This window comes from Canis lupus, chromosome 35, assembly GCF_048164855.1.
Source record: "Canis lupus baileyi chromosome 35, mCanLup2.hap1, whole genome shotgun sequence".
Classification (NCBI taxonomy): domain Eukaryota; kingdom Metazoa; phylum Chordata; class Mammalia; order Carnivora; family Canidae; genus Canis; species Canis lupus.
The window spans coordinates 25,743,177-26,031,534 of NC_132872.1; the positions used below are offsets into that span (position 1 = coordinate 25,743,177).

The following is a 288,358-nucleotide window of genomic DNA, read 5'->3' on the forward strand; positions in this document are numbered from 1 at the left end:
TTGGAAAGAATTTAGGTCACTGAGTGATATAAGCAAAATTCCCAGAATAGCTATGGAGGCAGTGTGGTCAAGTGGAAAGCACATGAGCACTCACATTAGACAGGCCTGGAGTCTCAACCCAGCTGAGTCCCAGCCTAATCACTGAATCAGTGTGCCCATGTGTTAATAATCATACTTCACGGAAATGCCACAAGACATCAATAATATCATCTGTGTAAGATGCCAAGCAGAGGTAGGGGCTCACTAAACCTGAATCCCCTGCCCTTTGTCTTCTGGCCACAGTCCCTGAGCACGGGAGGTGGCCAGCATTAGAGTGCAGGACTCTTCAGTTGCTACAGAAGAGTACCTCATCCTGGTCACAAACGGCCTTCCGAGGATCCTGGTGACAGGAAATTGTGTACAACTAATTCCTACCATGAGAAATTGTACCCACTGTGACAGGTGACCTGCTTGCTCAGGACAGAGGGGCCCATTAAGCAAGCACCACATTTGACCTGTTGCTGCGATTTAGACACTGTCTGCATCTGGGCTTGCTGCCCATCGCTCCTTGTGGCTGTGAATCAACATTGTGACAGAGAGGGCACTGGGTCAACCGCATTCCACTAATGGTTCAGAGTGTTTCATTTAGAGTCTTGCAGCAGAGGAGAAGGAATATGGAAGATATACAGCTTAGGACGGGCACAAGTTTGGCAGAAATAGACACAGAGGATTTTTAAATGTAAAGCTGAAAAAGCCAAAGACCCTAATGAACTCACACAGCCTCGCTGTCAGAACTAAATGTCCTAACCCAGTGGTTCTCAACATTTTTCCTACCATTATTGAAAGGAAACCACAGATTTCCAAGAAGTCGGAGAGCCCCGTCAGGTGATTCTGTTGGTGTTCACCATCCTAGCAGAGTAGCTCCTTTTATCCCATAGTCCATAAAATCGCGTCATAATTTTTATGCATCTTGTTTTTAAATCAATTTGGAAACCCGGTAGGGAAAAATTAACATTCTTTGAGTAGGGTGTAGAATTCAGAGCTTCTTTGCATTTTTTTTAAAGAATGTTTTACATTCTCCAATTCAGATTCTCTTCTCCTAAATAAGTCTTCGTATTGTCTTCTCTTCCACAGTTTTCTTATCATTTATTAGCTACATCAAGTTCACCGGAGCAACTTTTAAAGAAAAATATTTAGAGACTATTCATTTTACTTTTCATGAGTGTTAACTACCTCTTGTACTCATTTAGTTTGGGAAAATAAAGGTGAGGGTTATTTCACATGATGGAATAGAGTAACATACACACTTATGAAAACGGTTCCAGGGCCAGGAAGAAATGAGTAAAGAAAATAAATTCTCTAGATGCCAAATATATAGACGTAAATGTTGGGAAGTAACTTTCAGAAGAGAATATGTGATTACAGATGGGATTCGAGTGTAATATTTTAACCTATCTTCAAACATGGCTCATTTGTTTCATCTTGTTTTCCATTAGGGCACAGATGGTGTTTAAAAATTCATTCTGGGCCGTGTCTAACTATAATTTCTTTAAATGGATGGCTGCCATAATAAGTATGCATGAATGACTGAGTTTGGAGAGAATCTCAGTTTAATTGTACGCACTGTTGCCATTATTATTAAAATAAAACCCTGGGTGCTGATTCAGCATGGCTTTCTGGTGGGGACATTATTTTGTAGGTGATTTGGTTAATCCCATGCATATGTGGCTTTCTAAGGGCATCTACGGTGAGTGGATTTATTTCAGTTGTGATAATGAAGTAGTTTTTCAATATTAGTTATTTATCAATATGAGAATAATAGCAAATGAGAGAAAGACTAAAGTGAATTCTGAGTTACCTTATGTCTGGTCATTGGTTTTTGGGGAATAAAACCACTTTTATTGTTTCAAATCAAACAGCTAAACAAATAGTTAAATTATCTCATTAAATGGAGCTGTTACTATCTGAGGGTCTTCCAAATGAGTGCTAAGGAAATAGGAAATTTGGGGAATAAAACCACTTTTACTGTTTCAAATCAAACAGCTAAACAAATAGTTAAATTGTCTCATTAAATGGAGCTGTTACTATCTGAGGGTCTTCCAAATGAGTGCTAAGTAAATAGGAAATCCATGAATTTTGTTACTACATGACTGTTTGTGATTCAATAATTTATGTCTTTTACCAAGGCCTGCTCTCATCGTCTCTTATAGTCAAGTGAGTAGCATCAAATATACTGATTACATGCACCAGAAATGAAAGCACCTCCTTCAGATTTACAGGTGGGAACCAAGCATTGATTTAAAGGGATAACTGGTAAATAAGGCCAGATAGGTGGTGAGAAAATAGTCTTCTTTATTCAAAATTCTATGAGCACTAGGCCTCTACAGTCCTTCAAGATTCTTTTTTTTTTAATTAGCTAGGTCAGGGAAAGTATATTCTCTTTTATTTCCCTCCCAGGAGTTACCTTGGTCTGCAACGAATCCTTTAAAAAATCTATGACATTTTTACTCATGCACTATGTTAACTATGAACAAATGGTTGTACCTTCCAGTCAAATGTAAAGTATTACTTATATTGGCATTAAAACCTGATTATCAATGCAGAAGCTCCTGGAAGGTAAGGTTAATCTGAACAACATATTATTATTTCCTTTTAGTCCACAATCTGCCATTTTAAAATCATGGTTAATAGAAATTCCCAAATAGGGACACCTGGGTGGCTCAGCAGTTAAGCGTGTCTGCCTTCAGCCCAGGGCATGATGCTGGAGTCCTGGGATCGAGTCCCACATCGGGCTTCCTGCCTAGAGCCTGCTTCTTCCTCTTCCTCTATCTCTCTGCCTCTCTCTGTGTGTCTCATGAATAAATAAAGTCTTAAAAAAAAAAAAAAAGAAATTCCCAAGTAAAAAGATCTGTTTAAATAAAAATGTAGAATATATTATGCATCCCATTTATATCTTACTGTGTTAAAAAGCAGGCCAACAGCTAGTCTATGAATGTGATATAAAGAAGATGCTATCCTTCTTTGTTTCAAAAATCTTAGGTATTCCTTTTTAAAACTGCATTTCCAAAGCCTTGCTCGTATTTAAAACATTCGTTCCTATTTTATCAACTTATTAAATTTAAAGCATCTAAATTAAAATTTAATTAAAGGATTCAAAGGAAGAGTTGCCTACATAAAGAAAAAAATCCCAGTTTCTATTTCTATTCTCTTGGTTCTTAGAAAATAAAAAGGAGAATTATTGTACTATTATTTGCTTGTCCTACTGTAATAAGTGTCAGCTGTCTGGATGATTTCAAATCCTCTAGCTTGCTACAGTCACCTCATCCTTTTATATTTAAAAAAAAAAATTGTTCAAGGTGGGGGGTTGGGTGAAATAGGTGATGGGGATTAAAGAGGCACTTGCTGTGATGGGCACCAGGTGATGTATGCAAGCATTGAATCACTCAATCCTGCACCTGAAACCAATATTGCATTGCATGTTAACTAACTGGAATTTAAATAAAAACTTAAAAGCAAACAGCAAAACCACAAAATTGTTCAAATATCCCGACTTACCTAGGGATGAAAGCCTTTTGCCAAAAGGATGGCAGGCAGCGCAGGGGTTTAAGCTTCTCAAAACCCACTGGTTCTAGGAATCTCCTGCTACTTCTGATCTTTTTCTCTCTGCTTTCATTTCACTTCCCGAGGGCACTGCCCTTTTCCATGAAGAATCAATGAGATGGACATCAACCTGACCGTTCTCCCTTTACTCGTAAGACCCTCCTTCCCAGAGTTTCATCCAGTCAAGGCTTAAACTGTGGTAAATTGGAGGGAGAGTTTGGGGAAAAGCCTAGGTAAGGGGTGGGGTGGGGTGTTACAATATAGCACATACAGCAAACAACTAAAGCATTTTTTTTAAATTAGATATCTCTATCTTTCAAAGCATCTTTGCACTCTAACCACTGGGAAATTTTCACTGTTTTTTCACTTCTCCTGAGCTCCAGCTTCCAGCCACGTCATGGCCTGCTTTAGGTCCTCTGATCTCCCTCATCTCCTCCCTGACGAGGTTACCCTCCCCACTCCAAGGTCCTATTTGCTTCTTTCACTGAACAGCCCTGGGGCTCTTCATCTAGCCCCAGTTCACGAAGGCATTGCTGGGCCAGGGTTAGGGGCCATGAGGGTTATTTTCCAAACTAAGTGCACCCTTGCTCTCCGGGTCAGCACAGACAATGTTCTCCTAGAGGAGAATTGTGTAGTCATCAGCTGCTGTTTCCTCTCCCTCCTACATTAGGTAGCTGTTGTGGAATCCAGGACCTAGAATTTGGCGGTGAGATGAAAGCAAGCGGTGGAAAATGAGAATTTGGAAAACTTGTCAAACTTTGAACCCATCATAAGGTCCATAAATAAGGCAATAGAGGCCTAGAGGGGTTAGGAGCCTTGCTGGAGGCCATAGAGTGCTTTTAAATGGAAGTTGGATACAAGAGTCTGGTCCAGAGCGGTTTCCATGATCTCATGAAACAACTCAATTTTTCAGAAGCCAAACAGCATTTCAGCTCTGTGTATTTAATTTTCAACTGTGTTGCCAGCAAAGGTCCCACAGGAAAGAATCCAGGCGTATAGCAGGGGAGGCACGCAGTTACTGCACACCTAAATCTTATTATCTTAGATACTCTGGTATGTTCCCTCTTCATTTTTTTACTTCTCTGTTACCATTCATGAAAAATTATTTCATTTCTAGGTATGAGGTTGATGTTATAGAGGGCAGTTTTCACATGATTTTACTAAACTCTTTGGCAGCCTCCCTCAGAGATAAAATACCAGCCTGAAGCCTTCTTGTTCTGATCCACAAGACAGTGAGTTTTTATGTTACTAGAAAAACCAAAGGGTGTTGGTGGGGGTGAGGAGTAGAAAGAGAAAGAGGGAGATGGCTGTAGTGGAGAAAAAAGGCAAATGGCATATGATCAAGGTCTGGCGTGTTGCTGAAATATGCCAAGAAAAAAGTATTTAACCATTATCCACTAGCAGAAATTAAATATCTCCTAAAACAAATTAAAAATTAAGTTTCTAACACTTTGGTCTTAAATTTGCTGTGCTACCTAAATAGTTTATAAATGCTAAGAAAATATGAATAATAAACCTGAGAGTTAGATTTGAATGAAAGGAGTAACTGAAAGAAGCTACAAGATGAAGAAAAAAAATGTATCCAAACCACTTCTGTTGACAAAAAGGAAGAATGTCTCCTCAGCAGAATTCAGACTTTTAGCAACAATCTTGGTTGCAAACATTTGTCCAAACAGTCAACAGGACAAAGAAAACGCTCCTGTGAGAACAATAACCAGATCTGAGGGCTCTGGTCTTTGAAGTTTCAAATATTTCCCCAGAACTGCCACATTCTTCTCCCTCTCCTATCCCATTGGAAGATCACAAAAGTAAATTCTCGTTTGTTCCCTCTTTCTGGTATCCTGCCAAAAATACACACTCACTGATAAAGCCCACCAGTGATTCATTACATACCACCATCCCAAGGTTTCCAGTATAAATGCCATATTAAATGAATCTCTTCTGCTTTATTAATGCCTAACAGACATTTAATAGCAATGATGGTGCCAATGATTCTTACTGTATCACACCATCAAAACACAGATGTTTCTGTACGAACAGAAGCAAAGGCACCAGCCCCTGGGTTCTTTCCCTCCATTCTCATTTCCTTAGCACTGGCAGAGCTGGGATTCATTTGGAAGCAGAAATAACAGGCTATAACCGTTCTTTCCATATTTTCATTTACTCTATAGAGCAATTGCATTTTCTGTATTCCTACCCTCACTATTGATTAAGGGAAGGAAGGAAGGAAGGAAGGAAAGAAAGAAGGAGGGAGGGAGGAAGGAAGGAAGGAAGGAAGGAAGGAAGGAAGGAAGGAAGGAAGAAAAAAGGGAAAGACGAGAGAGAAACCAAAAAGGAGAACAAGTTCTGGTGAATTAAAATTTCAGTTAAGACCCCATCTGTTTGTTTTTTTAATTCCTTAACATGGAGCAAACAAACATAAATATATTCAAACAATACGTGTTTTAACTTCCTGGTGTTTCATATATAATGCCATATGTTCTTTTCCTGAAGCTCTAGTCTTCCCCAGAGCCTTCATCCAACACATCAGTTCATTTACCGATGAATGGAGATGACCATGGCTGCCACAAGTCCTAGCACATGTCAGTAAATGGGTGTGCAATGAAGACCCTGTTCAGTTTGTGTTTTCTCTGTTTGGCTTGTCCCCAAGGGAAGCTCTAAAACTGTTTGAAACTTGGTAGGAAAGAGCTGGAACCTGGGCTTGCCTTGTGGAAGCACTCCAGCTTCTGGGAACCTCTGTTATCATGATGGCCTCCTCCATTTCTATCCACTTTGGGTCCTGATTAGAATCCCCAGATCCTACCTAGCTCAGCCATCTGAGACATGTGGGTAAAATGATCCTGGACAAGTAGGGTTCCTATGGCCTCAGCAGATGTTAACCCCCAAACATACCCAAGTCCCAGAGGTAAGAAAGATGACCACGTTGACTAAAGCAGCATGCAAGGGGTGAGAAAGGTACTGTAAACTCTAATTCCACTCTCTCCAGGCATTGTCCTAGAAGTGAATGCCTGTTATATGACATTGGCGTGTGGTCCCACGAGGAGATTTTGTCATCACAGAGCAATCTTGCCATTGTTTTTGCAACTCAGTAGAGTGACAATGCTCAGAAGTGAAGAGACAATCAGGACAGAAATAGCACAACCATCTCCCACACCCGTGTTATACCTATAATTCCCCTATATATATATAGCACTAGGGCCTCCAGAAGTATTCTCTAGCCAGAGTTCCATATGCTACAGTGCCAAAGCAAAACCCAGGAAGCCGAAGCACAGAAATATGGAAATTGTCATAGAGTATCAGTCACCAAGAACTTTTTATTTCACCTCTTTAAATATAATCCCAATTTGTCCCTTCCTCCTTCATCCCTTTCCTGCCACCAACCTCATTCAGAACCTCTTCACTATTCTATTCTCCACTTTCAATAACCCTTTAAAATACCAGTCAGTAAAAACAGGGATGAAAAACATGTAAGTACTCTTACCTCTTACTTTAGTTGTGTAGAGTTGGCATCTTTCCATGCTGTGTTGGCAAAGAGGAGTTGAGGGGACGATAGCCCAGGTTTTGCCCGTTTCAACAAGGCTTCTGGAACGCTGAGAGTTCACAGGTGAATCCTCTGCCTCTGATGCAGTTCCAACAGAATGCCAGCCTGAGATTCACAATACCTTGCTCTGCCCCCACTTCTGTGGCAAGGTCATCCATCATTCAGTGCCCTTGGAAAGAGACTGTCCAACAAACAAGATGGGTTGTCTCAGCGAGACTATTGCTGCAAGTCTTAGTATGTGACTGACTGCTTGGCCACATTAGCACATCCTGTTTCATGTGTCCAATACTGAGCCCATGATCTTATCTTCTCCTTCCACATCCAACCAGTTCCCCTTATCAATATTCCTTTGCTGTGTGAAAGGCAATGCTTTCTACCTAGAAACCTGAGCATCTTCCTTGACTCTTCCTTACTCCCCACATCTATCGGTCTCTACGTTCATGAATATCCTTCATGTCAGTGTCCCTTATCCAAGCCCACTGCCACTGCAGTTCAGATTCCCTGTCACCGCCTTTGATTATACAAATCACTGGACTAGTCAGATGAGCTCTTCCTGGCTTCTCGTCTGGCTCTCACTCCATTCTATTCCTGCCTGGTTGAGCTTTTTAAAATAAAAACTTGGGATCCCTGGGTGGTGCAGCGGTTTGACTCCTGCCTTTGGCCCAGGGCACAATCCTGGAGACCTGGGATCGAATCCCACGTTGGGCTCCCTGCATGGAGCCTGCTTCTCCCTCTGCCTGTGTCTCTGCCTCTCTCTCTCTCTCTCTCTCTCTCTGTGTGTGACTATCATGAATGAATAAATAAATAAAATCTTTAAAAAAAAATAAAATAAAATAAAAACTTGAAAATGTCACTCTTTCTTAGAACCCTTTTGCTCTTTCACAGCGTTCGCAAAATAAAATTCCAACTCCTTGGCCTGTCTTAGATCTTGCCCCTACTAACTTTTCCAGACTAGTTTTCAGTTCCTCCTGTCAAATCAGCAGTAGTTGACCCCATTCCACTCCCTCACGATAGACTGCGGTGCCTGCCTGGAGCTTCAGAACACCTTCCTCACTTTGTCTTTTTATTTAAGGCTCAGCTGGAGTTTCATAGTCACCATAAAGGGTTTCTTGACCTCCTTCTACTGTGGTATCGTGGCACGAGTCTAACTTCCAAACTGATGCTGACAGCAATGATTTTGTTCACTTCCTCCACAAAATGTAGGCTCCTCCTACTGAAATTTATATCCAGTGCCTACATGAGTCCCATACCACAGTAGGGTCCAACAGACATTCCAAAATTGCTTATTGGATAAACTTGGTAGAAGAGTTGAATGCATGAGGGCTTTATAGTGGAGTTGAACAGAATGACCTCCAGAGTCCTTTCCAATTCTTAGCTTTTCATTTGAAGGTACTAGTCCCTTCCATGGTTTTGAGTATCACATCCGTTTATTACTCTCACCCATGACTTCAAGGTACTCCTCAACCTAAACTTTGGACCAAAATGTCCACCTGTTTCAAATACTAGCAGCTGAGTGAGCCTCTCAAATTCAGTACGTCCGAAATTACTTCACTTGCCTGCACAACCCAATCCACCTTTCCAGTTTTCTGTATTTGTGGATGACACCATCCTCTTCTTAGGGGCCCATGTTAAAAACATTTTGGATGGCACCTTTCTCCTAAAACCAATCGCTGGGGCAGCCCCGGTGGGCCAACGGTTTAGCGCCGCCTGCAGCCCAGGGCCTGATCCTGGGGTCCCGGAATCGAGTCCCGCATCGGGCTCCCTGGGTGAGGCCTGCTTCTCCCTCTGCCTGTGTCTCTGCCTCTCTCTCTAATAAATACATAAAATCTTAAAAAAATAAAATAAAACCAATCGCTGCCTCGTCCTGAGGATTTCCCTCCCCCACCAAACCAGTTGTCCTTGTCCTTGCATTTACCCACAGTTTCCATCTCTCACGAGCATTTGTTGCATCCTGACTTTCACGATGTATTTCCCTCTCTACCAACACTAGATCCTGGAGGATTTCTGTATTAGGGCTGTTAATCCCACAAGTGTCAGCATAGGGCTTGCAAGCGCATAGCAGGTGCTCAACACCTCTTGGAAGAATGGCTGAACGAATGCTGGGATGTTAGGTTTAAACTGCTGTGGGGGCATGGATCGTGCTATATGTGGTTTTGTTTTTTTTGTCCTGCTCCCAGTAGAGTAAAATAGTGGAAGGCATAGGAAAAAAGAAATACATATTTTTTTGAATTGAACCCTGTATTTTTTTAAAAATTTCAACTCGGAGTTGCTGCAGCAATCGGCTGTAGTTTTCATTTAAAAACAAACAAAAAAAAAACAAACGCCACACACGCTCTGCTTTTTTTTTTTTTTTTTTTTTTTTTTCTGTAAAAGGTTTCTCAGACGCAGGCCCCAGCGACGAGCCTCCAGGAGCCTGGGCGCCCACCCCTCGCGGTGGCCTGATGCGCGGCGGGGAGGAGCGAGGCGGGCGGGGCAGCCCGGAAGGCCCGGCGAGGGCGGGCGGCCGCGGCGGCCGGAGCGGCTCGGGCTGCGGGCCCAACAATGAGCGGCGCGCGCGCCGGGCCGGGCGGGGGGGCGGGGCCGGGGGCGGGGCCGGGGGCGGGGCCCGGGCGGGGGCGGGGCGACGCCTCCGTGGGCTGCAGGCGATTGGAGCCGAGCGACGGGGGGCGGCCCAGCCCCGGGAGAGGGCCGGGGAGCTAACGGGCCGCCCGCGGACGGAGCGCGCCGATTGGAGGGCGCGGAGGGAGACGCGCCGGAGCCGGACGCCGATTGGCCGCGGCGGGCCGGGGGCGTGGCCAGTGCGCGCCGGAGGGAGCGCGAGGGAGCGGGCGGCCGGCCTGCCAGCCAGCCCCTCGGAGCCCGGGCGTGTGCCGCGAGCCGGGCCGGCGGAGGACCGCGGGGCGGGAGGCGCGAGCCCGGCTCCCGCGCAGCCGCCCGCCGCGGCTCCAGCGCCCCGCTCCCTTCGCTCTCCCGCCGCGCCCCGCTCTGGGGTCTCGGGGAGGGGGAGCGAGGGCAGGACCTGAGCGGGCGGCGAGAGCGGCGAGAGCGGCGAGAGCGGCGCGCGGGGCGGACGGGGTCCCGGCGCGGGGCTCAGCGCGGCCGCCGCTCGCTCTCCCGCCGCCGCCGCCGCCGCCGCCGCCGCCGCCTCGCCCCGGGCGCCCGCACTATGCAGGCGGACCGCCGGCCGCCGCGATGGGGAGCGGGGCGCCGCTGAGAGCCGGGCTCAGCCCTCCCGCTCCGCGACTGCGGGCCGCGGCCGCCGCCCCCGCCCCCGCCCCCGCCCGGGCCGCGCTCCCCCTCTCCCGCCCTCTCCCTCCCCGCGGCGGCGGCTGCTCCTCCTCCCCCTCCTCCTCCTCCTCCTCCTCCTCCTCCCTCTCCTCCTCCTCCTCCTCCCCCTCCTCCTCCTCCTCCCCCATGCCTCTGTCCCTCCTGCTGCTCCTTATCCTGGTCCTGCTCCTCGAGGACGCCGGAGCCCAGCAAGGTGAGCGGGGCCCGGGAGGGTGCGGGGCCCCGGGACGTGAGCCGGAGGTGCAGATGCACGGGGGGGGGGGGGTGCCTGGGACCCGGTGGGACCTCGCGGGACCGGGCGGCACCCGGCCGGACCCTCCCCTCGCGGGCTTCAGCTGCAAAGGTGGGCTCTGCCTGTGCCCCCCCCCCCCCCACACCTGGCGCGCCTTTACTTTTTGACAAAGCCTCTGGCTTTCCTGAAAAGAGAGAAGCGAGACCCGGCTAGGAAGGCCTCCCTCTTGGTAGTGGATTCTTCTCGGGGGAACCTTTGGGAGGAAAAAGAGAAGTTTTGGAGGCGTGATTCCCGAAAGTTAGGCTAAGATGATGGAGAGCCCAGGAGGGCAAGATAATTAAAGAGCGTCTTAAACTAATTGAAGGCAACTGGCGACACTTCTCTTTCGTGGAAATGCTCAGGTTCACACGCGAATGGCCCTGACTGTGGGTAGCTTTGAGCCTTGGGCTCGGGCCTTGCGGTTCAAGGCCCCTTCTGTGACCCCTGGTGGGCTGGGCGGCCTGGGTGCCCCGCCTACGAGCTGTGCTCCCAGATGGAGCACTCCGAGTTACAAGGGTAAGGAGCCCTTTCAGAAAGTGACAAAACTTTCTTTCCCCTACAGACCTTGAAATACCTATTTCAGAATCGAGCAAAACTTATTGAATAATGATCATAATGGAAAGAGAATGCAGGGCCCATTCCTACCCCCCCCCCACCCTTTAGTACTATTTTCAGGCAGCGAACCGCAATGTTTTAATCAGTTTGGCATCAGTTATTGAACACATTTTTCCATTGCATTTCCGTTTTTACTGCAGTGAGAAGGATATGGCTTGGTTTGTTACTTATTGCTGGGAAGATTTTTAAGTTGATCTCCATGTTTAAGTCCAGCTTAAATGTTGCTCTCGAATGGTTTTCAGTAAAGTGTGGAATCATGGCCATAAGCCTGTCATTATGAAGATGCTGAAACTTTGACAGGCATGTGGAAGTATAATCTAACAATAAAGAGAAATATATTTTGCAAACTGACTTCTTTTTGTTCTAGGCACATTCCTACATGTCTAACTTAAAATGTAGAGGCTTAGCGTTCAGGTTTTTAGTTAGATCGTCTTCTTAAATAAATTCTTAAACAGCAGCATTTACTAAATTAAAATGTTGAATCCTTACCCCCAACTGAAGTTTTCGAGTGTATGCTTATAATTTCCTTCTAGTAGGAGGAGGAAAAAAAAAAAAAAAAAAAACCAGGAAGGCTTATATACGACCAGCGCTAATTGGGACTTAACTTTGTGGCAGGCGGGCACAATGCTAAGTGGTTTCTCTGTATTAAGACACTTAATCCTTACCATACCCACCTGAGATAAATCGCCTTATCCCATTTCAAACAGAAAGGAACTGAGACACAAAAAATATAAAGTACAGAAAGGAATGTAACTACATAAACAGAATAATCTATTCCTTGATACAGAAAGGAATGTAGCTACCTAAGCAGAATATTCAGTTTTGCTTATTTCTAGGGTGAGAGTGTTTCTATCATGTTTTTAAAAAAATCTTTTTAGAATTTCCTGAACTTGGCCTAATTAACATGCAAATATTATTACCTCATTTTCTTTCCAGGTGTAATTTCATTTTGTAGCACAGCATTTTAACGAATACATGGTCCTCTTTCACAGTGATGTCTTATATAAATTGTGTAGATTAACACAAATAGAAATCATGGTGGTAATTTAAAAGACCTCTGATTTCTAGTTCTTCTTAGTTGATTGGGTAAATTTTGTGAAGTCATTTCATTTCTTTGTCTATCAGTGATATGAGAATACGTATCTATTTTGTAGCCTAACAAAAGTGAAATGATAGTACATAGGAGTGTTGCAAATGGAAAAGCATAATATAGCTGTGATTATTGTTATTAATTTTGAGTTTATTAAGCTGATAAATAAGAACCAGTTAGGTGGATATCACTGGACACGCAGGAATTGTGTGAAATTTCTATTTTCTAATTTTTAAAAATTCTGTTTTTTACCCAAAAGACCCTGATGCAGACTGTAGTGGAATTGCTTTTAGACCAGTCTTAATTAATCTGACACATGCTTTGGGGTGCACTTGGTATTCTCTCACATAAACTGAGAAGAAGTCTAATTTCAAAATGAGAAGCAGTGTTTTAAAACACCTATAGAATTTTTAATAATGGGATTGTCGACATATTGTAGTGTTAGGTGACAAACTTGAGTTTTTACTATTATAAGAAATCTTAGGAAGAAGACTGAAGAGAAGTAATAAAATAATAGTTGTCTTTTGGTGGTAGAGTTGTGGGTAATTTTTGTATGCTTTTCCCAATTTTCTGCAGTTAACAAAGAATCAAAATGTAAGCTGTGAAAAAATGTTTTGCGATGCTTAGATTTTTCTTTCTTTAGTCTCGGTAGAAATGCGTTCAGTGTATATGTTGAGGAAGAACTGTGCTTCAGGAATTTTTAAAAATCTCTCAGACATCGTTTTGAAGTAGCAGAAGGTGTTCACTCTCATTCCAATTGTCGTTTACCCTGGAACCACACAGGTTTCAACTGCACAGATCCATTTGTATGCGCCAGTTTTTTTTCCCCAATAAATATATTGGAAGCTTTGGGGAAGGCTTACAACAGTTTGAAAAAAGTTGCAGAGGAACTGCATAGCCCAGAAGTATTTTAACAATTAAGAATAAGGAAGGTATTATTTTATAAGAATACAGTATATAATACCGGTAACATACAGAATACATGTTAATAGGCTGTTTATGTAATCTGTAAGGCTGATCAGGCTTCTGGTCACCAGTAAGCTGCGAACAAAGTTTTGAGGGAGTCCGAAGTTACAGACGGATTTTTGACTACACACAGGGAGGTCAGTACCCTTAACCCCTGAGTTGTTCAGGGATCAGCTGTAATGCTCTACATACCTATTCCTGAGCGGGTTTTCTGCTGTCAGAGTGATTTTTCTTTTTATTTGGCTCAGAATAAAATTTATCATTGGTCTGAAAATTTGTCAACCTTTCATAGCAGGGATGTATTTTAACCAATATTATTTCATTTATTTGTAAATAGATTGTGTCTCTGCACATTTAATTTTCTGTGATGGTGTTTTAGATATAGCTTACGTTTTTGTATTTTTAAGTTCTAAGTTTGAGTTGAGTTCATCTTCAGAATATTTTTGCTGTTGAAAGCATTTTTTTTTTTCCTGTAACACGTCCCAAAGACTTAATTTGGTCAAATTTATTATGATGATTGCATATTTGCTACTGTAATAAATGTATTTAATAGGAAGTTCAGAGTCTACTGTGAATAATTCTGTGTCTCTGATTTACATCTTGACTAGAAATTTGTGTCCCCTCATCTCAGGAGCTCAGCTTCCTCCTTCGTGTCCTGGAGGGTTTGGCTACCTTCTAGGTTAGATTATTATTGGAATGTGGTAAAATATCAGGGAATTAATTTTTTTTACGATTTCCTTTTTTTTTTTCTTTTAAGATTTTATTTATTTATTCATGAGAGACACAGGCAGAGGGAGAAGCAGGCTCTATGCAGGGAGCCTGACGTGGGACTCAATCCCGGGTCTCCAGGATCACGCCCTGGGCTGAAGGTGGCGCTAAACTGCTCAGCCACCTGTTTATGTCTATTAATATGAAATATTTGTGAAAGTACTGATTTTTGTTTGCATAAATATACGAAACAAGTTCAGTCTTAATCATTCAACTTCACAGTGATGTCAGAACTAATGTGTGGGGAAAAAATTGTTTTCTGTCATGTAGTGGCTTTATTTGGTTGTGAGGCAGGTAAATAGTTTTCCAACAGTATTTGTAAATTGTCAGAAATGAAGAGCACATCTCCCTCAGCAATGGTCATTTGTAATTATTTCTAATATTGACATTAGGTTAATTTAGAATTTTCCACTGTCTTGTCTTGGCAAAATAAAACATTAGACTCTTGGGACTCCTGGGTGGCTCTGTGGTTGAGCGTCTGCCTTCGGCCCAGGGGCATGATCCTGGGGTCCCGGGATGGAGTCCCACATCGGGCTCCCTGCATGGAGCCTACTTGTCCCTCTGCCTGTGACTCTGCCTCTCTCTCAGTGTCTTTTGTGAATAAATAAATAAAATCTTAAAAAAAAAAGGCCTCTTACATGTAGTTTTGTTCAGAGGTAAAAATCAGAACATCCTTCTTCTGCTATATTTCTGATTAATTTTGCCGAGTGAAAATTAGAAATACAGCATAAATTCCATATTTGCTAATGATTAGGTTTAAAATCCACATTTTAAAAACTCAAATGAAAAATCAATTGTAGAATTGTAAGTCATTGATTTTAGGTAGATTTCCCTATGCTTTAAGCAAAGAGGAAACATTAATTCCCTCTGGAGATGGTTAATAACTCTGTCTGAACATCTGAGCTTCATTCTAGAAGACCCAATAATAAAAAAAACTACCTTAAGATCGTGAAATTGGTGTTAAGTGAAAGTACCAGCGCTACAATGAAAATGACAAATGAATTAATTTCCAAGAAGAAATCATAAGGATATATATGATGAGGAAAGGCTACACGTGTATAGAAGTGGTTTTAAGTTTAGGATTATACTTAACAAAATGAACCATGAACCTAGGATGGGAAAGCTCAGGTAGTAATGTTGGGCATTAATGGAATGCATGCAAATAGCTTCTATTTGAGCTTCTTAATTCGTTGGAAGGATGTAGCATGATGACCTAAAATTGTCAGGTTTAGGAAAAGCTTCGTAGAGATAGTGAAATGTGATTGTTGAAAGACGAAGTGAGACAACTTGGTGGTTTTTCTTGTGCGGTTCATGGATTCAGTTTACTTTGTAACAACCTTACTACACAGCCTTGCCACTTTATTTATTAAATATTGTACAGATAATTACAGTTGTTTAAGACCAAAAACTTGATCATTATCCACAGTTCTACCCCCTAATCTATCAGCTTACTATTCATATGTTTCTTCCTATTCCATATTCACACTCCTACATAATAATCTTACATGGTTGTAATTTTAATCGTGTTATGTTCCATAGGGGTGTTGTGTTGAAATTAATTGTGTACTGTGTAGGCTAATTTAGCACCCATAGGAATACATAAAAATACAGCAAAAAAATATTCAAAATGTAAAAATTCATCACAAGGCATTATGAAGTAATTACTCTATTGTTTGGAATTGCTGTTACAGTATTTTCTTTACTCCATCTGATTGAATTCTTCATCTAGGGTGGAGTCTTTTAAGAAGATATTTCTGTGCAAAATATTAGCTTAGAAACCTATGTAATGCAAATTTCCCAGATCATTATGTGGATTAAATGCCTGCTAAAACATTACCTACTAATCATCCTGCACCCTGAAGGATATGTAGCTGGAAGAAAAATGTTGATTAGCCACTTGAATTATGGAGATGCTGGTTCCCTCAACTGCCCTCTGAGAGTGGGCAAGGCTTTTGTTGAGTTGGGTGCATGCAAGTTGGGGGCAAAACTGAATTGCTTGGTTGATAAGGAAAAGATGCTGGTACTCTTTATCATCCTTTCATTGAGAACCTGCAGCATGACGTAGTACCAACTATGAGCTTCCAAGCATGTGTGCACGTATGTCCTGAGACATTTAGAGAAGAGTAAAACATTTTGTCTTCAGAGAACCTACCGTGTAGTTGGGGAAATAATTATCTTTAAGTTGCATATATAATTCAAGGGAGGTTGCATTTTGCTGTGGGTTTGCAGGGAAGAAACACTTGTGGTGCCTAAGGAGGTAGAAGCCTTTTTTTTTTTAATTTTTTTTTAAATTTTTATTTATTTATGATAGTCACAGAGAGAGAGAGAGAGAGGCAGAGACACAGGCAGAGGGAGAAGCAGGCTCCATGCACCGGGAGCCCGACGTGGGATTCGATCCGGGGTCTCCAGGATCGTGCCCCGGGCCAAAGGCAGGCGCCAAACCGCTGCGCCACCCAGGGATCCCTTTTTTATAAAGTTATTTTAACTGAGTGAGCTTTGAAGGATTTGTAGGTTTGTAGGCCACAAGGATGACAGACGTTTGAGAAGTAAAGATCACAGTATCAAAATAGCAGGGAGTCAGGAAGGCCTGGGTGTGGAAGCCTAGCCTGTTGCAAGAGTCTAAGCTCCTGGTCCTGGCTTCCTGCCTCCTTCCTGAGCCCCAGGCCTTGCTCCTGCCTAATAATCGGGTGGATATTGACAGGTTGGTTACTGCTGGCCATGGTTCTGGGGCACTGGGGTATTGCCTTTCTGAAGCAGTGTGGCTGGCAGCCTCTTGATCACCTGTAAGATATAATCCAAACTCCTTTGCATATTATACATGTAATTTTTTCACAGCATGGTCTCTCCTTTCCTCTCTGACCTAATCTCATGCCAGCATCTGTCACCTTTTATATGTAGCTCACGGGTAAGACTGAACTACTTTTTATTGCTCTAGAGTATAATTTCATGGTTTTTTTGCCTTGTTCCCTATACTGACTTCCTTACACATGCTATTTTCTCGGCTTAGAAAGGCCTCTTCCTTTCCTTGCCTGCTTGGTAAACTCCTAATATCCCTTCAGAACCCTTCTTGGGTATTATCCCTGAGAGGAGTTCTTTGACTGTCACCACACACTCATCTCCAGATGGGACGTTTCAGTTATGTCTATTCATTCATTAATCACACTGAAAATTAGAGATTAGTCCTGGCAGAGAGTTTTACTCATTTTCTTGTTTCTAATATGCAGCATGATGTCTGTCATTCAAAACACATGAATTAAGAAGGCATTTCTGGAGTGAACCTGCTGCCCCAGGCCCATGATTTGGTGTTGGTCTCTGGGCATCTCCTCCCCAGGCTCCGTTAGCGTCAGAGCCTGCACTTCTCGGGCTCATGGGAGGAGAGCCCGCTCTTGCACCTGACTACCTCCTTGCTCAGGGCCTAACATTCCGCCTAGGGTCTCCCAGCTGCCCTCCGTCTGGGACCTAGGTAGGCTACTCTGCTCCCTAGGTGGAAATTCCACCAGAACTCTGCACACAGCCATGGCTATTCTCAGAAAACACTGCCGTGCCCACCTTGTCCGATTGGTCATCTTGAAGAGCAGCAGCCTAAATCAGTGTCAGCAGATGGGGTGCCCTTCTTGGCCCTGTCTTTCAAACTCTGATTTGAGTGACTGCCACTGGCATTATCAGAGTCCCCCAGTCATGGTTCTAGTAGTTGCCTTGCCTCCTCTTTCTTTGACGGCTCCAATTCCTGGAGAATGTTCAGGTAGTTTCAGCAATCTGGTGTCAGAGGAAAGTTCATGAGAAATGAAGGCAGAAAAGTCCAGTGGGAACAAGATCGTGGAGGACTTTCCATGGAGGGCCAGACAGGAGTTTGTCCCTGAAGTGTTAGCCAGGCATCATCCTTAGGTTCCTCTGCCTTCATCCGTTCCACTTGTCTCTCTCGAGGTTCACTTTGTCATCCCAGCCTCCCGTGTCCCTGCTGCCTTTGATGCCCTTCTCCTTGTCAGATCCCATATGTGGCTACGTGCCAGTCCTCCCGGCCTTCTCTGATTCTGGGTAGCTCAGGGCTATTGGAGAAAGTCATGTGGCCAGTGGGACTGGATCTACCGCAGTGAGGACTACTGAGCAAATCTCCAGCTGTGTAGACCAAACCCCGGCCCTGCTTGCATCCCCACACAGTATAACTGCCTCCTTCCTTTCTTCCCCAAACCATCTCTTCCTCTTGTCCAGGACACTGCTGTGTCAGGGAATGTAAGTCATGTTATAGTATAATTTTTTGTTAATGTTTTAGTATAATTTAAACTCGAATGGTGTTTCTTATTCTGTACCTGGAATCATGCTCAAAATACCCACTGGCTCATGTACATCTTTCTTCTGGGCTGTTGGCTTTCCAGGTACCTAACATCTAGGCTTTTTGGAGTGACGACCGTTCTCATGAGTAGACTCCATCCGTGCTGTGCGTTTTCCTAGTATGTGGCGCGCAGCAAATACTCATTAAATATGGATTTCCTTGCAGCCTAGTCTCCATTCTCCTGCAAGTATCATTTAAACTGCCAGATTTTTTTTTTCCTTTTTTGGTTTTGGCTTGTGTTTACTCTGAAAAACCTGAACACTTTCTTCGTCTCTACTGTTTCATACTTTGGTGGACTTTGAAAGTATGGAGACTTTGGAGTCAGATGCACCTGCATTTAAATACTAGGCATGTCAATCGAGGATATCTACTACTACTCTTATTGTTGTTAAATCTCGAAGTCCCCTCTTTTTCTAGAATGTTTGGGGGCTGGGATCAAACCTGTTTGGGTAGTCAGTTTTTCTTGAATGAATCTGTACGAGTGGAGGTGGTTAATACATAAGCAGGTGACAGCTTTGAGGACGAGGAGAAGGTTGTAGACTCCATGGTAACTGAAAACTAAGTAGGGAGATGCGCAGAATGGAGGAAGACCTGAGCAGCAGCAGCAGTCAGTATTAAGATAAGTCCATGAAGATGCTGGAGAAGTTGCAATTAGTTCAAAGAACTGAGCCAGGGAAGAATTTTAAGAAGGAGGGAGGGAAAATCGGAAGGAAGAAAGATGGGAGGGAAGGAAGGGTCAGCAATGCTAGATAATCTGGAATGGTCACAAATGATAAGGATGGAAAAGTATCCACTGACGTTCGGCAGCTTGGAAACCACCCACTTGGGTGAAGAGTTTCCTTGGGGAGGTAGGTCTGTGTTTTGTAGGGCTGCCATTGCAAATTAGTACAAATTTAGGTGGCCTAAAACAACAGAACCGTGTTGGCATATAGTTCTGGAGGCTAGAATTTTGAAATTGGGTTATCAGCAGGGCCATACTCTCTGAAGATGCTAGGGGAGGCTCTTTCCTGGCCTCTTCCTAGCTTCCGGCCGTTTTAATCTTTAGAGTTCCTTTGTATCAGTCCAGTCTCTGCCTCTATAATGTAGCAGCCTTCCTGTGTCTGTATCTGTGTCCAGATTTTCACCTTTTTATAAGGACACCACTTTTTATTAGGGTCCACCCTCATCCAGCATGACCTCATTGTAACTTCATGACGTCTGCTAAGACCCTGTTTCCAAATACAGTTACATTCATTGGTACCAGAAATTAGGACTTAAACATATCTTTTTGGAAGGGATGCAGTCCAGCCTTTAACAGTCCGGAAGATGAATTGCAGTGCTTTGAAACTTAGAACAGGAGGCAAAGAAGTAAGATGTCAATTATGGAGAACAGAAGAAATTTCTCTGTAAAAGAAAGGAAAAGTGAGCAAGGAAATGGTAGATGTTGGGGGACACTAGATGGAACGAATTTTCTGTGGTATTTTGTTGTTGCTGTTAGTGTTAGCGTTCTATGATTTGTTAAAGTGCAAAACCTAGGACCCACCGTGGAGCTATTTTACAGGTTATAATTTGCAAAAGAGGCAAAACTATACCTGCTTTGCAAATATAAAATGAACACATGTCAAAGATTTTATTCAATTCATTCATTAATGAGGGAGCCACTAATGTTAAGTCCTGTCCAGAGAGTATTTGAGATACTAAGTGGTGTTTATAATCATAGGATATGATCACTAGATTAGATGGCTAAGGCCAGTAGGGTCATAAACAGTAACCTTCGGGATTATCTTTTCAGCTGGACAAAAGTGATCTGCATCTCTACTAGACAACAGTCGGTATGTTAACATGCAACCCAAACTGGGACCTTTAAGCAGTGATAAATACCAAGTCCAGCTAACTGTTTTGTCCTATAAATCTTTGGGCAGCTTTTGGCTTTTGTGACATTGAAAAGATGTGCTGCTCACCTTTTTTTTTTTTTTTTTTAACCAATTTCCAAGTTTAAGATCCTTTTTCTGATGTGTTTATTAGAATCTAGGGAGATAGAGAGGGGGGAATCTCAGAACCTTTACTTAGCCCTTAGGTGATTCTAATGTTGATCTGAGAATCACTGAATAAGGGTGAAACTGAGTGGCATTGAGTGCCCATTTGAGATTGGAACCCATTACTTTTTTTTTTTTTTTTTTTTTTTTAAGATTTTGTTTATTTATTCATGAGAGACCCGGAGAGAGAGGCAGAGACACAGGCAGAGGGAGAAGCAGGCTTTTCACAGGGAGCCCGTTGTGGGACCCGATCCCAGGACCCCAGGATCACACCCTGAGCTAAAGGCAGACACTCAACTGCTGAGCCACTTAGGCATCCTCCTGGAACCCATTACTTTAATGACACCTATCCCCCTGGAGTTTGTGACCCCCCCCCCCCCCCCCCCCGCCAGTAGTGCTCAGCTCCTTGGCAGATCATATGATCCAGGAATGAGGGTTTGGGAGGGAGATGGTCAGGAAGGACACAAAGGCTAGGAAGTAAAGGTACCAGGAAGAGGTAGTTAGTGCCAGATGTGAAGTCTAGGCTGGGCAGGGAAAGCCATGAGGCCAGAACCAGATTGATAGATGGGGAGAAAAGAGAGACGTCAAGTTCACAGAAAGTATGTGGGTATGAGAGAGCTGCAAGGTCAGGACACCCACCGACCAGCAGAGTGAGACCGCAAAGTTTCTGAGTGTTCACAGGTGGGTGGGCGTGCCTCTGACAGTGGCAAAAGTCAAGTCCAGGTGGTGGTCCTGAGAGAGTTACTGAAGGTCATCGTGGAGAGGAGGAGTGAGAATTACTTTCTCACTGATTTATGCTTTTCACAAGACATTCCACTGGACTGTTGTTACTTTAGGTTGTGGCCAGATGCCCTCTATCTACCTAAGATGGGCAAAAGCCTTTCTGGGCTTTTACGACTGTAATAGTAGCCTCCAGCAAGGAGTGTTCATGGAGCACATTATTATAGGTAAGGCCCTCAATACTAGATATTTTCATACAATATCTCATTTAATTTTTACCCTGTGTGTCTGAATTGTTAGTACCCCCATTTTACAAAGCCGAGGTTTAGTAGCAATAACTAACCTGAAGGTCACGGTGAGTGGTGGGATAGGGCATTTAAATTCATTCTGTGACTCCAGAGCTCATTTGCTTAACCACTGTGTTCCAAGTTGGGTGTGTGCTTGGTGGGGATTAAAGAGGATTTATACATCTCACATTCCTTCATGTAATTCAATTTTGTAAATTATCACACATGCAGAGAATAGTTCGGGCTTAAAAAAGAATGAAGCTGGGAGCTATTTCTTTTTCTAAAAATTGCCACAGTGACCTTCTTGAGGCATTCAGAGCATATCCATCTTGTCTAGTATTTAAAAAAAAAAATGAGTGAAATTAAAGCAGTACTGCGAATTATTTATTTGAGATTTGTGGTGGTGCAACTTTAAAAATTTAATAGTAGTAAGACTGATGTAATCCTTTAGTCCAGAAATTCACAGTGCTAAATACTGCATTAAACATCGTCATTGTAGCCAGATGAAATAGGATGTATTAGTTAATTCTTGCAAGTTATTCCTTTGAATGCCTTTCTACTCTGAATGCCCTTTTTTTTTCAGCTGATTTATTATAAGATTTCACAAATGCATTATAAGATGGGATAGAAGTGACATTTATAGGAAGTAGAGTCAGACTCAGTGGGGGTTAATCCTTGAAAGCTCACTGGAAAAGTATAAACTGTTCATAGTTTACACTGATTGTAATGAAAGTTACATTGCTCTACATTTGTGGCATGTTTGTGCAAGCTTCTGCATTTGCGTATGGTATTGTCACAGTGTATTTAGAAGTCACACAGTATTTATATTAATACTCTTCAATCATTCAGATAATTTATATTAAGTATTAGTAGTAATTAGTAGTAATTTATATTAATTATTAGTAGTAGTAATACGGGGGTGGCGGCAGGGTTACATGTAATTGGTATCATGAGCATGTGCTTATTAGAAAAAAAAACACAAACACTTGAAGTTTAGAGCAGCCTAAAATAATATGTTCTTTGTTGTATTCATTCATTGTTACTTATATATGTTTAACGTTCTTTCTGTTTTCTCTAGGGATAAGTAGTTTAAAAAAATACTGTTATTTTCCTGGAAAAATACCAAAATTTATATCTGGCTTAACACATCTGACCTTAGACTCTTCAGAGGAAGTGAACACATGTTCTGTGAGCAATCCCCCAGATAAATCGGCAGCCAAACAAAGGAGCAGTAAGATCAAATTCCAGTGTTTCTTCTCCACTGAAATTCAAAAATTGCACCAACGGGCTTCTGTCCTTTATGGCCAGTTATACTTTGGTGGAAACCGTCTAGCGGAGGAGACGCTAACAGTGATGGTGGTGTTGATGTTGGAGAAAGATGTGGTGGTGGTGGAGTTACTGGTGAGGGCGCACGGATTGGTCCTAGGATAACCATTGTGAAAGGGATTTTTCCCGTCGTAGTTATGCTGCCTTTGTCAACTCTGCCTTGAGAAAATGGCTAACGGGAGGTGGTGTTGGCTGGTCACAGGTCATCATTATTCTTTCTAGCTCACAAAGTTAAGCAGAAAATTTGGAGACTTACTCCTGACCCTATTAGCACCTTTCTTCTTTATCTTTTTTTTTTTTTTTTTTTTTAAAGATTTTATTTATTCACATGAGAGAGAGAGGCAGAGACACAGGCAGAGGGAGAAGCAGGCTCCATGCAGGGAGCCCGACGTGGGACTCGATCCCGGGACCCCAGGATCACGCCCTGGGCCGAAGGCAGGCGTTAAACTGCTGAGCCACCCAGGGATCCCCGCGCCTTTTTCCAAACCCTAATTTTAAGAGCCGTTGGCCCAGGAAAGAGATGACTCCAGGGCTGTAGGCTAATGAAAAGAACATTCTCTTTCCTGTAACTTCTGTTTACTTGTTTTAAAAATCAGGAAGCGGGACTCCAGAACTCTTTCGTTGAACTGCTGATTGTGGGAGGGAAGTGTTCTTAGGTTGTGTGTATCTCAGTGGCCAGAACAGCGTTAGCCTTCGGGCCGGACGGAACCCAGCCGAGAAGGCTCTCAGGCCTTCCTCCCCAGACGTCCTCGCCTTTGCTCTAAGTCAGCCTCCTCAGCCTCCTCAGCCTCCTCAGCCTCCTCAGCCTCCTCAGCCTCAGGACGACTGACAAGTTTAAGATCAATCGTTCTTTACTCTGGGGGGCTGTCCTGTGCACCTCGGAGGATGTTTGGCAGCATTCCTGGTTCTACCCACCAGATGCCAGTAGCACGCCCCCCGCCCCCATTGTGACAACCTAAAATATCTCCAGACATTGCCAATCGGGAGGTAAAACTGCTCCCGTGGGAGCCTCCCCGTCTCCCCCCATTCGAGCACCACCGCTCCAAGTGTAGTAGGTGCTTAGACAATAAAGAATTTTTTCCAGATTTTAGTCTTACTTTTTTAAATACTTTGGCATTTTAAGTATTGGTACGGAATAGGATTTGCTCATAACTGGAAAACTGGAGGCACGTTTTCTAATTTGAGGGTAAAAGTGAGGATAGGGTCTCCCTGGAGAGTTCAACCTAACGACCTCTGGATGCTTCCTGCAGTGGTTTCCAGAGTCCCAGTAATCTTAAAATAAATCGCTGAAAAAGGGCATTCAGAGTAGAAAAGCATTCAAAGGAATAACTTGCAAGAATTAACTAATACATCCTATTTCATCTGGCTACAATGACGACGTTTAATGCAGTATTTAGCACTGTGAATTTCTGGACTAAAGGATTACATCAGTCTTACTACTATTAAATTTTTAAAGTTGCACCACCACAAATCTCAAATACTTCGCAGTACTGCTTTAATTTCACTCATTTTTTTTTAAATACTAGACAAGATGGATATGCTCTGAAAGCCTGAAGAAGGTCACTGTGGCAATTTTTAGAAAAAGAAATAGCTCCCAGCTTCATTCTTTTTGCGGGGGACCCTTTAGCGGGTCAGGATTGTGCAGGCAGGAGTGTACAGGATGCCAGCGTAACATGTATTTCTTCCTTGGGAATAACTGAGAAAAACATTTGAAGATTGCTGGCCTAGTGATACTGTATAAGCCCAGCCTCCCCTTTCAAACTAGAATATTCTAAACATCCTCTTTGCAGCAGTAGGTGTTTGTCGAGGCCAGCACATCTATTTATCTGGTCAGGTTAAACTTATCAAATTGTCTTGGAAGTATGAAACATTCAAACTTGTACATCGTAGTAGTAGACTTGAGACCTTCTTTTAACTTTGGGTTCTGGTGCATATCATCTTTTTTGCTAGGGGAGGAAGCTCTGAACTCCATCACATATTTTAGAACATTCTTGGCACAGTCCTTGTGGACTGTTCATGCCCTCCCCCTACACAAGATACTGAAAAAAGACGGCTCCATCTTAATTGTTTTCTTCATCAGCGTGCATGCAAAAGTCCTGTTTTTCATCAGTTAGTATTTATTTTGTTAAATTGCACTTTATGGAGGAAAGGGCAAGAGACATTTTGCATATTTATTGACAAACATAAGTATGAGCATAAAGACATCTAAAAATTACTCCTAACACTGCTTATGCTCTTTGTAAAATTCATTTTAAAATGGCAACCGTAAGTTAAATAGTAGCCTGTGGGGAATACATTACATGGGACAATCTGCCATTACTAAGTCATGAATTCAGCTGTTAATAGGAAATTCTTGGGTTCCTGAAATCCATCGGCACTTCCAGTCACTTAAAAAGCTGCCTTAGTGTCTATTCACTAAAGAGAATACATTTATATTTTGAGTTATTTTATTTATTCAGTGGCTACTTTTCAAAGATTTAAACACTCCAGAAAGCACATTTTCATCTTTTCAATAGCAAGAGAACATTTCAGACTAGTTTCGTAATGTTGAAAACTCTGTCTTAGGGGATAATCTTTTTTCTCTAAGGAAAAATTGTAATGATTATTCAAAAGTTATTTATGTTACAATTCATTTATTTTCACAGTGAAGGTTTTATATCCCTGTGTTTCTAATTTAGATGATTTTCAGAAGAGATATGCAAGGTATTTTCATCATACTTGCGGAGAAAATTTGAGTGTTTTTTTTTCCTTCTGAGTTGTATAACATTTAAGTTTTATATTTGCAGAAGATCAGTGGGTGTATCACAAAAACATGTTTATTTCATGGTGCCTCTATATAGTATTGAGGGACTATGCCTAGTTTCTGTGTGTAGATTGAAAGCAGGTGTAGGGATAGCTGAAGTTCAGTGTTGCTCACAAGTTGAGCTTTATAAGAGAGGTTTGTTTAGGAAGCCAGATTGTTAGTATTGACCTTTAAAAGTGGGCCAACATTACTAGTAGGGATTTGAGAATAAAATTTCTTGATCAGAAAAGGACATGAAGTACTGTCGTCATAATGTACGTACAGAATTTTTCCTTTATTAAAGTGAGTTTTGAGACGGGTTTGAAATTACTTTTTCATTGGTACTTGTACAGTTTCCTTATTCACTGAATTAATAAATATTTTTTTTGCAGCTACTTGCCAGATACTATATTAGCTTTTAAAGCTTTCATTCATCTGTTGTAGTAAATAATATCAGCACTGCATTGTTCTTAAAAATAATAAATCAACATAATAGAAAATCCTTTTACAGACATCTGTATCCATATTGACTTTTAAATTCACCACTGTCACTTTTGATACAGTTTTTTTGTGTAAGTACAGAACTATTCCAAAGGTGATTATAAATGGCTATTTTGGAGGAAAAAAATACTATAATTTTAGTATGATGTTTTCATCTTCCTTTCAGAAGGAGATTCATTTGAATCCCATCATGAAGGAATGCTAAATGGTACAATGGGAGCAGCAACTGAAACTTCTCAGCATTGCTTGCCTCTTCTAGATGCTCAAACACCAAATTTTAGGATAAAAGGTGGATGCAAATAATAGTATGTTAAGTTACCTGAGTTCCCGTAGTGAAGGAATTCTGGAGCAGATAATGCTGCTACCAAGATATGAAGGTTATTTTTCCTAATCTTTACTAATTCATTAAACTGTTATTTTTTCTTCATCATTCTATAGGGGGAAAATGAAGTTTTTGGAGAGGGATTACTAACAAGTCCAATTTCAGTAGAATGTAAAATTAAATTTCCTTAAATATTGCTTTAATGCCTTCAACAATGAATGCCTTGAAATACTGTCATATGGTCTGTGACCTGCGTAACCTTTAGTATAAACTGTTTTTAGGTATCCTTCAACTTCTCACAGAGCTTTTAGAAGGGTTTGTGATGAATGGATGGAGCTGATCACATACTTTTATTTTTATAGTTTACATTTACTTTGAACAATATATATGAATTGATACTCTTTTAAAGATTAAATTTATTATGATATGTATATACATTTATTGTAACCTATGTTTACTTCTGTTTATTGAGATTGGAAGGTTCTTTGAACTCACTGGGGTAATCATTGATTAATTTGACCTTACCTGACATCTTTTGATCCCTGTGAGGAGATATACTAAGAACCCCGTTATCCCTTTTATCTTGTATAAGGAAAGTGTTGGTATAAAACATGTCATACATATTTTAACATTTTCACCAAAAAATCCTGATTATATATAAAGTTAAAAGTGTAATAAAGATTCATCCTTTTAACTCTTTTTTTTTTTTTTAAGGTGATGGATGTGGACATACTGTACTAGGCCCTGAAAGTGGAACCCTCACATCAATAAACTACCCACAGACCTATCCCAACAGCACCGTTTGCGAATGGGAGATCCGTGTAAAGATGGGAGAGAGAGTGCGCATCAAATTTGGTGACTTTGACATTGAAGATTCTGATTCTTGTCATTTTAATTACTTGAGAATTTTTAATGGCATTGGAGTTAGCAGAACTGAAATAGGTAGGACATTTTCTTATAAATGTACATGTAATACATCACTTCCCCGAGTTTTAAAACAAAGCGATCTTTTATACTTACACTGAATAAGCAGGCTATGTAGGATGATATGCAGGAAATTATTGTGTGGATTATGTGTGGAAATCTCAAATGTGAATCTTTTGGGAAGGGGAGATTCTCATCTGTTCATTTACTCTCCACATGAGCTTGTCAGTACTTTTACAAGACGACACTGTACTGCTTCTAGAACATTAATTGTCTCGTTTTTTAGTTTTTTCTAATCATTTTATTTGCAATTAAAGAATAGAAGTATAATTCATGCTTAGGAGGCACTGTATCATGGTGATTGAGAGCATAGATTTTGGATCCAAACTGCCTGGTATCAAATCGTCACTCTGCTGTTAGCTTATGTGTGACTTTGGACAAGTTACCTGACCTCTTTTTTCGCTTGTAAAATAGGGAATGAACCAGTAACATGTAACGTGCTTAGAACAGTCCATAACACGTAATATGTGCTTACTAATGCTAGCTGCTGCTGTTATTCTTCACTAAGATCAGCAGTTCTCAATTATGGCTGCATGTTAGAGTCACTTGGAAAGATTTAAAATAATACTAGATTCTAGATAATACTATATCCCCATCCTAGACCATTTGGGTCAGAATTGATTGGGTAGGACCCACACCTCTGTATTTTTAAAAGCTTCCCAGCAGAATCTGCTTTGTAGTTATGTTGAGAATCTTTGGTTTAGAAACCAGTCCCTTTGTCTTAAAGATGGAAAAATGTTTACGACTATTTGAATGAACTAACATCATAAAATCTTGAATTCTCTGTGAATTAATTTGGAAACATGTATTGGTACCGCTGTATAAAATATCTTTCAGAATTGTAATTGGAACCCAGTGTCTTGTTTAAGCATGATGTTCATCCTCCAGAAGCCTCCTCTCCATCTGTAGTCAAATCCTTTATCTCCTCTACTTTTTGGCCTCTTACCTAGGAGAGAAGCAATTCCTGGCCAGCTTCTCTGACTGCTGATTGATAACCTCTGTTGCCTCTCAGTCAGCTCTTAATTAGTCTGGTAGCTTGATCACGGTGTGTATATTGCCATGAATATACGGTCTTGGATAAGCTTTAAGGAACTCAGATTGTCTAAGGATCTAGAAACCACTGTAACACTAATAAAGGGCAGCTGGATATTAAATGTGTGACGCAGACAGGAGTAATAATACCACCTGCATGGTCTTGTAACAGCAATAAAGAAAGGTGAGCCAGTGTCCCGTCAAACTCAGCAGTTTACAGGACAAAAGGAGCTAGAGAAACACATTTTATCAACTGTAAAGACTGTATATAAATAGCATTTTTAAAAAAGAAAGGGAATTGTGATACTTTAAGAGCTACATCTTCCAAAACTAATATGTAGATCTTGTTTTGATCTTGATTCAAGCTGCAGGAGGACATTGTTAATCAGAGAAATTTTAAGAGGAACCAGGCATTCAGTGGTAGCAGGAATGATTGTTTTTGGTGTGTTAAGGTTATAATTATTTTTTTAAGATCTGATTTGTTAGAGACGTTCCAAAGTTCAAATCTAATATACTGTTGATAGTCTTTTCTACTTTGCTTTCTCCCCACCGAACAGGGGAATCATTCCAACAGCACTGCATAGACATAGCTTTTAATTCTTCTTAACAGCTACAGAAACTCCATAGTGTGGAGGTACTACGGTTTATGTAACCTCTCTTTTATGCATAGATACTTCCAGCATTGTGCAGTTATAAACAGTGCTGCAATAAATAACTTTACACTTCTGTTTTCTTATATTCTTGGAGGTACATCTTCAGAATAAATTCCTGAAGTGTGATTATTGGTTCAAAAGATAAATGGAGATATAGCTTTGTTAGGTATTGCCAGATTCCCCCCTATAAGGGCTGTGCCAATTTGCATTTCCATTCAGCAATGCATAAAATTGCCTGTTTCCCCACAGCCTTGCTGGTGTATGCATCATCATGCTTTTGAAGCTTTGCCAGTTGATAGGTGAGAAATGGTATCTCAGTATACTGATAATTTGCATTTCTCTTACTATAAGTCACGTTGAACATATTTTGTTTGTATGTTGAAGATTCATTTTTTAAGTAACTTTATGTTTGCGTCATTTGCCTATTTTTGTCAGATTTTTTTTGGTCTTTGTCTTTCTTCCGTGCTAGGAATTCTGATACTGTCTTTTAGTGATAGTACCGCCATATGATTACATGGTGCAGACAATTTCTCCTTCTTTGTCAGTTGTCTTTTGACTTTGTATATGGAATTTGTTTATATGGATCTTTTCTTTTTTTTGCCATGCAGTTTTTTTTTCAGTGTAACAAATTTATTTCTCCTTTGCATCTGGATCCTGAGTCCTAATTGGAAAGCCTCTCCCCACATGTTTTCTTCTAATACATGTATGTGGTTTCATTCTTTTTAATAATTAGATTCTTGGTCCATTTAGGGATATTCTTTTGTGTGATGTGAAGTATAGATCTAATAGGATATCTTTTCCAAATGACTAATCACTTGTCCTAACGCTATGCATTTGAAAGTCTACCTCTGCCTCAGTGATTTGAGATACTGACTGTTATATCCTCAAGTTCTGTATATACTTGGGTCTGTTTCTGGGTTTTGTGTTGCGTTCCACTGGTCAATATTCACATATAAGATCTTATGCTTTAGGGGATCCGTGGGTGGCTTAGCAGTTTAGCACCTGCCCTTGGCCCAGGGCGTGATCCTGGAGACCCGGGATCGAGTCCCACATCGGGCTCCCTGCATGGAGGCTGCTTCTCCCTCTGCCTGTGTCTCTGCCTCTCTTTCTTTCTGTCTCTCATTAGTAAATAAAATCTTTAAAAAATAATAATAAAAAATAAAATTGTTACAGATTAAATGATAGAGGTTCTACAATATGTTTTAATGTCTAGTCTCTCTTTATGGATGTTCATTTTTAGTGTTTTCCTGGCTGTTCTTGCCTGTTTATTGATCCATATGAAGTTTTTTTTTTTTTTTTTTAAGATTTTATTTATTCATGAGAGACACACAAAGGCAGGGACACAGGCAGAGGGAGTAGTAGACTCCCTGTGGAGAGCCTGATGTGAGACTTGATCCCAGGACCCCAGGATCATGACCTGAGCCAAAGGCAGACGCTCAACCACTGAGCCACCCCGGCGTCCCAATTCATATGAAGTTTAGTTATTAGCCTGTCCAAGTTCATAACAGTGTTTGTTGGTGTTTTTATTGTGATTGTATTGTTCATAATTTGTCTTTGTTTTGTTGAGTCATCCTGTTGGAGAACAAGAGCTGCTTTTTTTCCTATTTGTTTGAATTTAATTTCATTGTTTTCAAAGGTGTTTTGAACTTTCTCATATAGATTTTACACATTTTTTTTTGTTCAAGTTATTCCTAAATATCTTCTCTGTTGCTGTTATAAGGGGAGATGGTTTGGTTTAGTTTTGTTTTGCCATTATGTCTTCTTACCAGCTACTAATTATGTGACGATGATTCCTTTCTATATGATGATTTTATATCCTACTACTTTACTGTTTTTTTTTTTCTTTTCATTCAGTTTTACTCACTTTCTAAGAATTTCTGGGTACACAGTCACATCTGCAAATAGATAGTTTTACTTCTTTTCCAGTTCTTGTGCCTGTGATTGATTTTTCTTATCTAATTACATTGGCTATTACCACCAGTAATTGCTATGTCAAACAGTAGTGGAGGTAGTAGGCATCTTTTCCTTGTTCCTGATCGTAATGGAAAGGTAGCTCAGATTACCATACAAACTACCATATACTGGAAACTTATTTTCTCACAGCTTTAGAGTATGGAAGTCTGAAATCAGGGTGTCAGATTGATTTCCTGCTGAGAATTCTTTCTGCCTTACAGACAGCTACTTTATTTCTATGTCCACACATGGCAGAGAAAGAGAGGGAATGAGTTCTCTCTCTTCTTACAAGGACACTAATACTATCAGATTAGGACTTTACCCTTATGGCCTCATTTAACTTTAGTTGCCTCCAAAAAGGCCCTGTCTTTAAATATGTTCCCATGTAGTGGGAGGAGGCTGCAACAAATTAATTTGGGGGAGTACATAGCAGGAAATATTTATTGATTTCAAGTTTCTTGAGTGGTTTTCATTAGGAAAGAATTGGATTGTGTCAGAAACCTTTTTTTTTTTTTTTTTTTTTTAGCATCTGTGGAGATGGCTGTGAGATTTTCTTCTGAAAATCTATGTGATAGATTATATTAATAGATTTCCTAATATTGAGCAAACTTTGTGTTCCTGGAATGAATTTCCCTTTGTTGTGTCATTCTTTTACTGTGGCATTGGATTCTGTTTCCCAATAATCAATTTAGTGTTTTTTATAAATATTGATAAGCAAAAATTATAGTTTATTTTGCATTGTCCTTATTAGGTTTAGGTATTGATGTTACATATGTAAGTGCAAAGAATTAAAAGGTTTTCCTTCATTTCCACTGCTCTGGAAACATGTAAGAGACTTTTTGAACAAGCTGGTATTTGAAGGTTCCACTCTGTGAAACCATCCAGGCCTGGTGCTTTTCTGGTAGGTCCTTATTTTATTTTTTCTAAGGAGAATGATCTCTTTCAGATTTTATCTTTAAGTAGTTCAGTTTCAGTAAGCTCTTAGCCTCGTAAATTCCCCAGTTCACCTGGGCCTTCAAATTTATTTGCAGTGATGTCTGCAAAATAGAATCATATGATTTTTTTCTGATGGTTATTTCAGTGTTTTTTTCAGTGGTTATTTCCTTCATATCATTTTTGTCTTATCTGTGCTTTCTCTTTTTTTTTTTTTCCTGATTATCTGCTAGTGGTTTGCCTATTTTGTCAATTTTTTCCAAAAAAATGTATTTTGATTTATTATAATTAGGTATGTTCTTTTTTTCTCCACCTTACTAATTTCTGTTTTTAGTTATTTTCTTCATTATGCTTGCTAAAGTTTTTTGTTGTTGTTGTTACCTAGCTTTTAGCAAAGAATCTTAATTCATTTATATTTATTTTATCATTGTTATTGATAAATGTGTCTAATACTGTGGGGTTTACTTGGATCACATCTTTAGGATTGATACATCACAGATTGATTTACAGAATCAGTATTTTTTTGGAAGTCTGTAACTTTGTTTTGTATTTCCTTTTTACCCAATAGATATTTATAATTTGGTTTATAGTACATAAATAAGCTTGCAATTGGAAGTACCTTTTTCTGCTGTTAAATTTTTACTACATTGTAGTCGTAAATATCTCTAAATGTGGTTGTAATAGCTCTTCTTAATGGAGCTTGCTTATATTTTCTGTATAAACCTCATATGCAACCTTTATTATGAATATCCCACATTCAGAAAAGATTTGTTCTCTAATATCAAGATGAAAGGTGTGGTACGCATTCAGGTCTGTCTTTTTTATTGTTTGGATTTTCTTTTTCCTTATTTTTAACTACTTGATCTCTTACTGGCATGTCTCTTTTATTTTTTTTTTTTTTATTTATTTTTAATTTATTTATTTTTTTTGCACCAAACACATTCGCATTTATTTTTTTTTTAAGCAAATGACAAAGATGGCATGTCTCTTTTATTCCCCCTTGTTTTTCTTTGGGTTTTGCTTTTATAAAGGTGGTTTCAGTGTTGTTGTATAGATATTCTTTTTTTTTTTTTTTAAGATTATTTATTTATTAATGAGAGAGACACACACACACACACACACACACACACACAGAGGCAGAGACACAGGCAGAGACACAGGCAGAGGAAGAAAGGAGCAGGCTCCATGCAGGGAGCCTGACATGGGACTTGATCCTGGGTCTCCAGGATCAGGCCCCAGGCTGAAGGTGGCACTAAACCGCTTGAGCCACCCAGGCCACCCTGTATAGATATTCTTAACTGTAATATCTTTATTTTAAATTGTGACTTCCAGCATTAAAAAGTTCCTCCTTTGTCGTGGCTAATATGTTGAGTTTGAATTTTTTGTGTGTCTGTGACAATATCATCTGTACATCCTCCTCCACATCTCTTACTGTATTCATTTGCCTAGTATACCTGCTTTTGCTCATCCTTTATTTTTAACTTTTGTAAATCATTTTGTTTTCAGTGTTTCTTGTATGTAGCACATTTTTGGGTCTTACTCTGTGAACCTAATTGAAAATCTTTTTTATTTTAAATAGCTGAGTTAAGCCCATTTATACTTATTTATAAAACTGACATGTTTGGTCTCAACTCTATTGTATTTTAAGTTGCAATTTTATGTATTTGTTGTGCTTATTTACATTGTTTTCTTTCCTTCCATTTTTAAACTGATTTTGGAGTTTAATAAATCTTATAATTTTGTTCTAAGTATTGTCTGTAACTCCTACCAATTGTATAACAACATTCAGTGAACTGTTCTACTTTCCTCTCCCTTCTTTCCCTATTTTCACTCTGTTAGAACATAAATTCATAACGTGTAGCCTACATAATGTAACATCTTATTCTTCAACCCACCTCTAAGTTTCCTAAATTTCTATTTAAAAATATTAAATGTTCACTCTCTGTTTTTTTGCCCAAGTTCTCCTAGTCATATTATGAGTGGATGAAGTTCATCTTGGAATAGATTGATTCCTTAAGCAGGATTTACAAGTGCAGAATTTCTTCCATGTTTAGAACTGCTTATTTTTAAATTTGTATTATGTGGAGACTTGAGGGACAGCTTGATTATATATAAATATGTCCTTGATTCACTTGTTCTTTCTTTGAGTTTTGTTTTTGTTTTTAAGTACTCTTCTGTTGCCTGGCTTTTTATATTGTTTTTTGAGAAGCTTATTTGCCTTTAAAGTCTTAATTATGTTATAAGGATGTGTGTTGAAAGTGATCATTGTGGATTGGTTTTCACTGGTATCCAGTAAACTCTTTCAATATATAGTTTCGGGTCTTTTATTTCTGGAAAGTGTTATGGGATGATAGTTTTAATATTATTTCTGTTCTATTACCTTGTGCATCTTTTTTAGACACATTTTAAGCTAAGAAACTTGGATATTCCTTGCCATTTCAACCATATTCTCACCAGTGCTTTTCGTTTTTCATTTCTTTTTCATTCTATTTGGTTCTTTTTTCTTTTTTTCAACATTCATTATCATGTTTCATTGGATCCATTATTCCTTGCGCACCCTGTAATATGGTCTTCATTTTTTATATAATTTTGTCATTTTTAAAAATATTTTGTGAGATCAGCTCTTAGTTCTTTCTGGATATTTTCCATTTCTACTTTTAGCCTTTGAGCTTCTGTTTCAAGGGGTTTTATCATATCCCCAGTTTCTTGAGGACATTTAATTAAGTTTGGAGTATTCCAGTTTCCTTCTGTTTTATCGTTGTTTTTTAGAGGGAGAGGGTTTCCATAAACTGAATTGTTGGGATTCTCATTTTTTTTAATATATATATTAAAGATTGATTTTTTTTGTATTTTTTTTAAAGATTTTATTTATTTATTCATGAGAGACAGAGAGAGGGACAGAGACACAGGCAGAGGGAGAAGCAGGCTCCACGCAGAGAGTCCAGCACGGGACTTGATCCCAGGACTCCAGGATCATGTCCTGGTCCAACGGCAGACGCTCAACCACTGAGCCACCCAGGCATCCCTAAAGATTGATTTTAGAGAGCAAGAGAGAGAGTGTGTGTGTGTGTGTGTGTGTGTGTGTGTGTGTGTGTGTGTGTGTGGTGGGGAGGTGCAAAGAGAGAGAGAGAATCCCAAGCAGACACTCTTCTGAGCCTGACCCTGGGCTTAATCCATGACCCTGAGATCATGACCTGAGTTGAAATCAAGAGTCGGATGCTTAATTGACTGAGCCATTTAGTCGCCACCCTCCCCTTTTTAAAGTAGGTTCCACGACGCCCAGCATGGAACCCAAGGCAGAGCATAAACTCACATCACTGAGATGAAAAAAAAAAAAAAGAAAAAAGACCTGAGATGAGATCAGGAGTCAGACACCTAAACCACTGAGTCCCCCAGAGGCCCCTTATACTGTATATTTTTTAAGTAGATAAAGACTGTGTCTAGGTATTTGTGGGGACAGAGGTGGTGATTTGCTGTGGTTTACTTTATAGTTTGTGATATGTTCATAATAGCCCTCCTTTGTCAGAGTAGTAGATATTCTTTTTTGGAGAAAAGGTTGTAGTGGGAGAGGAGTTGTAGACTTTTTTTCTTTTTGGTCTTGCAGGACGCTAAATTTCCCCCTCTTTATTTCTTCTCCCCTTCACGGTGCAGTTTCCAAAGTATTCCTATTTTTTTTTAAGACTTATTTATTTATTTGATAGAGAGCACTCACGTGCAAGCAGGGGCAGAGGTAGAGGGAGAATCAGGCTCCCAGCTGAGCTAGGAACCCAATGCAGGGCTCCATCCAAAGGCTGATGCTTAACCTACTAAGTCACCCAGGCGCCCCTCTCCCTATTACTTTTAACTTCTCCCCTTGACGTGTTTCTTTTCCAAAGTTGTGCTACTGGGGATTTCTGTGCTCTTAAGTTCCTTCCCTGAAGTCAGTACTCTCATCTACCAATGGACATTTTTCCCCAGGATTTTCTGGCTGTGCATGGAATACCTTGATCATCTTTGTCTCCTTCAGTGGGTTTTTCCTTAATTTTAACCACTACCGTTATTCTTAGACTCTGTGAAATCTATTGCTGTGCTTTAGGGGTCTGTGGTCCTAGTAAAAGCAGAATACTTCTTGTCCTTTGAGTTTCTTCCTGTTTCTTTTAAAATTGTCTTGGTAAAAAATAATTATTTTATGTCAAATTAAGTCATCAGTACTATTTCATTTGAAAGAAGGAAGGGTATTACAATGCTATCATCATCATTAACATTTTTCCTTTAGAATAGTTTTCCATAGGCAGGAATTGAAAAAGTGATACATAATCTTTACGAGTGTAGGTATCTTAAATGATAGATGTAGGAGCCCCAGAGTTTTATGTGAGATAAAGTCCTTACCTATAAAAATGTGTAGTCAGGAAGGCTAAAGGCATCTCATATCTGTTTGTCATGAAAATACATTGATGACTATGCATGGTTTTCATGAGAAGGATCAGAGGCAACTTCAATTTAACTTGGATTTTTCCCTGATGAGGAAGTATCGTATGAGGTGGTTTGTGGCATTGCAAAGTACAGAAGCCAAACACAATTCAAAAGACCTTAGTGAATCTATGTGCCCTGGAATGGTCAAGCTGGTTTGTGGCCTAGAACAGAAAAGAAATACAGAAGCTTTGTCTCTATAAATGATGTCATCACTTCAAAATGTTTCCTCTGGTGTTTTGAGGCAGGTCAATGAGGAATTGACAGCTGTCTCATTTTTCAACAGCATTCAACTGGATAAAACCTAATCTATGCCATCCTGTCCAAGAATTCCTATTTGTGGGCCTTTACCGGAAATATTAAAAAGCTCTGACATTTCCTAAGTGGCGAAAAGTTTATTTTTCTAAAAAAGTCTTGAAAGATATTTCATGGTATGTTCTGTATGTCCCACCTGTGATGCTTAACAACACATCTGGTTTTACTGAAATCTACACGTTGTTGTGACTCATTGCTTTTTACATTAGTATCCTTGGTTTGAGGAAATCTGCCAACTGTCAAGGAAGAAACTGTCAATTTAATAAAAGCCAAAGCCTTGAGTCATTACTTTTTCAAAAGTTTTTATTAAGAAATAAAAGCAGAATAATGACGTTCTCTTCTGTCCAGAAGTTTGCTGGTGGTTATCCAGAAGGTAAGTCTTAAAACTCTAGAAGTGTATGTTTCATAAGAGAGACAGCCCACTAAGAAAAATTTGATGGGGAAGATTGGTATTGCTTTGTGGCTGGCTATTTTGGTCCGCATGAATGTTAAAAAATTTTCCATCAAGGCTCTTTGGCCACCATCATGGATAGTAATAAAAAATTGTGTGCTCTTTTGTCTAACCTGCCATTCTGGAAGAGAGTATTGCAGGAGGCAACTGTGCTTATAATCAAAGAAATGCTAATTTTTATTTTTATTTTTTTAAAGAAATGCAAATTTTTTAAGTAATTATATTCCCTCCTTGAATTTTGAATTAGTAAAAAAAAAAAAAAAAAAATTTGCTATGCTGACATGAGTATAGTGAAATTGGTACTTTTTTTTTTTTTTTTTTTTTAATTGAGGCTCTCTAGTTGATATAGCTCACTTGGCTAGCAGTCTGGAAGTATATATTAAGAATAATTCTTAAGGAAATATATCAAAAATAGAAGTTGTTGTGTCAGGAAGATGTCTCTTCCAGCACCATTCACTGTATAGAAAAATTGGAAGAAATTTCTAACAATAAGGAACTTAAGACATGTCCATCATATAACCAGTTCTTAGCTCTTATTGATTGTTATAAGCATTTTCTTACCTGCAAATGTACAATTCTACATCTAGAAGAGGAGCTGCTGGGTCTCTGGTGTGCATTTACCTCTGGTAGATATTTTTTACCTTTGGTAGATATGGCTAAATGCATTTGTGGTTGTACCAGTTTATACCTACCTCTAGTGTATGAGAGTTCCAGTTACTTGTCTCTACTCTTGCCATATTACCCATTCTGTGTGTGTGTGTGCTGATACCACATGGTAGCTCGGTCTTGCATTTCCCTGATGCCTAATGATACTGTTCTCTTTTCCAATGTTTGTTAGCCATTTGAATATCTTTTATGGAAAGTGTTGCAATTTTTTATGCATTCTTTTAATATTAGGTGATCATTTTTCTTATTTGTAGGAATTCTTTCTATATTCTGGTATGGGTTCTTTGGGGTTGTATATATTAAAATATATATTCTCCCTTTCTATTGCTTTTCTTTCTACTTCCCTTATTTGGTTTCATTTGATAAAGAGACATTTAATTTTTAATGTTCAGAATTACAAATTTTTTTTTCCATTTGTCGGTACCGTTTTTCATGTTCTCTTTTAAAATCTTTGCCCACCCATAGGTCATGAAATTGTTCCCAAGGTTTTATCTAGCTTTATTGTTTATCTTTCCACACATATTATCTTCAGTCCATCCACAGTGAATTTTTGTGTATGATGCAGGCAATTCTTACTATACAGGCGTGCCTCAGAGATATGGTAGGTTCAGTTCTGCAGTGCTGCAGGAAAGCAGGTATTGGGATAAATTGAATCAGATGAGTTTTTTGGTTTCCCAGTGCATATAAAAGTTATATTTACGCTATACTGTAGTATACTACAGTATTGTAGTCTACTTAAAGTGTGCAGTAGTGTTATATCTAAAAAAAAAAAATTTACGTACCTTAATTTAAAAATACTTGATTGCTAAAAAATGCTAACCATCATCTGTGCTTTCAGTCTTTTGAGTAAGTTTTTTTTTGCTGGTGGAGAATCTTTTGTCAGTGTTGATGGCTGCTGACTGACCATGGGGGTGGTTGCTGAAGGCTGGGGTCACTGTGGAGTTTCTTAAAATAACACAGCAGTGAATTTTGCTGCATCAGTTGACTCTTCCTCTCATAAAAGGTTTCTTTATGGCATGTGACAGTGTTTGATAGGATTTTACCCACAGCAGAACTTATTTCAAAGTTGGAGTTAATCCTCTTTGTCAACTAAGTTTATAAACTTTTTAAATCCTTTGTTGTCATTTCAATAATCTTCACAGCATCTTCATCAGGAGTAGTTTCTATTCAAGAAACCACTTTCTCTGTTCATCCATAGAAGCAGCTCCCCATAGAGTCAAGTTTTATCATGAGATCGCATCAATTCAGTCACATCTTCAGGCTCCCCTTCTAATTCTTGTTCTCCTCCTATTTCCACCACATCTGCAGCTGTTTCTTTTGTGGAAGTCGTGAGCCCCTCAAGGTCCCCTATGAGGCTTGGAATCAACTTCTTCCAAACCCATTCATGTTGGTAATTTGATCTTATCACATGAATCATGAATGTTCTTAATGGCGTCTAGAATGGTGGATCCTTTCCAGAAGACTTTCAGTTTGTTTTGCCCAGATGTGTCAAAGGAACCACTGTCTGTGGCACCTGTAGCCTTATGAAATGTATTTCTTAAATAATAAGACTTAAAAGCCAAAATCACTTCTCATCCATGGGCTGCAGAATCAGTGTCACGTTAGCCGGCATAAAGATAGTATTAGCCCAGTGTACGTCTCCATCAGGGCTCTTAAGGGATCAGGTACATTGTCAGGGAACAGTCCTATTTTGAAGGGAATCTTTTTTTCTGAGCAGAAAGTTCTTAACTGTGGGCTTAGAATACTTCACAAACCATGCTGCATACAGATATGCTGTCATCCAAGCTTTGTTCCATTTCTAGCACAGAGGCGGAGGAGATTTAGCTTCCTTCTTGAGGGCCCTAGGATTTTTCTAAATGATGAAATGAGCTTTGGCTTCAACTTAGTCACCATCTGCCTTAGCCCCCTTGACAGGAGAGGTAGTGTGGTCTTTGAAGCTTTGAAGCTAGGTATTGTTTTTTCTCCTCTCTGGCTGTGAAGGTCCTAGATGGCATCTTCTTCCAATAGGAGGCTGTTTTGTCAATACTGAAAATCTGTTGCTTAGTGTAGTCACCTTCATGAATGATCTTAGCTAGATCTTGTGGACAACTTGATGCAGCTTCTTTGTCAGCATTTGCTGCTTCTCTTGGCACTTGGACGTTCTAGAAACGGTTTCTTAAACCTTATAAACCAATTTCTGCTAGCCTTCTCACCTCTCTGTGCCTTCACAGATTCAAAGAGAGTTAGGCCCTGGCCTAAGAGGATGTTGTGGCTGGTTCGATCTTCCCCTTAAAGCCCTAAAACTTTCTCCACATCAGCAGTAAGGCTGTTCCTTCTTACCATTTATATGTTCACGAGAGTAGCACTTTTAATTTCCTTCGAGAACTTTTCCTTTGCATTCACAGTTTGGCTGTTTGATGCGAGAGGCCTAACTTTCAACCTCCCTCAGCTTTTGACATGAGTTCTTACTAAACTTGGTCATTTCTAGCTTTTGATGTCAAGTGAGAGAAGACATGACTTTCTCATTTGAATGCTTAGAGGCCATTCGTCGAAGAGTTATTCATTGGACTGATTTCAATATTGTTGTGTCTCAAGGTAAAGGGAGGCCTGAGGAGAAGGAGAGAGATGGGGAATGGCTGGTTGATGGAGTAGCCAGCCAGAAGGCGCACAACGTTTATTACGTCTACCTGTCACATGGGTCTCATGGCACCTCAACACAGTTAGGATAGTAATATGCAGTCACGGATCACAGATTACCATAACAGACGTAACAATAATGAAAAAGCTTGAAAAAAATTGCAAGAATTACTGAAACGTGACACAGAGACACAAAGTAAGCAATGGTTGTTGAAGAAATGGTGCTGATAGACTTTGCTAGATGCAGGATTGTCACAAACCTTCAGCCTGTAAGAGAAAAAGGCAGTACCTGCCAAGCAGAGTAATAAAGCGGAGGGCAATAAAATGAAGTGCGCTGGTGCACCAAGGTAAATTTCTGGCTGTGTTAGTTTTCTACTATCATCGCAAACCCAGGAGTTTTAAATAGCACAGCTCTCTCCGTTTCCGTAACCTGAGGTCTGGGTTCAGCATGACTGGATCATCTGTTCAGGGTCTCGCCTGGCTGGACTCCATGAGGATGGTGGTTCCCAGCTAAGCTGAAGGTTCTCTTCAAGCTGGCTGATGGTTGACGGAATCTACTACTACTTTCTTGCGGTTGTAAAACTGGTGTCCGCATAGTCTTGCTACCTGTTTGCCCAGAGACTTTCAGTTCTTAGAGGTCGTGTGGAGTATTCACCACATAGGTTTTTTTTTTCTTTCTAGACCAGCAGGCATTTATTTGTCTAATTTCCAATTCTGTGACTAGCTAGAGAAATCAATCTGCACCTAACTGATTAGGTCAGGCCAACCCAGGAAAATCTCCCTCCTAGAACATATGCTATATACAGAGAGTTTAAAAACATTTTTAAGGGTAGGGATGCTGGTAAGAAAATAGTCTAGAAGCATAAGAATATCACCTACCAGAGGAAATGTTAAACTAAGCACACATTGGAGAAGTTCGCCTTCACTAAGAGAACAGCAGATTACCAGTTTCTTTTATGTCTAACACTACTGAGCGGGGTGGGGAGAGTAAGTTGATACAGCCTTTCCACAAAGCAGTTTAGTAGGAATAGTTGATGTTAAAGTCACAGAGCCTAAAAAATAAAAAAATAAAGTCACAGAGCCACAGCACGAGTGGAAGAATGAAGAGGGAGATGATACTGCGCCTGCGCATAGGTATGTGCACCCTATACGCATATTCATGTTCATTTAATGATGACTGTAGCCCTAGAAGATAAGCACTGTTGTTTTTATTGGACACCTGGAGAGAGCTGAGGCAGAGAGAGGTACCCTCCCAGGTAGTATTAGCTGCTCTCTTGGTAATAGGATTTTGTGAGAATGATTATTGTTTTTTATCATTTTCTTTTTATATTATTATAAAATTTTGAAAAGCTTATAGGTTGTTTTTTTTTTTTTTTTTTTTTTTTTTTAAGTATTTACAAACAGGAAAAAAGTGATACTAGGGCTGCCTTGAAATCAACACCCTGCACTGGTGGTAGGAGTGTAAGTTAGTTTGAACTTTTGGAAATAGCGTGATCCTGTAATTCCACTTCAAAAAATCTGAAAAAAAAAAAAAAATCTGGCCTCAGTAATTATTTTAAATATTGAACAAAGTTGTACATGCGAACAAGTCTATTATAGAATTATCTAGCGTATGGAAAAATTGGTAACCTGAATTTCCATGATAAAAGCAATCGTCACATATACTGTGGCTTACCCACTTAGGAAGAATTATTTCAGAGATCATTGGTTCTAGCCCCTACACGCTTTCCTGCATTTCCTTTGGAGAGCACTTGGGGTCCTTGGCCACTTTCTCCACTGGGGCTTCGTCACACTCCTACCGCGGTCTGAGTTTCCAGTGGTGTGGACAGCCCTGCACCCAAACCGTCTCCAGCATCCAGGACTCCGCACAGATAACCCACTATCATTTACAGGTTTTTTTGTGTGGACATATGTGTGCATCTCCCTTGGGTACATGCCTCGAGTACAGTGGCTGGGTCACATGGTAACTCCACGTTTAACCGTGGGAAGGACTGCCAGACTGTATTCCAAAGCATCTGCACCCTTTAGCAGTGTAGCAGGGTTTGTTTTTCCAGATCCTTGCCCACACGCGGTATTATCTTTCTTCACGTCGTAGTGGGTATGAAGTGGTATCTCATTGGGGTTTGATTAGCATTCCTTGATGGCTAATGATGTGTGTGTGTGTTGCACATCCTGTAAGTTTGAAATATGGGTGACATATATCCGCCTTTGTGGTATTTCCACTGCTCTAAAAGTTCTCCGTGCTCTCCCTATTCATCCCTCCTCCCCCAGTGCCTGACAACCACTGATCTTTTTATTGTCTTCTACTATACATAGATCTTCGTATTGTTTAGTCTTTCCAGAAGGTGGTATATAATTGCCGTCCAACAATATGTAGTCTTTTCAGACTGCCTTCCTTCACTTAATGTGCTGTGTGTTCTTTTATGTCTATTCATGGTTTGATAGTTCATTTCTTTTTAACATCGAATAACATTTCATCTTCCAGATGTGTTCGTTCACCTACCAAAGGACGTTCTTCCAAGCTTTGACAGTTTACGAATAAACTTGCTACAGACATCTGTGTGTAGGTTTATATATGGACATAAATTTTCAACTCCTTTGAGTAAATATCCAGAAATGTGATTGCTGGATTGTATGGTGGGACTTTCTGGTTTTATAAGAAATTTCCACCCCACCCCACCCCCCTGCAAAAAAAATTTTGCTTTCTCACCAGCAGTGCGTGAGAGTTCCTGTTGCTCTGCATTTTCATCAGCATTTAATGTTGCCAGTGCTCTGGATTTTGACCATTCTAATAGGTGTATATTGATATTTCATTGTTTTTATTGCATTTCTCTGATAACATGTAATGTAGTGCATCTTTTTATATGCTTGTTATCTGTATGTTTTTGGTGAGGTGTCTGTCAGAGTCTTTGGCCTATTTTTAATTCAGATTATTTTCTTATTGTTGAGTGTTGAGGTTTTATTATGTCCTTTATCAAGTGTGTCCTTTATTACTTGTGTATCTTGTAAATATTTTCTCCCCGTTTGTGGCTTGTCTTCTTATTCTTTTGGAGCAGAGGTTTTTAATTTTAATGAAGTCCACCTTATCAGTTATTTCTTTCTTGGATCGTGCCTTTTGGCGTCATATCTAAAAAGTCGTAATCCTACTCAAGGTCATCCAGATTTTTTCCTATGTTATCTTCTAGGAGTTTTGCATTTTACTCTTAGGTCTGTAATCTGTTTTGAGTTAATTTTAATGAAGGGCATAAGGTCTGTGTCTAGATTCATTTTTTTGCATATGGATGTCCACTCATTCCAGCACCATTTATTGAAAACACTGTCTTTATTGTATTGCCTTTGGTCCTTTGTCAAAGATCAGTTGACCACATTTATGTGGATTTATTTCTGGGCTTTTTATTCTTTTTCATTGATCTATTTATGCTTTCACCAGTATATCACACTGTCTTGGTTTCTGCAGCTTTATAGTAAGTATTGAAGATGGGTAGTGTCATTCCTCCAACTTTGTTTTTCTTCAATAATTATATTTGCTATTCTGGGTCTTTTTCCCTTCCATATATCCTTGAGAATTACTTTTTTGATATCCACAAAATAACTCACTGGGATTTTTTTTTCCAGTTCTATTGGGAAATAATTGACATCTATCACTATATAAATTTAAGCTATACAGGATGATGATTTCATTTATGTATATTGTAAAATGATTATTACAATACGTTCAGCTAACATCCATCATCTCCTATTCCCCTGATCTCTACCCATAGGTACCTCTGCCTCTGGTACCCCTAAACTTGATATTCTCTATGAGTTTGGTGGGGTTTTTTTTTTGTTTGTTTGTTTTGTTTTGTTTTTAGATTGTACATGTAAGTGAGATCATACAGTATTTGTCTTTTTCTGACTTATTTCACTTAGCATAATGCTTTTGAGGTCCATCAGTGTTAAGGCAAATGGTAAGGTTCCCTTACCTTCTGTGGCTGAATGATACTTTGTTGTAAATACTTTGTTGCATGTGCATGTATCCACTCATCCATGGGTGGACACTTAGGTGGTTTCCATTATCTTGGCTATTATAAATGTTGCTAATGTGGGGGTGCAGACATCTTTTTGAGTTAGTTTTTTTGTTCATTTTGGATGTATAACCAAAAATAGAATTGCTGGGCAGCCCGGGTGGCTCATCGGTTTAGTGCCACCTTCAGCCCAGGGCCTGATCCTGGAGACCCAGGTCAAGTTCCATGTGGAGCCTGTTTCTCCCTCTGTCTGTGTCTCTGCCTCTGTCTGTGTATCTCTGCTTCTGTCTGTGTCTCTCATGAATAAATAAATAAAATCTGAAAAAAAAATAGAATTGCTGGATCATATGGTTGCATTATTTTGAATTTTTTTTTAGTATCCTCCATACTGTTTTCTGTAGTGACTGTACCAGTTTATAATACCATGAACAGTGTACAGGGTTCTCTTTTCTCCACATCCACACCAGTGTTTGTTAAGTCTTACCTTTTTGTTGATGGCCATTCTAACAGACATGAGGTGATAACTTACTGGTTTTCATTGCAATTTCCTAATGACTAGTGATGTTGAGCATCTTTTCATGTACCTGTTGTCCTTTCATGTGTCTTCTTTGGAGAAATGTCTGTTCAGGTCCTTTGCCCATTTTTCAGTTCGGTTTTGTTGTTTGCTTTGAGTCCTATAAGTTCTTTATGTATTTTGGATATTAACCCCTTAACAAATAAATGGTTTGCAAATACTTTTGTTTCATTCCATAGGCTGTCTTTGCACTTTGTTGTTGGTTTCTTTTCTGTACAGCTTTTTGGTTTGGTATTGTCCCTCTTATTTATCTTTTATTTTGTTGCTTGTAAACGTTTAGGTATCATACTCAAAAAAATCATTACCAAGATCCCTGTCAAGGAACTTTATTCCTGTGTTTTCTTCTAGAAGTTTCATGGTTTCAGGTTTTACATTTGAGTCTTTAATCCATTTTGAGTTCTTTTTTGAGTGGTGTGAGATAGGAGTCCAATTTCATTCTTTTACATACAAATATCCAATTATCCTAAATTGCTAGGCTTTTGATTTGGCTTGCATTCAATATGTAAAGTTGGCAAGAACTGACATCTTGACAATATTTAGTCTTCCTATCCATGAACATGGAGCATCTCTCCATTTATTTCACTCTTGGAGTTTTGTAGTTTTCCTTATATGGATTTTGCACATATTTTATTAGACTTATCCCTGTTTTCATTTTGGGGGCTGCTAATGTAAATGGTAGTATGTTTTTAATTTCAAATTCCAGTTTTTTATTGTTGATGTATAGGAAAGCAATTGCCTTTTATCCATTAATCCTGTATTGTGCAAACTTGTAAAACTGCTTATTAATCACAGGAGTTTTTTGTTCAATTGTTTTGGATTTTCTACATACATTATCATATTATCTGTGAATGGTTTTATTTTTTTTTCCATTCTGTGTACTTTTCTCCCTTACTGTATTAATAACTGTATTAATACTTTAGTATGATGTAAAAGAGGAGTCGTGAGAGGCGACATTCTTGCCTTGTTTCTGTTCTTATTGGAAAGGCTTTGAATTTTTGAATTTCTCATTATTAAGTATGATGGTAGTTTAGTTTTTTGTAAATATTCTGTATTAAACTAATGAAGTTCCCCTCTATTCCTAGTTCACTGAGAATTTATATTTTATATCACAAATGGATGGTGGGTTTTGTCAAATGTCTTTTCTGCATCTTTTTTTTTTTTTTTTTAAGATTTTGTTTATTTATTCATGAGAGACACAGATAGAGAGAGGCAGAGACATAGACAGAGGGAGAAGCAGACTCTAGGCAGGGAGCCTGATGTGGGACTCGATCCCAGGACCCAGGTCATGCCCTGGGCCCATGCTCAACCACTGAGCCACCCAGATGCCCCTGCATTTATTGATTTAATCACAATACTTCCCCTTTCTTGCATGTTGATATGATGATTACATTAATTATTTTAAAATGTTGAATCTACTTTGCGTACCCAGAATAAATCACATTTGATCGTGGTCTATAATTCTTTTTAATACATTGTTGGATTTGATTTCTTAATATTTTTAAACGATTTTTATTTTTAAGTAATCTTTACACCCTGCATGGGGCTCGAACTCAACCCCGAAATAAGGGTCGCACACTCTTCTGACTGAGCCAGCTGGGTGCCCCTGATTTCTTAATCTTTTGTTAAGGAATTTTATGTCTATTCCATGAGAAATAACGACCTGTAGTTTTCATTTCATGTAATATGTTTGATTTTGGTTTTATGGTAGGGCTGATCTCATAGAGTTAGGAAATATTCCCTCTACTTCCGTCCTCTGAAAGAAATTGTAGAGAATTGGTGTAACTTTTCCCCTAATGTCTGGTAAAATTCATCTGTGAACCCATTTGTGCCTGGTGCTTTCTCTTTTGAAAGATTATTAATTATTGATTCAGTTTCTTAAATAGAAATTAAATAGTTGTCTATTTCTTCTTGTTTGAGGTTTGGCAAATTGTGTATTTCAAAGAACCTGTTCATCTTATCTAGGTTATCAAACTTATAGATTTGTTCATAATATTCCTTTAGTATCTTTTCATGACCATTGGATCTGTAGTGGTGTCACCACTTTGTTTCTGATATTATTTGTTACCTCTTTTTTGTGTGTCCCCCTTTTTTAAGTATCCTTATTAGAGGCTTATTGACTTCGGTTTCAAAGAACCAGTTTTTGGCTTTATTAATTTTCTCTGTTGATTTCTTGTTTTTTAGTTTCACTGGTCTCTGCTCTAATTCTTACATCTTTTCTTCTTACTCTGGATTTCTTTTTCTAGTTTCCTAAGGGTAATAATTTTTTAAGCATTTTTACTTGCCTTGGAACATGGATTCTTTTAGACTAAAACCAGTGTTTCACAGGCCTTATGGTGATTAACATACTTGATTAACTTTTTTAAAAATAATTTTGTGCATGTATCCATATACTATTTTTTGAAATTCTTATTTTATCTGCGAGAAACTTCTAGAAATGTTGGCAGGGTTTGAGAGCCATCAGTAGAATCTATAATTGTTAGCAATTGAATGATTTGTGTTGATTTAGGAGGACCTTTGGATGGCCAAACTAGGAAAATGGAATTAAAGAACTAACTAGTATATTGCCCAGATTAGGAATGAATTTTCTTCTTCCTTTCCCAGAGTATTTCGCTAAGTGCTTGCATTACTTGTATAATGGGTAAAACCTTTGATCAAAGGTTGAGGAGTGAGGAGGGAGATATCTGTTTTGGCTGGGAATAAGAGGTGAAGGCAGATGTTTACCTGGTATATATTGAACTCACTTGAGCACCTACAGAGTCAGCTATTGTACTTGTCCTTTTTTCTTTTTTAATTGAGATTATCTGTTCTTTAGCACTTACTGCCTTTTGAGATCCACAGTTTTTAAAAAAGTTTTGTTACTACCACAGACTGAATTTATTCACATTTCAGAGGACAGGGTAACTCCAAATGATTTAAAAAAAAAAAAAAAAAAGGAGATAAAGCTGTAGTGCTAATAGGAAATGCTTTATTATCCTGTCTATATTGAAAGGGTTGGAAAAACTTTTTTAAACATTGTTTCACTTCAAGAATATACTTTTGTTTTTTAATTTTTTTAGAGTACGTCCAAGTTCAATCTAATAATTTGGGATTTCATAGTATTAGTATAAATGATAAAATTTTTATAAAGACACCTTTGCATGGCTTGGTAATATTCTTTAAGTGTGATCTTTTTCGTTTGTACTTAAGAGTATCTGAAAAGTCATATTTGTACTGAGGGCCTTAATCAGCCTTGTAATAAAATCCCACATACATAGATCCCTAAGTGACAGCAGCTAGTACTGATGAGCCCAGATGAAACTTGTTCACATTTACAAGTGTTAACTCACATACATAGAGATTCTACTTGATATAACTTCTCTTGCCTTTACCTATTATTTCACATTTGGCCTTAAGATTTAATGTAATGGGCACTGGCTCTGCACATATTGTTTGCTTTGCTGACAAATTATACAGCTTTAGATATTTTTTTTTAGATATTTTTAATATTTGAGATAAGATATGGAATAACATCAATTTTATATTATGCTTTTAATGGTAGGTCATTATTTGAAAATATTTAGTATTTAAAAGTAATATGGTATTTAATATTCTATTTACCAATCTATTTTTGAGTTATGTAGTATTGAAAAAGTCTGATGATTTAATCATCTTTTTGTTTATGCGGATAACTGTTATAGGACTTCTTAAGTATTATTTTGCTTTAATGTTAAAAATTTTTATGTTTACTTTTATAAAATTAATATTAACTTTTATTTGGAATAGAAAGCTTTTTTTTTTTTCCTTTTCCACAATCGGTGTTTTTAAAGAAATAAAGGATGAGCAAAGACATGTATTGAACACCCTGTTACCTATGACCAAGTGTGTGTGCTCATGCACAAGCCTTAATGTTTGGTATTTATTTATTAAATGGTAAATAAATGGAGAAGTTATAGACTGGATGTTCTTGACTTTCAGATTGTTTATTTTTTTAATTCTGTAAATGTAAATTCCTTGTTATTTTTTTTTTTAAAGATTTTATTTATTCATGAGAGATACGGAGAGAGAGAGAGAGAGAGAGGCAGAGACACAGGCAGAGGGAGAAGCAGGCTCCATGCAGGAAGCCCGTCGTGGGATTTGATCCAGGGACCCCAGGATCACGCCCTGGGCTGAAGGTGGCGCTAAACCCCTGAGCCACCTGGGCTGCCCCCTTGTTATTTTTAGATTGCTGTTTTGATGGTTGTTTTTTGTTTATAACCTTTTCCTAAAAGTTCTGTATAATGACCAGGGTCATACTGCCACTTTATAACCAGTTATGCTGGGGCACCTGGGTGGCTCAGGTGGTTAAGCACTGACTCTTGGTTTCTGCTCAGATCATAATCTCAGGGTTGTGAGATCCAGCCCTGCATGGGGCTCTGGCACAGCGTGGAGTCAGCTTGAGATCTCTCTCCCTCTGCCCCTTACCCACCTCGTGTGTGTGTGTGTGTGTGTGCGCGCGCACGCGTGTGCCTTCTCTCCCTCTGTCTTTCTCAAATAAATTAAATCTTTAAAAACAATTATGCTAAGGTTATGGATGCTGTTCACTGTAAGACATAATAGCATTTTTTTTTTTTTTTTTGGTGCCTCAAGGGGAGAAAACTTCAGGGGTTTTGCTTTGTCAGTTTGTGCAGGCTAATCTCACAGAAAAATTGAACGTAACCTTTCCAAGTTAAGGGGGAAAAAGTAATCTAAAACACAGTGACACATAGAATAAAATATATCTATTTCTTATATGTTATTCTATTCATATATGGGCCTGACAGTCTTAGAACAAACTAGTTTCTCTGCTCATCCTAAAAGTTTTTACAGAATTATCACATGTACATGCTAATTTTTAAATAATTCACAAATTATAAAGCTTTGGAGAAATATGTCTTGAAAGAAAAATTCTATGTATAAAATCTGTAGACAGTGTTAGATGTTTTAGAACTTGGAAGTTTTGTTTTAACTGACCACTGTCAGTATGCTTTTAGGGGTAAATTATTCTCATCTTCTGGGGAAATAACAAAGAATTACCTGTTTTTGTTTTTTTTTTTTATCTAACACACAAAATACAAAATTATGAAATGTATTTAAAACAAATATAGTACTTTCTCATTGGCTGGGGAAAAACAGTTGTAAAGAGTAACTCATTTTTAAAAATAGGGCTGAACTTCCCAATTCTGCTTAAATGATATTTTGGAAACATTGATTCAATTAAAATGGTTTTATAATGAACTGGAAAGGTGGCATAGATTTAAATACTTCAGGTAAGGGCAAAAGTGAAGTATTATGAGATGGTTTATACCAAAAGACAAGCTGAAGCATTTACTAATTTCATTAAGGAATGAACCAGTTGCTGGATGATAAGGAAAAAAGCAGAAAGGGTGTTGTTGCTGTGGGTGGAAAGAAGACAGTGGCGAGGCTGCTGCAGACCCTGTGGTCCCCCAGTGCTGCCCCAGATCACTTACAAGGAGATCATGCTGTTATTAAATGCTTCTCTTTGCAGCCCCAGGGAAAGTGTCAGCTCCTTTACGGGGACATAGTACGTAGAAGAAAAAAGCATGGGACAAGGTGGAGGACCCAGGTTCTGGAGTGATTTCATCTCTAACAAGTAGTGTTATTCTGGGCAATCTTTTCTGGAAATACCACAGATAGCTTCTGCTTAGCATAATGTTTTTGAAGTTCGTTCATGTTGCTGCATGTATCATTAGTTCGTTTCTGTCTATTGGTGAGTAGTAGTAGTTCTTTGTATGGATATATACCACATTGTTTTTATCCATGAGTCAGTTGATGAACTATTCAGTTGTTTTTGTTTGGGGCAAATATGAGAAATGCTGCTGGGACCATTTGAATGATCTTCCTATGTACATGTGATTTCTTTCCTCTTGGAAAGAGGCATGTGTATTTAGCATTTTAAGAAATTACCAAATTGCTTCCCAAAAATGGCTGTGCCATTTTACAGTTCTACCATTAGACTTTGAAGGTTTTAATTTCTCCATATCCTCACCAGTATTGGGTATTGTCAGTCTTTTAGATTTTAGCTTTTTTAATAAGAGGGTTGTGTTATCTCATTGTAGCTTTAATATTCATTTCCCTAATGGCTAATGCTCTTGAGCATCTTCTCACGTGCCTATTTGCCATTTAGTAGGTCTTTTTTTTTTTTTTTTATTATAGATGTGGCTATTTAGATCTTTTTCCCTTTTTACAGGATGAGATTGATGGAGTTGTAAGAATTCGTTACACATTTCAGATATGAGTTCTGTTTCAGATTAATGTTTTGTAAATATTTTCTCCCACTCTGTGTTTTGTCTTTTCATTTTCTTAATGGTATCTTTTGAAAGGAAACATTTTAGATTTTGATTAAGTACAAATTCTTCACTTTCTTCTTTAATGGTTTTTCCTTTTGATGTTGGATCTAAGAAATCTTTGCCTAACCCAAAGTCACAAAGTTTTTCCCTGTCTTTTCTTATTAGAGTTCCATAAGTTCAGCTCTTAGAATTAGATATATGGTCCATTTTGACTTGAAGTTCTGAGTTCATTTGTTTTTGTATATTGATAGCCACCTGGTTTAGTACATTTGTTGAAAGAGTTATCCTTTCTCTATTGAGTTACCTTCACACCTTTGTCAGAAACTAGTTGACTACAAATGTGACTATTTCTGAGCTCTGTTCTGCTCCATTGAAATGTACAGAGATATAGGTATAGATATAGATATAGGTGGTATAAATAAAGATTTAGGTATAGATCTAGATTCGCCATTAAAAAATATCACATTGTCTTGGTTACTGTAGTATTATAGTAAGTTTAAAATCAGATTATATTAGTCTTTTCAGCTGTCTTTTTCACTACACTGTTGTGGCTATTCTGTGTCCTTTGCACTTCCATATACATTTTAGCTTCATTGTGTTAATTTCTGGGGAAAAAAATAACACCAGGATTTTTATAGGAATTGCATTGAATCAATATATCAATGTTGGCAGACTGGACATTTTAACAGTATTGTGTCTTCCAATCCATGAACTTCGTCTTTCTGTTTAGTTTTCATTTAATTTTTCTCAGCAGTGTTTTCTATTTTTTAGTGTACTGGTTTTTATTTTTTATTTTTATGTTTTTAGAGTGTGCACAAGCGTGGGGGTTAGGGAGGAGAGAGAGACGGGGGGTGGGGGGAAGTGGGGGAAGGAGAGAGAGAATCTTAAGCAGGCTCCACACCCAGTGCAGAGCCCAACAGGGGGCTCGATCCCACAACCCTGAGATCATGACCTGAGTTAAAATTAAGAGTTGGATGCTTAACCGACTGAGCCACCCATGCACCCCTTGAATTTCTTATTTAAAAATTTATCCGGGGGATCCCTGGGTGGCGCAGCGGTTTGGCGCCTGCCTTTGGCCCAGGGCGCGATCCTGGAGACCCGGGATCGAATCCCACATCGGGCTCCCGGTGCATGGAGCCTGCTTCTCCCTCGGCCTATGTCTCTGCCTCTCTCTCTCTCTCTCTGATGACTATCATAAATAAATAAAAATTGAAAAAAAAATTTAAAAATTTATCCCTAAATATTTTAATATTTTTCATACTGTTACAAAGTTTTAAAAATTTCATTTCAGGTTATTTGTGACTTCTATGTGGAAATAGAATTGGTTTTCGTATATTGATCCTATGACATCTTTAAACTCCCTTACCAGTTCTGTTGGGGTTTTCTTATTGATTTTTTAGGATATTTTTGCTCACAAGATCATGTTCAGTCCTTGAAAATGGTATTTATGGAAGTGCCTATTACTCTTATTCTAGAATGGTGTTGGCACAGCCTAAAACACTTTTGGAATGTTATTATTTACTTAGAATTTTATGGTTAACAAGCACATAAGAAAAATGCATTTTTATTAGTTATGGTGGGTATCTTACTCTAATGTTTTTCTTCTTCCCTTTTCTTAATTTGTATTGAAGTTATGTTATTTTTATATGTCTATTAGACGTTAAAGAGTAAAAGTTGGCATTTGGATATATATACCTGAAGTTCAAGAGAAAAGCTCTGGGTGAAGATGAAATGTGAATTGTCAGAGCATAGTTAATGCTGTAGGACTGGGCATAATCACCTAAAGGCACTCACTAAAAGTTCAACAATCTTTGGAAGAAAAATTGAGGGAAGTCTGGAAAAGGTTTAAGGAATGCCCTGAGCTCAGGAATCTAGGGGTACTTTGTGGGGAGTATGTTAAAAATATTACTGATTAACTATTAATTTGTTTCTGAGCCACCTGCCTGCATGAAATGCTTTTTTCTTTTTAATTTCTCACTACTATTTTAAAGAGTATACATGTCTTTCACAAGAAATAGAATCTTTGTAAGATCACTGATGCCTGTACCATTTTTTTCTTTGAATTGTTTACAGTTAATACTTGGCATTTGTTCTTTCTTCAGAGTAATGTGATTTTTTAATCACTAAGCATCCTAGTCACCATTTTCTAGTTAATGTCCAGTTTGGTATATTGTTCTGATGCTCTTACCCTACATTGTAAATATTACTGACATTATGAGAGTCCTACCAAATATCTTTTTTTCCCTTCCTTTCTAGGCAAATACTGTGGTCTGGGGTTGCAGATGAACCATTCAATTGAATCAAAAAGCAATGAAATTACAGTGCTGTTCATGAGTGGAATCCATGTTTCTGGACGAGGATTCTTGGCCTCATACTCTGTTGTAGATAAACAAGGTAATTTTCAACTTTATAGCATGACTTCTACATTTTACAATTTCTAAAAACAAAAATGCAGTGTTTCTTTTAGTACTTGTTATCTGAGATTAGAATAGAGTAGAAAGACTGAACAGTTAATAACATAAGTTTTACAGATTTTACAAATAAAATTAGTCCAGAATTCTAAAAATTAGAAGTATATTAGCATTTATATAACTTCTGTGTACTTCCCTTTCCATAGTAGAGAAAATACTGATTTTTCACTTTTATAAGATTGGAACACAAATGACAATTACTTTTTAAAAATCTGTCAGTTAAAAAAAAAAATCTGTCAGTTGTTGAAATGTATTCTATAAACGTAAAGCTTTATTATCCACAGATTACCATTTCATAGTACTGTGTTAAAGACCACATTACCATTCTTCTCAAAGGAATAGATTCTCATGGAGTACTGAGACACTGCAAAATAAACCTGAGATATTTTCTAGATTGTTAGTGTTGACAGTCTCAAGTCTTTCTCTGAAAATTGAAAGCAAAGCTATTAAGTGGAATAGAATGCAAAAGTTACTTGAAGTTCTAAAATAAAATGCAAGACTTGAACAAAATCTCTCGTGAATTTTGGCTACCGTGGCTTGGATTTGTTGGGGGCACTGCGGTAGGAAAGTTTTAAGAAGTGCTGCTAATGCAACAATATGTCCCACAAAGCAGTCAGTATTTTAAATTAGAAAAATAGATGAATATATTGATATTGAACAATGATTTAATTAAGCTGACAATTTAAAATTTGGGGAAAGCTATTACTTTATGGTATATAAATGAGAAAATTGAGAACCTCCCAGGTGTGAAAATGTCGGACACTGAGAATGAAGGCAGTGCTTGCTGTTCCTTCTCAGCTCCGGTGGGTTTGAGATAAACACCATAGGTCTCATTAACAGTTCCACCTAGAATGTGATAGAGAAGCAGCTGTTACCTGGGAGGAAAGATCTGCTTTTTCCTAATTTCTAAGCTATGGAACAAGGTGGGAAAGCTAATAAAATTCCTCTGAGAGAGTGAGAGAGAAGACTCGTTTGGATGGAATAATGGAAAGAAAAAACCCTTGGAAACAATACACTGGATGAACGATATTTCCAACAGAGCCAGTGCAGGTAAGGCAGGTGGTGCTGCAGGAGGAGCATCCCCGCCTCTGCCGCATGCTCGCCAGGTGGTTGCTGGCCTGTCATTTCACTTCTCTAACCTCCGAGGATTGGCCGGGAGGATGCACGCATACATGTGCGGTGTCTGTAAGCACATGACACAGTAGGCACAAAACAAATGTTAGTTTCCCCCTTTCACCACTGTACACACACACACACACACACACACACACACACACACTCCCCACCATCGGAAGAGTAGATTAAAAGCACTAAGTGAGATGGTGATAGATTCCCATCCTTTCAGTTTTACTTCCTGAAAATCTTGAGCTGATAGGTAAAGAGGATAGAAAATTTACAATTCATTTGCTGCTTATTCTCCTTGAGTTTCCTCCTCTCGGTATCGGCTTAAATTGTTAATTTTTTCTTCATATTTTTCCCCTTTTTCTCTGTTCTTCATTGACTTGAAGTCTTTTTTTTTTAAAGATTTATTTATTTATCTGAGAGAGCGCCAGAGCTCATGGACATATGGGGTGGAGGGGCACAGGGTGGGAGAGAATCCTCAAGCAACACTCCCCGTGGGGCTAGATCCTAGGACCTGAGCCAAAATCAGGAGCTGGCTGCTTAACCAAGTGAGCCACCCAGGTGCCCCTTCTTGAAGGTTTCTTGAAAATAAATATCCTTTCATTTAAAAAAAAAGAAAAAGGTTTTTTTCATAGTGTATTTAAATGATGGAGCTTTTTGTTCTACAGAAACCTAAATGTCCTGCATTAAAGTTTAAGAATTGACCGTGACCTCAGATAACAGAATCAGAGTGTTGTAGACTGACATACGTCTGTGCCAAATATCAAATGGTTACTCACTGTTTTAGATGAAACTTAGATTCCAGAGTTTTTTGGAATATCTACCATAAATCAGGAACTTCTTTTTAGTCAGGGCAGAATCATGGGAAATCCTCATTTCACGGCTCCCTCCCTCCTAGTGTTTACTTAGGTTTCCGCACATCCTTGCCTCTTCTGTGAAGCATTTGTTTTATTTGAAGTTAAAAGTGAATTGGCTAACCCTGAGAGAACCTTGGTTGAATTTCTTACCATTTCTTCTTGTGTGGCCTTTCGGACACAATTTTTTTTGATGACTCATTCATTTGAATGCTGATTGGCTTTGGTTGAGAGCCTCCGTTTGTTTCCACCCAGGAAACTTTGCTACCACACTGAATCCCGTGGATATTTTCAAGGGGCAGCACCACATGTCCCCAGCAAAGCAACCTCACTGGAAATTTAGGAGTATTTGGGAATGAAAAGATTGTGAACAATTTTGCTTCAACAGCTTCTTCATTTGTTAAACTCTCACACAAACACTTGTTAATGTTCTACTGTGTATTGTTGATAGAGTCATGATTTTGCGTGAGGTAGACTGATTTTCGTGCCTTTATGCAAAAGCACTCTGCAAAATTACATTCCCTTCAGTGCCTTATTCCTACCATATGCCTGGCACTGGGAAAACAGCAGGAAACAAGACACAGTTATTCCTTCGTGGGGCTTATAGTACATGGTTAGGAAAAGGCATTAAACACATGGTAACTCAATTGCGGTTATGATAAGTATGATGAAGGGAGAGTTCCAACAACAGGGCGGAAGGAGCAGGAGATTGATGAAGAGCCTAACTCTTCCACAGAAGTCACTTTTAAGCGAGGAGCAGAAGGATTAATTGGAAAGTTCTAGACAGACAAGGAAGAAGAAGATTCTAGGGAAGAGAACAGCAGATGCAAAGGCCCTGTGGTGGGGAGGAGCTGGAAAAGAAGCTGGCACAGCTAAGGTGGAATTGACTGCATGGTGAGCAGGTCACATTATTCAGAGCCTTGTAGAAAATGTCAGGTTTGGAGCTTTTTCCTAAGAGTCCATGGAAGCTGTTAGAGCTGAGTAATGACACGAGTGGATTTGTGTTTTTATTTTTTATTTTTACAATCTTCCCTGCTCTGTGAAGAATGGGTCGAAGAAAAGAAGGAATAGTAGTAAGGAGTCCAGTTAAGAGGCTATTGGAGGATACTGGGTCAGGTGATTGAATTAAGAGGTCTTGTTATATAAATCTAACTCTAGAATTAAGCCAGATTCTTTTTTTTTTTAAAGAGTTTATTTATTTATTCATGAGAGACAGAGAGAGAGGCAGAGACACAAGCAGGCTCCATGCAGGGAGCCCGACGTGGGACTTGATCCCGGGTCTCCAGGATCACACCCTGGGCTGAAGGTGGCGCTAAACCGCTGAGCCACCCAGGCTGCCCTTAAGCCAGATTCTAATTCTTTTTAAAGACTTGAGAATCAGACATACCTTCTACAAGAAAATGTTTCAAAGAATTAGGATTCTTCCTACGTGTCAGTTGTAATAAGAGAGGCTTTGGACACAAAGACCCTCTTGTATGTATCTCTGAACTCCAATCATACCCCAGGGGTGTCTAGGGCACTGTACCTGGTGTCCTTTTCACTTTCCTGTCCAGTTTTCATAATTTTTTTTATAATTTTATTCCTCTCTGTCCCTAGGGCAGGCTCTATTTGTTATGTGCCATAAATCGGTGGGGGGAGTGGAGGTATGTGTCTGCGTGTACGTGCCCAGCTAAGAATTGATAGTTGATACTTCTTTAGTAGAATATGAAGTCATAACTTAAAAAGTAACTTTTAACCTCTTTATTTTAGATTTGACCAGTCCAGAATTTTGTCCTGGTTATACTAAAGTTTGTGCTTGCTTTTTTTTTTTTTTTTTTTTAAATAGGAAAAAATAGTGAATAGTTTAAAGTTGCATGTGAAATAAAATGAACCAATGTAGGTATGAATGAACTTTCCAGTTGGAACTCACAAGAACTTGTTTATTCACTGCCTGCTGACTCCTTAGAATCTGATAACAGTCTGTTTACGACTTAGGAACAGCTGAGCCAGGGGGCATGTTCCCATTTTACAGGATTTTTTGCTATATGTTAGGTTATTTTTTAGAATTAACACTAATAGTTTAAAAGTTTCCCAATTGCTACCTTCTTTAACCACTTTTATTTTTTTGCAAATGTTTTCCATTTTTTCCATCTTACAGTAGATTAAATCAACTTTTAAATGAAACAGGGCAGACTATAGAACTACTTCCTAATAGAGTCCAGATTTCTGTAACTGCTTGTTTTGTTTTTTTTGGTTGTTTTTTTTTTTTTTTTTTCTTCTTGAGATGCTTTGGTTTTAAAAACAGCATGAGTTGCTTAAGATTATTTGCTACCTTAATCACACAATAATTTTGTAGAAACCATTCTGTTTTGAGTACTATGCTTAGCTAGGTTTTTCTTTTTAGTGTTTCTGTTGTGTTCCTGATTTTTGTTACCGTTGTACCTGGTAAACATCTTAAACTCTTAAACTGTTCAGTAAGGTTTTATTAATGAGGTCTCAGTTTATATACATATTTTTAGGACACTTATTTATAATGACTTTTAATGTTGTGGTATTTGTTTCTTCATATAAACATACAGGAACTTAGGTATGAAGAGAGTTTGATTCACCATAAGTACCTTACAGCCCAACTACATTGTTTATTAGGCAACCGAGTCACACATGCATCATCCGTAAGAAATCAATGACTATTTTCACGTGAGCTCCTACTATAGACTCAGCTTCCATAGATGGCATTGTACTATTTCTAAGAGAAGCAAGATTTAATCTCTACTCTCAGCACGTAAAAGGAGACAAGATGTAAAATGCCTCCCGTAGTATCTGCTAAGTAAATGTTATTTGACTCTGAATCACAATAAATTATGTTCTATTATATATGTAAATATTCCTCCATTAAACGACAGATGGTACAAATTAATACCAGGTTCCTACCACAGAAACAAGGAATTATGCCCAAGGTCACATGGTAACATTGGCTGGAGAACTTGGCAACAGGAAGAGTCTTGTCCTGTATCCTGTAACACTTGGTCAAAGTAGCTGTCACAGCCTACAATGCCAGGTTTCTGACAAGGTGTGAAGCAGGAAGGCATGACTTCATGGTCCTTCAGCCTCTGAGAAATTTGTTATTTAAAGGATATTAGAGCAAATGAAGGAGAAGAATATATACTGTCCTCCTCATTTGTTTTCTTCTTTCGGGCAAATAAATACAGTATCTTAGTTATAGTACTTATTGCTTCTTTGAGTTAGAATAAATACAGGCTCTCAAGCTTCCTTCCTTTTAGAAGTAAATGGCTTCAACCAGATAAAAATTATACCCAGCAACTAATATAGTTGGTGCTAACACTGCTAAGAGTGTTTTTCAATTTATTTAGTAACATGAAACAATATTAATTGGAGGAAGATCTACTTCATAATTCTGCAGTCTCAGAAATAGCCAGTGCTGTCTGCCAAAAATATTTGAGATAGTAACCAGTATACAATTTTTTAATTGATTTGCAAATTCAAAATATTTACCATATTTCTATGATGTTACGATGGGTTAACGTTAGATGTCATGTTTAAATAAATATTTTCATGGGGCAGTTACAAAGTTCCCAGCCCGTACAGTTAGTATGTAGTGGACAAACGTTTAATTGTACTGACATTAAAACACAAACGTGTGCATAGGATGTCCGTTACGGCGGACAGTAATATTACTAAGTTGGGAGCTATCTCAGAAAACCTGACGGTATTTTCATCAAGAAGACCTTGAAATCCTTCATCCTGTTGTTGACTTTTGGCTTGCCTCTGTTTTTATATTTTCTTGTATTCTTCATCACAAATACATTCTTCTTCCTTCACAAGCTCCCTGAGGCCTGCTTGCTCTAGAAAGATGCAGAGATGTTTGTCCGTATCCTTTGCTTTATTTGTGGTGCCTAGAACAACACCTGGTCATAATACATACTTACTAAATGTGTGTTGAGTGAATGAATGAACAAATGAATAAACCAGCGAACTGCCAATCCCAGCCCTCTTACTAGGCTTTATTTCATCCCTCAATGCACGTGATAAAGGAACATTGGTACCACTTTTATGTCACCTTCTCTTTCTTCATCTTTAAAGGCCTTATTACAGTTTTATTACACTGTATATATTTCACCTACTTACAATATGCAGTTCATTGATTTTTTAGTATATTCGTAGTTGTGCAGTCATTGAACATAGTCAATTTTAGAACATTCTCATCAGCCTAAGAGAAGCTCCACAGTCACTAGTGGTCACTCTGTGTTCCCTACCCCCTTAACCCTCTCCCTCTCCAGTCCTAGGTACCCACTAAACTACTACTTCTCTATATAGTTTTACCTATTTTGGATGTTTTCATAAAACTGGAGTCATAAAACCTGTGGTCTTTCATGGCTAGCTTCTTTCACTTAGCATGTTTTCAGAGTTGATGTTGTAGTATGTATGAGCATTTCACCTTTTTTTTAATATTTATTTATTTATTTATTTATTTATTTATTTATTTATTTATTAATTATAGCCACACAGTGAGAGAGAGAGAGAGAGGCAGAGACACAGGCAGAGGGAGAAGCAGGCTCCATGCACCGGGAGCCTGATGTGGGATTTGATCCCAGGTCTCCAGGATCGCGCCCTGGGCCAAAGGCAGGCGCTAAACCGCTGCGCCACCCAGGGATCCCGCATTTCACTTTTTATAGCTGAGTAATACTCTACTGTATGGATATACTACATTTCTCCATTCATTAGTTGATAAACATCTGTATACAAGTGTTTGGATGTGCATTTTCATTTTTGGGTATATACTAGTAGTGTAATTGCAGGGTCGTACAGTATCTCTGTGTTTACCCTTTTTTAAGAAACTGCTTAACTGTTTCCTAAAGCAGTTACACCATTTAAAAATCCCTCAAGAAGTGCATGTGGGTTCCAGTTTCTCCGCATCCTTGCCAACACTTGTTATTATCTGTCCTTTGACTCTCGTTATCCCAGTGTGTATGTGTTATCTCATTGTGACTTTGATTTGCGTTTCCCTGATAGTTAATTATGTTGAGTATCTTCATGTGCTTACTGGCCATCTGCATGTCTCCTTTGAAGTTCTATTCAGATCCTTTGCTCATTTTTAAATTGGGTTGTCTTTTTAAAATCAAGTCGGAATAATTGTTTATGTATTCTTGGTACTAGATCCTTATCAGACTTGTGTGATTTGCAAATATTTTCAATCATTGTGGGGATTATCGTTCTCTTTCATGATAGCATCCTTCTAAGCACGAAATAATTAATTTTGATGAAATGCAGTTTATTTTCATGTGGCTACTTATGTTTTGATATCATAGCCAAGACAACAATGCTTACTCCAGGGTTAAGATTTATCCCTGTGGTTTCTTCTAAGAATGTTATAAGTTTAGCTGTTAAATTTAGATCCCGTTTAATTTTTATATGGGATCTGAGGTCAGGGTCCAGTTTCATTCTTTTGCATGTGAAAAATGCTTGTCCCAGTCCCATTTGTTAAAAAGACTATCCTTCCTCGCCATAGAATCATTCTGGCATCCTTATCAAAATCAGTTGACTTAAATTTAGAATTTATTTCTGGACTCTCACTTCTGTTCCATTCGTTATAATTTCTTATATGTTGCTGTCAGAAGGCTCTGAGGCAGATGGTCTCTTTTGAGCTGTACTCATCCTGCCTAAGCCGTTGGTATTACCTGGGATCCTTGTAGTAATAGTGGTTTTCTGGAAGGCTGTTTACCTGGGAAAAGCTTTCAGGGAAGACACATTTTAAAGCTTCTTCATTGCCTGCATGATGTTTTCTTCACCTTTGTGGAGTTGTAAAGCTCAGTATTTGTAATCATGATTTCCTTTCTCTGTCTTTAGTCTTCTTGGCTCTCTTCATAGCCATCCATTTTGAATTCCTATTTTCCTCCTCGGGACTTGTATTGAGCCCCCACGGAATTTAAAAGCAAGGTCAAGTGAGTTGCATACATGTGCTTGGCCTACTCTGGAGTTTTAGCACTGCGTGGACTTGTAATAAAGCCCTGTCCTGATCAAGTATATCCATAGTTGACCAGTATCCTGGCATTTGGCCTGAAAGCAGTGAGGCCAGCCGGCAGTCTTCTTGTGGCGTGAATGCCATGTTGGACCACACAGCTACCTCTGCATCCCAGGCTATTATTTCTAGAAGTTCAGCCTCTAATCTTAGAAGTTAGAAACTCTCTTGGTGGAGCAGGAAAGCAGAAAATCAGTTCTAATTGATGCAGTGTGAAAAGTGCCAGGAATAACCAAGGTATAGGTAATTCAGTATGTTTGCTTTTCTCATTTAGCCAGGTAATCGTGAACCCCTATCCAGCCATGTATTCTCTTAAACTTCTGAAACACAGATTTAATCATCGTCAATCATCGTCCATGGGCCTATGGTGTGTAGATATTAGTCCATGTAATCACTCTCAAATACCACTTTCCTATAGGTATAAAGTTATTATTCTCAGATTGTTTCAAAGCACATTTCATGTGGGTGATAATCCCATCATTTCTTCAGAATTGTAAAATAGAATAATCAGTTATCCTGTGCCTGCTGTGGTGGCCATTAATTTAACGAGTATTTGCAAGGCTTCAGTGTGCTAGGACACCAGTGCATTGTCACCATCAGCATGGCTGTAAGGTCAAGCATTTATATGTGAAATCCCTTACCTTTGTGATTGCTTTAGGGCCCTCTAGGTGTTCCTTCATACAAGGCAGAACGCGATTGGACTTAGCCAAATATGCTTATGATCACAAACTTTGTATTCATCCACTATTCAGTAAACGTTGATTGAAAGCCTCTTCATCTGCTGTGATTGCTGCTGACGGTACAAAGGAGGACTGACCCCTTCTCTGTCCATAGTTTAGGCATCATGAAATGATGCTTATAACTCTACGACTGCCTCAGTGGATTGTTCTTACGTAACACACAGTACTTGGGCAACACATAATAGTCACCTACTCATTAAAACAAACAAATCTTAGGTGCCCACTATGTGCTAAAGGTGTTTGACTTGTGAAGATGAGGAACAGCTTCTGTGAGGAAGTGACAGGTAAGGCAGCAAGGCTCAGGGACAGGAGAAGATCATTACAGGTCGAGAGGGCAGCGTGTGCCAGAGGAGCCAAAGAAGGCTAGTGTGGCAGGAACCCAGCATAGGTAGGAAACCAGACTTAGCCAGAAGCAGGCTGCCACGTCAGGACCCATGAGCTATGTTGAGGACTTGGGCCACGTCAGGACCCATGAGCTATGTTGAGGACTTGGCCTTCTGTCCTAAGCACAGAAGGAAGACGACCTTTTGGAGCCAAGAGCCCCCTTTTACTCGACCTGTGAACTGAGTCTTCATGAAACAGGTTAGCTCTTACTCAGATTTGATTTCTAGATAGAAATGTTAAAACTTTAAAGTTCCTTCTTATTTAGATAAGTGTTTCTTCGACTTCATTGTGCTCAAGAATTACCTGGAGGACTTGTTAAAGCAAGTGCCCGCTCCCAGAGATCCTGTTAAGTCTGGGTGGTGGTCAAGAATTTGAATTTCTCTTAAGTTCGCAGAAGATCCTCATGTAGCTGGTCCTGGCCATGGACTAGTTTGAGTATCAGTTACTTAGAGTAACAAAATTAATTCATCTGTCTTTTGTCATTGTTTTCCTTGTGTATAACTAGCAAAGGATCATTTTTTAGTTCTATAATAATGATTTTTCTTTTTTCAGGAGCTGTATTTTATAGGAGTTAAGTCTATACATTATACCTGTCTGTCTACCTTCTGTATATAAATATACAGGACTCTGTGAGGTGATACGGTAGCAAAGAGGATTGGAAAGGCATAGCCCCAGAAATCAGGATACTTAAAATCAAAAAGAAATCATGATTAACAAAAACGTGTAAAAAGTTACAAGAACCACCTCGACACTGTTGAAATTTAAAATTTGGAACAGTATCATTTTGGGATTTGGAAACAGTTGGTGTTGTAGTAAGAGTAAACCTATGTATTATTGAATCCGGTTTTTATTTTTGTTTTTCTAGATCTAATCACTTGTTTAGATACTGCATCCAGTTTTTTGGAACCTGAGTTCAGGTATGACCATATTTTTGACTTTCCCCCCCTTGAATGTCACTCTTTCTCTACTTCATCATTATTCTTACACACTTCGGATTAATGTACATCAGTGTATGTATCACAGGTGTGACACGTAATCATGGTTCTGAGATGTCAGTAAATTAGAGCTTATTTTAAGCCCTTGAGTTACTATGTTTACATTTTGCTTTAATTGTAGCATTTGGGTCTTCTCTACCCTGAAAGTATAATTTTAATATGCTTTAAAAGTAGAACTGGTCCCCTTTCAAAACCTGGCAAAACTGCTAATGAAGTTAGAGAAGCTAACTCCCCACCCCCCACCCCCTTTCAAAAAAGGGGAAAGAATGATTTAGGCTCTGAGGGAATTCTTCAGTGTTCTTGCCCAGGCAGCGTTTCTACTACTGTTTCCCTGCTTTATGTCCTTGTCTCTTATCTGGACTGGGATTAACTTCTATTTTATTTTCCGTTTGTAACCTTTGCTGGCTTTTATCCTGCCCCTCGCATTGCCGCCAGGTTTCATCCTAAGGTAGATACCTGATCCTTCCCCTACTTTAAAATCCCCAGGCGCTCCTTGTTATTGAGACAAAATGCCATCCAGATCTCTTGGCCTGGGTTTCACAATCCTTCGCAGGTAGGCCTCGGGCCATTTGTCCAGTATCATCTTATGTACTTAGGTTGAAATGGCTCTGGATTCCTTACGCTGCTCTGAGCTCTCAGAACTGTTGCCTGGAGTTACTGGACTCCTCTGCTTGGCAAATTTGTTCTCATCGAAGTGACACCTGTCTCAGGAACCTCCCCCTGACTTGCTACCACACTGCAAAGAGCAGCCTTTATTTTGTCATAAAGGATTGCTCTTTCTCTGTGGGATGGGTACACTCTTCAGCACTTCAGAGGGTCCCGGTCAGCAGGGGGGACTCTGGCATCATTGTGTGATGCACAGCCTCTGCTCTGGGCTCCATCACCACCACCCATACGCGAGCTGCTGTATTCCCTGGCCTGGACGGCTGCACCACCAGCCCAGCAGTGTCTCGGCGTCCCCTCATGGTTCCTTACAGCCTCTTTCTTCTCAGGAGCCAGAATGATCTCTTTCAGAAGTCTAAATCAGATGATGTGTATAAGCTTTGAAATCCCTCATTGACTTCCTAGTTTTACTTAGAAATACATTCCAGACTCCTCACCATAGTCCACAAGGCTTCAGCACTATCTGGCTCCCGTCCACCTCTTGAGCCTTCTCTCAGTCTAATGTTACCTTTGAGTCGGACAGTGCTCACTGTACTCTATCTGCGCTGCTCATCCTCAGGTGCAGACACACACGGGCCACCCTGCCTCGTGGGCATGCTGCTCCTGCTGATTAGGGTCCATTTCCCTCCCTTCCTCGGGACCCCGTGTCCTGACTTCGGCAGTGCAGAGCCCTGTGTAAGAGCATAGACTCTGGAGCCACTTACTAGTTGTGGTACCTGGACACACCGTTTCACAGCTCCCTCTTCTGTTAGATGAGGATGATACTAAGACCTACCACTCGGGTTCTTGTGTGGGTTCCGGAGCTACTCAGAAAGCCTGCTGGCACATAGTAAATTTACTGAATGTTTGTATTACTTTTATTTTTTTTTTATTTTTTTAAGATTTTATTTATTCATAGAGACAGAGAGAGAGAGAGAGAGAGAGAGGCAGAGACACAAGCAGAGGGAGAAGCAGGCATCATACAGAGAGCCTGATGTGGGACTCGATCCAAGGTCTCCAGAATCACGCCCTGGGCTGCAGGCGGCGCTAAACCGCTGTGCCACCGGGGCTGCCCTTTTTGTATTACTTTTATTAAGTTTGCTTCCTCCCAGTAATTTCATGGAGTGCTTTTTCTTCATAGCAGAACCATAATCTGATGAATTGCTCATTTAAATATTAGTTTAATGTCCACCCTCCCCCCCCATCCCGGCCTCTGGAGTGTAAACCCAGTGACGACTGGGCCATATTTATGTGATTGATTTTCATAAACCCAATACCTAGCAAAGCCCAGCACGCAACAGACAACATAGTAGACATTCAGGTAACTGTGTTGAGTGGGTGGGTGGGTGAGTCAATAAATGAATGAATGCCAGACCTTTTAAAGTCAAATTTGATCAATAAAGGATTGGTGAAATAAATTATTGTTTATCCACAAAATAGAAGAGGGTGTAGCTATTAAATATGAATAGATCTTATAAGTACAAATATGTCTGTGATGAATTATGAAGTAAAATAAAGCAATATGTAGAATATGAAACAATTATTTTAAATATGTGAGTGAAGATGTGTTATAGGGACAGACAGAATAAAGTCTGAAAGGGCTTTTTGGAAATAGTAGGTAGTGAGATGATAGTATTTAATGAACCGAAAAATGAATATGTGATGTTTTTGTTCTTTTCCCCGCAGTGAGCACAGAACTATATTATACCCTTTAACTTGTTTTTATTTCACAGTAAGTACTGCCCAGCTGGTTGTCTGCTTCCTTTTGCTGAGATCTCTGGAACAATCCCTCATGGATATAGAGATGTAAGTCTAAGGAACATAGACTTAGTTGAAGCCACGAGAGAACTATATTTTTCTTAAACTCCCAAATAGGTTGATGTACCTATTGTATATCTTTCATCTTGATTTATTTTCTAGGAATTATTTCCCTTTAGTATCACATAATGTTTTATTCTTTGTCTTGTGCTACAAGTCTGTACTATGTTATCACGTTAATCATCCTGTGTTTATTGAGCAGACTGCCCTGGTCAACTCATTTCTTGAGGAAGCATAAGTGTCTTGTTTATAAATTGTCAAAAGAAAGTGAAATAACTAATCTTTTATTTTCCCTTTCCTCAAGTCCTCGCCGTTGTGCATGGCTGGTGTGCATGCAGGAGTAGTGTCAAACATTCTGGGTGGACAAATCAGTGTTGTGATCAGTAAAGGTATCCCATACTATGAGAGTTCTTTGGCCAACAACGTCACGTCTGTGGTGTAAGTATATACGTTACTGGTCATAGTAACGGTGTTGGGCATGGGTGGTATAGCAACTAGTTAGATCTCAGCAACATCACTGTTAATGGTGTTCAGAAGGTAACCTTTGTGTGACAGGCATTCCCATTTTTGTGTGTTGGTTGAGCATACTGAAGAGTCCAGGCAGGTTGCACTACCTTAACATGCTCTCCATCACAAAGGTCGTCATTCTCTAGGATGATTTTGTACTTTTCTGAGTGTTGAAAATGCCTAGGGTAAGGGTCTAAGAGTCTGTGGCCAAATTTTTACTTCATTTTCAAGATTAGAAGGCATAACAACTCTGTTTCTTATAGACTCTGACCTAGGATGGATTGAGGATAACTGAAATACTTTAAGTTAGATTTTGACATAAATTCAGAAGTAGCAGTATTATGAATCCTCCTCTCATCCAAAGAGAATGTTTTAAGAATGTATCTTTATGGTCACTACAGTTATCTGTTTTATGAAACACAGACAAGGCAACAAACGCAGGAAAGGTTGAAACATTAAATAGAAATCTAATATTTGGGATCTGTTTTGGTAAATCTCACCTGTTAGATGGGCTTAGTCCTATAGACAATACTGAGTCTAATTGAAACCAGCTTCTCTTCAGAGGTTCTTGGCCAGTTTTCATTCAGAAGATGAGAGCATGAGCCATATCCATATTTTTGGTTCATTTAAAACTCTCTAACCACGTATAAACCATTCTTAGCTCACTGGCCATACAAAACAGGCCATGCATGAGCGAGCCATCGTTTGCCCATCCCTGGTTAGAGTTAGCAACCTTTCCTTTTCTTGGTTTCTTCTAGATGATTTTATGCAGAGACTTCTCATTCCTTTCCCCTCTGCTATCTTTAGAAATAATTTTGTCAGTTCTCTTTCTTTCACACCTTAAGAAAAAATAAGGATAGGTTGCATCCACTTGTAATAATCGTTTGAATGTTATGCTAAAGGCAAGAGCATACTCTGATGTTCTGATCTCCCCAAGTTCTTTAGAGTCCTTGGTAAACTACTCCCTTGTCCCACTGCTCCATTCTCCCCAACTGCATTTCCTTGCCTCTTACTTTGAAATCCAGATGCAGTGCTGCATTGTAACACTGAAATTTCTTAGCTGTGTTTATTTTCTGTAACAAATGCAATCTCTTCTGTTTGTAGCCAACTTTTTTCTGTTTACCCAAGGAAACTTAAGCCTCATTCTCTGAGAATTAGTGTACTTGCAACAAAAGCAAATGACACAGAAAAGTTTGAGGAATCAGTTTATTTCCATGAAAGATAAATAAGTACATGTTAAAGGTTACACGGGATTACTTGGCACATTTCATGTATGAGACAGGCACTAGGTACTCGTAGAGAAAGTTGATTATGCTGATTTCAGAAATTGTTCTGCTTTGAAATGAGACCTTTTTTGCCTAAGAATAGCATCGGTTGTCTAACATATAGCCATAGAATATCCTTAGTTCTTTATATAGTAAAGTAAAAACAAAAGAAAAAGTTTTACTTAAGAAAAATATAGGGAAGTCAATATATGAGTGTCACCAAGAACAACCTTTCTCTCTTTCAGGGGACACTTATCTACAAGTCTTTTTACATTTAAGACAAGTGGTAAGCCTCTCATGGACTTTATAACTTATTATAATTTGCATAATAGTTAATATTTTTAAAATATGTAGTATTCCAATTGCTGGTATTTTGCACCTTCTTGTATGTCACAATAATATAATAGATGGAATAAACTGGAGGTTTTATATTTAATAAAGAAATGATCATGTAGCAAGGAAAGTTCCTTAGGAAAGGTTATTTTTTAAATATGTCTGAAGAAGGAATTAATTCAACAGAAAATACTTATTGAGTGCCTTTGATTTGTTAGGCACTGTCCTGGTGCTAGTGAAACAAAGGTGAACAGAATAAACAAGATCCTCCTTTCTTGGAGCTTAGATACTAGTATTGAGAGATTAACAGTAAACAGTAGGTAAATAAATTACTATATATGATGTACTTTTTATAATATTATTGAAGATGTAGAAAAATCGGTCAAGGAAAGCGGATATAGGCAACGCAGGAGTGCCTGGCTTGGAGTTTTAAGTGGGGTCAGGATAGGCCTCATGGAGAATGTGACATCTGAGCAAACACCTAACTGCAGTAGGGAGTGAGTCCTCCACTGGTCTGGAGACAGTATCACAGGGAGAGGATAATGTATTCCCATTAAATTAATGGTTATTGCTTGTGAATAAATATGTCTGTACATTTCCTGATGAGACACAAAGACATGGACCCAAGAAACATTTGCCTACTTTTGTTATTTCTCTATTACAGTATATTATTAGCACAGTGTATATTAATTGCATATACAATAGAAAGTTTCCAGTGAGCAAATTTATACAGATTTTGAATTTATATCTAGAAACCAAATTTCTGTCTTTTTTGTTTCAGGTTGTTATGGAACCCTGGGGATGGAATCTGGTGTGATTGCCGATCCTCAAATAACAGCATCATCTGTGCTGGAATGGACTGACCACACAGGACAAGAGAACAGTTGGAAACCCGAAAAGGCCAGGCTGAAGAAACCTGGGCCTCCCTGGGCTGCTTTTGCCACTGATGAATATCAGTGGTTACAAATAGATCTGAATAAAGAAAAGAAGATAACAGGTCAAGAGACATAATTTTCTAGAATGCTTTATAGTTCTGATTTTATTTGGAAATCTGATGACATCTAAGATTTTCATAGGAAATTAGGTCACTGCCAATTTAATTGTATGGTTTTAAGTTTTCTTTACTGGTGTTAAGTATTCCAAAAGGCGGTTTTATTAAAACGTGGCAGAGTAAAGGTGTTGGTTTTTGATTTTTACTAGCTTTTCGTTTTTATCGTAATAAGATTCTTTTAAGGTAGTGTTTCAATTAAGTGATCTTGATATTTGAAATTACCATCTCTTCTAGTTATTAAAGGAAATTCATGTTCAAGGAGTTCATTTTAAGTGCTATAAATAATATTCTGCATGTGTCTGAATACAAATTTATTTGGAGCAATTTATCAAATGGTCAGTATAATTTATTAGAATTATTAGGTGAGGTAGTTTTGTTAAAGATTTATTTTGATTTGGCACTGAAAAAAATAATTGTTTTAATCCATTCATTCCCAGGCAGTCATTGTTACTTGGTAGATGAGATATATTTTGCAATGACATGAATACAGGCTGTCAAAATAGAACAGTCCTTTCCCTATGTGCTCCCCTAACTCTTGTGTCTCTACAAGGGAACAAAGGCAAGGATTTAGTTGCTATTATAATGAAACCTTGCGCTTGGAGATGGTAATGGGCCATTGGCAAGCATGCTTTAACAGTGCACTTTGGATGTTTGTGCTTCAATGCTGAACAGACTTCAAGGATCAGACTGTGTGCACTAACGAAAGCAACTTTCCATTCCCTAGGCATTGTAACCACTGGCTCCACCATGGTGGAACACAATTACTATGTGTCAGCCTACAGAATTCTATACAGCGATGATGGACAGAGATGGACTGTGTACAGAGAGCCAGGCGTGGAGCAGGATAAGGTAAGATGATTGCCAGGGTGTTTTTGAAAATGGGCCTCTGCCAGAAATCGTGGACATTTTCATGTGCAGTGTTCATGTTAGCTATTGCTAGGTCTTTGCTGTCTCTTGGTTATGTAGGTTGTGTTGGTTATTAGCCGTACTCTTCTAACTGTGGTTAGGAAATTCTCAGTGGTTCTAGGTTCCTTTTGATGATCTCAGATTTCTTAACTCAATTGTTTAGGTACTTGATTAAGAAGTTCTAAAAAGAAGGGGCACCTGGCTGGCTCATGTGGCAAAGCGTGTGACTCTTGATCTCAGGGTCATGAATTTAAACCTCACTTTGAGTGTAGAGCCTACATAAGTGAATGAAGGAATGAATAATTTTCAATCAGTAGTGGTAACTTATTAAAAAAAATTCTAAAAAGGAACTTGTAATTTCTTGTCATAAATAAGTTTTTCCTGTTAATCCACAGAATGATGGAGAGCCTAATTTGTCCCCAGATTTCTTCTATGGAGGCAAGGGGACAACAGACAATAGCTGAAGGCAAAAGTGCATTATAGGATGGGATGTAGACTTGAAAGTTTATTTCAAGATCACTATAGCAAATTGGGGCTTAGAAAACTTTTTTCCTATCTGAAGAGTTTCCTTAGCTTCCATGCTAGTTGTCAAATTGTTTTAGTTCACAGACAGTGATAATGCAGGAATGTTTCAGAGCAGATGATCAGGGGTGGGGAGTGGGGAGTAGTGGCTATCCTCTAGATGACACTTTCACCTGGGCTTCTGGCCTGTGATCCACCACGAGGACCTTGGAACTCGGGGAAGTCCTTGCTCCCAAGGAAGGCCAAGTTCTTCTCATCTAGAACTGAAATTATAAGCACAATTTTTTTTTTCATGAAACTTCCCTGAGTTCCATTTCAATTCTATGATACCCTCCGTTCTCTATCGTATGTATGATTTGCTGATATGTCTTCAATTTCCACTTTTCTTATCTCTCTATTCAGAAAACTCGAGGGGCTCCTTATAATCTGTCATGTGGATCTAAACCCTTCCGTTGTTACTCAAGGCCTCCTTCCTCTCTCTTCTGCGTGATAGCACATGACCTTCATCTTTGGTGAGGCTCTACCCATTGAAGTAAATAACAGTATTGTCTTTGTACCTATCTTCCTTCTGCTTAATAACCTCAAACTTGGCTACTTTTTTACTCTGAGCACATCCATACCTGTTTGTAGAATATGTATTGTACTTGCGGAATATAGTTAACTTTTTGAAATTATAAAAAAGTATCCATGATTCTATTATAAAAACATCTAGCACGATTGAATTATATTTCTGAAAAAGACTTCCTTTTTTGCTTCATTTTTGAAGGATAATTTCATTAGGTATAGAATTCTAGGTTGATTTTGTTTTCCCCTCCACACTTTAACTATGCTGGTCCACTGTTTTCTGGTTTACATTTTTCCAGTAAGAATTCTATCTTTCATGCCTTTGTTCCTCATTATGTAATGTGTCTTTTTATTCCTTGACTGTTTTTAAGATTTTCTTTTTAACATCTATTTGAAGCAATTTGATTATGATGTGCCTTTGTGTAGTTGTCTTCATGTTTCTTCTGCTTGGGCTTCTTTGATCTCTTGGATCTGCTATTTATAATTTGCATCAAATTTAGAAAATTGTAGGCCATGTTTCCTCAAATATGTTTTCTCAAATATGTTGCCTCCCTAATTCTAATTACATGACTATTATGACTCTTAAAGATGTCTCACAGCTTACTGATGCTCTGTTCTTTTTTTTTTTTTTAATCTTTCTCCCAGTTCTAGTTTGGAAAATTTACTGTTTTGCTTTAAGTTCACTAATCTGTTCTGCACTAATATATTAATCCCATCCTGTGTACTTTTATCTTCAACGTTGTATTTTTGCTTCCAGATATTCAGTTTGGTGCTTTTAAAATTTCTTTCAAGTCTCTCCTGAACATACTTATGCTTTTTTCTACCCCTAAAACCTATGGAATATATAGTAACTCTTTTGATGCCCTTCTCTGCTAATTCTGTCTACTAATGTGTCATATGTGAGTCTTTTTATGTGGATGGATATTATGAGTTATATTCCCTGGTAATTTTTGGTTGGTTGCCAAACGTGATGGACTTTTATGTTGTTTGGTGCTAGGGTTGTTTTCTGTTTTCTACATATTTTAGAGCTTTATTCTAAGACACAGGTTACTTGGGAATTATTTGGTCTTTTTAAGGTTTGCATTTTAGCTTTGTTAGGCAGGACCTGAGCAGCTTTTAGTTCTAATTTTTTTTCTGCTACTGAGACAATACTGTTCCAAGTCCTCAACCCAAAGTCTCATACATTATGGGTTTTCTCCATGCTATCTATCGGTAATGTGAGCTGTTCCCAACCCTGCATAGCTCTGAGAATTGTTGGGCTGGCTCCTTTCCAACACTTCTTTTCCCATCCACAGGTCGTTTACTTTACATGCAACTGAAGATTTAAGGGGAAACCCCCCCTACAGATCCAAGAAGTCCCTCTTTGTGCGGTTCTCTTCTCTCCTATACTCTGTCTTGCACATTCTAGCTACTTTGGCTTCTCCATCTCTGAGCTCTGTGTCCTCAATTCAGGAGACCACCAAGGCTCTCTCCAGACAACACTGGGACAATAGAAAGGCTCGCCTCATGTGTCTTTTTTCTCTCAGGGATTCAGTGCGCTATGCTGCCTATTGTCCAGTGTTTCATATATCCTGTCTGATTTTTTCAGATGTGTAAGGCAAAGAGTAAACTTTTAGTCCCTGTTATTCTGTCCTGAAGAGAAGCGGAAGTCCTTACATTGAAGTATATGGAATACCAGTCTCTTGCCTCACTTACGTTAGCCCATCTGCTCTCTCATTGACCTCCAACTCCAGAGTAATTGATGTGTTCATTTCCACACCCTTTCTAAGCATGCACATATGCAGGAACACATACAGATTGAGATGGCTTTTAGGTTTGTTTTCAGAAGATAGCAGTGTATGTACAACTTCATAATATATTACTTTTTAATAGTGTGCCATATCTGTGTGTGGTGATATCTAATAAAATTTAAGTTCTTTGAGAGTGGAAGCTTTGACTTCCGTTTCCATTTTTATCCTCATGACACCTTGCAGACCTTCCTACACTCAGGGGCTTTTAATAAATGCTCATAGATTATAGCAGATCTTTTTTTACTTAGTTCATATAAAATTTTTCTCCCTTAAGCTTTTTCATAAAAATGAAACTATAGTGTGAAGTAAGGCCTCAGGGATAGTTTTTATGTCCTAAAATGATTACGGTTCCTGTTCCACTAAAATAATAGACTGCAAATAATTGCCTTCATTTCAGAGTAATATCTGAGGAAATAATGGAAGTTTACTAGGTAGGGGATTATTATAACTTCAAAACAAACCTTGTAGAAAATGAAGGCTGTTAACACGTCTTAGAAATTTACAGTCTAATACTTTGTGAATCAGCCAAAAGAAAGTAGCTGTATTTGGACATGACTTGATTGAAGAGTTAAACATTAACTTGCTTTCACATCAACTGATAAAAATACAAACCCCTTTGGTTTTAGGCAGCTATCTATCTCTTGGCAGTCTTTAGAAACTAGCCTGGTGATTTCACCCAAAGGAAAAGGGAGGACTTTTTGCTTAGTGGAGCTCTAGAGTTAAGTCAGAAAACTTGGACTCAAGTCACTGCTCGCTTATTGACGTTATCCAGTCCACTTACATTCTGGGAGCTGCAGTTTTCTGGGTCCTGTGTATTTCATGGGGTTGTCCTAGAGAACAGTTGAGATAATTATGTGAAAATGCTTTGTAAATAAGAGCCCTTCAGTGTTATATATTATCATGATATGCTTGAAATGGTTGAGGGGATGAGCTAGTCACTTGAAATCGTATTTTTACCTAATACATAGAATGCATATAATACATAGAATGCATATAATACATAGAATGCATCTGTTGCTGTTTACATGGGTTCATTAAAATTAGGCAGCAGCGTTTCAGAATCACTTGTCTGGTTTAGATAGCAACAAGGAATGAAAGTGGGTTTAACATGAGAACTGTCTTTATGTCGTTTATCCAGTAGGTGGGGGTATCTGACTGTTGCATATTCCTTAGTCGATGTTCACTTTCTGTGCCTCTTCTGTGAGAAAAATTATGAAAAGTACACAGTAAAGCATTTCCTCTAAGACTGTATGTTCAATTATGCTTCACTTTGAAAATTAATATATTTGAACAGTTGGTAATCCCACAGGGCTACAATTCCTAATTTACTAATAGAATTATACTGCCTCACGGGACTGAAACCCTCTTCCCAGTTGCCAAGTTAGCATTTTTATTATGTTTAAATCACATTAAAATCGTTTGTGTATTCAGTACTTTTATAAGTGTTTGATTAAGAATGTGTAGCTTCTTAATAGTTTGTCCAAATTATGATTAATTTATTTTCTGAGAAATTAATTCTTACTGTCATACTTTACAGATGTCATTTAAGACCCAGAGCAAAAAAAAACAAAAAAAACAAAAATGTTTCAGTGGAACAGTATAACCCTGACTTCTGTTGATGTAAAGTACCAATTTTTTGTTGTTTTTTAAAGATATTTCAAGGAAACAAAGATTATCACCAGGATGTGCGTAATAACTTTTTGCCACCAATTGTTGCACGTTTTATTAGAGTGAATCCTACCCAGTGGCAGCAGAAAATTGCCATGAAAATGGAACTGCTTGGATGTCAGTTTATTCCTAAAGGTAAAGCAACAGTATTTTATTTTCACTGGATTAATTTAAAATGGCTTTGCGGCTCTCAGAGAAGATAAGTAATGATAATACGAGTGTTTAGATTTTAATTACAACATCTTCTTAAAGAGGATTTTTATCTTTTTATTTTTTTAAAGATTTTATTTATTTATTTATTCGTGATAGAGAGAGAGAGGCAGAGACACAGGCAGAGGGAGAAGCAGGCTCCATGCCAGGAGCCCAACGCAGGACTCGATTCCGGAACTCCAGGATCACACCCTGGGCCAAAGGCAGGCGCTGAACTGCTGAGCCACCCAGGGATCCTCCTTAAAAAGGATTTTTTAAAAGAAATAGTCATCCTATTAAAAAGCTAGTTACCAGGATGGTTTCCAAAGTTACAAGAAGAAGACAGAGCATCATTGATGAGATAATTCATATAATGAGATTGCTTTTCAGATCTAGTCTCAATCTTCACAATTTCTAATCAGATTCCATGTAGCATAATATCGTATCACAAACACCAGTGGTTATAGCAGTAAGCTTAAGTGCCGTTCCCTTTGAAAAAAAGGAAAAATGTAAGTAGTTTCCCCTCAATATTGTAGAATATTTTAATACGTTGTTTACTGTTGTGTATCTCCAGGACCTGCCCCAACGCCCACACGTAGTGGGCGCTCCACAAACCGTTATTAGATGAAATGAAAGAGTCGTATGTCAAACTGTGATGATACTTCTGTAGCTTTAGAGTTTAACATCATCCACCTCCTCAGTGTCCTCCTTCTAAGAAAATTATTTTTAAGACAGTTATTTAAAAAATGAGAGATCCCAGTAAGCTTATATATGTAATGCATAGTATATTTATCCTTCTGGCATATTGCTCCCTGAGACTTAAAATTACCAAGCAGAAATGAGTACTCTAGGAAATGTTGGAAACATTTAAATTACTGTTTTTTAACTATGACTCTTACCAGCAAAAAGGTATAAACTTTTCTAAACTACTTTTCAAGGTCGTCCTCCAAAGCTTACTCAACCTCCACCTCCTCGGAACAGCAATGACTTCAAAAACACTACAGCCCCTCCAAAAATAGCCAAAGGTATGCTTCCTTTGTAAGTATGAGAATTTAGTATTCCCTGGATTTGTGGTATAATTTTCCATAAATAAAAGCGTTATAAAATATTTTAATCAGGTTGATGTAGATGAAAGAGTAAAGAAGTTTTAAAACTTTTTTCTAGGTCGAGCCCCCAAATTTACTCAACCACTACAACCTCGCAGCAACAATGAGTTTCCTGCACAGACGGAGCAAACGACAGCCACTCCCGATATCAAAAATACTACCGTAACTCCAAGTGTGACCAAAGGTATGCAGATCCAGAAATTAACTCCTGTCACGTGGTAGCATTTTATGTTGTTTGTAACAAATTTTCAGGAGCATTTCCAGCTTTCAAACCCTCAGTTTCTTTTCCTCTTAACTGTGTTTCTTAAGAATAGAAGAAACTTTTATTCCTCTCTAGAAAGGAAACTGCATTGCTCTGATTTCTCTTCTCTGGTGTCATGTAGAATTGTTCTTTAAATATTTAGAAATGGCTGCTGTATTCTGGGTCTCCTCTTGTGATCTTTTCTCCCCACCACAGCTAAACACAAGGAGTCTCTCTTTCTAGAAATAATTAAAACCGTAACAGGTTAATTGTTGTTTGTTTGTTTGTTTGTTTGTAAAAACAAACCTTTTTTCCCCCTTTGGTTACAAATTAATTCGTTGAATAGGGAATTTGGTGGCACAAAGGGAAGAGGGGGGAGAAGAAACCAATTTTGATGAAAACTAAGGCTTTTTTTAAAAAAGTACTATGAGTTCATGTATTTATTAAAAAACTTTGGTCTTTACTTTGAAAATGTTTGCAATCTTAGTTTTTTCAGATTATAAAGATAAATGAAGTAGAATTTATTTTCACATTTTATTGGTGATAAATAAGGCATTAACACATAGGAAGCATAGTACTTTGATTTTACTAGTTGTTGCAAAACAAAATTTCAACTGAATTTGGAAAAAAATCATCAGTGTCACAGAGGAATGAATTTCAATGTTGGCAGATAAAGCATTTTTGAGACCGTGCAGAGAAGAGAAAGCAATTCATCCCGAGGTAACCTGTGCCACACAGAACTTTATTCATTCTCAGTTTTTAAAAATTTGCCTGATTCAAGATAACACACTCCAACTTCGCACATGTCACTTATTCCCGTATCTTCTAAGGTACATTCTAAACAGACCACTTTCTTTCTCACGCTGCTGGAAAAGCTAAAGAGAAGCAAGACTTCTTAGAGACGAGAGACCCCAGTGTCCCACAGAACTTACCGTTCTGTTCTGTGTGAGCAGAGTCCCGGACCACATGCCTGGATGGAAAAACCGTCATTTAAAAGTATTGCTCATCTTAAAATCTGATTATAGAATCTTAAAAATCTCAAGACTAAAAGTGTCCTTGAAGCATTTTCTTCCATAGCCAGGATTCTTGTAAGCTTCAGAAGAATGACAAAGAATGCACAGGTCTTTTCAGTTAAAAGACCTCATGTCTCCTTCTCCCTGGACAGTGGTATATGGGCTTTTTATTATGTTTCAAACCTAAGGAGATTTTTTTTTAAACTTCCAATTAAATCAGACTGTCTACCTGAACGTGAGTGTTCTCTCTCCAGTTTCACAAATTTTAGGGATACCGCACATTTACTTTTCTGAATTCTTCGTGCTTTCTAGAAAGCCTGAGTCCTGATTTCTCTTTTATGTGCTCCTCCTTTTCCAGTTTTACATTCAGGCTGAGAGCAATGCTGGGGAATATCCTATCATGATCAGACTCGTGCCCCTGTAACTTCTTGACTCCTCTGCATGTGGAGCCCCAAGCACCAGCCGGCCGGTCTTTCTATTCTCTGGTCAGCCCATCTGTCTGTTCTCAGACTTCATATTTTTCAAACCCTTGACTCAGAAATTCTTTACTCACTCTCAGTCACCACTTCTACTTTTCAAAGGAGGTAGCAGGTAGAAGGAAGCTCCCTATTTGTGGAACTTGCCAATGCACCTGTGCCCTCTGTCCACACGTGGAAGGGGGGATTCCTAGCACTGGCCGGGGCGGGCCCGCCTTGCGCCCTGGTTCCCACCCATCCAGCTCCTCAGAGGCCCCTCGCCCTCTCCTGTATCCACTGCCTCTTTTTACGGTATGAGGGAGCGTAAGATGCTGTGGGTCAGGCCCCGCAGTGGCTGGCCCTTAGCCCCCAGCAGGATCAGTGGTTGCTGCTGTCGTCCCCGTTGCCACACTGGGGGCGCCAGGCTCGGAGGGAAGCTGATGTCTCAAATGACCTTCTGCAGACCATTTTCTGTGTCTGGGCTGGGACTTCCTTATCTACAGAAGGAGATAAGGGGATTGCGTGATCTCCTGGTGCAAGCTCCTCCTTGCAGGCCGAGCTTTCAATCTCCTCCTTGCGGGCCGAGCTTTGTCCTTTCCTGCCCTGTTGATGCACATTGGCTTTTTCATACTTAACTTTACGATGTTACCTTCCCAGAAGTATTTCCCCCACCAAGTTGCAATGTCATTTCCAGTGGCTGGATAGTGTTTGACTATGCGAAGGATACTATGATGCATTTATTCCCTTCCATTGTTGGGCATTTGGATCATTTCCAGTTTTTCGCTCTTTTGCAGCTACAGAAACAATCCACTTTAAAAATGCGTCTTTGAATGTTGTCTTAATTTTTTTCCCAAGAACAGACTCCATACGTGGAATTGCCACGTATCCCATATTTATGCATACTGCCCCAAAATGAAACAAAGTATCATTTAAAGTCACATAAAAATAACTTTCTTGGCATCCTGTCTAGCATTACTCTTTTAAATATTTGCCAATTCGATGAGTGGAAATAGCATCTTATTCTTGTTTTAACTTCTGTTTCTATGATTACTGGTGAAGCTAACGTGTCGTGGTCACTCGCATCTTTTAATTGTATTGCTCATTCATCTGCTGTTCTGTTGATTGGTTTTGACTTGTAAATTCTGTAATATATAAATTACAGGAACCCTTTATATCAGATATTCAGAACTTACAAGTTTTTCATTTGTCTTTAAGTTTGTCTTGGTGATTTAAAAAGTCACGAAAAATTTTAAGTGTATGCAAAGTTGAAGTAAATAGCGCAATAGACTTCACGTGAACAGTCAAAGCCTCTGCCGTTAACCAAGACAGGCCCACGCTCACTTCATAAATAATGTGTATGGTATTTTCTGAAATAGAAAAGCTTTGAAGGATGATAGGGGTAATAACTTTCCCACTTGTGCTTCGTGACTCTGCCTCTGGTGTGTTTGCAGATGTAGCCTTGGCCGCGGTCCTAGTCCCAGTGCTCGTCATGGTGCTCACCGCTCTCATCCTCCTAGCAGTGTGTGCTTGGCATTGGAGAAGCAGGTTGGTACACAGAGCAGTTCGCCTGATTGATCCAGGAAGGGGTGTTTCCAGGTGTGAAATAGAAACTAAATATAGAAAGGGCACCTGGGGGGCTCAGGGGTTGAGCATCCACCTTTGGCTCAGGGCATGACCCCGGGGTCCTGGGATCGAGTCCCACATCGGGCTCTCCACAGGGAGCCTGCTTCTCTCTCTGCCGGTGTCTCTGCCTCTCTCTCTCTCTCTGTGTCTCTCAGGAATAAACAAACTCTTAAAAAAGAAAAACTAAATATAGAAGGTGAAGTACTATCCACCTTTTTTGAGGAGAGTTAAGGTAGTTATTAAGGTAAAAATACATTTGTTTTATGAGTTTATATCTGATTTTAAATAATTCATTTTAATTTAGAAATTGGGAAAAATAGTTAATTGCACAATAAATTATATAGTTAATCAGGAAAAAAACATTTATTTCTCCTTTCCATAAAAAATGAGTATGTTCAGTAACACAGTGGCTAAGTTCCTTTATTGTACCAGGACCTGCTTTACGTGCTGGAAGATACACATTGATCAGAACAGCCTGCCACATAATAGGTGCTTAAGTAATATTTCCTGAAAGAATCTGCATGAACTATCTCCCAGGTGCTTGGCAAGGCTGACTGATAAGGAGCCATGATATGGCTTCAAGAGTTATTTTTGAGGTGCTGGGGAGCACAGATGTGAGAACCAAGAGCATCATCTGAAGCCTTTCTGCAGGAAGAAGTAATCCTCAAGTTTGTTTTGCCTTAAAGAGAAGGTTGAAGGAAGGTAGAGGCCAGCGCAGCCTCTGTGCTTGAGTGGGGGTAGGCTTGGCCTGGGATGGTGCGGAGGAGGGACCGTGGAGCTGCACCTGGGCCTGGATCGGGAGGCTGCGGGGAGACAGATGGGGGTTCGCTCTGTAGGTGGGCCTCGCCCTGAGGAGGGTGGACCGGATGGCCCGTCCTCAGACCCCCAGGGCTGGCTGGCCACTAGAGAAGGGGGAGGGCTCCAGGATGACCGAAGTTTCTGGCTCGTGCAGTTAGACCCGTAGAGATGTCGTGAGTGGAGATGACAGAGCAGGAGGGACAGGTTTGGTGGAGCAAGAGCATGACTTGATTTGTTCACTGAAATATGTGAGCTCCGGCCTTGGGCTAGGGAGTGATCCTGTGCTGAGAGTCGGGCGGTGAGCCCTAGAGCTCCCAGGCTGGGGGAGGATCCAGAGCGGGAGATGGTCAGCAGTGGTACTGACCGTACGGCGGGGGCCACGGGGGAAGCGGAAGCAGCAGGAGGATCCTGGATTCATGGTCTCGGGAAGGCTGTCTGGACAGAGGGCCAGCAAGTTACTGTGAGAGCAGTAGGGAAAGGAGGGACAGGGGCTCTGGAAAGGTCCAGGGCAGAAAGTTCCAGGTGCTCTTGGGGACCTGGGTAGAAGCAGTAGTAACAATGAGGACCACAGCAATGGCTCGTTTGTATAGACAATTAAAGCTGATTTTAGAGATTATTGTGTTTTACATGGTTCAATTCATTGTAACCTCAAAACCACCTCCAAAGCAGGTCCTGTCTCACAGGAGGAGACCGGACCTACATGACCTGTCTGAGGTCACCCCACCCACACACAGCACAGCAGGGCTCGGGCCTGTGAACCACTGCTGCCCTGTGTGTGCGGTCGTCAGGCAGTCAGGTCTCGTCCACTTGGGTTAAGGCGTAGGAGGTGAGGATTGGGGAGTCAGGTTGTAGGGCAGGTGGGAGGCAAGTCCTGAGGTCAGTTCGGGCTGGTGCTTAAAGGACCCTGTGGAGGGTCAGATTCTCGGGACACAGGTGGAAATCACGCCTGTTCAGGACAGCCTGTTCAGGACAAAACGTCTGAGCTGCAGAAGTGAAGTTCTAGGAATGTGGGTAAGGGCTTGTGGGGTGGCTCAGGCGGTTAAGTGCTGCCTTTGGCTCAGGTCACGATCCCAGGGTCCTGGGATGGAGCCCAGGTCAGGCTCCCTCCCTCTTACTCTGCCCCTCCTGCAGCTCATGCACGTGTACACATGCACGCTTTCTCTCTCAAATAATAAAATCTTTAAAAAATAAAAAACTTAAAAATAAAAAAAAAGAATGTAGTTGAAATTTCTAATGATTGGCTTCAGGAGATGCATGAATGGGGATATGGAGAATAGCTGGGAGGAGAAGAATAATAAACAGAGCTGCAGCCTGCTGAATCCTTGACCCACGCTAAGCACGCCTGTTCTAAGCACTTTACGTGTAATAAATAACCTGAAGCTTTGTCACTTTAGAGTATATAAAATCTTTTTAGTACAACCTTTGGCTGATAATCAGACGGTTAATTTCTTGTCCCAGCCATATAAGGTGTCTAACTTCCACTTAGAATATTTTTGAGAATATTTTTGGTTTCTGTTTACTTTTAAGTCTTAGGATGATTTCAGGATTTTCAACATGTACCTAATTATTAAACCAGGCTTTTAGTGTTGGTTTTACATTCTAGTTTTTAATTAACAGCTTCAGCACCTACCATCTCTTCCAGAAATTTTACATTATCCTGTACTTTGGAAAAAAAAAAAAAAAAAGACCTATTTTAAATCCAGCCAGACTTTAGAGTGAGGAAGATTTTCATGTCAAATAATAAAAATAATGTCTTATACTGGAGAAGAATTGTTTTTAAGTAGGAAAAGCACAAAGCTGAGGCTCTCTTGAGAAAGCCGCATTTGTGATATTGAGCAAGTCCTGTAACTGTCTTGTCCTCGTTCACACACTAGAGTAATTTCTGCTTTCTCTTTAGCTTGCAAAGCATCAATTTGCACTAGATTTGAATTCTTGAGTCAGAACATGTCCTTTTAAGGCTCTTTGTAGATAGTAATCTTCATGGAGAGGAGGGAGGTTTCTCCTGGGTAAGATGCGTCCAGATTCTGTGAGGGGTGGACGAGGGACAGTCCTCTTCTTCATTGCCTTGGCCTCTCAGGCCTGGAGCATCCTGTTCTCACTCTGCCACTTGTCACTGTTGTAGCTTTCATTGACCCAAGCTGGGATGGCCATGGGAATGAACCCGGTGCAGTTACAGAGAACGTGACACTTTAAACTTCTTAGGGGCAAAAGACCACGGAAGAAAGACAGAAAGTTGGGAAAAAGAGCAATGCGGAAGCACATGTGGGGATTTTTTTTCCATAAATTTTGTGAATCAGCTGATTTGCATAGTTTGTATTTGAAACCAAAACAGACCTAACAATAACTTTCCCATAAGAAGCCACGTGTCACCCATGGGTCTTTGATTAGATTGTTTTTGTCTACATACTGAGCCTTTCTTACTCCTTTATCCCTTCACCCCTTGAGTGGGAGGTACCTTGGGTAACAATAATTCTCTCAGGAGGTAGTTGTTTAAAACTCATGGAGAGTCCAGAGTCAGCAGTCAGCAGTGGCAACTTGAAAAGGCGAATGAAATAGAGGACCCTGCCGAGTAGGTCAGCAAATGGAAATGTGTACTCCTGACTAATTATTAACTTTAGTGTTTATCCTAACTTTCAGAGCTGTCTTACTTGGGAACTCACTGTTTGCTAACATGTTTTTTTTTTTGTATTTTTCCAGAAAGAAGAAAACCGAAGGCACCTATGACTTACCTTACTGGGACCGGGCAGGTAACTCAGGGCTTTGCATCCCCTTCCATCAGAGGGAATCCACACCTTGCGGGTGGCAGTAGTGAAGGAGGAAAGTTGTCTTCAGGCCCACATAAACTCCCCAGCACTTGTGAGAACAAATGGTGTTCCTCTAACATTCGGATCATTTTTACTCTTCTGGAAAATCTCTTTTAGTCAACAAGTAATGAAATGAAAAGAGAGGATTTCTTGGAACATGCGCTCTGTTCCGCTCTCCTGGGAAACCTGTGTGGTGTGTCCAATGGATCTGTTTTTCTTGAGGAGACTGGCTCTCTGTGTGGCCTGTGTGAGCACTGTGTAAAGAGGTCGTGGTCTTGGTAACACTGTGTGTTTGTCCCTCTGCTGGGGGTACTTTCCAAGTATAGTCTAGCAGTTGAGGAACTGTCAGGCCTGCCATCTCTGCCATGATGAGCTGTTGTTTTCTGAATTCCTACGCTGTGTGGCAGGGGGCAGGTGGTAGCAGAGGACGCCAGAGGCCCCCTATAGCGTCCTACTTTCCAGTCTGGCTGGAAATAGAAGGACTGGAATAGAAGGCAAAAGGGTTCACTGCTGTGACTAGGGTAGAAGAGACCACGTGCTGGGGGTAGAGTCTGTGCTGCCAACGCCCCAAGGTAGATCATGGGAAGCATTTCTTCAGAAAAACTTACTAAAAAAAACCAGCCTACAACAGACAAACAGGTATCTGGCTGCACTTTTATAGCAGTGATTTGCTTCTGTATATGCTTTTGATAGAAATTTCTACCATGCTCTGCATTGCACTAGACATCCTATCAAAGAAAAAGAAACAAGCTTGAACAACTTACAGATTTAGAACAAGAACAAACTAAACCCAAAACTACCAGAAGGAAGAAAAACAAAATGAAGAATGGGAAAATAGAGAAAATTGGGTGAAACCAAATGTTCTTTGAAAAGATTGACAAAACTGACAAGCTTTTAGTTAGATGGAATAAGAAAAAAGATTCAAACTACTAAAATCAGAAAAAAGTGCAGGCATCACTATGATTCTAAAGAAATAAAAAGGATTAGGAGAGTATTATGAACATCATATGCCAAAAATTGAATAACCTAGACGAAATGGACAAATTTCCAGAAATATAAAACCTACCAAGAATGAATCACAAAGAAATAGAAAATCTGAATAGAGCTGTAACTTCTAAAGAGATTGAGTCAATAATCAAAACTCAAAAAAGAAAAATCCTAACAAACATTTAAAGTAGAATTAAACCTTAAAGTTTACACACACACACACACACACACACACACACACACAAAAGCTGTTCACACCAGTAACTGAGCCAAGTAGCAGAATACAAAGCATGTTAAATCCGTTTCATTTCTGTGCACAGTGAACGATCTGAAATTATAAAAAACAGTTTCAGTTACAATTGCGTCAAAAAGAATAAAATACTTAGGAGCTCATTTAACCAAGAAGGTAAAAGACTTGTACAATACAAACTATAAAAATTGCTAAAGAAATTTAAAAAGATACAAATGAAAACACCTCCTATGTGCATGGGTTGAAAACGTAATATTGTTAACATGCCGGTACTACTACCCAGAGCAATCAACAGATTCAGTGGCGATCCCTATCAACATGTGTATGATATTCTGTACAAATGGAAAAACCCATTCTAAAATTCATATAGAATTTCAAGGGACTCCAAATAGGACAGTCTTGAAAAAAATAAAACTGGAAGATTTTACAGTCATCAAAACAGTGTGGTACTGGCATAAATATACACCAGTGGAATGGAGAGCCCAGGGATCAATACTCATAAATATGGACAAATGATTGTTGGCAAGGGTGCCAGGACCATTGGGGAAATGACAGTCTTCAGTAAATGGTGCTGAGAACAATGGATGTCCATATATAAAAGAATGAAGTTGAACTCCTTTTTAACACCATTTGTAAAAATTAACTCAAAAGTGGGTGAAAACACCAAAATGTAATATCTTAGTAAGACTCAAAAAAAAAAAAAAAAAAAGGGACAAAAAACTTGATGACAATGGTGTTGGCAATGACTTCTTAGCTATGACACCAGATGCACAAATTTCAAAAGAAATAAAATAGACTAGATGCCTGGAAATGTAAAATTTTTGTGCATCAGCATATATTATCCACAGCATAAAAAGGCAACCCACAGAATGGGAGAAAATATTGGCAAATCCTGTATTGGCTAAAGGATTAACATCCGGAATATATAGAGAACTTCTAAAACACAACAACAAAAAACAATTCACAAATGGACAAAGGACTTGAGTAGACTTTTCTCCAAAGAATATATACCAGTGGTCAATAAGCACATGAAAAGATGCTCAACATCACTAATCTCTAGGGAAATGAAAACTGTGAGATAACACCTCACACCCATGAGGTGCCTCCTCTCGAAACTGAAGACAGGAAGAGTTGGTGAGAATGTGGGGACATTAGAACCCTGTGTACTGTTGGTGGGAACATAAAGCGGTTCAGGTGCTGGGAAAACACAATGGCAGTTCCTGATAAAACGAACCGTATGATCCAGCAGTTCCACCCGACAGAATCGAAAGCAGGGTCTCAAAGAGCTACTTGGAAGTCTGTTTCCATAGCAGAGTTCTTCACAACAGTTAAAATGTGGAAGCAACCCAAGTGACCATCAGCTGACGAATGGAAAGGCAGGATGTTTTATTAGATACATACAATGGAATATTTAGCCTTAGAAAGGACAGATTTTCTGTAATAGGCTACAAGATGGATGAAGCTTGGGACATTACACCAAGTACAATAAGCCAGAAAAGACAAATACCGCATGGTTCCACGTGGGTGAGTACTTGTAGGAGTCAAAATCCTAAAGACCCAGAGTAGAACAGTGGTTGCCCTTGGTGGGGGGAATGAAGAACGAGGAGTTACTGTTCCACGGGCATCAGAGGTCTGCCTTTTAGTTTTACAAGGTTAAAAGTTACAGAGCTAGATGCTAGTGGTAGCTGCACAACAGTGTGAGCCCCTGACCTACGCTTAAAAATGGTTAAGATGGTAAATCTTATGTATTGTGTATTTTATCGCAATAAAAAAAAAAAAAAGATTGAACATAGAGGCGGGTTTAGACGTGTTACAGAAATGGCTTCAGTGCACCAGGGTTTCTCCTGTAAACAGTGTCATCCTGTCACACAGAGGTTTGTATTTAATGGTCTTTCTTGCTTACAATCACCGTGAAGGTTGGTGGAAAGGAATGAAGCAGTTTCTCCCTGCCAAATCGGTGGAACACGAAGAAACCCCCGTTCGCTACAGCAGCAGTGAAGTTAATCACTTGAGTCCAAGAGAAGTCACCACGATGCTGCAGACCGACTCTGCAGGTAACTGTGGCCTTGGCGCGGGAGAGGAAGACCCCGCTGCAGGTAGCTGCGAAGTGCTGTGGGACCTGCGGGGTCTTTTAGCTTTTCCATATGTAGGAGATGAACTATCGGCTTGAGGTAGAACTACTTTTTAAAAGGATGACCTTGAGAGAGTCCTTTCTGGTGCCTTAGATGGTCTCCAGAAAACATGAGCATGCACTTCTCGTTAAGATTTTATTTATTTACTTCAGAGCGAGAGAGAGCATGAGCAGGGAGCCTGACCGGAGGCTTGATCCCAGCACCCGGGTCAGGGATCGTGACCTGAGCAGAAGGCGGCTGCTTAACCAACTGAGCCACCCAGGCACCTCCTATGAGCGTCCGACTCTAAAAGCTCTGGGCAATTTTATCTGTTTACCTGGAGTTTTGAGTGTTGTTAACAGTAGGAAAGACGGAGCGAGCCACAACAGTATTTATCCTATTAGTTTAGCACACATTTATTTTAAACGTCGTTCTATTTGAAAATACTATTCTAATAATGGAATTTTTTTTCACCGGTGAAACACTATTTGTAAATCTGAAGAAAATATATCAGCATTTTAAGATTTCATGAATGAGGCTTTATGGCATATTAATTTCTTACGAGATAGAAGATCATGTTTTTAAGTTTTTACGTTGGTTCCGGTAGAGAAATCCATAGGTCTGTGTTGATAGGAATAAAAGCGCCATAGAGAGGTGTCCATTTTTGGTGTAAAGCTACGGCCGCCACCCCTAAATTGTATGATCCCTGTAGGACTGGGGTAACTTTTCTGTTGTTTCTGTGACGTCCACAGAGTATGCACAGCCACTGGTGGGAGGAATTGTTGGCACCCTTCATCAGAGGTCTACCTTTAAACCAGAAGAAGGAAAAGAAGCAAGTTATGCTGACTTAGATCCTTACAGCTCCCCGGTTCAAGAAGTTTATCATGCCTATGCCGAACCGCTGCCAATTACTGGGCCCGAGTACGCAACCCCCATCATCATGGATATGTCTGGGCACCCCGCAGCTTCCGTTGGTCTTCCCTCGACGTCCACTTTCAAGGCTCCAGGGAACCAACCCCCCCCAGTGGTGGGGGCATACAACACTCTGCTCTCCAGAACTGACAGCTGCTCCTCCGCCCGCGCCCAGTATGATACCCCAAAAGGCGGGAAGCCAGGTCCGAGTGCCCCGGACGAACTGGTGTACCAGGTGCCGCAGAGCACACAGGAGGTATCAGGGGCGGGGAGGGATGGTGAATGTGATGTCTTTAAAGAAATTCTCTGAAGGGGGTGCTGCTTTTTCTAGAGCATCGTTTTAAAGCACATGGCCTTTTTTGTGTTAGTGGTAGTAATATATAGAATGTATTACGTATCTGTCACAGACGTGGTGGGGAAATGTGATGACCGAGGTACAGGGAACTACTTACTAATCTTGCCATCTTGCTTTAAAAGTGTTACTGTGGCAGCTGCCGCTGCTTGCCTGTTAAATTTCCAACATCCTGTTTGTTACTACTGTAAAACACTATTTTTAATACAGAAAAAGCTCCCTACTATGCACTTCAAAGAAATTAAGAATCACTGAGAGTATTTATTACCAATGCTGCAGGTACGTTCATGAACTCCAGAGGTGGCTCTGTAAGCCAGACTGGCAATAACGCACGGTACTGTTCTTGAAATGTCTAATGGCTTGAAATTTTGCTTTGTGAAAGGTGGGTAGTGTCCTGAGTTCTCTTCTATTCCTCTATTTCTTATGGATTTTTTTCAAAAATTAGTGATAGTCATTGTTTTGATGGCAGTCGTACACTCACCTGTCTTAGGAAGCTCTCTGGGTGGAAACGGACTCGTAAGGGGCAGGGAGTCTCCACTTTCTGACACGCTGAAGAGCTTTAACACTTAATGGTGACTTGGATTCCTCCCTGCTCGTTCCATCTGGGGCCAGCCCCACTCTTGTGTCTATAAACTGTTGTGGGGTTTTTTTGTTTTTTTTTTTTTTTTTTGAGTGAGGCTTGCTTTCTCAGCCTCGTGACTCCTCTAATTTCAAAAAGCTCGAACAGCGGTTCTAGCCCTGCTCCCCCTTCGTTTGTTCCCAGGCGAGAGGCGTCTGCATGAACACTGTGAACAGGACCCCTTGCATTTACCACCGTGAGAAGCAGATTCCTTCCTCAAAAGTCCTAAAAATTACCTTAAAAAAAAGGATTCACCCTCTTTGAGATTTTCCTTTGAACTTGAATGTATTTTTGGTCAAAAAGCATTTTTAATTATCCACAGTGAGGTACTGAAAGCCAGCATGAATTCCTCAGTTGTGAGTGTGCTCACCTAGGGACCAGATGGATGTCCTAGTATCCTTGCCGGTGAATACTGAGGTCTTGTTCTTGATGCTTCCAGGCAACTTCCTCATCACCCATTTGCCCAGAACTAGCTTTAGATAAGTGACAAAGTCCTGTACAAGTGATCAGCCCATCGCATAAGAATCAAAATCTTAGGCAAGAAGAGCTGGCCCTAGGACTAAAACATATAATTTGACATCCCCTCTTCTGTAAATCTTAGGTAATTTCCTTTAGGTTCTAGCCATTACTTACAGCCTCTGCCCCCAGATTGTTTCCAGAATTTGCTAGATTTGCAAAAAGACAGTGTTCGTTTTGCTTGCCTCAGTGTATCTGTATCCTAAAGCACTGCTTTAAAAATAGAATTCTTTCTGCAGCCTCTCTGCCCTCCAGTACTGTGATTTTTTTTTTTTTTTTTTTTTTTTTGGTGTTACCTTGATTTGCCTTTGCTTTTCCAGACAAACTTTGAGGCATAATTTTATTCATTGAAAAAATATATTGTTTCAAGATATTTGAAACAAAAAGCACAGATGGTGAACTTTTATTAAGACACGAATGTGTGTAGCACAGGTATTAATGCAGGCATCCCCTTTCAGGTGGGAAGAGTAAACCAATTTATTTTTTTATTCATCCTCCATACATAATAAATAATTTCCCCAATCAAGGCCTGTTTGAGAAGCTTTAAGAGAAACCATTTCATTTTCCCAAAGATGCCTGTTCTTTTTAATTTTGTACACCTGATTTTTAAGAGGTCAATGTTTTCTTAAATGATGAACTACCAATGATTTTTATAAGTTTTTATTGCTTTTTATATTTTGCTTTCCAAATGAAGAGCTGAGCCTGATATAGTTCTGATTTTGTACTTTTAGTTCATTTGTTTTCATATTAGAGTTTTGTTTTTAACTACATATATCTGATGCAGCTTTGGAGACAATCAACTGAACATGTGAACGTAACTTTTTTTACCCCACCCCCGCCAAATTCCCTTAAATTTTTATTCTTTGCTTGAAACTGGTTTTTTGAATGAACTTTTTTCCTGTTAGCACAATTACAAAAATAGACAGTGGTACAGCAGGTGCGGCCCTTATAAGCTTTCCTAAAATCACACTGACTTTAACTGTGCTGGTTCCTAAGGTCATTTAATAGTAAAGATATTGTGAATGCTGAGTTATATTAAAAGCTGCAACACTAACTGGATCCTACTGTATGTGCAGGGTCTAGTCCAGTTATTTAAATTCATGTTTCACTATTTGCACTTTGCATTGAACAATGGGTTTATCAGCTGATGCAGTGGTTCATGTAGAGAATTTATACAGCACTTGAAATTACGGTGTCCTGCGTACTCTTGCCCGCCCCTGCCCCAGCAGAAAATACACTCCTCTAAACCTGAAAGTGGCCGTAAGTCCGGAGACAGTGAGAAAGCCTGAACTTCTTTGCCTTGGCTCCACACTGACACCTGGAGAGCAAAAGGGCTGAGAAACACCAGGTCAGATGACAAGAACTACGAGTGAGAGGCGAAAACTTTTTAAACCCTTTTAAAGAGAAATCAGTTAAGCTCTACCTTTAGAAAACTGCTTATTAGCTCTGCTTTTCTGTTCTGAACTTGAAGTCCCTAAACTGCAAAAGTCTAGTAAGAGTTGGATAGTTATGAAAATACTGTTGTTTTTTTTTTTTAGGTCAACTGGCACCGATTCTTATTTACTCCAATTTGTGACTAGGTTTTTTTTTTTTTTTTGGCACTGGGAAAGGTGAAAGCAAAACATATTGGAAATAAAAATGGCTTGAGTGTCAGTGATAGTCTCCCCGAATGTACTTTTCTTACCTCGGCATGTACTGTAGTCACTCGGTATTTGTATATGTTGCTAGAATGTAGATTGTATAAATAGTGAGATTTTAACGTGTTCATGTGTTTTTAATAAATTGTACATATGTATCGGGCTGAGAGTTTCTTCTGGCTTATGTGAAGCCACGCTGAGGTTTATAGCCTCAGCTCCCACTGTACAAAAATGCCGATTCCTCAAGTTGAGCATCCGCCAGATACCGTACAGCCATTATTTCAGTCCATAAACACTTGAAAATGCCACCTGGGGTTTTTCACTTTGCAGCCAGGACTGTCTTTGTACCCTGAATGAGTCCACCCATGGAATCCCAGCCGCCAGGCTGCAGCGTGCAGCTGTGTACGTGCGGGAACTTTCCACCTCCGTTACAGGGGAATCAGCTGAAGCCACGTAGACATGGGTTCAATCAACTACGAGGCTTCTCCCCCCTTATGCCGTGCTTCACGATTTATCCCAGTGGCTGCTCTCATATTTTGTCTCTGAGACTCAGAGGCAGGCTGGTTTTCAGGAACACCAGCAGTGTCTCTCCATGACGATTATCGCTCAGAGGATAACAAGTCCTTCAACTCTTACCTCTTCTGAGAGCTGTTCATTCCATCCCTCTTTGAGAAGAGAGACGGGCGCACGTTTGTTGGACAGGCTGGTTTTGACTTGTCTGCATCCAGCAGGACTCTTCTCTGATGCACCCTAGGTAGCCGGGTAAGCCTTCCCTTTGAAGATGGGATTTCACCGTGGACAAGTGAGATTTTTCACGAAAGGACCATTTAAATCCAAAAACAGCCTGAGGAGTCTGAAGGATTTACCGACTGTGCCGTATTCATCTTTCCTATTTCAAATAGTAAACTTCCAAATTTTAACATATTAAGGCAGGCAAAAGATGACGTTTAAGAACTGTCTCCTTGAGGTGGCCTAGCTCTGCTTCTTTGTATGAACTTTAAAATAATGCAGCCACCAGACTTTAGTAATTGCATTCCTAGGTTGTTTACTCATCCAGAATTTCACATGTAGCCTGTTTCCTCCACCTTAAAAACAAACACCTTTCATTTTATAATCTGGTTTACTTACAGGAAAAAAAGCTTAATGAAACCATTATGATCTTAGATTTCATAACCGTACCTACTGCTATGGTTGGGCCTGCTTTAAGATTCAAATCCGTTTCCTCGGGTTCAGTAAAAAGGAACTCGATACTTGCCTAAACCGGTTCCAGTTTGCACAATCACATGGCTATTCCCCACCAATTTACAGTAGCCGAATCCGCCACCAACTCTGTTCAGAGTTTGTGGTGGTCAAGCTAAAGCCCCTTACTTGGACGTCACATGCCCTCAGAAGTCAAAGATGAAGTAACTATTAAAAAAGATGTTTAAAAACACTTCAGAGAACTAAGGTTGTTTTAAAACCAACGCAATCAAAACTTCCCGGATATCTAAGCATATCTTCTTGGTTTTTATAAATTAAATATATTCACAGAAATTAAGCTGGTGGTTATGAATCACCAGGCAGCAACAGACTGACTATACACAATTTTTTGACAAGTGCATCCAACATATTTAAAAATAAACTAAAAATTGCAGTATAAAAATAAAACTAATACTCTTAGCATCATCTGCAGAGTCTGTAGGGTCAATCTTCAGTCAAGTTGATTACAAAGTTTTTTTCTAGAATGTCCTTCAAAAAGAGCTGTTCCGCTGTCACATTGTGATACGCATTCTAAAGAAGAAAAGTAAAATAAAATCACCATCTAGCCCAATCTCAAGATAGTAACAGCAATAGTGGGATATGCTATCTAAAAAGCGTCTGACTAAAAAAACTCAAGTGAACAAGTGTACAGGTCAACTTTTAACTTGTTACCTTTTTCCTTGTTCATTCCTTTGCTAGAGTTTTCCCTAAAGCCCACTGTTTCCACTTAAACTATCCCATAAAAGCACCCCCTCATATCATTCCCTAATCTCCCAAATCATGAAGTCAAACTAGAGACCAAAATTTTAAGTCAAAATGGGTTTGTCCTTTAAGCACCTGAAATGCATGTTTAAAAAATAATTCAGTTCTAGGGATCCCTGGGTGGCGCAGTGGTTTGGCGCCTGCCTTTGGCCCAGGGCACGATCCTGGAGACCCGGGATCGAATCCCACATCGGGCTCCCAGTGCATGGAGCCTGCTTCTCCCTCTGCCTGTGTCTCTGCCCCTCTCTCTCTCTCTCTCTCTCTCTCTCTCTGTGACTATCATAAATAAATAAAAATTAAAAAAAAAATTCAGTTCTAGGGACACCTGGGTGGTTCAGCAGTTAAGCATCTGCCTTAGGCTCAGGGTGTGATCCTGGAGTCCTGGGATCGAGTCCCACATCGGGCTCCCTGCACGGAGCCTGCTTCTCCCTCTCTCTGTGTCTCTCATGAATAAATAAAATCTTTTAAAATAATAGTAATAATTCAGTTCTATTGACGATATCCTCATTTTCCTTAGGAAGCTGTTTCAATGTTCTGTTATTTAGATCACTAGAAATCCCACAGGTGCTACAGGAAAAGATGAGGGCTGAAGAAAAATGATCCTGAAGTATGTCCCACGATGGGGTGGGAGACGAGGTAACCTATGGCCTAACCCGAATAATACCACTTCCTCGGCGTATGTAATGTGTGGGGATGATGACTTAAGGGGACTGATTACATATGATATGTCCACATACTGTACAGCAAACCATTCAGATTTCCCTATTAAAAATGTAAAGATAACATTTTAGTCCTATCACTTGTGATATGCCACTAACCTCAGCTGGACAACAACTTCCCATCCAGTTAAAAACTCTCAGAGATCCAATCACCACCATTGATGTTTTCATTCAAAAGAAACATGCTCTACTCTAAATGTTACCTTTCTGACTATGAATATTCCCTCATGGAGTTAAAATGTTACAGACTTCTTCAATATCTACTTTAAAAAAAAAAAACACCTTTGAAAAACACAGCAAAAAGCTACATCATCTTCCCAACTCCAAATTTACCTTCTCCTTTATGGTGTTTGCAGTGCACAATCCTCTTAGATAAGGGTCTCTGTTCCATGGCCATGCTTTTAAGTGAATTTGAGATATTATCAAGAGCAAGCTGCCTAGGTGTAGATTTAAATAGTGCAGAGATGATGGCAATTAATAACTATGTCCTTTTCCCAAGGGTCTGAGGCCCACAGATTGGAATTACTGTGCTAGTGATGACCCTAGATTTGAGTCCCAGTTTCAGCTCGTGGTAGTTCTCGGTAGAGTTAAGCAGCTCTCAGACTCTCAAAACCTACTTCCTCAGGGAAAACAGGGGCTTTCCGACTCTAAAGGTCAAAGATTTCACCCACGTGTGTCGTGTGTTACCTTATTCATCAAAGACATGGTCGCGTTCCCATAATAGTGTAAAGGGCTCTTGAGGTCAGAAAAATTGTATTTAAAACCAGCAAGGTGAACTTCGTGACATATGTGAAAGGCCAGCGTGATGGCAATAATTCCTGTTGTTGGGTGTTTGGGTTTCTGGGGAGGGAAATGAAAAAAAAGTGTTTTTAAAACTCAAACAAGATCCTTGTTTCCAAAGCATAGTTGGGTGACCTCATCATACAAAACCAGGACTTCTGAACACTTATTCAGATGAGAAATACCTAACTTCAACCCTCATCGTGTCTAAGGCCCAGGCCCCGGTTAATTTCCTACCCCTGAAGAGCATATAAATGTGACTGAAATCTTAGAAAATCTTTCTGATACACCTCAACTGCAGTATTAGCCCGGGGGACAACTATCCAAGGAAGAAACACTGAGGCTCGAGGAGACGGATGCTGCTGCTACCCCAACTTTATAAAACATGCGGAGCCAAGCTTCCTGTACAAAAAGCAGCCTGAATTTTGAACCCGTACATGAAACGTAAGGTTAGTTCGCTAATGGATGGAATCACGGTAAAAGGCTTCATTCACATAAGCCTTAAAATAGATCGCTTTTATAATAATTTACTTCAATAACAAATAGTAAGATTCTAACTTCCATAGAAAATAAAAATTCCAGATGTAAACATGATAAAGTCAGTGGAGACTGGACCCTTATCAACTGAAAAGCCAAAAGGAGGAAAAAAAAAAAACCCACACAAGCACCCCCATGAGAAGGCAGTAACAGATGTTTGACAGGCAGTTTTTAATTCTTACCAGGCTGGCCTTCTAGGGCAAAAACAAAACACATCTTAAACTCTTTAACACAGCAGTCTAAGGAGACTTCCTTTCCATTAAAGGTGTGACTTAGAGTCCATGGAAAGAACACAATGATTTTGAGAAAGAGAGAAAAAAAAAAAAAAAAAACAAAAAACCCCAAGAAGCACCATAATATCAAACTCCAGGAGGCAAGCTCATCTGAAAACTGCCTTTTGCAGAAGCTTTTCTTTACCCCATGCCCTACTGTGAACACCGTAAGGCTTCACCATCTGCTAGAAAAGGAAATTAGTGGTTGGGGTTAAAAACCTGGGAGTCCTCCAACCTCCCTCATCCCATCGCTTTTTCCCTCTTCTGTCCTTCTGTCCTCCACTTCCTTTCTTCGTACCTTAGAGTACTTCATTCATCATCATAATCACTCCCTTACAGAGACCTTCCATTTTGTGCACCTCTCACCCACAGAAATAGATTATCCCCTGACGGAATCTTAACCCTGGCTCAGTCTACACCCGAGCAGAACAACGAGCTAAGAGAAGACCACATGTGCCTGGGTACACCTGACACGCATGGCCAAAGTCTCGAGTGGCTGTCAGTATTCCCCTAGTAAGTTTCCATTCCTACCCTCCAACATGACCACTTTATACCTTTATCAGCTTCCTTCCTCCTTTGAACAATTTAATCCTCATTTCACTAACAGAAAATCTATACCGTCTTCCCAACTCCCAACTACCTTCATCTTTACCTGTATTTTCAGCGCTCACTCCTCTTATGTGCTGGCGATGTCCCTGCTACCTGTGGCCAGCCTCTGCACTCGCGCTTTCTTCTTTCATCCCATCTCTTCTCTCCCAAGTCTGCTTCTACAGTCACCCACTTGCTCTCCTCCATTTCCTCTGCTGAATCCTTCTCTTCAGCATATAAACATGGCACCCATCTTTTAAAAACCACCACAAGAGCAACCTTCCTTGATCCTGTGTCTTTCAACCATTTCTCTGCTCCCTTTTCTAACAAAAGGCCATTGAAGAACTGCCTCCACTTGCTCATGCCCTGTGTTCTCTTTAACCTAGTTTAAGCAGGCTTTCTTTTTTATTCTTGTCCACATCATCAGGATGACTTCACGTTTCCAGAACCAGGGTTTGTTCTTTGTGCTCAACCTCTGGACAGCATCCCACATAACTGACCTCTCTGAAACACTGCTGTGTCCTCAACTTGGCTTTTGGGATGCCACGTTCTACTGGAACTTTAATCTAGTTATAACTAGTTTTAGCATCGTCTCTAAGATCAGGATCTTCCTATGCTTTTGGAGATACTACCTAAAATAAAAAACAAAGGGGGTATCTGATCTTACCTGGCAGGAAATAAGAGTGAAAAAAGGCATAAAACATACATTCAGAAGCTGTCGTTTCCCCTCAAAATTACTAAGAAAGTACTTAAGTTGACCTTTCCTCTCAAAATTACTATGAAATAAGGCTTACATTTAAAACATTTATGCTTTTTGACTTGGGAATTCCACTTCCAAGGAGTCTTAGAAATCACACAAGTGGGCTGAAAAGCCTTATAATCCTGTGTATTTCTACATAATTTATAGAGGGGAAAAAATGGATTCAAGCAGAAATATCTATAAATAGGGGAATAGTTAAATGGAGGGGGGAATGGCAGAAAATATCCACGGTAGAAGTGCAATTATACTGAAGGAAAAATAGGTGTTTGTAAATGCATAGATGATAGTCTGGAAGGATATAAAAGGCAAAAAAAAAAAAAAATACTTGTGGGATAATGAGTTACAGAGGGAAGAGAAGGATGATTTTCTTTATATGTATATAAAATCAAATCTATATTAAACAATATATGTTTTTATATATATACACACACATATTCCCTTGAACTTATTTCATAATAAGCATTAGAATCTAATAGTTCTAAAGTTTAGAATCATATTAAAAATTAAATCATATTAAAAAAAAGATACCTGATGTGTGTTTATCTCTTTGGATTTTCCCTGATGACAAAAAGGGGACACCTCATGTCAAGTGAGCTATTATGTCAGTTTCTCAGGCCTCAAGTGAGAAACCTGTCTGGGCCGCCACTGGAGGGGCCCCTGGAGGGGCCCAGTGGGCCTCGTCTTCTGGGGCATGGAAACCAAAGGGCTCCAGGAGTCCAAGTCAGGGAGACTGCTTTTAATTAAAGAATCTGGAGTTTCAACAACGTTTCCTCAGACTTCAGTGCCAGTGTCTCCTCTGACCACAGAAGTATGGCTACCTTGTCCTTCGTCCCCTTGGCTGAGATATTTTTATCCGAGATAGTTCTCTCGAGCCTGAAAAGCCTTGCGCTTGTCCTGAGCCGTCCTGCTACCCCAGCACAGCCTGCCCGGCAGCTCCCTCCCACTGAAGACACTGAAGACAGGTTCTGAGAAAGGAGGCGCTGGGCCACACAGAGAGAGACCCCAGAAGGCTCTGAGGCCAGGAAAAAAAAAAACATAAAACAAAAAAACCCCACTCCACCTAAGACTCTTTCCTTGCGATCTGAAAAACAAAAATAATATCCCAGCTGCCTAATTCACTGCCCCAGATGTGGCCTTCAGAAGCCACCCCGAGTCCTGTAGCTCATCCTTTCTGAGAACCCTAGGAACTCTCCACCCCACCCCTAGCCAGATCTTCAGTTTGAAACTGTGCAAAGAAAAATAACGTACCTGGTTTTTGGGAAACACTTTTGGGAAGTGAAGCAGTTCATAAGCTGCCATTCTGATAATGAAAGGATCTAATATTCTGATTTGATAAGGTTTGTAGATCAAGTTTAAAGCTGGTTTCTTCCAAAAACCATTAGTGTTCTGAAATAGAACAACACAAAATAGAACATTGTGGTTGTCCTTTTGGTTTTTTTAAGTGAAAAAAAAAAAAATGAAGGTAATCGGAAGGCAGATGGATGTTGCCAACTTACTATTTTGCCACCCGTCAACACTTCCCACAGCCACTTTAAGTCAAGCGGCTTAAAAGCAGTGAGAATCGCTGTAGTATTAGGATCATTGTGATTGGGATCTGAAAAAACAGATTCTGGATAAAAAAGTCGGAAGGTTGTCCTTCTCCCAACTTCCTCTTCATGTCCTAAAACAGGACCATTATTCATTCTGTGGGTAGTAAAACACAAAATATGTAGACCAAGTGCGTGAGCCAATTCCATCCGTTTCAGAGCTTTCAGAACAAACAGCAGCAGCCAGTGGTCCCAGTGCTTAAAGCTACAAGGCAACTGTTGTTTGTTTTTGTTTTTTTAAATACACAACAGCCAAGGAAATAATTCCCTTTCACAAAACGGCTGCTTTTTCAAAATTAATTGTGGGGCCACTGGTAATTCAGCCCTACACCCAGGAAAACCAAAGTCTGCGTAAAACAAAATGGGAACCTAGAGCCACAGCATGCTAGGGTTAGAAGAGACCTAGGAGGGCCTGCAGCCAGAACCCCCTGCATCGGGGCCCTGCAGTCCAGAGACAAAGCGCCTCGCCCAGGGTTACACAGGGTGTGGCACACGGAGGGACAGGCAAGGGCTCTGAAGGTGATCTGAAGAGCCACCAAAATTGCAGAGCTCTGGAATCCATCTGAACCTGCCTCATTACACCCAAGCAGATGCGACTGGCACAGCGAGACCCGCTGCTGGGTTTGCGGCCGCGGTGCCACGTGCATCGGCCGAGGGGGCACAGGCTTGGTTTCCCCAACACCGGCCCCTGGGGGAGCGGTACGGTTTCCCCCTTTGCCCCCGGCTCCGTGTAACACAAGACGGTCCCAGTAACACTTGACACGACTTCCGTGAATCCGTGAAGGCTGTGCCCGGGGCACTCCCCCGCCAGGGGCTGCTGCCTGCTGCGGCCCGAGGAGCAGGTGTCTAGACCCCGGGGGGGGGGGGGGGGACCCTCTCGAGGGTCTCACAATGGGCAGTGATCCGGGGAGCGTGGGGCCTCCCCCTGCGGAAGCCCCTGCACAGCCCCCCCCCCCCCCACGCACCGCCCCACACAGCCCAGGATGACCTTACTGCGACCTTTCGGGGAGGAAAGGGAGAAGTGGCCTCGGCTCCCCACTCCCCCCGCGGACTCCCCTGGCCGCCCTCCAACCCCAGGTCTCCGTCCGCTGCAGGGGCCCAGCCGGCCTGGCGCCCCAGCCCCTCGCTCTACCCCGGCCCGGCCCACGGCAGGCTCCGGCACCCCGACCTTCGCAAGAGGAGCAACCAGGAAAAGCCTCCTTCCAGTGCATACCATCTCCCCTACAGCCCCTTCCTCGACCCCACACAGAACTTCTCAAGACCCTCGCCTCCCCTGGCCTCCCCCTCTGTCCCCGTCCTTCTCCTGCAGACCGCGCTGCCCGGGGCGCCCCCCGATCCTGCCTCCAGCTCTGCTTCTGGGGAGCGTGAGCGGGCTTCGGGGGGCCAGGCCCACGGCCAACTCCGCGTCCTCCTCTGGCAGGACCTCCGGCCAGCGCTGCGCACAGCTGACGACCCTTCTCTCCTCTGAAACCCTCCCGACCTCACTGGTGGATCCTCTTCCATCTCTCACTCCTCCCCGCCCCCCCTTTTTTACTCTACCTCCAAGCATAGAGTATGTCAAGACTCAGTCCTGGGCCCTCTTCTCTTTCTTGGAAGTCTTGCCCAGACGGTGGTTTAAATTCCGCTAACAGGCTGCCTTGAACCTCCATCAAGCCTTGAACCTGTTCCCCACCTGCCGACCTGCCCCATCACCACAAATCTAGAAGCATCTTAAGCCGAACATGTTCACACAGAAATCTTGACTCTCCTCAAACATGTCCCTACCCTAGGCTTCTCCCAACTCAGTAAATGGTGCCTCGAGACCCTACCCAGTCAGTCTCTGAGGCCGAAAACCCAAAGGGGGGCATCTGTTCCTTTATCCCCACCTCCAGGAGTGACAAGTCCTGGTAACTCCACCTCTAAGACACGTCTCCATCTATCCACTTACCTCTCTGTCGCGACAATCCTCTTCCAAGCCACCACCACCTGCCTGAATACAGCCACCCCACCCAAGGATAGAATCTTCGTTTCTATCCTTGTTCCTCATACCCCACTGTCCATGCTACAGCCAATGTATTTTAAGAACAGAACCAGATCAATTTGCTCTCTTGCTTAAAAATCTTCAGGTTTCCTGTTGTACTTAAAATAAAATCCAAGTTGTAACCTCAGTTTATAGAGTCCCACACAGCCTGCTCCTTCCCGGACTCTTCAGCTTCTGATCCTGCCGCCCTCCCTCCTCACTGGTTTGCTTGCTCCTTCTCTCAAACCCAGGATCGTATCCTCCCCAGGACCTGCACTAACCATTCCCGCTGCCCGGACTGCTCTTCCCTAGTCTTCACGTGGCTGGTATAGACGATCACTCAGGTCCAGGTGGAGGTCTCCTCCTCCAAGTGGTCATCCATTCTAAGGTAGCTATTCCGTCGTCTATCCCAGTATTGTCTGCACGGCCTTTATTTTTCGATTTCCTTATTTAATTTCTGTGTTCTCCCCCCTTCATGAGAATGTAAGCTCCACAGGGAATAAGAACATTATTATTTCTGCTCTACCCCCTGTGACTAGAATTGTGCCTGGAATAGTAAGGAGACCTCATAAATATTTGCTAAGGAGATGATGTGACAATCTAGGCCTACCCTAGCCAACCACTGAGACCCCGCTTGTGTAATGGACTTAAATAGATCTAAGCATCTTCCTTTTAAAATGACAGTCCTACTAAAATAGAAAACCATACTCTTTAGCAACAATTCCAGATTAGCAAATAGGAACTATGTTTACCTTATTATGACATCATAGGAGTCAATTTTTTCTCCTAATGTCTTATTCTTCAGAACTCCTCCATTACCAACCACCACGCACTTTTTACACGGCACACTGTTGGGCAAACAGACAAGCGAGAGGTTGAGACATCTTTCACATAACTGGGCGATTCCAAGAATTCGTTCAGACTTTCCGGAACCCGACGCCAAATTTCACTTGTTGCATAGGTAGAAAAAGAACCAATTGTGACTTAAATGTCTAGGGATATATTAGAAAGATGCAAGATTCAAGAAATAACACTCCACAGGAAGCACATGATCGTTAGCAACTGACAGTTGCTTTTAAGTCCATACACAGTCCCTCACGTGACTCTCCTAACCACCTGCTGAGACAGCCACGCTCGATATTTCCATTTTACAAAGGAAAAAGGCATTCAGAGAGGTGCTGGCGAACACTTCAAAGTCGTACTCCCAAGAGGCAGAATCAGAATTTGCATCCAGACCCCAGGATGACAAAATCACCACCTGGCCTGTGGTCCTGCGTGTTAATATTGATAGTGTGTTCACGTCACACCCCTGTACATTTTTCACCGGCACTGCCCACTCTGAGCATCCTGAGATTCCAGCTCTGGGTCACGGCCGCATCTTGTCAGTGTGCGGACAGTTTGGAATCCGGTGGGGAAGGTGTAGCCTCCCCGGCCCTGCCCGTGAGCCCTTCAGTTCCCCAAACACGTACTGCTCCTTGGAGCTTAACCAACGAAAACTAAAAGTTCACTCGGTGTTCCTGGCAGCTTTCAGGTAGATGACGAAGCGGGACCTCCTGCTGCTGGCGGGGATCAGCCCAGGGCCCCGCACTGTGTACCATCAGCTCTCGGCAGACCCGGCCTGGCCCGTCACCGCCTCCCGGCCAGGCCTGGAGAAAGGACAACACAGATCATGCCCCGAGGCTACAGAGGGGAAGCCTGTTGAGACTGGCTTTCCAAAGCCTTCATGACATGAAAGTGTAAAGAAAAAAAAAAAAAAAAAAAAAAACACTGCTTCTAGAAATCATGAAATAAAGCAGACCAGAACTCTAGACTATAAGGCTCTTCGGAAATTAAGGAGTAGCAGAATCACAAGTACTGTAGCATCTGTCAACTTAGGGGGGCTCCTGGGCGGCTCAGCTGGAGGACCATGTGGCTCCCGACTTCGGGGTCGGGAGTTCAAGCCCCACATTGGGTGTAGAGATTACTTAAATAAACTTGAATGAATAAGTAATCCCAGAGAATACAGGAGTAACTAAAAAGAGCCGAGCGCCGGCCCTGTCGGGTTAAGAGGGGACAACGTCCACGTTGCACACAGATGCGTAAGTTGACTTTCCTCACTGGGATCTGTTTAGCGCACCTATTTGGGAAGCTTTGAAGTGCTGGAAAATGCTCTTCTACGCATTTTGATTTGGGTCTCTTAGGTCCCCAACCGAAGAGTCACGTCCGACTCGGTCTACTTTGTCATACAAAGGAGAAGATCCAGAGCAGGACAGGCGTCAGAGACTGGGTTAGGGCGACCTTGTCCGGGCACTCCTGGAGGACGCACCCCCAAAAACTCCCACCGTGGGCAGCCCACAACGTGCTCTAGAATTCCAGGAAGGCAAGGTTACCCCTGCTGCTCTGCTGGCGACCAGGGACCCGGAGGGGAGGGGAACGCTGGCAAACAGCCCAAACCCTTTCCTTTGGGGGGTTGGGGGGGGACCCTCCTCCTCCTCACCGGACTCTCCCCGCATGTTCTGTAACAAGGGCAAGTCTCACCCACAGCTGGTCTGACTCTTGCTTCCAGAACCTTGGGGCTCATTTTAATGCACATCAGAGGCTGGGCCTCCTGAGGCTGGCGCCACCTCCCCTGCGCCCCGAGCGAGGCTGGGCACCTCGGGCACCTCGGGCACCGGAGGGAGGATGGAACAGCGGCTCCGACCGCGCACGGGGCTGCGGGAGAAGAGCCCGAACCCGGGCACCGACCGGGCCTCCCCGTAGGCTGCGGCGCCCCCTCCCCGCGCCCTCCCCGGAGCCTCAGCAGAGGCCCGACCCGCCCTCCTGTGTGGAGGGGACCCGGGGGGGGCCGGGAGAGGGGGGGACTCGGGAGCGGGGGGGAGGCGGGGGGCCTGGAGGAGGAGGAGGGGGGGGCCTGGAGGAGGAGGAGGGGGGGGCCGGGAGGGACCCGCGGCTGCGCCCCGCTCCAGGGGCTCCCCGCGGCGGGACAGGCGGGGGAGCAGCGGCGCCCCTCGGTCATCCGACGGGTCACGCCCGGGGCCCTGGCCTCCCGCCTTCCTCTGGCCGCCCCGGCAGCCCCATCACCCCAAGGCGGGGGCCCGCGGTCCTCAAGGCGCTTCGCGGCGCCCCCTCCCCGTGCTCCCCGACACTTCCCGGTTTGCCCCCCGGCCGCGGCGGGAGGCGGGAGGCCGGAGGCCCCGGGTCAAGGTCAAGGCAAGGTCGCGGCAAGGTCGCGGAGTCCCCACCGGCCCCGGGGCTGCCCCGCGGGGGGTGTTGAGGGGCTGCGGGTCCCCGCCGCTCCCGGAGGGGGGGGGGGGCAGGGTCCCAGCTCGGAGCCTCCTGGGGAGGCGGCCGTCCCCGCACGTCCCCCGCGACGCCCGGAGGGAGCCCCGCTGTGCGCCCCGCCCGTGGTCAAGGCCCTGGGGCGCCCCGCGGGCTGCACCTGCGACAGTGGGGCGGGGGGGGGGGGGGGGGGGGGGGCAGGACCCTGGCGGCTGCGGCTGCAGCGGGGCTCCCCGGGCGGGCTCCCGGCGGGCCGTGGAGGGGGCGGGACGCGGGGGCCGAGGCCCGAGCTGCAGGGGGGCCCCCCGGGGGCTGGAGAGCTGCCCCCCCGACCCCTCCCTCCCGCAAGCTCCTCCCGCGTCCTCAAGGGTGGGCGAGGCGCGGGCCGGGCTTCGGGGGTCGCGATGCCCCAGCAGCGGAGGCCCAGACGGGGCCGCGGAAGGGACCTGCGAGCTGCCCGGGGCCGCCTCGGGGGCATCGCGGGGCCCGGACCGCAGGTCCCCAGGTTCCCCGCTGCGCCGCGAGGGCCCGCCCGGGGTCCCGAGGTCACGAGGTCCCCTGCCTCAGCCACCAGCAACACCACCCCCCCCTCCCCCCCCCCCGCCCCGCACACACCGAGGGGCCCGCGCCAGGTCATGGAGCAGGCCGTGGTCTCCCCAAGAGCCGGGCATCCCCGTGGGCGCCCCCCGCCTGCCGACTCCCTCACCCCCCACCCCCCGTTCCTCGACCTTCCCCTTCCCGGCCAGGTCACGTCCCTCCTCTGAGGCCACAGTCCCGGCCTCACACCCAGTCTGCGCTTTTCCATAAAAGGAGGAACACGGGGGGAAAAAAAACAAAAACAAAACAAAAACAAAAACACCATGAAAAGGTTGCTCTAATTGGTTTTAAAAACGGTTTGTCGGGGTGCCTGGGGGGCTCGGTGGTTGAGCGTCTCCCTTAGGCCCAGGGCGCGACCCTGGAGACCCGGGATCCCCCCTCGGGCTCCCCACATGGAGCCTGCTTCTCCCTCTGCCTGGGTCTCTGCCTGTCTCACGAATAAATAAATCTTTTAAGTAAAAAAAGGATGTTCAATTGTGGGGTCTTTCTGGTCTTTTCTCTGCTTGTTAAATTGTGGAGGGAGGTGCTGAGAACAGGAGAAGTTAACCTCTCTGGGCCTCACTTCTCTCCCCTTTAGAGGGCTGGGCTGGACTAGGCCTCCATGGGCTGCAGGATTCACCACTTTAGAGTCTGGATCTCAGGCCAAGGAACGGCCAGGGGAGGGGAGTTTGGGTCCTCGGGACTCTTCACAGGACAGCACGGTGCCCCCCTGTTCACCCGCCCCAACCTGCTGGGCCTTGCTCAGAAGAGAAGCTCAACGATACACGGGGAAAAGCCCAAGACTTATATTCCCTGTTAAAAAGAGGAATAAAAATGGGTGATGCACATTTCCCATTGCATGGTGTCCCTGGTTCACAGAGAATCCCGGTTACAAAATTAGGGCAAAAGGCAATTTTCTGCAATGCAAATATTTTCCTAACAGTTATGATTGCACATAAGGAGGCAAATGACTAATTACTAAGTGACCAAAAACTTAGAAAAAGAACAGGGGAGTCTGGTTTTTTGTTTTGTGTTTTGGTGGCCAGGGGGAGGGGGGGCAGTGGTTAGCAAAGGGAGGAGGCCGAGCAAAGAGCAAGCATGGGGCCGTGTAGCTCCAGGGGTCTTTCAGTGCCACGGCCGAACACACACACTCCTCTTCCCTTCCTCCCTTATTTCTCGCCCAAGTTCTTGATGGAAGTAGCTTTGGGGAAAGGTTCTCTCTGCCTCAGAGTTACATTAGTAACGTTACCGGCCAATATGGCAAATATGAGAAGTCCTTCATAGGAAATGTCACTTCATGGGCACAGGGTGAGCAGGGTGGGGAAGCACCTGGGTGGCTCAGTTAAGCAGCTGACTCCTGATTTGGCTCAGGTCATTATCTCAGGGTCGTGGGATGGAACCCCACGACAGGCTCCTCAGTCAGCTTGAGGTGTGCTTGAGCTTCTCTCTCCCTCTGCCCCTCCCCCTACTTACACACTTGTGAGTAAAATATCTTTTAAGAAAGGTGTCGCTTCATAAAAAAAATAAAATTTTAAAATTTTAAAAAAAGAAATGCCACTTCAAAATGATCTACAAAAGCTTCCACAGACAACCAATTCTTCAAGAGACAAACCACGGCTGGCTTGGTGTAGGGTTACATAACTGACTTCAGAATCCTAAATATTAAAAAAAAAAAAAAAAAAAAAAAAAAAAAAATCCTAAATATTTACCAGGCACAGAGAGACAGGTGGAGACCAGTGGCCCCTCAATAATCCTGTTTCCTTTGTCCCTCAAATAGGACTTTTTAAAATGTGGGCCACAGCCACTTTATTAATTTTTTTTTTTAGGCTTCATTCCTTGTCCAACTTCCAGCCACGTGTGGCCTGTGACTGTAGCCCTAACCAATGGGATGCAATCGGTGGCTGCTAGCAAATGTTAAACCATCAGTTTGCTCTGGGAGAAAAAAAAAAAAAAAAAGGATAGGAGAAGCCTGGTTTGTAGTCTTGCCAATTTCTCCAGGGTATAAATATTCCCCAAATGGCTCATTTCACCTTCCTACTTTGATGACACTGAACATGGAACTGGAAAGAACTACAGCTCTCACGCTGGTGTCAACTGGCTCCAGCAGCTGAGGACCCTGGATGTCATCCAGTATTGTCTGTGACTTCTGGGCAATGTCCTTAGGCAGGAGGCAAATCCTAACTGACAGAGGCAGGGCCTTGCCCTTGACTCCTCCCTCCTGGCCAGAATGCAGATGTGACTGCTGCAAGTCCAGCCATCACACCGCATACTGAGGAAGAAGCTGTGTATGTAGGAACAACAGACTCACGGTAGAACAGCCTAGGTCCCGGGGCACCCTGGGGGGCTCAGCGCATGATCCCGGGGTCCTGGGATCAAGTCTTGCATCGGGCTCCTTACATGGAGCCTGCTTCTCCCTCTGCCTGTGTCTCTGCCTCTCTGTCTCTCATGAATAAATAAAATCTTTTAAAAATTAAAAAAAAAAAAAAAAAAAAAAAAAAAAAAAAAAAAGAACAGTCCAGGTTCCTGCTAATCATAGCTAAGAACATGGCCCCGGGGCGGGGGGGGGCGGGGGGGAGGGAGTGTTGCAGGTCAGTAGTAAAAATGACAAAGCGTGACCTAATGCATGTATGCCAAAGGTCTGCACAAAAACAATATCCTACCCATTAGAGTTTTATGAACTTTAGGTTAGAAAAGAACATACGTGGTTGCTGTTGAAAGGTGATTAAAATTTGAAATTAAGTTTATGGCACAGTTTCAGATTATAACAAATAAGGACAAGCTTAAATGTGCAACATTTATGACATAATCCACACTTTGATAATATGGGCTCCCACAGAAAAAGGAGATACGTTCAGACAAAACCTAGCACTGTTCTGGAAACTATCTCCATGTTCACACCTCCGTCCGGTATCCTCACTTATGTATCTGCTAACAAGCACCTCTGTCCACTTGGGCAAGAGGAAAAATCCAGTCATTTCCCTTTGTAATGGAGGCCTGTACCGTCCCACTGGGCCACCTGCAGACCACCTGTACTGTCCCACTGGGCCACTGGTCAGATCCTAAAATGTAGCTTTAAAATGTGTGAAGAGAGTCTACCTCCATCCAAGTAAGTACACCTGCTAAGGAGTCTATCTTTAAGAGCAAGTTCATTCCCACAGGGCTCACATGACACCAGATTTTTCTACAAACTAAACTGCCTCTTGTAGTCAGAAAACATTATCTGAGCAAGCTGTTTGCCTCCCTCCTGTAAAATTCTGAATAAAAGGAAGAGAGTCGCTTCTGAAATCCAACACTCAAGTGAAACAAAAAGGATCCTCAGGAGCAGTTATAGGATACACAGGAAGGCAGAGGAAACAGCCCATGGAGGGGCCATGAGCTGGTTCACAGAGGCCAGGAATTAATTCTGCGGTAGCAACAACTTGGACACGATGAATGTGGCTTAAAATATCCTGACCTGGAACTAGCATGGCTCACCACACACTCCGTGCACACTTCTGAGACAATCAGTTAGGCAGCTCCTAAATTAGCTTTGTAGTGTTTATTGGATGTACCGTAGAAATACGTACTCGACGTTTTAGGTAGGCACAGATTCGAGAAACTTTCTTGAGTGAAGACGTTTTACATTGGGGCCCACATTGTGAACCACATTAGCTAAAACTAAAAGTAAACAAAAGCAAGGAAATCCACTCACTTGTCAAACTCATCAAAGAGATCACAACTCTGCAGTTTTGAAAGAGCGAGTCGAAAATATTCCGCTGGAAAACAAATGGAGTGGTATAAATAAAAGGATTCATGGCTTCTTGGGCACATAGTAAGCCATCTGTCCCCTTCCCTCCCCCAAGCCCATTTCAAACTGGTGCAGCTCCATGGATTTATTCTGTGGTGAAAATTAATGAGGCAACTGCAATCAGCCAGCACAGCTCAACAGGCACACTCAGAAGTGCTCTAAGGACACTTTCCAAAAACTCCAGGAAAAAAGAGAGAGAGAGAGAGAGATGCTTAATTTGAAAACAATCATAAGAAAGTAATCCCCAAGAGATCAACATCAGATATTTAAAAATACAGCCTTCAAACTGACATTCGTCTAGAAGCCAATATTTAGTAAGTTGAGGTGCAAATTATCAAATTCACTGCAATGTATTTTTGAGACACACACACCATACACATACACAAAACAAGGTCAGTTGAATATGCAAAATCTAATTCTGAAAACAAAGCGTGTCACCTCCTGGGCTCTGAGGGTCTCAAAAATAATCTACGCCATCAAGCTACATAGAGCCGGTTCGGTGGCCAAGAAGCAAAGAGGTGAACCATTTCGTCATTAGTAGATGGAGTAATTCTCTTTCAATTTAGCGAAAGTAAAATAGCCACCAGTTAGCAAAATAAGATACCCAGAGCTAGAACTTAAATGGATGACATAAAACAAAACCCAGAGGCCAAGAGGCAAAAAGGGATCCAGGGAGGACGTTAGCCCAACCCACAGGGTTATCCTGCTCATTCCACGCTGGAATAAAATAAGGCATCAGACGTTATTCAGTATCCTAATAATACTACGGCTACACTGAAGTAAAAAGCAGAAGTTTCTCAATAAAAACAACAAACCTACCATTTTATTTTTAAATTCTTTGCTGCCTCAAAAAGGAGTGGGGATTTCTATGTTAAAATTTAATGCCCTTCATCCCATCCCCACATCATTTCCTTTAGGGATCATTACGAAGCAGAAAGATGAAAAGGCCTTACAATCACATCAACATGTGGCTCACATCAAACACCACTCACATTTAAAGGGTCGCGTAAAGAATGGTATTACTGACCTGATGTTCTTATCCCATAGGGCAGATCAAACTTATCGCTACCATACAAGGAAGCAATCTTTTTAAAATCAGCTGCACACAGAAAAGGGTGAAACTGATGAAACCTGCAAGGAAAGGAAAAAGTGATTTTCCCAAATGCCTGCCCCCTCTGCGGCCCTTCTAAAATAACGGCTGATGACAACTGCAGTAGCATGCTCGCCTTGATTACAGTGACCATATGTGAAGGTGTGATTATTTTTTTAGTTTAAAAAAAAAAAAAATCACCTCCGATGATATTCAAACATCACACAGAATGGAATATGCAGTGGAACTACACAACCAGAACGGAAACACTTTCCAGGCTGTGGAACCAAAATTATGTCACAGCTTTAGGGGGAGGGTTTGGGGGTGGGGTGGAGAGGGAAGGGGGGGATCAAAATTTAAAAATCAAACCAACAGTAAGTGATAAAATGTTATCCACAAAGGGAAAACAAAAGCATGGATGCTAGGCCACTCCCAAATTTAAAACTACTGTAGGTACAAACTTATAAAAAGATGATAAAAGTTCAATGCACCAAGGATGCAACACTGCTCTGATTTATTAAAACCTGCTCAGAAAAAAAAAAAAAAAAAAAAAAAAAAAGTACAACAAAATAAAATAAAAACAACAATAGACTTGCTTGAGAACAAGGACGGTGGGCGTCCTGTCTGCTGCGTCCTGCGCAGCCCCCGGGCCCACTCAGGGGCCAGAGCCAGGAGGCTCCCAGAGGAGGGCAGGACGTGCTCTGCCTCTGCCCCCAACTTTTAGCAGCCAGCACAGAGTAAGCAGGCTTATGGTTAATAAATGATCGAAGGAAGTTCAACTCTGTAGGACTTCTTTACGGAACCAGTAGGACATAGAGGGGGGAAAAAAAAGTTTTTTTTAATTAAAGGAATAAGTCAAACTATCCCCACCCTTGGCCTCACTTTTCCAGTCCTATCAGCTCTGCCCTCTTTTAGCCTAAAAACTGCAGGTGCAGACGAGAGCGCCTCAGGGGGGCTCGGGGGCTGCATGACACAAAGGCAATATGTGCTATATGTTGGCAAACTGAATTTAAACACAAAAATGTAAGTTTTTAAAAAGGCAACGAAGAGCAGTGGAGTAGGGGTGACAGTGTGCCGCTCAGGAGCCGCTAACCTGGGAAAAGGGTGGAGTTAGACCTCACAGCATGTTCAGACTCAGGAAACGGGAGGATGAGCACTCCCTGCACCTGTGCCCCAGACTTAGTGGGGACAGTGATACCAGTCGGGGGGGGGGGGGGGCAGCCTTATTTAAATACCTGGGTTCCCAGGTAAAACATTATTTATCCCCAGTGTCTACTGGGTTCCAAAGTAAAACCTATTTCCTAACTACAGGTCATGGTAAAAAAAAAAAAAAAAAAAAAAAAGCCTAAAACCTAACTGGACACACACCCATGGGAAGGCCAGAGGCAGCCACGGCGCAGCTGTGATCAGATGCAGGAATGTCCGATGAAGCTGCAGTCTCCTAGAGAGTTGATGGTAAAGGAATGTGTAGCCTCACAAGGTTAGGAACCAGTAAGGAAAAGGGGCAGGGAGAGAATTAAGAGAATACACGGGTTTTTGATCCTTAATGGGCAAAGTGTTAAAAAGCCTGTCCCTGTTTTATATAATTAAATGTGACCAGACTGTCCTTTATTTCTATTTCTCTAGAAGCACGTTGACCAGCAACGTGTCAGAGTTGGGGGGACAGAGGGAAAGAGTATTGGTGGATATTGTGCAACTCCTGACAACCCCATAACGATCATGCTCTACATTCCCAGGACCTCACTGAAATCCAGTCCCTCAAAGTCAGGAAAAACTTCTCGTCACAGAAGTTTAACCTAAAGGCAAAGGAGAACAGCCCCAGAACATGAAGGGTGGGAAATCACATGGGAACAACCAAGGGGGAAATACAACCCTGAGAAACAGTTCACTGGGGTCTATAATCCGACACAAACAGGCCTCTCTAATCTCACCTGGGAGAGGAGCACTGGGCTGACTGAGCTCTTCAAGGCCTTTGCTGCAAATAGATGCAGATCTGACTAAAAGCACAAAAAGGAGACAGGATATTCAAGCTCTTCCCTAAACACAAGAGTGTTGACTTTCTACTGCTAGGATTTACACTGGGGGGGGGGGGGGGGGGAGGAGGAGTGTGAAAAATGATCACAAACGCATTTTGAACATTTTGTGGGTCACAAGTTCTTTTGTTAGTTTTACCTCAGGAGAGAGGCAAAAGCTGGCTTCGCTAAACAAGGCTGGATCTTATTTCTCCGCTTCATTTCCACAGGTGGCACCCTAGGAGACAAAAGTAGGCTCGGTCAGAAACGAGAACCCAGCAGCCCGCCCCCAGGAAAGCCAATGCCCTGGGAGTCCGCTCGGTGCCCGCGCCGGGAGGACGCCTTCTCCCAGAAGCCCCCAAGAGGACAGTCCCTTGCATATGTCTGAGGACCCCAGACACAAGGCACGAGACTGAGAAAGGCCGAGGTGACAAGCCACCCGGAAATAATTCAGTGAGCAGGGAACAAAGGGCCTTCGAGAAGGCCTAGGATTACCACGTTGTGGACGCCACAAGGAGGCTGACTTTGCAGAAGTGCCCCCACCCAGAGCCTGAGCAGCCGGTCCTCCGGCCCCATCTGGGGACACCTGCCACAGAGACACAGACCTGCAGCTCCCCAGACAAGCCTTGTCATCTGGACGCCACAAATCCCACTATTCAGAGTCCTATGGGACTCTCCTCTGTTCCTGGCACAGGTTAGGCCCTTCTGGGTCGCCTGAATGGAGCGCTTGTCTCCACAACTTAAAAGGGTATTGTGAAACAAGACAGAGCATGACAACACAAATAAGCGAAGGGGACAGGGTGGCGGGATCCAGATTCAGCCAGCCTCAACACTGCTTAACAGAAGAACGTATTAACGACCAATTACAGGAACAACTAATCTTAAACAACTAACCAATGTTCTTCTACAATCATGGGACTCCAACTCAAAGAACAGGCCTCAATTTTCAATTTTTTTTTTTTTTTGTTGTTGTTGTTAAAAAAAAATCCCCGCAGTTGGAACTGCTAGGTTTCTAAATGACAAAGCTAGTTTAAAGTCCTTACCAGAGAAACATCTTTTGTGAATACCCCAAGTGGCAAGAATCCCTCGACCTATATGTAAGGGAGGTACATAAATATGGGGACCAGCACATTAGACCATAAACACCAAGTTATATTCAGAGGATAAGATGAAGTATAATAAATAAAAATTTGAAAATTAAAAAAAAAAATTTAAAAAAATGAAGACATTATTTGGTTTCTAAAGTTTTAAAACAGAAAAACTTTTAGGATATTGTGAACACAAGCTCTGAAGTGGCTTAAAAAAGTTATCGGTCTTAAATAATTCTTATCTATTTATTTGAGAGAGGGAGAGAGAGCACCGGCAGGGAGTCTGACACAGGGCTCGATCCCAGGACCCCGGGATCATGACCTGAGCCAAAGGCAGACGCCTAACCAACCGAGGCACCCAGACACCCCCAGTCTTAAATAATTCTTAAGGAATCAACTTCACAGCACAAACCCACCCAGGGTAACGTCCTACAGGACTTTACATGACTGGAGTGATGTGTTAGCTTTCGAGTGTCATAAACACTCCTCAAACTCTGATAACAAAAGACTACACGAAATTCAGATTCTTTACATTGTCTTCCTTATCATTTCCCCAGTGACACACAATAGGATTTGTAGAGAAGTCGCTATCTAGTATCTAGTAACCTCTTTGCTTTCTCTCCTGTCGTCTTCCATTACTAAGTGTGGTACAGAGATAGCATGTGGCAAAGATGGAAGGAGAGATCCCCATGGTATAACCCTCACAGGGTGTGTAATAAAACTCCTCAGTCCTCTAGCTCGGTATTTAAGTCCAAAGCCTAGAAACTTAGGCCCAAACCTACCCACCTGGCATTGGGTTTTTTCCAGTGACCATTTGCCTAACTTCCTTCCATGAAGAACATTACAATAATTTTTCAAACAACCAGTGGTGAAATAAATTCAGAAGCATCATTTTTTTTTTATCTAGTAGGGGGAAAAAAAACAAACAAACAAACAAAAAAACCAGAAACGTGATCTAGGATCTCCTATTAAAAAGCTGGCAAAGAGCACTCATAGTTTAAGACAGGAAATTACATTGTGATTTAGTTTGATATCATATACTACCATCCACTCAGGATTTAAAGGTCATCAAGACTATTCCTAGTCAAAGAGCTGATAAGAGGGAAAAGGATAAAAAGCTTGTAAGTTTTCTCTGCCATAAAACTACCTGCGCCTCTTCAAAGTCTTATGTGACGTTTCCAGTCAATGTGGTTTCATAGAGTATGTTCATCATTCACCAAATATTTTTAAACGAAGAAAACCATACGTAGTGTTTATATTTTAGTCAACAATCTCTTATCCAAGCATCTTAGGCACAGTAGTCAAGGACCCCTGAGCCCAAGAATTAGTCCATCAATTCACGACGATGAAATATTATATAAAGAAAAATGTCATGTCTCAAAGACAACATCACTGCTCCACTGAAAAGCCAATAAAAAGAAGGTGCTGTTTTATCAGTTTTTAAACCGTTAGAGCATGACATGTAAGCTACTATAATGGTAAAACCCCAATTTATAATGGAAAGCAAGAAAAAGGCTCAAAATGTTAAAGACTTGGGGGAAATATATATAGATTTATAAATATATAAAATATATTTATAAATATAAAAAATATATTAAAAATATATTTATAAATCTATATATATTTCCCCCCATATATATTATTTCCCCCCAGTATCATCTTTGGGTCTGTGTGAAAGACTAGTTTGGGAATTATTTTTAAAGAGCAAGAATGATGAGGCACCTGAGTCAGTCAGTTAAATGTCTGACTCTTAGTTTCGGCTTAGGTCATGATCTCAGGGTGGTGAGACCAAGCCCTGCATCAGGCTCTATGCACAGCACAGCATCTGCCTGAGATTCTCTCCTTCACCCCCCTGTCCCTCCTCCCATCGTTCTCTCTCAAATAAATAAATTCTTTAGAATAAAACAAAAATAAAGAGCAACCATGAAACTTACCAATAGATGTTTGTTCCCCACAATATACAATGCAGCACATAATAGAGAAAGACAGCACTCAGGAATATGGCCACTAGGTACCCTCTCATGGCTGGCCCACCTGAAACACAGGAACGAAGTCCCAAGAAAAGGCAATAGTTTGTTATGTAGATGGGTTCACACAAAGGCTCAAATACAAGATTAGTGAATCAACAGAGAAAGGGAAACCGAGGCCTACATGATGTGCGCCTATTGTTTTTGGAAATACCTACTAAATTTGTAGGAAAAAAAAAAAGTATTTTTTTTTCTCTCTCAAGTGGTAAGTCAATCCAACGTGACATGTAGACCAGTAAACGGCACCATTGTTTCAAAGCTGGTGGCGTCCATCCTACTTTCTTACATTAGAGAAGGAAAGAATTCACGCAGAACAAAAGTTTGCACATCTGCTCCATATCCAAAACTTTCTTCAGAGACACTAATATCTATTTTCACTCTCTCAGTAGACAGTGAATACATGCCCTAAGATGTAAGCAAACATTGCATTTCTTCGGTGCTCAAAATGATTTTCAAATGCTCTACATTGTAATTTTTACAAGTCCTTTTTGTAACTTTTAAAAACTGAGGAGCGCCCCGGCCCACAGGGCTCTGTTGGTTAAGTGTCTGACTCTTGATTTTGGCTCAGGTGGTGATCTCCGGGTTGTGAGATCAAGTTGGGCTCCACACTGGGTGTGCAGCCTGCTTAGGATTCTCTCTTCTTCTCCAAACACACACACACACACACACACACACACACTTTATAAAAACAGGAAAAAAGCTACTAAAAAGTACTTCCCACATCTTCAATTTTTATATACTTTTAGGTTGTATCCATTTGATTTTTCAGTATCACAGCACAGGTAAATTTATCTAATTTCTTACTTACTTGGGCACTACATAGACCGCATAGTCCATTATACAATTTTAGATAGAAACCTGGACACAACTCCCTTTTGAATACAAATTTAAAAACCCTTTATAGAATGTATATGTACATATATACACACACACACACACACATATATATATAAAAAAAAACCCTCACCATATTTAGCTCTCACTTTTGCTTCCGAGAAAGTTCTCACTTCCCCATGCAATTAAATGCAAAAGGACAAATTTAATATATGGTTCCTTTTTGTTTGTTTTAGGTTCTTACTTATTTATCCATGAGAGACAAGAGACAGGCAGAGACATAGGCAGAGGGAGAGGCAGGCTCCCTGCAGGGAACCCGATGTGGGACTTGATCCCCAGACCCAGGATCACACCCTGAGCCCAAGGCACATGCTCAACTGCTGAGCCACCCAGGTGTCCCTAATATATGGTTCTTATCATAGATTTCAATGCTGGTGCTTTTAAACAAGTATACTACAACTCTTTACCTCTTACGAAGTTTCTGCTTCATCTAGACAATTGCTCGTACCACTCCTCCCACTCCTATTTGTATCTATTAACCTCAATCGGGGCAATGCAGTGTAGACACTGCGAGTCTGGGTAGATACATTTCCACATGATACGATGCTGTGTCCCTTGTGACAGTAAAGTAAGTGCACGTGGAACTCTTAATATAAAACACTCCTTTGCCTTCATAAGCCAAAGATAACAAGTATAACTTAAGCTTTCTTTGATCACGTGGCATCATCTTAACAAATGTCAGAATTGTGCTGGGCTCCTCTGGAGCCAGCGACGGTGTGGGGACTGTCTGCTAGGCAGTCTTTATCCAGCAGGGATTGGTTTTCCCCTCCCTTGCTTTCAGCTGTGGCTTCTCAGGGCTAGACCGGTAGGCAGCACCCCTACGTGCCATTATTATAAGGGAGTTAGAAATGCCTGTGTAAAGAGAAAGCAAATAGATGAGTTAAATGAGCTAAACTGTACACATACTTCTAACTCAGGATACATAATGCTCATGAAAAGTCAACACTGCTTGGCAATCAGATGACATGAATCATGGCCTAACTTCACGTAACTCCTGGCTTGGGGGGCGGGGGGTGCTTAGGTTAAACAGTTTACCTCGTCCAGCCCCAAGTAAACTCACGTGTTTACAAGGGAGAGCACACAGCCTACCTCTTCGAGCTATGAGGTAAATTACCCCCAAAGGATGGGCATCTGACACAACCTAGGACACAAAACATGCGCTAAGTTTGTGTATTTTACTGTTGTTGGTTCCCTAAAACTGAAGTCAGCTGTGCTCTTTGCCTAAGTAGCAGTATGCATGGGTTTTGAGAACACCCAAGTGAGCCTTGGCTTGTCCTGACACAGCCTTACACGGTGTTCTCACTAGCCTGGCAGGAAGCCCCAAGGCCTCTGACACCAAAGGGAGGAAAGCATGTGAAAAATATCTAGGTCTGCTGCTCCCATCTCCTCAGGCCTGTGCATCTCTTTCCACTCTGTTTGGTCTTCCTCATCCATTTGTAACGTATGCTATCTTGACATGTTGTGGTTTAAAAAAAAAAAAAATGCCTTAAGTTATTTATGGTTTTAAAAAGCCAGAAATAAGCTGTAGGATTATCAGTAGGTTAAAAAAAAAAAAAAAAAGAAAAGAAGAAAAAAAGAAGAGGAGAAGAGAGAGGAGAAGAGAGAGGAGAGGAGAAGAGAGAGGAGAGGAGAAGAGAGAGGAGAGGAGAAGAGAGAGGAGAGGAGAAGAGAGAGGAGAGGAGAAGAGAGAGGAGAGGAGAAGAGAGAGGAGAGGAGAAGAGAGAGGAGAGGAGAAGAGAGAGGAGAGGAGAAGAGAGAGGAGAGGAGAAGAGAGAGGAGAGGAGAAGAGAGAGGAGAGGAGAAGAGAGAGGAGAGGAGAAGAGAGAGGAGAAGAGAGAGGAGAAGAGAGAGGAGAAGAGAGAGGAGAAGAGAGAGGAGAAGAGAGAGGAGAAGAGAGAGGAGAAGAGAGAGGAGAAGAGAGAGGAGAAGAGAGAGGAGAAGAGAGAGGAGAAGAGAGAGGAGAAGAGAGAGGAGAAGAGAGAGGAGAAGAGAGAGGAGAAGAGAGAGGAGAAGAGAGAGGAGAAGAGAGAGGAGAAGAGAGAGGAGAAGAGAGAGGAGAAGAGAGAGGAGAAGAGAGAGGAGAAGAGAGAGGAGAAGAGAGAGGAGAAGAGAGAGGAGAAGAGAGAGGAGAAGAGAGAGGAGAAGAGAGAGGAGAAGAGAGAGGAGAAGAGAGAGGAGAAGAGAGAGGAGAAGAGAGAGGAGAAGAGAGAGGAGAAGAGAGAGGAGAAGAGAGAGGAGAAGAGAGAGGAGAAGAGAGAGGAGAAGAGAGAGGAGAAGAGAGAGGAGAAGAGAGAGGAGAAGAGAGAGGAGAAGAGAGAGGAGAAGAGAGAGGAGAAGAGAGAGGAGAAGAGAGAGGAGAAGAGAGAGGAGAAGAGAGAGGAGAAGAGAGAGGAGAAGAGAGAGGAGAAGAGAGAGGAGAAGAGAGAGGAGAAGAGAGAGGAGAAGAGAGAGGAGAAGAGAGAGGAGAAGAGAGAGGAGAAGAGAGAGGAGAAGACAGAAGAAGACAGAAGAGAGAAAAGAATGGTTCTAGGTTTCTTGAAAACTTGGTAAAACCCAAGTGATGGGGGAGAATTAAGGTTTGGATTGTCAATAAAAGTCTAAGACATCGAGGCGTTTGGGATGTTAGATGCATCTGTGAAGTGGCTAATTGAAGAATCAAAGAGAAGTTAGCCAGCCCAGAGCCTGGCCCTTATATTTGTTCAACAAATGTAGCTTTCCTTCCTTTCCTTGTATAGAGTTGAGAAAAGTCAAGGAAGTGGGTGCCCAGCTGGGTGCTGAAAGACAACTTGTCGTACGCGTAGGCTGAGATCATATTAAATGCTGACCAAAGGCCATGAGCAAAGCTTCATGATGACAAGATACAGGCCTATCGGTGCTCAGAGAAACTGATGTGGACTTGGCTTGTCTCATCCCTTTGACTGATGTGACCTTAGCAAAGTTCTTCCCCGCCCCACATGCGGTTATTACCCGAACACAAATATAGGATACATATTAAAGACTCCAAAGAACACAATGGGATTATTTATAGATCCTGCGACTCCCTTGAAAATACACTGTAAGTAACCCTTTTTTGTTATATATGTTGATGGTCACAGGCATCAGGGGTATTTGGTAACTCAGTTCTGGAATCCACCCGTTTGTACCTGAAATAGTTTTAGAAGTTACTTATGACTGTCCTGGAAGGTATCTTACCATGAGCCAATGTAGTCACAAAACAATCTGTTTAAGTGCTCAAATAGTCAAGGCTCCACCTAGAATAACATCATTTATGCAAACACTCAACATGGATGCCACTTACGAGTACCAGTAATCCTTAAAAAATCTATTCTACAAGGAAGATAAAACAGTATATGAAGGTCTAGAGAAACAACTCCATATTTACAATTTGGTCTGCTCATCTGTCCTCCAGAACGAACTCTTTGGGAAACCTGCATATTATTTTGCAAAGCACAGAAGTAGAAGTAACCGAGATTTTGTGGTTTTTCATTCACAAATATGTGTTTCAGCTGAAAAGTCAGAAGTGTGAGGCATTCTTTTCCTTTAAAAAAAAATAAAGCAACTCTTGAAGAGCCATTGCATACACCAGCTGAGAAAAAATTAGGAAGCTTATCAACTCTCTTGTATTTCACGGGCAATACAAAGCACATCCAAGTTGCAAAGTAGACTTGGCCAGTCAGGATATCCTTGTGATAAACATGTATAGTTCCCTCTGCTTGGTTGTAGGAAAAAAAATTCCACTAATAAACAAATTCTCTAATTATAATTCCATAAATGGAATGACCATTTTGCTTTGAACGGAAGATTTCAAAAGAAACCCAGAATTTAACCCAGAATGCCTGCTTTAAGGAAAAAAAAAAAAAAAAGCAAGCCTTCAGTAGAGCTTCAATCATCAAAAGAAGTTTCAAGATCTCGACATTAAACCTGACAGACCCAGCTTCCTGTTGGATCAGCAGAAATCAAATCCTTATTTCATCTCAAATTATAATAGACTGACATATGAATAATCTCCATACATCAAAGGGAGCTCAATCTTGGCAACGCCTTTCCCTCCTCTTTAATAAAAAGCAGGTCTCATTTGCGTGGAGTTTTAAGGTTCACAAAGTGCTTCTAAGTCCCTCACTTCATTTAAGGCTCAAACCGGGCTTGATAAATGGCAGGTAGGTACCATCTTCCTGATGAAGGAGGAGGAAACTCAAAGTCTGAGGTTGAGCTGCCCTGGGTCACACAGTTTGGGAGACAGAAATAGACTTAAGGTCTGACCATTTCTTCCTCACAGTTCTATTCCTGGTGTCATCCTGTTTCTCAAGACAAAAGGCATGAGGGGAACCCAAAAGAGAGTTCTAGCCTATAACTTCCTGTCAGTGCTCCCAAGTGGTGGCTGGAGTTCCCAGAGGGGGAATTCAGATATCCGCAGAAGGGAAATGGCTCTAGGGCAGCATGCCCCCCAAGGGATGTGGCAGTCCAAGGGTCAACACCAGATGGGAGCTTGCTAACGAGAACATTCCTGAGCCCTAACCTGATCCGAATCTCTGGAGCTCAGGAATGTACATGGAAACAAGTGCCCTCCAATAGAATTCTCGTGCATACCAGAGTTTGAGAACCACTGCCCTGCTCTACTCCAGGGAATGATGGAGGAAAGAAAAAAAAATCTTGGGTTTCCTGAAATCCAGGGACCATGACACAGAGGTTACAGGAGTTATCCTGACAAGGCTAGGAGCTCCCTAGGGGAGTGTGGAGCATTTCTAATACCCGGCACACAGGAGAGGTTAAGCAGATAGCCGTTGAATGTAGTTACACATCCACTAACTAGATGCCTTTTTTTTTTGGGGGGGGGGGGGGCAGAAATGTCTAGCACATGGCAAATGCCCAGTGGATAATGGCTGATTAGAATCATTGAGACAGGTGCATTCAGCACATGCTCATTACGTGCCAAGGCAGATGATAAAGGCTTCTGGTGCTCTAGCTCATGTAACCCTCACAATCGCCCCATGGAGTGGTAAACGTACAACCCCACGCTGTGGACCAGTAACCTTCCTGAGCTGCTAATGAACAGAACCAGCCCGCCAACCCTCATCGATCAGACCAGAGCCCACGCCTTATACCGCCTCTCTCCTGAGGTCAGCTTCCGTAAACGGGTACAGGCCCATCTTTTTGATACCAGACTAAACACTAAAAAACATTTCTCTAATTCATTTTTCCTACCAGCTCCTTAAACAGCATAGATCCTAGGGATTAAGGGAATCAAGAAGTAGGTCACAGTCACAAACTGGGATGAAGCAAAACCCTATTACTTGTTCCTCCCAACTCATTCTGCTGGATTTCAGGAAATCCATTATTTTTTTTTTCCCCTCCATGGTTCTGTTGAGTGTCTTAGAGCAGCAATTCTCAAACAGGAGAAGCAAATAGGAGGGTGCTTGTTTCAACACACATTCCTGAGCCTCAGGGCAAGCTTGATGGCATTACTTAAAAGGACAAACAAACCAAACCTATGAAATGACCCTTGAGAATGGTCAGATCTCTATTTTTGGACTCTCCTAATACCTTCTCAAACCAAAGGGAGTTCATTTTGCCAACCACCAGCTAGAACAAAGCATGTTCAACAGCAGTTATGAATTATTCTATTCACCAAGCACAAAAACCCTGTGGGTATCTCGACATCATACAACATGAAGGAGTGAACTCTCTTTGTGTTTCCTCTTCCAGATGCTGGGGACACAGACCCAGCCTACCTGGCCTCTCTGTGACATTTCCTCTACACCCAATGCCCCTCTTGTCCATAGACTCAGGCCCACCCAGGCTCTGGGATGGATCCTGGCCCAAGGAAAGGGAGCCTGAGGAGCCCTGGAGCTCAACCGTTTGGTCAGGTTCTGGTTGATTGCACGCTGACCTTGGCCAGCTCTTTCACCTGCCCTGAATTCTGTTGCTGGCTCACTGGATAGGACACCCTTGTTTTCCAAAGTCTGCATTCTTCGCTCTCCCAGCCACCCCAGCAGCTCTGCAGTCAAACTTACAATTTTTTAGTAGCTCAGAAACCACGTCTCATCCAACCTGTTCCCCAGGCTCTGTGCCACTCCAGTGACTGACAGTGACAGCCCTTCCACCGCTTGGTCTCATCTCACACTTCACACACTGCTGCTCAACAGCCTGACCCAACAACCCGCATCCTTGTGCACATTAGAAAAGAACATCCCCTCTGGCTCTCCCCAGCCATGTGGGCCCGATCATAGGCGGTGTTCCCTGTTCCAGGCTCACCCCCACTGCCTTACCAGGTAGCCCCGCTGACAGCCTACATCCCATCAGCCCTCAGAGAGTCCCTTCCCCATTCAGGCCTCCACCAGTCCTCAGCTCACAAGGACACACACAAGACTGTGTGAACTTGGCCAACAGATCATACATCCTGTCTGCCTTCCTTTTTGTATTATTGCTCTGTTTAGGACTCTTCTCTGTGATCACGTGCCCATGGGAGCATCAGCTCTGGTTCTGGCTATGTATTAATGTCCAGATTTTTTGGTTCAGCCCCATAGGGTCCCTAAGCCTCCTAGGCCTAACCATCTCCATATAACCCAAGCTTCAACAGAGACACACAGGACCCCTGTGGCCTATGTAAAGGGCTCTGTGCTCTTTCACTCATTTGCCACCTCTTTTTAAACTATGGTCCTTATGACTAATTGGATGATCCAAAAATGTCTGGTAGCCTCCACAGTTTGGTGATGATCATGTAAATGACAGCACAATATATGAAGAACTAACTGTCCAACAGTACCCTAGGCCCTTTCCACACATGATGAAAGCAAGTATATTATCATCCCTGTTAGAGATGCTTAGTCACCAGAGCAGTGGCAAGAATTCAAACTCAGATCTGAGTTTAACTGTACATTATAGAAAACTTTTAAATTGTACATATGGGAAACTATCACTTTTTTTTAACTATTACATCATGAACTCTACATTCACTTAGTACCTTTTTTAAAGGTAAAACAAGGGAATGATACACATTAAATTGCATGCATTTATTAAAATACACTTAGAAACATAATATGAAAACATGCTCACTTTATAATTTAAAAAGTTAAATCTTAAGGACTCAGTCTGATGAGATTTCTACTAGAAGAAAAATTCTCGCTAGGCCATAATTAAAGAAAAAAAGAGTAGCACATACAAAATTAATATGCCTGAAATTATGTCTGAAATGTTGAGTTACTATTTGATACAAATTTAAGAGAAAAAAATCTGACATTACTGAGTAAATAGAAAATGTGATTTACGCACCATCCCTCCTCTGTCTGGTTTCAACAAATTGGACCAACAGTATACATTCTGTCTAGATTCAACAAATTGGACCAATTCTATACTTTCTTGCTGATTTCTAAATAGTTTTTTTTTCTGTCTGCACGGCAAAAGGAGAACACGTATAATTAACTTTCTTTCTCTCTTCTCCCAATTCTTTGGCTAATGCAAGAACAGGCAGCTAGTTCTACACACACACACACACACACACACACACACACACTTCTTTCAGTCTTTCAAGAAAGCCAGTGCTTTTGCCAGATTTCATCCCAAGCATATGTAGACAGATCTTTTTACTTAATTAAAGCTAAGCTTCCACTGCCAAAGCAGAGGACCAAATCCTCTGCTGAAAATTGGGTGTGCTTACTGCAAAGAATATAAGAAGGATAGAAGTAACTTTTCAGAATTTTGCTTTTTAAAAGCACAGTGGGACACACTAAAAAAAAAAAAAATCATTCAGCTAATAGCATACTATTCTGCATGCTAAAAATAAATGAACTGAAGTTCCTGTTTTCAGGATCTCTCCCTTCAGACTCAGCTACATCGAAAATACACAAAGAAGCGTTTAAGCTTATGTTCCTACTGTTTATTCATATTTTCTCCTAGAGACCCATTTCTTTTCCTGGAGTGGAAATTTTCTCTATTTTCTTATATTAAACCCCACTGATAAGATAACCTCCAAGGAATATTAGATGTTAACAGGCTAACAGGATGACTGTGGTTGATTTTTTAAATTAACTTTATTGAGATATCATTTTTCTATAATAAGATTCACTTTCAGGCATACCATTTGATGAGTTTTGACAAACGTATACAGTCCTGTAACAATTCTCAAGATCATACTGAACATTTCCATGATCCCCACCCCCATGTTGCCATGTTCCTCTTTATGGCCAAATCCCTTTCCCACAATTCCTAGCCCAATCTATCTCTATCCTTTTGGGTTTTTTTTTTTTTTTTTCTAAAAGTTCACCTAAATAAAAGCATATGGGAAGTATCTAATTTCTAGCTTATTTCAATTAACATAATGCTTTTTTAAAAAGTGTACAGGTTGTTGCCTGTCCCAGGAATTCACTCCTTTTCATAGTTGAGTGGCATTCCATTATGTGGCTATTCCACATTTACCAGTTCGCCAGCTAATGGATATTTGGTTCTTTGTAGTTTCTCCTGTTCTCACGGTTATTAAAGCCACATCGAACATTCAGGTACAAGTCTTTGGAAAAACATATGTTCTCGTGGGTCAGAGAGCAAATGTAGGTTTAACTTTATATAAAAAAACTTTATATTGTACACTGGAGCCTATTCAGAACAGATTTGCTTCAATTCCTCAGTTAAAGGAAAAAAAAAAAAAAAAAAACCTCCACCCATAACAATTCAAGTTATTGATGCCATTGAATAATACAAATCAGAAGTAAGGACAGATTCACCTGTTAAGGCCAAACACTCACCATGGGTGACACCAGAGAGGAGAAACAGAGCGAACGGTTACGGCCCTTCTACACAAGTCTGACTACCTGTTGGGAGTCCTAAAGGGCAGTAGTTCAGACTCCCACTATCCAAAGTGGGGTCCAGGGAGCAGTAGTGGCGTCACCTGGGAACTCGGCAGAAATGGAGAACCGCAGCTCCACACCCTAGAGCCCCCAGGTGAGGTGTGTGTCTGAGAAGCGCCGATGGAGAAGGTCAGAGAAAGAGGCTGCGTCCCACGAGGCTCAGGGCTTCCTAAGGAAGGGGTTTTGAGAGGAACTGGAAGCTCATTCCAAGTTCCTCGCTCTTTTAAGTCTTTTGGACTTGACTTTTAGGGTTTCCAATCAACAGAATTTTCTCTGAAGAAACCAGAGTGTCTCTGAAATAAGCGGCTCAGAGAAGAATTCCCCTCACATTCTAGGGATTATTTGTGGTTGCCTCGTAAATTCCCTCAACACGTTCATTCCTGTGCTGCTGTCAGCCTGACCCTTCCACTTGCTACCACTATCGCCCCGACACTCCCGGTATTCTGGGGAGGAAATAGAGAGGACCCCGTCATCATAGCTACGGGACGCACACCTCGTCCTGCACGGCCTATCACGGTCCACGGACCCACCCCCCGGCCTTCCCACGGCATTTCCAACCATCGTTATTCACAATTTGAACCCAGGAATTACACACCTTAGAGCTGGAAAGGGTTCAGGGCGCGCTGACGGGGGAAGGTTCGGTGTCACCATAAGATAGAAGAGGCGGCCAGGATTTAGACAGAGTCGCCACCTTGCCACAGGGGACCTCACTCACAAGAAGCAGGGTCGGGGGCGCAGCAGGACGCTTGTACGTGGCCTTCCCTCCAGCACGATTCCGGTCTCTGTCTTGACGTGGTCCTCTCCAACCTCCACAGTTTCCAATTCCCCAACCACCTCCTTTGGGTGGCACGTCACAGGCCTGGGTCTCCCCGCCCTACAGTCTCTACCCACACCTCCAGCTCACTTCCTCCTGAGCACACGTGAATGTGGGTGCTCGCAAGCTCTTCTCTTAAATCAACGCTGCCTCCTAAACCCATGTGCCCATTTCTTCTCAGCTTCTAGCAATGATCTCCAATCTCTCTTCTCTTTAAAGCAACCCCCGTGCCGCACCTGGTGTAAGAATCCTCCAAGCCCAGCTCTCATTTTGTCACCCACCCCACAGGAAAACCTTCAGTGGCTTCCCACTGTCTGCCCTACCAACGTAAAATCATTTGGCCTGGCATTTAAGCCTTCTATAATTGGTCCTTGCATCTTCTCATCTCCCCCTCCATGGAATCTATTCTTTGCAGGGAGCAGCGTCATCAGGTGTTAAGGTTGCCTGCACGGCATTCCGCCCCTGTGGGTTCGAGTCTCAGCTTGACATCTCTGACCAGTTATAGGACCCTGGGAAGTTGCTTAACCTCTTTATAACTCGGTGTCCTCAGCTGTCAGGTGGGACTAACACCACCCGATAGAGCTATTGTAAGCGGCAAATATAAAGCAGTTATGTAAAAGTCTGGCACATGGTAACGTCTCTCCTAATCTTCTTCTCATTCTTCTCTTAAAACCAATGAAATATTAACTGCCCATATACCAAGCCCTTACTGAAAAGCGAACTCTGTAACATCCTGGCAAGGACCCTCAAGAACCAACGACGTTAGGCTAACAATAGCCTTAAAACATCAAGCATCCACCACCACGCTAGCTATTTCCCCACATCCATTTCAACATCTCAAAGTATCTGTGATAGAAGACTTACTCATCTGCTTCTGAATAAAAAATGAAAGGCATCCCAGTCGTAGTAGTAATCCATCATCAGCAAAACTCACGCTAGAATTAGACCCCATTCCCGGCTGTAGAAGCTACACCTTTTTATGCTTTTCATAATAAAACTGCTCTGGAGTTTAAGAAACCAACAACCCGGACGTGTAACCAGCGTGCCAAATGTATGTCTTGATGCAAGAAATAAAATCAAGAATTCTGCAAAGAACTGGAGTGACAGTTGCATCTTACACCGCGATACTGTTGAGGATTCAAAGACTGCGTTCTAGACTCAGAAAGCAAAGCCAAGGTCATTCGGCGATGCCTAAGAAGGGAAGGATGAAGAGCTGAGGGTCGGTAGCCCTAGAGAATGGGAGCAGAGAATGAAACGCTGCAACAGATGGCAATAGAAACAGTTTAAATGTTCTGAACACTTACATAATAGAGCTGTTCTAAATATTTTACATATGTGATTCTTTTAAATCCTCAAAACCACCCTTTAAGAGAGGGACTACTGTCATCTCTATCACCGAGATGGTGACGCTACAGCACAGAGAAATTATAACGTACACAAGAATCCCCAGGTAGTAAGGGGCAGGCACACACCAGAACCCACGCCCTTCACCACCGGGCTGCAACAACTCGGAATATTTCCATCCGATGCCGGAAGATGTAGACTGGCAGGCGAGACAGTTCTGCAAGTCACCAAGATGACTACACCTCGGGTTCCACTAAATGAAGATACATCTGGCCGTAAGAAACCTGAAGAGCCGGCCCTATGTCCAGCCGAAGTTTGGGGTGTTTAAGAGGTTTGCAGGCTCAGCAGCTCACGATGCTAGGGAAGGGCTTTGAAATCACTCATGACTAATCTTGGTGCAAGGGGTGAAGAGATTCCCAACGACCAAATCCCAAAACCACTGTGAATGTCCTAATTTGCCAGTACCACTCAAGCATTGCGGGTGTCCTTCACAAAAACGATTTTCAAACGAAACAGTAACATATCCCATTTGCTTGTAGAATAACTATGTTCTGATGAACCTTAACAAATCAGAAAGACTGTACAGAGGCACAGGTAAAACATGGAGCTGATTCCTGATGGATATCTTTGAGCTCCAGAGCTTCCAGAGCTTTCTCAGAATAAATTTATGAAGTGAGGTTTTAAATGTGTACATGGGTTCCAGGAATGGTAAGGAGGCTATCCCTAAACATTATACTAAGGTACTTCAAAAAAACTATTATTAACTGCAGCACTTAAGGACAGCGAGGAATTAGAGTTCATTCTATGGAGAACACAAGGCCCAGAGAGGGCAAGCATCTAGCCCAAGGTTACACAGCTTGTTAACAGCAGTTTCTACAATAGCTGTGATGTGTGTAATGTTCTAGTTTTCATTTCAGCGTTTTTTACTCTTTCACTTCCAAATTGGTCTATAATAGTCCCAAAGAAGATCTATTCACATTGAGAATAAAAATAATGTTTAAGGGGCATTCAGCTGGCTCAGTCAGAAGAGCATGCAACTCTTGATCTTGGGGGCAGGAGTTCTAGCCCCACACTGGGTATAGTGATTACTTAAATAAACTTTATTAATAATAACATTAATAACTTCTATAGCTAAACTTTGGGATATGCTGATGACTCACTGGTTACATGAATAGTCTCAGGGGCCCTCTGGCCATATGTTGAACTAGTAAGAGATAAATTTATAGGCATTTTAAAGTTATTTGCTAGGGATGCCTGGGTGGTTCAGTCGGTTAGGCATTTGCCTTCGGCTCAGGTCACTATCCCAGGGTCCTGGGATAGAGACCCACGTCGGGCTTCCTGCTCAAGCAGGGAGCCTGCTTCTCTCCCTCCCTCTGCCTGCTGCTCTCCCTGCTAGTTCTCTCTCTCTCTAATAAATATATAAAATATATTTTTTTAAAAAGGTACCTGTTAGAGTTGGCAACGTTGCATGAGACATTTCAAGGGTTCAAGCTCACATCTAAGAAGTCTGAGACAGTGGTAGTGTTGCCTTTGCTTACCTGCACTTTTAGAAGTCTGTTTCCCAAAGGCGCTCTGCTCCTGAAGGTGAAGGATGTGATGTGGTGAGGGTCCCAGAGGCCCAGGAGCCTGGCTGCTAAATTGTTGGAGTCTCTCCACAGGAAATAGCCCAAGATAAAGGGCTGTGCTGCTTCTTCACTTGCAAGTGCTGAAAGAAAACACAACGATAGCATGCTTATTAAGAAGGGATCTAAGTGCCCAAGAAAAACTTTTAAGCCATTAAAACATTTTTAATGACTACATCATTTTAGTAAACTCACTTCTGACCCCTCCTAAAGTACTCGACAGGATAATGAAATTACCAAAAACAAGACAAAAAAAAAATTCCAAGAACAAAACCAGCAGCATATATTACATTACTATCATTCATGACTGGTTAGCCACGGGATCCAGCTCAGTCTCCTTGACGAAAAAAACAAACAAACCCATATCCAGCTCAATTAATCCAAAACAACCTGGTAATGAAAGAACCATCTGTCTTATTTTTCAGCTTCTCTCCACACATACACACAGCTTTATTGTTAAATGCAGAGGTGAGAGAGGAAGCTGTCGCTCTGAAAACCCTCCGAGGAGGAAGGGAAGGGAGGCAGGAAAATGAGGAGGAGGTCAAGGATGAAGATATCTAGGAGACAGTGAGGGGAAAGGAAGCATGGAGAAATCAGAAGAACAACCAGTAAGAATGTGCTGTGGGCTACTTTCTCAAAAACACTTTGAAAAAAGTCTCAAATTGCTCTTGTTATGGCTTTCCTTACACAAGACGAACCCTGGTACAAAAACAACAAAAATTGCACGCTCTGCACTTGTGTTAGTAGAAAATGTTATTCTAAAAAAAATTCTTAGGAAACAAATATAAGAAAACAAAAACCAACAAAAATATGGCAAATACTCTATTTTAGAAGCCACTATGAACTTGAATGTCCTACAATCAGGGGATAATTGGGCTTAACTATTATGAAGATCAAACGACATGAAAAAATCTTTAGAATCTACCAAGAAGGAATTTTTTTTAAAGATTTTAACTATTTATTTGAGAGAGAAAGTGTATGCGCATGCACACGAGGAGGGGGAGGGGGAGAGGCAGAGGGAGGAGCAGACTCCGTGCTGAGTGGGGAGCCCGATGCGGGGCTTGATCCTGGACCTGGGGATCATGACCTGAGCTGAAGGCAGATGCCTAACAGACTGAGCCACCCAGGAGCCCCAAGAAGGAAAAATTTTAAAAGCTGAGAACACAAAAATTAGTTCTATGAATAAGACGGATGTGTGTCTGTGACAAATTCCCGAAAGACCCTAAAGAAAAAAATGAAATCTGATGTGCTGAGTTGTAGATTACAGGGAATTTTTTTCTTTGAAATTGAAAACTTATTATAGAGACACAAAAATGCTTATTTTAACATTTGAAATGCCAAGTCGTTGATGCATTTAGAAATGAGAAGAAAGGCCAAGTGGGGCTCTTTAGGAGTTATTATAATGGAAGACTCTACTGTGCTGCAGAATTTTGAGCCTAAGGAAATTATGGATAATTATACACCTGTGCTTCAGAATCAGTCTCCCCAAACACAGAGAGAAGTGCAGCTCCTGGTTTCCGTCATCTTCTGCCCACTAGTACTTATCACCAGCTGACGTAAAGGAGAAATCACAAATTTGAAGTTAGAAGGCTCCTTTAAAATGATCTAGTCTGAATATTTGGTAAGGAAACCCCAAACAATAACATGCCAGGACTGGCTCAGGGGATGGGGACTTAGTTACCCCTGGAGATGCTTAAATCAAGGGAGGAAACAAGGTCGCCCATTCTCATGTGTGAATGACCCCCATGAAGAAGAGGCATCAGCCGGGTTCTGGAGGCTTGAGGAGGGAGGAAGAGGGGCAGGAGGAGGGGACGCTAGGCCAAAGCCGGGAAATGCGATATTCAAGGAGTTAGGTTTGAGCTCAGTAGGAGAGAACTTGCTAATATTTGGGTTGCCTAAAGATAATACAGGAAAGATAACACAGGTGGCATGGTTGGATAATGAGTCACTTGTTACTAAAGATACCCTGTTCTAAAAACCACTTGGGAGCCATTTGGAGCTTAACAAACTTAAACGTCCATTGGCATCACTTGAGCATCTTGTTAAACTGTAGATTCTGATGGGGGCGGGGCGGGGGGGGGCGGGCGGGGAGGGGGCCGTGAGAATCTGCATTTCTAACAAGCAGCCAGGTGATGCCAAGGCTTCAAGTCAAGAGTGTTAAGGATGTAACTCGATTGGGATGTGATTTAAACCAGTGCTCCCGCCAAGTGCAGTCTTCTAACCACATGACTTCAAAAGCACTCTCCAACCCTGATTTGGAGGCAGATGACTAATAAATAGGTTAAGGGGTGATTAGCAGGGTTTTGTGGGTCCACACATTCAAAATTCACAAAAGTTTGTATCTTGGTGTCTTGCAGGACCGGCCCCCATCATAATTTTGCACGATGATACTCATACTTCAAGGCCAAATACTTAAAGCCAAATAACTACATTGTAAAAATGAACTCAGTATTCAAAAATGCGGTTACTTGTTTTTTTTTTTTTTTTTTTAAGATTTCATTTATTTATTCTCAAGAGACACAGAGAGAGGGAGTCAGAGGGAGAAGCAGGCTCCATGCAGGGAGCCCAACGCAGGACTCGATCCCGGGTCTCCAGGATCAGGCCCCAGGCCAAAGGTGGCGCTAAACCACTGAGCCACCCGGGCTGCCCTACTTCTGATTTCAGTACAGCACAGTTAACAGAGAAGTAGGATGAAAGGAATATGACTATACATTTTCCCCAGTGATCTGTGGTACAAAATCACGTGTCTCCAAAGAAAGGCCAGGAGGGGGTAAGCCTCCCAAGGCTACAATTTGTGGCCTTCTTCAATGGAGGGCTTTGCCTTATTTACCTAGCCCTGAAATCTCACCTCCCTACCAGGCATACCAGTCCTAAAAAATTGCTTCACTGTTTTGAAACTCCCCGTTTCTGGCTCTACTCCCTTATCTAATAAATCTGGACTTTAATTAGTTCAAAATCCTATGTAAGGTCTTTCCTGGAAAATTACGCTAATATCCGAACACAGACCGTCCTTAAGTTTCGAAGCGTTCTCGTGTGTCTCTCCCAGAGTAAATACCCCAACCACTAAGACGGAATCAGTTTCCTGCCTTTCTTCTGACTGTGACAGTCCCCCTTCCAAAGGGATTGCTGTTTCAGTTTGCTTCAAAGTTATAAGTAGCATTCTATCCGATTTATAAAAGCCCTTTTTTTTTCAAACTGCTTATTTACTTGTCAGTTAATTCTGAAGGACCCTAGCTTATTCTCCTTGGGAAGTAGCACCTGTTAGTTCCTCTTTTGCTATTTTTAAAAGAAAAAAGTGAGTGAGCCTATGAGAAATCAGATGAACATACATAAAATCTTAAGATTAAAGTGTTGGAAATTTTTCTGCTTTTATTTTAAAGATTTTATTTATTTATTCATGAGAGACACACAGAGAGAGAGAGAGGCAGAGACACAGGCAGAGGGAGAAGCAGGCTCCCTGCAGGAGCCCGATGCGGGACTCGATCCCAGGACCCTGGGTCATGCCCTGAGCTGCCTGGGAGCCCCATTATTCTGCTTTCCACAGCACATGGAAATAGGTGATGATAACTTATATTACTGTCCATAAAATGATTCTCTGAAGCCGGATTCCAAAGATGACGCAAAAATCTTTATAAAGTACCCTTGCCCTGGGGTACTTTGTAATATTATTACAAACCAATCCATGTGATAAGCATGTTTTATGAAGTCATATAATCCTAGATTTACTTTCTCATGCTAGTAGGTTAATCCTTTGGGCAAAGTGAATCGAATTTATTTCCTGATAAAATTATTGCTGGATGTCTCCACCTTCTGCAATAACTGTTGATTGAATCAGTAAGTAATTTCTCGACGCCTACGCTACGCCAGATGTTCTAGGCACTGGAGATAAAGTAATGAAGGGAAAACAAAACAAGCCACCAGTTCGCCATCCAGGAGAGGGGCAGATATTAGCAAGCAGTCCCCAGGGCACCGTTCGGTGACAACCGCGGTCTGGCCAGGCCCAGGCCCAGGTGGGGAGGACAGGGAGCTCCCCGGAAGAACCTGGGGGGGGGGTCTCAGAGAACTCCACTGAAGGGTTAGCCAGATGAAAGAGGTAAGAATGATAAACCATTGCAGCCCAGGAAAGAGCACTTGCAAAGATTCTGAGGTGGGGACAAAAGCTTTACATCGAGGCCTTGAGGCCTCCGACACGAGTAACGCGGGCACAGTGACCGCCAATCGCTGCCACACGCCGTCTACACGCACTGCTCTGTCTTCTGCTGACCTGACATTGCTTAGCCATCATTTCTAGCAAAGTATAATGATAACTTCAGGGTTTTATCAATATTTACAGCTGGGCGACCCTCGTTCCACAGCTAGGGACACGGAAGGCAACTGGTCCAGGGCCTCAGAGCTCCAAGGGGGAGAGCCGGGTCAGCGCCAGGCCGGCGGCTGTGAGGACTCCCTGGGGGGCATCGTGACGCAGAAACGGATTAGGGCCGCGGCAGTGTCGCTCCCGGAGTCTGCACCTTCCTGGTGGGAACCGGTTTCGTTAGGAAGTAGTACCTGGGAGTGTATCACAAGACGCGCATCGAAATCCAAAGGTTAATATTAAAAGCCCGTGAACCCATTCACTGGGGTAACTATCTTCTCGGGGTTCTGTTTTGAATTTTTGTAATGCACGTTTATCTTCCCCTCCCTGTCCCTGTTCCTCTTCTCCCAGGAACCACCAGGATCATGACTTTGACAGGGAGCCAGTCCCCTTTTGATTCGCAGGCCCACATACGCAGGTGCGCACACATTCATAAATATCATATGGTGTGTGATATTGTTTTAAGTGATGTTGCACGTTTACATAACAAATGTGTAATATTCTGAAATTTGTGTTGTTCACCCTACCTGTTAGGTTTTGAACTCCCCCTCTACTGATGTGCTGCAGAAAGGTCTGGCTCCTTCTTTTCAAGTTCCGTAGAATATTCTACTGACCAAATATATCACAAAGTTACCCATTCCCTACCGGCAGACATTTAGGTTGCTTCCAGAGGACTGATTATCTAAAATCCCATTTTGGAGACAAATTTCCTTTTTTTTCAATCTAGATAAAATAGCGAGACACTGAATCTCACAAATTGCTGGAAATACTTTAGAAATTTCCCTTATGAATAGGTTTTTTTTTCTCTGAAGAAAGAAGAAACCTCTGATAATTCAAGTCATAAAGAAATACCTAGACAATTAAAATACTGTGACTCTGAAGAGGGGAAGTTAATAGTATTTTAAATGAGAAAGTAAATTTCTAGTTAAGTTGAATCTATTCTAATCCTGTTGAAAACAAAACATACTGCAGAAAACAGTCTGTATCTTATAACACTTTCTCTTTCTGGGCACACCACACTCGGCAAGAAAAATCAGAGCATTTGAGCAAGTAGATAAAACAAAACAAACGTTTCTCTGGAATTCTTTGTTCTGTGCTCTGGCCAGAAAATAATCCAAGGCACAACTACACAGAAAGATGAGCAAATTTTTCATTAGAATCAAGGGATTGGCAAATGCCTGTTAAATGCCAAAATCAATGTTTGATAAAGTGGGCAGTTAAAGAAATAAAATGATCTCGCAGTTGTTAGACCTCTGAACAGTGGAACTAAAAATAGTCATCTATTTATATTAATGGGACTTTTTAGCTCAAGGTCACTGTAACAAGTATTATCATAAAATGTAAACTGCAGTCAACTCTACAAATCCACGAAAACCTAACTATGGGATTCCTATAACTTTAACATTGTTTTCTATAAAGAAGGTTTCCGGGAAAGCCTCAAAAGGCAGATGTTTTCAAATATGGATAACTGTTGATGAACGGCTGCATTCTTCACGCTATAAGATAACTTCGTGCAGAAAATGCAAAAGAGAATTCAAAGATGGGCATGCATTTGTCTTCAGAAGGAAAGGGAAGTCAAGTCTCCTAGCAGGTTTCTAGGTGCCACTCAGGTAAACAGAAAAATAAATCTGGGTTTCTAATGAAAGTTAGTGACTCCAACGCATTGGGGGTCCCAGTGGAATCAGACTATGTGACCCCATTTTCACACAACGAGCCAAATGTTTTAGCACATTCCATAGGCCAGCCAAGGAGATCTCACTTCTAGATCCCTGGGCTCCAGCCCAAGAAATCCTCCCAGGCTTAGGAACACCCTTCCAGGCTTCAGGAGGTAGCCCTGAACCCAACTGAAAATCTGTCCTACCCGCAGCAGTTTAATAAAATAACTGGCCAAGATGGAGCAGCTTCAATCATCCACTTGTCCGTCTGTCCATCCATCCAGCTAACCCAGATATTTATGACTCATATGCCCCAAGGCACAAGATCTCATAATGTAAGGATATCTGAGAAAAGAGAGCAAGGCCACGGTAAACACAAACACACCAAACGCAACCTTCTGTCTCGTTCTAACCCCTCAACTACAGACTCGAAGTGCACATTTTATTAGTTTTCATTGCCTAACGTGTCTATTGTACAGAATACAGGCTTAGCCCAAAACCTACCTTTTTTTTTTTTTTTTTTTGCATTCTCCCTCAAAGGGCAGAAAGGACATAGAAACATAAACAGCAGGAACTAGACGTTCAAAGCCACTCAGCACGAGAACAAGGCATCACTGACAGACCAGAAACCAAAAGTCGGGCCACTTAAACTTGTGAAACTTTGTCCCCAGGTCCGGGGGTGTTTAAAAATGTCCTGAAGACGTGCCCAGACTTGGTAGTGGTGGGTAACGACGTCTGGACGGAAGGCAAGGGACAGAGCCTGTGCTAAGAGCGTTCGGGTCAAAGGCCACGAGCGGCGAGGCCCTAGGTCCCAAAGCAAGGCCACAGGAGAAGAGCCCGGGAAGTGGCCTGAGCGCGGAGTGCCGGGGCCTCGCAACACTGCCATCCCGGTGGCTCCTGCCATCCCGGTGGCTCCTGCCATCCCGGTGGCTCCCTCTCACGGGCTCAGGCCGGGCTCGAGGGCAGTCGGAAGGCCAAGGTCCCCGGAAAGCAATCCTCTGCCACAGAAAGTACTGGGTCACGTAACCTGCTGTGCGCATTTCCGTAGCACTTCCTAAAGCCCAATTGTTGGGCTGCTTTTTGATCGGAGAGGCCTTTTTTATTTTCTCACATGAGCCCTGGTCTGTGGGGAGCCTCAGTTCAGCGAAAGGAGCCCTTGATTCCCAGCATGCCACACGGCTTGGAAACAGAGGTGTCATCTAAAGGCTAGAGCTTGGTTGGTGGTGGCGGTGGTGGTTGTTTTCCTGTCAAGGATGATTTGGACCAGAGGAGCTGGGGAAGCCGGGGGCGGGGGGTGGAGGAGGAGGTCACCCCAGTCTGGCTGTGGCAGGAGGGGTGATGAGCCAGGCAGGCGCTGGCGGGCAGGCACGGGGGGGGGGGGCCGCAGGTCAGGGAACCACACCGGCTCGCTCTGGAAGCACCAGGGAAGAGATAAAGAAAAAGCCCCACAGTGGTGATGAAGCCTCTGTGTTCCCCTGGGGCACGTCCCCGACGGGGAGCACCCCGGAGCAAGACGGGGCCACCGTGGGCCGGGCCGGGGGCAGCCCCAGCACCAGGGGCCGGGGGTGCCCTGTGGGACGCAGAGAGGAGGCGTCAGGGCACCTGTCCCGGGCTGCAAGGGCAAGGTACCACAAGTGGGGTGGGGGCTTAGGACAGCAGGGGCTGACGGTCTCATACTTCTGGGGGCCAGAAGTCCAAAACGGAGGGGTCAGCAGCGCCGGGCGCCCTCTGCAACCTGTAGCGTCCTTGCTTCTTTCTGGCTTCCAGGGGGGCGGCTAACCCTCCCGGCGTCCCTCAGCTTACACGTGTGTCACTCCAACCCACCAGCTTCACATGGTGTCATCCCTGCCGTGTCCTTCTTCTAAGGACACATCTCACTCCAGCAGGACCTCACCTGAACGAGTGGCATCTGAAATGACCCTCCTTCCACGTGAGCTCACAACCTCAGGGACCGGCAATGAGGCCTTCAGCGTGGCTTTTTCTGACGGACACAGTCCAACCTAGATGAGTCTTCCTGAAATGCCCCGTCCTCACCCCCGGCCAGAAGGACTCTAGTGCTCTAGAGCTATTTAGAAAACTGGAACGTTAATTCAAGTTGAAGAGAAAGAGAAAGAAAATTACCCGGTGGTAGTGAAAGTCAGAAGACTGGTTATGTGTCAGGGTGCGCTCCTGGAGGGCAGGCAATGCTCTAGCTCTTCATCTAGAAGCAGGTTCCACGGCTGGGGTCAATGGGAAGAAACAGTATGGTCTTGTACTCCTCCGTATGTCTGATATATTTCCACGAACACTTCATTTTAAAAGAACATTGGAGAAGTTGGAGCTGTCCCAGGAACAGAGGTCTTAGCGACCTAAGGAGAGCCTCAGAGAGGGTGACTGGTCTGGGAGAAGCCACAACCCAAGGGTTTGAACGGCCAGTTTGCCCAAGACATTCAACTCCTAGAAGCAGGTGAGTAGCCAGAAAGGCTCAAATAATTTACTTATCATGTAAAGAAAAAAAAATGGGCAGGCCAAAGAATACGTATACTTGACCTGGCGGATTGGCAACGTCCATAGGCAAATCCATGGGAAATCATTAAAAAGTTGTTTGGTTAGTAGAGACCCATTACAAGTCGTAAGGATCCATTCTCCCGTCAAGAGGGCTGGAAACATGTGAGGGCACTTCTTGCCCTGCCCTCTGTTTTCCTACCATCCCTGCAGACCTCTCCCACACATTCCATTTTCGGGCTAATTACAGGTCAAGTAAGTGAACAGTGTTTTTTCTTTCACATCTAGTTCTTCTCTGGGAATTTTAAATTCTTGTGGCTTAGGGTGTTCTGGGTCCTGTTGCTTCATCTCCAAGCAGGAGAAATCAACACCAAAGGACAAAGTTAAAATACTGGACACTGCTCAGACTTAGTAGAAAACATATTTTTGTGGTAAAAACATAGCATATAATTATAGAAAATGGAGCTATGAACAGAGGCACTTGGCTTTGTATTGTGTAAAAATGTACTAACAAGAGGAGGTATGGAAAGTGTCAAGGCTGTGAATTTGTGGCCATCCTCCTGACTGTCTCCCCAGACGTCTCAGTCCCATCGAAGACTGTCCCTACTCTCCCATCGCTAACAGAATCCCATGCTTCAGACGTTTAATATTTCTACGTTTTAAATACCTGGGCTATTAAAAATGAGAGCTCTGGGGCACCTGGATGGCTCAGTGGTGGAGCATCTGCCTTCAGCTCAGGGCATGACCTCGGGATCCGGGATAGAGTCGGGCTCCCCGCATGGAACCTGCTTCTCCCTCTGCCTGTGTCTCTGCCTCTCTCTCTCTCTCTCTCTCTCTCTCATGAATAAATAAGTACAATCTTTAAAAAAAAATGAGAGCTCTAATACCAATTATACATCACCATCACTAATGTTTTCATCATTTTCTCATGAAAGCAGCAAATGGAAGAGAAGTGATCCACGCCATATGTAAAATCCCAAGCCCAACGTCAGAGGCAACGTGAAGAATCTGCCTATTATAAATTGTCCATATACACCTACATTCCCACGTTCATAACCTCTTAGGGAGCTATAAACACCATAGGCAGGAGGTCTCTGAGTCAGACTGAGCTGACGCCTACGTTCTCTCCCGTGGCAGCTCCTAAAATGCTGGACTTTGAACACCATGGCCTAAAAGCACCAGCCTTTGCACAATTCTTAGTCATTCTCGACACGGTTTCATGCTTCAGCACCTCTGACCATGCTGTTTGCGCTTTCTGGAATGTTCTCCTCACCTTCCCAACCTTCCCCTCCCCGTCATAGCTCAGATTCACCTTTTGGCATTCTGCTCAAGGAGGACTTCACTTTCTACCTTCACACTGCATTTGGAAGAGGATCGAGGAGAGTCTAAGGAAGAAAACGTGTGTAAAGTGTTCCAAGAATAAGGATAACATACTTTTTAAACCACAAAACAAACAAACAAACAAACAAAAAAAAACCTCAGGCTAAAAGATGTTAAGATTTTTAAAGGGCATCTGAATAGAAACGTTTTTACTTCTTAACCCTAGTTGATCATGAAAAACTCCTAGTGCTATTTGACCAACAGATTTTCATCCCCAATTCCACCCAAAGCCCATATGCCTGCACGTGCGTGCACATGCACACACACACTCCATTCTCCCATGCGCCCTTGGATCCCTACATAATAACCAGCACAGCACCCGGCACATCACAGGTGCCCAAAGATTGGTTCCCATTCGCTAAAGAATAAATACAACAACATGAATAATAAAGTTCCAAGTGAAGCCAGGCGCCAAGATGAAACAGACTTAAGGGAAAATGAGAGCTCAGTGAGGTCAACCAGGAAGCTTTTCTGGAGAAAGTTAATTTTCAATAATTTGAGGAAGAACACTTATAATAACAGCTATCATTCGAGAGTTATAACAATAATAACCGCAAGTAATAGATGGTGACCTATTTAAATGGTTTCTTTAATTGCAATAATGCGATGTGGCCATTATGTCGAGTTTATAGATATAAGGAACGTGATGCTCAGAGTTAGGCGACTTAGGCAGAGTCACACCATTATAAGCCATGAGACCAGAAAACGAATGCAGGTTATGATCATCTGGCTTGGGTGGGGAGCTGGAGAGTGAAAGGGGAAAGGTGGGAAGGATCACCGGAACACTTCAAGCTAAAGGACTGGAAGGCCTGCAGTGACCATGGGTTCAAATGGGAGAGTACAATGAAATGAAAGGTAGCAACCTGCTACAATGAAAGGTAGCAACGTGAGAGAACAAAACTTCAAAAGTCAGTTGGAGAAATTCTCTGGATTTCTGAGCAGAAAAAAATTTCCGTAATGAAAACCATGCTTAGAGAAAGTTATTACAAGAGGTACATAGACAGGAATACTGGTGGTCACAGGTAGGCAGTTTCGGTAGAAGATTTTGCATAAGAATATGATTATTTCCTTTTATGGGTAAAGCAGAAGACTGACTACTACCCACCAAATTTGTAAAATCTCTCTCTTTTATTTATTTATTTATTTTTTTGCAGTAGGTGGACCAGATGTGTCCTCCAAACAATTCAGTGCCTGGAAAACATATTTAGGTACTTCATGGTCAGAAAGTACACCTCTCTCTTAATATCCTGCTTCTCAAAATATCCAATTATTTCCAATTTATTTGTAGCCGAGTGGGAGTCAAACAAGAGTCATTAACTAAACTACTTTGACATTTACCTAAAATACTGGCTCCAAATATCAAAAGTAATTTGAAAGAAGCATCCTTTATCTCACACACATCACCTACAACAGAAAGTTCTTTTAACTTTCAGAGTCTATCAATTAAATAAAACGATAAATCAATTTAATTGCCGTTGCTGAAAAGCAACCGAATCTCCTCTCAGACCCTAGTTGAAGGCCTGGGTTATTATCTCATTGCTTTTGTCTAAGTGCAACTGGATACCCCATTTTCAACTTGTAAATACGCCTATCAATTATCCATGAAAAAGTCAGGGAACTTTTAAATTTTTATTTATTTATTCATGAGAGAACCACACAGAGAGGCAGAGACACAGGCAGAGGCAGAAGCAGGCTCCTTGTGGGGAGCACCCAATGTGGGACTCGATCCCAGGACCGGGATCACGCCCTGAGCTGAAGGCAGACGCTCAATCCCTGAGCCACCCAGGTGTCCTGGGAATTTTTATTTTTTTTTAATCTCTGCCTTTTTATTCTTTGCCTCCATGCTAGACACGGAAAACAAGAAGGCTGTGTTTATATCGCATTACGTGTTTGTGGGGCAGAAAACCTAAAAGGCAAAACCTCTAAATATTTAGAATTTTAAAAGTATGGATATAGAATATATCTATTAACCAAAAGGGTGCTCCCAAAGACATGGAGCTCTGTGAGAAACTTTGTCACTATGAGTCTCCACAAGAGCCCCCAGCTGGCCCCTCTGTGGCACCACAGCCTCCCAGTTCTTGCCACCCAGGCTCTTCCCATTCTTCCCAGCTCTGGCGATCTTGATGGGGAGAACTTCTGGTCCCCCAGGGCAAATCTCATAGCAGGTTACAGGACACCTAACAGGAATTTAAGACAGTCCATCATAAGTGCTGGCACTCGAGCAATGCATGTCTCTGCCTGAAATGCGGACGTAAAGATGTACTGTTACAGAGGGGAAGGACTTTGTTATTCTCATCTTTGGCACACACATTTATTTCCTCAGTAATCTGACCACAAAACTAACCCAACTCAAATCATCGCAAATTATCAATTATGAAACTGTACTGTAAATTTACTGGGACGCCTGGCTGGCTCAGTTGGTTGAACACGCAACTCTTGCTCTTGGGGTCGTGAATTCAAGCCCATGCTTGGCTAAGAGCTTACTTTACAAAAAGAAAAGAAAACAAAAGAAAAGAAAAGAAAAGAAAGGAAAGGAAAGGAAAGGAAAGGAAAGGAAAGGAAAGGAAAAGAAAAGAAAAAGAAAAGAGAAAGAAAAGAGAAGAAGAGAAATAAAGAAGAAAGAAAAGAAAAGAAAAGAAAAGAAAGAAAGAAAGAAAGAAAAAGAGAGAAAGAAAGAAAGAAAAGGAGAGAAAAAAGGAAAAAAAAGAACATTTACTGTATATGGAAACAAATTTGGGACTAGCCATCTGATGACATTTACAGACTGGTCTCTTCCTCGTCAACACAAATACCCTATAATACTTTCAAAAAGAAAAAAAAATCTATCCAAAACCAAAAGAGTTTTAATGAATATATACAAATCCACAGGGATGAATTCATCTTTTGCCTGCTTTCTCCAATGGGAAAAGTTTTTTGAGATAAGTCGATGATAGTTGTAGAAAGGAACCATAATAGTTATAAAGATGTTACAACTGAGCTAATATATTAACATTTGAGTTAATCCCTGGACACTGATTGAGTCACTTGGCAAATGTTTGTTCTCTCTGTAACATTCTGGACACTGCACCAGGTACAGAGGACGCCCGGGTGAACCAGAGGAGATGTAATCATTGCCCTCTCAAATAGAAAGGTATTCCAGATTTTATGGCATCCACCAGAAAGGAAAACAACAACAAAGAAAGCTGAAAGTGAGTTGCTCGGGTTATGTCTATTAGTGACATTAAGTATGTAAGTTAATAAATAAACAAGGCATCTGGTTAAAGTATCTCAAATATCAATTTTCCAAGGAGTGTACCAAGCTTCCCTGGAGGGAATACGCCTGCCGGTGATGAGGAGCTATCCCAGCGGCAAAGGATAAGGGCTACCATGCTGGGGCCTCCTGTTCATTTCTGATGAACTAGCGCTATAGGGGATAGCAGCTCGGACATAAACCTTCACGATTTAAACACTACTCTAAGACCCATGAAACGAAATTTCTCAGGCATACGGTATTCCCATGACAAATATGACAAGAATCTCGCACATTTCCACGGAAACAGGACCCTATGAAGAACACAAGCCTCCCCAACAGACTGCATAGACAGGAGCCTGGGAGAGAAGGGGCAGGTAGGTGTTCAGGAAAAGGGGAGGCCTCTGGCTTACTTAAATGTTCACCTCTCGTGAGGATCCTCGTCTTACAAAAGATATCAATTGTGATTGACTTGCCTAATTAACTTAATTTTTAGTATCTAGTTTCAGATAGCCCCAGCCAACCCAGAGGCTTTTTAGAGATGACTCAAGGTTCAGTATGGAGAGAGATCGAGAAATCAGAGCTAGGGGTGCACAGTCTTAGGGATGAAGAGGAAAGGGGCACATGGATTTGTTTCTGAGCATAAGAGGCCCATGGGCTGGAGTCCCTTGAGCCCTGCCTGCCTGCAGGATGCCTGTGCCCTGGCCTGGGGCAAGGAAGGAGAATTCAGTGGTGGCCAATTAAGGGAGAGGAGTAAAGCTGAAGGAGGGTGAAGGTGTGCGTGTGGGAGAGACGGAGAGAGGGAGGGAGGGCGGAAGGGGGAGACAGGGAGAAGTGAGGGTCACAAACACGAAAGCTCGTGTCCATTGGGTGAAGACTGGCTTAACCTCCAATTAAAAAATCCCTGCTGGCATCCCGTTCTAATGAACACATGATCCAAGCGCCTTTCCAAGACGTGAAGGCTTCAAACTGTCTCCCACCTCCCTCACTGACTGCGTCTCCTCCAAACTCCCCTTTCGCGCTCCTCTCCAGTTCTCCAAACACCCCAGAATCACTCAGCCCTCGAGGCCTCAGCAGGAAGCCTTTCCTTCTGCTCTTGGCTGCTGTTCTCATCATCCAACAGTGCTTCCTCAGAGTTCTCTGGTTGCTTCCCTAAAGAAGCTCCCTCTAGGATTCCGCAGGGCTTACGCCTTGAACCTTACTCATTCACCCTATTTCCCATGACAACAGAAGGTCTACAAGAGCAGGGGCTCTATCCTGTGCAACACTGCATGCTCTCACCCCTCCTTCCAGCACCTGCACCACCCCCTGTGGAGGTAGTGGAGACTAGTTGAAACTAGTAAAGACTAGTTGAAACCCAAGTCCCACCTGCTGATGCCTATGCACAGTCACCCAGGATCTACTGCAAAACCACCCTCTGCTCCCTTGTCGCCCCACAGAGACTACAACCCACAACCATACCAACTCCGGCCTGCTTCCAGAACCTGGGGAAGGCTGCTTCCCTTGCAACAAGCTCCAGCTTCCTTGCCGCGTCTTTATCTGGAGGCTTCATTCCCCTCATCTCCTACAGATGTTTCCATTCCCAACCAGACAGAAGTAGGGAGAGGTTTAAAAAGTCCTTCAAAGACCAGCCTTGCACGCTACTAAGCACACTGGGTCTTACGCATAAGGGCAAAGAGAATGTGGAAGGAGAGCATCTTTTCACTCAGCTTTTCAGCATCTTTTCACTCAGCTTTTTCAGCTTTTTTGTGATAAAAAAAATTTTTTTCTCCAAGGTTTGGGTACTTTCCTTCCTCTTTTTCCCAATGGTCCAAAAAGAGGAAAGCCCCTCCCCGGTTGCTGCAGAAGGCTAACAGTAAATGGTAAGCTGGCTATTCCCCCCTCGGTTGGCAAAAAGCCTCTAAGAGGAGGAAATACAGACATGGGGAAGAGACTCAGGTCCTGCTACTCCCTACTTTCTTTTACCCTCAAAGTCATCCCCAGAACCTCGCCCCTTCTTAATGTGACTACAGGGCGGCCGAGGTCCTGATCAAGTCTAGGACCCTGCTGCTTACCTGGTGCTGGGAGTCGCCCGCAGGGAAAGAGCCCCTGCTACCTCACCCCGGGGAGGAGCAGCGCCTCTCCCATCCCGATACAGACCCAGCACCAGTTTCCTACCGACACGCTCTAACGCCCAAGGCACCCACCGAACGCCATGCATCGAGCTGGCTCCAAATCGAATACGTTTTTATCGGAGCATAATTCACGTACAGCGTGATAACAAGCACATTTTTGTTTTTATCCCAGAAAGGGTTCGCCTGGAAATTCTGATGTGTGCTGTCATCACTCTAGGTAGAATGCACAGGAGAGGTTAAACCGTGAGAGCAGGGCTGCAGCCCTGGGGAGACTTCCCCGGGCAAGGAGGGTGAGTAGGAACTTCCGCGGAAATATACGCAGAACGAAAAGAATTTTGGGGACACAACCCCCTGGAGATAACACATGCTCCCGAATTTGGCCAGACACAGCACACCGAAGTGGTACGTCAGAGACCCAGAGAAGATACGAGATGCCTAACTGATGGAAGCCTGAAGCTGTCCGAAGGAAAGGCAAAGTATGCAGGCCGCCCTATTCGAGAAGCCTCGATGGAGGGGTTAATTGAGAAAGTGTATTCAGACCAGAGGATGTACAGCTCGAGTGTGTGCAAGGCAAAGGTGAACGATATGCACACAGAATGGAAGAATTTGGGAGGAATGGACGTTCTGGAGGTTTCCTGGGGTGGTGTAAGGCAGAGGGAGACAGACCTTCGTGTGATCCATCCGGAGCCACTTGTGCGGGGCAATCTTGGCGGACACACCGGGGCTAACTGTTCCTGTCTCACACGGTTGGTGGGAGGATTTAATAAAACCCCACATGTGAACACGCCGCGAGTCCGAGTGGGTGCCACGGGAGTTCTGCGTTGGCCTCAGCCCCTGGAGAAGCATCGCCCGGAGGGCCGCGGCCCTGGAGGTCATCACAGCCTCCACAGCAGCCAAGGGGCAATCGACCCGGCTGGAGGAGAAATATGGGAAAGGTGGCCCGCCTCACCCCCTCCTCGAATATTCCATGCCCTGTGGAACACAGAAATACTTCCCACAGAAAAAAAAAAGGCAGCCTAGACTACACTCTAGAATGAGGTAACTTGAGAATTACAATTTTCACAAAAGACAGGCTAATGTTCCGGTGTTTTAATTATTATTATTTTTTTTAACAGTATGACTTTTACTGATATTCTTCTGCCAATACGGTCTATTCCTCTGGGAGCTTCAAAGATTTTTATGGATTTGGGGCATGAGAACAAACTGAGTATTTCCAGCAAATGTGCTGAAACGTGGTCTCATTTAATTGCATCTTTATAAGGAGACCCCCTACCCCAGGCTTGTGATATTTGGGGCCTGGGGTAAAAACAGGGCTCCAGGGAAGAGGCCCCACTGAGCAAGTAATGAAAATCTCCTCCTCTCCGTGAACCAATAAGAAGGCTCGGGAAGCCAGGTTGGGGGAAATACAGTCGGTTTCTGAAAAAGTTCTCTTCTTATAAACCAAAGTGGCCATTATCTCGGGGGCCAGAGATCAAATCTGGAGCCTGGAGCTGTGCTCAGCAGGAAGCCTGCTGGAAGGTTCTCCCCCTTTGCCTGTCCCACCTCCCCTGTTTTTAAAACAAATAAATCCTCAAAAAATAATAATAAAGTGTCTCTGGGGCAACGGGCCTCATTCGGGGACAAGAGGCTAGGAAGCAATGGAAGCTCTCCTGGGCAGGTCTGGGTGCCAGGGGCAGTCCCGGGCAGAAAAGGAGGCTCTTCCAGGGGCCCATCTCCGGGGTGCCGGCCGCTTGCTCCCCGGGGGTACCCGCGGCCCTGACCTTCCCGAACCCTTGGCAGCCCCCACAGAGGAAAAGGACGGCACCCGCCGCCCCGCACAGCCCGGGGAAGCTTAAGGGCCAGAAAGTGGACCATCCGGAGGCCGTCAGCGCGGGACCTGGACCCTGCCCACCCCCCGCCCGTCCTGCCCCCCATCCTGCCCGGATCCTGCGGGTGTGCCTGGACCCTGACCCCCCCATCCTGGCCCCGAGCCTGCGGGTGTACCTGGACCCTGGGACCCGCCATCCGGCCCCCCCATCCTGGCCCGGGCCTGCGGGTGTACCTGGACCCTGGGACCCCCCATCCTGCCCCCCCATCCTGGCCCCGAGCCTGCGGGTGTACCTGGACCCTGCCCACCCCCCGCCCCGTCCTGCCCCCCATCCTGCCCGGAGCCTGCGGGTGTACCTGGACCCTGCCCTCCACCCCGCCCCATCCTGGCCCCGGGCCTGTGGCTGTGCGGACTCCGCATCCCCGCATCCCTGCTCCCCCCGCTCCCCCCGCTCCCGCGCAGCCTTTCAGTGCCCCCCGCGCCCCCTGCGCGCAGCCCCGCCCCGCCCCCGCGCCCCACCTGAGGTCCCCTAACGAGGCTCCAGGGCTGTTTGGAGTTTCCAGAAACCGTCCCCGGAGCTTCCTTTGGGCCAGAAGCCCAGCGGGGCCAGGGCGGCGGCGGCCCGGGAGGCGCGGGAGCAAGGGCCTCGGGGCGCCCCGCGGGGCCCCCCCGCCTCGGTGCTTGCGGCGTTAGGTCCCGTTCTGGGCGGAAGGGGGCTGCCTGGACATTTTTCCAAGAAAAAAACTGGGAATCTTCCAGACCTCGAGCCCCCGCCCCCCGCACGTGGGAGCCCCGCGCCGCGGAGCTCGGAGCCGGGAGGGTCCCCAAGCGGGTCCCCGGGACTCGCGCGCCCGCCCCGCCCCCTCGCGGCCCCTGCCCAGGCCCCGGCCCGCCCGGAGGGAGCGCCCCCCCCCCCGCCCCCGCGCTGGCCCCGGGTGCACGGACCCCCCCGGGCAGCGGGCGGAGGAGGTGCCGCGGCCCAGGCGCCCAGACCGCGGAGGCCCGAGCCCGCAGCGGGGGACGTGGCCGGGCGGGGGGGGGGGGGGCACGGCTCTGCTCGCGGACCCGGGGGGGGGGGTTCGGGGCCGGTCCCGGGGCGGCGGGGAGGCTCCTCCCGCTGGGCTGCGGGCGCCGGGCGCACGGAGGAGGCGCGGGGCGCGGGGGGCGCGGGGGGCGCGGGCGGGGGGCGCGCGCGGGGGGCAGGGGGGCAGGGGGGCAGGGGGGCAGGGGGCCCCTACCTTGCAGGCGGGCGGACGGCGGCCGCGCGCCCCTGGCGGGGCGGCCGGGCGGAGAGTCAGGACGGAGGGAGGCGGCTGCAGGCGCGGTGGGCGGGCCGGCGTCCCCGCCGAGCGGACACTCCCATCCCGCGGCTGCGGGGGGCGCCGGCGCCGGGGCCGGGGCCGGGGCCGGGGCGGGGGCGGGGGCGGGGGGCTCGCGGCGGGGCCGGGCCGGGCCGGGCGCACGTGCGCTTGCTCCTTGCGGCGCTCCCTGGGGAGGGCGCGGTGAGCAGTGCCCCTCCTTGGGAGGCTCCGAGCGCCTTTCGGGTTGCAGGGCTCGTGGGGTCCTCCGCGGTGTGGCGACGCTCCCCGGAGCCGCAGCCCGCGGACGCCGAGCCCGACCTCGCTCCCATCCCGGGACCCCGGTGAGGGCAGCCCCGGGCGCGGGGCGAGTCAGGGCGGCGGCCCCTCCCCGCGACGGAGCCTCCACCTGTGACGACGGGCCTCGGGGGGTTTGTGTTAATTTTAACAACAGCCTTGGAGACGGCACATGTCCTTTCCCCACTCTCCCTGTGCAAAAAAAAAAAAAAAAAACACAACCCAGAGAGTGTTCAGAAAATGCCCATCTCCTGCCCCTGTCTGCCAATCGCCTCTGAAGGAAGGCACCACGTTCTGAAATTTTAAAAGGTGGCTCCTGAGACCTCAGAGTGGTGAGCGATGTTTAGGGAATTTGCCCATCCGGGTTTCCCTTTTAGTTTTTTTCCTTTTAGTTCCTCCTGGGTTCCTTCTTACCCTTCTCTTGTTCATGATCTTCAGAATTAAACCAGTATTATACCTCAGCCGCTCTGTCCTTTTTTAGGATTTTCGGATCTGCAAAGTCATGTGCTAAGGGGAGGGAGAGGTCATGTGCTGTGTTTAGGTGGCATTGGTGCTTCTTTACAGGAGTGGCCAGGAAGGCACCGTTCCCCCTCACCTCCTCCGCTGGCATGCCTCATGACCTTGAGCAAGTGCCTTAACCTCAGGGTACTTGCTTCGTGTCACCTGTAAAAGGGATATAATACATCCTACCTTCAGGGCTTGTTAGGATTAAAATAGGCGATGATCTAAAGAATTCTTGGCGCAGTGCTTTGCACAAAATCCACCAGGTCAGGAAATAAGAATACTAACTTACCAGTCCCTGCCCACTATGAGTCAGTTGCCGCCTTTGCATCATATCTGTTCCTCCCATCCATCCTGCAAGCCAGAATAATCTCCTCCTAGAAATGAAGAAATAGAGTTGGAAGGTTAAGAAATGTGTCCAAGGTCACACTGCCTACACTGAGTTGTGATTCAAATGAAAGTACCTGAGACCAAAATCAGTTTTTTTGTTTTGTTTTGTTTTGTTTTGTTTTTTTCCAGAACAGCTCATGACTATGTAGTTATGTACAGCAGGGACTTTTGAGCTGCGTGACATTAATTTTTTTTCAAAGGCAGGATGCATTACTGTATTGGCACATGATTGCATCTGTGCAGAAATTTTGAATTCCTGTGGAAGGTGATAAAGAATTAAGCAGGGTGATGGGATTATAGGACTTTAGCTTTCTGGAATAATGTTTTTGGTAATTGTTTTGGGAAAATGTTTCCACTATGTAAATATATATGATTTAGCCTTTGACTAAGTGGTTTATTTTTTTTTTCTTATATTCAAAGATGTTATTTACTCATGAGAGGCACAGGGAGAGGCAGAGACATAGGCAGAGGGAGAAACAGGCTCCCCTCTGGGAGCCTGATGGGGACTGGATCCCAGGACCCCAGGAGCATGACCCGAGCCAAAGGCAGACACTCAACCACTGAGTCACCCAGGTGCCCCAAAAGGTTTCTTCTAATGAGGTAGAAGGGGAAGGACCAGCAGGTAGGAGAGGACTCTTAGAAGATGCAGGTTCTTTTTTTTTCTTTTTTTTTTATTTTATTTTATTTATTTATGATAGTCACAGAGAGAGAGAGAGAGAGAGAGAGAGGCAGAGACACAGGCAGAGGGAGAAGCAGGCTCCATGCACCGGGAGCCCGACGTGGGATTCGATCCCGGGTCTCCAGGATCGCGCCCTGGGCCAAAGGCAGGTGCCAAACCGCTGCGCCACCCAGGGATCCCGAAGATGCAGGTTCTTTTAATGGTCTCCAAAATCATAATCTTTAGCAGTGTACATATAAGGTCAGCCGTTTCCTAAGTTTCTTATGTGCTCATGGATGATGCAAGCTTTTTGGTAAAATCACATTGTTTCACAGGATATGGCCTCCCTAGGGACAAGTAAAAGGTTCTCCACACCACCCTGGGTTGCCATTCAGCACAGTATAGAGAATAAGGTTAAAGAAAATAGTACTTCTTTCTCAATCCCAGTGTAGGTCCTGCCAAAAGACCCAACCCCGGAAGATAAGCTGCATTATATCCCTTTTAGAGGTGACGTGTCCTGTCCCAAGAAGAGGCTTTTTTCCTGCACGACTGATGTAGGACCGTCTAGTTCATGTAGAGACCTACTCAGTGGTATGGTCTCAGCAGGACAGTCCTCCCAGGTGACCCAAGGACCTGCGAGATACCCCCTTAAATGACAAGAGACCACTTTCTCACAATTTCCCCCTGGTAAGTGAATAATAAAAACAAGTTCTCATTTTTCTAACATTTTTCAAGGCTTGAGTTGTCCAGTTTTAAAACAGCCTCTGGCTCAAGACTGAATTTGGCCAAGCTCATCTTTTTTTACATGCAATTGTTCCTCCAACTCTAGGGGAAGATCCTGCCAGCCTGGTCGTCTGGCTGTCTTGGGGTTTTCTCTACTGCAAGCAACTATTTAAAGAACATGCGCATCTCAAAAAAAAATAAGCCACGGGGAGGAGGCAGTCTCTCTCCCAGCTCGAGCTCTGCCTCTGCCTACGGTGTAAGAAACTGTTTCTTTCGCAAAAGGCAGCTTAGTTCTGTTAAGCAACACCCCAGCTTCTCTAGCATCTCCAATTGTGGGGCCTCAGCCCCGCGTTTGCATATGGAAATAACCAATGAGCCCATTTCCTTGGTAAGGTCAGGGCTCGAAAAAGGAATTTGAGACCATCAGAAAGCTTACTTGCAACTTCCCTTCTAGGTTTCAGGGTTCTTGGTAGCCCAGTCTCCAGAACTGCACTTGCTCTCCCCTTCACAAGCTGGAGGATGAGGGGAAGTGGGAGGGTGGCCTTGGGGTTCAGCGTGTTCTAAGCACCCGAACCTATAAAATACCTGTATAGGTATTCTACCTGTATGGTAGAAGCTGTAAGACAAGTGACAGAAAACAACTTCAGTGTGTCATGAAAAGGGTTAATATTCAGACTACGTCAAAAATTCCTGTGGCTCTGCGGCAAAAAGACAACCCATTAAAAAACAGGACGTGGGTCATAAGCAATTTATAGAAGAAACACAAATAGCCCACAAACAGGTGCAGAGACACTTGTGTCTTTTTATGCTAACACTGTTTAAGAAAATGGAAACAATAATGAGACATCAGATTGGCAAAAACTAAGGGTAATGAGCTTAATGGGTTTCCTCAAGGCGTGGGGGAGCCCACTCAAGGGAGTATGAAGAACTTCCTTGAAGTTCAGGGCAGTTTGGTGGTTGCTATCAAATTTACAAGGTTGCTGTAAGTTTGAATTTCAAAACTCTAATTGAGGTTCCTTAACTTTCCCCCTTCAGAAGACAGTTTGGCCTCAAGCCAAGCAAAATAGGAAAGAGGGGAGTGGGCAAGAGGGACGGATGGGAAATGACAGAGGATCTGTGAGCTGCCTCCTGGAATCCCTGGTCCACAAGAGGGCAGCCCTTCTGGTGGCCCAGCAGCTCCCTGAACGAACCCCCCACCCCCCACCCCCTGGATGGTCGGGCTCCTCCTACGGTTGGATGGGGACAGGCTGCAAAACTGCTGCCTCTTGGAGCCACTTGCTCAGAGAACTTAACTCAGTTCTGACGAGTGTTAGGAGCCTGGCCCACTGTCCTGGCTGATGGGCTGCGCTCCCCAGAGTGGGGAGATGTCACCCCATCTGTCTGTGGAGATGCTCTCCTCGCTTCTACTCCAGGCCCATGACCGATAATTCTATCAAAGTATGTATTACAGGGACCTTTCCTTGGGCCACTCAGCCCATGAATTAAACTACCTAGCGAACCCCTTTGTCTCTCATCTTAACTGAGGTACAGAGCTGAATTTACAGTATTTTACTTCATGAGATTGTGTCGATAGGATGGATCCAGGAAGGTGGGATTGTTGGACAAAGTGTACATGAACCCACCCTCAAATAATTTTCTACGTTTTACTTTCTGTTTCAGAAATTCACACTCTAAACAAACGAACAACAACAACAACAACAACAAAAAACAATTTTCGATAGCATTCCCAAAGCCAAGTGCAAGATGGAGTCATTAAAGTGAGCAGTGAATGGTCTAGAAGCTTCTCTGCGTTTCCCAAACTCCACTCTGCTATGAATGCAAGTCACCTGCAAACCAGCAATTCCATTTTTTAAGGACTTCATCTGTAGAAATAATCACATATAAAGACAAAAATATGAATAGGGGTGGGCACAGCAGCATTGCTTATAATATTTAAAAACAGGAAAATAATGCCCAGGAATAGTGACTAATTAGATTGTGGTATATCCTAATAATGAATGCGGCCGTCGCTAAAGCTATCATAAATGTGTGTATGTGTTCAATTCACTAATGTGATAACGGCTATAATACATTGGCTTTAGAAGTTCTACTCAGAAAATGTACACTGAATGTTCAAAGAGTGTATCACAGATACTATGATTCATTAATATCAGGCAGAAAAGATAAAGGAGCAGTAATGTGTGTGCATATATTTGTGAATCCATAGGGAGTGTTGACAGCGATTTCTTCTAGAGAGTGTGGAATTACAGAGGCAGAGAGATAAAGTGAAGGAAGATTTTTGCTTTTTTAGTCTACATATTTCTGATAACTTGAACTTTTTTACAACGTATATGAATAACTTCTGTAATTAAACAAAGATGCTAACAAAGCTACTTTTATGTGTTTTGGGGAAAGAGATTAAAAATCCTTGAGATTTTTAATGAGAATGTGTCATGAGAGACACATGTCAATGTGTAATGAGAATGTGTCAGTACTTAGGCACAAGTCTGACCTCTACCTCGGTGATTCCCTACCTGGGTATTCTTCATTCTATACAATGCATTTCCCCCCCAATCTATAGAGACCAAAATAGAAATATCAGACGAGAACAAAACCAAACCCCTAAGGCCACATTGAAAGAACAGGAAGAGAACCTATGTGAATCTTGTTTTTGTTTTGCTGGGAAAAAATTAGATGTAAAAGAAGCATGAAGAAAAAAGTAAGGGAGCACCTGGGTGGCTCGACAGTTGAGTGTCTGCCTTCGGCTCAGGTCGTGACCCCAGGGTCCTGGGATTGAGTCCCACATCGGGCTCCCTGCTTGGAGCCTGCTTCTCCCTCCGCCTGTGTCTCTGTCTCTTTCTCTGCATCTCTCATGAATAAACAAATAAAATCCTTTAAAAAGGAAAAGAAAAAGAAAAAGGTTAATACATTTGATTTCATGAGAATGTAGATTTTCTAAATAGGACACTACACAGAAATACAAAGACAAACTGGGTAAGAAGCATCTGCAGCACATGATAAATGTTAATTTTCTTATTTTACCAAGAACTCTTAGGGGAAAAAAATGAATTTAGTAGAAAAATAGACAAACTACTTGGACAAGCAGCTCGGAAGGGAAAAATAAAACACACATTACTTAATTAAGCAAATATATATGTCTCCTGTGTGCCAGGTACTAATCTAAGCAGGTATACAGCAGGAAAGGAAACATAATAATTCCTGCTTCCATGCATCTTACATTCTAGAAAATTTGAGGAGCCTTGACTTCATTGATTGAAGTCATATATGCTAATATAGAAATCCCAGCAATAGAAACTTCCGTTACAGGTACCCTCGCACAAGTTATATGAAGTTGTATATAAAAATTATCTTTTAAACATTGCTTATAATGGAGACCCTAGAATGACTCAAGTAGCCTTTTAGGGATAGGGATTACATGGTACACATAAACTAGAGAGTTCTGTGCAGTCACTAAAGCCATGAGTCTCTATCTCATGACTTGGAATGATGTCCAAGATACCAGTAAATCTAAGTATCACATTGCAAAACATGTTGCCTCGTAGGCTTCTGATGTTGGTCAATGTTTTTCAAAAATAGAAATAATGGTATTTATAGCACAGCTGATGTCAGCGCACAGAGTATCTGAAGGAAGACGCATCAGCTGTGAACCCTCGTTATCTCTGGAGGACTGGGCACGGAGGGCTTGTCCTAAATCATACAATTCTGAAGGTTTGATCTTCACAATTTATTTTTAACTGCAAAAAGGGAGATTTTTCAAGACATGTTACATTTTAGGGATTTTTACATGCAGTTGCTTAGAAACACATATCAAACTGGCTTTACTTCCTGGGGAGTGTGATCGGGAGACTGATCAGTGGTTTTTCTGAGAAGTAATGACAAAAGCTTCGCTCTAAAGGTGTGACTTTGTGCCGTTTTTCATCATAACCTTGATAGTGACAGCATTTGGGGTTTCTGAGGATCTCAGCCTCGGAATTAAAAGATCTTGTCTACTTCAAAACTTGCAGGGGATTGTCACATCCCCAAAGGATATTATAAGAGAGTGACTTGTCAGGTGGAGCGTCCTCTAAGAACCACTGCCTGTGCACACCTGGGAACCTGTCTGCCATTATTTCCAAAGATAGAGTGAGAGGCCCTCAGTGCAAAGGGGGAGAAAGAAGGCAAGGTGGAAGCCACTAGATACGCTCAAGTGTGAGCTCGTATGTATTATACTCCTGCCAGATGCTAGGTGATTTTATAAATCATATTGCTTATTATGAACACAGCAACCCTGTGAGCTCACTATCATTGTCTCCGTTTTCCAGATGATGACTTGAAGACTCAGCAAAAGTACCTCATTTGGCCCAGGGCCAGACCTTGGATACATCAAACCTAGAATTTGGAACCAGGTTGAACTCCAGGCGTCTCTTTTCACACCCATGACGTGTGCCTTCCTATTCAAGACATGAAGGGTGTGAGAAGATGAGTGACCATGATGCTGGAAGATGACATTTCAGGAAAACACTTACAGCCACGGTTAATTGAATGGGAATCCTGGGAAGCTTCCATGAGCACCTCATGTGTGGGTATCAAGATGGCAGCTGACATGTATGGTGGCCAGTTCCAGTTGCCCCCCAAAACCAGAATGCCTTCTCCAAGGACACATGGACTATAGATGACTGAGACCCTTTCTTCAAGACCCTGGGCAGCATTCCTCCTGACTGGGTCTGCTCTCTTTCATGCTTGAACTCACTTTAGGGGGGTAGGTCTCCTGTTTAAGGTAATTGTAGTAGCAGAGGCCGTAACTGTAGTGACATCAGGGTTATCACGAGGGAAGCATGTCCAGGGGCTTCCCAGGAGCGTGCCAATCCAGTACCTCCATTCTTCCTTTCTGTTCTACGCCACGACCAGTGTGTTCCCCCATAGGACGCTAGGAATACAAGACACTCGGTATCAGTAATAAAGTGCGATAGATATAGGGACCACCACCAACATCCCGAGTAGAAGTGAAATGAAGGCTTAAAAACTGACCGTTGTTTCCTAGGAGTTTCAGCTAGTAATCAACTTCTGTTTTAAACTCTTTTTTTTTTTTAATTTATTTATGATAGTCACACAGAGAGAGAGGCAGAGACACAGACAGAGGGAGAAGCAGGCTCCATGCACCGGGAGCCCGACATGGGACTCGATCCCGGGTCTCCAGGATCGCGCCCTGGGCCAAAGGCAGGCGCTAAACCGCTGCGCCACCCAGGGATCCCTCAACTTCTGTTTTAAAGTTTTTACAATTTTTGTTTTTACTGTATCTTCTGGTTAAGCCCCCAGGTTCATTTCTTTTGCACGCACATGCCATATTGGCTGCAGTTTCTCCAAATCCCACACACGACTGGTAATTATTACAAGTATGTTAGCCACGGGGCCATATCCTGACCATCCAAGCAGCTACTTGCAGTGCCTCCAAAATGGTAAATACAAATGACTTTACTCTTTATCATCATTTAGGATCATTGCATAAAATCAAGGGTTTCTGCATCTCTGTCTAGGGACTTTGGAGAAGCGCATAATTTTGGTTTTGCTTAGAGAGGGAGTCGAAAGTAGGCAGAAATTAACTGTATGTCTGTGGGTTTATCGTGCAATAGGTAAATGCATTTTAGCCCCATCAACCAGATCCTAGACTTTGGACCCACCAGATTTTTAAATAATTGATCCAAGTTTTACTGGCTGTAGATTAAAAGGCAGAGAACCATCGAATCTTCTGAGGCCCTTTAGAGTTAAGAGTCCTCAGAGTGTTAATCCACAGGCTGGCAAACAAAGTCCGATACTAAATACTTGGGAAGTCGTCCCTAAATTTTATGTAGCTGGGGGGACTCATGAATTCACTTGTACGTGACTTCAGAAAATGTGTGCATCCCTTGCAGTCCAGGGGAGCGCGGCTAGTCTAAACCAGAGCTCTCGCAGGGACCCGCTGCCCATCTCCACCGGGGGACGCGGAGTCCTCCCTCCATCGCGAGCCCCCCGACTTTCTTCCCTCTCAGCCTCGAGCCTCCAAGGTGCAACTGAGCACTCAGTCCAACACCCATGTCTCGGCACCCGCCGCCACGGGCCAAGTATTTCACAAAACGCAGGGTCAGCAAACCCAAAGCCACGTTGTCAGTCTTCTGCCCTGAGCAGCTTTTTCTTTTCACTTTACTCATTTTTATTACTGATCATGTTCTTCTCCCCGCCTTCCACTTTTCAAACCCTAGACTTATCCTTTTTCTTTTTTTAAGGTTTATTTATTTATTTATTCATGAGAGACAGAGAGAGAGAGAGAGGCAGAGACACAGGGAGAGGGAAAAGCAGGCTCCATGCAGGGAGCCTGACGTGGGGCTCGATCCCTTGACCTCAGGGTCATGCCCTGGGCCGAAGGCAGACACTCAACCCCTGAGCCACCCAGGCGTCCCAACCCTAGTCTTATCCTTGATCTCCTTCTTTTCCTCCATCTTCCCTGAGCTTCTGTCCTTGGTCACAAGGACCTTGTGTCCCTGTCACCCACACACTCCGCATTCGGTCAGTAAACACTCGCTTGCCTGCTCCATGCCAGGCACAGTGCTAGGGCCTAGGAGGAGTTTGCCAGTGGGGAAACTATTTTTTTGCTTTCCTGGAGCTTACATTTTACTAACATGCTTAATAAGCCTTTCACCTGTGCTTCCCTCTCGCATGGTGTTTATTTCACGCCCCCCCCCACCCCACCCCAGGCCCCGTTGAAATCCAGATGAAGGACTTGGCAAGATGCTGTTTGAAGAGTCCCTGAGTCACCCTGTCACAGGCCCCATCACCTCGAGTGGCTCTCTTGTAATAACACCCTGGGCACCTGCAGCTGCCTTTCTCACTAGCCAGTCTTGAGCAATCTCTCCAACGTCTGGTAGGCCCCTTTCCCCTTTCTCAAACAGCCTGCCTCCCCGACCCCCGTTAACCCTACTAGAACAAAAAGACAAGGTTGGACTTCACCGTCTTGTCAGTCTCTAGAAGTCAGAGGCAGCACAAGTTGAGATGTCTTCTGAGGATCTGTTAACTTAGGTCTAACCCTGTCACAGAAGAGCCAACAGAGCACCAACGCTTGGTTACCTTGTGGAGATGGAGGAGGACAACTTGCTGCGGGGCCCGCAGGGGACCCAGGAGGCTTGAGACAAACTCTTACAGTTATCAAACCACGCGAGGCCCAACCATGCGAGGCCCAGGGAGGCGCCTGCCCATGAATAAAGCCCTGGACAGATGTGATGGGTCAACTGAAACAGAAAGTAACATTTGTTGGGCCCTATGGAGGGGCTTTGTGTTTGTGATCACACTTCATTGTAACAAACCTGGGAGTTAAAAATAGTATTGAGACAGTAAGAAGAACACACAACAGTTGAGCATCTGCCTTTGGCTCCGGTGATCCCGGGGTCCTGGAATCGAGTCCCAGGTCGGGCTCCCTGCAGGGAGCCTGCTTCTCCCTTTACCTGTGTCTCTGCCTCTCTCTCTCTCTCTGTGTCTCATGAATAAATAAATAAGATCTTGAAAGAAAGAAAGAAAGAAAGAAAGAAAGAAAGAAAGAAAGAAAGAAAGAAAGAAAGAAAGAGAAAGAGAGAAAGGAAGGAAGAAAGGAAGAAAGAAAGAAAATTAGATTTGAACCTAGGTCTGAGTGGGTCCAAAGCCCTAGCACATATGTTCAATTTGGGCAGAGGGAAGGGGAATCTAATGCTTTTGCTGGGAAATCTCTCCACTTACTCTGCTACACACACACACACACACACACACACACACACACACTTCTTTTTCTTAAAGAGAACAGATACAACTTAATTCCTAAGTTTCTGGATTTTGATAAAGTAGTGCTCTATTTACGTCTTTTTTTTTTTTTTTTTAATTTTCAAACTAAACTTCAAATTTTCCATTATGTTAACCTTTCTATTTTGCCTTAGTGGAAACTATGCTCTTCTCACCCACCTGGGAGTGGCCTAAGAAATAAAAACAGAGTCTGATGCAGTGTCTGGTGGGCCTTTCTGGTTCCTCTCTTTCTAAATATTATTTCATGATGAATTAATTACTTGCTTTCGGAATTTAGGAGTCTTTTCCCAAGCTGTGTTCTTTTGGGAGACACTAATCTGAATTTTTAAAATTTAATATGTATATTTTTTTACTGGAGTTCAATTTGCCAACATATAGTATAAAACCCAGTTCTCATCCCGCCAAGTGCCCCCCTCAGTGCCTGTCACCCAGTTACCCCAAACCCCCGCCCACCTCCCCTTCCACTACCTCTTGTTCATTTCCCAGAGTTAGGAGTCTCTCAAGGTTTGTCTCCCTTTCTAATTTTTCCCACTCAGTTCCCCTCCTTTCCCCTATAATCCCTTTCGCTATTTTTTATATTTCCCCGTATGAGTGAAATCGTATAGTTTGTCCTTCTCCAACTGAGTTACTTCACTCAGCATAATACCCTCCAGGTCGAAGCAAATGATGGGTATTTGTCGTTTCTAATGGCTGAGGAATATTCCAGTGTATATATAGACCACATCTTCTTTATCCACTCATCTCATCCATGAAGGCAAGGGAAACAAAAGCAAAAATGAACTATTGGGACTTAGGCAAGATAAAAAGCTTCTGCACAGCAAAACAGTCAACAAAACTAAAAGACAACCTACAGAATGGGAGAAGATATTTGCAACTATCAGATAATGGGCTAGTATCCAAGATCCATAAAGAACTTATCAAACTCAACACCCAAGAAACAAACGAATCTAATCTGAATTTAGAGAACAAAGATTCTTAGATAAGTAAGATTGAGTTACAACCCCACAGGAAGCCACACACAGTACCTATTAGCATATTCAAGACAATAAAGAAAGGTGTTTAACTTTGGTTAATGGTTAAACAAATTTAAACAAGCTTATTTTTGTGAGGTTAAGACTCTTTTCTTCCTTATTCTATTATAGCCCACTTTCCCCCTATCTCCCAAAACCAGTTACAAGGAACAAAATTATAAATTTGATTATCTGTATAGCCAGTGAGAAAACCAGGGGCTGGAATCCTTTCATGAAATCAACCATGAATATAAAAACTTGGACATAAATGTCACTTAGTTCGTGAGAAATATTCTTAGAAAAAAAAAACTACAGGGCGAACATGTAGTGACAGTTTTATTTTAAAATCACCACCATATAGCTCTTCAAACCATGCAGTTATCGGCATTAGTTAATATTTTATAATGTGAGTAATTAATATGATCAGACATTATTATAAAATGTGTGTTTTGATTCAGATGTAATAAAGTAGATTCTAACCAAAATTCAGGTTAGTCTGAAATAATTTTATATCTTTTTGCTAGCTGGCTTTTCTTCATCCCTACAGAAGTAGCCCGCATAATCTAAGTGTTCTAATGTCAAATATTTTGCAGCCAAAATCATAGTACGACAGAAATTCCTTTAGCACCAACTCATTGTCGACTTATTTCCAGCAAAACTTTATGATCATGTTAGTATTAGAAATGGAATTTGATTGGGATGCCTGGGTGGCTCAGCGGTTGAGCATCTGCCTTTGGCCTAGGGCCTGATCCTGGGGTCCTGGGATCGAGTCCCAGGTCAGGCTCCCCAGAGGGAGCCTGTTTCTCCCTCTCTCTGTATCTCTGCCTCTCTCTCTGTGTCTCTCATGAATAAATAAATAAATAAAATCTTTTTAAAAAATGGAATTTAACTAAGTACATCATAATTTAACATGTGTTCATTCGTACGTGTTAATTGAGAACCTACCAAAATGCCCAGCGCAGTAGCATTGGAGGCATCAGACATGGAGAATTCTAGACATCAGAGTTCTGGCCTTGAGAAGTGATTCGAGGGAAATAGGTTTTCAGACTACAGATGCTTACAGAGATTCTGTGTGTGTCCTGCATTGGCTGAGTCCAAAGAAAACAGTGGAGAACTGACAGGTTGCCCGCTGTGATGACGCTTGCAGACCGGCAGACCTGTAGACGGTACGATTTATCCGGGTATCGTAACTGTGGACACAGAGTGTGGGGGACACTGATGGGAGCATCTTGCAAGGTGACATTTGTGGTTTTCTTTATGCAGAAAATAACCTCCCTTGTTTATTCTGTCCCTCAGCGATTTTCCCTTCTTAGGGTTACCTTTGCTTAAAATAAGGGAAACATGTACTTAAAAATTGCCAGAAGGAAATTTCTACCCGAGGATTCTCAGCCACTGAGAAGAGAGTGACTTTTCTGAAAAAGTCTTTAGACGCCTGACCTTCTGACCCTGATTACCCCATATGGCTCCAAGCCCTAAGGCAGATCACTGGGCACCATCCCAAGGTTTTTGATTCTGTAAAACCAGCATGTGCCTCAAGAAATTTTATTTCTAACAGGCTCCCAGAAGTCACGGACGCTGCCAGTCAGTCCAGGGGAGCCATCCCCTTCAAGAAGCATATTTTAGGGGATTGAATATACCAACTTCCCAAGGTATACTCAGTACTAAGGGACTGTGAGGCAGATAATATCTCTGTTTCACAGGACAAATAACAAGGGATAAATTATTTATAAAATGCAAATTTAAGTAGGTAAGCAAAATGAAGTAAAGTTATAAATACCTCATATCCTAAATGCAACGATTATCTTAAAGTTACAGACTTCCTTCTATCCCTGATTTTCCAGATTTGAAACCCTCTGAAGTTGGGATACTTTATACTTTGACTTGAAATAACTCTTATGTCCCCCTCCCGTCGACAGATGTTTTAGAAATTTAGAATTCAAAAAATAATAATAATCTGAAGATGTCCAAACAAGTAGTGTCATGTTCGACTTTGTGATTGGAAGGCTGCCCCCAGGACGTGGGGGCTGTGTTGTTTCCCGTGAACAGGCCCCTTGGGAGATAAGCCTCTAAGGGAGCAGCAGCAGCAGCAGCGCCAGGCCCAGCTTGGTGGTGACCGGCCCGAGGAGCTGGTCATGTGAGAGGACAGGCAGTGAGATACTTTAAATAAGAAAATGAAAATGGAGAGAATCTATGTTTTCCTCTGCCTGCAGTGTGAAAATCCAGTGTGCCCAGTAGTGAGAGGACTTCACTGCTATGCGGAGCTATTAACAGAAACAATAACCACATGGAGAAAAGTCTCTATGCTCAGTTATTTACCCCCCCATACCCCCCCCACCCCAGACACTGCTAAAATTTGTTATAGTAAAGTGCACCTTATTGGCTGGAAACAACACAGATTAATTTTCCGACTGTTCTGGAGGCCAGAAGTCTGAAATCAATTTGTCAGCAAGGTTGGGTTCCTTCCAGAAGCTGAAGCTGGTTGGGGGGGCGGGGGGGGGGCGCGGATTCCTTGCCTTGCCTTGCCTTTTCCAGCTTCTAGAGGCCACTCATGTTCCAGGCCTGAAGTGTAGCATCTTCATAGTTATGACTTCGAGGAGTTCTTTTCTGACTCTGACCACACACCTGCCCCCACCCCAGCTCTCCCTTAAGGTCCTTATGACATTGGGCCCACCTGGATAGTCTCCCCATTGCAAGATCTTTAACTTAATGGTGTCTGTAAAGTCTCTTTTTTTGTTTGAAGTAGCATATTCACAGTTTCAGGGGATTAGTGTGTATACATCTCTGCGGGGCATTATTGGACTTCCCACATATGGCATTTATTTTTTTTTTTTTTCTGGCCAAAAAGACACTTGCAGTAGTGTCTTCAGTATGGGATGGACCATCTTCAGGAAAAGATTGGCAAATGGTGTTGTGCAAAAGAAAATGACCGTGAATCCTTCATTCCCTCTGCAAATATTTGTGTTCCTGATGTGCCAGGCACGGAGCAAGGAGCACTCCCAGGGGACAGATAAGACCATTATGTGGCTGTAGAGTGCGGTACTTTTGAGCCAGGGCTCTGACACCTAACCATCTGGTTTGGAATCCTGGCCTCACCTTTCATACACTGTGGGACCTAAGCAGATGACTTAATTTCTCCATTTTGTCACTTAGGAAATTGAGATTAAAATCAGGACCGTCTCACAGGGCCCTTAGGAACATTCAGCGAGATTCTCGATAATTCCTTTGACACTGGCTGGGCATGTAGAGTTCCATAAATATTGGCATTGAGGCGGAGAGTGAGACAGCATGGGGTACATGGTGGCACAGAGAACTCGGAGAGATTCTCCAGAGCGAGGTCTTAAAAGCTCAGTTTCTTACGGTGAGCTGGGCAGAAACGAGGGCCCCGCAGTGAGAAGACGTAGTGAAGGACTGGAAACCAGGAGGAGCGGCTGAGGAGCCTGGGGGACGGCAGCCAGGGGAGTCACATGAGACCTGTATTTAAATACTGTGCTTGGGCAGTTGGCACAACAAAAGAAATCAGACTTATTTTACTTCGATCCAGAAAAAATATCCAAGCCCAAGTGGAAATGACAAAAACATTCATCTCCATAGTTGACAAGAACTTGTGAATAATAAGAAGTTCCTTCTTTCTCCCCCCGAGGGTGATATAATCCTTTCTCTGTGCACCACTGACTTTCAAAGTTCACTGCTTTCTTTAAAAAAAAAAAAAAGAAAGAAAAAGATTTTATTTATTTATTTGAGAGAGAGAGAGAGAAGAGGGGGGAAGAGAGGGAGAGGGAGAAACAGAATCCTTAAGCAGAATCCCCACAGAGCATGGAGCCCAGAACTGGGCTCGATTCCATGACCCCGAGATCATGACCTGAGCCAAGATCAAGAGTTGGACACTTAACCACCTGTGCCCCCCAACCCCCTCACTGTCCCGACTCTGCCTTCTTTATGGGGTGGTCTGTCGTATATACATTATCTTTTTTGCTCTTGTCAATAGAAACCCAAGTCTTTCCAGGAGTCAGTGGGCCATAAACCTCACGGGAGGCTGGGCATCCCCCCAACCCCAGGGGTACAGGCCAGGATGGGTCTGAGCCAAGCGTGGTAACTGACCGCTGCCCTTGCTGCTATTTAGGTCAGGAATGGGCATCTGCGACCCAATTCTTGCCAACGAGACAGGAGAAGAAGGCTTTTGGAAAAGTCTTCATCTCTTCAAAAGATCCGTGGGGGAAGTGAGCGGCCTCTTTCTCTGTTCCAGCTGTGAGGCATCTCCGCATGAGGATGTGACGCCCGGAGATGTGGCATCTGATGCGAGAGGCAGAGGACGCAGCTGAGGACAGGGCTAACGTCTGAGGAAGGCAGGACAGAAAGAAAGGGTCTGGACCCTTGACGAGGGGACGAGCTACTAGGTGATCCAGCCCTGGAGTCCCCAGGGAGCATATCACCCATTACGTTGACACATAATAGAGTCACGCGTGCTCAGTGTCCCAGCGGGTCGCATCTTTCCTTCCTCCAGCCCCGAGAGCTCCCTGCACATCACACCCGACGGTGCGGGCTCAGACTCTCCGTTGGTCTTAATCCCAATGCTGGCTTGGGGAGTGAATTTTGGGTGAAGATGACTGACCTGATTTTCTGGTGGGAGATTCTGCTAGGCACATTTTGGGTTCATTTTTTATTCTCTGTGGATCCTCACCTTTGTCCTTTGGCTCCCGTCGCATCCTTAAAGTGCTACGTACTCACCCCGCCAGTTACAGTGAATGCTGCAGGGGGTCCGGGGAGGGGACAGGTTGCCTGCATTAGCGGACTCCCTTCCAGAATGAATCCCTGCCTGAGTACAAGAGCAACTTGCTAATTCCTAAAATATCGACAATCCTGTGGTGTCAACCTGCGCAAGCCCTGCGCTAACCTCCCCACATACCGATAAACCGATGCACCTGCTACTGCAAGAATTCAACCGAGAGATGGTCAGGAAACTATGTCAACAGCGACAGCAAATTACGGGGGGGCCGCAGCAAAGGATTGTTTGGTAAATGTTCTTCCCTTGTCTGGAAGAGAGAACGGCCCCTGATTTCTGTTAAATGTGATTTTTGGACCGTATACCCCTAAGGCCCTTATAATCTTCTCAGGCTTCTCACTTCATTTCCTCTACTCCCGGCTCCATCTCCTCCTCCTTTGGAATCAGGATGAGTTGAAGCAGGTTGCTGGCCCAGTTTAGGTTCTGGAAAGGGACAGCTCCTCGGGGATAACGGTGACATGCTTTTCTCTTCTCACCCCGCTTCTCTTTATAGATTTTACAGGACCCGTGCCTGCATGTACAGCCGGAAAAAAAAAAAAAGTTTCATTTTGAGGCACATCCTCGCCAACGCTTGTTGAGAATATCGATAAAGGACTGCACGTGCGTAAGGATCCTTTCTTTAAAAGCTGGACGGAGCGAGAAAAATCCGATCTGTGGCCCCCAAGTCTGGTGAAGGACGTCAGCGCAATCGAACTTCAGTGACAAAGTCTGAGCCAACAAAAAGACCAAGTGTTTCCATTTCTAGCAGACCTGCTCTGGTTAGAAGGGGATGGTCCCCACAGGTCTGCAGCTTCAACCAGCCTTACGGAGTTTACAGGGCTAAAGTGCATAATGATATTTTCTTTTTTATATATATATATATTTTTCTTATTTTCTGTATCTGTGGACGGCCTTTGGGCCCCCGCTGACTGTGTAATGCTGTAACTTATAATAAGAAATACAGGGGTCCCCCGCTATGGGAAAGTAGAGCACTGCTCTGAAAGCTTTCATAGACCGAGATTTACATGAAAATATTTTTTGAGCATCCCCAAGCCCCCGAACGAACCCTCTCTTACGGCTTCCCCAGTACCCTCGGGCCGACCTGCTGGCCGGGGCCAGGGCGCAGGTGCTCAGGGACAGGCTCCGGGCCGCCGCCTACTGCCCGATGCTCAGCGCCCAGCCGGGGGGCCTCCCCGCCGCGCCCTCCGTGCTGCCTCCGTGGGGCTCCGCACAAAACAAATGCTGGGCCCGATTTTCACTTGGGTAGAAGTGAGATCTGAAAGCGAGAATCCTCTTCAGAGGGTATGCGGTTAGGGGGAACAGGTATGGGGGGGGGGTCATCGGCAGCGCTTTCCTAAGAGCGAAGCGCCCTAACTGAGACTTTCGAGTTGTGGGAAACCATGTATGTATGGCAGGTCTGGGGCCCATTTCTGGAAACCCTTGGACTTTCCTAAGGGTCCAGAGGGACAAGGGTATCTCTTGTTATATTCATGAGATGACTTTAGGCCTGAACCTAAGGAGGAGCCTGGTGCCTGGGGAACCCGGTGAGGGAGGGTTGGAAGTTTCAGTCCTACACCCCGACCTCCTGGGAGGAGGGGAGATGGCTCGAGACGGGTTCCATCCCCAGTGACCCGTGACTCCATCAATCATGCCTACTCGAGGCAGCCTCCCTAAATCCCCAGAGGCTGAGGTTGGGGGCGGGGGGAGAGCTTCCAGGTTGGTGACTATCATGGAGATTGGGGGAGGGCGATGTGCTTGGCCTTAGAGGCTCCGCACCCTTTGCCCATACCTCGCCCGGTGCATGTCTTCTCTCTGGTCCTGAACCGTACTTACCCTTTTATAACAAACTGGCAGTCTAGGAAGTAAAAGGTTTCTCTGAGTTCCATGAGCGGCTCTAGCTAACTTACTACTGGAACCCAAAGAGGACATCGTTGGAACCCCCAGGCTACAGCTGGCGGGTCAGGAGCACAGATGACCAAGCTGGACTTGCCATTGGTGCATGAAGTGGGGACATGGGGGCCGTCTTGCAGGACTTGGCCCTTCACCTGTCACATCTGAACCTGTCTCCTCTTGCTTAGTGGTGCTTTTTTATTTTTTCCGAACTATCTCGAGATAGGACTAGGTAATAATACTGTACCTGCCCAATTTATTTTCAAAAAAATTTTTTAGAGAGCAAGGATGTCAGTAGACACATACAAGTGCCAGATTAAAAGCTTTAGAGACCCAAAGCCCCCAAATGTTATGAAGCCCATTCTCAATATACAATTCTGTAGGGGACCCCTGGGTGGCTCCGTTGGTTAAGCATCCAGCTCTTGGATTTCAGCCTCAGGTCATGTTCTCAGGGTGGTGAGATTGAGCCCTGCCTCGGGCTCCACGGTCAGCGCAGAGTCTGCTTGAGATTCTCTCTCCCTCTTCGTCTGCCCCTCCCACTGCTTGAGCACACATGCACGCATGCTCTCTCTCTCCAATAAATAATATATATAAAATATATATGCAATTCTATATAAAAATAATACCAGGCCAATGTAAGTGGAACGGAGGCCAGCAAGATCCTAATTTTATTTTCACATGACTTCTATAGTATACGAATATAAGCGCATGTCAACATGTTTAAAAAAATGTTTGGTATGTCTGTTTTTCTGGTGCCCCAAGAATGTGCTTCATCTGCCTCTGGATAATTAAGTCCCAGTTGAGGACCTACGTGTGGGAAGCTCCGTGCTTGGTGCTAGATGATGCAATTGAGTAGTTTGATGGTGAGTGAGTTAATTAATTCTGAAGGTCATCAGAAAAGGTTTCTCTGAGGAGGGAACTTGTAAGTGGAGGCCCACAGAGCAGATGTTTCCAAGCTGTGGAAAGATCGGTGGAAGAAGCCATCCGAGAGGAAGTGAAAAAGTGGGACAGGATCCTGGAAATCCAGTAATTCCCCAGCGACACAGACGTAACATCAGCTGATTTTCGCACAGTGTGTTTCCTGCCGTGGAGGCGGCGAGAACAGAGTGTTCCAAGGACCCCGGGAGGGACAGGTTCCTCAGAGCTGGGACTGGGAGGCAAGGGGGGGGCAGCGAGGGGACACCTGCTGGGGCTCTACTCCGGCTCCTGCACCAGGCCAGCCCAGGCCACCCGGGGAATCTGTTTTTGACAAGCACGTGGCGCCCGGGAAGACGGTCTGACATCCTTGGTGGAGAGGACAGGCCCTGGAGTCATGATGCCGTGGACACATGTCCGAGTGTCACCTTCTTCGCCTGTGACATGGGAGTAACAGCACAGTCTTACCCTGTCCCGGGGTGACCGGCGGGGGGGGGGGGGGCAGAGTGGGGTCTTCTGGCCCAGTTCCTCCTGTCGGGCGCTTGTGACCGGATAAGGACAGGACCCAGGTGTCGCAGAGCTCACGTGACACCATCTCAGACTCTTACCTTGGAAGAGAAGGGACAGCGGCCGGGTGACCCTGTCCGGATGGGCCGGGGCTGGGGTGGGAGCCGGTTCTCAGGGGCGGGAGGGCAGCGAACAGCTGCGGGGTGGTCCTCCGTCTGTAGGAAACAGCTGGCTGGGCCTCTCTTTGTGTTTCTTTTTCTTTTTTCTCACTTCCTCTTTTCAAGTGCAAATTGTATGAAGTCTTTCCCACCCTAAGATCCAAGCCTCGCCCTCCACTAAATCAAGGGCGGGGAGGAAAACCCCAGAAAAGTGAGGGAGTTAGTTGCACTGAGTTTGCAGAGGGCGGCCAGGACTGGGGGGGTAACGGGGCCCAGATCCCTCCTGCGGGCCACGCAGCCTGCAAAGTGCTGCCAGCAGCCAACGGGCTGGTCCCTTCCGACTGGTCTGATGAGCCTGAGGACAGGGGAGGCAGTGGTGTCCACCCCCAGCCCCCCACACCCCCAACCCCCTTAACTATAACATTGCTCATCTCATCCTAAACTATCTACCCAGAAACCAACACCCAGCTCGCTTGCAGATGGGCACCCGAGGAATCATTTTTTAGGAAATGGTTTACCAGGGTCGATTTATTTGTAGAAAAGATATTATGAGAAACCACCTGCCTTCCTAAGCTCCCATCAGCTCCACATATATGTGTGATGATGGAAATTCCTTTTTTTTGGGGGGGGGAGATGATTTCTTTTTAAATCCTACCTGCCTTCCTGAGCTGCAGTGGAGTAACAAATTCCGTTCCCAGTTGTTGTAGTGACACAAGGAATGGGTTTCAGATTTTGCACCTTGTGGAACGAGGACGGGCAGCAGGACGCTGTGTAGGAAGGAGCCCCTCACACACGGCCTCCTGCCCTCCAGAGACAGTGAGGAGCAAGAGTCAGAGGATCGTGGCTTTGGGCTCAGCCAGGCCCGGATCCAGATTCCTGGCGTGCCCAGTGCTAGCCGGCTCCTGGAACAAGATACCTTTGCTCTGGGACTTTTCTTGATCTGTTACCTGCCAGTCACTCCTCTCTGAGCTGATAGCAACAATAAACAATCATTCCCTTGGCTCTCAGTTTGGGCCTGTGACCAGTTATCTGATCGTCTCACCTCCTGAAGGCTCAGATAGTCTTCGTATTGTGAAAGCAGGTAAGGTTTAACAGCAAGCAAAGCTTTTAAACCAACCTGTCTCAGTTCAAAGCAAACCAACCACTTTGTATAACTGGGATGTACGTATAGGTGTCTCTCTCTGGGCACCTTTTTACGTATCTTTTATACAGACATTTCTCGATACGTGTATAAATCTATCTGTATATAAAATGTGTGCTAAGGCCAAGAGCATTCAAGTTTTTGCATTTAGTCAGTGTTCAAGGGCTGGTTCTGGAAAGACAGGACTTCCTGTATTTCGCAGTATGATTCTTTTATCCGGGTATGAAATCACTTGTCGAGTAGCAAGCCTGTCTGGGCAAAAGTTCCGGACCAATAAAGAAAAATAAAAAGTAGTTGCAATGCAGAATTTAAAATGATCAGTTGAACCCATATGTGTTACAACTCATATTTTTTTGTTTTTTTTGTTCTAATCTCATATTTTATTTATTTTTTTAAAGATTTTATTTATTTATTCATGAGAGACACAGAGAGAGAGAGAGAGACAGAGACACAGGGAGAGGGAGAAGCAGGCTCCCTGAGGGGAGCCCGATCTACGTGGGACTCGATCCTGGGACTCCAGGATCACGCCCTGGGCCAAAGGCAGACACTCAACCACTGAGACACCCAGGCTTCCCTCTCGTCTCATATTTTAAGAATCCTTCAAGTATGTATATGCATATAGATGCCATAGACACATCACACACACACACACACACACGTCTATGCAGCAGGCCCTAAGCTCTTGCAAGGTATTATCTGATGTAGTTCTCACAGCAGCCCTGATGCTCAGAAAAGTGAAGTCTCTTCTTAGAGTTTGACGACATCAAATTTTGGTGCAGCGGCAGAGAAAAATATCCTCAATTATTTGAAAAGGAGGTTAAAAATGCCTCTTTCATTTTCAATTACTCATCTGTGCGAGGCTGCAGTTTCTTCATGTATTTCAACCAAAACAATATACAGCGACAGACTGAAGTCATGGACAGATGAGAATCCAGATGCCTGTTAAGCTAAACACTAAAGAGATTTGCAAATATGTGAAATGGTGTTGCTCAGATCACAGCCTTTTTTCATTTTTGTTTCGGAAAGGATAATTATTTTGCATAGTTTTACATTATGATAACATGTAGGGGGCTTATTTTTGTCATTTTAGGAGCATTACTAAATAAATGATAAAACATTTCAATGTTTTCACCAATAAATAACTATATTTAAAAAATAAAACAAGAAGGATGCCACATTATGCCCAAGAGTCAGGGGAATTAGACAAAATGATTCTGTGAGCTTCCCTCCACCTTGAAGTTTTCACGATTCTAAAATTCTTGTTTATTGATAACTCCGGTTAAACCTGTTGGAAGTTTAGGCATCAATAAAAAGCCCACATTAAAGCCAATGTGCTGGCTCATGTTTTTCTCAGAAGACTGAACCCCACACACCACGCACCGCCACCTGCTACAAAGCTTCCAGAGAACACAGTACGTGTCAGCCGGGGTGAGCTCCACCTGCTTAGCTCACAGACGAAACGTGGTCGTACCTTTGGGGACATGTGAGTGAGGGTGTATCAGGGCAATTGATTATTTTTTTTCTGCATCGAAAGCAGAAGCACAGGGATAGAAGGCAGACGTAAAGGGTGACGGGACACATTAGAAGACATTGAACGATTAACATCAACTCAATTCTGAACACCTTTTTTTTTTTTAAGATTTTATTTATTTATTTGACTGGGAGAGAAGAGGGAAAGAGAGAGAGAGAAAGCACAAGCGAGGGGAGCGGTAGGGAGACCGAGAGGGAGAAGCAGACTCCCCACTGAGCAGGTAGGCCCAGGCGGGCCTCGACCCCAGGACCCCGGGATCACGACCTGAGCCGAAGACAGACAGACACTTCACCAACCGAGCCCCCCAGGCGCCCCGATTTCAAACATCTTATTTGGCATTTTATTTATTAGACAAATAATTTATTGAGGTCCAAGATGTGCCTCGTAGCAAACACATATTCACTACTCAGGGGTCTAGAGGAATTTGTTCTTAAGCCCCTGAACACTAACCTCTAGCAGAGCGCTCAGCGAAATGTTTCTCACTTGTTTCCTTTTCCATCTCGGTCCACATCCAGCAATATTTTCTATTCATAATATCGACTCACCAACCTTCATTCCGCACGAGGGATCGCTGATGCCTGCGGTGACCTAGCCCTCGGGAGAGCCAAGCCACGTGGGTTGGCCCACGTCCACACTGTTCCCGCCACAGGTGGGCGGTGGTGCGATGCAGCCGCAGGAAAGGGGTGGCTCCAACAGAGGTGTAGACGTGTGCTGGCCGGCGTGGACGGTGCATGGCGTCCCTTGGGCCTGCGGGGTGCAAGCAGGGAGCTGAAGGTGGGCAAGTCCGCAGACCCGCTGACCCAGGGAGAGGGCGATCGCGGGCGTGGGGAGGACCTGTACGCTGCTGCCTGCAGACAGAGGTTCGGAGGCCTCCTGGGAGTTTTTCCCTTAACTTCTGGTACACCCTCTCTTCCTTCTTTCCCAGGAAGCCTACCTGCTGCAGGGACCTAGGGGCACATCTCTTGAGGCCCCGTGATTGGGCCTCACTGATGCCTTCATGGAGGCCTTCCCCTGCCTTCTCCGGGGGGGGGGGGGGGTATTTACTCCCACTGACTACTCGCTTCTCAAGGCCCTGCTCTGAGAGGCCCTTCCAGGCAGGACCCTCCTTTCTTTGGCTCCCGTGCCATGCGCTCACCTTTAACAGCCGTCTGTCCTTGTAGTCTCAGCGGGCCGTGCTCGTCTTGGCCCCTCGGGTGTCCTCAAGCATCCGGGCATCAAGGACTCTGACCCTTGTTAGGGGAGTCAATGACCTGGTTCTGACACTCAGGAGATCAGTTTCGGCTCCAAGGACCAATTTAATACTAATCTGACACCACCTCTTATAGCTTCTGAGCAAAGTGGGTTTTCCTAGTGTCAGAAAACCCTGGAGAAAAGTAGTGACTGTCACCTGCGCAGCCAAGCGTTTTATCCTAGACCTGGGCGTCTGCATGAAAGAAACCGACACCTGTTTCCTGCTTTTTGCCCGCATTCTTCTAGCACCCTCTGTGCTGTCTCTGTGATGGCACATCCATTTGGGACACTTGAAGGGCAGGCGAGAAGGCTGCGCCCCCAAGCCTCCTCCCGTATGCTCTTCTGATCCCTTTGGCTTTGGGGGCTGGGTAATTCTTCGTTGTGGAGGGCTGTCCTGTGCTTTGCCGGGTGTTCAGCGGCATCTCTGCCTCTACTCAGTAGATCCTAGTGGATATCGATTGTGCAACCCAGACTATCCCCAGGCATTGGGGATCAAATCCCCTCTGTAGGATTGACTGAACCGCTCCTGGATGGAAACTACTGCTTTAGGTCAAGATTGCTTTAGGTCCTCCCTTATAAATCCCTCCCCCCCTCCACCCCTTTCAGCCTTCTTTCTCTTCCTTTTCCCCCTTCCTCATCTTTTGTTTTGTTTTGTTTTGTTTTGTTTTGTTTTTTTTGCCAAATGTCATCATAATTTTCCCTTCACCCTTAGCAACTCTTCTCAGGGAAAATGAGTTTACTATTCTCTCAGGAAATAGAACATGTGAAGTCATTATTGATCACTAATGACTTAGGGTGACCAGACACCCCAATCGACAGAGTGTAGAACTTTCTGGGATGTGAAAACTCTACTGCTAAAATTAGAGAAATCTTGCGCAAACCAGAATGACTTGGTGTTCAACCCTTTTGACCTCTGGCCCATGTGGTTCCGTCTGTGTATAAAGTCTCATCCACAGAAGTCCAGACCAAATATCTGTTAGTTATAAAAATGGAATTACAGTCTAACTTTTGTGCTTTAAAAATGTGTTAAGGCTGATTATTTGACACCCTCCTGCCAGCAATCTCTCTTACGGTTTCCCCCCTCTTCCCGATGACCTTAGACCCACACCACACCAGCACCTTTCTTCTGTCCTAAATTTCCAAAATCCTCTTATCTCTTTGTTTTGAGGATTAGCTTAACCTCTTTCCTTCTTCCTCTTGCCTCACAGGTTCTCCCTCCATCGCCACCTTTCACCATAAATTCCAGGAACTGACTTGGCAGTGCCCGAGAAGACATTCCCCGGGTGGGTGGACAGGTAGTGGAGGAGAATTGCGTCGTTCTGAGTCATCATGGGCTGCCAGGACGGAAGGACAACCTGGGAATCCTTTACATGTAGTGTCACGTACATATCAGTTTATGAGCTGCTGCCTAATAAGAATAGCAAGAAAGTAGAAGCAGAGGAATGAGGAGCCCCTAACAGCTGAATTTTGTTGGGATGTGAGATTGGAAAAGGGAAGATAGACGCAGGTAGAGTTCTGCCCAGAGTAGCTGTGGGGAGGGTCTCAGGCTGCTAGGCCTCATTCCTGACAACTTAGCCAGGGTCAGAGGTCAAGAGTAAGGGCCTTCATGGGGAGTACAGTCTGCTGGCTGTTTCAGATCCTTGGATAAAGCCAGTGTCATGTTCTCCTGGTTAGACTTTTCTCTTCAGCTCCTTTCTCCCCAACAGGGAGTCCTTTTAAACCTGGATCCCATTCAGCCAACTAATAGTGTGTCTTTCCTCCAGATGTCTCAAGGTCACTCCCCACCACCACATAATCTTTTCTTTAGCAAAAGTGTTCTAAAACCCAAGACATAAGCTCTGAAAGGAAAATATCAGACCCCAAGGTCGCCGCCGTAATATCAAATGCCCGTGCAGTTAAAGGAAGATGAAGACCCTTCTGGCGTATGGGAGCGGTTGAGAGAAGGAGACAGAAGGAATGCCGGGCTCTACTCTGTGAACCTAAGGTGCTGTTGCATTTCCTACAGATAAACGGTTTCCCAGATAGCTCTCGTGATTCATATTTTCAATGCCATGAAATTTGAATTATTTGCTTCACTTACAGAAATCCTTTTCTTCTATTTGGGGCAAAAGATCAAAGCATCTGGAAGAGGAAGAAGGAACCGACTGCAGACAAGGGCATGCATTTCTATTTATGGTATTTAAGTTCTGTAGAATGACTGAAATCACTTTCATGTTTCAGGCTCATAATGACTCAGCTCTTCCTGTACCAGTAAATGTAATTTTTAATGAACCTTGCCCTGCCTTTCCCAGAGGCAGATAATGCTTTTTATTTTATTAAATCCAGTTCAATAAGCAAGAGCTTCTGTCTGTTGAATCCCTGAATGGGTTGAGTATGGTATGCGCTTTTCATTTTAATGTGCATTTAACATTTATTAAGGAATTATTATATTATCTCTCTAGCCAGAGTCTTCCCTAACAACCCTGTATTGCACATGTTCTGGAAATGTATCATCCCTTTGGGGTCTGTATTACTTTTCTATTGCTGTTGTGATGAATTACTACTGACGTTGCGGCCAAAACCAACACAGATGTATCATCTTACAGTTCTGGATGTGAGAAGTCTGGAATGAGTTTCATTGGGCTAAAATCAAAGTGTCAGCAGGCTGGCATTGCTTCTGGAGGCTGAATGGGCGAATCTGTTTTCTTGTCTTTTCCAGCATTTAGAGGCCATGCATATTTCTTGGCTTCTGGCCTTTTCCTCCATCTTCAAAATCAGTAGCGTTGAATCTTCAAATCTTTCTGTGACTGACCATCTTCCTCATTCTTCTGCATTTAAAAGGCCACTGTGATCACATTGTTTCCACCGGATATTCCAAGATAACTCACTTACTTGACACTCGGTAGATTGGCAACTCTCACTCCGTCTGTGACTTTAGTTCCCTTTTGCCATGTAACTCACAGGTTCTGGGAATTAGGATGAGGCCATCCTTGGAGGGCCGTTATTTGGGGTTCCCACTATGCAAGGGGTAGCCCTACGAGACTCCCATCCGTGGTGATCTCTGAGCCTTCTCTCTGTCACCAGAATTGGTCACTCATGAAAACAGAAGCACAAAGCCACCAGGGATCTGGAGATGCATTTGGGCAAATACTGGCTTTGATTCTTGCTTACCTTTTAGGTTTCCCATTTTATTTATTTATCTTCATTTTATTTCTGGTGTAGTTAACATACAGGGTTATATTGGTTTCAGGGATAAAATATACCGATTCAAAATTCTATACATTACGCAGTGCTCATCGTGATAAGTGTACTCTTAATCCTCCTCCCCTATTTCATCCATCCCCCTGCTCACCTTCCCTCTGGTAACCTTCTCTTTGTTCTCTGTAGTTAAAAGTCTGTGTTTTGGTTTGTCTCTTTGTTCATTTGTTCTGTTTCTTAAATTCCACTAGTGAAATCATACAGTATTTGACTTTCTCTAACTGACTGATTTCACTTAGAATTATACCCTCTAGATCCATCCATGTCATTATGCAAATGGCAAGATTTCATTTTTTGATGGCTGAGTAATATTCCATTATATATATATAATATACATACACATACACTACCTCTTCTTCATCCATTCCTCTATCAATGAACACTTGGGTTGTTTCCATAATTTGGATATTATAAATAATGCTGCAATAAACGTTCAGGTGTATATATGTTTCTGAATTAGTGTTTTTATATTCTTTGGGTAAATACTCACTAGTGGAATTACTGGATTATAAGGTAATTCTATTTTTAATTTTTTGAGGAACTTCCATATTGTTTTCACTTCCTGCTTTTATTTTAATGTTGAATTCATGGGTACCTTCGTTTCCTTGTCATCTCAGAGAAGCATTAAATACATGTAAGACTTTTTTTTCGCAAAGCTTAAATTGTTTTTATAAATTCGGACGTTGAAGATGATAAGTGGTCTGCTGTGCCAGAGATCTTGCAGTTGCTCTTAGGAAATAAAAGTTTGGTCTGGTCTAATAATAATTTACTTCCATTCCTACAAGTATAATGTCTAAACTACAATTTCTTATCCAAGTAGCTACTCCTTTTCTCTCTCTAAATTTGCTTCAAACTTGCAACCTTTAACGGAAAATGGGGCATTTTTAGCTTTGTTTCTTTTCCTTTTCCCTGTTCTTCTATATATGCAGCTGTTGTTTTGAACTCACCCAAGCATAAGGTGTAGAGAGAGAGCTGTTTTGTCTAGATTACTGTTTAATAGAAAATATTTAAATATACACAAATTATTATAATTAATGAGACATTTGCATTTTGCTTCAGTCAGTTGGGAAAATCTTTAAAAGTCCAATTTATATTAATTTAGTAAGATTAAGATTACTTATGAATTTAATTTATATTCATTTAATTTATATTATTTTCTATTAACCATAAAAATATAAAGTACTTATGAATAAGTCTGAAAAAGATGTAGCCAAAATTTATATAATATAAATATATATAATTTCCTAAATTATAAAAATGTATTAAAAGAGACCAAGGAACACCTGAATAATGGAGACATACTTATCGGTAGGAAGGGCCAATTAAAAAAATGTCAATTCTTCCCAGTTTATCTATAGGTTTAATAAAATTTCAATGAAAAATCTCACAGGGGTAGTTTTTTATTTTTCCCTATTGTACTTGATAAACTCATTCACAGAGTTGAACAAAAGGCCCAGAATAGCCAAGACTCTCCTGAAGAAGAAAAAGGTACTTTGGGGGAGACTTGCCTCAGCCGAAATCAAGCTACGTTGAATAACATAGTGTTGAACTGATGCAGACACAGGCAAATAACCACTGGAACAGTCTACAGTGCCCCAAACAGACCCACTGCTATACAGATGCTTGGTTTATGTCAGAGAAAGAATTGAGGACCAGAGGAGAAAGGATGGGATAGTGACAAATCATTCTGTGACATTGGGTGTCTGAATCACGTACTTATGGCTGCATGACAACCTTCCCTGCCTCCAATTATGTGCTTAAAATAATAACCATGTGTTTATTTCATAATTCTTAGGTCAAAAATTGGGGCTGAGACCAATTGGTTGCTTTTCTCATCTGGTTCATTTAGCTCACCCAAGTGCCTCTGAGCAGATAAAAAAAATCAAGCACTCTGGTTCTGCTTTTGTTGGTTGTAGGCTGGAGTGACAAGGGTGCCTGGGCCACAGACCTCTCATCACACGGCACGAAGCCTTGTATGTTCACGTGGTGGTGGCTGACATGAACAGAAGAAGCAAAAATATTCTAGGCCTGGAACAGGTATAGCATCCCTTTTGGTACAAACTAATGGTGAAATAAGTCACAGGACTAGTTTAGATCCCAGGAGAAATATATGTATCTTGATGAAAGAAGCTACCAAATATCATAGCCGTTTTTGTAATCTAGGACCATACATCCTTGGGACAAAATAATAATCATTCCTTCCACATATTAGACTCCCAAAATCTCATCTAATGTTGGCATCATGCTAGTGTGGGGTCTTGTGATCTAAATCAGATCAGGTAAGAATCCTCAGATGGGCTCCTCTTATTCTAGAGACCTATACACTAAAAAATAAATAAATAAATAAATAAATAATAAAAAAAAAAACACAATGATTATCTGTCCCCAACATACCCAATAACATACAATGATGAAGCAGAGACAAGATCATTACACACTGACATCAAAAAAGGAAAGAAAAAAAAAAAGGGAAAGGATGTGAAACACATAGCAGCCACTGGTCTATAATGATTCTGAAATCCAGATGGACATCAGGTCTCTCCATTCTGGGAGCAAGAAATATTCCTTGATTAGGTCTAGGTTTATCTCCCTGCTCCATTGCCTCCAAGGCTCTTAACTCCTACCCTCTGAGCTCTTGGTTCTGTCTTCTGGGACATTGTTCCTTTTTTTTTTTTTTTTTTTTTAAGATTTTATTTATTTATTCATGATAGACGTAGAGAGAGAGAGGCAGAGACACAGGCAGAGGGAGAAGCAGGCTCCATGCAGGGAGCCTGACGTGGGACTCCATCCTGGGTCTCCAGGATCACACCCTGGGCCGAAGGCAGGCACTCAACTGCTGAGCCACCCGGGCTGCCTTGTTCCTTTTCTATAAGGAAAAACCCAAGTTTACAACTAAATAGCTTTCTCTGATTACTTCCTACTGGAAAAAAGCAAGGGTTCCAGTGGCTGTTTTGTAATTTGAGCAATCTTGAATTTTTCATCCCATGTGTGTGGTCCTTTCATCAATACAACCCTCAAAATTTTGTGGTTTTGCTATGAATCTGACTTGAGACTACTTGGTTCAAGAAATACCACACCCACAATTTTTTGGAGATGGAGTTTTGTGGGTCTCTTTGTGGGATAAAATTCTTAAAATTCTTAGACTCAGCCCCCTTCTTTTAGTTGAGAGGGTCTACTAGATATCACCTTAAGTCTTTGAAATATCTTAATAAAGTTTTAATAGCCACATCTGGGTATGATCTTTGGCCCCAGACTTCTTTTGCTTGAAGGATTTTTACTGGCTAAAGTGATTAGAGATGAGAAGCAGTTTCATTTTCTATAAACTTCCTTTAAATTCTTTATCTCCTTTCTTTCTTCCTAGGCAGCTAAATGAAACCAGTCAACACGTTCAACATTTTGCCAGGAACTCATCCTGCAAGGGCTATAAATTCATTAGAAGAAAAAAATATATTTAATCTTCTAAGTTACTGCGGGCCGATTGCTTTTAACTACACGACACATGTTGCCATTTTTCTGGCCAGCTGTAGCAATTTTCTCACCTTTTTTTTTTTTTTTTTTCCAGCAACCACTAAAGTTTACTCACCCTTTTTCTAGTTTCTGCTCCTGGATTCTTAATGTTTTTTTAGTCTCTGCCCAGTTCAGAGACCTGAAGCCACATGTTTCAGGGTGTTTTGTTTTGTTTTATAACAACTCAGTTTTAGATACTAATTTCTATGTCAGTTTTTACTGTGTACCTAGCCACTTCTAATCTCAGTTAGTAAAAACAATAATCATGTATTATTTTGGAGGTTGATCCTAGGCAGTCTTACTTGTGGTTCCTGGTCAGCGGGCAGGCAGTGACCTCACATATCTGGTGGTTAGCTGGCTTTCATATGGGTACTGAGCCACACATCATCATCCAGCAGCCTAACACAGGCTTTTTTATATGCCAGTGGCTGATGGGTTCCCAAGAGCAGCAAGGGAACAAGCCCCAACATACAACTACTTTTTAAGTCTCTGCTTGTATAATTTTCCCCACTATCTATTTGTCTACATGGTCAAGTCCAGATTCAAGAGACAGAAGAATCCACTTTACCTCTTCATGGGAGTGGCTGCCATAGTCACACTGCAAAGGGGACATGCATACAGGGATGAATAGAATTTGTGGCCATTTCTGCACTTTTGTAATAAGATGAAATAAAAATTAAACATTTTAAAAATAGTAGTGTTTATTTCATATTTTGTATTAGCCATACATCATACTAGTGCATATAAATTCTTTATTGCAGCATTATTTACAGTAGCCAAATTATGGAAGCAGCCCAAGTATCTATGGATAAATGAATACATAGAGAAGATTTGAGAAACACACACACACAGACACACAAGAATATTATTCAGCCATAAAAAAAGAATGAGACTGGGCAGCTGGGTGGCTCAGCAGTTTAGCGCTGACTTCAGCCCAGGGCCTGATCCTGGAGACCCGGGATCGAGTCTCACGTGGGGCTCCCTGCATGGAGCCTGCTTCTCCCTCTGCCTGTGTCTGTGCCCACCCTCCCCCTCTGTGTGTGTCTCATGAATAAATAAATAAAATCTTTAAAAAAAAAAAAAGAATGAGACCTTGTCAATTGCAATAACATGGATGGAGCTAAAGAGTGTAATTTTAAGTGAAGTAAGTCAGTCTGAGAAAGAGAAATCCCATATGATTTCACTCATATGTGGAATTTAAGAAACAAAACAAATAACAAAGGGGAAAAAAGAGAGAGAGACAAACCAAGAAACAGACTTTAACTATCGAGAATGAACAATGGTTACCAGAGAGGAGGTGGATGGAGGGAGGGGGTGAAATAGGGGATGGGGATTAAAGAGCACATTACCGTGATGAGTAATGTGTAGAATGTACCTTATAATCTGTGTACACTACAAAGTGACCATTACCATAAGCATCCCTCACCACACAGCTGAGTCCCATCACTGATTCCACCCCCTCCCTAATCCCCTGCCCCTCTGCTAACCACCTATCTGTTCTCTATAAATTTTACTTTGTTTTGTTAGATTCCATATATAAGTGAAGTCATTTGGTAGTTTTCTTTCTCTATCTGACTTACTTCATTTAACGTAATGTCCCGTAAGCCCATCCATGTTGCTGCAAATGGCAAACTTTCCTTTTTTTTTTTTTATGGCTGAGTAGATAGATCGATAGATAGATGATAGATATCACATGTTCTTTATCCATTCATCCATCAATGGACACAGGTTGTTTCCATATCAGCTATTGAAAACAATGTTGCATGAGCATAAAGGTGCATGTGTCTTCTTGAGTTAGTGTTTTTATATTCTCCAAATAAGTATCTAGAAGTAGAATACTCAAGAGTGGGTAGATATGGTAGTTTCATTTTCAATTTTTTGAGGAACCTCCATATTGTTTTCCATAGTAGCTGCACCAATTACATTCCCACCCATAGTGTAGAAGGGGTCCCTTGTATCCACATCCTTGCCAACACTTATTTCATATCTTTTCAATAATAATCATTCAAACAGATGTGAGGCGATATCTCATTGGTTATTATTTCGTTTCCCTGAGAATTAGTGATATGGAACTAATCCACGTGCACAAAATCAATGTGCCTTTTAGACATCTGTATGTCTTCTCTGGATAAATGACTATTCAGATCTGCCCATTTAGAGTATTCGGGGGTTTTCTGTTTGTGAGTTGTATGAGTTCTTTATATATTTTGGACATTTAAAAAATATTTATTTATTTATATTTATATATAATATATTTATATTATATAATTATATTTATATTATATTTATTATTAATAATTTTATTAAAAATAATAATTAATTAATAAAATATAATTAAATATTATATTTATTTATTTTATATTATTTATAAGAGAGAGGGAGCATGAGCAGGGGGAAGGGCGGAGGGAGAAGCAGATTCCCTGCTGAGCAGGGAGCTGGATATGGGGCTTGATCCCAGGACCCTGGGACCTCAACCAGAGCCTAATGCAGATGCTTAACTGACTGAGCCACCCAGTCCCCCCCAAATGTTTTGGATATTAACCGCTTTTTGAGGTTAATATAATTTGAAATATCTTCTCCCATTCAGTAGGTTGCCTTTTCATTTTGTTGATGGTTTTCTTCACTGCACAGAAGCTTTTTAGTTTGATTTACTTCTATTTGCTTATTTTTCTTTTGTTTCCCTTGCCTGTAGAGTCAGACCCAAAAAATATTGGTAGGACCAATGCTAAGCAACTTGCTGCTTATGTTTTCTGCTAGGAGCCTTATGGTTTCAAGTCTTGCATTCAAGTCTTTAATTTGTTTTGAGTTAATTTTTGTGTTTGATCTAAGATAGGGGTCTAGTTTCATTCTTCTGCATGTGGCTGTCCAGTGTTCCCAGCACCGTATAATGAAGAGATTGTCCTTTCTCCGTTGTATATTCTTGGCTCTTTGGTCATAAATTAATTGACCGTATATGTGGGGGTTTATTTCTGGGTTCTCTCTTTTGTTCCATTGATCTATGTGTCTGTTTTTATGCCAACATCATACTGTTTTTGAATACTATAGTTGGTGGTATACCTTGAAATCTGGGATTGTGATACTTCCAGGTTTGTTCTTCTTTCTCAAGACTTCTTTGGCTATTCAAAGTCTTTTGTGGTTCCATACAAATTTTAGAATTACTTGTTCTAGTTTTGTGAAAAATGCCATTGAGATTTTGATAGGGATTGCATTGAAACTGTGGATTGGGTGGTGGGTAGTAAGGACATTTTAACAATGTTAATTCTTCCAATTCATGAGCACAGAATATCTTTCCATTTTTTGGTGCCATCTTCAATTTCTTTTATAAGTGTCTTGTAGTCTTCAGTGTACAGGTCTTTCAACTCCACAGTTAAACTTATTTCTAGCTATATTATTTTTTTGATAGTAATTATAAATGGGATTGCTTTCCTCTTAATTTCTCTTTCTGATACCTCATTATCAGTGTATAGAAATGCAGTAGATTTGTTTCCTGATTCTGTATCCTGCTGCCTTACTTGAATTCATCAATCAGGGCAGCCCTGGTGGCCCAGCAGTTTAGCGCTGCCTTCAGCCCAGGGCCTGATCCTGGAGTCCCCGGACTGAGTCCCACTTCAGGCTCCATGCATGGAGCCTGCTTCTCCCTCTGCCTGTGTCTCTGCCTCTCTCTGTGTCTCTTATGAATAAATAAATAAAGTCTTTAAAAAGAAAAAGAATTCATCAATCAGTTCTAACAGTTTTTTGATTGTCTTTAGGGTTTTCTATATATGGTATCTTATCATCTGCAAATAGAGACAGATTTACTTCTTCCTTTCCAATTTAGATGTTTTGTTTTTTTTTTTCCTCACCTAATTGCTGTGGCCAGGACTTCCACTCTAGGCTCATCTTGTATTATTGTGCTTCACTTCATTGCATTTTGCAGATATTATGTTTTATACAAATTGAATGTTTGTGGCAACCCTATGTTGAAACTAGTCCATCAGAGCCATTTCTTCCAACAGCATTTGCTTACTTTGTCTCTGTGTCACATTTTGCTAATTCTCACAATATTTCAAACTTTTTAATTATTATTATATTTGTTATAGTGATCTTGATCAGCGATTATGACTCACTGAAAACTCAGATGATGGCTAGCATTTTTAGCAATAAATAATTAGGGTATGTTTTTTGGATACAATGTTATTGCACACTTAATAGATTTTTGTCGAAACATAAATTTTATATGCACTGGGAAACCAAAAAATTTGCTTGAGTCACTTTTTTTTGTGTGATATTTGAGTTATTGTGATGGTCTGTGATCAAGCCTGCAATATCTATGAGGTATGCCTATACTATGTTGAATAAAACTGGAGACAGTCGGCATCCTTGTGTTGTTCTTAATCTTACAGGAAAAGCTTTCAACTTTTCACTATTGAGTATGATGTTAGCTGTGGGTTTGTCATATATGGCTTTTATCATATTGTGGTGTGTGTTCCTTTTATATCCACTTTGTTGAGAGTTTTTACCATAAATGGATGCAGAATTTTGGCAAATGCTTTTTCTGCATCTATTGAAATGATAATATGATTTTCATCCTTCATTCTGTTAAGGTGTTATTTCATTGATTGATTTGCATATGCTGAACCATCCCTGCATCCCTGGAATAAATTCCACTTGATTATGGTGCATGTCTTTTTAATGTATTGTTGAATTTGATCAGCTACTGTTTCCTTGAGAATTTTTGCATTTATGTTCATTATGTCCACTAGCCTAATATTTCCTTTTTCCTGAGACAAACCTTGTCTGATTTTGGTATCATGGTAGTATGAACATCATAAAATGACTTGGAAACATTTCCTACTCTTCAATTTTTTGGTAGACCTACTTCTTAGTCTCCGATAGGTAGATAAATAGATATGGTATTTATATGAACATCTTGATTGATTTGATTTTTGTTTTGTTTGCTCTCAGGCTTTAAGAGAAATAGGTAGATCACAAATAAAGCTAATATTCAGGATTTACTTATGAAACCAAATTCTGAGTTATGCACAGTGGTCAGTACATAATTTGGCCCAATATTCTATTTCTTTAGTCATTGAAGAGTGATTTGAAATTTTCCTATTCATGATCTCCAAGGCACTACAAGAATATCTTCCATCCTTTTTGAAAAAAAAAGGATGTGATGGACACATATATGATGATTAATTTTGTATCGTGATGCCCAGATATGTGATCAAATATTTTTTTGTTATTTCTCTGGGGATGTTTTTTTGATGGGATTAATACTTATATCAGTGGACTTTGAATAAGGCAGATTGCCCTTCATAATGTGAGTAGGCCTCTTAGAATCCATTAAAGACCCGATAGAACAAAAGACAGACTGACCTCCCCAAAGCAGAAGGGAATTGCCAGTGGATGGACTTTAGACTTGAATTGCATCGGCTCTTCTCTCGGTTTCCAACCTGCTGGGCCCACCCTGCAGAGTTTGGACTTTGCCAGCCATCAAACTCATGGGAGCCAATTCTTTTTTTTTTTTTTTTAATTTTTTATTTATGATAGGCACACAGTGAGAGAGAGAGAGGCAGAGACACAGGCAGAGGGAGAAGCAGGCTCCATGCACCGGGAGCCCGATGTGGGATTCGATCCCGGGTCTCCAGGATCGCGCCCTGGGCCAAAGGCAGGCGCCAAACCGCTGCGCCACCCAGGGATCCCCTGGGAGCCAATTCTTTAAAATAAACCATATATATATATATATATATATGATTTATTATATGTAGTATATAAGCATATAACATTTATAACAAAAGGAAGTAGACTATTTTAAAGGGACATTTACAGCTATGTGTAGACATTTAAAGGAATTTCTGGCTTAACAGAATATTCCATTCTTTCATTGTACTAGCTAAAGATTCTACAATGCTCACTCAAAATTTACTGGTGCTTATGGAACTCGCATTTGGGAGCGATCATTTAGTCCGTCTGAATGCTGACTTACTAGTTCTAGGGCCTTATGTAAGCGACTCTCACTTCACTTTTCTCATTTACAAAGTGGGAACATTTATCCTTGCTGCATAGGACTGTTAGGAGGATTCAATGAAATATAAAATGTGGGGTTTTCTTTAAAGATTTGTTTACTTGGAGTGGGGGGAAGAGTAGAGGGAGAGGGACAGAGAATGTTTGGCTGTCTCTACCCTGAGCACAGGGCTCCATGCAGGGCTGGCCACCATGACCCTGAGACCACGCCCTGAGCCAAAACCAAGAGTCAGATCTTTAACCTACTGCGCCAATTATAAAATTATAAAATTATAAGATGTTTTGAACAGTGTCTGGCACATAGTAGGGTAAGTTACTTTGTTCTTTTCTTTAATTTTGACTGAGTTTATTTGGTTTTTATCCAGATGATACTTTCTGCCACACTTAGGACTTTGGTTCTTGAGAGTAAAAGCATCTTAATTCCTTAGAATGTGGCAAAAGATTTGGCCATAGACATAATGGAAGAGTAGTTTCTATAGACATGGTAAATAACATCCTGGGTTTATATTAGATGGCCAAAAAGGAACATGATTCCTGAATCATATGAAAATACACTTACAAATGCGAATGTTCTCTATCAACTGCTTTAAAGGTAAAAGACAAAGATGGAAAGCCTAACAGGTTTGTATTTTTTCCCTATAGAGTTTTGATCCCAGGAAGAGTTCCAAAGGGGGATTTGCATATTTTTGTTTTTTTTGGTATTTGGTAGAGTATCTGCTTCTTTGGTGAATGGGAGTAGGAGGGAGCTTGGGGATTCTTAATTTACTTCATAGATTTTTGGTGGATTCTTTTACCAAATACAAATAAGCATGGGACAATTTACCTATGTAAAATGCTTTTATAACCATCACGATAGGCACAAAGTGGCAGTAAAGCACAAGAGGATTATAAGAGGGTCAGAAGGAAAGGCTGATTTTAACGTGGACTCTTAAGAGGGTTTTTCTGTTTTTAAAAGAGATTTGGGGCTAGTCCTCAGAGGATTAGGAGAACTTTGTCTGGAGCACCCCTAAAAATGTCATCAAGTATATCTGTCAGTCTTTTTTTTATATAGGAAAATATAAATTAATATTTTTTATAGTTAACTCAGACTTATTTCTTCATCCACAGAATACCTAGAAGATTCTAGAAGAGGGAAGGACTACATGACAGAAAACTTGTAGTCCATTTTTATTTCATTTTTTTCTCAACAATTATAATTCATTAGCTCAACCACATGTTGAATGATTGATTACTTGATTAAATTGCAAACTTTTTTTTTTAAAGACGTTATTTATTTATTCATGAGAGACATACAGAGAGAAAGAGGCAGAGACCCAGGCAGAGGGAGAGGCAGGCTCTGCATGGGGAGCCTGATGTGGGACTGGATCCCGGGTCTTCAGGATCACGCCCTGGGCTGAAGGCGGCACTAAACCACGGAGCCACCGGGGGCTGCCCAAATTGTGGACTTCTATTGTTCTCTTATTGTTCCATGTGACTGAACATTATATCCCCACCTAGATTGTCAGCTCTATGAGAGTCACAATGTTTTAATACTTTAATACGTTTGTTGACAGATTGAAAAGCTTAAAAAACCCCTGTGTTCTCTGGAGCTGATGGGTAAAGAGAAAAGGAACTAATATTTCATTTCAGGATCCCCGGGGGCTCAGCGGTTTAGCACCACCTTCAGCCCAGGGCCTGATCCTGGGGACCCGGGATCGAGTCCCACGTCAGGCTCCCTGCATGGAGCCTGCTTCTCCCTCTGCCTGGGTCTCTGCCTCTCTCTCTGTGTGTCTCTCATGAATAAATAAATAAATAAATCTTTAAAAAAATAATAACAATATAGTTCACTTCAATCACTCTACATCTTATGCTCAATAGCCATCCTCTCTCATAATTCTTAACATCCATCTGAGGTAGGTATCATCACTTCATTTCAGTGATGAAGAAAATGATGGCTGAAAAGTAGCCAACTTGTCCTCTGTTACTGTGCTTTTAATGAAAACCAGACCTGTATTTATCCAAAATCTATTCTTGTTCTTTTTATAAACTTGTAAAATTTACTTAGGAATCTTATATGATATATAATTATAAAATATAATCATAATATATAATATATCCCAATAAGAATTTTCTTATATGTAATTACCTAGTATACATTTATACAGCATATATCATATGATATTAAATATAATTATAAAATATAATCTTGATCTATATAGTGACTATCCAAATAATATTCATTTCTCACATCTCCGTTTGAGCATCATTTTGCTCCTGTCTCAAATAAAACCCTGAATTGTAGAATTGGATTATTAATGAGGTACCAAGTGGGAATATTAGTAATCTAGAACGGAGAAAAAGTAGGAACAATTTTTTTTTTTTTTTGGTTAGTCACATAGACTAAACTGAAGCATATTTATGAATTGCTTTCTCCCTCCAGAGGCTTGTATCAGGATGGGATGAAGAACCACCATGAAGGGACGCCTGGGTGGCTCAGTGGTTAAGCCTCTGCCTTCAGCTCAGGTCATGATCCCAGGGTCCCGGGATCGAGTCCCGCATCAGGCTCCCTGGGAGGAGACTGCTTCTCCCTCTGCCTGTGTCTGCCTCTCCCTCTCTGCATCTCTTATTAATAAATAAAATCTTAAAAGAAAAATGTTTCTATATTAAAAAAAAAAAAAAAAGAACCACAATGAAGCCAATCCCACAAATCATCTTGATGTGGCCAGACAGAGAGCACTCTGGCTTCTTGACCCCAGTGCAGCCCTGGTGACTAGGACCGAGGGCCGGTGGCTGGGAGGCTCTGTGACAGTTCCCTGCTCTCTGAGGGCCTGATTTCCCATCTGCCATCCTGTCAACACATTTTAGCGAGTGTCTGGCCTCTCGGGGAAAGCTGCCAGCATCGTTTCCTCTTTGGCTCTGCTGTGTCAAGTCCAGAGGAAACCTGTTTATGTCACCCTTCTGCAGGAACCACCCACACCATTAGGCAAGAATGGGGGGGAGGGTGTGGAAGCAAGAAGTGAGGACTCATCATTGAGAAGAGCAGTATTCGGGAAAGCCCTTTGGGGCAGTCCTGGAAGGGGAGAGGGAAACCAAGTGGACTAGGCCCAGAGCGCCTGAAACCCACCGAGAGCGCGTTCATTGTCACCTGGGGCCCAAGTCTCTGGTGTGGGAGGAGGATAAGCCCCCGGGAGGGAACCTGCGGTGATTCAGTCAGTGGCAGCAGTTTGGCTTAGTCTTTAGTCTCTCCTAGTCCCAGTCGCCGGCCCAAAACCTTTGCCCTGTGCTATTTCCTGGACTGCCTAGAATTGATTCCGTTGCCACAGAATTGACAGTAACTGCAGCCCTGTCCACTTTCCCCTTCTCTTGTCTTATACCTTCATTTCTTTATTCCTTCTTTTCTTCTCTTATTTTTCACTTTTTTACTAATGCACTCCACTTAACCTCTGACACCTGTGGATACCGTTTGGCCTTCTTAATATTTTCAGAACAACAAGACTGAGTGCCACTTGTCTGAGGATATGGACAGAGGGTATTGTCGAAAACACCATAGAAATATGTGGTTTCTAGAATGTTCTGTTGGCTAATGGAATTTATTCTGGCTTACGAGAGTTAAATCAGGAGATTTTTTTATTGTTGGTGTTTTGAGGAGCTGGACTAAATCTGACCTCCCAGAGACATGTTGAAGAATGTGACTGATGAATTGTATGTGCTTGTTACGCGGTGGGGGGCAACTGTAGGAAGTGCTGATAAACAACTATGAAGAACAAAGCATGAAAATGAGCCTGATAGAGATTTGTGAAAAACAGGATGTCAGAGCCAGCCTGATGTAACTACTGATGCAAATTGAATAACTACTGATGCTTCACCAAAAGCTAAGTGATGAATTGTAGCTTCAAGTCCGTATTAACAGAGCTAAATATCCTGTACAGCCTTGCAGCCACTTGCTGGCCGCCTGCATGAATTCAGGTTTTGTTTGGTTGGCTTTGGTTTGGTTGGTTTTGCTCAATAGTAAACTTACCTAATTTATGTCTATGAATTGGCCCATTCATTTGGGCTTTAATTTGTTTTCTCTTCCCCCCAACCATTCAATGTTGAATAAATATCATTGTTTTAGCTGGTTTGGGAATCAGCTGGGCCTGAGCTCAAATTCCCTATTCTGTAGTTTCCCAGCTTTAACTTCTCTGAGTTCCAGTGTCCTCATTTGTAAATTTGGAATGATAATAGCTACCTCGCTGGAATGTTGTAGAGATTAGAGGCACCTGTGTAAAGCCTCTGGCATATGGTACCATCCAGTAAGTGTTGTGCAAATGAAAGGAATGCTGCTTACAAGCTGAGTAAATTAAGATACGTTTCTTGGCATGGAATGTCATGCCACCATTGAAAATAATATTTTCAAAGGCTATTACTATGGGACAAATGCTTACGGTAAAGTATGAAGTATAAAGGCAGGTTGCAAAACCCGATATAGAGTATGATTGAAACAGTGCAGATAAAAACTCTGCAGGGAAGAAATGTCTGGAAGGACATCGACCAACATGCAAAAGTGAGTGTGTTGGCTGCCTACCCCCTTTTCCATGTTGACGAAGCATGGCTGTTATGAAATACAAATGGCAGGCACTGCTTGGCTAGAGGCCATGCATGCCCCTTGTGGCAAGGGCACAGTGGAAAATAAGGAGTCTGGGAAAGGGTTTCCTCTCTAACAAAAAGTGACACATGGGACTCCATCTTGGGGCCCCAATATTGTCATATTTACATGTGGAACCCGGAACAAGGAGAACCATTTGCAAGTATGAACATACCAAGTCAATGTACCATGGATGGCAGAGAGAGTCCTGCCACCTGAGGAGACTGTGGAGCTGCTCTAACAATCCTGGAAATAGTTTCCTCCAGATTTCTGGGTTGTCAAGTAACAAAACCCTGTTTTTTAAAGCCACGTTCAGCAGTGCGTTCTGTTACTTGAAGCTGAACACTCCATCACTGATTTGAGAAATACAGCTATTGACAAACTTAATTGTCTTTTTCCTTGGGGCACCTGGGTGGCTCTGCCTTGGGCTCACGTCCCAGGGTCCTGGGATCCAGCCTCACTTCAAGCTCTCTGCTCAGTGGGGAGTCTCCTTCTCCCTCTTCATCTGTGTGCTCTCACTCCCTCTCTCTCTCAAATAAATAAGTAAATAAAATTTTCTTTCTCCAAAAATTTTTTTCTCAAGTTTTCCACTTTTTAAGATTTCCAAATCTCTTTTTTTAAAAAGATGTATGTATGTATGTATGTATGTATTTATTTAGAGAGCACATGAGTAAGGGGAGGGACCGAGGGAGAGGGAGAGAAGCAGACTCCCTACTGAGCAGGGAGCCCAGTTCAAGGTTCAATCTCATGACCCTGAGATCATGACCTGAGCCAAAACCAAGAGCCCGATGCTCAACTGACTGAGCCACCCAGGCACCCCAAGATTTCCAAATCTTTAAATTGGGAAAAAATATTTTAAGTAGCAAGTTATTGGATCTTAACATAGTAATGTGTCAATGCTATTTGACCTTAATTGAAGGATGGTTTCTAAAAGCTATGAGTAATTGTTTCTTCTCTTCTTCCACACTCTCCTGACCCCCCCCCAAATACTTTAACTCTGTGTCACCCCAGTGATCGCTACCATGCAAATGAATAAAACTCATGAAACTCTTTCTGAATTATTTCAATTTTAACCAAAGTGTTGGCTGTTGCATATCTTATACAAAATGTTTCAAAATAACGAAAAATGAATAGCATTCACTAACCTGGCCCTCATGGATGACCATTTTTTTTAAGTGGGACTTGAGTGGGACTTAAACTCATGACCCTGAGATCAAGAGTCACATATTCTACCTACCGAGCCAGTCAGGTGCCCCTATTTTGTTTCTTTTGTTCAGTATAATCACCTACCATTACTATGTCTCCTATCACTCATGGAATCAAGTAAAAGTCAGCAGTCATGATTTAACATGTGATATTTTTTCACAGCAAAGTGTTATTAGAAACCTTAGAATATGTATTTTTAAAATTCCTTATGACCTATTTCTTATCACGGGAAAACTCTGCTTTGTTTTTTATAAGCTATACAGTCCTAGGATTTTTGCAAACATATTGTCTAAACCTTAATTTTATAGATCAGAAAACTAAGACTCAGAAAAGTTGGGGGATAGGGCAAAGATTGCACAGTTGACAGAGCAGGAGCTTAGTAACCCAGAGCTCTTTTAATCAAATATTGCAAAAAGTATAAAACCTCACAATGGCTATTTTTCCCATTTAGCTCTTTTTTTTTTTTTAATATTCTTCTTCAATGAGGGATGATACAGATGTCTGGTATTATGATAACAGTATTAAAAATCTGGGGCCAAACAGATTTTATTCAATTTGATGCTTTTCAAAAAAGTGCTTTGTGATTTTTCTCTTTATGTTTTACTAAAATTTCATATATAATAAATTTGCAAATATAGTATCTTAAAATTAACAATTTAATTTTTAATTTAGAAAATACGGACATGGTATTAATGTTAGGCTTCACATTTCTCTTCATATTAAGTTGTTCTGAACCTTAGTAAAAAACCTGCTTGCTTCACAGGTTGATAGAAAATAATGACCAGATAGAGGACATCAGGCAAGAGAAAGATATTTTAGGTTTTATTTTCTAACCTAGGAAGATCCCACATCATACCCCCCAAAAGACAAATCAGACCAAAGAAGGCTCAAAGAGAATTGGGCTTTTCGGACATAATCTTATTAAAAAGATGCAATCCATGATCTAGGGCAAAATCACTTAAATCCTGAAAACTTGGGATCCCTGGGTGGCGCAGCGGTTTGGCGCCTGCCTTTGGCTCAGGGCGTGATCCTGGAGACCCGGGATCGAATCCCATGTCGGGCTCCCGGTGCATGGAGCCTGCTTCTCCCTCTGCCTGTGTCTCTGCCTCTCTCTCTCTCTCTCTGTGACTGTCATAAATAAATAAAAAAATTAAAAAAAAAATCCTGAAAACTTTAGTTTTCTCCTCTGTTAAAGAGGGACAATAAAATACTGATTTCACAAGATTGTTCTAATAATTAAATGAGTCATTTCTTGTAAAAACACTTAGCAGAACACCTGACAAACTTAAGTAACACTGGTCTTTGTAGATGCCACTCTTCCTTTTATCACTTTCATTTTATCTTCCCCTTTTCTCTTTCTCTGTTTTTATATTCTTTCCAACTTTTTCCTTTTCTTCTATTTTTATCATCTCTTCCCTCTTCTCCTCCTCATTTGATTATCATTTTCCTCCCCAGGTATTTTTTTCATTTTTTTCTGCCCAGATAATAACCTTAGCTAACTAGTGGCAGCACCCAGAGTTGCTGACTTCCAGCCTCTTAATATTCCTTTCCTACTGGTTATCATCAATTTTTTACCCTGTTTCAATTATACTTCACTTAAAAAACAAAAAAACAAAAAAACAGGAGACAAGCATCCTTAGTAGATCATTTGGTGCCTTTGTAATCTGTATGTTCTTTAAGACCCTAAATATATTTAAAATTTGCAAAAAAAAAAAAAAAAGTTTCATTTCCTATACAGTAAAAACAATAACTAGCATTTATTTAGAACAGACTATGTGCCAGGTTCTGTTCTATGCATTTCATGTTTATTACCTGATCTGATAGCCTAGAGGAGCATAACGCATATATGGTACCTAAAAGAGCCCAACATGTAACAAAATTTTTTTAAAAAGTTATTTTGGAAAAAGAACTATATGCCCATTAAGTAAAATGATGACTATATTAATAAGTGCATAGGAATTAGATTGCTCCCATAACTTCATGAAGCTGATATAATCAATTAACATTTTAGTAGATATTCTTATATATGCATATAAGTTTTACAGGCATAATATCAAATACATGACATACTACACACATATTTTTAAAACTGCATACACAATTTTGTGATAAAGTATTTCCTGATGTTGAGATGGGGGCTATAGATTAGTTTCTAGCAGGAACCGCATACATATTCCATTTACTGAAGAAAAGTCCTCTTCTCTTTGGAAAGGTCAATATTTCCTACTGTCCACACATATTCAAATTACAGTAGTGAGGATGACCCATGGTGGTGACAGATGACAGATTGGGAGGCAGTAAAGAAAGATTACTACCCTAAAATCTCTGTAGTGAACTTGTTATTTTGGAGAAAGCTGGTGAAATGTCTCTGAATTTCCGTGATCTTTATCAATAAGCATGCATCCTATTACCATTCTCTATAGAGTGATCTTCGTATTAAGAGAAGCATCCCAGGGGGTCTGACAAGGTAGCAAGTGGAAGAGAAGACTCTTATTTAGATCTCCTTCCACTGACACATTCTGTTTCATATTACATAAAAATACTAAAACTGATAGGATAGTAAACTTCTATAAGGAGGTTTCATTAAGAACTAATATCTTTGGCCTGAAACTTCAGGGTACATAGAGTCACTAATGTTTTAGAACAACAGGTGAGGAGATTCTGGAATTCTTAGAGTAGGACAGAAGGAGTTGACCACAGGCTAGGATAGACCAGAGGTAGCTTTAGAGGCGAGAAGAGGAAGTAGAGATACTCACCAGTCTCAAATGAATTTTTGAAGCAATCAGGATTAAGCCAGTTGTGAATCTTCCGCCTTGGGGATGATGTAATCGGTAAATTGTGTGCCCTTCTTTCACAGCCTCACCCATGATTAGTGCTTAAGTCAGGATGGGAATTTCCATTAAATGAATAATACAGTCAGTGGTTGAATCTGAAAAAAAACAAGGTCACCTTGATGTTGACTGAAAAATATAGACTGACTTTATCTGAGGAGTCAATATATAAGTCAGGGGTGATTTATATCTACAAGTGAGAACCTGACATCTCGATGTTCCACTAATTGTCCTGTGAGTCTCGTGTCAACTAGTTTTTAACCGTGTTTGGTGTCAGTGATGCATGGGGCAAACATTTTATATTAGTATAATGAGATCTTGAAAAGATTGTGTATTCTTCTTTTCCAGTAACATGGAGTAGTTGGTTGTAGACCAAACCTTCCCTTGAGAATTTGAAATGCTGGGCAATATATAAAACCATCAGTTTGAAGCCATTGGGGAATTTTGAAGCCACAAGGTCAAGATTCCTGGGAGAAAGCACACTGGAAAATTGAGGAAGCTTCTCAAATCCTCTAGGCCCTATCTGTCTCCCAGATCCTCAAATGTACTGTGGTCCTGAGGCCACCACTATGTCATTAGTAGCTCCACAGCCTGCCTCAGCCTCCCCCAAGGTGAGGGCCAGTCTTCAGCATGATTCCTTTGTGCCTGAAGCAGTTGGAGCTGCGGTAGCCATGGCTGCAGGACCCACTGTACCCAGCAAGTATCTGATTTCTCTCACTGTCTGGAGTTGGATGAAGCAACCTGGTGTAGGGTATAGAATTTTCTTTCTTCAGTGGGTCTGAAGAGGTCAGTTGAAAAACCTAGAAATGCATAGAAGTTAATGCCTTGTGGGGTAAATGTTGACCAGTGAAAGAGAAGTCATTCAATGGAGGAAGCCACTGAATAAATTCCTCTCCCCCCTTCTCCCTCTGACAGACTGTTCCAAGCCAGCTTGGCTCTAAGCAGCGAGCTATGTTTCTTCATGAAGCTGTAGTCATGGGCAATAAGACGCTAGCTTATATTTGCTTTTCCTTCCTTCCTTTTTTTTTTTTTTAAGATTTATTTATTTATTCATCACACACACACACACACACACACACACACACACACACACACACACAGAGGCAGAGATACAGGCAGAGTGAGAAGCAGGCTCCATGCAGGGAGCCCGAGGTGGGACTCGATCCTGGGTCTTCGGGATCAGGCCCTGGGCCGAAGGTGATGCTAAACCTCTGAGCCACTGGGCTGCCCCTTTTCCTTCCTTTCTGCCCAACTTTCTTACCCCTTTACTTTCACTGTCTTGGGGTTATACCTCCCAGTAAACAATTTTTTTTCTAGGGAATTAAGGTCAAGACAGAGTGAAAGTACAGAGAAGGGAGCCCAATTTGGCTCCTTAGGTTTGTCTGTTTGTAAGCAGAAGGCAAGAGGCTGAGGAGCTGAGGAGAGTTCTAACAGTCTTACAGTGTTGGTGGGCAAAAATTGGACTTGAGGCCTACCAAGGAGGAGAGGCCCAGGCTAACACTCCACTTTTAACTTGGAACCCCAAAAGAGCTAAATGTGCCCTCAAATGTAATGAAGACTGGCATCCAATCAACTAAATCCTTGATGGAATTAAAATTAACTTTTATCCAATTACCAAACAAAAATAAATTCTCTCTGGAAGGGGCACCTGGGTGGCTCAGTGGTTGAGCATCTGCCTTTTGCTCAGGTCATGACTCCAGGGTCCTGGGATCGAGTTCCGTGTTGGGCTCCCGCATGGAGCCTACTTCTCCCTCTGCATGTCTCTCTCTCTCTCTGTGTCTCTCATGAATAAATAAATAAAATCTTTAAAAAAGAAAAAAGAGACTTAAAAGACATAAATGAAGTAGAAAATTTCCAAATGTTTGGAAATTTAGGAGCATAGTAGTACTAAATGAGGAGTGTGTTAAGAAAAATCACAGTGAAAATCAGCAAATATTTAAACTGAATTGATAGTGAATATACAGGATATCCAAACTTGTTAACTGGACAAAAGTAATGCTCAGGAGGAAATTTATAGCCTGAAGTGCAAATATTAAAAATGTCTATATATTAATTACTTAAATATCCAAATAACTAAATTTGCAATCTCAATGGGTTATAAAAAAGAACTGCAAATTAAGCCCGCTGAAACTGGAAAGAAAAAAATAACAAAGATAAAAGCAGAAATTTATGAAATATAAAGCACATTTCCTATTGAGGGGATCAATTAACTCAAAGGTTGGCTCTTTGAAGGGAATTAATAATACTGATAAAATCCTGGTAAGGTTGATCTAGAAAAAACAAAGAGGTCATTGATAACATCAGCAATGAAAAGAAAGATGTCACTACAGGTTCTATGAATATTAGAAACATTGTAAGAGGATATTTTAAACAACTTTATGCCAATAAATTTGAAAATTTGAATAAAAGAGATGAATTTCTAGAAAATCAAAACTGATTGCAATGGATACAAGAAGAATTAGAGAATACAGATAATCCTATACTATTTAAGAAATTAGATCTTTGGATCTATGATTAAAATCCTTTCTGCAAAAAATTAAATTCTAGGCCCCATCCATGTTGTCACAAATGGCGAGATTTCATTCTTTTTGATGGCTGAATAATATTCCATTTTATACTTATACCACATCTTCGTTACTTATTCACCAGTTGTTGGACATTTGGGGTCTTCCCATGATTTGGTGATCGTAGATCATGCTCTATAAACATCAAGCCATTCATTTCAAAGTTTCACAGAATAGTTATTACTTTCTAAGATGTACACGTTTCCCTGTTTGTTTTGTCTTTCTGCCCATCATAATAGAAATCTTGTGGGCATGAGGACCTTTAACCTTACTACTGCTACATGTGTCCCTTTTTTTTTTTAAAGATTTTATTTACTTATTCACGAGAGAGATTGAGAGAGAGAGAGAGGCAGAGACACAGGCAGAGGGAGAAGCAGGCTCCATGCAGGGAGCCCGACGTGGGACTCGATCCCGGGACTCCAGGATCAGGCCCTGGACCGAAGGCAGGCGCTGGGCCACCCAGGGATTCTGTGTCCCTTCTAATCAGTATTTCTGTATCCATTGGGTAAATAGGTAGTCAAGCAAATGCTGGATCATAGGGTAGCTCTGTTTTCAACTTTGTGAGGAAAAAGTCCGCACTCTTTTCCAGAGTGGCAGCACAGGTTTGCATTCCCACCAACAGTGTGCAGGAGGCCTCCCCTTTCTCTGCATCCTCACCAACACCTATTGTTTCCTGTCTTGCTAATTTTAGCCATTCTGACTGGTGTGAGGTAATATCTCATTATAGTTTTGACTTGTATTTCCCTGGTGATGAGTGATGTGGAGCATCTTTTCTCGTGTCTCTTAGCCATCTGTGTGTTTTCTTTGGAAAAATGTCTATTCACGTCTTTCCTCTATTTTTAAACTGGATTATTTGTATTTTGGGTGCTAGGTTTTACAAGTTGTTGTTTGTTTGTTTGTTTTTAGTCAGGGGAGGGGCAGAGGAACAGAGAGAGGGGATCTTAAGCAGGCTCAACGCCCACTGCAGAGCCTGACATAGAGCCCAACTTGGGGTTGGATCTCACAACCCTGAGATCACGACCTGAGCCAAAATCAAGAGTCAGACACTTAACAGACTCAGCCACCCAAGTGCCCCACGTTTTATAAGTTCTTTATGGATTTTGGATACTAAGCCTTTATTGTTAGGAGTTAGTCGGATGGTTAGATAAGTCAGGCCCAGGGTCCCCAACAAGAAATTATGGAGTCAGGGCAGTTAAAGTAAAACAGCACTGACATCCTGTTTTGCAGCTGAGATAGGACCTCACTGACATTCTACTTTGCCACCTTTGCAGAAATGACTTCCGCAAAACATCCTAGAATAAGACAATAAACCACAAAAGCGTTTGTTAATATCATGGGCAAGGGGCAGCTAAGACCTAAGCCCTGGATATCAGCAAAAAAAGACCATCAGCACGTGGCCCTTAGCCTAATAGGTAGACAGACACCTGACCAGAGGCCTGATTAGCACCACTCAGCACACTCTGACTGCTTAAGAGAGTTCTTCAAAAGACCTCACAGAACCCCCTAAACTTAGAAATTCCAGAGGCAACCCACTCAACCCCACCTCCTCCAAGAGCTTTGTGCTTTTGCCCAATAAACTTTGCTTTGCAGCCCACACTCTTCATCCGGCCTGCCTCTTCAGACCTTGAGGTGGCGTGAGCAAGAGCCATAGGCACAAGGGAACACAAATCCTCTCACATTATCAGATATGTCGTTTGAGAATACCTCCTCCCATTCTGTAGATCACCTGCTAGTTCGCTTGGTCGTTTCCTTTGCTGTGCAGAAGCTTTTTATTTTGATGAAGTCCCAACAACAGTTCATTTTTGCTTTTGTTTCCCTTGCTTCTAGAGATGTGTCTAGTAAGAAGTTGCTGTGGCTGAGATCAAAGAGGGTGTTGCCCGTGTCCTCCTACAGGCTTTTGATGGATTCCTGTCTCACATGTAGGTCTTTCATCCATTTTGAATGTGTGTGTGTGAGTGTGTGTGTGTGTGTGTGTGCTGTCAGAAAGTGGTCCAGTTTCATTCTTCTGCATGTGACTGTCCAGTTTCCCCAACACTATTTGTTGAAGAGACTGTCTGTCCATCAGATGTTCTTCCCTGCTTTGTCGAAGATTAACTGGACATATAGTTGTAGGTTCATCTCTGTATTTTTCTATTCTATTCCATTGATCTATGTGTTCTTGTGCCAGTGCCATACTGTCTTGCTCACTACAGCTTTGGAATATAAATTGCAGTCTGGAATTGTGAGGCCCCAACTTTGCTTTTCTTTTTCAGGGTTGCTTTGTCTACTCAGGGCCTTTTGTATTCCATACAAAATTTAAGATTGTTTGTTCCAGCTTTGGGAAAAATGCTGTTAGTATTTTGATAGGAATTGCATTGTGTAGATTGCATTGGGTAATATAGACCAAATCTATATTTCTTAATATGAAGAACAAATAAAACTTAAGAAGTCAAAATTTCCCGAAGTTCAAAATCTGGTTCAAAGTAATGAATGAGGGGTGTCTGGGTGGCTTAGTTGGATAAGAATCTGTCTTTAGCTCAGCTCATGATCCCAGGACCCTGGGATTGAGGCCCTCATTGGGGTCCCCGCTTAGCAAGGAATCTGCCTCTGCCCCTCGCCCCTGCTCATGTACTCTCTCTCTCTCTCAAAAATAAATAAAATATTTTAAAAATAATGAAAGATGTAATGTCTCTCTGTAAAACTACAAAATATTATTGATAATAAAGAAGATATAAATAAATGGAAGAAACACCATATTCATGGTTTGGAAGACTCAACATACTAAATATGCAAAATGCTTCCTAAACTGACCTACAGATTTAACACAATTCCAATGAAAGTCCAAGCAGATTTTGTGAAAAAATTGGCAGGCTGACTCTAAAATGCATATGGCAATGCAAGGGCCAGGAATGGCTAAGATCTTTTTTTTTTTTTTTTTTTTTTTGGCTAAGATCATCTTGAAGAAAAGGAAAAAACTTGGAACACTGATAATAGTCAATACCAATACTTACTATAATATTGCCATAGCTAAGAATAGACAGTTGACAACCGGAACAGAATCAGGGAATCCAAACAACCTCACACATACATAGCAACTGGATTAATGAGAAAAGTGGCTCTGCAAAGAAGTGAGGAAAGAATATTTTTTACAAATAAATGGTGCTGACTCAATTGGACATCTATATGTAGAAAACAGGTGAATTTTAATCCCTTTTTAAGACCATATTAAAAGAAATCAGTTCCAGGTAGCTTTAGACCAAATATGAGAGTTAAAAAAATAATAGTGAGACTTCCAAAAGAATGCATAGGAGACTATCTTCATCAGGTTGGTGTAGGCAATGATTTCTTCAGCATGACGAAAGCATTAACTAGAAAGGAGGAGACTGCCACACTGGGCTGCATTGGACTTTAAAACTTGTTTTCATCCGAAAATATCATTAATACAGCCAATAAAAAGCCAGAGAGTAAAGAAAGACTGTATGTAAGGAACTCCTAAAGAAAATTAATGGTAAGACTATCCATTGAAAGAAAGACAGTCTCTTCAATAAGTGGTGCTGGGAAAATTGGACATCGACCTGCAGAAGAATGAAACTAGACCACTCTCTTGCACCAGACACAAAGATAAACTCAAAATGGATGAAAGATCTGAATGTGAGACAAGAATCCCTCAAAACTCTAGAGGAGAACACAGGCAACACCCTTTTTGAACTCAGCCACAGTAACTTCTTGCAAGATTCATCCACGAAGGCAAAAGAAACAAAGCAAAAATGAACTATTGGGACTTCATCCAGATAAGAAGCTTTTGCACAGCAAAGGATACAGTCAACAAAACTAAAAGACAACCTACAGAATGGGAGAAGATATTTGCAAATGACGTATCAGATAAAGGGCTAGTTTCCAAGATCTATAAAGAACTTATTAAACTCAACACCAAAGAAACAAACAATCCAATCATGAAATGGGCAAAAGACATGAACAGAAATCTCACAGAGGAAGACATAGACATGGCCAACATGCACATGAGAAAATGCTCCGCATCACTTGCCATCAGGGAAATACAAATCAAAACCACAATGAGATACCACCTCACACCAGTGAGAATGGGGAACATTAACAAGGCAGGAAACCACAAATGTTGGAGAGGATGAGGAGAAAAGGGAACCCTCTTACACTGTTGGTGGGAATGTGAACTGGTGCAGCCACTCTGGAAAACTGTGTGGAGGTTCCTCAAAGAGTTAAAAATAGACCTGCCCTATGACCCAGCAATTGCACTGTTGGGGATTTACCCCAAAGATACAGATGCAGTGGAATGCCGAGACACCTGCACCCCGATGTTTATAGCAGCAATGGCCACAATAGCCAAACTGTGGAAGGAGCCTCGGTGTCCATCGAAAGATGATGGATAAAGAAGATGGTCTATGTATACAATGGAATATTCCTCATTCCATTGGATGGAATGTGCATCCAATGGAATGGATGGAACTGGAGGGTATTATGCTGAGTGAAGTAAGTCAATCGGAGAAGGACAAACAGTGTATGTTCTCATTCATTTGGGGAATATAAATAATAGTGAAAGGGAATAGAAGGGAAGGGAGAAGAAATGTGTGGGAAATATCAGAAAGGGAGACAGAACATAAAGATTCCTAACTCTGGGAAACGAACTAGGGGTGATGGAAGGGGAGGAGGGCGGGGGTGGGGGTGACTGGGTGACAGGCACTGAGGGGAGCACTTGATGGGATGAGCACTGGGTATTATTCTGTATGTTGGCCAATTGAACACCAATAAAAAATAAATTTATTATAAAAAAAAAGAAAATTAATGGTAAGACAGACAACCCAGTACAAAACTGCTCAAGGAACTTTTAAACAAGCACGTCACAAAAGGCTTTAGGCACATGAGCAGCCAATGTGGGAAAAGGTGTTCAACATCCGTAGCTGTCAGGGAAGGTGTTAACGTGGAGATCTATCGCGCTCGGAATGGCTAAATTAAAAAAAGAAGAAACTGTGGATACCAAGTGCAGAGATGTAGAACGACAAGAACTCTCCTACTGCTCATGAGCCACAGAAAACTGGCGCAGCCTCTTTGGGAAATTGCGTGGCAGGATGTTCAGAAGCTGTTCACGGGCCTACCCTGTGGCCCAGCAAGTGGCTGTTAGGCACACTCCGAACAGAAATGCATACACGTGAGTACAAATCATCACAACATTATTTGCCATGACCCCAACCTGGAAACAACACAAACGCTCCTCAGCATAAGGATGGACACACATAACAAGGTATATTCAAGCAATGGAAAAACCCTTTAGCGATGACCATGAACAAACTCCTATTTATTGCAAAACACGAATGAATTTCATTACTGTGAGCGAAAGAATACTGATATCCTCTACGATTCGATATCTATGATGTTTATGATCAGGCCAAGCTACGTGATGGGGTAATCAACAGGCAAGAAAGTGTCAGTTAAGCGGGAGGGATGGGCTCTAGAGGTCTGCTGCAGCGCTGCGTCTGTAGCCAACAAGAGCCACTTAAAATGTAAGAGGCTATAACTCATGGTGTGTCCTTATCACAGTGAAATCCAAGACAAACAAAAGAACTACACTACAGGATGATGGTGTCAAAGGTAGGATAGTGGCTGCATTACCGGAGGAGGTAACGCGTAACCCCTGGGATTGGACAGGAGGGGCTTCCCCGACCCTGGTGAGGTTCTTAATCTCATGGCGATTGTAAGTGTGTGTTCCTGTCGTGGTAATTCATCAAGCTCTAAGCTTAGGATGCACACTCCTGTATGTCATATATCAACACACTTAGGTACATAAAGGAGATCATAAAGCCGCCAACTGTGGTTACGATAGAGGATAAATGAGAGTTTATTGAAGACCTTGCACTTTTAAGTATGTATTCATTTATTTCTTCATCATAAACTCGTGGAGAATATATTTAATATCTTTATATTGTAGGTGAAAATGCTGAGACTGAGAGGAAGTAAGCAAAGTGTGCAAGGTCTCACAGCTTGCTTTTCTGTCTCTAAAGTCTTTGTTTTTTGCACTATATTTATGTGGCCTCTTGCAGTTTTCTTCAGAATTCACAAATTGCCTTGTCAGAAGACATTTCATTTAAGTAAATCAGATAATTGAATCTAATCCTGTAAATTCCAAAGAAAGACAATCCAAATACTGGAACCATTAACAATTAAAAAAAAAAAAAAAGGATAATCCATCATATATAGGAGTCTATCTTTGCTTTCCAGATCATTCCTGGAGAATGTAACTTTTCAAGGTCACAGAGAAGTTAGCAGAACCTCACGGTAACGAACCTAGGGTACTTGCTGGAGCCCTGCCAGTTAAATGTAGCTGAAATAGGAAAGTAACCATGATTTACTTCAGCCACTCAAAGTGCAAAAAAAAAAAAAAGTTGACTTTTAAACATTTTTTTCTAAATTGAATCAATCTGTTCTCCCACACATCTACTAAGGTTGGAAGAAAATCCAATTTTTATCTGACAGAAAATCTAATTTTACTCGTGGAGTGAGTAGAAGGGTCCCCTTTGCTACCTCAGGATTCTACATGAGGAATCCTAGGGCCTATTGGAAACTTGAGAGGGGCCTCTGACCTGGATCGCAAACGTTCTCTGCCCAGGACGAACAATGTATTCCATGCCAAACACCACAGTTAGGAATCTCACTGTGGCTTGATCATGCAGTGAAAACTGTGAGGCATGTGAACCCCATGTGAGAACTGGGCAGCCCTCCCACCTACAGACTCTTTTCTGCCACCCGCTTCCCTCAAGTCCAGGGCACCCTACTCTTTCAACTCTTAGGGCTCTGACCTTTTTAGACCATTCAGCTCCTGGACTGCATGCATTCTAGGACAACTATCAGAGGAACCCAAGGGATTTATAGCCTAAATGCCTTGGGCAGCACTTTGAAACATCTCGAAAATGTTTGGGAAATTTCTATGGAAATTTCCAGAAAATAGATGGGTGGGGCCCCAGCCAAAGCAGTAGAAGTTTAACTTTATTTTATAGTCACAGACTGGAGTGCCTGGGTGTTCCCTGCAAGGAACAAGACCAGCTTTTAGAATATCCCACAAGCTATGGTTTGGGAAAAGCAGAACCATGCGCTTGGGATGAGGATGGCACTTTGTTGGGTCAGGTCGTCTGTGGTGGAGGAGGATTTGTCGTGGAGACTCTGTAGATGGAGAATAGCTCCATGGATGTGCCTGGGTGCATACGTGTGCGGAAGGCAGAGGTCATAGGGCTCCCCTCCTTTCTAGACTGTCATACAGCCTGAGTGGTGTTGCAGGGAAGGTCCTAGAAAAACAGGTGGGGGAGGTTGGCATTGAAATAATACGTCCTTAGGAGTAATTCACACCCTTAATTGGTTTTCTCAGGGTTGGTGTGGCCTGAGAAACAAGGCTTATGTGTATGTGGGTCTATGCTAATATAATTGGATCAATAATTATAATAATTACACCAGTCAGTGGGCCTCACCAACATTCCAGCTACTGTGCTAAGTGCTTTAGATTCATCATGCTGGTTGCCACCCTGAAAGTAAGTACTATTTGCCCTATTTCACAGGGCCAGGTAAGCCTCAGAATAGTTAGTACATGGATTCAAATCCAAATCTAAATCCAAAGGCTATGTTTTTTTTTTTTTAATTGGAGTTCAATTTGCCAACATATAGCACATAACACCCAGTGCTCATCCCGCCAAGTGCCTCCCTCAGTGCCTGTCACCCAGTCACCCCAACCCCCCGCCCACTTCCCTGGCTATATGTTTACCATTATTCCACATTTATCTTTGAGAGTAAAGCCAATGTATATGATATTATTCCCTTCTTACCAAAGCTCTGAGCCCCAAAATACACAACAGGCTTGTTGGATTTGAATTGCTAGGACCAGTGGGGAGAGAAAACAAACCTTATGCAAGCTGGGAAATAAGGAGGTAATTTACTGGCATCAATGAATTTGAATTTTGCTTTTCTTGAGTTAGTAGTGGGTTCCCCCCCCCCCTTTTTTTTCAATTAAAGTATATTTGACACATGTTATATTAGTTTCCGGTGTATCACATACATACACTGAAAACCAAGTAGTAAAAAAAAAAAAAAAGGTAAGAATCAATTTAACCATCTTATGACTAAAAATTAATGTGAAGTAGAAGCAGTGAAAGGCAACACACAAATATGTTACCTTAGGTAATTCGTTTATAGGGCCTTATTAAGTCATAAACAGAATAAGGATTTGGTTACCTGAAGACTAGCAAAAAGTGATCAGTGAAAGGACGGCTCTCCAGGAGCCCCCAGGCACTTCCAGGGTGTCCCTTACCTTTCCGGGGAGGGGACCCCAGAAAGTTCCATATACTCGTGCATTGTTTACCCAATTGCTTGCCCTTTTTTTTTTTTTTTTTTTTTTTAAGGTTTCACAACATTCAACCTGTACCCGTGGTTTCAGCTACAGGCTTAAGACTGAGGAGGGGGGCCGGGTGGTCGTGTTTAGAATTCCCTCGGAAATTTCTGGGCCTGTTGGCACGTGCCATGGGGCGTGACCCCCTCCAGCTCCCGGGAGCAAGCTCCTGATGACTGAGTCGTCATACTTTCTTGGGGTATGGGAGGGTCTGGTGCAGCGCCTGGGCAGCCCCGGAGTCCTGGGGGCGGAGACGGGGGCGGGGGGCGCAGCGCAGGTGCAGGCGCAGGTGCAGGCGCGGGTGCAGGTGCTGGTGCAGGCGCAAGTGCAGATACAGGCGCAGGTGCAGGTGCAGGTGCAGGCGCAGGTACGGGTGCAGGCGCAGGCGCAGGTGCATGTGCAGGCTCAGGTGCGGTTGTAGACGCGGGTGCGGGTGCAGGTGCAGGCGCAGGTGCAGGCGCGGGTGCAGGTGCGGGGGCAGAGCAGGCGCAGGTGCAGGCACAGGTGCAGGCGCGGGTGTAGGCGCGGGTGCAGGTGCTGGCGCAGGCGCAGGTGCAGATACAGGCGCAGGTGCGGGTGCAGGTGCAGGCGCAGGTACGGGTGCAGGCGCAGGCGCAGGTGCATGTGCAGGCGCAGGTGCGGTTGTAGACGCGGGTGCGGGTGCAGGTGCGGGTGCAGAGCAGGTGCAGGTGCAGGCATAGGTGCAGGCATAGGTGCAGGCGCGGGTGTAGGCGCGGGTGCAGGTGCAGGCGCAGGTGCAGGTGCAGGTGCAGGCACAGGCACAGGCGCAGGTGGGGGGCGGGGCCGCCCTTCAGACCCCAACCCCGAGGGACCGCAGCCTGGGCGTCGAGGCGGGCACAGGTGGGCCGGAAAACCCTAAGTGATGAGCTTCATGATAAGGGAGTCCTCCCTTCCTCCCCGCTGCAAATGAGAGGGGACTTACCTGTAGTCACTCACATCCCTGCCGAGCTTTGTCAGTCACAGACGGGCGTTGACTTGTCAGTCGGGCACTCTTTTCTCCAGTCGTGTGTCTTGTGGGTAGAGGGCGCTCAGATCCCCTCCTGTCTTTTGTCGTGGCTGATAGTACAACTGGACGTTGCCAGGGCTTTGCTGGTATGGAAATACCCCCTAAAGGTATGTATTACAAAGGTAAGTATTTTTTTTTTTTTTTAAGAGAAAGCTCTAGTAGTGGGATCACTAGGTCAAAAGCGATGACTCTTTCAGGGTCCTTGTTACATGGGGCTGGCAGTAGTGGTGCACCGCCTTAACGCCACGGCCACCTTGGAGTTCACTCCGACCTTGCTGGTCGTAATTACCAGCCTCCTCTTGACTTGGTGTGTCTGAATGGCTAATGTCAGATGTACTTCACAATTTTGGAAAAGTTCAGCTAGTTTCCCTTATGTCTCCCCAATATGTTAAGAATTTTTCTGTGAGTAAATATTGTAAGGATGGGGTATTGCTAGCTCTCGATTAAACTAAAATGAAATACATTTTTATAACCTTTCTAGTGTTTAAAAAAATAGTAGGTTGGGTGTTTTGTTTTGTTTTGTTTTGGTTTTTACTGTTTTCCCTTACTTGTTTTACCTGTGATACAGTTCTCTCTTTCCTTGTTATAAAGATGTTTATAGGGACGCCTGGGTGGCTCAGCGGTTGAGCATCTGCCTTCGGCCCAGGGCTTGATCCCAGGATTCAGGATTGAGTCCCACATCGGGCTCCTTGCAAGGAGCCTGCTTCTCCCTCGGCCTGTGTCTCTGCCTCTCTCTCTGTTTATAGCATCTGCAAACAATGAAGACAATACTGAAGACTTTCAAAGTAAGAGCAAGCATCCTTCTCCCCCCAAAAAAATAAATAAAGTATGAGTGTCCCATTTCCTAAATGAGGCTACAAATTGTATAGAAAGTAAATGCCCATCTCTGTTATTTAGCTGTTACTTTCATCTTATGTATTTAAAAACGAACTGGCTTTTAAAAAGTGGAGGGAGGGGGAAGAATGGACTTTTGCATTAGGCACCGAGGAGTTTAGACTCCAGAGGAAATTGTGGCAATCAGGTTATGGGAAACTTGAGGACTAAGACAGTGACTTATTTCTAGCTTGAATCTTTCAAAGTAGACAGTAAGTGCTTAACAGGTTCTCATTAAATAACATTAAATTTTCACTTCTGAGCAATTTCCCATGATTCCAGATAGTAGGAAGAAATTTCAGGTGTGGCCCGAAGGTTGGTTCTATCTGTAATAAAGAATAAGCATCTGCTCCCAAAGTGCAAACTAATAGACAACATCTTAATAGTATTTATCATCTAACAACAATATAGTTACTAAAAAGTTGCTAGCTCCTATGTGAATTGAACAAAGTTGAAAAGGCATTTAGTTTTGTGTTAGTTTGCTAGGCAAAGGGATAATATAAACAAAATTTCAGAAGGAAATGTTTAACCAACTTTAAGAACTATTTTCAAGTATTACAATAGCTTCCATTCGCATAAAAATAAATGCTGATTAAAAATGAACCGTCTTGGGATCCCTGGGTGGCGCAGCAGTTTGGCGCCTGCCTTTGGCCCAGGGCGCGATCCTGAAGACCTGGGATCGAATCCCACATCAGACTCCCAGCGCATAGAGCCTACTTCTCCCTCTGCCTATGTCTCTGCCTCTCTCTCTCTCTCTCTCTCTGTGACTATCATAAAAAAAAAAAAAAGAAGAAGAACCGTCTTTATTCACTAAATCAAGGATGCATTGTTAGAATGAAGAATTACTGTCTTTCTGTAAGGTAACAAAATATTTCTTTTAAAAAATCACTAGCTTTTTTAAAATTTTCACTCTACTTCTGAGAGGTGCCGCTGATTACTTGTGATTGTGGTAAAATGAAGCAGAAACTTCGGAGGTCATGTGGTTTGCCTGAGGGCACACAGTGAGCTGCCAAATTAGGACCAAACACCAGATCTCCAGCTCCAAATCTCTGATTCTCATCATCACACAAGTTTTTTTTTAAAACCACTGTCCCTGGCAACACTGCTTCAAGGAGGACACGCTGTTTGCACCATTACCCTTTTAGGAAGTCACCTCAGAAGATTAAATGTGCAAAGGCATAAGGAAATCAGTTCAGTTTAGTTCACCTTGGAGTAGAGGACCTAATATCAACATTTATTTTTCAAAAGAAAAATGGAAGAAATATTTCTATTTTTCATTGCGAGAGAAATGGTGATTACCCTTCTTGTGATGACGTGAGATGATAGAATGGCAACTGTGAAGTGAGGAGAGAAGTGAGAGTGACAATGTAGCCATTGTGACATAGCCCTAAGGGACTGTTGACCTTCTGACCCTCCTCTGGAGGAGCATCTGCCTCAGGACCATGATTGACCTTGAGTAACTGAACCTGGGGAAGGCAAACCTTGAATAAGGATGGACTTCTGTGCCGGTTACTCTGCTAGATGGAAATAAATTTCAGGTGCTGACCTCTTGCTTGACTCTCGGTAGACTACATTATAGGCCCTCATGTCGTGTTAAAATCAAACCAACAACAAACAGATAAATAGATAAATCTGCTTACTCTTTGCTGTATGTCTCTGAAAATGTTTTGGACTTTCCTTAGTTCTTTTTTTCAAACATATGAAAAGTTTTATGTTTTTAACAATAATAATACCCGTTCTATAGAGACATTCTTAATAAGACCATTCTCATATGTGGACATAGTCAACTTTCAGGTGGATATGTCTGGGAGCTAAACCAATTTTTTTTTTTTCTCGATGGGATCATGAGATGGTCATCTGCTGTGTGTCAAAGCAGGAAAGAGGTGCAGAACGGAGGAGCCAGATCCCCTCCTCACTTTATAGGAAAGAACTCTTAACCCTAGGAAGGTAACAGGACTTGCTAAAATCATTCACAAAGCTGGACTTCTCACTGGAACTTCTATTCCCTGTGGTCCTTTTCTGTCCCTCCATGGAGGCTTTCACCCCAACCCAAGCTACAGCACCATTAAGGAGTTTAAGTTCTGGGAGGAAACAAGTCTATGAGCGCCTTTTAAGTAAATGTGCTGCTAAGAGGCAAAGGCCTACACATTTTAGAATGGCCAGCTCTGAACTACCAATTTCTACTTCTCTCTTTTTTCCTCTTTCTAGCCAGAATTGACAGTTGGCTGTCAAGGGCCTGAGTATAATCAAAGGTAGGGAGGCAACTAATGGCAAAAAGTGGAAGCAAATTCTTTCTTCTTCCACCATGGCTAATTTAGGGGGGAGAAAACCCCCACACAATGATATAATATCATGAAATCTTGTATTTTATTTCTGCTGGGTTTCTTTTTTTTAGATTTTATTTATTTATTCATGAGAGACACACACACACAGAGAGAGAGAGAGGCAGAGACACAGGCGGAGGGAGAAGCAGGCTCCGTGCAGGGAGCCCGACGTGGGACTCGATCCCGAGTCTCCAGGATCAGGCCCTGGGCTGAAGGCGGCGCTAAAGCGCTGAGCCCCCCTCGGGCTGCCCTCTGCTGCGTTTCTAATTCAGTTAGTACTGTAGAGATAAGTGAGATTTGACCTTTTTTCTTGAAATCATTTTATAAATTTTTAATAAGAGAATTAGTTGAAGTTGAAAAGTTCACAAGTAAGATGTAGTAAGAATCTATCAGGCTTTGGGGCACCTGGGTGGCTCAGTTGTAAGCATCAGACTCTTGATTTTGACTCAGGTTGTTATCTCAGGGTCATAAGACTGAGCCCTGCCTTGAGATCTGTGTGGGCTGGGTGTGGAGCCTGCTTAAGATTCTCTCTCTTCCTCTCTCTCTACCCCATCCTCACTTTTGCAGAAGCATACATTTTCTCTCATTTAAAAAAAAAAAAAGGAAAAAAATCTGTCAGGCTTTGATCTCCTGATAGTTTTCAAAACCAAATTGCTCTATTTGTATGATATAGTGAGATAAATTATCCACCAACTAACCAATTACAACTTGAAACAAAAACCATGCCCCGTTAGTAAATGTCTGGTTAATTCCAACGAAACATGTCTTTTTTTTTCTTTTTTCTTTCCTTTTTCTTTTTCTTTTTTTCTATTTTTTAGGAAGAAGTAGAGGGAGAGGGAGAGAGAGAATCTTAAGTAGGTTCCATGCCCAGCATGGAGGTCAAGCCCACCTGAGACCCTGACCTGAGCTGAAAGCAAGAGTGGGACCCTTAACTGACTGAACCACCCAGGCATCCCCAAAATGTGTCTTCTAAAGCCAAGTGAAATAATTGGAAATACTGCATAAATATATGATACCAAAGTTCTTTCCAAAGAGAGAGGATATATTTAAAATGCTGTCAGTATGGTGCACATGTGTCTGTTGTAATGCAACTTCCCCTGCTTTGGTATTATTTGATACACTCAGAAAAAATGTTAGCAAACACCTATAGTCATGATTCTTTTACCTGGTACAGTGACCTTCATTCCCGAAGCTTCTAGGTAGGAGTCTTGCCTGCACTGGATTTTTGCAGTTTTCCATCCCTTTGTGTTTGGAACAGTGGGCATCATAATTTATTGCAGCTTGCAGTCCTCCTCATCGTGGGCAATACTCTTACCACGTGTAAGTACTTGATTCCATCACATGAATCATTTTTACCTACTCACTGCTCTACAAAATGTACCTCTGTCACCTGTTGGCAGTTCATCCGTCCAGACCACGGAGGAGCACCGTATTTTATGGAGTGCCTGCAGAATAGAGACTCCAGCTCCCCCGTGCTCTCTGAAGACATAAACACATGAAAAAAAACAGCCCTGAACCCCTGGGGCTGATAACAATCAGTTCTAAGTAAATCGGTAGCTCCAATCTTATGTAAACTTTTATGTTGGTTTTTCCACCAAAAGGAGATAAAATTTCGTCTGTTGAATTCTTATTTGGTTCCCAGCTTACTGTGTTATAGATCCTCATGGTATTTTAAAACAAAACAAGAGACAAAGACTAAAAAGAATTCAGTCCCGCTGAGCACCTCGGTTAGGAGTTAGCTCTCTGGGTGCAACGGGAGGGGAGGAGAGGAGAAAAAAAGTGGCAATGTAAAAAAACCTGGTGGGGCACATAGTCCAGATAGCATCCTGTTCCTGAGGTGCAGGGAACGTCCCTGAGCACCGCCTGGCGCGCAGAGCTGTTCTGCTGTTTATTTTCCAAGGCGACATTTTCCTAAGAAACCTTTAAGCTTATCTGATGGGCTCCTGAATTTCTTCTTTACCTTTCTCCAGGCGGTGATATTTAACTTTTAAGTGAGCAACCACATGGACCATCTGTGTCAGGCAGCTATGGCTGGGTCTCATGTCACTTTATCAGGGTGACCATACAAAAAGCACTGGACCAACTGCGAAGGGCAGGGTGGCCAGCCTTTCACTCCTGGGAGAGAAAACCCAGAAGAAAAACAAACAAACAAACAAACAAACAATATCGCTTTGGAACAACTATTAAATGAGTTGTTATTTGTGATGTACTTACAACAGTGCTTGCCACGTATTAAGTGTTTGGTCAAAGTACAACCAATCAATTTGGAGGGGACAAGTGAGGCTCCTCGGGGTTTGATCACAAAGAGGCGTGATGGCTGCTGTAGTGGGCCGGATGGTGTACACCCACGATTCATGACCACCCAGGACCTCAAACTGTGATCTTATTGGAATAAGGGTCTTTGCAGATGTGATTAGGGTGAAAGATTGAGATGAAATCGTATTGGATTAGGGTGAAGTCCAGTGAAAATTATAAGAGATAGAAGAAGAGAAAATCAGGGAAGAAGAATGCAAGGTTGGGGGAGAGATCGGAGGGTACATCTGCAAGCCAAGGAATGCCAAGAATTGCAGGCGGCCTCCAGAGCTGGGAAAGAGGCCTACCATGGGGTCTCCCTCAGAGCCTCCAGAAAGAACAAACCCCGCTGAGACCTTGATTTTGGACCTTTGGCCACAGAACTGTGAGAGAATAGATTTCCGTTGTTTTAACACACCCAGTGTGCGGTCGTTTGTTGTGGTGACACAGAAAATGAATGCAGATTTCTATCTTAAGCCTGTGCAAATTCTAGATTTGTTAGGTAATGGAAGGATGCAGATAGATTTTGTTCTGGAAGGCTAAGCTAGCTGCAAACGTTCTCATGATCTTAACCCACACAAACCTGTATATGCCAGGAATGTCAATACAGTGAACACAGAGAGCAGTGTAACAGTACAAGCATTTGGGGGTGAGTTTTTTTCTCTGAAAACCAGTTTCTGTGAACCCGGGCAACCACTTTTCTGACCTGTGACCTTGTGTTTCCTCCGTGACTGCAGCCGGTAGTCCCCAGGGGCCGGGGATCCCTGACTTCTCAGCCTGAATGAAATCCTTTCCCTGGGACTTTGGAACTGGAATACAAAGCCATCGGTCAGTTTTTGCTGGTTCTTAAGCAAAGGACACATCAAGTTGGGAGGACTCGGTTGGCCATGAACTGACGACATGGAGAACCTGCAGAGAGAGAGGAAAAGAAGCAGACATACAGAGACCGGTTAAAAAGACTGCAGAGCCCTAGAGAATAAGGACCAAGGGACTATCGGCCCTAGAGAACGAGGACCAAGGGATCCATGGCCCTAGAGAATAAGGACCAAGGGACTATCGGCCCTAGAGAATGAGGACCAAGGGATTCATGGCCCCAGAGAATAAGGACCAAGGGATTACCAGCCTTATTGCTAATCCAGGTCATCGAGGAGCCCTTTAACTGCTGGTCACCACTGAGGTAGCCTGGGGGTGGTGGTGGGAGTAGAGGCTCTGCAGCCAGATGGCTTAGGGTGAACTACTTGACCTTCTGGTTTCTCACTGTGGCTGGGACTACACAGCAGCACCCCCATCACCTCTTCCTTGGATTAAATGTAAAAAGCACTTAGGATGAAGTAAGGTAAGTGCATTGATAGGAAACATTTAGAAATATTCCTCAGCCATTAGAAACGACAAATACCCACCATTCGCTTCCACGGGGATGGACCTGGAGGGTATGATGCTGAGTGAAGTAAGTCAATTGGAGAAGGACAAACATTCTATGTTCTCATTCATTTGGGGAATATAAAAAAAATAGTGAAAGGGAATAAAGGGGAAAGGAGAGAAAATGAGTGAAAATATTAGTGAGGGAGACAGAACACGAGAGACTCCCAACTCTGGGAAACGAACAAGGGGTGGTGGAAGGGGAGGTGGGCCGGAGGTGGGGGTGACTGGGTGACGGGCACTGAGGGGGGCACTTGATGAGATGAGCACTGGTGTTATGCTCTATGTTGGCAAATTTAATTCCAATAAAAAAAGTTTTAAAAATGAGAAGCAGATGCAATAGGGAGATGTCGGCTGCCAGTTATTATTACCCTGTCGCCTCCAAAATGGCTTTTATTTTTTTAATAGATTTCATTTATTTATTTATTTATGAAAGACAGAGAGAGGGGCAGAGACACAGGCAGAGGGAGAAGCAGGCTCCATGCAGGGAGCCCGATGTGGGACTCGATCCCGGGTCTCCAGGATCACACCCTGGGCCGAAGGCGGGCGCTAACCCGCTGAGCCCCCCAGGGATTCCCTCCAAAGTGGCTTTTAAACTGCGTGGCGCTTCCACCATCGTTCCAGGCTTATGGGTAAGCAGCACATGCAGGGGGCTTTTCCATACACGTTCGTACTTCCAGTTTCACTGTAGATTAACCTTTTATAACTAAGGCTAAAATTCAGTCACAGCCCAGGAAGTTTATCTTTTCCCTTCCTGACAAAATTTTAAGTCATCCTATAACACAAAGTGGAGAGTGAAAAGCAACTCAGTTCCTGGGGATATTGGGGGGGGGTTGTTTGCTCACACCTACGCATTCTCTATGTGCAGAGGTGTAAAAAAAATCTTATTTTATTAGATCAACGTGTAAAGCAGGTCATAGTGCCTCCTCTGGTTCAAGCAGATATATTGTGTAAGGAAAAGGGGGGAAAAGTTATTTTAAATGCTTGTTATCCTGGGAGGTGAGCAAGGGTTTGAGCTTGTTAGCTTAGGACAGAGGCAGAACGCCGAACAGAGTTGCACATCTGCTCAGGAAGGTGCGTCAACAGATTTTGGTCCTCTGGTCAGGTTCATGCAAAAGGAGTTTAGTGCTTTGCTATTAAAGAAATGTTTAGTTTCTTTCTTTCTTTCTTTCTTTCTTTCTTTCTTTCTTTCTTTCTTTCTTTCTTTCTTCTTTCTTTCTTTCTTTCTTTCTTTCTTTCTTTCTTTCTTTCTTTCTTTCTTTCAAGACTTTGTTCATTCATTCATGAGAGACAGAGAGAGAGAGAGGCAGAGACCCAGGCAGAGGGAGAAGCAGGCTCCCTGCGGGGAGCCCAATGCAGAACTCGATCCCAGGACCCCGGGGTCACGTCCTGAGTCCAAGGCAGACGCTCAACCACTGAGCCACGCAGGAGTCCCAACAATTTTTAGTTTCTTCTCGAGTCAGTGATGAAGATCCAAATACTCAGATGTTGGAGAAATCCTGGACTAGGGAGGCCTGGCCCCACTTGCGCCTGGTTGGCCCCAGGGGAATCTGCTCAAGGTGATGCAGGTGCTGAGAGCTTAGGGGCCGTGAGAGAGCTGTTCTTCTACTGAAAATGACTTACTTCTTTGTGCTTTGCTGTAATTCCGTTTCAGTATCCCCAAATCTTCAGTAGATCTGTTCCACATGAGCGTTCAGGCCCACAACGGAGCTGATTAGAGCCAAACGGGGGCGACAGCGGCCCAGCTACACAGGAAGCCAGCTGACACGGGCCTGAGAGCCTCTCAGTCGGATGTAACAAAGCTGGGGACATCAGACACATCTGTGCTCGGGCTGCCTTTTTAAGAAACCTTTTTATCTTTTAGAAAAATTGTGCAGAAAAGGGCTACTCTGGTAGTTAAGTGTCCCATAGCCCGTTTGGTGGTGGCAGTCTCACTGTGCTTTACTTCAGGGCAATAGGAGACCAGATATCCTTGGGTCCAGTGATAACTCTGGCCACTTGAAGAGGGCTAATGACTGGTTTTCCAAACTCTGACCCCTCCGTAAGCACAATGGGGTGAACACTGGGGTGATGATGAGGACAATGAGCTCTGTGACAAAAGCTTGGAGACCTTGTCAGAAAATGCCAAGGGTGCCAACATCAGCGTTTGGAGGTTATAGTAAATTGGCTTCTACCCAATCCAGGTGTTAGGGAGATAAAACTGCCTTTTAAAAGCAATGATTTTTAAAAAAATAATTATTGAAACATAGTATAGTGTAATAAACTCCCAAGGACCCCATCAGCCAGCTTCAATAATATCCACGCTGGTCTTATCCTTATCCCATTCTCTTCCTCCCTTTATAATGTTATCATTTCATTTGTAAATATTTCAGTCTATCTCTAAAAGACAGTGATTCTTATTTCACACATAACCATAGTATAATGATCACATTGAAAAATACTCGATAGGGCAGCCTGGGTGGCTCAGCAGTCTAAACTGCGCCTGCCTTCAGCCCTGATCCTGGAGACCCGGGATCGAGTCCCACATTAGGCTCCCACAGGGAGCCTGCATCTCCCTCTGCCTGTGTCTCTGCATCTCTGTGTGTGTGTGTGTGTGTCTCATGAATAAATAAATAAAATCTTTTTAAAAAATACTTGATAATTTCCTAATATCATCAAATAGTCTATCGGTGTTCAAATTTCACATTTAAAACATTTGTGTCGATCACTATCAGACATCACACTTCTCAGTTTTGTTTTCCTATGTTTAAGAAACTATCCACGGTGTTTTTAAGAAATTTATTTTCTGCCAGTAATAACACCCTGCTAGGACTTAAAAAGAAGCACAGGACAATTACTGGCAAAGGCACAATTGCTCTTATATCTTTCAGGCTTAAGGTAAATACAATGATAACAGTAACACTGATATCTGTGAGCATCAGTGAACCTCCATCAGTGGCCCTGTGGTCATATCTCTAAGGCTAACAGGCAGGATACGGCGGGGGGGTCTCCACGTTTGTGTTTTGTGCTTCTAATAGATTGCATTTGCAATAATTTTCCTAATCAGGCTCGGTTCTGGCCCTACAGAGAACCAAGGCAGAGAGTAAAGTTATTCTCTGATATTTTTCGCTCACGATTTTAAGCATTTGCTTTTCCAAGTCATTAGGGAAATGCATGTTAAAACTATAATAGAATGAATAAATAAATAAATAAATAAATAAATAAATAAATAAATAAATAAAACAAACTACAATAGGATGGAGGGGATGGAGAGGTAGAAACTTCCGGTTGTGGAATAAATAAGTAACAGAAATGGGGGATGCAGCTTGGGGAAGACAGCCTCTAATATTGTGATAATATTGTACGGTGACAGATGGCGATTACACCTACTGCGGTAAACACTGAGGCACGCATAGAATTGTTGAGTCAATCTGTCGTACACCTGAAACTAATATAACATCACGTGTCCATTAGACTTCAATAATAATAAACTGCAGTAGGATGGATATACTGTATACCCACGAGAAGAGCTAAAATTAAGGATGTTTTCATTGGTTTTCATCTGTTCCATGTTCCAAACATTCTTCATATGTTAATAAATTGCGTTTCATTTCCCCTTCTTGTTTTCTAATAGCATCGAACTGATGCCATGCCAATTCTCTCTCCCCACCCTCTTTTTTTTTCTTTCGCATGTCTCATTGCTGTTTGAGTTGGGAATTTCTGGATCATCTATTGTCAAGAGTTCCCTGTAGGTGAGAAGGGGCCAGAATAGTAATCTAGGCTAAGTGATTTTGAATTTTTTTCTAATGCGATATCTCTCTTTCCTGTAGTCACACAATCAACTGCCTTTCTCCAACCCAGTTGGTCTTCATGATTCTTTGTGGAGGCTTGCCTTTTTCCATTTATGTGAGCACCTTCTGCCAGCAAATGTCCTATTCCTGAACCTTCTTTAGCAGACAAAGGAAGGATGTGGTTTTGCATTCAAGAGGTATTGCTCACAGTTGGGAAGTAAACATTTTAGTGTGCGTGCTTTATGATATGTATTTGCCTGGGATTCTCTGCTCTCTGCTGTCCCCCTTGGTGTATCCTGAATGATAACTAGGTTTATCATCTGAAGTCAGCAGGCTTAGGTCAGGAAACCACACAGTGCTGTTAGTATTTCTGAGAACAGGGCGCAGAAGAGTTCTAGGAGTGCCAGATGTTAGGCATCGACAGTAAATATTTGCTCCCAAAAGGATGGGGCCCCTCATCGGTGACAGCTGCTGTGATCAAAGAGGGCAGGTGTGATGGGACAGCTGAAGACAGAAGGCTTGGAACATGTTTGGGTGAGGAGTCACACGGAGGTGGCAGATTCAGTGAAATAGCAACTTGTAAACGAAAGAGGAGTTGGAAAGGGGCGGTGAGAAGCAGGATCCCCCAGTGACGGCCGCCTCTTCACCAGAGGCGGTGAAGATACCTTAGAAGCTTGGAGCTGATGATAGGAGCCTTTTTGAATCAGGTTAGGATCTGAGATTTAAGTGAGGCTTGGTCCCCAAAGTGGCATTTATCATAGTAATAGGAGAGGGAGCTCTTTAGCTGAGAAACTGGCTTCCTCACTTCAAAAGATCTTCCTTCTAATTGAGAAAATCCAACTCACACAAATATGGTTAGCAAAGTAACTGGGCAACTAGGACTACAGCTAAAGAAAGCTACTCTAGGGAAACAAAGGAGCAAAAAAGAACTGAAAATAGGTACAAAACTTCCCTGCAGACCACAAATACTCATTAGAAAAATATTGCTCCAAGGGGGAATCCCTGGGTGGCTCAGCAGTTTAGCGCCTTCCTTTGGCCCGGGGCGCGATCCTGGAGCCTTGGGATCGAGTCCCACGTTGGGCTCCAGGCATGGAGGCTGCTTCTCCCTCCTCCTGTGTCTCTGCCTCTCTCTCTCTCTCTCTCTCTCTCTCTATGTCTATCATAAATAAATAAATCTTTAAAAAAATAAAAGAAAAATATTGCTCCAAGGCAGAGGAACATTCCAACACAACATCCCAACATGAATAAGGAGGGATAAAAATCGTGGTATAATTGCAACCAGGGGTTCCTTGCAGGGAGCCTGCTTCTCCCTCTGCCTGTGTCTCTGCCTCTCACTCTGTGTGTCTCTCATGAATAAATAAATAAAATCTTTTAAAAAAAATAATAATTGCAACCAGGAAAGAAAACAATAAAAAATAAATAAATACAAGAACTCAGGGAAGACAGGGCCAACAAAGGAATACTTGGATACTTCATTGGTCTATCAATGAAGTATATGAAATGATTAACTAACAAAACTTGGGAAAGAAATAGAAGACACAGACAAAATCATTCTGTAAAGACTATGTTATAAGGAACAAAGGAGGAAATAAATATTATAGAAAATGTAACACGGAACAATATGCACACGGGCGAAAGTAAAGAAAGGGAAAAAAAGCTAAGCAAAAACATTTTTTATTATTTTATCTTATTTTATTTTTTATTTTAATTTTTAAAAAAGATTTTATTTATTTATTCATGAGAGACCCACACAGACAGAGAGAGAAGCAGAGACACAGGCAGAGGGAGAAGCAGGCTCCACGCAGGGAGCCCCATGTGGGACTCGATCCCAGGTCTCCAGGGTTAGGCTGCAGGCTGAAGGTCGCGCTAAACCACTGGGCCGCCGGGGCTGCCCACAAAAAGATTTTTTAAAAGAGAAAGTCAAAGTTATGAAAGATAGGTGAGACTATTCAAAATAAGATTAATTGGAGTTTCCATTGGAGGAAACCAAAACGATAGAGTAAAACAAACATAAAATGTTCTGAAATAAGACTTGAATTATTCAAAGGCACATTCAAGATAGGAGAGAACTGTCCCAGAATGACTGACACCGAGACTTCCTATCGACACTGATCATATAACGTTAGACTTGTCCTATTAACACTAGAAGCAAACTTTGGGCATCTGTGCAAAAACACCGTATCATTTCCAAGTGAGAGAAAGCCAAGTTGGTGCAGCTACAGTCGGTGCTAACACACGGAACAATACCTGTGAGACACTTAAGGAAAGAAAATTTGAGCCAACGATTTTAAATCCATTCAAGCTGTCAGAGCCACGGGCAAAAATTTCTGCCAATTCAAGGACTCAGGGGATAACTGTCCACATTAGGCCTTAGGGAAGCATCTCCCAAAGAACACAATTCATTCAACCAAAAAAGAATCAGGGAACATGAAAAAGACTGGGGGTGAACATTAGAACGAGGACTAAAACAAGGGCTAACTTAAGCGGTACAAAGTAAAACGTGCATATAAATATATTTATATAAATTTTCAATGTGGAGGCTATTATTTTTAAAATTATAGTTCTTAATATATTTTTATTTTAGTGACTGCCTTTATAATTAAAATTTTAGAAAAAGATTTGTTTCTATTATTTATTTTAGATAGAGAGGGGGAGAGAGGGAGAGTGCACACACGGTGTGGAGGGGCAGAGAGCATCCGGAGTAGACTCCAACTGAGCAGCAGAGCCGGACACAGGGCCCCTCCTTTGACCTGGAGACCACGCCCCGAGCCAAAATCAAGAGTCAGATGCCAACTGATTGCTGTGTCACCCTGTGCCCCATCTATAATTGACTTTTACATAGTACCCTAGAACCCTCTTTATTCAGACGTATCTATTGAGAATAGGTTATGAGCATCAAGTGAGTTAACTTGTCAATTCCTCCTACTTACTGTCTTTTCTCTGTAGCTTTCTCTACCTAATTTTAGTCAGTAATATCATTTGTTATGGGCTAAATTGTGTTCTCCCAGAATTTCTGGGATAGATACTTGATTAGTTTTATAAGAAAATGCCCTACCTTTTCCCAAGTGGTTGTACAACTTTACATTCTCACCAATAATGTGTGAGAGCTTCAGCTGTTTTATCGCCTTGCCAGCATATGATGTCCACAGCTATTTTAATTTTAGCGATTCTGATGAGTATGTAGTAAGTGGTATCGCCTTGTGGTCTGGGGCTTGTATTTCTCAAAGATGTTAAGCAAGTTTTGTGCATGTTCCCATGTTTTTCCCCATGATGATGTTTTTTTCTCTAGTACTAAATTGTCCAAGCTCTCAAAATTCTGTTGGGATTATGTCCCAAATTGCTTTAGTCCCTATACAGTGATTTGGGAGGTGTCACAAGCTTAGTCTTTCTCTCCTCTTTCCATTATTCAAATTCATTATTGTATCTTTTTCAGGAAGCATTTTTATTTCATATAGTCTTCAAATTACTTTTGTCAGGGTTATTCCTAGATATTTTATGTATTTGTGGATATTATAAACAAGAAACATATTTTTAATGGTTTCTCTGCTTACTGATTATCTATAGGAAAGGTTGGTTTGTAGGTATTTATCCAGCAACATTATTAAACTTTCTTGTAAGTTCTAATAGTTTTTCAGTTCTAGTTATAATTATACCACATTAAGTAAGGCTTTTTAAACAGAGCTGCTTCTCCTTTAGTTTTTCTATTGCATTGTCTACAATAGTGGTTCTCAAGCAGAGTGACCTTGTCCCTCAGAAGACATTTGGCAGTGTCTAGAAACAGTTTTGATTGTCACAACTATCTAGTAAATGAAGGTCACGCATGCTACTAGACATCTTACAATATTTAGGACCCCTCCCCACAACAAAAAGTCATTTAGCTCAAAATGTCAATACTACTGAGATTGAGAAACTCTGAGAACTTCCAGGAATATACAAAGTAGTGTGGAGTTTAAAGCTAACTCTGGGAAACAAATGAAGAGTTGCAGAAGGGGAAATCGGGGCGGGAGGGTGGGGAGGATGGAGTAACTGGGTGATGGGCTATGAGGAAGGCACTTGATGGGATGAGCACTGGGTGTTATACTATATGTTGGCAAATCTAATTTAAATTTAAAGAATGTAAAGAAATCCTTTTAAATTTATACACTATATTGGAACTTTTAAGAAAACTTACCACTTATTCTATGTGTTTATTAGTTTTATGAGAATTACCTAAGAATTTGGGAGGCTTTGTTAATCTGAAAATTGATGTGTTTGGAAAAAATATTCAACTTATTAATTAATGCAGTTGAAAATGAAAAAAAAAAGCCATCCTGTCTTATTCCTGATATTAACATGAATGTCTGTCTTTAATAGGTATAAAATCTTACATAAGTTAATAATTATAAACGTAAGACTTTATTCAAGAATACTTTATGAACTAGTAATTCTCTAGTAGAGACAAGCTAATCATGGCAGTGGTTCTCAAGAAGAGCAAGGGTAGAAAAGGTGTGAAGAGGTAGGTAAGGAAGTCTATTATGTGGTTGATTATTCCCAGGGGCATGTTCTTCCTCGTTGCAATTACTAAAGCATAAAGTACTCTGCAAGATTAGTTACTATCAGGACACCTGGTGGCTTAGCGGTTGCACATCTACCTTCAGCCCAGGGTGTGATCCTGGAGTCCTGGGATCGAGTCCCACATCAGGCTCCCTGCATGGAGCCTGCTTCTCCCTCTGCCCGTGTCTCTGCCTTTCTTTCGGTGTCTCTCATGAATAAATAAATAAAATCTTTTTTTTTTTTTTTTTTAAAGATTAGTTACCATCAGCTAGATTACACTGGACTTGCAGGCCTCTGTACTCTGCCACTAAAACAATTATCACTCTCAGCGAAGGTTTTCTTTAGGTTAGAATCTTTTTTTTTTTTTTTAAGATTTTATTTATTTATTCATGAGAGACCCAGAGAGAGGCAGAAACATAGGCAGAGGGAGAAGCAGGCCCCATGTAGGAAGCCTGACACGGGATTTGATCCCAGGACCCCGGGATCACAACCCAAGACTAAGGCAAACGCTCAACTGCTGAGCAACCCAGATGTCCCTTTAGGTAAGAATCTTTTGTGAACTCAATATTTTTGTCTGAATAGTTCTCAACTCAGCCTCAACTCTTATTTTCCTCATCAGCATTTTGAAGATGTTTTTCAATTTTCTCTTTTCATCTAATATAGATGAGACAGCTGTTATTAATGTCAGTTTTCATTCTTTGTAAGTGATATCCTTTATGGGGATAGCTTTTTTTATTCTCCATACTCTAAAATTTCACTACAATGGAACTTTTCCCCTCAATTTCTCATTCCTTCTGGAAGTCTAATTAGATCTTTTTTGGAACTACATGTCTTAATATCTTAAATACTATTTCTTTGTTCCTTTGGCTAAGAATTTCTTATCTTACTTTTAAATCACTTAATTAGCTGTGTTTGAATATTCAGTCCATTTCTTAGTTTGATTTCTTTTTATCCCAAGGTATCTAGCTGGTTCTTCCTTATGACCACTTTTTCTTGCTTAAAAAAAAAAAAAAAAAAAAAAGACCTTCCTTTTTGTCTAAGATTAACTGTTTTAAAATTCTGTCTAAATTTTAGTGCTTGTTCATTGCAATTGCTTCTATCATATATAGGCTTTCCTCACGTTTAAAAATTGGCACTATTTTACAAATTAATAGGATACATAATCTAGTAGGTATTTTTCCAGATATTTTACATATTAATTTATTTAATCTTGGTAACTATGAACTAAATACTAATAAGCTCACTTTATAGACAACTAGATTGAGTCAACGAGTAAGGTAAAAAAATGTATTCGAGGCCATGAAGCTAGTAAGTTTTAGAAGACACAATCCTGTAGAGTCACCTTTTTTTCCCAGGTCATACTATTTACATGAGACCCTTGGGTCTGAACCAAGCTTGCAGGCTCATTACTTGTTCCTAAAGCAATTACCCTAGTAGCTGCTAGTTGGCCCACAGCGGGTGAGTAAGGGCATCCACATACTTATCTTCAGTGTCGTAATTGCCTGCGTACCCTCCAGTTCTCTATGTCTACCTCCAGCTTTGAAAGGCACTTGCAGCTGCCTGTCCCCCTGTACGCTTTCAGGTGGGAGTCACCCTTTCTAGACCAAGAGCTCTGGTTTTCAAATTTAGCTTTGCATTTAATTAGAAGAAAACTCTGCTACTTAAATTATGTATACAAGCTGGGGGGTGGGGGAAGCTGTGGTAAGACAGACCTAAAGAAATTACTATTTAATTTTTACAATATCCACTTAGGCTGGTTGAATTTATCAAATCCTGACTGTGCATCTGGGTGTTGTTGGGACAATAAAGAAAGGTGGGTTCCCCACCACCACCACACCCACCCCTCCCTTATTTTCTTTTTTAAAGTCTGATGTACCCACTGTCCCTGAGATGCTTTCACCAAACTCACATTGATGGAAATAACTCTTCTGGTATTCCAATAGCAATCTCTTTAACACAAAATTGTAATGCAAAACCAATTTATTTCCATGTATGACAATGAAGATTGGGATATTATTAAAAATAAAGCAGTCTTCTGTCAAATAGAGATCCAGATTTTTAAGTAGCTGCTTTTGGGAACTACTACGATGGAAGACTTGCTGTGTTGCCTTCGGATGTTAAGCCTGTCTGCCTGATGCTTCACCAAACTGTTCCGAGATGCCTTCCTTCGAAGTCAGCCTTTCTAATTCCTTCTGATAGCTATACTGGTATTCCAGATATTTTATGTTCCTCTTCTGTTTACCAACGAACCTTTTCAGGAATTCTAAGAGCTACAATACAAAACACAAAACCCACAAAAGTGAAAACAGGGAAGGACTCATTAAAGACCTTGTCTGCAATGGGAGATGACCTAAGGTCTTGCTACCAGACTTCCAGGGCACGGATCAGCAATCCTGGGAGCTTGTCAGAAATGCAGACTCTCGGGTCTTACCCAGACCTAAGCAATCAGGTTTTAAGAGGACACTAGGCTATTCATATGCATGCTGAAATCCAAAGAGCACTGATCCAAGACATTCAAGACCTCCAGGTGAATACAAATATCCACTTGCAATGAATATGAGTGTTAGGGCATCTCATCAAAAGTACAGATTAACTTAATTAATGAGCTCCTACTGCGATGGCTTTCCACCCTGTTTATTTGAATCACATGGAGGTTTTGAGTAGGCACCCAGATCTCATTCCCAAAGTTTCAGATGTAAGTGGTCTGGAGTAAGAGTCCTTTCTATCTCTTCAGCACTCCTCAGGGAGTCCAATATCATCTAGGGTAATTTTTACCCATTATCCATCCAAGTCCATTATCATCTTGATAATTTTTGTATTTGGGACACTTTTCCCCCCACTAACTCTTAGAAGCTAAGGGGTTGGTAAGAAAGTTACCACCACAAGGTAGAGGGTTCATCATTAACTCCAGAGAAGTCTATAAGATAAGAGGTCACCACTAATATTCAGTTTTTTAGGGACACTCAAGTATAGTGGTTCTCCAAATATGGCCTCTGGCCAGTAGCATCATCCCCAGGGAACTTGTTAGAAATGTAAATTCCTGAGGCTCCTTGGTGGCTTAGTCGGTTAAGCCTCCACCTTTGATTTAGGTCATGATCCCAGGACCCCTGCATCAGGCTCCCTGCTCTGTGGGGAGTCTGCTTCTCCCTCTGCCTCCGCTCTCCACCCCACTTGTGCTTGCTCATGCTCTTTCTCAAATGAATAAATAAAAGCTCAAACAAAGAAATAAATGCAAATTCTTATATGCCCCTTAAAAGTCAATTGAATTAGGAATTTGGGGGGTAGGGCCCAGCAGTTTCAGTTAGTCCTCCAGGAGATTCTGCTATCCATTAAAATATAAGCGCTTTTGGCCTAGGAGATTTACAAGCCAGCAACAGAAGTTATTTTAATTATCCAAAGTGCATTATTCCCGGAAAGTCTTCTCCATCTTGTGTTGACCTGCATTCCTCCTTGCCAGCACATCTACTCTTCCCACACCAGCCAACTCCCAGGAATAAGTTCATATACTTCCTTGGGGAGGAACAAGCACATATTGGGTCACCTCCTGTTTTGTACCCATTTCTTAGAAGTAAGCCATAATTAGAAGTGAAAGATAACCCTGCTTTCAGAATCAATCAACGACTTACATCAGTTTCATTCTTCTGAGAAGCCAAGTTCTGCAGGTCTTGCAGGAGCTTGTGTAACCCGTTTTCCAACTCCAGAGCCATCACTATAGCTTGCACGTTCGTTCCCCAGTACTCTTTGTCAAGCCTCTGTTGAAGAGAACAAGGGGGTCGCTTTTCTACCTTTGTTAAACCCTACACCCTGGGTTGGATTATGACTAGGTTTGCAATAGGCTTGTAGTTTCCAAACTTTGTGACACCGTGGAATCAGCACAGCATCTTAAATATGTCTGGCTTTCAACTGCAGAAATTCTGGCTTAATTCATATGGAGTACAAACTAGGTACTAAGATTTTTAAGAGCTCAGGTAATTTTAATGTGTTGCAAAGTGTGATTACTACCAGCGCGGTTACATGCACTATTACGTTAGCTTTGGAATTCGGTAATGGTAGGTTGGTTCTGTTACTACCAGACATTAGGTTTCTTTATAAAACTGGAGTTAAAAGAACCCATCAGGTAACTAAGGGATGTTTCTATATGTAATGTCCCTAATTAAGGTATAGACTGTTTCTTTGGAGTGCATGCCCCATTGAAGAAGAATTTGTTTTACTGCATTGGAGACTTAGCCATGTTAAATACCTGAACATGCATCTGAATTAGACTAAAGATCTGATATAAAATGCTAACACATTTAGGAAGAGGCCATTAGGGGAGAGCTTCTCAAACTATACAGAGCATTAGAATCACCTGGAAAGCTTGTTAGGCTACCACTCCTTGGGCGCCACCCCTAGAGAATCCGAATCAGTTTGTGCCGCTGGGTCCATGAATTTGCATTTCTATTAAGTCCCTGGCTGATGTTGGTGCTGCTGGTCCATTAAAAACCAACCAACCAACCAACCAACCAACCACAACAACAACACAAAACCAAAGGGTGTCTAGCTGGCTCACGCAGAAGACCATGAGACTTCTGATCTTGGGGTGGTGCACTTGAGCCCTAAGTTGGGTGTAGAGATTACTGAAATAAAAACTTAAGAAAGTCCAAACAAGAGAAACCAAACAAACATTTAGTGGCTAAGATTTACTCACAGTACTATGAAGAGGTTTCAAAGAAGATAGATGCTTGCCCTCCAAGTCAGTGGCTATAATTCCATGTAAGAACACAAGTAACCTTACAAGTGAGGTAGTGACTAATCATGGAGTTCTCTAGACCCAGAGAAGGCCTCGTGGAGATCATCAGGACAAAATTCACACAGTCACCTTAACCACTGGAAGGCAGACTTTACTCTTACGCTCCTTCAGGTATCTTATGAACTGCCTTGCGTGTCCTTTCTTCACCTCAACTTGGTCTTGGAAAAAGGGGACATAAACAGGTGCATCCGGGTCTTCATCGAAGTAACAGACCTGGAACAGGGGGTGAGAATGGGAACAGAACGGAGGTGAGAGAAGCTGAATTTCAAGACTGGAAATTTTACACAAGCTCACTTCGTTATTTCCGTGGTTGTCTGACAGGGGCCTTCTTTGTTTTTTCCTTAGTCTGTCCTTTGACTCCCAGAAGAGCCGGCCTCTCTCTCAGAACCCAGGCTACCTCAGAGACAAGCCACCACATTCAAACCTGCTGGTGCCTAGCCTTTGGCCGTAATGGCCGTTTTAGGGGTCAGATTAGTGAACCTGACACACTCCTACTTGTTTCTAGTCATCATGGAGACTCCTGGAAGAAGTCCAGTATAGACTGACATCTTAAATATCAACCTGTTTCATCAGTCTTCATACATCTACGTTAACTCTGAAGTACTATATGGGTGAAAAAATGCATATTCAGTCTTCCCACACAGTCGATGCCCATGTAGCATTGGGAAATCACTGGAAAGAGCGGAGATTCTCCCTATCATCTCCCATAATTTGCAATCACAGCTCTGAATCGTCCGGCCATAGCACAGCAAAACCCCAGTCGCTAAATTAGTGTCTCATCCAGTATCAAACCAGAAACATGGCCATAACCACCATCGCTAAGGGTCTAGAAGATGTGTCATCGCTCAGATCAGGGCCGAAAACTCCCTCACAATGCCTCAAATGCTCAGACTAACCATAGATAAATAACCATCACTGACGTTCAGCTCATAAGATGCTATATAATTAATAGCAACCCCACAGGCCTCTGAGAGGGGTCCTTGAGCCTGAGCCTGACCCTGAGCCCGAGCTGGAGCCGGAGGTGAAGCTGAAGCTGAAGCCGGAGCCGGATCCAGAGCCAGAATCGGAGCTGTAGATGCCATCTCAGCTCCAGGAAAAACCAGGCATAAAAAGCACTACCGTTAAGGGAGGAGATCTCTTAAATACTAACAGGCAATCCAGCCAGCCCACTTCTAGCCAGCTGACAGCTCGCGGAAATTCCGTTCACCTGAGATTCACAGCTACAAATCTACCAATGCAGACGTTGTTTCTGTGTGAAAGAACAAATCTGGCCAAAGAAAAATGGGGGTGGGGGCCTTAGTCCTGACTATCCCAGTGGTGCTCAGCATTCTCCCTCAAGTTCACTCTGATGATGATCTGAGCAAGCCGATACATTTCCTGAATACGGAGACATGGACACAGTAGCTGCGTTACATTTAATTTTTTTCTTTCTTCAAATACTATGTATGGCACATCATGCTAGGTCCCATGGGGACTCCAAGAAGACCTACTAGAATACATTCTTTGCCTATATACGGTATCTCTGTCCCCGACCCCATAAGGCCTCAACACATGTCATTGGTCTTAAGGCAGGATATGATGGGAGTTCTAAAGTGTCCAAAGCATATTTAGCTGAGAAGATTGGGGCAGATTTTATTCATGAATTGGGATTTGAACTTGGCCTTGGAGGGTGGGTAAGAATGCGAAGAAATGGAAATGGAAGCAGGGAGAACAGGCACCCAGAGGCTGTTGGCCCAAGATGGAAGAGTGGTTTCTCCAAACTGCAGTCAGACTGCTTTACTTGGGAAACTCTTGGCTCCTTCCTCAACCTGTCTCCCAAAGTCCCTACCGGTCCCATTGTTCATCTTATTCGCCTCCTTTGAGGGCAGAGACCGCTTCGCTTATTTCGGTATTCCCACAGCTCGTAATGGAATATTTTGTAAATAATAGGTACTGAATCAACAGTTACTAAATAGAAGTCTATTTTACATGTGCAGCAGTGTAAAGTTTCTTATAGTCTGGAAGATTCTTAGTTTGAGCCTAAGCCATGTTTAGTTGAACTGGAATAGTAGAGACAGATCACCAAAAGTCTATCTGTCTGAGGCAGTGAGGAGTGAGGGCATCTCCTGAGGGAGAGCCCCTCCTGAGAGAAGCACCCAAACAATCCAAGTGTGACCCAGTCACGAAGATAAGGTCATCAAGGGGAGGCATCATTGTAAGAATTCCTCTGATTTGTCACTCGTGTTCCCTGACCCAACATTGCCCTTGTCCCCAGTTGAATTCATGCCTTAATCCCAGGGAGGTGCGTTAAGCAGGTGCTTCTCAAACTGTTACTTGAATACGAATCACCTGGGGTTCTTGTTAAAATGAAGATTCTGATTTAGAGACCTGAGATTCTGCATTTCTGGTGCGTCTGCCAAATGTTGCTGGTCCGTGAAGCACATTTTGAGGAGCAAGGGTGTCAATACATGGAGCACAAAGAGCACTGCTAAGGAGCCCTCTTCTGGGTGTGTGTCTGTTGAGGGGGTGGCGGGCTTGCATGCTGCTTCTCCACACACCTGCACTGCTTCGGCATGTCAGGGTCTCCAAGTCCTCCACGGCAGCAGCCTGAGAAGGCAGCAGAGCTGGGGCACTGGGCGAGACCTGGCCTACAAGGGTTAGAGCTGGGGAAGACGAAGGAAGTGATCGCTGACTAGATGGTTAACTGGTTGTACTCAGAGAATGTGCAAAACATTACCTGAATTCCCAAAAGAATTTGGGGGAACTTCTTGGGAGATGAAGGTCTTGTGTGAGCAGGTGGGGAAAAGCGACGATAAAATCTAGACTCTTAACTATTAATATGACCCATTTACAAAACAGTAAATTTGGAAGATGCAGATTTTATTTACTGGAAGATAATATGAGAGTTTGGATATTTCTGGATGATGTATAAGATCTTTTCGGGGGATCCCTGGGTGGCGCAGCGGTTTGGCGCCTGCCTTTGGCCCAGGGCACGATCCTGGAGACCCGGGATCGAATCCCACATCGGGCTCCCGGTACATGGAGCCTGCTTCTCCCTCTGCCTGTGTCTCTGCCTCTCTCTCTCTCTGTGTGACTATCATAAATAAATAAAAATTTAAAAAAAAAAAAAAAAAAAAAAAAAGATCTTTTCGGGATCCCTGGGTGGCGCAGCGGTTTGGCGCCTGCCTTTGGCCCAGGGCGTGATCCTGGACACCCGGGATCGAATCCCACGTCGGGCTCCCGGTGCATGGAGCCTGCTTCTCCCTCTGCCTCTGTCTCTGCCTCTCTCTCTCTCTCTCTCTCTCTGTGACTATCATAAAAAAAAAAAAAAATCTTTTCATGGAAACGTTCCATGATCTACCATTCCATCTAGGCCAGAACAACTGGATGCATGTGAAGAAAATGTTCCTATTCTTATGGGTTAAACATTACTAAGAAACATCACCATCTAAACACTTACAAACAATTTCACCAATATATAGAAAAAAAGAGAGGAAAGAAACATGTTATCAACGTTAGTAAACATTGTGTGAGTATGGGAGCTTTGTAGGTAATTATTTTCTTTTTTCTATTTTTCATATTCTTTCAAACTTTTATAATCTATATTTATATTTTTTTATTTTGAAAAAGAACCTAATAAAACCTTGCTAGAGAATGAACACAATGGAAGCTTCACATACACATTTATGAATGTATTGTTTGTTTTCTAATTATAAATGTAGTGTATGATCACTACAAAGTGTTCCAAAAATTTCAACAATATATAATGTAGAAAGTGAAGTGAAAGCCCATGGGTAATGCCATTGTTCTGATATATATTTTTAAGTCTAATTTGATCAATAACACCGCTATTAAATGATGGTACTCTGATGAATTGACTTTTGAATCATGGAATATGATCAGACTGGTCCATGTACTCTCTCCCCTGGAATGTGCTGAAAATGCAAAGACATTTTTTTTAATTGTACAATTTCTCTTAAGATTGTTTTAACGTGATCCAAACTTTCTGTCCTTACAGTGTAATTTCACCTTACCATCTCCCTAATGATTAAGGAAGAAGCAAGTGTTTCTCTTCTGGACTTAATTCTAACCAAGAAATTTTTATATTTAAAAAGAAAATGTCTTGGGATGCCTGGGTGGCTCAGTGGTTGAGCGTCTGCCTTCAGCTCAGGGCCTGATCCCGGGATCCTGGGATCAAGTTTGGCATTGGGTTTCCCAGCAGGGAGCCTGCTTCTCCCTCTGCCTGTGTCTCTGCCTCTCTCACTCTCTGTGTCTCTCATGAATAAATAAATAGAATCTTAAAAATATATTAATAAAATTTAAAAAAGAAAAAGAAAATGTCTTTAGTGGAACATTTATTATTCTCTTCATTGTGTTGTTTGTGCACATGTTTCCCCTGTTAATTTATAAACCTCACAAGGAGAGAGCCCACATCTCAGTCACTTTTGTATCTTCTGGAGCATTTAATATAGTGCTTTGTCCACAGAAAGCACTCCATGAATTATACTGACTGAAGAATTTGAAAGCAAAAGGGAACCTAAAAGTTTAAAGTCATTGCTTGTCATGAGAGGAACACGGGGCAGAGCCAAATGAGTACTTTGCACTTTGGAAAAGCAGATTTCACAAGTTCCGAAAAATCATGTCGGAGGGAGAAAGCAGGGAATTCTGTGTCGTAAGTCTTTGAAAGAAGAGCTGATATTTAACAGTCCCAGGCATTGAGTGGGTCTTTAAAAAATGTTTACGGGGTGGAGGAGTAAATGAATGAGGTAATCAATAGAAATAGGTCAGTAGTAGGCATTGAAAGCTAAGATTAAAAAATGAGTCTGGTGAAAAAAAAAGTGAGTCTGGTGAGAAAGAGAGATGACATCTACAGAAATCTGTATACCTGCACACATAGCCTGCAGCCTCTACTTCCAGACTTAGCATGGCTGTCATAGCCTCCAAAACATGTTTTCTGACTTTTACAGTTTGGGTTTCAGCATCCCCACCTTTGTGCACCTTGGTGACAGTGATTCTTTTCACACCTTTGCGACCCCTTGCTTACCTGTATTTCTTCTCTTCTAGCGTATGAGCTCCTTGAAGGTAGTCACATGCGTCATGGCTTGGTATTGCCCTCATCTAGCAAAGACACAGCAGGTGGTCAATAGGTATCCATTCACTATGAAAGAGTAAGTAAGTGGTCAAATGTTTGAAGGGCAAACACAAAAAAGATGGAAGATAAATACATGAGGGGAATGAAAACATAAAAGCAATATCAAGAGCTATGAACTCTCATGGGTGTTGGGGGTCAGGAATATATATACGTAATTTTACAGCTAACACCGACAAATCTCAAGTACTAATAGAGAAATTCAAGTACTATGGTAGGAAAGTAGTAGGAGGGAAGTCTCAGTAGGGAATAGGAAGAGTACCTAGATAATTTAAATCAGGACACCTCCAAATCTAGGTGAACTTTACTCTTTGGATGAGATAATGATTTTTGGAAGTGACTTAGGAAAAGTACTACTGGTAATATTTAAAGAATAATGGAGAGAAACACCAACATACAACTAACGATTTTTACATCTTGATGGAAAGATGCAAGAATTTGCACTAGATGACAATGTAGGTACTCCGATTGGCATCTGAAAATCTAAGGCAGATGTTTATTGGATTGGGGACAATTTAGCATAAGGCTCTGGTGACATATTCTAAGGCATTATACCTTACTCTATCCTCTTTTCTTTTTAGTTTTCTTAAGTCAATATTTTGCATGAGTTTAATCAAATTTACACATCATAAGTCTGGAAGGCGTAATTAAGTATGCACAATGGCAGATTAAGGGCTCACAGAGGGGATCCCGCTCAGCGGTTTAGCGCCACCTGCAGCCCAGGGCGTGATCCTGGAGACCCACGACAGGCTCCCAGCATGGAGCCTGCTTCTCCCTCCTCCTGTGTCTCTGCCTCTCTCTCTCTATGTCTATCATAAATAAATAAATAAATAAATAAATAAATAAATAAATAAATCTTTAAAAAAAAAGGCTCACAGAATTCAACAGGTAAAATCGAATTGGCTGAAATTAATATAAAATGTAACTAAAGCTGAATAAAAAAAGTCCTGTGTATTGGTTCAGTGATTCAATAATTTTAAATGGGAAGAGGGAGAGCTTATTGGGCAGTAGTACATGTACAAAAAGACTTAGATTTTTATTTGGTTGAACACTCACCATGACCACAGGGTTGGCAGAAAAACAACCACAATTCACATTTGCCTCTCAGACAGAGAAGTGTATATTTTATTGAATAATGATGGAGCTATAAAATTCCCAAGGCCACTCTGTAGAGATAGAAGATGGGGAGCTTTAGTTCTTGTCTCGGTCTTGTTCTCCTCCTTGGCGGGAGCCGTTCCTCACAGCACTTCCGTGTGTCCTTGATCTGAGGACCTGTGGTCTCGGCCTGGTCAGCCAACAGGCTCTCGCTGCCCTTGTCAGCCCCCAGCTTGTGGGTGCGTTCCGTGAGCATCAGCTTGTTTTTAAACATGTCTCTCTTCACCTTCAGGTTGAGGCTGTGATACACACAGTGTCTTCTTATAGTCACCGGGTCTTCTGAGCAGCCAGCTCTGAATTCTCATCCAGGTTGACTCCTCAGGCATTTGACCACGACCTTTGCATACTTGTGCGCATTCTCCCTGCCTTGACAGCAGGGCAAGGTGTTTCTTCAACCCTGAGTGTGGGAATGGGTGGTCACGGGCTTCTGAATGATCAGCCCATCTTTGGTTGGCTTCCAGATCCACTGAAGGGCTTGTTCCCATGACCCTGAGATCATGACCTGAGACAAAATCAAGAGTTGGACACTTAACTAAGCCACCCAGGTGCCCAGTGATGATTTTTTCAATCCGACACCAAAATTAACAGCAATAAAAGCAAAAAAAAAAAAAAAAAAAAGACAAATTGACCTGCATTAACTAAAGAGTTCTGCACAGCAAAGGAAACAATCCTCAAAAATAAAAAGGCCTACTGAATGGGAGAAAATATTTGCAAATCATATATCTGATAAGGGGTTGATATCCAAAGTATATAAAGAACACATGCAACTCAATGGCAAAAGAAAAATTGATTTAAAAAGTTGTCAGAGGATCTGAATAGTTTTTTAAAGAAGACACACAGATTGCCAACAGGAGCATGAAAAGATTTTCAACATCACTAATCATCAGAGAAACGCAACTCAAAATGACCATGAAATATTGCCTTACACCTGTCAGAATGGCTATTATCAAAGAGACAGGAAATAACAAATAACAAATGTTGGCAAGGATGGAACCCTTGTGCAGTGTTGATGGGAATGTAAATTGGTGCAACCCTATGGAGGGCAGTATGGAGGTTTCCCAAAAGTTTAAGAATAGAGCTCCCATATGATCCAGCAATTTTCTTCTGGGCATTTACTTGAAGAAAATGAAAACACTAATTCGAAAAGATACACGCTTCCTTTATGTTCACTATGGCGCTACTAATAACAACCAAGATATAGAAACAAACTAAGTGTACATCAGCGGATGAATGAATACCGAAATTGTAGTGTATACATACATTGAAATGTTGTTTGGCCATAAAAAAGAAGAAATTTTGCTATTTGTGATGACGTGAATGACCCTCAAGGGTATTGTGCTCAGTGAAAAAAGTCAGCAAATGACAAATACTGTATGATCTCTCCTATGTGTGGAATCTTTAAAAATATCAAGCTCATAGATGAAGAGAAAAGACTGATGGGTGCCAGAGGTAGAGGATGGGGGTGGGAGAAATGGATGAAAGGGTCAAAGGTAATAAACAATAAATAAAACATTTATACAGAAAGCCAAAGGACCTAGCATAGTCAAAGCAATTTTGCAGAGGAAAACAACCTGATTTTAAGACCTACTTTAAAGCTAAAGTAGTCAAACAGCATGGTGTTGACATAAAGGTGGACATCTAGATCAATAGAGCAGAATAGAAAATGTAGAACTAAATCTATCCATGTACGGTCAGTTGATTTGCAGTAAGGTACCCAAGGCATTTCATTACCAAGAAGAGCTTCTTAAAAGCACACCTCAAGAAGTTAGAAAAGTTTTCATACATCACGTTCTGAGAATCAAAATGAAAACTAATAAACCTGTCGATTTGATAGGACTACCAAATCATGATGGAATCATCTAAAGAATCATGGTGAAATTGAATCTAACAAATTCTTGGTAGCATTAGCTTCAAAAATATTTAGATATAGGGGTGCCGGGGTGGTGTGTCAGTTAAGTGTCTGACTATTGGTTTTGGCTCAGGTCCTGATCTCAGGGTTGTGAGACAGAGCCCCGTGTTGGCCCTGCCTTAGCTTTCTCTCTCCTTCTCCCTCTGCCCCTCCACTCCCCACCATGCACGCTCTCTCTCTCAAACAAATAAATAACTCTTTTTTTAAAGCAGTGTTTAGATATACTATGAGTAAAATCCCATCACTTTTTAAAAAAGATTTATTTATTTATTTGAGAGAGAAAGAGACTGAGCACACAAGTGGGGGAAGTCAGGGGGAGAGGGAGTCTTAAGCACATTCGGGCTGGGCAGGGAGCCCAGGCAGGGCTGGATCTAGATCTCAACCTGACCTGAATCCAAGAGTCAGACACTTAACTGACTGCACCACCCAGGTGCCCCTAATTCCATACATTTTGATTAAATCAAACATCTAGTCTTCTGCTGTGTGAATAATTGAAGTGATGATAGAGGAACCCATATTTAAGAGAATTATTTTAATAATTTATTAAAAATATATGATACTTTTGATGTATATTTTTCATCATCTTCATTGTCCTTTTATTACCTCTGATTAATACCAAAGGACTGACAGTAGCATTTAGGGGCACCTGTGTGGCTCAGTCAGTTAAGCTTCTGCCTTCAGCTCATGTCATGATCCTGGAGTATTGGGATTGAGTTCCACGTAGGCTCCCTATTCAACAGGGAGCCTGCTTCTCCCTCTCCTTCTCTCTTTGCCCTTCCCCCTATTAATGCTTGCTCTCTCTCTCTCTATCTCTCTCAAATAAATAAATAAAATCTTAAAAAAAAATTTTTTTAAAGAAATTTACCACAAAACTCTGGACACCCAGGCTAGTCATATGCCCATAGTAGGGTTGAAGAGGTTGTGATGATGAAGTTCACCCAGCACATGACCACGAAGAAATTCACCTACAGCAGGATGGTCTGGGTGACCCTTTTCTCTGAAAGAATTCTTAGGAAGAGGCTGGTATTGTGAGAGTGCTGGGACGGCCTCTGCTACCTGGACGAGAGACTCACCACTACGTATGCACTTGCAAGAAGCATGGTTCCTGCAGAGGAGGCATCTCTAAAGTGTAGACATATGAAAAACAGATGCCAGATGGTGTAGTTTGTGGAGGAAAGTGAGAAGTATTTATTGACATTTGTCAGATTGGTCTTGGTTGGATTGGAAGGCATGGTATAGAGCATGAGGCTACTCCTGAAAGACAACCTGGGGACCCATGAGGAGAAGGAATGGAAGATGTAACTGGTGGATTTCAGTTTAAACACGGCCAACCAGGAAGTGCTGGGGATGATGACCATGGCCTGGAGTGCGCTCTAAAGCAGGTGTTGCAGATGGAGAGGCCCCTTCACATGTCGCTCGTGTAGAAAACACCTTACCTTTGAAGCCATTCTGAAAATTCAGTGACTCAAAAGTTCTTGGTGAAGACCCCAGTATTGTGAAGAGGATCACTCTGGATGAGGGCCAAGTAGTAGGTGGTCAGGTCGGTGACCTTAGGCCTGAGATCCAGAAGGAGTGGAAGAGAGGTAGGGAAGTGTTGGCTGAATCCAATACTAACTTGAAGAAAAAGGCATTTTTTGTTCATGGTAACATAAGTGGAAAGTGACAGTCTTAATGGAAAAGAGGAAACATTCTGTATCTCAGGAAAAACAAAAAAAAAGATCAACACTGCCATTATCATTTTAATTCTACTTATTTATTCTCAATTAACTCTATCTCATATAAATTCTTAATGCAGACTTGGCATGAGTTTCATCTCCATATAATTCATATATTTCAAACACCAACACACACATAATCATGCCTCTGTGGGGTGCACGTTATCTATACTCCTAGAGCCCCCGGCTCACTCTTTAGGAAGCATGTCTTTACTTTCTGAATTCTTTCATTTTGTACTCACGATCCAGTATAGGGTTGCACATGTAAAAGGTAATCATGGGTATTTGTACAAATTAACTCAATACATTTTATGCTAATGGGAAAAGAATCAACACGTATCCCCCCAACATTTTTGAGGGGAAAATAATATTCCGTTGAATCTATCCCACATCACATCACTATAACACTTCTTTTTTTTTTTTCTTTGTCCATCCTCCACATGTAAGCACCCTTGTAATTACTTAGGGCTCATCCCAATAATGCAAGATAATCTTCATATCAAGGTTAGCTGATTATTGACCTTGATTCCCTCCTCTCCTTAACTCCCTTTTATTATATTACCATCAAGGGTCTTTGTTTTAGGATGTGGATATCTTTTTACTAATTGTATCTCCTAAAAATGATCCTGGCTCTCTCCTGGTTTAGTTTCTATACCAGAGATCCCTTTATGTAAACTCTCTTCATTTCAGGAGGAGATTGCAAATGCCCTCAATTTTCAAGAGGACAAACAAACAAACACACTTAGTCATACTTATGGACTCTTATGTTGAGAAAATGAAAATATAGTAAATAAAATATAATATTTGATAAATAATAAATAATCCTGTGTACCATATATTTGCAGTTTATTCTTTAGTCCTGCAGATATGCTGTGTGTTTTCTAAATTTCTCCCTTTAGGCTGTAACTTTATTACATATAATTCTAGTAAAAGTATGTGTAATTACAATTTTCAAAATAAATACTTTTTTTTACAACATAAGTTACTGTATATAAACTTAATATATTGTAAGGAAAATATAAATCCTCCCTTTTCAACAGGCTCAAGGAATAGCAATAAGCAGGAATTTTAATTTGATATGGTAATGGATACATACATATATATTCTTCATAGAAAACAAAATGCAAAAAAAACAAAATTCATAAGTAATAGAAATACATAAATATTTTAGACTGCTTATTTTCTCTGCAGACATAATCACAAGTGCCAAAAACTTGTATGGACAGTCATGGTAACAGCCACTTCTGTAGCTTTGATTGACAAATGTAGATTTGTGATCCTTAATTTAAATGCATGTTTCTGTGAAAAAAATATGAATGATATTTTTGAATAATTCCCCTTGCCCACCAAAAACCAACCTGGCCATCTTCCACTGGAAGGGAAATTGTGATCTCTCAGAAGAGACCTTAGGGTCTTTGTTATTTATGAAATCATATTGTAATCACTTTTCTTAAAAGGAAAGTACACCATTGCACGAACCTTTCCACATTGGTTTCACATACACACACACACACACACACACACACACATCACCAACACCACCAACCCTGCCATCACCACCAGCAGTAAAAACTTCTAATGAGTGATCTGTTGCCTGGACAATACATTTCTTGGTGAGCACTCCTGAACTGCTCAGGCTCCCAGATGGTGGGGGACAAAATGCTGGGGATTTAGTGTGAAAGTCCCAGGTGCCTGATTCTTAGAGGATCAAGTGTTTGTTTTGATTTCGGCTTACCATGACAGTGGCTGTAACACAACTGCTGATCCAACAGCCAATGCCAACATGTCTTTCAGCCGAGAGAGGGCCATGAGGGATTAGGCTGGGATGTTGGGACAAGGTTTATGGAAGGTGAGTTTTTATCGTCCGTGAAGTTCATTGGCAGGGGCTACATGGTGACTGGCGATGACAGGTATACAATCTTACACCGAGTGGGGGAGAGAACTATTTTAAAACGTTCTTCAGGTCTTTGATCTCTCCCATCTGCCTTTTTTTCCTAAGTCATCTAGATTAACTGATGAGATTTTTAAATTAATTTTCATTTTCATGTACTTTTATTATCTTTGTTCTCATAGCCTGGACTCGAATAGGAGATATGAAATTGATGAGAAACATCCCGAGTTGTCTTGTGCCATGGTTGAGAATAAAGTCTTTACCAGTAACGGCGTCTATTTGAATCTGTCTTTGCCACTTGACTCAGTGAAGAGGCACTTTTCTAGGCACTGGGAATGTAGCAGTAAACAAAAACAACAATATCCCTGCCTTCACAAACAAAATTTAGTAGCTTTAGGACATTAACTACTTTGAACTCAGCTTCCTCCTCAACGGGAACCATAAAGGAACCCACTTCTTGGGCACATCATTTAAGCCCTAACTGAGTTAATATACACAAAATGCTTAGTCCAGAGTTTAGTACAAAGCATTTAATGAATGTTAACGATTACGTTTAAGGCATTTTCTTCAGGGGGAGGGGAAGGATGTCCTTAACTTGTATTTTTGTAAAGTGTAACACATACTCTTGGACCCCAGTCTCCTTCCCAGGCTCTGCTTTCAGGGGAACCAAAACTGGCACAGCTCTTCATTGATGATGTGTGTTCTAAGTATCTTCCCCAACACTCAGTCGCTTGCATTTCACTTTTTTAATAGGATCTTTTAATGAAAAAAGTTCTTGATTTCAATGTAGACCAATTTCCCAATCTTATGTTGTGTTTTTTGTGTCCTAGTTATGAAATTCTTCACCACCCTGATATCATAAAGATGTTCTTCTATATTTTCCTCCAAAATGTTATTTATTCTTGGAGTTACAATCCATCTGGAATTGATTGTGATCATTAGAGGTGAAGGATGTTTCTTCTTTTTACCTAGGGATGCCTACTTGACTATGGTAGGCAGAACAATGGCATTGTAGGGATGTCCGTGTCCTAATTGCGGAGATTTCCATGGCAAAGGGGACTTTGCAGATGTGACTGAGATGAGGAGACTATCTTGGGTTTTCTGAGTGGGCTCCATTTAATCAAATGGGTCCTTTAGACAGGAGAACGTTTCCAGGCTGTAGTTGTAGAGAGATGTGAGTAGGGAATAATTCCTTGGAGAGTCATCCAAGTTGTTTCATATATAAATACTGTAGTTCACTCCTTTTTATTGCTGACTAGTATTCCATAGTAGAGATACATCACATTTTGTTTAATATTCACACATTGAAGAACCTCTGGATTGTTTCAGTTTATGATTATCATGGATAAAGCTGCTATGAACATGTATGTATAGGTTTTTGTGCAAATGTAAGTTTCCATTTCTCTGGGATAAATGTCCATGAGTGCAATTGCTGGATCATCTGGTACCTTTATGTCTAGTTTCATAAGAAACCATCAATCAGTGTAGCAGTACCAAAGAGGTTTTTTTTTTTTTAAAAATCAGAAATAAGTGTTAAGGTTTATTAAATGCTTTTGTCTTCACTTGTTTAGATGATCTTATGGTTTCTCTCCTTTATTCTGTTACTGTAGTGAATTATGTTGTTTAATATTTAAATTTAAAGGAATTTTACATTCTCAGCTAAATGTAACTTGTTCAGGATGGATTATCCTTTTTTTAAAAAAGATTTTATTTATTTGAGAGAGACCACAAAAGGGGGGGAGGGGTAGAGGGAGAGGGAGGAGCAGACTCCCCACCCAGCAGGGAGCCAGATGCAAGACTTAATCCTAGGACCCTGGAATCATGACCTGAGCCAAAGGCAGGCAATCAACTGAGTCACTCAGGTGCCCCTAACAATGAATTATCCTCTTTATGTATTTTTGGACTTTGTTAATGTTTTGCCCAGAAATTTGGCCTCTGTGTTGATTTGTGAAGTTACCTTGAAATTTTCCTTTCTCATGATGTCCTTGCAGGGTTTTGGTATCAGGGTTTTGCTGCCTCATAGAATGAGTCAGGAAATATTTCCACTTTTTGAAAAATGAGTGTGTGAGATCAGTGTTACTTCTTAAGTACTTGGTAATATTCACTGCTGAAGTCTACTGGGCCTGGAATATTTTGTGGAAAGGTTTTAAATTTTGGATCAAGCAATTAAAGAGATTTATTCCTATTTTTAATTCTTTTGTTGTATTTGGAAAATTGTATTGATTTTGATGTTGTCAATTCCATATAAATGTTCAAATCCATTGGCGTAAAAGTGTTCAGAATTTTATAGAACCCTATCTTTATTGTCTGTTTTTATTTTATTTTTTTTTAATGTTTTACTTATTTATTCATGAGAGACACACAGAGAGAGAGAGAGAGGCAGAGACACAGGCAGAGGGAGAAGCAGGCCCCAAGCCGGGAGCCCGACGTGGGACTCGATCCTAGGACTCCAGGATCGCGCCCTGGGCGGAAGGCAGGCGCTCAACCGCTGAGCCACCCAGGGATCCCCTTTATTGTCTGTTTTTAATTCCTTTTATGATCTCTTTGTGTTTTCTATTTTTTCTTTTCTTTTTAAAATTTTATTTATTTATTCATGAGACAGAGAGAGAGAGAGAGAGGTAGAGACACAGGCAGAGGGAGAAGCAGGTTTCTTGCAGGAAGACTGATCCCGGGTCTCCAGGATCACACCCTGGCCTGAAGGCAGCACTAAACCGCTGAGCCACCCAGGCTGCCCCTATTTTTTCTTTATCAGTCTCACTAGGGGTGGCTTGTTTTTTTTTTTTTTTTTTTTTCAAAGAAACAACTTTGGTCCTGTAAATCTTTTCAGTTGAATTTTGTTTTTTTCTATTTCATCATTTTCTTTTCTTTTTAAAGATATTTATTTATTTGAGAGAAAGAGCAGCAAGAGAGAGCATGAGCAGAAGGAGGGGCAATGGGAGAAGCCGTGAGCCTGATACAGGGCTTGGTCCCAAGACCCTGAGATCATGACCTGAGCTCAAGGCAGCCACTTAACTGACTGAACCACTCAGCTGACCCTATTTCATCATTTTCTGTGCTCATTATGATTTCCTTCCTTTTACTTTCTTTAGGATTAAGTTGCTTTTTTTTTCCCCACTTGTAGACAAGAATGCTTAGATCATTCATTTTCAGCCTGGTTCTTTTCTTATATTTGCATCCGAGGCTATTTAAGTCCACTCTAAGGACCCCTTCAAGTATATCCCATAGATTTGGATATAGCATATTTTCATGTTCTTTCAGTTCAAACTATTCCAGACTGCTATTGTTTTTAATCCTCGGCCTATGGATTATTTAAAAATGAATTACATACCAGGGTGCCTGAGTGACTCTGTCAGTTGAGCATTGGACTCTTGGTTTAGGCTCAGTTCATGATCTCAGGGTCATGAGATAGAGCCCCGCTTTGGGCTCCATGCTAAGCAGGGCATCTGCTAGATATTCTCTCCCTCGTCATCTCCCTCTTCCCTTCCCTCCACCCCCTCTCCTCTCTAAAATAAATAAATAAATAACATTTAAAAAAATGTTAAAAAGTGGATTACATACCTTTCAAATCCATGATGATTTTATAGTCATTGCTTGTTGTTATTCTCCAGCTCAATTGCATGTGGGCTGCATTTTCTGTATGATGCCAGTCATTTGAAAGTTTGTGGAGACTTGCTTTTTGGCCCAGGATAAGACCAACTTTTGTAAATAATAACTGTTCACTTGCTTTTCTGTTGTTAAATTCCATGTTTTGTATGTGTGAATTAAGTCGTGTTTATTAGTCATATTGTTTAAATATTCTTTAACTTTACTAAGTTTTATGTTTGTTCTGTCAGTAACCAGGAGAGGTATACAGCTCTCTCTCTATAGATACATTATTTTTCCTTGAGAGTCTATTTTCAACTTTATAAAATGTGATGATATAAGTGCATACAGCTATATTTTTGTGGTAAATTGACTGTTTCATCATTAAAAGTATTTATTTTTAACTTTAGTAATGATTTTGCCTCAAAATCATTTTGTCTGATAACAATTTAGCTCCATAAGGATTTATATGTTATGATTTTATCCATCTTTTAATTTTTTTATATGTTTATAACTAAGGTCTACCAACTATTAGCAGCCTATAGTTGTTGTGTTTTATTTTTAAAATCAAGTCTGAGGGTTGGCTGCTTGGCTCAGTTGGTAGGGCATGTGACCCTTGACCTTGGGGTCATGAGTTCAAGTCCCACATTCAGTGTGGAGCCTAAAAAAAAATCTAGTTTGAAAATTATTTTTTTCTTTGGGGCATTTGACGTGCATACAAATATATTTGAGTTTAAATCTACTACGTAAGTATTCATTTTTTATTTGTCATAACTGTTTTTTTTTTCTCTCTTTTCTACATTCTTTTGTACTGATTTCATTGTTATTATTATTCCACTTAATGTCCTGTTAGTTAAGCTGCACCCAGATTTCTGACCTATAGAAACTGGGATATGATAAATGATGGAGTTTTAAGCCATTAAATTTGTGGTAATTTGTTATATAGCAATAGAAACTAATACATTCTCTTTCATACTTGAAGGGTATTTTGCTGGATCTAGAATTTTAGATTGGCAATGTATGCTTTTCAGAACTCTGTAAATGATGCCAGTGTGCTTTGGATGCCATTATTTATATTGCTAAATCAGCTTCCAGTTGAACTATTGTTCTTTTGAAGATAATCTCAGTAATTCTTGTTCTTTTTTCAGATTTTTTTGCTTTCATTTTTGTCAATTTGCTTTGATGTACCTCGATTTTTTTTTCTTTAATCTTGCAGAGGACTCGAAGGACTTTTGAATTCTTCTTAAGTGGATTTACATTGCTCTGAGGAGTGTCTAGAACTACTGGCAACACAAGTTCACTTTGATATAGTATCAAGGATTAAAATATATGACTAAACTAAATCTTAATTTCTATACTCTCAAAGAAAAAATAATTTCTATACTCTCATGGTTTAACCTTTGTGGTATTTACTAGGGCCCTACCCCTCCCCACCACCATTCCTTGTTTAGCCCAATTATCTAGTTTTTGTACTCCCTTCAGATGAAGGTATCAAAACTCTGCTCAACTTTTTATTCATCTCTTCCATAGTTGGTATATACTCTTAGGAGAAAAGTGACCAACTGGTAGCCTCATCTGTATTGTTCTACCTTTATTATTTTCCTTCCTTTCCTCAGTCTTGTCCCTAAGGATCCTCACTGCCTAGTTAGCTCTCTAATATCTACAAGTAGATTTTTTGGAAAAAAAGTTTGTCTAGATTTTCTGATTGTTTCGATTTTTTTGAAGAAAGTTTATCTAGATTTTCTGGGAGCAAATGGTCAAAATTATTCTACCTGCCATTACTAGAAGTTGAAAATTCATTATGGATTTTAAGAAACATATCCCATGGCAGCTGTCTTTCAACTTACTGTGGTCCTTATTGTAGGCTACTAGTTCTTAAATCAGTTCCCAAAACTGATTTTGAGGAACTGGCAGTTCCTCAAAAGGTTAAATGTAGGGTTACCATATGACCCAGCAATTCTACTCCTAGGTGTATACTAAGAAATGAAAATTCATGTCCATAAAAAACTTGTACATAAATGTCCAAAGTAGAATTATTTATAATGTCCCAACAATGGGAACAACACAAATAGCCATCAAGTGATGAATGAATAAATAAAATGTGGTATAGCTAGAGAACAGAATACAGCAATAAAATCAGTGAAGTACTAGACATACTACAACATGGGTGAATCTGGAAAATATTATGCTGAGTGAAAAAAGTGAGTTCCAAAGGACCACATATTTTGCAGTTCCATTTAAATGAAATGGTCAGAGTAGGAAAATCTTTAGAAATAGAAATTAGATTCATGGTTGCCTAGGTCAGAGGGGATTGAGGAGAATGAGTAGTTACTGTAATGGGTACAGAGTTTCTTTTTTAGGATCATGAAAATATTCAAAATTGCTTATTACAATGATTGCACAACTCTGTGAATATACTAAAAATTTACCCTTTAACTGAGTGAATTTTATAGTATGTGAATTATATCTTAATAAATTAGTCATATATAAAAACCACAAGCAAGTTATCTGTGCTATTGACTTCAAATACAATAGGCATTCAAAAAGTATGAGAATTGTGGTGTTAAAAGAAAAAAAAGCAAGGCGCCTGGGTGGCTTGTTTGATTAAGCATCTGACTCTTGATTTTTGGCTCAGCTCATGAACTGTAAGACATAGGATGGGAACCCAATGTTCAGAAGGGAGTCTTCTTAAGGAGTCTCTCACTCTCCTTCTGCCCCACCTGTCTTCTCTCCAAAATAAATAAAACCTTAAAAAAGAAAAGAAAAAGCTAAAATCCACACTGCATTCAATAATCTCTTCTGTTGGTGAAAATGAGTTATTTTCCATATTTGCATCTGTCCGTTTTATACTTTGGAGGGAAGGTGATTTGGATGACTTTGGATTTTAACACTGAGTCATCTGCTTACAAGATTTCAAATAGCATTTGAAAATGCCCATGAATAGACTCCCAGGAGAAAAATGAAATTTCAAGGAGAGAGATTTGCTGTAAATTTTTCTTATGAAATGTCAGCCAAATGACTTGACTCCGTGATGCTTTTCTGACCAGAAGTCTGCTGAGAGTTACTGACTGCTTCTGTAGTAGATTTTAAAATATGTAATGGGACCAGACACTGAGTAAAAGAGCATTTGAATAAATGCTCATTTCCTGGTACTCAGATTTTTTCGTACTGTAAAACATTTGGTTATGACTTTAGGGTTAGCTTTTCCTCTTAGTAAGCTTTAGGGAAAATGAATTCATTTCAAAAAAATTTATGTAGGTAATGGCAAATTCACTTCTTTTGTCTTTTCATATATGATATGGAAATTAAGGAACTAAAAGAGAATGTACACCAATAAATCCTGAAACTGCATTCAGTATACTTCTACCTAGATCATCAAGTTTCACCTATAAAAACACTTTTTTCCAAAAGTGTTTGTTTGCAAACTACTACTCCAGGAAGTCTTTGTAACAACAAGAGTAATAATGAAGTGAGTTCATTTACTCGGACCAAAGTTAGCAAAGTGCATCTTATTGTTTGCAGAATAGCAGTGGGAAAAATTAGAATTGATGAGCTTTTAGAGAATGTTTTGGGAAACTCCATGTTCATTCATGTGAAAAATATTGTCATAAATATGATGATCACATACTCTGAACCTCAAATTTGAACACATTATCTGATAATTTACAGTGTATTTATGAGATAGTTCTGGAAAACCCAGGGACTGCAGTCACAGTAAAGATGAGCATTATGACACTCTAAATCAGGATCGTGCTACGTATCAGGTGTGCTGTTACTTCTCCCACTTGTACCCATGGCTGCTTAGGCAACTGTGACATTCTTCACTGCTGACTGTGCTGTGGCCACACAACCAGTTAGTTGGAGTTGGCCTTAATCAACAAGAAACCTCTTCACCATCTGGGTTAAAGGTAGTTTTTGGCCTCTTGTTCACTTGGCACCATGTAGAAATGATTAAGCCAAGTGGCCAGTGGGGCAAAAAGCTTCTTTGAAAATATGACAAGTATGTGTAAAGATTGCTTAAACCTACCCTTTGCTATTCTTTTTTTTTTTTTTTTTAATTCACGCGGAAGCAAGCTAGTCACGTGAAAGACACTTAAAACTGAATCTTTAGTGAACTTAAAGGTCTGCATGGTTTTCATCTCTTCTTCCATTTGGTCATGGTTCTCATCCTCAGAGAGCTAGTAAGATAGAAAAAATTATAAACAAATAACTGTGGTGCAAGGTATAATGTGAAAAAATTCTGTGAGAATGATTAGGGTGTTCACAAAGAGGAGCATTTCTCTTCTATTCAAGGTGAACAAGTAAATGCATCTTGCAGTTTGTTTTCTATTTTTTCACCTGTTTTTGTTTCTCTGTTCCTCCTTTGTTCCATTCTCTTGAATCAATAAAAAAAAAATAGTATTCTATCTTAATTTCTCTTCTGTGTTTGTGGCATGCCTCTTTGTGTTTTTGTTAAACTGGTATTTAGTGATCGCATTATTCATCCTTAAATTATCACAATCTACTAGGAGTTAATATTGGGACACTTTCTGTGAAGTTAAGAACATTACAACAGCAGAATCCCATGTACTTCCTCCCTCATCCTTTGTGTTATTGTTGTCATGTGTTTTATAAACACATGTTAAAAACTGATAGTTTGTTATTTTTGCTTTAAGCAGTTAGTTTCTTTTTTAAAATTAAGAAGTAAAAGTAGTCTTTGCTGGTCTAATAGTGATGATTCTTTTGGCATTTTACTTAGCTGAAAATTTTTAATTTACCCTCATTTTTAAGGAAGATTTTCATTGGATATGGTCTTCCGGGTTGATAAATTCTTTTTCTTTTGAAACTCTAGAATGTAATTTCATTGTCTAGGGTCTCCATTAGAAGTCAACCATTTTTCATATATTTTTCTTTTTGTATGAAATATGCCTTTTGTCTTTGGTGTCTTTGGAGATCTTCTTTTTAGCTGGTGCTCATTAGTTTGACTACAACATTCCAAGCTATGTTTTCTTTGTTTTTATACTACGATACTATGTTTGCTGAGCTTCTTATATTTGTGAACTGATATTTTTCAACAAATTTGGGGAATTTGGGCCATTATTTCCTCAAGTATTTTTTCTGCCCATTTCCTCTCTTCTCCCTCCTCCCCTTCTCTCCCTTTGACTGTAAAGATAGACATCTTTTTTTTTTTGATATATAGACTTCTTGATATTATCTCACAAACTGAGACTTGCTGAAGCTGTTCATCCATCCATTTTTTCTTCTCCCTTGTTCAGTTTCTGTTGAATTTGAATTATCAATGAATAATTTCTATTGACATGTCTTCAAGTTAATACAGTTTTTTCTAAAATCTTCAATCAGTTGTTAAGCCCATCCACTTATTTTTTTTAGGCTGGCCTGGATTGAACAAATGCTGATCTGCAGTGATACTTACCCTTGGTCAATGCCATAGAATTTATTATCTACAGATAAAAGAAGTTCTTTAACCAGCTAGAGGTGCAAAAGTCATGAGAAACAAACACCGCTGCTGTGAATTTCTAAGGCAAAGAATTCTAAAAATTTTGTAACTAAAGGCAAACTATAGTCCTGGGTATTGGTGTCTGATTCATTCTCCACGTTGATTCTTAACAAATCAGTTTTAACTTCCACATTAATGAAAGGTCATCACAGTTATTCCAGAATAAAAAGAAGGGCAGTGGAGATGGGGAAGAAATAAAAGATAAGAGAGCCCAGAATTAGAGTGGATTAAAAAAAAAAAAAGATGTAAAGATATAGAAAAATTTAACCTCTTTCAAATTTTATTAATTTGGTCTATCAGAGACCCATGTCAGAGAAGAAACTAGCCATCATTTTGAAATAATTCCTAACAGGCACTGTTGTAAACAGCTAACACATCTTATTTCCTTTTATTCATATAAAAACACTGAGAAATCTTTCTTGTTATCTGTACTTTTCAGGTGAAGAACAGAGGTTCAGTGAGATAAATTAAGAATAGAAGTATGATGAACTGAATCAGGTGGGTACACATTTTCTGGACCAGGTAAATTTTGAGTTTGATTTTAAACATAGAAAAGAAGCATTGTGTGGGGTGTTCCGCTTAGAGGGGGCCACCAAATGTGGGGCATCCCAGTTGGGTGGGGGCCGGTGGCCAGGTGGTGAAGGAATTCATCACAAGCCCAAACACAAGAGATGGCAGTTTGTTGAATACACCACTGCAGGGGAGTGGTGGGCAGGACAGCGAAGGAGAGCCTGTCTGCCCCAAGCTGAGGGGTCCCAGTTACAGGGTGGAGTGAGGCAGTATGGGATTTTTGGAACTTTCTGTAATCTTCAGAACTGCGCCTGGATATAATTGGGGTCTGTGACGACTTTGCGAGGGGGGGGGGGTCGTTTATTGAGCCCTGTTTGTTTTCCACTGATGGTCCTTGTGGGCCTTCCTGCCTTGCTCTGGTTTCCATTGCTCAAGCCCATTGCCTAAAAGCAGTCTCGACAGGTTGGAACTGGGTAATGCTTCCCCCATGAATTATCAGGAAATAGCCCTGTTGTTTTCTGTCTAAACTACTGACCTTCACGGTGTCCGGCTGGAAATGCACCTCTGTGTCTGACTGGTAAAGACCTTTAATGGGTGATTGATAATGCCAAGGATGATGATGACTAACGGCTGGGAGGGCTGAAGGTCTCCACTTGAAGGCAGGACTATAATTCAAAGCTTGCTTTGATTCTCTCTAGACAGATAATCAGCTTTACTCCACCAAACACATTCCAGGCAGGAGACATCAAAGTTCCAAAGTTTGAAATTCTTCTCCGGATCTGAGTTAAACCTTCTCACTCCTCACACATTTCAATTTGTCTTTCTTCTTGACCCACTGATCCAACGCCAAATAAACCATTAAGAAAATCCTTACCAAACTCTATTTTCTTTTTCTTTTTTTAAAGAATTTATTTACTTATTCATGAGAGACACACAGAGAGAGGCAGAGACACAGGCAGAGAGAGCTCGATGCGGGACTCAATTCCAGGACCCTGGGATCACAACCTGAGCCCAAGGCGGACGCTCCACCACTGAGCCCCCCAGGGGGCCCTCAAACTTTATTTTCTACCATGAATGTGTACAGTACCTTCAGTTTTCTTTCTGTGCATTCCCACCCTCATTGCCTCTGCACCCTACTCAAATAATACCTACCTCTCTGGGACTCATTTTTGCCCTCCACCAAATGGAAGAATTGGTTTAATCATACATAGCTTTGCTTTTCTAGGTCCTAGAGGTTCAAAGAGTCAAGTCACATGATAGAGCGTGGGAAGTATGACAACCAGGAGAGGCGCTGCCAACCAGAAACCTCCTTCGATAGAAGCAGCTCTGCTTTCTGTCCACCTAGCAGTTGGACATTCCATTTCAAGGGATCTGATACTGACACAAATTTGAAAGCCATTGGATTTGGTTCTATCTCTAAACAGTCTAAGATAATACCCCATGAGTCTGCAATCTGAACGAGCCTAACAGAGGCAAGAGCTGTTTTATCTACCTAACATTTTGCGTGTTTTCAGACTTAGAATCAGATAACGTTTCTTCGAGACCAGATAGAAAGCTTGGCTGAGTGCACAGGCAGGAAGGGACCTTGCAGAGGAGCCCCCAGGGATCAATTCCTTTCTCATGAAATCACCCAGTCACTCCTCAGGTATTAAAGAGTCGGGTAGCTAGTCCTCCACCCCCCTAGCCCCCCAGTGTTGACCCTCCTAATTTGACAGTAGCAGAACAGTGGTGGTGAATTCCAGGCAGAGTCAAGAGGGAGCCTGAGCCCCAGTTCTCCCATCTGCACCCCCTGCTCCCCTGGCAGCTCCACCGACCCTGGCAGGGGACCTGATAGACCAGAATTTTATTTCTCTTAGGTCAGACCCTGCAACGTTGCCATGTTCCTGGCAATCCACCCCATCATCCACAGGCTCAGCTCGTGGATGCAGAGGTACCCCCTTCTCGGCTTCTGGTGCTGAGGGGAGAGCAGGCCAGTTTTTCCTCGGTGCCTGCACAGCTCCCCTGAGTCCTGTTTGCAGGGTCTGCTGCCTTGAAACTTGGGGTGCCTGCCTACTGGGTGCCGTATATCCTCGACAGTGCATGCAACTCCTAGGGTGGCGTGGAGGGAGAGTGGTTTATTACAAACTTGGCTCTGTTACAAACAGAAAGGATTTATGTATAAGGTTCAAAATTGTTATTTTTAGAGTCAGTAACGCGAACAATCCCAATACTTTCTGGAGACTCTTCCTTAGGGTCAAGGTGAGCAGCGCTGGACCGCCTGAGCCCTCCCACCCAGCGGCCTCCAGCCTCCCCTTCACATTCCACCCCCCACTCTGCTGCGGAGCCAAGGATCCCAAATGTAAATCCAATCGTGCCACCTTCTGCCTCCTTCAAAGGATTGCCACCGACCTCTGAATAAAGTACAAGTTCTTTAGCAGAACAGGGAAGACCAGCTTTATTTTGCTCCATTCATCCTGCACCTTTGGTTCCTGCCTTCCCATATCACCCAGCTGAGGGTCAGGACCTGAAGTCTCACCCCAGCTGCAGAGTATCAGGAGAAGGGCTATTTTTTTTTCTTTAAAGCATAGTCATGTGTTTCTCAAATCTTCCCACAACAAAATCAATGAATGTCTTTATTAAAAATAATGCTTTAATAACAGAATGAATATTTATGGCCAGGCATTAGGTTGTATGTTCTAAGTTAACTCATTTAATCATTCATTAAAACAACCCTAAAAGGAAAGTGCTCACTCTTTCTTCTTTCTTTTTCTTTCTTTTTTTTTTCTTTCTTCTTTTTTCTCTCTCTGTCTCTCTCTCTTTTTCTTTCTCTTTTCTTTTCCTCTTTTGAGGTAAGTGCTATTTCCAACTTCATCTGCTGGATGAGAAACTGAGCCTATAGGGTAAATAATCATTTGCGTTCACAAGCAGCAAAGGCAGGTTTCAAGTCCAGCAGCCACGTTCCACAAGCCACCCTCTTTACCATGCTCCCAGGTAGTCTCTCACTAAAAATGCAGATTCATGGCCCCTCCACAGCCCAAAGGTACATATTTTATTTTATTTTATTTTATTTTATTTTTTTTTAATTTTATTTATTTTTATTTTTTTTTTATTTTCTTATTTATTTATGATAGTCACAGAGAGAGAGAGAGAGAGAAAGAGAGGCAGAGACATAGGCAGAGGGAGAAGCAGGCTCCATGCACCGGGAGCCTGACGTGGGATGCGATCCCGGGTCTCCAGGATCGCGCCCTGGGCCAAAGGCAGGCGCTAAACCGCTGCGCCACCCAGGGATCCCCAAAGGTACATATTTTAAACAAGATTCCAAGGTGATTCTTCTACGCACTGGTTTGAAAAACGGTAGTCAATTTTGTTCAAACAGAACATAGTAGATGAGTGTCCTCTAGTGTATACACAGGAGCATTACACATTTTATCATTTTGTACAAAATAGCCAAATTTCATGATGTACACATTTTAAGGACTGTATTAGGATAAGTTGTTTCCATGTCAATGTCCCTACCTTAAATTGATAATTTGGTCACAAAAGTATTATATAAATATTGCTGGATAACCGTCTGTCTCATCAGACCTTAACAGCTCCTGGGAATTCAATTTAAATATTGAAAGGCTCAATCCAACAAGTCTGTTGGTGAGGAACGGAGGCTCATATCCTTAGTGCACAGAAGGTACTAAAAGGAAAACACCAAATTCACTCTCTGCAAGGGGCAGATTTTACCCGTCCTATTTGTGGTGGCTTCACGTCATCAGTTGTCCTCTGTAGGTCCTACTCAGTTTATTATGTCCGAAGACGATATGCTAAGGCCCTTATGCTTTTCTTTTATCCTCTTTAAATTAAAGTTGGAAGGGAGGAGAATCCATTCACTCTGTAATGTGATGTGTAAAAATCCCCTATATCACTATGTTAGGCTATTGCTTATTCCCAAACAGGGAGCCATCTATATATATTTTAGGTTAGAGTTAAACGTCTGTAACAAAAAGACCCTAACACATAAAGGTTAAAACAAGATTGACTTTTCATTCTCTCTGATGTTACTGTCCAGAGATGGTGGCCATATAGTGAAGCTCTGGCACTCACACTCAACACACAGATCCCATTTCTGAGTTCAAAGTGGGCGCTCCACTTGCTGCTCTCGCATCTGTATCGCAGCCCGTGGAGAAGAGGCCAGGGGAGAGCACAGCCCTTCCTTCCAAGGGCAAGCCCGGCCACGGCAGACAGCAGCTTTACTCCCAACCCACTGGCCAGAATTGATCATAAGCTTTAAGAGAGGATTGTAGTCCTCAGTGAGGCAGCCACGTGCCCCACCGACCCTGACGTACCATCATCAAAGGACAACAGGGAAAGTGGATCCTTAGTAACTGTCTCTACCACACACCACTGCCTCTATTTGGACATTTCTTATGTGATTCAATAAGTAGCCAGTTAGTCACGAAAATAGTCAAGAAAGTAAATCAGATATTTCAAGAATGCCAGTTAATAAAATGATAGCATTTTTACAGAGATGCAAGAACCTGAGAACCTTGTTTCCTTTGCCTTATGGTCCCTCATGGTGGATGCTTCTAAATGATCCATCTAGACAAATGGTTTAAAAGTAAATACAGGCTGTTTTTGCACTGCATGCTTTCAATATGCACAAATTACAGCTAGTCATCATGGCTTAGTTAAATATCACCCGCTCCCCTGACAACGCGGTCCAAATTTCAAGTTACCACATTATATAAGGTGGGTAACTGCATCAAGTCCAAACTTTGTGCTAGCTCTTCAGTTCACAGCTAACAGCGTAAATAACAGGTGCACATGAGGTTCACTGAGCAATCACATTATTTCTCTCAAAGTCTGTCGGTGATTGGTCCCTGCATATCTGTTGTTCAGTCTATGCGCAGGAAGCAAAGGGTGTAATTGGCCAACAGAGATGGAAGCGTAGTAAACAAACAAAAGATGGTTAACACTGGAAGTGAAAATCTAGTTGAATATACTTGAAGTTATAGAAGAAATAGCTGACCATGGAAATGTCATTACTGCCACATTTTGAGACAGATACTTAGCCGTAGGAACTGCAGGGTTCTCCAGAGAAATAGAGCCAAGAGAGAGAAAGAGAGAGAGAGAGAGAGAAAAGAGAGAGAAGAGAGATTTATTTTAAGGAATTGGCTCACATGATTATGGAGACTGGCAAGTCCAAAATCTACAGAATGAGCCAGCGGGCTGGAAACCCAGGGAAAAGCTGATGCTGTAGTTTCAGATTTGACCAACATGGCACAGCCAAGTAAAGATATAAAATCAAGCATCACAGGAACCTGGTGAAGGCAAACTTATTAATATGAATGAATAAAGTGGTTATGATGAACCAGAAGTGATGCTGGTAAAACAACAACAACTTGACATCAAAGGAACTCTTGGCATTGGTGGGCGCTGGGCTGGCTCAGTCAGGGGAGCATGTGACTCTTGATCTCAAAGTCATGCGTTCAAGCCCCACGTTGGGTGTAGAAGTCACTTTAATAAATAAATAAAAACTTACAGCAAATCTTGGGATATTCCACAACATTGACAGCAGAAAGAATAAAATGCTGGAAGATAATTTAAACTTAGAAAGAGCATGAGAGTTCACCCAGGTATAGAAAAGATGCTCACTCCTTGTCAGAGGTCACAGATTAGGAAGGGAAGGCCAGCACTTTTCAAACTATTCTTGGTAAGTACAGAGAAATAAGACACTTTTATTCTGAATGTTTCTAGGCCTTTAAATTGTGGTGCACACCACAAATATTAGTTTTGACATTTTTTTTCATTTATAACCTATGGTAACTGAGTATTTAATATTTTTTTTGTATTTAATATTTTGACAAAACATTTTATTTATTTATTTATTTAAATTTTATTTATTTATTCATGAGAGACAGAGAGAGAGAGAGAGAGAGAGAGAGACAGAGACACAGGGAGAGGGAGAAGCAGGCTCCATGCACTAGGAGCCCGACGTGGGACACGATCCCAGGTCTCCAGGATCATGCCCTGGGCTGAAGGCAGCAATAAACCGCTAAGCCACCTGGGCTGCCCTTGACAAAACATTTTAAAGATCAAAGAACAATCATAATTTTTTTCACATTGATTATTAAGATTGACTTGTTTGGCTTCTGCTTGCATGGTGTTTTTTTGTTTTTTGTTTCTTAAAGGGGGAAGGGGCAGAAGGAGAGGGAGAGAGGGAATCTCAAGCAGACTCTACACTCAGTGCAGAGCCCGACATGGGGTTCCATCTCACAACCTGAGCCCAAATCAAGAGTGGGACACTTAATCAACTGAGCCATCCAGGTGCCCCTTGTACTGTGATTTTTATGGTCTTGAAGTCCCATGTCAAGTGGGGACTGCCTGTATAGTATTTCATTGGAAGAGATAATCTGGTGGCTCAAATGGAATATTTATTTCTGGGAGGATAGGAGGAGGGTGGTAACCTCTTTGTGTCCCTTGAATTTCCTAGTCAGGTATAGATGTTTAGAAAATAATGGGTTTTATTGTTTTGGTGGAAAACGACTCTGGGTCAGATGAACAGTGGAGTCATGTTAAGAGGGCATGAGAAACAAGATCCACACTTGGTCTATGCCTGAACCTAAACTTCAGTTTCCTGATCCATCACCGAAGGGCAGTAAGAGTGTTTCCATCCACCTTATGGGGCTCTTTTGAACCTAGCCCATGAAAGGGCTAAATAAATGTCTACAGAGAAAAAAAAAAAAAAGAATGATCCAGGACTTAGTTTGACCAAGAGTAGTTACCCTACAGAGTTCTCATAACCCTTCAATTATAGTTGAGGCCAGAGCATGAAGGCTGCCTGGGTGCTGGTTAGAGGGAGAGGAAGGGTTGGGGGCAAATGTTTGGAGCAAGGCGGCCAGGTCCCTTGAAGGTACCTATGCCAGGATCAAGAATGTTTCATCCTTTGGCCCAGTCCTCGTTCCCCTGCCCCGTGATCTTCGGGCCATCTGAATGGGGGCTGAATGGTTCAATTTAGGAAAAGAAGCAGAGAAAACAAAGCTTGGTTCGGCCTATTGGTGCATATTCTTGCATTTTTAGTTTCTCCCTGTCGCATCACTCCTTTGGGTGAAAAACAAACATAAAACATGCTCCAATTTTCCACTTCAAATAAAAGATTGCTCTTATAATTGCGCACCCTGAGTTACTACCGTTGCGTATATTCTTTCAATCGAGCAGCCACCTCATCCAGTTTTCTGAAGCTCTGTCTCAAAGGCAACCAGTGACCTGATATAAAAAATAGTGAAAGGGAATAAAGGGGAAAGGAGAAAAAATGAGTGGGAAATATCAGAAAGGGAGACAGAACATGAGAGACTCCTAACTCTGGGAAATGAACTAGGGGTGGTAGAAGGGGAGGAGGGCGGGAGGTGGGGGTGACTGGGTGACGGGCACTGAGGGGGGCACTTGGCGGGATGAGCACTGGGTGTTACTCTATACGTTGGCAAATTGAACACCGATAAAACAAAACAAAACAAAACAAAACAAAAAAACCTCCAGGCTCTGGTGCTCAGCACTTGTGCTGTCTGAGCAGAGAGGCCAGCTTTCTTCCCTGATGACTTCTCCCTCTCATGCTCCTTTGACACAAAGGCCCTAAAACTTCGTGTTTCCCTTGCCCCCAAATGTGTCTGCTTCCCTGTGTTCTGACTTCGAGCACTTCATCATTTTGTTCCCAAAGTTCTCCCATGAACTTCTTATCAACCCGCGCTGGGGGTGTCCCACCAATCTTTACCCTTCCGGCCCTCCCTCCCCCAAAACCCTCCCACATTTCCATTCTTAACCCCCCAGAATCTCAGCCTAAGCGCCTACTTCAGAGGTACCCTTTGCTTTCATTCCAGCCTCATCATTTCTAGAAGCAGGTCGTGGTCCCAGCTAACCAGACATAGAAGGAAATGTTACTGTAGGTAGAAGCAGAGAACGAAGGGAACTAGATTCTTGACTCCTAAGTTTCAAAAGATGTGGATATGGACTTAAGTTAAAAAGTCTTAGATGTGTGTTTTCCAAGAAAGCACTGGAGCTCACCGGGTGAGATGACCTCACCACGACGACGTGAGTGAAAGCAGCTCTGCCTCTCTTGAGCAAATAGCACCAGTTGCAAATGCCATGAGGTCACCATGGAGGCAGATACACCGGAGCAAAGGGAAATGTCTTTCCTACTGCTGTCTGATGTCTTATTGCCCCATGCCCATGGCTCCTTGATCGCCAAAAGAAGGGTTACCTGCATAGACCCCAACACTTTTTCCCAACATCTTCCCAAACAATTCTTCATTTTAGTTGACCCAGGGCATTCTTAGGCCTCTGAGAATGGTTGTGGAAAGCACCGCATAGTGAAAGAGTGCGCTTATCAGGAAGCTTCTGTACCTAGCAAATGGAACAGCTGGACACCTTGACTGAACTGGTAGAAATAACATTTTTTTTAATAGATTATTTATTTGAGAGAAAGAGAGGAGGAGGTGGAGGGAGAGGGAGAGAGAAACTCCCCCCTGAGCATGGAGCCTGATGCGGGGCTCCATCCCAGGACCCTGAGGTCACGACATGAGCTGGAATCAAGAGCCGCCGCCTAACCGACTAAGCCACCCAGTGTCCTGGTAGAAATAACTTTTAATAACTGTCTACATTAAACTTACCTCCTATACACCTACACTTGTTAGTTCTTTCTGAATTCCATATTTTTGTTCACCTTAGATTCACAAGCTCCATACCTCAGAATTATCTTCAACAATTTCTCTCTAGAGTGGGCATCAATGGTATTGTCTGGTTATTGTATTTCCTTTTTTTCTAGAAACGATATCCCACACTTACCATTCCCCCCATTTTTAGTAGGAGGTCATCATGTCCTAGCATGATCCCACCCTCTACACCTGGCCGTTGCCGGTTGGTTCCAGGGTGGACGTCCAAATCAAGATGGAATAATTAGGATGCTAAAAAGACTGAAGCTGACAAACAGCAGGTTAATCATTTTTTTCTCATATAACAAGAACTCCAGCTCAGGGCTAAATCTGCTCCAGGATGTAGCGGGACACAGGCTCCTCTATCCCACTGCTCTGCAAATTTTTTCATGTGATTTTCATAATCTTCATCACAAATGGTTGCTCCAACCCCAGATATATGCATATTTCTGTAGAGAAGGAATGTGGAGGGGCTACTGGCAAGGGACTAAGGGGGGGGGCACCATGATTTCTCCCTTTCACAAAAATTTTCTGGAATATTTGAGTGGTGTCTGTACCTCTTCTGAAAAACTAATTTTAAAATTACTTCAGTTAAAAAAAAAACGCAAGTCAGCAACACCAAATTGTATTGCATATTTAACCTATATGTCACTTTAAGAACCAATTGTTTTCATGAAATGTATAAATACTTGCCTCTAAAGACCTAAACATTTAAAAAATAAATCTTAAGGAGAAAAATTGAGTAAAAAAAAAAAAAATCCAAAAGTCCATTTCTTTGCTAATCTCGCTTCCACCACTCCACCACCATCCCCATTAGAATTTTTAATAAATTGGCAGAAGTGCACCAAGGTAAACACATCTGTTTGGTAATACTTTGTTAATAATTAGCCTGAGTTCAGACCTCAAAATTAGGGAATTGGTGAAAATACTACAATTTAGTAAAGTTAGTGGGACTTGGGGCACCTGGGTGGCTCTGATCCTGGGGTCCTGAGATGAGTCCCACATCAGGCTCCCTGCATGGAGCCTGCTTCTCCCTCTGCCTGTGTCTCTGCCTCTTTCTGTGTGTCTCATGAATAAATAAATAAAATCTTTTTTTAAAGCTAGCGGGAATCATGAGTGTATGTGGTGTAGGTGGGTGGGTGGGTATGTGTGTGTGTGTGTCATTAGAGAGCAGTAAAGGCATCAGGGGGATGAAGTCAGAGTCCCTTCTGACTCTCTCTAGGAAAGAGCAGGCCTGATGTCCGTTATGCTCAAGGCTTTGGGATCAGAGGAGAGGGAATGTTCATAAGGATTTTGAGAAGTATGTGGAGTTTCAAAAATTACACTTCATATACCTATGTCTCATGAGTTTCAGAATCTATTCAGAATCTTTTTGCTTGGTAGGGTCATACAGAACACAAAGCGGTGCAGGCAAGTGGACTAAAAAAAAAGGGGGTGAGAACTCTTACCTTAGCCCTTATGTCTTATAAGTTATTGTAAACTTATTATTTGTTCCCACTAGCTTTCCGATGCTTGAAACAGCTTGAATGGGGGATGGTTTTTTGTTTGTTTGTTTTTTAATTCCAAACTGAAAAAATGGACTTAAATCCCTTGGAGACAACTTTGCCCCCACAGGAAAATGATTTAAACTCATTAACCAGGCTGTGTGAAATTGAATAAATGAAACTCAATTTAAAATAGGGCCAGGAAAAAAAAATAAATAAAAATAAATATAATATAAAATAAAATAAAATAAAATAAAATAAAATAAAATAAAATAAAATGAAATAGGGCCAGGAGCAACGAAGGGATGGTGCTCACTCAGTATCAGTCACCGCTTACTTTATATAACCCAGCAGGAAGGAGGAAGGTTTTCTCCTTACCCAGCAGTGACCCAGCCAATGAGAAACCATCACAACTGGCAACTCTCCTTCTCCTATGAACTTTCCTCCAAAGCAACCCCTCCCAATTCCCTCCTTTCCTCCATAAAAGCAAGGCCCTCCCCTCTGTTCTTCGTTCCTCTCTCCTTTTTTTTTTTCCTCTCTCCTTCTTGCCTCCAGAGTGCTGAAGTTTGCATGTCCTAAGTTGCAATTCCTCTGCTATTCCCAGATAAACTCATCATCTTTGCTGGTTAAATAACTGGCTATTTTATTTTTAAGGCTGATAGTTGTAAAGATCTTTCTTCAGCAGAGTATAATCAAGTGAGGGTAGGGAGGGCCCTGGAAGTCAGAGGGAATGAGAGCAGCCCTTTGCACAGAGAAGCTAAGGATGAGGAGGGATGGAAACCTGCAAACTAGTACACAGCTGGCTCAAGACCAGACTATCTGACTGGGCATATGTTCCAAATGGCCTGGGCCTGCTTATCTTTTCCTAGCTTTATGGGTATTCTCAGAATCAGAGCGATGATGAAAGGGGGTTCTTACAGGAAGTTGGGCTGGAGAGGTTCTTTGCATGAATGAGGTTCAATCAGTACCCCCAGGCCCAGCCAAACTCCTATCACAGGCATCAGGGAGGAGTGAAAAACCCTTCCTGAAGTGCTAGTTCCTATATTCCCTTTCTTCCTGCAACTCAGCCTGCCAGCAAGTCACACTATGGCTAAAAGGCATTGGTTTTCTTCCCCCAAAGTGGTTTGTTCACTTCTCAATGCAAGCCTTTACTTTTCATTGACTCTGCTAGCCAGTCAAGCATGCCTCCCCAGCTAACATTGCGTCCCAGTGTGAGAGCTGCCAGAGGAAGTTCTGGATGGGTAAGATCCGCTGGCTTGATCAGCTGGTCTGACCCATGGCCATGGAAATTCCATCACTGCATCTAGACACTAAGAAAAAACTTGCAGATACTACCACCAGTGGCTTACAGTCTTTCTAACACTTTTGTGTCTAGAAAACATAGCACCGTGCTATGGTTACAGGAACAATGACAAAAATCCGTCAAATCTATGTTAGCTTCTTTCCTCTTCTATAGAAAGAGTGTGTGGGCATTTGTGCGTTGGGGGGTCGCGGGGAGCAGTGTGAACGTTTGCCCGGCCTAGTTTACAGGAGTTGTTGAAAGTACTACAGGTGAGCAATACTTGGCAGCACCCCACGATTTAGGATTTTAAGTATTTTTAAATCTCTTATCCCTTGGTCATCCAAACACACCAGATCATTAGCTTTATGTTGAGTTAGTAAAAATGATCATGTTCCTTTTCCTAGTTCTAAAATAATCAAGTGGGTAGGGCAGGAGAAAGACCTGGGAAGATCTGAGTGATGAACTGTGTTATGAATTGATCCCAGAAAGTCTTTTTCTAGGATTTTCTTAGGCGCCCTTTACCACCTGGTGGACTCCCTTTAGAAACTGCTGGTAACTTGATGGGATGAGCACTGGGTGTTATGTGTTGGCAAGTCGAACTTCAATAAAAACGAATTAAAAAGAAAATAAAAATTAAAAAAAAAGAAAGAAAGAAAGAAAAAGAAACTGCTTGTAAGTAAGGAGTCTCCCAGGCTCCGGCCCCAGCCCATCGGGCAGGCTCTGGAAGTCGAAGGGGCCTTCTACAGATTCGGGGTCAGGATTTGCAACCCAGGATGAAAATGTGCATGGGGGGGGGGGTGTCTCTGGCTATACTTCTGACCCCTTAGACCTCAGCCTCCAGCCCTAATTTGGCTTCTCCCGGGGGTTGATTGGACGGACAGCCGACCAGAAGTGGGACGTGACCAGAAAGCCTCTTATCTCCGCCTTCGCATCATCAGCACCCGGCTCCCGGGTTTGGGGGCCCGCCCTCCTGGGGAGGCGCACCCTCTTATCTCCCCGGCGCGCCCCTGCAGGCGGAGCAGCCGGACCGCAGCTCCCAGCAGCTCCCGCCTCCCATCGGCCTCCCCCGCCTCCCAGCAGCCGCACCGCAGCTCCCAGCAGCCGGACTACAGCTCCCAGCAGCGCCCGCCTCCCATCGGCCGGACTACAGCTCCCAGCAGCCCCCGCCTCCCATCGGCCTCCCCCGCCTCCCAGCAGCTCCCGCCACCCATCGGCCTCCCCCGCCTCCCAGCAGCCGCACCGCAGCTCCCAGCAGCCGGACTACAGCTCCCAGCAGCGCCCGCCTCCCATCGGCCGGACTACAGCTCCCAGCAGCCCCCGCCTCCCATCGGCCTCCCCCGCCTCCCAGCAGCTCCCGCCACCCATCGGCCTCCCCCGCCTCCCAGCAGCCGCACCGCAGCTCCCAGCAGCCGGACTACAGCTCCCAGCAGCGCCCGCCTCCCATCGGCCGGACTACAGCTCCCAGCAGCCCCCGCCTCCCATCGGCCGCCCGGCTCTTCTGCGCCCCAGGTCGCGTCTGCAGGCGCGGGTGCCGACTTGGGCCGCGGCAGCTCGGGGACCGACCCCGGGACGCGGCCGCGGGCAGCATGGCCTTGCGCCTGGGCGGGCTGAGCGCGGGCTCGTGCTGGCGAGCGGCGCGGGGCGGCGGCGGCGGGCTGAGCGCCGGGGCCGGGAGCCGCGCGGCGGGACGCACCTGCCGGCCGCCGGGCGCCGCGGGCCGGGAGCCGAGCCGGGGCCTGGGGCACAGCCCGGCGGCGAGAGGAGGCCCCCGGCCGGGCACCGGGCTGAGCGGGGCGCTGGCCGGGCTGGCGGGGCTGGCGGGGCTGGCGGCCGCCGCCTTCGGGCGCGCGGAGCGGGCGGAGGCGGAGCCCAGGAGCCGGGGGCCGCGGAGCCCGTCGCCGGGGAGGCGGCAGGACGGCGACGACGACGACGACGACGACGAGCTGGGCCGCCGCTGCCGCTGCTTCATGGCGCCGCCGGTGACCGCCCTGCGCGAGCTGCGGGCCAGGCCGGGCGACATGAAGACCAGGATGGAGCTGCTGGTGCTGGAGACGCAGGCGCAGGTGTGCCGGGCGCTGGCGCAGGTGGACGGCGGCGCCCGCTTCTCCGTGGACCGCTGGGAGAGGAAGGAAGGTGAGCGGCCCGGCGGGGCGGGGGGCGGGGCGGGAGGGGGCGGCCGTCCGCCGAGGGTGCGCCAGGCCCTGAGCCCCGCGTCCCGGCCCCCGTCCCCGTCCGCCCGCGGCCCCTGAGCCCCGCGTCCCCGCCCCGGTCCCCGTCCCCGTCCGTCCGCGGCCCCTGAGCCCCGCGTCCCCGTCCCCGGTCCCCGTCCCCGTCCGTCCGCGGCCCCTGAGCCCCGCATCCCCGTCCCCGGTCCCCGTCCGTCCGCGGCCCCTGAGCCCCGCGTCCCCGTCCCCGGTCCCCGTCCGTCCGCGGCCCCTGAGCCCCGCATCCCCGCCCCGGTCCCCATCCCCGTCCGTCCGCGGCCCCTGAGCCCCGCATCCCCGTCCCCGGTCCCCGTCCCCGTCCGTCCGCGGCCCCTGAGCCCCGCGTCCCCGTCCCCGGTCCCCGTCCGTCCGCGGCCCCTGAGCCCCGCATCCCCGCCCCGGTCCCCATCCCCGTCCGTCCGCGGCCCCTGAGCCCCGCATCCCGGTCCCCGGTCCCCGTCCGCCCGCGGCCCCTGAGCCCCGCGTCCCCGCCCCGGTCCCCGTCCCCGTCCGTCCGCGTCCCCGCCCCGGTCCCCGTCCCCGTCCGCCCGCGGCCCCTGAGCCCCGCGTCCCCGCCCCGGTCCCCGTCCCCGTCCGTCCGCGGCCCCTGAGCCCCGCGTCCCCGTCCCCGGTCCCCGTCCCCGTCCGTCCGCGGCCCCTGAGCCCCGCATCCCCGTCCCCGGTCCCCGTCCGTCCGCGGCCCCTGAGCCCCGCGTCCCCGTCCCCGGTCCCCGTCCGTCCGCGGCCCCTGAGCCCCGCATCCCCGCCCCGGTCCCCATCCCCGTCCGTCCGCGGCCCCTGAGCCCCGCATCCCCGTCCCCGGTCCCCGTCCCCGTCCGTCCGCGGCCCCTGAGCCCCGCGTCCCCGCCCCGGTCCCCGTCCCCGTCCGTCCGCGTCCCCGCCCCGGTCCCCGCCCCGTCCGTCCGCGGCCCCTGAGCCCCGCATCCCGGTCCCCGGTCCCCGTCCGCCCGCGGCCCCTGAGCCCCGCGTCCCCGCCCCGGTCCCCGTCCCCGTCCGTCCGCGTCCCCGCCCCGGTCCCCGCCCCGTCCGTCCGCGGCCCCTGAGCCCCGCATCCCCGCCCCCGTCCGTCCGCGGCCCCTGAGCCCCGCATCCCCGTCCCCGGTCCCCGTCCGTCCGCGGCCCCTGAGCCCCGCATCCCCGTCCCCGGTCCCCGTCCCCGTCCGTCCGCGGCCCCTGAGCCCCGCATCCCCGCCCCGGTCCCCATCCCCGTCCGTCCGCGGCCCCTGAGCCCCGCATCCCCGTCCCCGGTCCCCGTCCGCCCGCGGCCCCTGAGCCCCGCGTCCCCGCCCCGGTCCCCGTCCCCGTCCGTCCGCGTCCCCGCCCCGGTCCCCGTCCCCGTCCGCCCGCGGCCCCTGAGCCCCGCATCCCCGTCCCCGGTCCCCGTCCCCGTCGGTCCGCGGCCCCTGAGCCCCGCATCCCCGTCCCCGGTCCCCGTCCGTCCGCGGCCCCTGAGCCCCGCGTCCCCGCCCCGGTCCCCATCCCCGTCCGTCCGCGGCCCCTGAGCCCCGCATCCCGGTCCCCGGTCCCCGTCCGCCCGCGGCCCCTGAGCCCCGTCCCCGGGCGGCGCGGTTGACAGCGGTCCCCTCGGAGCCCTAAGGTCATCTTCAGCCGCGGAGCCTGCGTGTCCGAGTTGTCCTTGAGCAGCGGCCCTCCCCCGACTCCCCCGTCTTCCCGTCTCCCCCGTTTCTCGGGCGCATTCACCCCTTCTCCTCCTGGAGGAAACGTGAGGTTGCCTCCTGCCCGGCCCGGACTCCAGCCCGCGGCCACCTTGTGTCCCTGCGTCTTGTTCTCAAGGGGCGCGAGGACCGCTTGCGTGTCAGTAGCTCTGCCTGCAGCGCCAGGTTTCCTACTGGGAACATCTTTCCTTCCAACGGCCAGAAAACTTCAGTATTAAAGCCCAGTTGTTCAGATTAGTGGTTGTCAACAGGAGGGGGCGAGGGGAGCGGGCAGAATGACCCAGGGGAGCCGGGGGTGCAAACTGTGTTATGAAGTAACTCATGAGAATATAACGCACAGCTTGGGGACTATAGTCAAAAATACCGTATTGCGTGTTTTAAGGTTGCTAAGGGAGTAGAGCTTGAAAATTCTCGTTGTAAGGAAAAAATTTCGTAATTCTGTGATGACCTAAGTAGGCTTATTTTGCAACATATACAAACATTTAAATCATTGCATCAAAAAAATAAATCATTGCGTCATACGCCTGACACTAATATATGTCAATAATGCTTTAATAAAGAAAACCCCAGTTTTTAGAGAATCATGTATTCATGACCTTGTTATTGCCTGTGGAGTGAAAACCCCACATCTTGGTCATAAATTTGAGGAATTCCTGACTTCTTAGCCAGGAATACTACTGCCGCTTCTCCTCAGCGGACTTTGAGCTGTGAAACCGCCACATTGATATTAAACGAGGCTAAATGTGGTCTTCAAAGTGTTTTCCATTCTGTAATGTAATGTCTGAACCAGACAAGCTCAAGTACTAGAATAGCTACTGCGGTCTTCAGAAGGTACTGAATTTTTGGTGTACCTCTGTTTCTCATTAATGAAATGAGATTAGAAATAATATATGAGGGTATTATCAGGTTGGATGTATGTGAAGTGCTTACAATACTGTGTGATGCATAGAAAGACAAATTGTTGGGCCCGCTTGCCAGCTGTGTGATCTTATCTGTGATAAGGTGTTTTATCTTTCTGGACCTCATTTTCTCATTTGAAATGTGCAGGGGGCGGGTAGTTTGCACTGGGTCATCTTACGTCCCATCCAGCTCTAAAAATTCTTAAAAACAAAACAAGGCAAACAGGTACCTCCATAAAACAGTTGGCTTGATGGTAACTCTAATGTTTAAAAAACAAACTAGCAAAAAATAAATAAAAAATAAAAAATAAGCTAGCTATTAAGCATAAAGCTCAGATACTTAAATATTAATATGTGTCTTAACTCAGTTTAAGGTTCCCAATCCCTGAAGAGTTCAAATAGCTACCATTTTTTTTTAATTGCCTGTAAGCAGAATTAAATGGTAAATGACACACTGAGAAAAAAACATTTGAAATAATAGGAAGCTCTTAAATTCTATAATAGAATACCCCTCAAATATACCCATGCCTGTTTTTAATCTCAGCCTCCTCTCATATATCATAACCAACGCATGCCATTTTGAACAGTAGTTGAAGGGAAGATATTATGTGATTCTTTTTTTTTTTTTTTTTTTTTAAGATTTATTCACGAGAGACACAAAGAGAGGTGGAGAAACAGGCAAAGGGAGAAGCAGGCTCCATGCAGGGAGCCGAAGGCAGAGGCTCTACCACTGAGGCACCCAGGCATCCCTTTCCTGTGTTTATTTTAGTTGTAGAAGAAATCTTCAGTTTAGTGATGTGGGGAAGGTGTAGTTTTTGCCCCCTCTCAGTAGCAGTGTCGTCAAGCTAAGCTGATTACCTGATTTTATTGTATTTAAAAATTATACATATACTGATGTTATAGAAGATTTGGAGAAGAGGAAGATAACTCCTCATCCCACCACCTTCATGCAAGGGTTATATTTGATTTTGCTGTACCCTTATGCTCTCTCCTCATTTTCTGTTTCTATACACAGGAGGTGGTGGCATCAGCTGTGTACTTCAAGATGGGCATGTTTTTGAAAAGGCTGGGGTGAGCATTTCTGTTGTTCATGGGAATCTTTCTGAGGAAGCAGCAAAACAAATGAGAAGCCGAGGAAAAAATCTGAAGACTAAAGATGGTAAATCAGTCTCCATAGCCTATCACAGTCCTTTCAAACTTCTTTTTTTCCCTTCACAAGTTTTATTTGTAAAATAAACAGTGCTTCTGTAAAAAAAAAAAAAAAAAAAAAAAAAACGACAAAAAAAGCCATTTGGGTGCATATACCAGAGAAGCATGTTCACATTTACTTTTTAAAAATTGGTTTTTTAAAAGACATAAAAGCAGCTCTTGAAAATTGCTTCAGAAACTAAGTTGGAGTTAATCAAGCCTGCTGGTTGAGTGCTGCTCACTTCATGTTTTACTTTCCAGGTAAATTGCCATTTTCAGCTATGGGCGTGAGCTCTGTTATCCACCCCAAGAATCCTCATGCGCCTACTATCCATTTCAACTACAGATACTTTGAAGTAGAAGAAGCCGACGGTAAGCATCCCTGGAGGTGTGCAAAATATTATTGTGCAAAATGTGTGTTTTAAAACAAGGCAGAGGGTATGATCTAAATGTGAGAAAGAGTATATAAATCTTTTTTTTTTTTTTAAAGATTTTATTTATTCATGAGAGACACAGAAAGAGTGGCAGAGACACAGGCAGAGGGAGAAGCAGGCTCCATGCAGGGAGTCCGATGTGGGACTCAATCCTGGGCCCTGAGCGGAAGGCAGACGTTCCACCACTGAGTCACTAGGTGCCCCAGAATACATAAATCTTAACTAGGTTTTTCAGGAGGCATATGAAGCCTTACTCCTTGGCTAGTGCAATGGATTGTACACTAAAGGTGAAAAGAGAAAATAGTATTGGCTGGGCTGTGACTTCCCCATATTGCCTTCAACACAGAAGGAATGATTTAAGGAATATCAAATTCAGAGTGCACACAGGGTTCTTTGCCCAAGAAAAGAAATCCTCAGGAAGTCCACAGGAAAACCTTATTATGTACAAGGTTATATTGAAATGGAGGATTTGCTTTTGGAAAAAGTCTTCCACGTGCGTTGGTTCACTAGTCCCCAGCATACTGTCTGTGGGCTTAAGATAGGGTGAAGCCTATTATGGTGCCTATTGTGGACATGTAGTTCCAGCCCCGGTCTCTCTAGGCTGGGCCGGGTGTTTCCGCCCAGCAGAGCATCCATGCGGTGCCACTCTGGGGCTCTTGGTGTCTCTGCAGTGATGGCATTTAAAGGCCAGGTATTTAACTTGCATTTTGAAGACATTCCGTTCGGTTCAACCTTGTCATGGTAGAAGTCGATCACTGGTAATGGCAGTCTGTCGACCCAACCGAGCACATGAAATATTTATTCTCAGATGTCAAGTTGTGTCCGTCTGCAAGTGTTTCCTGGAGTAAGGGGCGGGGCAGTGGTTTTTAATTCAGGCAACATCAGAATCTCCAGGGGTGTTTTTTATAAACCGTAGATGCTTGGGCCAGAGATTTGCTTGTTTTTTGCTTGTTTGTTCTTTAAATTGTGACCTAGCAGAGGCATTTAACGCTCTTCATGTGATTCTGATACGCAGCCAGACTCGAGATCTACTGCCTGGCCCACCCACATGGTGTTTCCTCATTCACTGCCATGCGTGTCCTTTCCCTGTCTGGTTCTACTCTCTCACTTTTTAATTTCCTACTTCTCTTTCTGCTTTTACCTTTTCTTTCCTGCTTAGGCTTTCCTGGGCATTCAGAGCTAAATTTAGTTAAATACTTTTTGATTGTCCCCCATTTCATGTTTAATAAACGAATCTGATAAACTCACTTTGCAGATACAAGTAGTGCGCTGCCTCTCACAGTCCAACGTCTGCATGAGAATCTCATGCCTTGGTTTTGTAGGTAACAAGCAGTGGTGGTTTGGCGGTGGGTGTGACCTTACTCCAACATACTTGAACCAAGAGGATGCTGTCCATTTTCACAGAACTCTGAAGGAGGCCTGTGACCAGCATGGTCCTGATCTCTACCCTAAATTTAAAAAATGGTAGGTAAAGGTATTGTCAATACATCTAAAATACATTTCATTCCTTCCTTTTGTAGGTCCTAAAGGCAATTACCGTGTTGCCTTTTTCAACTTATGAAGGTAGATCTGTTTTCTTTGCCCATTTAGAAGTGGGATACCCATTTGAAGCAGTCTTACTAAGTTACTTACTTAGAAATATTTGAATGTCTGTAATAAAAATTGGGTAGCAGCATATTTTTGACTGCAAAAATAATTTAGGATAGAAATTTTAACGTGATCTATGCCTGAGAATTAGAGACTTTTTAATCCTGGGGTAGGATATCTACTCCTCCTCCCAGTTGAGAACTGTTGTTGCCATGGGAACATTAGGACTTGGAGGGGGTTGGAGAACTATTAGGGAGCGATGCAAATATACCAGATGCTTTGCGCAAGGAGAAGAGTGGGATTGGACACTGTGTTAAAGAAACTCGAATGATAAAGGAAAGGGAAACAAATGTGTTGTGAGGAGATCCAGGATATTTGGTAGATGTGAAATGGAGTCCAGGCATTAATTGTTTGGAATAAGAGTGAAGTACCCAACCTGCTTAGAGATAATTGGCATTCCTGAAAAAGGAGGGGGAGAAGAGGTTTTGGTGTTTTTTGTTTGTTTGGGTGGGGGTAGTTTTGCTTTGCTTTTAGAACTAATAATTGTGGAATCTTGATATTATTTATGTAAGATGCAGAGTCCAGCTTTAAGACTCTCAGAAAGGGTATATTCTCTTTTCCATCGATATTACCACTGATAATTGCATAGTGGTGGGAGCATAGAGACATGGTGGAGGGTTGTTTTTTGTTGTTGTTGTTTTGTTTTTTTTTCTCTCTCACAAATCAGCATCCTTCCAGGAAGAGGACTGGTATGGGTGACATTGGGTGACATTTTTTGGTTTCCTCTTATTGCTATTATTGAGATGATTCTATCTGGGTGATATTAGTTACTAAGATATTGAGGATGCAGGTTAGTTAAAAATAAGCTTTCAGTATAAGTATGTAGCAAATTTCTTAATTTCATAATTTCATGGAGATTTTGAATTAGGGTGATTTGGTTAAAGCTGATTTCACAACCTTACTCAGGATGTACTTCAACTATGTTAATAAGATGTGCATGGAGGGGCATCTGGGTGGCTTAGTGGTTGAGCATCTGCCTTCAGCTCAGGTCATGATCCCGGGATCCGGGATCGAGTCCCATATTGGGCTCCCCGCAGGGAGCCTGCTTCTCCCTATTCCTGTGTCTCTGCCTGTCCCTGTGTCTCTCATGAATAAATAAATAAAATCTTGAAAAAAAAAAAAAAGATGTACATGGAAAAGAAGGCCAACAAATCAGTCAAGGGGAATCATACCAGTGTATCAGCTCTAGGGATTTGCAGCTACTACCTTTGTTTTTTTTTTTTTTTTTTTTTAAGCTAGAAGGCTATTTTTTTTTTTTAAATTAAGGCTATTTTTAATAGAATCTTTTAAATGGCTTTTAGTTTTTGTTCGTACAGGTTTTTCTATTTACAGATCATTATTCTTCTAGAGATCATCTAACAAGCTATTTCGACACTGTAAACTATTCTACAAATTTAGCATTTAGGAAATAATTTTTAGGAAACCCGCTCTAGTAGGCACAGTGAGGGGGAAGACTCGACCAGATGGATAGTTTGCTCTGCGGGCTCACAGAGTAACCTTTCATATGTCTGTAGGTGTTCTCTGAACGGCTCCTGTGCCAGCCCCTCCCTCAGTCATGCGTACTATAGGGCCCTCACTCTATTGCTGAAGAGACCTTAGAGATTATTTACTGTACCTTTCTTTGGTGAATAAAGATCTGACTCAGGAGCCAAAGGGTTGGTTCCCAGACACAGACTTGGTTGGTGGTGTTGCTAGAGGAGTCCTGTCCAGCCTCTTGGAGAAGCAGCAGTGCTGCCGAAGGCAGTCACATCACTCGTTTTAAGAAATACGCTATTAATACTGGACTCTTTGTTTCTTTTTTATTAAAGTTTTTAGAGTTCCATATCCTCTCCATAGACATGTGTTAAATTCCCTACTTGCATTGCACATAAGAGCACGAGCATTTTCTATGTGGGCGCTAACTTGGGGGAAATCTGTCTAAAGCCCTAGTGTCATTTCAGAGTTGGAGGAAAAGTAAGGCCACCGTGTGGGCACTAGTCAAGGATAGCGCCCTAAGCTGGAAAGCTCACATTGATCCTTGACATGGCTTTCCTGTGTTTTCCAGGTGTGATGACTACTTTTTTATAGTCCATCGTGGGGAGAGGAGGGGCATCGGGGGCATCTTTTTTGATGACCTTGACTCTCCATCCAAGGAGGAAGTGTTTCGCTTTGTGCAGAGCTGTGCCCAGGCTGTTGTTCCTTCTTATATTCCTCTTGTGAAAAAGCACCACAATGACTCTTTCACGCCCCAGGAGAAGCTATGGCAGCAGCTCCGGAGAGGACGGTGAGTGAGCAACAGGAGAATATATCGTCTCATTGCATGACTGCTGGGGGAAGTGGGGCAGCAGGAGTCATAGTGGCTGGTGTGTTGTCTTGGGCAGTTACTTCATTAGAGGTGTATTAATACTATCCTGAGCTGCTTTTTATAGCTAGATGAATGTTAAATGCACATTAAAAATTGTGTGGAACAGTTTTATAAAAAGGGCAAAGTTGGGGCTCCTGGGTGGTTGAGCCTCTGCCTTTAGCTCAGATCATGATCTCGGGGTCCTGGAATTGAGCCCCGACACCTGCATCAGGTTCCCTGCTCAGTGGGGAGTCTGCTTCTCCCTCTGCTCCCCCACTCCCCTCAATGCTCATGTGTGAGCACACACTCTCTCTCAAATAAATAAAACGTTAAAAAAAGGCAAAATTTATTTCATTGTCTGTACATTAGAGACTCCTAGCAGCCATGTAGTGGTACTTGCTGAATTTAATTCGGCTGATTCCTTTGGGCCTTCTAGCAGTGCCTTCCAGCCTTATGCCAAGATATGGGCATCATTTAATGTTTTTGCTGCATTGTAAATTTGGACTCCCACACGTTTCTATTCATCTTTAAGATTTCATGGAGGTCATTATAATGGACATAGTCATCTCAGAGATCATTTATACTTAATGGTAATACTTACTAATTAGGGAGTCCTTTCTATGTGCCAGCCAAAACGTTAGACGGTTGGCATCTAGTCTTTATACAGCTGTGAGACGGGTCTGATTATCATCATTTTACAGATGATAAAACTTACTCCGAGAAAAGTAAGTCTCTTGCCCAAGATAACACAACTAGGAAATAAAAGACCCCAGATGTGGAAGCAGGTCACCGTGACTGGCAGTCTTTCCCTTACGTGGAGGACGTTACACAGCTGAAGCAGGTCTGTATGTCTTACCAGATAGTCACCTTAGCCACCCTGTTCTGTGCGCTGAGCTTGGTGAGCTAAGTCGGGTGACCACGTTGACGTCATCTGCACCCAGGGTATGCTTGCACATCGGCTCCAGGTGAGCCACTCTGCTAGCTCACGTCAGTCCTCATTGCGATCTTACTGCATGTGAGTTCTGGTCCCTAGCTGTAACACGGAGTTTCTCATGTATGTAATTCTGTCTCAGGCAAATAATAGTTCCAGTACTTAAGAAGGTAAGGCTAGTCCCTGAAAAGGCCAACTTAGGTAATGTTTCAAGTTTAAAGGTAAATATTTGTGTTTATTCTTTCTTACAGCTGCCTCTGTTATCTGGTCATTATTTAGAAACTTGGGGAGAATGGCAGTGATTACGTTTTCTTGTTAGAAGTTCTTAATGCATCTGTTTGGGACTTTTTTTTTTTTTTTGTCTCCTGATTTTTCAACTATATCTTTACTATTCCTCCCTTTTTTCACTTGATATTTATTATACTATCCCTCTAGGTAGGCACTATCCTAGTGACAAAGATGTGCATAACATGCATCTGGAAAAGAAGCTCCCAGTTTAGTGGGGAAGGTGTGCCTGAGAGGATAATTTAAAACTCTGTGCTGTTTTATTTCTTAAATTCCACATGTAAATGAAATCATAGGGTATTTGTCTTTCTCTGACTTATTTCACTTAGCCTTATACCCTGGAGCTCCATCCATGTTGTTACAAATGGCAAGATCTCATTCTTTTTTTATGGCTGAGTAATATGTGCAGTGTAAGAACCAAATGAACAAATAAAAAAGAAACAAAAAAACTAGACTCAAATACAGAGAACAAATTAGTGGTTACAAGCCGGGAGGTGGGTGGGAGATGTGAAATAGGGTGAAGGGGATTAAGAGTACACTTTTGGCGATAAGCACAGAGTAATGTACAGAACTGTTGAATCATATTGTACACCTGAAACTAATGTAACAATTATACGTCAATAAATATCCAATGAAAATCTACAAAAAAGAAAAAAAAAAAACCCTCAGGAAAATGCAGTGTTCTAGTTTTCATAGGATTTCATGTGCAAAGTGGACAGATTCTGTGAATACTAATTAGACAAAGCCTTAAAACTTCTAAGACATAGGAATAACGTTTTGTGTTCTTGCTGGTGTCTGTTATTTTGTGTTGGTTTTGGTCTTGGTGGCTGTTTCCCACAGAGAACCTCCTGCCACCACCTTTATCGGTAGGTTTTAAGAGGGCAGTCAACTCTGGGATTTAAGATAACCCAGCTCTTCACTGTGGTTGTCAGCATTGCCTTCACCTCCTTCCACGTGGCGCTCAGAGCCCTATCTGTATCTGCGCGGGCTCCGCTGCCTCCTGCCCCAAATAGGAGCTGCCCTTGCCCAGGTCAGGCTGCTTCTCTTTGGACTTTAGTCTCTTACTGGGTAATTTTTTTTAGTCTCTTATCCACTTACTGCTGTTCTCTCCCCAGACCTTGAACTTCAATCTTAGAGTCTTCTTTTCCATAGGAGAACAGAAACTAAGGATTTTTTTTTTTAATTTTAATTTTTTTAAAGTATGTCTGTTGATCAATCAGTTGATGAATTGATCTATCTGTTAGTAATCTCTACACCCAACATGGGGCTCAAACTCACAATCCTTAGGCTGAGTCTACCAACTAAGCCAGCCGGGCGCCCCAGAAACTAAAGATCTTTAACTTTGTTGTATTTTGGGAAAGGGAAACAGCATAAAATTTGGGTATCTGTTAAGTTGAAGGGAATGGCTAAGGTTCATGGTTTTCAGGCCCCTCAGGATGAATGTATCTGGAAGGATCAGAAAGATCAGATCTAAGTGAAACCTAGTAGGAGTCAGAGAGGCATTTTTCACTCAAGAAAGGAAAGCAGTACAGGGATCCTCCCAGAAAATTCATTTAGAGAGTCCCTTGCAAGGGCCTTTGAAGAGACATCCGTACAGACTAGAGTAGCACAGCCATCCCTTGAATATCATGTTTCATAAAGGCAGCGTCCGGGGTGAACAAGGTGGCCGAGAGACCGAAATTCTTTTCCGTGGTCTTAGGAAGAAATTAAGACATTTTGCTTATATTATCTTTCGAAACAAGTAGAAGAAGGTATTAGTTATTGATGCACACAATTCAATCTGTGATGAATCAATACTGAGTACTAGAAAGGGATCCATAGATATAATTTCTTTACATTTCCTCAGGGCTTTTGGCAAGTTTCTACACAGAAGAGTGTTTTCTAAAAATTTAAGTACTGCGGGATTCTAGAGGCTGTCTTCCACCAGGTGTCATTAAAGCCTATGCAGTGGGCAAACAGACTGTCTGAGGGAAGTGGAGACCAAGAGAACAGCTTGTGAATGAGTTGAAAAATGATTTGAAAGGGGCACTGTTCACTGAATCTTCAGCTCTGTGGGTCATTTTACATTTATATGAGTAGGAAAAATTATCTTTGAACTTTAATGACCTTTTACAAAAAATCCCGTGAGGTCAAAGGCAGTCAGAGATTTAGAAGCCAGACAGAGTTTAGATCTGACACCGTGGCAGTTAATGGAAAATAAATTTATTGAACCAAGTTTTAGGTTGAGGCTAAAGACGTCTTTCTTAGCAAAATAAAGACTGTAGCTCAACCACTGCTTATTGTTATGGTTGCCACGAATCTGCCGGAAGACTGAATTATATCACTGCTCATCAGGGCTGTTACGTACTTTAAGAAAGGAAGTATCTAGAATATATTAGTAATTGTTACTCAATTCCTGTCAGCTGTACTTGGCCTTTCGATTACAACAGTTTTCACCATCTTAGTGCGTGGAAGTTACAGGTGGTGAAAAGTCTTCTGAAACATCTCAGACCTTGGGGCAAGGCCAGAGACAGCTGTTCTGTCCTGACGGAGGTGCCATTTCTTTCTCTTGATTGTTTTTGTGCTTTGCAGGTGTCAGCCCCGTGTCCACTCTGTTTACTTACTGGAAAACATAACCTCCTTGTTTGGTAACTGCTCTGTGTTGGCGCCGAATCTATATCGTATTGTTCGTTGGGTAGAATGCCTTTATTTATGCCTGTCCACGTGGAGAAGGCTTAGCTGGCTGCAGCCTGGGGCTCCTCTGTCTGTTCCAGCCGACGGGGAGGAGGACGGCAGGGGGCAGGGGCACCCCCACCCCCTGGGAGTGTCCTGCACGCGCTAATCTGCAGAAAGATTTTACTCAAGTGGCCCTACTGTTATTTGTTGTCTTTGTGGCAGGTATGTAGAATTTAACCTGCTGTATGATCGGGGGACAAAGTTTGGCCTCTTCACTCCGGGATCCAGGATCGAAAGCATCTTGATGTCTTTACCTCTAACCGCGCGGTAAGAATAACTCATCATGATAATTATTTCTCCGGTCTTAGTCGGCTGAGCCCCGCAAAACACAAACACTGACACTGTATACGTCTTACCTAAAGACTTCAGTGGTTTGACTTTGCTGACTTTATGATAAAATCATAGTCATATAATAAGGAAAATAATATTTTTTGTTTTTTTTAAAGTCAGGATGGATGATGTGACTTTGTGGGTGACGGCCGGGAAAGGATAGAGGGAGTGAGAACATAAGGTGGATGGCGACATCTAGGGGCCCAGAGCGACCTTGCTGACCTCTAATTTTCTAGTAAGAGCTATGGGCAAAGCAAATTTATTCGAGCACATCAGATTTTTCAACTTTATTTCATTAGAAATTGTTACATTTATGAGGAAAAGTCTTGCTCTCCAGTGTGAAGCATCAAGCTTATTTGAAAGTATGAAGGAGTGTTGCTGGTGCTTGGCATCCTCTTTGTGCTTTACGTGCTGCTATGGTGAGCTTCCATAAAGGCTAACTGAACCTATGGGGGAATTTTTTATTTTTTGACTAGACTTCATGCCCAGTGTGGCACCTGATGTGGGGCTCGAACTCACAACCCTGAGGTCAAGACGAGCTGAGATCAAGGGTCGGATGCCAAACTGACTGAACCACCCAGGCAGCCCAATGAGGGGAATTTCAAAGACAGATCTATTTATGTTGGTGCTATTGGGTTGACTTTTGGGCTATAAGAACATGAGAATGGGAGAATTGGTCACCTGGGTGACCCAGTTGGCTAAGCAGCTGCCTTGGGCTCAGGTCATGATCCCAGGGTCCTGGGATCCAGCCCTGGGACAGGCTCCCTGCTCAGTGGGGAGTCTGCTTCTCCCTCTCTCCTTTCCCCTCCCCCTGCTCCTGCGCTCTCTTTCTCTCAAACAAATAAAATCTTAAAAAAAAAAGAAACAGAATGATGTGTGTACACGATGAAATAGAAAAGATCAGGAAAAAAAGGAAAAACTACACAACTTGTTTTATAAGAGCTAGAATCTTCTTTTCTCTGTGAGTGTAAATGTCCAAATAAGAAGACTGCTGGGTGGCACCGAGGAAGGGCTGGCCTCTTTCTGCCGCGCAGATCTGTCCTGGTTAGGTTAGCACCCTGTATGGTTGTGACTGCCTTCAGAATGGCGTTCGCTCTGTCCTCGTACGACTGCTGTTGTTGGGATCACATGTCCTTAGCTGAAAGCTCACGCACATCCCTGCTAGGTGTTCCTGCCTCCCTGGAGACGAGACATGAAGAAAAAGTAGAGATAAGGTTTTAAGGTCTCCAGTTTTCTTCCTGGTTACTACTGGCCCCTACTTACAAGGTATTTTCTTAGCTGCAGGTATGGATGGATTATACATCAATCCCTTGCCCATCTGAACAGTTTACATGACAGGTCACTTTTAGCTTCTTAGAGTCTGTAGCAAGGGTGCACAAACTTCAGGCTGCAAGTGAATCCAAGACCACTTGTGATGTGACCTTATTTTACATAATTTACAGACCTTGAGCTAAGAATGAATTTTACATTTTTAGAAGATTATTGAAAACAGAAAAGACTATGCGAGAGACTGCAGCCCCACAAAGCCTAAATTAAAGTCATCTATTTTGTGATCCTGGATAGGACAAGTTTGCTAACCCCTGGTCTAAACCAGTGTCTGCCAGACTTCATTCTACAGCTCATTTCGACTATATTTGTATATTCTCTGAAGTATTATTTACCTAAATTTTATATCCCTTTTCTGACAGAAATTTTTTTTTAAAGATTTATTTATTTATTTATGATAGACACACAGAGAGAGAGAAGCAGAGGCAGAGACACAGGCAGAGAGAGAAGCAGGCTCCATGCCGGGAGCCCAGTGCGGGACTCGATCCCGGGACTCCAGGATCATGCCCTGGGCCAAAGCCAGGTGCCAAACCACTGAGCCACCCAGGGATCCCCATTTCTGACAGAATTTATTTAAAAAGGCAAACCAATATCATTGCCTTAAATAGAAAGTAACACATTAAAATAAATGCATAAGTATTTGCACATGAGTCATCAGAGGTTCTACATTGTATGAAACTGGTTTATGGTGAAAGTGTATTTTGACTCTGGGATATTAATATCAGCCAAAGTATGCTCTGGAATTATTAAAATGCTTTCTTTAACAGCAAATGTTTTTAAAAAGGCTGGTGAGTAAAAGGCATATTAGGTACATTGGAGACAAGGTATAAGAAATTTTTTGCTCTTAGAATTTTTTTCATTTATTTTCAGTAAGGAGGTATGTGGATTGCTCATTATAACTTTTATTATTATTATTACATCTTTTGCTTTTGTTTTGGACCTGTTTAGATGGGAGTACATGCATTCACCCCCAGAGAACTCCAAAGAAGCGGAAATTCTAGAAGTTCTGCGCCATCCGAGAGACTGGGTGCATTGATGCATGCGGAGTGGCCTTCCTGGGGCTTGGGGGACACAGAATGTGTGCTGGCGGCGTTGCCACCGTGTGGCAGTTAATAACCTGTGTCCTGGAGCTCCAGTCTTCGCTCTGCGGTCTGCTTCCTGGGCAGATGCTGACATGTGTTTTAAGTACCACAAGTTTCCATTGGAAGCTGCCGGTGACAGGTGGTGAGATGGCAGCTTGTCAGAGTCCGTTGGTTGATACAAAACTCATTTATACTTTTAGGATCATTTTATATGACTAGTTTACAAAATATGAAATTGAGTTTCTAAGTGTTGAGTTAAGGGACTCTAAATATAGTGTCAGGAAACTTCTCATGCTGTTTCCATTTCAGATATTTTTTAAAGTTTTAGTTTCTGCCACAAAAATCTGTTGCGGGATAGATTTTATTTTCCATTCAGTGAAGTTAAGACTTAATAATTAGAAAGCAGCTTGAAAGGAAGGTAAAATTTTTACTTTGTTGTGACTGAAGTTTCGTTGAACATGATCTTTATATATCATGATATTGTAAAATGTTCATTTTTATGATATTTAGAACACTTGAAATTTTCTTAATATCTGCATGTGTTACAATTCAGTGATTGTAGTTGTTAACTCTGAAGTAATATCACTGTTACTTAAGGGACATCTAAGATGTGGTTCTGAATTTTGAAGAACTATAATTTGTTAATGTTGGATTCTCCGCACTTTTGAATGTGAAAGCTTATAACCCTGGAGTCTGATATTTATAATTTCCTATTCCAGACTTTTCTATATGGAAGTTTAAGAACAATCCTGGGGATATGAGTTAGGAAGTGTTTCTCATTTAGGAAATGAGAATTATTTTCCTTCGTTATTTAAAGTCAACTAGTGTGAGAAGCAGGTAGATGTTTAATAAACATATTTCTTTGTAAGATGGACTAAAATCATCCTCTTTTTAAATTAGAGATTCCATAGCTCTTTGCTCTTAAGAGAAAACCACAACAGAATTCTTAATGGGGCTTCTTTGTTCATCTAATATGAGTGTTTTTTTTTTTTTTTTTTTTTTTTTAGTGTATCTTATTTTACATAATCTATTGAAATTTAGGAGGAATAGTTTCTTCCTACATATTATTAAGCATTATCTTGGAATATGTTAAATGTATGTGATTATGTGTGTGACTTTTTAGGGCTGGAAAGTGTATGAACTCTTCAACCATCTTACAATAGATCCTCTGATAAATTTTATTGTGAAATATAGCTAAGATAGGTTTGTATTTTTAATTTTTTTAAGGATACCTGATGTAAGGAAGTTAAATATTCTTTAGTACTAAAACCATCGTTCCTCATTTTTAGGTATTTTACCCCAAAAAATATGTTTTGCACTCAGATTTCTAGAGCAGCTTTACTCCCGTTTCCAAAACTTGGAAACAACAGAAATGCCTATTAACAGATGACTGGATAAGCAAATGATGATACATCAATATGTGAAAATACTACTCATCGGTGAAAAGCAACAACTACTTGGGCAGACAGCAAGATGGCATTATGCCAAGTGAAAGAAGCCAGACACAAAAGAGAACTCACTGTAGGAGTACACTATGTGAAAACCTAGAAAAGCCAAAATTCAAACAAAAGAAAGTGCGTCAGTGGTTGCCAGGGCTAGAACTGGGGAATTGGTTTTGGAAGGGAACAAGAGAATATTTGAAGAGGATGGAAATGTTCTGTATATTGATTGTGGCAGTGATTACTAGGCTGTTCACGTTTATCAAAACTCATCGACCGTCACACTTGAAATCATGGAATTTTATTGTATGTATGATTTATACTTTAATAAAGCTGATAAAAAAATATAGGCATGTAGGAACAAATGGTCAAATAAACCTGTTTACTTTTTACAACAAAAAGTCTCGTATATAGATCTGCTAGTCTGCTTCATTGTGTGTAGGGCTTTCAGAGTCTGGGCATGGTACTAAGATGAAATTTCAAAATTTCAGAGTATCAGTTTTTCATATCCTTCAATAACCACGTATTTCTCTTACATATAAGACTGCCTGAGAGAAAAAAAAAAAACCCAAGAATTGAGTAACTATTAGAAAATAGGTCATTCTGCTATTATTCAAAATGAATTTCTCTCAAGTTCATATTGATGTTTATTCTGAGCCTATTAGGGGCCCAGGGTGTACCTCCACACGGCCTGAACACTTCCTGCCGGTGCTTGTACGTGCATACTAGTGGACGAAGGGATGGGAATTTGGGGAATGGCATGTAAATGCCTTGGAGCAAATGTCTCACCCCTACTTTATATCCATCACTGTAGTCTGCTTACCCACCTATTCACCTGAGTGTCTCAGGAGATAAAAACTTCTGCACCTGAAAGAGCACCCTGTTAGGAGGCTGAATAATCAGTTCTTTAGGACTTATCCTTCCATGTGTCTTTCGCTGTTCCGGTTCACGGAGACAGGAATCACCTGACCCCTCTGTGCCTAGGCTGGGACTCGAAGGCTGGGCTCAGCTTGGACTGTAGACCACAGTGCCTTCAGGTGGCGCAGGACACGGATTCCACTGAGCCGAGGCAGAGGCAGCGTGCTTGCCTTCTGAGCTAGCCGCAGAGATCAGTAGCTCTTCCTCCAAACTGCATTGGTTACCAGGGACCCACTAAGGCCAGCTCCAGGTTCCAGGGGAAGGGAATTAGGTCCCCAAACCACAAAGTAAATTAGCTGCTTTCCCTTCAATACCCTGGTCAGCCTGTTGAGGATCCCTCTGGAAGGTCTGTTGACTTCCTAATCTGTCCACTGCCACCACTCTACTCTGGTCCCATCTTTCCCCTTATTTGAACTTTTGCAATACCTTACCTGTCTTGGTCACTTGGACCTCCATTCTCTCCCTTCAAAACAACTTCCCCCAGTCCCATTATTCCTGTCTTCCTCAGATATTCTAAGCATCCCCTCTTCTACAGAAAAGATGCAAAATTCAATCCAACGTTCAAAGCAATCCGCTGTTTGACCCTGACCTCTCTTTCCTGCCCTTTCTTCTGTATTCCTCCCCTGCATTTGGGCCTTAGACTTCGTGCCCACCACTCATCACTTTGATGAGCATATCCTGAACCTCTCCCATCTGGCCTGGAGTCAGCCTGCTGCCATCGCTGCTTGGAATCTCTTTCGCTTTCATCCCTCCTTCCATGCCCAGTTCAAATTTCTGAGGAAATTGGATTGGAATCCATGTCTTCTATCCCTTTAGCACATTTAATCTTTAATATTGCTCTCCTCACAGTCTGTATGCACACGGTCACTTGATGTACACCACCCTTCCTACAAAATGTCTAAGGTGGGTCTCCCTATTTACAATGCCAGCTGCCTTGTGAATGACTTGTTAGCCCTCGTCTTCCAACACTGTTCTGCGGTATGTTATGTGATCAAACTTAGTGTTTGGCTTTTTATTCCTGGTCTGTGAAGACAAAAATTCCTGTATGCATCTTAAAACCCACTTGGAAATGGTTTTCAGGGACGTATTGTATTATCCCTGACACAACTACTGTGTTTCTGAAAATCCCACATTTTGAAAAAATCGATCCTTCTTCCTAAAGGAACGCACATGTAAAATTCCAATTTTGTGATAAACCTAAATTAGTGCCTTTAGGTTAGTGAGGCTTAGACATTTACAGATAGTTCACTAAATTTAGAATTGCTACCTGAAACCAAGTCCTAGGCCATACAGTATAACACCTCACAGACCTGTTTCATACCAGAGACACTAGCAGACCAGCGGAGCAAGGTCATTAAACTGCATTTCATCTTGCAATCAAAGGTGCTTGGTTTTGATTCTAGGAGTTAAACTCATGCACCAGTAATCAGTATTTTGAAGAATGCTTCACCTATTAATTCCATTCATACTTCAAAACATGCTTGAACATAAAAGTTGGCACAGTTTAATCCATCGTGGTTTCCATGAGTTGACACAAATACAGTCATTTAGGAAAGCAGATTGGCTTTGTAGTCATTTGGAGTTGCAACATGGGCTCAGTCACGGATGCGTTTGCTTATGAAATGGCTGGGGAGGTATCAAACCAAAGTTTATAAAGTTGAACCAATGGGATGCCTCTGTTTAAGAGTGAGGGAATAATACACCTATAAATTAAAAAATACAGGTCAGTCGAGTGGCTTTCCGTTTCTGATCTGATGAGGCAGCCGGAGGCCTTCAGAAGGTTGCATGTCTGCTGTCTGACATCCTTCTGATAAGTTTAATATGTAAAATTTCAACCCAACTTATCAATTTCTTATAATAAGTTGTAGTTTCTTTAAACATTTCAGTAGATAATCATTTATTTATTTATTTATTTATTAGATTTTTGTCAGAATCTTTTTTATTTTATTTATTTTTTTCTTTTTTTTCAAATTGGAGTTCAATTTGCCAACATATAGCACCCAGTGCTCATCCCATTAAGTGCCCCCTCAGTGCCTGTCATCCAGTCACCCCCACCTCCCCTGCCCACCTCCCCTTCCACCACCCCTTGTTCGTTTCCCAGAGTTAGGAGACTCCTAACTCAATAGTCTCTTTTAAGTTATATCAATGCAAATTAGAGACTACTTCTGCTGGAAGTAGTTTTTATTTATGAACTTGATCTTATCAGCTATGTAACACGAGTGAGGTACTTAAACATTCAAGTGAGTATCTCTAGGAAACAACAAGGACCCGCTTTTCATCTTTACCTCCCTCTCCTCCACCGTTTAGCAATGTGAGGGAACTACGGTATCTTGTAACAGCAAGACAGGCTTCTCGGCTGACGCCCTAACGTGTGAAGCAGAGACAAGCCGACCCTGCTGTCTCATAACTCTTGACTCACAGACTCTGTGAACATAATAAGATGGTGGCTGTTTCACGTTGTTAAATTTGGTGTGACCTGTCCAATAGCAGCGGATGACCGGAACAGGTTCGGTGTCCTTAACAAAAGAGAGGAGAGCAGTTCTGATGAGCTTGACATGCCTGCAAGCTGGTGTTTAGAGATGGGAGTCGAAGGCTGAGAGAAGTTCAGTCTGGAAACAAATACCTGCCAATTATTTGTGTAAAGGTAATAATTGAAAAAGTGGAAGAAAGTGAGTCATCCAAGGAAGTGCATGCAGCGTAGTAAGAAAGGAAAATCAGGGACTGCCCTGGGGGCAGAGAAATGAGCTTGGAAAGAGGGGGTCAGAGGAGGAGGAGAAGCAGCTCCCTGAGCCAATGGACTAGGAAAGAAGGAAACCAAAGGCGACAAGTTGGGGAGCACCTGGTGGCTCAGTCTCTTAAGCAACTGATTCTTGATTTCAGCTCAGGTCAAGATCTCAGGGCCCCAGGACTGAGCCCCACGTCCGGCTCTGCATTCAGCGGAGAGTCGGCTTGAGATTCTCTCTCTCCCTCTCCCTCTGCCCCTTTCCCTGCTCACACACTCTCTCTCTCTCTAAAATAAATAAATCAATCTTTTTTAAAAAAGGGCCAAGTTGGATATGATTGTAATGTTTTAAAACATTAACAATAGCTGTGTTTCTACATATGAGAGGAAATTGAAACAATCCATGTTCCACGTGAATGTGTTTGATAAATCACATATTAAGTGTAGATTTTTGGAAATGAGCCCACAAATTACCATGCTCTTCTGAGGTACTAAAGTTTAGGTGATAAAATCATGTCCATTAACATATCAGAGAGTGTTTGCAGTTTCTCGAATTGTATTTAAACATGAAATTCTTTAAAGAATCAGTAGGTGGAGCACATTTACTGAGGAAAATCTGATCTGGGTTTTGGGGGATTAATATTGGGGAGCAGGAGCAGAGGGAAGAGAAAGTGAAGAGAAGTGAACCAGGAGGGAGAGATGAGGGGAGGGGGAGAGGAGAGACCTGACAGAGGGAGAACGTGGCCAAAAAGGAGAGGGAGGCAGGAGAGAAGATGGGAACCGTTGGGCTCTCTCCATTCAACCACGGTTCTGTTGGGAAGATGACCTGAACAAGTCATCACAAACGTAACCAAGCAGAGTTAGGTGGACCAGCATATTTCTATCTTGGGAAATGGCTTGGTGAGGTTTCATTTTTCTCTTCATTACAGAGAGATTCCAGAGTCGGTAACGTCTATAATCCCAATAAGGTTGAATTTCTGGCAATTCCTGAGTTGTGATCTGCGTGAAATCATGTGAAATGTGTCTATTTTTCTTAGAGTCCATAAAGCTAATTTGAAATCTCAGAAGGATACACGATCCTGAAAAGACTGAGGACTGTCCCTCTAAATCGGGAAAGAGCCTACACTCCAGGAGGTGTGCGTGATGATTCAGTGAAGAAAGGTAAGGAAACATTTTTATCCTTTCAAAAGTTCTACTTTTGTGTGTACTTAATTGTCTGTCCATGATGAATGAGGACATTCATGCTTGTGTTTAATTTACAAACAAGCAAGGACCTTTGAGCGGGACACAGCCGCACGTGGTAAAAAATTTCAAAATTTGCTTGCCCATCTAAGTGGTGTACATTGTTTATACTTTTAAGGACTAAAAATGAAAGTGGAGGCATAAGAAAGCAGAATATATTGATAAATCGAAGAAAGAAAACATGAAAACAATGCAGCTTGACTTTTGCCTGGAGTTACAAGAGAGGAAATGTGAATATGCTAATTTCTCATAATTTCTCATTGACTTTAGAAGGAACAATGGATACTGTCTAAAGAAATGAAGAACTAAGACGTTAAACAAAGATGTAATAATAGAGGGATTCACTAGAATAGAAATATAAATACCAGAATTATCCACAAAACTCACAAACATAATAGGGAATGAGAAAACCCCATAGGATGAGATGTATGGTATGATTTTGTTTGCGTAAAATTCAAAAGATACAAAGCTAAACCATAGACTTTTTTCTTATTACTGAAGTGTGGTTGACATGCAATGTTTATGAGTTTCAAATGTGCCACACTGTGATTCTACAGTTCTGCACGTTATTCAGTGCTCGCCACAAAGGTAGCCAGTGTCTGTCACCATATAAATGTAATTATGATACTATTGAGTATATTTTCCCAGCCTGTAATTTTCACATAGACTGTTTGTAGGTGATAAAACTAAGGAAAAACCAATGACAAACACAAATTCAGGTGAGTGGGGAGGATTGAGTGAGGACTTACAGAGGGCTTCCAGGTTCTCAAGTGGCTATTTCAGTATTTCAACATAACTGGGAAATTTCTTAGCATACCACTCATATTTCTAAGTGTAAATAAATATTGGCTATTTAGTTGTAAATATTTTAACCTGGGAGCCGAGAAACTTTTTGCTCTGAATTCAATATACATGTCTGTTTTTCTTGTTGGCATCTTGATATGTGTATTTAAAAAAAAAAAAAAAAAAAGCAAGTCCTCCCTCCACCCATATTTAAATTAATCCCTATACTTTGTGGAAATTTTGGAAAATAAAAGTATCAAGAAGGAAATAGCCATCCCATTTTATACACTACTCAGAAATAATCATCACCACTCAATGTTTTGGTGTATTTCTTTCTAAGCTATTTCACACGTTTGAATAATGTAAATCATACAGTGTACATTATCTTATATCCTCGTGCTCCCCCTTTCATCTTATATCTTAAGTATTTCCCCCTATTTAAGACTTTCAAAGGCAAAGGACAGGCTGGGACTCAAAATGGGTTTCTTGAAAGCTGCCACTGACTAGGGGGCTCAAAACCACTGCTCAAACTCTTTCTCTAAGGGAATTTGGCTTCCAGCTGGGGAGGAGATTCAAGGACTATTTTCTAGAAAACTACTTTCTAGAACAGTTCTAAAGGAAAAAAAAGATTCTTTACCACTGGGAGCTTTGGAATTTCCACCACAAAATGATTAGCTCTTTCCTATGTGCACCCCCATCTCTTCACCCCCAGAGCATCCAATCCAGTGTTTTAGTGCCTCCTTAGAGGAATGGATCATCAGCTACTTGGGGAAACTCTTCAAATATGAGAAAGAGAGAGAAATAAGTGGAGACAACAGACAAGCACACCTGTAGTATTAATATCCTCAAATAAGAGATTAAATTTATTATTTAGAAATATGGAGGAAAACGGAAGAAAGACGTGAAAGATTTAAAAGTCATTGCTTTTGGAGAGCAGGGCTAGAGGTGGATAGAAATGGAAGAGAAAATGTCTTTTTCATTATAAGCCTTTATTTGCATTTGCTTTTTTTTAAAGTGCAGGTATTTATTTATTAGATTGAAATAAATATTAAAAAAGTAAAAGCCATGGATTCTTTTAAGGTCTCAAAACATCATTTTCTTTATGCATATTTTTCCATCATGTGGGTGTTTTTTAACAGAAAGAACTTTCCATTCTGTTACATTAATTTTTTTATCCTGAGTTGTCAATACTTTATCAGTGTTTTTAAAGACCTCTTCCTGTTTTTAACCTCACCGTTAAGATTAATTAAAGGCATGTTATGTTCAAAATAGTTGTAATTTTAAGAGAACAGATATGGTAGAAAAAAGATTTATTTAACAGGTTCTAACGGTTCTTCAGGATTCATAGAACTTTCTGTGTGGCACTCAAGTTTCTTTTCTATACATGCTAATCAGTAAAATCAGTGTTCATAAAATTCTAACTGTACGGTCACAGATTTCCTACCCATCCAGGTAGATGGGGAAGGTATTTCAGAGGGTAGGTGCTGGACAGTGCCCCAGATATATGACCTCTTAAAAGTTTTAGCTTGGGAGTTTAGAAGTTACATTTGAAATTAATGACCATCTAACAACTTGACCACAGTTTCTGGGTTATGTTTTCTCAAGGCAGTAGCCTTCTGGCTCAACCACAAAGCCATCTCATGAGTTGCAGAGGAACTTGAGCATGTTTGTATTTGTAAAGATAGAAACCTAAAATTTTTTTCCAGTTTTTACAGCTTTACTTTGCTTTCTTCAAATTATATTTTAGCGAAACTTGAAGGATCTGCTACCAATGGCTGAAAAACCTCAACATGGTTTCCTTGTCAATCACTGGAATGGGGAAATGAAAGGGAAGCTACACAGTTAAAGAACAAAACCCCACAACCCCTCCCACTCGCTCCCCTTTGATTCCCACCAAAGTAGAGGAAGCTGTATGGAGGGAATAAGCCAACCCAGGTCTTAGAGAGACTGTCTGGCCTCCTCCCTGGACTGTCACATAATCAATGGGCAGCAACCACCACGTCATGACTTCGTGGTCAGATTGGCATGAGATACAACATGGGTGAGCAAAGAGGTGAGACTGAAGGACACTTTCTGTTGAGGAAAAATGAGTTACAAGCTGAAATCGTTAGTCTTTTTTCTGAAATCGTTAGGCTTTCTTTCAATGTTGTTACGTGGCCGGATTCGCACCCTGGCCAGTCTCTTATGTGGGCAGGTGGGGTGGAGTCCTCTCATTCTTATTATACTTCTGTGGTGGGAGATTCTTTCACTGTTGGTTCCTCATAATTTTTCAGTGCTTTGCTATAATTTTACATAAAGTCGTAAATACCATAGACTCCTCTTATCGGCGTAGCATGAACCTGTACCTGAATTATTGCAAGTTCAGAAAAGTGTTAGGAGTATATAGATTTGAAATGCCTATGTACAAAACAACGTATCACAATGTTTTCAATACTCATTTGTCTTTTCCTTGAGCCCTTTGATTTTCTCCCATCATAAAATACTTTTAACTGCGTAAATCTCGTAAAAACTTAGCTAGATATATACTAGATATACAAAGTCATCTTCCCTTTTTTTGTAATTCATCTTGTATTTTTTTAATGTAGAGTTTTTGGTTCTTTATCACATCTCTGTGGCTTGATGATTTATCCTCTGGATTAATTTCAATACTTTCTTTTCTGTTACTAAAATATTTTCCCTTGCACACACACCTGGACTTTCGCTGAACATCTTCTTAAATTCTGGGCATTTATCATCTATTTTGCCTCACCATCTTTTCTTTGATGTGGCTAATTCATATGTCCCTTCCTTATATGTAGAAATCGAAATCTAGCTTTACAAAATTGCTTCAGATGATAGGAATCTATTTATTTGTATATGCTTCCAACTTATCCTAAAAAAAGAATTAAGGGACTGTATAATCACACAGAAAATAGGATGGGATGCATTCAATTAAAAGTAAGAAAAGTTAGCAAAGAGAAACGGATGCTGAGAAATTAAGGAGCCGAGAGTGCAGTCAGTACCCGTAGGCTTGCCAAACAGAGCCACAGTTTGGCTTCTTGCTGCTGTAGCCCTGGTTTTTGTTCACCAGCTTCAACTTTCTTTCTTGTGGCCTGAGGATTACAACTCACTTGTATTCATCAGGGCTCCCCAGAGAAATCAAACCGGTAGGTTGCTTATGGGATGTATGCATGCATATACATGGGCATAGAGGTACAGCCGTATATAAAGAGATCTCTAGCCTCATGTGGCTGTGGAGGCCGGCAAGTCCAAAATGGGCAGTTCACGTCCTTCATTCCACAGACTGGAGCCCCAGGAAAGAGCCGATGGTATAGTTCAAGTCCAAATGATGGTCAACTCCTGCAGAATTTCCTCTCCTCGCTCAGGGAGGTGGGTCCTTTGTTCTCTTCAGGCCTTCAGAGGATTGGAGGAGGCCCACCCCCATTACAGGATGCAATCTGCTTTGCTCAGAGTTCACTGATATAAATGTTAATGTCCTTGAAAACCACCTTCACAGAAACATCCAGAATAATTTTTGACTACCTCTCTGTGGGCACTGTGACACAGCCAAGTTGATGTATAAAATGAACCATCACACCGCTAAAGCCTGATCTTTTACCCTCCACTTGCTTTTCATTTCCTCTGTACATGCTCCCTGGCCATTTTTTCTAATCCTTGAAGCTTCTCTTAGTCCTTTCCCCCCCCCTAACATCTCATACTAAAGAGATGCAGAATTCCAAGGGTGCCATCAGGCCACAAGTTCGCATTTCTAGGGTTGGGTGAAGCTCCTCGCCTTTCTGGTGGCCGGGGGCTGTGTCTGAATAGGCTCCTGGGGTATCTTGGGCCCCTGCTAACTTCTCCTCCAATGGCCCTGTCCCCCTCACTCGTGTCAAACTTCTTTATGCTGTTACTGGTCTGCCCTGAACCACCGCTTGCGTTAACATACTGGGAAATGGCTCTGTCACCTAGGCCTCGTTTTCTAGGTGCTCGTGAAGCCAGGACACAGGGTTGTGGCTTTCACCACCTACTTTAATCTCTAACAAGGATGAAGCAATGGGACAGTTCTGGGAAAAGCTTCTGGGGGGGCGGGGGGGAGGGCCCAGCTGTCAACATGGGCCTCATCCCGCCTCTTGTTCCCCTGAAGAGAGACCCCAGACCACAGTCAGGAGGTCGTGGGAACGAGTTGCTCTCCCTGGTAGGGTTCTGAATAACTCTCTAGTTTTTTTTTTTCAGAGGGAAAACAAAAACAAAAACTAAATGAAAGTAAGAGCAGTAAATAGCAACACACACACAAAAAATATAGGGAGAGACTGAAACTTAAGTCTGCATTTTCTGCCTCCCCCCTCACCACACACACCCTTTTCCTTGTTTAACCAGACACCACTGATCATTTCTGAAACCTTTTATAATATTCCTGTACTATCCAGACGCACAGAGACCAGTCACCCCCCTGTGATCTAGGGAAAGTCACACAGACTCTACTCTTAGCTTACCTCATCTGTAAACTGGAATGAGTAATGTGCCCCTCTCACAATTACTGTGAGATAATGCGTGGGAAAGAGTCTGCAGCCTGGTAAGTGTTGTCTGAACACTAGGGATTTAGTGAATCAGTTAAAAGCGTACCAAAGACAGTAGAACAAGCAATCAGAAGACTAGACAAATGAGTAGTTGCTACTTTAAAAGTAAGGAGTAGATGAGTCTTGTCAGGGAGAAAAATCGAGTCATTTGCAATATGCTTGCTGTTGGGAATTATAAATATACAGGTATGTTTTCCTGCCACCTGCCAGGGCCTGCCCCAGCCTGGCGGCCTGGCGGCCACGGCCACCAAAACTAACTTTACAAATTTCAGAGCTTTGATGCTATGGGGTCTTAAATAAAAAACCCTTTTGGCGTGAAAAAAAATTAAGTTAAATTAAAAAATTAAACTCGCATCGCTTTTTCACTCTTTCTGGTCAATGTCAAAAATAATGATAATTTTTAAAGCTAAGAAGTTTGAATCATCTGATGGAGGAATTTTCCTGGAAAAGTGAAAAGACAATTCAGGGATGGGTATTGACGCCTATATCAGAATATCAAATGCAGTTTATATATATATATATATATATATATATATATGTGTATATATATATGTGTATATATATATGTATGTATATATATAAGTATTTATATATATTTATATTATATATAATATTTATATATACATATATGTGTATATATACATAATTAAGTACTTTATATATAAATACATATATGGAAATAACAAGTTGCCTCTGCATATCTTAATTGCTTTATATAGTTAACTACCTGTTATTCAACTTTTTAATTCTCTTCTTTGTTTTTCTGTTGTTTCTCATTGATGGCCAAGTGTACATCGCAGACTAGATGACAATATTTGAAAAGTATGCCACATCCAGAGTGGCCAAAAGAATTTGTTTCCTGGCCCTGCAAAAGCCTCCCCCCCACCCCCCGACAATGTGCCCGGGTGCTCCTGGCGTACCCATCTCACCCCACGTTGAACCCAGGAACGCTTGGTGCCTGTAACTCTCATCTGATTCCCACACACTGCTTAGCAGGATCATTTATTTCTTTGTAAATTTAGGTTTACTCTTAAATGCTCTCTTTCTCCTCACACTAGCTAACATGAACAGCTGACCTGATTGGGGATTTACTGCGTGCTGGGCGCTGCTCTAAAGTTACGTGGGTTAACCTGTTCAAGGTTAGAAGTATTGCCAAGTGACAGGTGCCTTATGCCCATTGCACGTATGAACTAAACTGAGGTGTGTGTGGGGGGGGGGGCGGTGGGGATGAAGCATTTGTTCCACACGAGGGAACCAAGCGTCGAGCCACAAGTAGTTGGACTCCGAATCACCGAGTTAGTTAAGGAGAGCTCCTTTGGAGTCAAGACCCTGCGTCTCAGCACTGAACCCTGAGTTGCATTCATCAAAGGACCTGTAACTGTGGGTGCTTGTTGCTCTGTGAAAACAAATCCTCTTGTTATGGAAAAAACATAAAGAAAAAAAAAAAAGGAAAACAAGGCTAGGGGACTTCAGCTCCTCTAATGCTATTTTTATGGTTTTCTCCTTATCTTTTGGTTTTTTCCTCCATTAAATTAAAAAAGTTAGATTAAGCTGACTGAATTCAGAAACAAGGAATGTTAACGCTATTGAGGTTTTTCTGGCACTGATTTTTTCAAATATCAACCTGTGCTTTGGAGACGTAACTAGAAACATGGACAGAAACTCCCTATTATGCAACAAACCACTTCCTGCATCTGTTTATTCATTTATCTGCAGTGTTTTGGCTAAACTCTCTCCTCTTGTAAAGTCATATAATTGCAACTGTCTCACTACAGCATCGCAGCGTGGGAGAGCATGGATTCAGTAGCCAGGCCTTGAGGTTGGGAACTTCGATGATTCCGTGTATATAATACATGCCTCATTATGGGGGTAGAAAGGATTATTCTGCATTAATATATGTGAAGCATTAAAACAGTGCAAGGCCCATAATTAAGTACTTTATATATGTTTATTTACGATTGTCACTAAAACCCCACAATCTTGGGAAATAAATTTAATCACGCCTTCTGCAATCAGCAGCTTCGGCTCAGTTCAACCTGACGGATAACAAAAGGGAGGCCTCGATTCTGGTAGCAACATCAGAGATTAGACATGAAAGGAACCCAAGGTTGTGCCGCTCACGCTTCTCCAGCATAGCCCCAACAGGTGGCAGTTGCAATCCTGCTTGAACATTTCCAGTGATGGGAAGCTTATAGTACCAGCTTATAGTACCCAAGGTCGGGATACAGCCCCGACCTTGTAAAGAACTGAGCCTGGGCTTTCCCAGGGCCACATCCGCATCCCGGTAATTCCTTATAAGTGATCACTCTTGCAGCCCCTGAGGATCTTGCAGCACGGGTGGCCACATCCCCTGTTTTCTTGGTAGGGGATGCTCTGGAAATCCACGGGAGCGGAGTTTCACCAACCCCGAGGTGTTGAGAGGCTGCCCACGGCTGAGCCACCCCAGTAACCCCTACCCCCTGTGAATCCCGCCATTCCTGCATGTTCTCAGCCCCCAGACCCCCCACAGGACTCCGTGGCCTCACCATAGGGAGAAATCCGCCACAGCAGCTTTTTACTTTGGGGTAATCCTCGTCTCGTGTTAATCCACTTTGGCGGAGTCTGGAGACCTGGACATTAGGGAGACTTCATGGCACTCGGTCCTCCAATTCAGAAAACCCTCTTGTGTTCCTCCTGTTTACCCCTCAGCAGCTCTGAGCAGGAGCTAGAGTAAGAGGGCACTTGGCTAAAACGGTATCACCCTTTCTTTATCTGTCCTGTAAGTATCTGTGAGGCATATTCTTTAACCAGCTTTAAAAATCATAAATGTAATATATGTGCATAATAACATTTTTTCCCAAACCTTACCTGTATAAGCGTACAGCATAAGACAGAAGGTCACGTCTGTCTCCCCACCCGCTGTCGCCTCTGATGCTACTCACTAATAAAACTCCTTATACATTGTTGCAGAACTTGTATCCTCTTATGTGTATCATTATGCAAGTCACGCCTATTTTTATGAACATTTTTATGAAAATGCTATTTTCATGAAAATACTCAGGGATTCTTATTACAAACATAAAAAAATGTATGCTCCAAATTTGGGGCTTTTTGTTTCTGAAGCAACACCTAGAGGTGGCTGCTGCTTCTTTCCTTGCACAGGTTCTACAACATTTTATTAAGAAATGTATTTAACCAGCATCTTATTAAGGGATATGGAGATTCTTTCTTTTGTAGTTAGACTGTGGTAACCAGCCTCCAAGTGACGGCCTCCGGTGAGGCTCATCCGCTGGCATTCATGCCCTTGGGTCTCCCCATCCCTCACTGGGGGGGCTGGACTGTGTAACAGGAGGGTACTAGGATGCAGTGATGTATGACTTCTAGGGCCCAGGTCCTAAAAAAGCATGGGAACTGCTGCCTTGCTCTCTCGTGGGTCCCTCGGCTTGGAGCAAGCCAGTCACCGTGTCATGGGGACACTCCAGACATCTGACAGAGAGGTCTGTGAGGTAAGGAACTGAGGCTTCCTTCAGCTTGTCAGCCACGTGAGCGAGTCACGTTGGAAGCCCATCCCCAGGCCCAGCCAGCCCTTCGGGAGCCTCCACCCACACCTCACCTGCAGTCTCAGGAAACACCCCCCACCCGAGCACCTCTCCCACTCCCGAGACCCACAAACTGCGTAGGACGATAAGGGTTACCACGACCTGGAGCTGTTTCCTTACACAGTCCCAGGTAACCACAGCACAGACAGAGCCCCAGCAGCCAGCCTCGTCCGCTCACTTCTGTGAGACTGTGAATGTTTCTAAAACAAGTGCCCGGGATGTAAAATTACTGAGTTAGAAAGAATGCGAGTTGTGAATGTCCCTTAATAATGTGAGATTTAATTTAACAACATCCCACAGGGAATGAATGGGCTTCCTGATGTCGACCCCAACATCACAGCCCACACTAGATTTTTACCCTTTTATAGATTTAAAAACATATTTCTTTTTTTTTTAATTTGGATTTCTTAGCTGTGCCTGAGATTGAGCTTGTTTTTCATGTACTTATTAGCCAGTTATGTTTCTGTTGTCGATTGCTGTCTTTTATTCACCTTCATATTAAATCGCTCAGCTTCTTCCCAATAATTTGTTAGAGCTCTTTGTATAAGAAAATCAGCTCTTTTTTTATACGTGTACGTGTTTTCCCCCATTTGACATCTTAATTTGAACATTACTAACAGAATTTTTTTTCAGAGCAGATTTTTTACTTTTTGTAGTGTATCTTTTAAAAAATATTTTGGATTTTATAAAACACTTTCTCCACCACTTCTGAAATTATTAAAAGAAAATCTTTATATTACCTTCTGCTTCCTCTCACGTATTCCCCCCCTCCCCCCCCCACCAAGCAGCAGTGACTGGAAAATTGGGTCTCAAAAAAACAAAAAACAAAAGCCCTGGTTTGTGTATATGCCAATTACTGAAGTGTAAACGCTCCCAGC

At 42.4% G+C, this 288,358-nt stretch overlaps 3 protein-coding genes and 5 long non-coding RNA genes across 30 annotated transcripts; 5 read left to right on the top strand and 3 right to left on the bottom strand.

Annotated features, from left to right (window-relative positions):
- The first annotated feature begins 10,411 nt into the window (after positions 1–10,411).
- DCBLD2 (discoidin, CUB and LCCL domain containing 2) lies at positions 10,412–90,755 on the top strand. 3 transcript variants are annotated; one of them, XM_072811689.1, is made up of 17 exons: positions 10,433–10,601; positions 26,246–26,368; positions 27,116–27,343; positions 53,593–53,730; positions 63,789–63,840; positions 66,294–66,366; positions 66,683–66,816; positions 68,396–68,436; positions 69,265–69,480; positions 70,259–70,383; positions 74,969–75,119; positions 76,112–76,198; positions 76,338–76,463; positions 79,440–79,533; positions 83,107–83,156; positions 86,367–86,504; positions 87,314–90,755. In XM_072811689.1, exons 1-17 carry the CDS (start codon positions 10,535–10,537, stop codon positions 87,781–87,783), a joined length of 2,313 nt encoding a protein of 770 aa, XP_072667790.1. In that variant the 5' UTR covers positions 10,433–10,534; the 3' UTR covers positions 87,784–90,755. The 3 variants fall into 3 exon arrangements, with proteins under 3 accessions (XP_072667792.1, XP_072667790.1, XP_072667791.1); XM_072811691.1 differs by lacking the exon at positions 26,246–26,368 and having other exon boundaries at positions 10,412–10,601; XM_072811690.1 differs by lacking the exon at positions 10,433–10,601 and having other exon boundaries at positions 26,338–26,456.
- LOC140624798 (uncharacterized) lies at positions 68,078–74,303 on the bottom strand. Its single transcript, XR_012024240.1, has 2 exons — positions 74,098–74,303; positions 68,078–71,225 (listed from the first exon to the last, which is right to left on the bottom strand). It is a non-coding gene; the product is annotated as an uncharacterized lncRNA (long non-coding RNA).
- On the bottom strand, positions 76,946–146,326 carry ST3GAL6 (ST3 beta-galactoside alpha-2,3-sialyltransferase 6). Of its 17 annotated transcripts, none has more exons than XM_072811701.1 (12): positions 145,447–145,585; positions 127,105–127,271; positions 113,585–113,684; positions 110,723–110,800; positions 108,488–108,591; positions 107,365–107,428; positions 100,592–100,687; positions 97,751–97,937; positions 97,503–97,640; positions 94,005–94,157; positions 92,252–92,367; positions 76,946–77,490 (listed from the first exon to the last, which is right to left on the bottom strand). In XM_072811701.1, the coding sequence occupies exons 3-11, from the start codon at positions 113,671–113,673 to the stop codon at positions 92,281–92,283; spliced, it is 996 nt and encodes a 331-aa protein (XP_072667802.1). In that variant the 5' UTR covers positions 113,674–113,684; positions 127,105–127,271; positions 145,447–145,585; the 3' UTR covers positions 76,946–77,490; positions 92,252–92,280. The 17 variants fall into 17 exon arrangements, 15 of the variants coding, with proteins under 15 accessions (XP_072667802.1, XP_072667803.1, XP_072667801.1 ...); XR_012024239.1 differs by lacking the exon at positions 76,946–77,490 and adding an exon at positions 85,813–87,364 and having other exon boundaries at positions 90,645–92,367; XR_012024238.1 differs by lacking the exon at positions 76,946–77,490 and adding an exon at positions 85,813–87,368 and having other exon boundaries at positions 90,645–92,367.
- A 21,964-nt stretch (positions 146,327–168,290) lies between these two features.
- LOC140624873 (uncharacterized) lies at positions 168,291–176,402 on the top strand. 2 transcript variants are annotated; one of them, XR_012024312.1, is made up of 5 exons: positions 168,291–168,625; positions 170,204–170,278; positions 170,759–170,979; positions 174,149–174,269; positions 175,594–176,402. It is a non-coding gene; the product is annotated as an uncharacterized lncRNA (long non-coding RNA). The 2 variants fall into 2 exon arrangements; XR_012024313.1 differs by having other exon boundaries at positions 168,291–168,539.
- An 11,859-nt stretch (positions 176,403–188,261) lies between these two features.
- Positions 188,262–211,295, bottom strand: LOC140624810 (uncharacterized). Of its 4 annotated transcripts, XR_012024252.1 has the most exons (6): positions 210,888–211,295; positions 208,552–208,754; positions 202,914–203,105; positions 202,273–202,457; positions 190,311–190,483; positions 188,262–188,682 (listed from the first exon to the last, which is right to left on the bottom strand). It is a non-coding gene; the product is annotated as an uncharacterized lncRNA (long non-coding RNA). The 4 variants fall into 4 exon arrangements; XR_012024251.1 differs by lacking the exons at positions 188,262–188,682; positions 190,311–190,483 and adding an exon at positions 199,922–200,238 and having other exon boundaries at positions 210,888–211,294; XR_012024253.1 differs by lacking the exons at positions 188,262–188,682; positions 190,311–190,483; positions 208,552–208,754; positions 210,888–211,295 and adding exons at positions 199,922–200,238; positions 204,529–204,587.
- Positions 207,875–246,739, top strand: LOC140624811 (uncharacterized). Its single transcript, XR_012024255.1, has 3 exons — positions 207,875–209,181; positions 243,673–243,731; positions 244,969–246,739. It is a non-coding gene; the product is annotated as an uncharacterized lncRNA (long non-coding RNA).
- Positions 246,740–256,672: 9,933 nt separating this feature from the next.
- On the top strand, positions 256,673–274,082 carry CPOX (coproporphyrinogen oxidase). The gene is made up of 7 exons (XM_072812509.1): positions 256,673–257,314; positions 260,997–261,140; positions 261,431–261,541; positions 262,926–263,067; positions 265,295–265,513; positions 269,667–269,771; positions 272,109–274,082. The coding sequence occupies exons 1-7, from the start codon at positions 256,768–256,770 to the stop codon at positions 272,194–272,196; spliced, it is 1,356 nt and encodes a 451-aa protein (XP_072668610.1). The 5' UTR covers positions 256,673–256,767; the 3' UTR covers positions 272,197–274,082.
- A 3,924-nt stretch (positions 274,083–278,006) lies between these two features.
- LOC140624856 (uncharacterized) lies at positions 278,007–281,854 on the top strand. The gene is made up of 3 exons (XR_012024299.1): positions 278,007–278,221; positions 278,359–278,482; positions 281,094–281,854. It is a non-coding gene; the product is annotated as an uncharacterized lncRNA (long non-coding RNA).
- Positions 281,855–288,358: the final 6,504 nt, after the last annotated feature.

Excerpts from the sequence above, each read along its gene's own strand:
- DCBLD2 (XM_072811689.1), top strand. The coding sequence starts at position 10,535 with ATGCCTCTGTCCCTCCTGCTGCTCCTTATCCTGGTCCTGCTCCTCGAG. Across the intron at positions 76,199-76,337 it reads CCCTCCAAAAATAGCCAAAG|GTCGAGCCCCCAAATTTACT; the intron begins GTATGCTTCCTT and ends ACTTTTTTCTAG. Across the intron at positions 76,464-79,439 it reads AACTCCAAGTGTGACCAAAG|ATGTAGCCTTGGCCGCGGTC; the intron begins GTATGCAGATCC and ends GTGTGTTTGCAG.
- ST3GAL6 (XM_072811701.1), bottom strand. The coding sequence starts at position 113,673 with ATGAGAGGGTACCTAGTGGCCATATTCCTGAGTGCTGTCTTTCTCTAT. Across the intron at positions 110,801-113,584 it reads TGGGGAACAAACATCTATTG|GGTGCCACCTGTGGAAATGA; the intron begins GTAAGTTTCATG and ends TTTGTCTCCTAG. Across the intron at positions 92,368-94,004 it reads CCATGTCTTTGATGAATAAG|AATGCGTATCACAATGTGAC; the intron begins GTAACACACGAC and ends TTTCTTCTTTAG.
- CPOX (XM_072812509.1), top strand. The coding sequence starts at position 256,768 with ATGGCCTTGCGCCTGGGCGGGCTGAGCGCGGGCTCGTGCTGGCGAGCG. Across the intron at positions 257,315-260,996 it reads CCGCTGGGAGAGGAAGGAAG|GAGGTGGTGGCATCAGCTGT; the intron begins GTGAGCGGCCCG and ends TTCTATACACAG. Across the intron at positions 261,141-261,430 it reads AAATCTGAAGACTAAAGATG|GTAAATTGCCATTTTCAGCT; the intron begins GTAAATCAGTCT and ends TTTACTTTCCAG.